Source organism: Bos mutus, chromosome 18 (genome assembly GCF_027580195.1).
Source record: "Bos mutus isolate GX-2022 chromosome 18, NWIPB_WYAK_1.1, whole genome shotgun sequence".
Lineage (NCBI taxonomy): Eukaryota > Metazoa > Chordata > Mammalia > Artiodactyla > Bovidae > Bos > Bos mutus.
Genome location: NC_091634.1, coordinates 4,745,940 through 5,016,116, shown reverse-complemented (window position 1 = coordinate 5,016,116; position 270,177 = coordinate 4,745,940). Strand labels below are relative to the sequence as shown.

General features: G+C 56.5%; 21 protein-coding genes and 2 long non-coding RNA genes across 43 annotated transcripts; 7 read left to right on the top strand and 16 right to left on the bottom strand.

The window, feature by feature from the left end:
• Window positions 1-513: 513 nt before the first annotated feature.
• Window positions 514-18,057, bottom strand: RDH13 (retinol dehydrogenase 13). Its single transcript, XM_070387192.1, has 7 exons — window positions 17,883-18,057; window positions 15,500-15,618; window positions 13,286-13,441; window positions 10,544-10,648; window positions 5,804-6,016; window positions 4,950-5,051; window positions 514-3,127 (listed from the first exon to the last, which is right to left on the bottom strand). Exons 1-7 carry the CDS (start codon window positions 17,945-17,947, stop codon window positions 2,880-2,882), a joined length of 1,008 nt encoding a protein of 335 aa, XP_070243293.1. The 5' UTR covers window positions 17,948-18,057; the 3' UTR covers window positions 514-2,879.
• Window positions 18,058-32,400: 14,343 nt separating this feature from the next.
• On the top strand, window positions 32,401-45,492 carry EPS8L1 (EPS8 signaling adaptor L1). 4 transcript variants are annotated; one of them, XM_070387185.1, is made up of 22 exons: window positions 32,401-32,480; window positions 33,093-33,144; window positions 35,053-35,093; window positions 35,369-35,427; window positions 36,006-36,164; window positions 36,680-36,829; window positions 37,383-37,465; window positions 38,046-38,307; window positions 38,577-38,703; window positions 38,917-39,005; window positions 39,100-39,174; window positions 39,261-39,409; window positions 40,642-40,783; window positions 40,895-40,923; window positions 41,841-41,861; window positions 42,862-42,991; window positions 43,084-43,197; window positions 43,398-43,626; window positions 43,802-43,982; window positions 44,331-44,463; window positions 44,547-44,612; window positions 45,354-45,492. In XM_070387185.1, the coding sequence occupies exons 2-22, from the start codon at window positions 33,128-33,130 to the stop codon at window positions 45,474-45,476; spliced, it is 2,379 nt and encodes a 792-aa protein (XP_070243286.1). In that variant the 5' UTR covers window positions 32,401-32,480; window positions 33,093-33,127; the 3' UTR covers window positions 45,477-45,492. The 4 variants fall into 4 exon arrangements, with proteins under 4 accessions (XP_070243286.1, XP_070243287.1, XP_070243288.1 ...); XM_070387186.1 differs by lacking the exon at window positions 41,841-41,861; XM_070387187.1 differs by lacking the exon at window positions 45,354-45,492 and having other exon boundaries at window positions 44,547-44,935.
• Window positions 45,493-45,915: 423 nt separating this feature from the next.
• Window positions 45,916-65,225, bottom strand: PPP1R12C (protein phosphatase 1 regulatory subunit 12C). Of its 3 annotated transcripts, none has more exons than XM_070387189.1 (22): window positions 64,699-65,225; window positions 60,974-61,104; window positions 60,772-60,890; window positions 54,008-54,167; window positions 51,545-51,689; window positions 51,379-51,453; window positions 50,249-50,322; window positions 50,040-50,167; window positions 49,878-49,951; window positions 49,501-49,659; window positions 49,357-49,424; window positions 48,660-48,797; window positions 48,401-48,491; window positions 48,212-48,295; window positions 48,076-48,136; window positions 47,880-47,965; window positions 47,748-47,794; window positions 47,576-47,669; window positions 47,266-47,370; window positions 46,885-46,935; window positions 46,669-46,719; window positions 45,916-46,567 (listed from the first exon to the last, which is right to left on the bottom strand). In XM_070387189.1, exons 1-22 carry the CDS (start codon window positions 65,017-65,019, stop codon window positions 46,481-46,483), a joined length of 2,349 nt encoding a protein of 782 aa, XP_070243290.1. In that variant the 5' UTR covers window positions 65,020-65,225; the 3' UTR covers window positions 45,916-46,480. The 3 variants fall into 3 exon arrangements, with proteins under 3 accessions (XP_070243290.1, XP_070243291.1, XP_070243292.1); XM_070387190.1 differs by having other exon boundaries at window positions 47,880-47,962; XM_070387191.1 differs by having other exon boundaries at window positions 48,660-48,743; window positions 64,699-65,219.
• Window positions 65,226-70,621: 5,396 nt separating this feature from the next.
• TNNT1 (troponin T1, slow skeletal type) lies at window positions 70,622-79,993 on the bottom strand. 2 transcript variants are annotated; one of them, XM_070387183.1, is made up of 13 exons: window positions 79,947-79,993; window positions 79,826-79,839; window positions 79,518-79,547; window positions 79,289-79,321; window positions 78,428-78,449; window positions 76,138-76,201; window positions 75,673-75,789; window positions 75,375-75,452; window positions 73,466-73,579; window positions 73,240-73,349; window positions 71,720-71,810; window positions 71,550-71,590; window positions 70,622-70,783 (listed from the first exon to the last, which is right to left on the bottom strand). In XM_070387183.1, the coding sequence occupies exons 1-13, from the start codon at window positions 79,976-79,978 to the stop codon at window positions 70,738-70,740; spliced, it is 792 nt and encodes a 263-aa protein (XP_070243284.1). In that variant the 5' UTR covers window positions 79,979-79,993; the 3' UTR covers window positions 70,622-70,737. The 2 variants fall into 2 exon arrangements, with proteins under 2 accessions (XP_070243284.1, XP_070243285.1); XM_070387184.1 differs by lacking the exon at window positions 79,289-79,321.
• A 3,111-nt stretch (window positions 79,994-83,104) lies between these two features.
• On the bottom strand, window positions 83,105-86,762 carry TNNI3 (troponin I3, cardiac type). The gene is made up of 8 exons (XM_005903100.2): window positions 86,709-86,762; window positions 86,394-86,409; window positions 86,158-86,244; window positions 85,686-85,727; window positions 85,276-85,407; window positions 84,816-84,905; window positions 83,976-84,152; window positions 83,105-83,248 (listed from the first exon to the last, which is right to left on the bottom strand). The coding sequence occupies exons 1-8, from the start codon at window positions 86,717-86,719 to the stop codon at window positions 83,165-83,167; spliced, it is 639 nt and encodes a 212-aa protein (XP_005903162.1). The 5' UTR covers window positions 86,720-86,762; the 3' UTR covers window positions 83,105-83,164.
• Window positions 86,763-87,843: 1,081 nt separating this feature from the next.
• On the bottom strand, window positions 87,844-94,365 carry DNAAF3 (dynein axonemal assembly factor 3). 4 transcript variants are annotated; one of them, XM_070387177.1, is made up of 12 exons: window positions 94,279-94,359; window positions 94,086-94,190; window positions 93,680-93,822; window positions 93,233-93,326; window positions 91,233-91,390; window positions 90,769-90,951; window positions 90,355-90,480; window positions 90,141-90,263; window positions 89,661-89,790; window positions 88,910-89,153; window positions 88,666-88,740; window positions 87,844-88,581 (listed from the first exon to the last, which is right to left on the bottom strand). In XM_070387177.1, the coding sequence occupies exons 2-12, from the start codon at window positions 94,168-94,170 to the stop codon at window positions 88,173-88,175; spliced, it is 1,770 nt and encodes a 589-aa protein (XP_070243278.1). In that variant the 5' UTR covers window positions 94,171-94,190; window positions 94,279-94,359; the 3' UTR covers window positions 87,844-88,172. The 4 variants fall into 4 exon arrangements, with proteins under 4 accessions (XP_070243278.1, XP_070243279.1, XP_070243282.1 ...); XM_070387178.1 differs by having other exon boundaries at window positions 88,910-89,024; XM_070387181.1 differs by having other exon boundaries at window positions 88,910-89,021.
• A 2,508-nt stretch (window positions 94,366-96,873) lies between these two features.
• SYT5 (synaptotagmin 5) lies at window positions 96,874-103,599 on the bottom strand. 2 transcript variants are annotated; one of them, XM_070387175.1, is made up of 9 exons: window positions 103,409-103,599; window positions 102,148-102,250; window positions 101,424-101,596; window positions 99,480-99,599; window positions 99,197-99,364; window positions 98,718-98,885; window positions 98,405-98,519; window positions 98,011-98,144; window positions 96,874-97,434 (listed from the first exon to the last, which is right to left on the bottom strand). In XM_070387175.1, the coding sequence occupies exons 2-9, from the start codon at window positions 102,224-102,226 to the stop codon at window positions 97,234-97,236; spliced, it is 1,158 nt and encodes a 385-aa protein (XP_070243276.1). In that variant the 5' UTR covers window positions 102,227-102,250; window positions 103,409-103,599; the 3' UTR covers window positions 96,874-97,233. The 2 variants fall into 2 exon arrangements, with proteins under 2 accessions (XP_070243276.1, XP_005903163.2); XM_005903101.3 differs by having other exon boundaries at window positions 98,405-98,522; window positions 103,409-103,598.
• Window positions 103,600-104,183: 584 nt separating this feature from the next.
• PTPRH (protein tyrosine phosphatase receptor type H) lies at window positions 104,184-123,001 on the bottom strand. The gene is made up of 16 exons (XM_070387174.1): window positions 122,752-123,001; window positions 120,582-121,507; window positions 119,746-119,779; window positions 118,890-119,147; window positions 117,734-118,033; window positions 117,111-117,383; window positions 115,650-115,728; window positions 115,489-115,536; window positions 109,861-109,951; window positions 109,403-109,493; window positions 109,106-109,182; window positions 108,885-109,019; window positions 108,420-108,542; window positions 108,085-108,245; window positions 104,878-105,013; window positions 104,184-104,781 (listed from the first exon to the last, which is right to left on the bottom strand). The coding sequence occupies exons 2-16, from the start codon at window positions 120,630-120,632 to the stop codon at window positions 104,656-104,658; spliced, it is 1,983 nt and encodes a 660-aa protein (XP_070243275.1). The 5' UTR covers window positions 120,633-121,507; window positions 122,752-123,001; the 3' UTR covers window positions 104,184-104,655.
• A 1,480-nt stretch (window positions 123,002-124,481) lies between these two features.
• TMEM86B (transmembrane protein 86B) lies at window positions 124,482-127,200 on the bottom strand. Its single transcript, XM_070387176.1, is given in 4 exon segments — window positions 124,482-125,213; window positions 125,827-126,045; window positions 126,048-126,066; window positions 126,348-127,200. Coding segments are annotated over 4 exon segments (672 nt in total). The 5' UTR covers window positions 126,399-127,200; the 3' UTR covers window positions 124,482-124,830.
• Window positions 127,201-127,336: 136 nt separating this feature from the next.
• On the bottom strand, window positions 127,337-147,365 carry PPP6R1 (protein phosphatase 6 regulatory subunit 1). 5 transcript variants are annotated; one of them, XM_070387170.1, is made up of 24 exons: window positions 146,846-147,365; window positions 138,122-138,354; window positions 136,896-137,082; window positions 136,674-136,811; window positions 136,519-136,584; window positions 135,162-135,274; window positions 134,968-135,081; window positions 134,708-134,870; window positions 134,468-134,620; window positions 134,246-134,380; window positions 133,777-133,841; window positions 133,565-133,680; window positions 133,393-133,478; window positions 133,179-133,268; window positions 133,015-133,112; window positions 132,108-132,165; window positions 131,850-132,025; window positions 129,455-129,573; window positions 129,230-129,380; window positions 129,080-129,150; window positions 128,847-128,928; window positions 128,487-128,597; window positions 128,340-128,411; window positions 127,337-128,212 (listed from the first exon to the last, which is right to left on the bottom strand). In XM_070387170.1, the coding sequence occupies exons 2-24, from the start codon at window positions 138,346-138,348 to the stop codon at window positions 128,209-128,211; spliced, it is 2,595 nt and encodes an 864-aa protein (XP_070243271.1). In that variant the 5' UTR covers window positions 138,349-138,354; window positions 146,846-147,365; the 3' UTR covers window positions 127,337-128,208. The 5 variants fall into 5 exon arrangements, with proteins under 5 accessions (XP_070243271.1, XP_070243269.1, XP_070243272.1 ...); XM_070387168.1 differs by lacking the exon at window positions 146,846-147,365 and adding an exon at window positions 144,484-145,196; XM_070387171.1 differs by lacking the exon at window positions 146,846-147,365 and adding an exon at window positions 143,227-143,512.
• Window positions 143,504-150,329, top strand: LOC138991735 (uncharacterized). Its single transcript, XR_011467594.1, has 3 exons — window positions 143,504-143,849; window positions 145,357-145,508; window positions 149,177-150,329. It is a non-coding gene; the product is annotated as an uncharacterized lncRNA (long non-coding RNA).
• A 102-nt stretch (window positions 150,330-150,431) lies between these two features.
• Window positions 150,432-160,285, bottom strand: HSPBP1 (HSPA (Hsp70) binding protein 1). The gene is given in 8 exon segments (XM_014481019.2): window positions 150,432-150,903; window positions 152,374-152,485; window positions 153,004-153,100; window positions 153,190-153,345; window positions 155,733-155,957; window positions 157,853-158,057; window positions 159,930-160,165; window positions 160,168-160,285. Coding segments are annotated over 8 exon segments (1,209 nt in total). The 5' UTR covers window positions 160,271-160,285; the 3' UTR covers window positions 150,432-150,828.
• A 5,422-nt stretch (window positions 160,286-165,707) lies between these two features.
• Window positions 165,708-189,886, top strand: BRSK1 (BR serine/threonine kinase 1). 2 transcript variants are annotated; one of them, XM_070387162.1, is made up of 19 exons: window positions 165,708-166,192; window positions 167,682-167,776; window positions 167,868-167,953; window positions 170,590-170,730; window positions 174,077-174,193; window positions 174,272-174,305; window positions 174,397-174,465; window positions 175,970-176,116; window positions 179,474-179,505; window positions 179,780-179,950; window positions 181,393-181,490; window positions 181,708-181,867; window positions 182,073-182,133; window positions 182,607-182,973; window positions 183,447-183,495; window positions 183,588-183,711; window positions 184,424-184,622; window positions 188,121-188,210; window positions 189,556-189,886. In XM_070387162.1, exons 1-19 carry the CDS (start codon window positions 166,057-166,059, stop codon window positions 189,711-189,713), a joined length of 2,334 nt encoding a protein of 777 aa, XP_070243263.1. In that variant the 5' UTR covers window positions 165,708-166,056; the 3' UTR covers window positions 189,714-189,886. The 2 variants fall into 2 exon arrangements, with proteins under 2 accessions (XP_070243263.1, XP_070243264.1); XM_070387163.1 differs by lacking the exon at window positions 165,708-166,192 and having other exon boundaries at window positions 167,868-167,957.
• A 46-nt stretch (window positions 189,887-189,932) lies between these two features.
• TMEM150B (transmembrane protein 150B) lies at window positions 189,933-197,666 on the bottom strand. Of its 4 annotated transcripts, none has more exons than XM_005906126.3 (8): window positions 197,421-197,523; window positions 196,986-197,015; window positions 196,566-196,641; window positions 195,681-195,740; window positions 195,543-195,610; window positions 195,253-195,380; window positions 193,207-193,390; window positions 189,933-190,559 (listed from the first exon to the last, which is right to left on the bottom strand). In XM_005906126.3, exons 3-8 carry the CDS (start codon window positions 196,631-196,633, stop codon window positions 190,360-190,362), a joined length of 708 nt encoding a protein of 235 aa, XP_005906188.2. In that variant the 5' UTR covers window positions 196,634-196,641; window positions 196,986-197,015; window positions 197,421-197,523; the 3' UTR covers window positions 189,933-190,359. The 4 variants fall into 4 exon arrangements, with proteins under 4 accessions (XP_005906188.2, XP_070243268.1, XP_070243265.1 ...); XM_070387164.1 differs by having other exon boundaries at window positions 189,935-190,559; window positions 196,986-197,116; window positions 197,421-197,666; XM_070387166.1 differs by having other exon boundaries at window positions 189,935-190,559; window positions 196,986-197,116; window positions 197,450-197,541.
• Window positions 195,237-197,801, top strand: LOC138991734 (uncharacterized). Its single transcript, XR_011467593.1, has 3 exons — window positions 195,237-195,399; window positions 196,333-196,699; window positions 197,666-197,801. It is a non-coding gene; the product is annotated as an uncharacterized lncRNA (long non-coding RNA).
• Window positions 197,802-218,332: 20,531 nt separating this feature from the next.
• Window positions 218,333-225,616, top strand: KMT5C (lysine methyltransferase 5C). 2 transcript variants are annotated; one of them, XM_070387161.1, is made up of 9 exons: window positions 218,333-218,420; window positions 220,073-220,332; window positions 220,505-220,670; window positions 221,037-221,146; window positions 221,941-222,104; window positions 222,226-222,245; window positions 223,833-223,969; window positions 224,054-224,154; window positions 224,430-225,616. In XM_070387161.1, the coding sequence occupies exons 2-9, from the start codon at window positions 220,223-220,225 to the stop codon at window positions 224,933-224,935; spliced, it is 1,314 nt and encodes a 437-aa protein (XP_070243262.1). In that variant the 5' UTR covers window positions 218,333-218,420; window positions 220,073-220,222; the 3' UTR covers window positions 224,936-225,616. The 2 variants fall into 2 exon arrangements, with proteins under 2 accessions (XP_070243262.1, XP_070243261.1); XM_070387160.1 differs by having other exon boundaries at window positions 224,054-224,214.
• Window positions 225,617-230,859: 5,243 nt separating this feature from the next.
• Window positions 230,860-232,460, bottom strand: COX6B2 (cytochrome c oxidase subunit 6B2). Its single transcript, XM_070386791.1, has 4 exons — window positions 232,240-232,460; window positions 232,021-232,146; window positions 231,149-231,249; window positions 230,860-231,054 (listed from the first exon to the last, which is right to left on the bottom strand). Exons 2-4 carry the CDS (start codon window positions 232,130-232,132, stop codon window positions 231,001-231,003), a joined length of 267 nt encoding a protein of 88 aa, XP_070242892.1. The 5' UTR covers window positions 232,133-232,146; window positions 232,240-232,460; the 3' UTR covers window positions 230,860-231,000.
• Window positions 232,461-232,711: 251 nt separating this feature from the next.
• GARIN5B (golgi associated RAB2 interactor family member 5B) lies at window positions 232,712-238,846 on the bottom strand. Its single transcript, XM_070388370.1, has 10 exons — window positions 238,697-238,846; window positions 238,352-238,506; window positions 237,986-238,244; window positions 237,698-237,722; window positions 237,453-237,514; window positions 237,239-237,342; window positions 237,091-237,143; window positions 236,906-236,988; window positions 234,986-236,631; window positions 232,712-232,913 (listed from the first exon to the last, which is right to left on the bottom strand). Exons 1-10 carry the CDS (start codon window positions 238,844-238,846, stop codon window positions 232,886-232,888), a joined length of 2,565 nt encoding a protein of 854 aa, XP_070244471.1. The 3' UTR covers window positions 232,712-232,885.
• A 1,532-nt stretch (window positions 238,847-240,378) lies between these two features.
• IL11 (interleukin 11) lies at window positions 240,379-244,022 on the bottom strand. The gene is made up of 5 exons (XM_070387157.1): window positions 243,882-244,022; window positions 242,552-242,724; window positions 242,294-242,380; window positions 242,020-242,181; window positions 240,379-240,921 (listed from the first exon to the last, which is right to left on the bottom strand). Exons 1-5 carry the CDS (start codon window positions 243,886-243,888, stop codon window positions 240,751-240,753), a joined length of 600 nt encoding a protein of 199 aa, XP_070243258.1. The 5' UTR covers window positions 243,889-244,022; the 3' UTR covers window positions 240,379-240,750.
• Window positions 244,023-248,463: 4,441 nt separating this feature from the next.
• On the top strand, window positions 248,464-250,223 carry TMEM190 (transmembrane protein 190). Its single transcript, XM_005906128.2, has 5 exons — window positions 248,464-248,559; window positions 248,645-248,680; window positions 248,933-249,058; window positions 249,136-249,220; window positions 249,311-250,223. The coding sequence occupies exons 1-5, from the start codon at window positions 248,502-248,504 to the stop codon at window positions 249,546-249,548; spliced, it is 543 nt and encodes a 180-aa protein (XP_005906190.1). The 5' UTR covers window positions 248,464-248,501; the 3' UTR covers window positions 249,549-250,223.
• A 240-nt stretch (window positions 250,224-250,463) lies between these two features.
• Window positions 250,464-255,173, bottom strand: TMEM238 (transmembrane protein 238). The gene is made up of 3 exons (XM_070387159.1): window positions 254,638-255,173; window positions 253,028-254,397; window positions 250,464-250,591 (listed from the first exon to the last, which is right to left on the bottom strand). The coding sequence occupies exon 2, from the start codon at window positions 253,572-253,574 to the stop codon at window positions 253,035-253,037; it is 540 nt and encodes a 179-aa protein (XP_070243260.1). The 5' UTR covers window positions 253,575-254,397; window positions 254,638-255,173; the 3' UTR covers window positions 250,464-250,591; window positions 253,028-253,034.
• A 60-nt stretch (window positions 255,174-255,233) lies between these two features.
• RPL28 (ribosomal protein L28) lies at window positions 255,234-257,976 on the top strand. Of its 2 annotated transcripts, none has more exons than XM_005906129.3 (5): window positions 255,234-255,299; window positions 255,654-255,742; window positions 255,823-255,946; window positions 257,566-257,684; window positions 257,839-257,976. In XM_005906129.3, exons 2-5 carry the CDS (start codon window positions 255,662-255,664, stop codon window positions 257,926-257,928), a joined length of 414 nt encoding a protein of 137 aa, XP_005906191.3. In that variant the 5' UTR covers window positions 255,234-255,299; window positions 255,654-255,661; the 3' UTR covers window positions 257,929-257,976. The 2 variants fall into 2 exon arrangements, with proteins under 2 accessions (XP_005906191.3, XP_014337060.1); XM_014481574.2 differs by having other exon boundaries at window positions 255,298-255,428.
• Window positions 257,977-263,995: 6,019 nt separating this feature from the next.
• Window positions 263,996-267,911, bottom strand: UBE2S (ubiquitin conjugating enzyme E2 S). The gene is made up of 4 exons (XM_070387156.1): window positions 267,643-267,911; window positions 266,901-267,052; window positions 265,287-265,476; window positions 263,996-264,463 (listed from the first exon to the last, which is right to left on the bottom strand). The coding sequence occupies exons 1-4, from the start codon at window positions 267,643-267,645 to the stop codon at window positions 264,134-264,136; spliced, it is 675 nt and encodes a 224-aa protein (XP_070243257.1). The 5' UTR covers window positions 267,646-267,911; the 3' UTR covers window positions 263,996-264,133.
• Between the last annotated feature and the right edge of the window lie 2,266 nt (window positions 267,912-270,177).

Here is a 270,177-nt window from a genome sequence, read left to right as displayed (position 1 = left end):
CCCTTCATGTTCTGTGATCGGCAGCCCAAACCATCCCGACAGAATCTCCAAGTCCAAAAGGCAGCATGAAGGACGTGACCCCGGCCTGGTCTCTCGTGAAGAGCCCATCCGAGCACCGCCTTCCACGGTGGGCCCTGGGTCTGTGCACGACTTTGCCGCTGTCTCCTCTCTGGGCTGCTTCTGTGGGTTTGGGTTTTGTTTTGCCCGTCTTGTTGTAGATCGGTTTGATTGTCTTCCATCCGTCTGAAGGTTGTAGCTGGGTTTGTGAACCACCTCAAAGCCTTCAGAGAAGCAGTCAAGGGTGAAGCTGATGTGTGACTCCACACTTGTGGTCTTCGGGGTTTCTCAGTTTCAGAAAGGAAGCGGATGTTGGTTGTGAAGGTTTGTGGTTAGCATCAGCTGTGAGCCGCAGGTTGCTTGCATGTATGTAACAGACAAATCTCTGTGTGGTCAGAGGTTCTCACGGACATTTGGACCTACAACCCTCCCCCAGAAAGAGAGTGGGCTGTGGGATCACACTCTGAATTCCAACCCCTCTTCTTGCTAACACACCCCAAGTTTTTTTTTTTTTTTTTTTTGAAAGCAGATAGTGGGGAGTTTGTGATTTTAAAAATCTGTTTTTTCCGTTGATTTGCTTGTCAACAACCCTGATGAAGCTGATTCTTCTTAATTTAAGCAGAAAGGATCTTTGCTTAAGGATTTTGAAAAGAACAGTGTCGGCGGAAAAGTGGGTGCCCTCAAGGTGTTCCTAATCCACAGAACCTTCTACTTTATATGGCAAAGGGGTAGCAAGGGGGATGATGGGTTTAGGTTCCTAACAGCCAATGTCAAAGGACGAAGACGATCCTGCATTGTCTGGATGGGCCAAGCGATATCAAGAGGCCCTTAAACAATGAGAGAAGGGACTTCCCTGGCGGTCCAGTGCTTAAGAGTCCGTGCTTCCACAGCGGGGGCTGTGGGTTTGATCCCAGGTCGGGGAACTAAGATCCCACCTGCCAAGGAGCAACCACGGTAGACAGCCCTCCCTCCCAAATGAAAGAGGCCGAAACAACCAAATAATTTTTTTATTTTTAATCCCATTGTCTTTAAAAAAAGGAGTGAGTGTCCAGGTGCGGCCCACAGAGAAGACAGCGGGCACAGACGGGGAGGGGGGCCCGGCCACCCCACAGTCCTCTGGCCATTGTCCACCCAACGTGGGGACAGGAGCAGCACTCACCGTGTCCGTGGAGCACTGGGGTGTCTTAAACGCTTCCTCCCCACCCACCCCCTCAGCACTGATGGCATTTGGGACAGGCTCCTTCTCTACCCTTTTGCGCATCGTACGATGTGGCCTCCACAGTTCTCCCAAGTATTAAACATTTTAACATTAAGACACTTTTTACCTCAATAACTGAGCTCTGTGGGGTCCGCTCCATGCTGTGCCCAAGCGGAGCGTCAGCCCCACTTCTAACTCGGAAGGCGCCCAGACCTCAAGGACTGTCACCACGTGAAAGGAGGAACAGGCCCCTTTAGCCTCCAAAAGTCTGAACTTCTGAGCCGTTTACTGCCCTGGTGACAGTTATGTCGAGAGCCCATTTTCTAAATGTAATAAATCCAAGTTCTTTGGGGCCAGCTCCTTAGCACTCCCCCCGCCACACACACACACACGTAAAGGAAGAAAGTGAAACCGATGACTCAGTTACAGTTTTTTGGTTTTTTCCTATTAAAGAGCAAGTTGGAGAGTCTGTGACTGAAGTCCCCACAGGAGCTGCAGTGATGGGCGTGGTCCCGGCCCCCCAGGCTCCTCAGTGGTTCCTCCCTGACCGCACCCCAACCCCATGACGTCGCCAGCATGACACGGAGACAACAGGGTCTGTTCCTGCGGGCGTCTCCAGCACCTCGCTGGGGTCCGGCACGTGGCAGGTCGTCAGGAAAGATCCACTGGCAAGGAAGGTGCAGCTGCCGTTCCCCGAGCCAGGGGAAACTCGGCCCCATGAGATGAGGTAGTCCGGTGAACAACTGGGGAAGCCAAGGCTCAGAGAGGAGACCGGACGTGCACACAGCCACACGGCAGACCACGGACTCACTCAAGCAGCATCAGACAACCTGCCCACAGGCCATCCTGTCTCAGGCACGGTCCACACCAGAGGCAGGTGACATTGCCCCCAAGACTCCTGGTGTGGATTCCCAGAGGGGGCATCCACTGGCCCAGCTCACCTGTTGGCAGCAGGGCACACTTTGCCAGCCAGCCCCGGGCCAGATGCTCGCCTGGGGGCCAATCCACTGTGGCCAGAAAAGAGCCAATGCCACCATCTAAAGGGAGCCACAGGCATGGCAGTCAGCACCCCTTGGACAATTTCTTGCTGTTCAGTCACTCAGTCACGTCCAACTCTGCAACCCCATGGACTGCAGCACGCCAGGCTTCCTGTCCTTCGCTGTCTCCAAGAGTTTGCTCAAATTCATGTCCATTGAGTCGGTGATGCCATCCAACCATCTCATCCTCTGTCGTCCCCTTCTCCTCCTGCCTTCCATCTTTCCCAGCATCAGGGGCTTTCCAATGAGTCAGTTCTTCTCATCAGGTGGACAAAGTGTTGGAGCTTCAGCTTCAGCATCAGTCCTTCCAATGAATATTCAGGGTTGATTTTCTTTAGGATGGACTGGTTGACTCTCAAGAGTCTTCTCCAGCATCACAGTTTCAAAGACTCAGTGCTCAGCCTTCTTTATGGTCCAACTCTCTCATCCAAACATGACTACTGAGAAAACCATAGCGCTGACTAGCCGGACCCTTGTCAATACTGCCACCTGGTGGGTGCAGCGGGCATGACAGCTAGGTTTGGCGAGTAGCTGCTCCACCCTGGTGGCTCTGCCTCCCTGGCGGCTTCCACGCCTGGTCCCAGCGGTTATTTGGGGAGCGGCTGTCCCCTCTTCCCATGGGATCCATGGGACATCTCCAAGCCCACCAGGCGGACACTTTCAGCCCAAAGCCTCTTGGCTACTTCTTCATCCTCAGCTTCTGGGGCTGGAGGCTTCTCTTTGAGTACATCAAAGTACTTTCCAGAAACGCCCTCCAACTCCTCCGCCACGGCCAGGTAGACGCTGGGCTGGGCCGCCAGCTGGGGGCTCTTGACCAGCAGCCAGAAGATGGGCCCTGCAGTCAGTCCACAGAGAGTTCAGTCCAGACGCTGACAGAGGAAGGTACACCTCACCGCAGGTTGCTAAGCGCCCACCAAAGCCAGAAGGGTCCCTGGAGTCCCACAGAGCTCACTCCAGGCCTTTGCCACTCTGGTTCCTTACACAGGAGCTCCATTCCCTGGCATTGCCCAGACAAATCAACTCCAGATGCAGGAACCAGCCTGAAAGCTGCCTCCTCCAGGAAGCCCCCCTGGCTTTTCCTAGGCAAATGGAAGGTCCAAGTCCTCACCCCACCTGATCTTTCTTTTTGCTTTGTTTTTGGCTGCACCATGTGTGGCATATGGGATCTTAGTTCCCCAACCAGGGATTGAACCTGTGGCCCCCGCAGTGAAGGCATAGTTTTAACTACCGGACCACCAAGGAAGTACCCCCACCACCCCGATCTTTCTTTAAACTAACTTTTGTGTATTATCTCCAGTGCCAGCCTCAGCTTAAGATTCTTGATACCTAGCCGCCACCAATTAAAATGTTTGCCAGGATAACAAACACTAGTTATAAAGCTCTCACTATTTATTCAGCCTAAACCTGGGCCAGGTACTATGCTGGCCCTTTTAAGGGCGGTCTCATCTAGTCCTCCCTACTGTGAGACAGATACTACTATGAGACTTACTGGCAGATAAGGAAAATAGGGATTTGGAAAGAAGTCCCTTCCCTGGGTGGCCCAGCCAGTTTGGGATGAAACTGGAGCTATCCCAAGCATGGCTGGACTCCAAGCAGTCAGCCCCACGACCTCCTCCTCTGAAACACTTCTCACTGGTCATTGGAAGAACTGATGCTGAAGCTGAAGCCCCAGTACTCTAGCCACCTGACGCAAAGAGCCAACTCATTAGAAAAGACCCTGACGCTGGGAAAGATTGAAGGCAGGAGGAGAAGGGGGCAACAGAGGATGAGATGGTCGGATGGCACCACCGACTCAATGGATGTGAGTTTGAGCAAGTTCTGGGAGATGGTGATGGACAGGGAGGCTTGGCATGCTGCAGTCCATGGGGTCGCAAAGAGTCAGACACAACTGAACAGCTGAACAACATAAGGCTCTGGCCTGTTTCCCAGGGTGTTCTGAGGCTGGCAGGCTGGGCAGACACATGAAAGTGACTTGGTACCAGGGAAGACACAGGAGAAAAAGAAGATACAGGGTAAAGCAGGAAAAGTCCCTGAGATAGACTCTGAGTGTGATGTTAATTTTATGTGTGGGGATCTTCCCTGATGGTCCAGTGGTTAAGACTTAGAGCTGCCAATGCAGGCAGCACAGGTTCGATTCCTCGTCAGGGAACTAAGATCCCACATGCGAAGCGGCCAAAAGGTAAAAGAGAGAGAAAATGTATGTGTGAACTTACTGAGCTACGAGATGCCCAGAGAGCAGGGAGAATACTGTTTCCAGGGTGTCTGTGAGGGTGTGTGTAAAGACTGTGAAATCCACCCTCCCAAGGTGGGCGGGCACTGAGAAGTTAACTGGGGGTGAGACGTTGAGCCCGGACGTCCAGCCCTCTTGGCTTTTTGAGTCAGCGTGGGACTTACACCAGCAGTTCACCTGCCCTGGACCTCAGGCCTTCGGGTTTGGGCTGGAACTACAGGGCCAGCATTCCTGGGCCTCTGACATACAGGTCAGGCCCCCACAGATGCATGAGCCAAACCCTCCTAGTCAATCTCTCTAAATACCCCTGTATATCCTATTGGTTCAGTTTCCCAGGAGAACCCTAATACACTGAGGAAGGGCCCTGGGCCCCAAGCTGGGAGGACAGGGGTTCAGCTAAGGGACCCCAGGCCGGGAGGGGACTTACCAAGCGTGAAGCTGGAGAAGGCGGAGCTGTGCATGCCCGTGTGTCTGCCCAGCTCTGTCCTGGCCACACCGGGATGCAAGGCGTTGACAGTCACGCCCGTGCCTGGGACAGAAGGGAAGAGTGAGGCGAGCAGACAGCAGGTTCACCCCTTACCAGGAAGGCTGATGCTGCCCGCCCTGGGCTCTGGGGCTCCCCCGAGTCTACATCACCCTCCTGCTCTGAAACCTTCACATCCATGCTTTTATCTTGCACGGCAGCTGTCTCACAGCTGCCCAGAGCAAAGCTTCTGAACCTGAGTGTATAAACATCACCTGGAGGGCTGGAGAAGCCCAGACCACTAGGCTCCATGCCCAGAGTCCAAAGCAGTGGGTCAGGGAGGGGCTGGGTTGCTGCAGTTATGACAAGCGCTCAGGTGAGCTCACACTGCCGGTCACCAGACCCTCTTTGAGAAGCCAGGGCAAAGGGCAGGCTCTTCAGCTTTGGCACTACGGACGCTGAGCTGGGATCATTCTTTATCCTGTGCACTGTAGGATGTTGAGCACCACTCCGGCCTCTGCTCACGAGATGCCTCTCCCAAACCGCCCCTCTTCCCCAGACAGACAGCCAAAAACATCTCCAGATACTGCCAAAGCTCCACTGGCCTAGAATAGCAAAGGCTCGGAGCCTGTGTGGGAGGAGCAGAGAAGAACGCGGAGATCGACTGTCTGTCTGCGTCGGGCATAAGTGTGTCATGGGTTGGCCTGCTCTGTCCTGGAGCCACTGCTTGACCTCCCATCCACCCAGGGTCACGGCAGGACCGCTTCAGGCTCGGAGCCAACGGAGAGGGGAGCCCAGCGAGGCTCAGCCACGCGCACCTTGAAGCCGCCGGCTCAGCTCCTTGGTGGAGACGACGACGGCCAGCTTGCTCTGGCAGTAGGCTGCCTTCGTGTCATACTTCCTCTTCTCCCAGTTCAAGTCCTCGAAGTCTATGTGCCCAGCAACGTGGGCCAAGGACGAGACGTTGATGATGCGCGAAGGGGCGGAGGCTTTCAGCTTGTCCAGTAGCAAGTTTGTCAAAAGGAAGTGGCCTGGAAGAAGGAAAACAGAAAGACAACTTTTCCTCAATTCTTGTCCCAGGCGTAGGACCCTACTGAGAACATCACCTTATTGCCTCCTTCCATAACCTGTGTTTCTCAGCAGGGTCCCCCTCTGCCCTCCAGGGGGCATTTGGCAAAGTCTGGAGGCAAACTCCATCCTTAGAGCTGAGGACCGTATGGGAGTGCTACTGCCACCAAGTGGGTGAGGCCAGGGGTGCAGCTAAAAGTCCCACTGTGCAGGAGCTGCCTGGGGGCCTTCTGCTTAGGATGCTGGGATTTCACTGCTGCAGCCTGGGTGCAATCCCTGCCCAGTAAACTGAGATCCTACAAGCCCTGTGATGCACCCAAAAAAAAAAAATCCTGCAATGCACAAAACAGTCCCCACAACTAATTATCACAAACTCCTGTGACAGCCCTCTATGAGGGCTGTCTGTCTCTCAAAATCCGTTCTCCGTTTCTTTTCCAGTAATAGAATTTTGGGTTACCCATGAGACTGCCCAGTAAACGACTACATTTCCCAGTCTCCGCTGCAGCTCCACCAGGTCACATGACTGAGTCCCAGCCAGCAGCGGATGAAGATAGTCACATGTGTGTTACAGGCAAATTGTGCGTGCTTAAGTTGTTCATACTGTTCATGGGGTTCTCAAGGCAAGACTACTGAAGTGGTTTGCCATTCCCTTCTCCAGTGGACCACATTGTGTCAGGCCTCTCCACCTGACCCGCCCGTCTTGGGTGGCTCCACAGGGCATGGCTTAGTTTCATTGAGTTAGACAAGGCTGTGGTCCTAGTGTGATTAGATTGACTAGTTTCCTGTGAGTATGGTTTCAGTGTGTCTGCCCTCTGATGCCCTCTTGCAACACCTACCATCTTATTTGGGTTTCTCTTACCTTGGACGTGGGGTATCTCTTCACGGCTGCTCCAGCAAAGTGCAGCCGCTGCTCCTTACCTTGGATAAAGGCAAAATGATAGGATACTGAAAGAGGAACTCCCCAGGTCAGTAGGTGCCCAATATGCTACTGGAGATCGGTAGAGAAATAACTCCAGAAAGAATGAAGGGATGGAGCCAAAGCAAAAACAATACCCAGCTGTGGATGTGACTGGTGATAGAAGCAAGGTCCGATGCTGTAAAGGGCAATATTGCATAGAAACCTGGAATGTCAGGTCCATGAATCAAGGCAAACTGGAAGTGGTCAAACAAGAGATGGCAAGAGTGAACATCAGCATTCTAGGAATCAGAGAACTAAATTGGACTGGAATGGGTGAATTTAACTCAGATGACCATTGTATCTACTACTGCAGGCAGGAATCCCTCAGAAGAAACGGAGTAGCCATCATGGTCAACAAAAGAGTCCAAAATGCAGTACCTGGATGCAATCTCAAAAACGACAGAATGATCTCTGTTCGTTTCCAAGGCAAACCATTCAATATCACAGTAATCCAAGTCTATGCCCCAACCAGTAACGCTGAAGAAGCTGAAGTTGAACGGTTCTATGAAGACCTACAAGACCTTTTAGAACTAACACCCAAAAAAGATGTCTTTTTCATTACAGGGGACTGGAATGCAAAAGTAAGAAGTCAAGAAACACCTGGAATAACAGGCAAATTTGGCCTTGGAATACCGAATGAAGCAGGGCAAAGACTAATAGAGTTTTGCCAAGAAAATGCACTGGTCATAGCAAATACCCTCTTCCAACAACACAAGAGAAGACTCTACACATGGACATCACCAGATGGTCAACACCGAAATCAGATTAATTATATTCTTTGCAGCCAAAGATGGAGAAGCTCTATACAGTCAACAAAAACAAGACCAGGAGCGGACTGTGGCTCAGATCATGAACTCCTTATTGCCAAATTCAGATTAAATTGAAGAAAGTAAGGAAAACCACTAGAGCATTCAGATATGACCTAAATCAAATCCCTTATGATTATACAGTGGAAGTGAGAAATAGATTTAAGGGACTAGATCTGATGGACAGAGTGCCTGATGAACTATGGGCGGAGGTTCGTGACATTGTACAGGAGACAGGGATCAAGACCATCCCCATGGAAAAGAAATGCAAAAAAGCAAAATGGCTGTCTGAGGAGGCCTGACAAATAGCTGTGAAAAGACGAGAAGCGAAAAGCAAAGGAGAAAAGAAAGATATAAGCATCTGAATGCAGAGTTCCAAAGAATAGCAAGGAGAGATAAGAAAGCCTTCCTCCGCAATCAATGCAAAGAAATAGAGGAAAATAACAGAATGGGAAAGACTAGAGATCTCTTCAAGAGAATTAGAGATACCCAGGGAACATTTCATGCAAAGATGGGCTCGATACAGGACAGAAATGGTATGGACCTAACAGAAGCAGAAGATATTAAGAAGAGGTGGCAGGAATACACAGAAGAACTGTACAAAAATTATCTTCACGACCAAGATAATCACGATGGAGTGATCACTCACCTAGAGCCAGACATCCTGGAATGTGAAGTCAAGTGGGCCTTAGAATGCATCACTACGAACAAAGCTAGTGGAGGTGAAGGAATTCCAGTTGAGCTCTTTCAAATCCTGAAAGATGATGCTGTGAAAGTGCTGCACTCAATATGCAAGCAAATTTGGAAAACTCAGCAGTGGCCACAGGACTGGAAAAGGTCAGTTTTCATTCCAGTCCCAAAGAAAGACAATGCCAAAGAATGCTCATACTACCACACAGTTGCACTCATCTCACACGCTAGTAAAGTAATGCTCAAAATTCTCCAAGCCAGGCTTCAGCAATACGTGAATCGTGAACTTCCAAATGTTCAAGCTGGTTTTAGAAAAGGCAGAGGAACCAGAGATCAAATTGCCAACATCCGCTGGATCATGGAAAAAGCAAGCGAGTTCCAAAAAAACATCTATTTCTGCTTTATTGACTATGCCAAAGCCTTTGACTGTGTGGATCAAATAAACTGTGGAAAATTCTGAAAGAGATGGGAATACCACACCACCTGACCTGCCTCTTGAGAAACCTATATGCAGGTCAGGAAGCAACAGTTAGAACTGGACATGGAACAACAGACTGGTTCCAAATAGGAAAAGGAGTACGTTAAGGCTGTATATTGTCACCCTGCTTATTTAACTTATATGCAGAGTACATCATGAGAAATGCTGGGCTGGAAGAAGCACAAGCTGGAATCAAGATTGCCGGGAGAAGTATCAATAACCTCAGATATGCAGATGACATCATCCTTATGGGAGAAAGTGAAGAGGAACAAAAGCCTCTTGATGAACGTGAAAGTGGAGAGTGAAAAAGTTGGCTTAAAGCTTAACATTCAGAAAACTAAGATCATGGCATCTGGTCCCATCACTCCATGGGAAATAGATGGGGAAACAGTGGAAACAGTGTCAGACTTTATTTTGGGGGGCTCCAAAATCACTGCAGATGGTGATTGCAGCCATGAAATTAAAAGACGCTTACTCCTTGGAAGAAAAGTTATGACCAACCTAGATAGCATATTGAAAAGCAGAGACATTACTTTGCCAACAAAGGTCTGTCTAGTCAAGGCCATGGTTTTTCCTGTGGTCACGTATGGATGTGAGAGTTGGACTGTGAAGAAAGCTGAGCGCCGAAGAATTGATGCTTTTGAACTGTGGTGTTGGAGAAGACTCTTGAGAGTTCTTTGGACTGCAAGGAGATCCAACCAGTCCATTCTGAAGGAGATCAGCCCTGGGTGTTCTTTGGAAGGAATGATACTAAAGCTGAAACTCTAGTACTTTGGCCACCTCATGCGAAGAGTTGACTCATTGGAAAAGACTCTGATGCTGGGAGGGATTGGGGGCAGGAGGAGAAGGGGACGACAGAGGATGAGATGGCTGGATGGCATCACTGACTCGATGGACGTGAGTCTGAGTGAACTACGAGAGTTGGTGATGGACAGGGAGGCCTGGCGTGCTGCAATTCATGGGGTCGCAAAGAGTCGGACACGACTGAGCAACTGAACTGAACTGAACTGAAGTTGCTCATTCCCTTCTCCAAGGGATCTTCCCCACCCAGGGATCAAACCCGGGTCTCCTGCACTGCAGGTAGATACTTTACCACCTGAGCCACCAGGGAAGCCATGTCACCCCCCAAACACCCCTAAAAAAAAAGTCCTACCCTCCAGTACCTCGGAGTGTAACCTTATTTAGAGAGAGGGTCTACAGAAAGGTGATAAAGTTTAAACGAGGTCATTAGGGTGGTCCCTAATCGTGTGTGACTGACACCTACCCAACGTCCCTCAGTCTTACTGATGGACTCAGAGTGACAACAGATAGACTGACACAGCAAGTCAAGGACAGATAGAGACTGGAGGACAGACAGACAAAGGGACAAGAGGCCAAGAGGCTGATGAAAGGTCCGGGACTGAAGGTTCAGCCAGGAACAGGGGGCTCCCCGAGCTGCCAGGTGAGCCCACGCACGGCCGCCTTGGAGAGTGGAGGAAGACCCCGCCCAGAGCCTGCGTCTGGTCCACGGGGGCCCCACCCACATCCCGGGCCGATGCCACTCAGCCGGCAGGCTCACCCAGGTAGTTAACGCCAAGCTGCATCTCAAAGCCGTCCTCCGTGGTCCAGTGCGGGCACCGCATCACGGCCGCGTTGTTGATCAGGATGTGAACGTGCTCCTCCTCTGGAAAACGGGGGTGAGGACAAACGGGACTCAGCTTCCCCTGCTATAAAATGGGTAACAGAACCTGCCAGGTAGGACGGCTTCATCATGACCCCCTCAAAAAGTACTTTCTGCAACCTAAGTGTCCATCGACAGAGGAATGGACAAAGAAGACACAGTACGACGGAGTATTATTGGGCCATAAAAAAGAAGGAAATGATGCCATTTGCAGCAACAGGGACGGACCCAGAGACGATCATACTAGGTAAAGTGAGCCAGAGAAAGGCAAAATTATGATATCACTTATCTGTTGTTATTGTTCAGTCACTATGTTTGTGTCCGAGTCTGTGACCACATGGACTGCAGCACGCCGGGCTGCCCTGCCCTTCACTACCTCCCAGAGTTTGCTCAGACTCATGTCCATTGACTTAATGATGTCATCCAACTATCTCATCCTCTCATTTATATATGGAATCTAAAAAAAAAGGATACTAATGACTTTATTTACAAAACAGAAATAGACTCACAGACACAGAAAACTTATGGTTGCCAAGGTGCAGGGGGAGGGATTAATTAGGAATCTGGGATTAACATATGCCCGTTACTCTATATAAAACAGATAACCAACAAGGACCTACTGTATAGCACAGGGAACTACACTGAATACCTTGTAATAATCTATAATAGAAAAGAGTCTTAAAAAAAATGTATTTTTGTGAGCGTTCATGTGTGTATATAACTAAATCAGAGTTCAAGTTTGCTATAAACCTGAAACTAACAAAACATTGTAAGTCAATTATATTTCAATAAAAATTTTAAAACACACACACAGGAATTCCCTGGCAGTCCAGTGGTTAGGACTCCACGATTCCACAGCAAGGCACAAGGATTCAACCCCTGGTCGGGAACTAAGATCCTACAAGCCCCACAGTGGCAGGGAGAGAAACACACACGCACAAGACAGCCACGACAATAAAAGGAAAAAGTCCTGCCCGCACTGATCTCCAGGAGAGAGCTTCGGACAAAAAGCAAGGGGCAGTATCAGCTGGATAACTGCGGTTTATACAAAAAACCCAAGGGGAGGCGTATCCCCCCGTTTGCTTTATACACGCATCAACAGTCCCCCAGAGGACGCACAGCGGGGGAAGCAGTGAGCCCATCTGAGGACAGCAGCCAGCGAGCTAGTGGTGGCTGTGCCGGGAATATGTTTTCCTGTAGCCCCGTTTGCACTTTCTGAACATTTAAGCTTGCAAATGTTATTCCTGTTCGAAAAGTAAATAAATATGTAAGTGGTTCTGAGACCGCGCAGCAAGCAGCAGGAAGAGTGAGTCAGCCATCAAGGAGATGAGAGTGCAAAGAAACGCCAGCCTCATGCCTGGCTCTGCAGAAGGAGACGCCCAGCGGAGAAGGTGGGCGTTCCTGGGTGCTCTGCGTCGTGCCTGCAGGTCCCCTCTGAGTCACTTGTCCTCACGGCCGACATGGCCCCAGGCACTCCAGAGACAGAGCCTGAATCTGACTCACGTCTGTGTCCCCTCAGGAGTCACCTCAGCGCCAGGGAGCCTGAGCAAACAGTGGGTGAGTCGGTGTTTCTGCCCTTCTCCTCCTGGTTAACTCTTCCTCTGCCTCCCTACACATCAAATCCGTTCCCAGCTTCTGCTTCTCCCAGGAGCCCAGCTTAGACAGAAGGACTCGGTTTTCCTGGACAGTGGGACTCAGTAACCTTCTTCTGTAAAGGACCGGGTAGCAAATATTTTCGGTTTTGCAGGCGATTTGGTCTGTCTCCACTGAACTCTGCCCTCTCAGGACTAAAGCGGTCACAGACAATATGGAAATCAATGGGCCCAGCTGTGTGTCAATAAAACTTTACGGAGGTGATTTGTTGTTGTTGAGTCGCTCAGTGGTGTCCGGCTCTTTGCAACCCCATGGACTGTAGCCCGCCAGGCTCCTCTGTCCATGGGATTCTCCAGGCAAGAATACTGGAGTGGGTTGCCATTCCCTTCTCCAGCAGATCTTCCTGACCCAGGGATCGAACTCACATCTCCTGCATTGACAGGCGGGTTCTTTAGCACTGAGCCACCAGGGAAGACCCTTTATGGAGATATATGCATACATATAGCTGAGTCACATTCTTCTACAGCAGAAACTAACACAACACTGTAAACAATTATACTCCAGTTAAAAAAAAAAAACCTTTAGGGAAACTAAAACCTGAATTTTTAACACAACACTGTAAACAATTATACTCCAGTTAAAAAAAAAAACCTTTAGGGAAACTAAAACCTGAATTCCAGGAGTTCCCTGGCGACCCAGTGGTTAGGACCCTGTGCTTTCACTGCCCAGGGAGCAGGTTCAAGCCCTGGCCCGGGAACTAACACCCTGAAAGCCATGCAGTGTGGCCAAAAAAACAAAACACCATCTGAATTCCAAATAAAAGTCACATGTCGTGAAATGTTATTCTTTTTTCTTTCCCGCATGTAAAAATGAAAAATATGTAAACATGAAAATGTCAGAAAAGAAAACAGTGTAAAATCTTCACCCAAAGACGGAACAAAAACGGGCAGTGACCGACACTCGGCTCCAGGGCCTGCCCGGTGTGCTCGATCCTCACGGCCTGGCCACTCAGGCCCTCCCTCACAAGCCCCGAGGCCTCTCTCTTGCCTTCAGTGACCTTCGCCGCGAACTCTCGGATGGACTTCAGGGAGGCCAAGTCCAGGTGCCGGGCGTTGACACGGTGATTGAGGGTCTCCCCTCGAATCTCCTTGGCCGCCGCTTCGCACTTCTCCATGTCTCGACAGGCCAGAATGATGTTGCCTCCTGGAAGAGCCAGACGAGAAAAAAAAATTTTTAATAAACATAAAAAAGATCCACTCCTAAGCGTACGTACCCAAGATAAATGAAAAGATAAGTCCATACGAAACTATGTACTCTAACGTACACAGAGGCACTGTTGAGACAGAAACACCCCAAATGTCCATCACGGGAAGAATGAACATGGAGGGGGAGGGATAAAGTGGGAGTTTGGGACTAACATATACACTCTGCTGTATATAAAATAGATAACCAACAAGGACCTAGTGGAGAGCACAGGGAACTCTGACCAATATTCTGTAATGAGCTGAATGGGAAAGAACTTGAAAAAGAATAGATACATGTATGTTTAAAACGGAATCACTTTGCTGCACAACTGAAACTAACGCAACACTGTAAATTGCTATCCTCCAATATTCAAAAAAAGCATTAAGGGAAACGTGGCCCATCCATCAGTGGAGTATTACTCAGCCGTGAAAAGGAAGGAAATCCCAAAGCATCCCCACCACGGATGAGCCTCACAAACACGATGCTCACTCAGTCAAAGCAAGAGGCATAAAAGCACAGTGTATGATTCCATTAATCTGAAATGCCCGGAGAGGCAAATCCACAGGACGAAGATCAGCGGTTTCCCAGCTTTGCAGAGGATGGGACATTAAGAGGGCCACGGCTTAGAGGACCCAGGTGTTATTTCGGGGTGATGAAACATGTTCGACAATGGGGAGCAGTCATGGCTGCACATTTCTGTGAAGATACCAAAAATCCCAGAAGTGTGTATTTTAAATGTGTGAATTAAATATTTAATACACCCATTTAAAAAAAAAAAACTTTTTTTTCTTTTTTTCAAATTAGAAAAGTGAGGAAAAACAGGGTCTGAGAAAAGGATGGGCAACAAGGACGCTGACTGTGTGGGTCTTTGGGGCTCCCCTGGGGTGGACCAGCCGCCTCCTCCACACCGGCTGCCCCATCACAGCCCAGGACAGAGTGCATCAAGTCCGGGCTCCGTCCGTCCTCGCAGGGCCAGCCCGGCCCTTGGACGGCGGTGGGTGTGTCGGCCCAAGTTCCGGTCTCACCAGGTCCGGAAAGGAACACCTGCCCCTCCCTGGGGGAAACCCCGTATGATGAGGCGCAGGGGCAGAGGACCGCCCATCATGGCCCCCATCACTCTGACCTTGAGGCCAACATGCAGCTCGGGCCTGGCTGATCCAGCAGGGACGCATTCACTGGCCACCGCGTCTCGAGCCCTCCAAGGAGGCCCTCCAAGGAGAGGTCCCGGCCTCCCCCAGCCCTCACGCCTGCCCCGGCCTCTCCCTCCTAACTCGTCTTCCAGCTGTTCAAACAAAAATCGGGACGCCTTCCTCTCTCGTGCCTGTCCCCCCAGAAACCCCACTAATTCTAAATTCAAAAGAGAGCTCTGTGGGGACTTCCCTGATGGTCTGGTAGTTAGGAATCCAAGCTTCCAGTGCAGGGGGCACAGATTTGATCTCTGTTCAGGGAACTAAGATCCTGCATGTCACACAGTGGGGCCAATAAATAAATTTTTTAAAAAAGAGAGATCTGTGTGCTGAAGAGGGCACGTCTCCATAAGCCCACTCTGACCATGAGAAAAACATCAAACAGACCCAAATCGAAGGGGGCATTCTTTCTATTAAAGACCCAATCAGTAAGCTTGGAAGAGCCTGAAGTCAAGTCTTACTCCCAACCTCTGACCCAGGCCCCAACCCAGTCACCAGGACTGAGTCCAACCAGCATAGGAGAGGGAGAGGCCGATGCAGAGAAAAACCCAACCAGAAACTGCTGAGCCTCCACAGGCTCCTCTGAGCCCCTGGACCCATCCGCCCCCTTCCAGGAACACCAGGCTTTGGGGCTTACACCAGCCTGCGTTTGTTTCTGCCACTTACAGAACCGAAAGAATCAGAAGCCTTAACACCCCCAGATGAATCCCACCATCCACCACCAGGTCTTAACACCAGATCTTAACACCCCCAGGGGAATCCCATCGTCCACCACCAGATCTCGCTCCCAAGCCCCAAGCCAAGAAGCAGGTGCCCAATGGGACATCACCTCTTTTGGCCAGCTCCAAGGCAGTCTGCTTCCCGATGCCCGTGTTGGCACCAGTCACAATGACAGTCTTCCCGGGAATGGTGGCCTTGCTGGGACAAGCCCCGCCGGCAACAAAGTCCCTGGAGGTAGGAAACGGGAGGTCAGTTCCATCTGTCTGTCCACTCTCACTGCAGGTGCCCCCAACGGTTATGATCTCAGACAAGTGACCACTCTGAGCTTGTGTTCCCCCAGTGGAAAGATGGGAACAATATCCCACAACCCAAGGGAGCCCTGTGGTTACTCAGCACCTCCTGGTGTGGGGAAGCCTCCTCGTCATAACCATCGTTAGCTGATAAAGACCCCTGTGTTCAATCCCTACGGCTGTTGTAACATTTCACTAGGAGCTCAGTAGGTTAAACCACACAATGGTGTTTCCCTAGAGTCTGCAGTTCAGAGTCCCAGAAGGGTCTCAACAGAATAAAACTGAGGTGTCAGCAGAGCTGTGTTCCTTCTGGACGCGCAAGGGAGAATTGAGAATTGTTCCCGAGCCTTTTCCAGATTCTAAGGGCCGCCTGCATCCATGGGCTCGTGGCCCCTTCCTCCACCTTCAAAGTCAGCAACACAGCAGCGTCAAGTCTCTGGCTCTGATTCTCCCGCCTCCCTCTTGTGAGTACCGTTGTGATGACGCTGGGGCCACCTGGTGATCATCTCCCATCATGGAGGTCCTTAATGACATCTGCAGAGTCCCCTTTGACCGGTAAGGATACATAGTCATAGGATCTAGGCATTAGGATGTGCAGGGCAGGAGGGCCTTATTCTGCTACTGTGTCTATATTCCAGAGGCTAAATACTGGAAACAACTAAATGTCCCCAATAGGAAGCTGGCCAGAGAAACAGTGTCCTCTCCAGACAAGAGGGTCATTTTTAATTAAAAATAAATAGTCATATTCTCCATCCCCAACTAGGGCATTCAGCTTTCTTTTATTCTTCCCATACTGGTATTTTTTATTATTATTATTTTTAAGCTTTTTCAGAACTAACAGACATCAGCATGAATAAAAATAAAAACAGCAGCCAATGAATTTTTTTTTTGGCCATGCCTTCTGCTTTGAGGGTTCTTACTTCCCCAACCAAGGACTGAACAGTCAGGCCCCGGCATGAAAGCGCCAAGTCCTAACCCCTGGACTGCCAGGGAATTTCCCGATGATTTCTATAAGGAAAAATTATTTCCATTTCCTAGAGCTTTCAAAAAAAAGGTGGTTAATATTTACAAAGCAGGAGTTTATAAAAAACAAGATACCAGCTGGCTACACAAAAAAAGACTTTATTGGATCAGGAGGAACAACTTCAAAATGAAGCCTCATCACAGAGCAGATGAACAAGCCTAAACATATTTATGCAAAGAGATTAACAGTCAATCAGTCTATCCTTCGACCCCTTATGAGAGGGGAAAAGAAAGATACTTCAATATTGCAATCACTTTCTGGCCTAACTCCCAGCTCTTGTGTAACTGTAATAAAATACGTATTGCTAATCCTGAACACTTAATGTAAGGTCTACCATCTTAAATTTTTAAGTGTACAGTATAACACTGTTACTACAAGCATAACACGGTTATATTTTTAAGTGCTCAATAGTCACACTGTATGGCTCATAATAGCCAGGGCAAATGTAAAAGATTTCCATCTTCACAGAAAGTTCTACTGAATGGTGCTGCTATAGAATATTTGGTTGCGGTATTTTGGTTTGGAGTGGGGGGGATTTTTATATTGAAGAATAGTTGATATACAGTATTATATATGGTACAGGTGTACAACATAATGCTTTACAATTTTTAAAGGTTATATTCCATTTATATCTATTATAAAAGAGTTGCTATATTCCCCTGGTTGTACAATATCTCCTTGTGGTTTATTTTATAACTAACAGTTTGCACCCCTTAGCCCCCTGTCTTGTTTTTATTTAGTGAATTCCAGGAACCACAGGAAAGAATAACGATCTTTTCATTGACTGAGTTGGACAATCCTAACTTGTTTCTCTGATTCCGGACAACGAGAGCTTAGGTGGCATACACGTTCCTTGCATCTGGGCCAGGACGTGACATATGGGAGGTGCCCAGTAGGTATCTGCTGAATGAATTAATTAATGCACTAAAAGTCCGGAAGCAACTAGACCAAAACGTTTACCAGGGCCCGGATCCGCCCCTCTCTCTGGCCGACCTTGGGCCGTGACCTGCCCGCTCGGGGCCCAGCCTTGTCCCCGCATTCTCTGGGAGCACTGCTGGATGAGTGGACTGGAGGACTCCTGGGTGGGCGAGGAGCTGGCGATCTACATCCGGCCCTCCCTCCCTGTCCAAGCCCACCGGCCCGCTGTTACCGCGCCTGAGAGACCCGCGCGAACTCACTTGAGCAGCACGGCGCCGCCCACGGCCGTGCCCAGCACGGACAGCGGCAGAACGTAGCGGCTCATGCCTGGCCGGAGCTGGAGTCTGACTGCAGCCGCCCGCACGCGCGAACCCCGGAGTCTGCACCTAGAGCGCGCCGCCCGGGACCCACGTGCGGAAGGGCACACGCCGCCGGAACCCGCGCCTCAGGAAGGGGCGGGGCGGGGGAGGGGCCCCCATGGTGGGACCTATGGGGACGGACTGCGAGCGCAGCTGCTGCTGGGAATGGTAGTTTCAGGGGCCGGGGCCTCGGGGGCGGGGCCTACGCGCTGTTCCGATGACGTCACACTCCCTCTGCTTAAAAGTTCAGCTCGGTGCCGTAGGGACCCCAGGGTCCCAGCGAGGCAGCTGTCGCTTCCGGACCTGGTCCTCTATTTGTCTTTCAAATGGATCAGCCTGTTTCCTCCTCTAAAAATACGTGTGCCTACGAACTAGCTGTGTATAAAACAAAACAGCTCCGAGACGATATTGTACAGCACAGGGACGACAGCCAGTATTCCATAAAAACTTTAAACCGAATGTAATCCGTAAAAAATTTGAATCACTGTTGTACACCTGAAACTAATGTAGTACTGAAAATCAAGTATACCTCAATGAAAACAAATAAATAAGTGGCATAAATATACGAGTTATTTGTCGACTTTCTGGGACAATTTGATAAATTCAATGCTCAGAATCCAAGACCTACAAGCCTAGGAGGTTCCCAGATTCCTGGAGTACTGAGCCAGGAGGTCATGGGGATGTAAACTTCGGGCCTGAGGGAGGAGGGGCCGGGAGTCTGGACCTCGGGTCTGAGGGAGGGGCTGGAGGCTGAACTTCTGAGTCTGAGGAGGGGCCCACCCTAATTCAAAATGACGTCCCCCTAATTCACTACATCTGCAACAACCCTATTTCCGAATCAGATCGTATTCTGATGTCTACTACACATTAGGATTTCAACATATATAAATTTGTGGGAGTAGAAGGGAGAGGCAATTCAACTCATCCCACTTAATCAAAATAATCAAAAGTGGGAAGCAATCCAATTTTGTAATAGATATGTCCATCAACAGCTAAAGGAATAAGTTATTTATAGTAAATTCAGACAATGGAAAGAAAGTGAAAGTGAAGTCGCTCAGTCCTTTAGGACTTTTTGCAGTCTGTGGACTGTAGCCTACCAGGGTGTTCCGATCTTGGCATTCTCCAGGCAAGAATACTGAAGTGAGTTGCCATTTCCTTCTGCTAAGACAATGGACTCTTTCTTAATAAAAGGAATGGTCTATTGGTATTTGTGCAATATGTTTGATTCCAGTTACATGACAGTCTAGGAGAGAGAATGAATACCAGTGTTTACCAAGGGTTGAGGGGGTGGGGGATGTAATTACTGCAAAGGGAACCTTTGGGGAGTTTTGGAAAGAGTGTCTTGGTTACACAGGAATTTATACACATGACAACATACATTCGTCAAGTCTCATCAGTATGTTCGCTGGATTTTATTGTATGTAAGACACTTCCCAAGTGGCGCTAGTGGTAAAAACAAACTCGCCTGCCAGTGCAGGAGATGTAAGAGGCACTGGTTCAATCACTGGGTCGTGAAGATCCCCTGGAGGAGGAAATGGCAACCCACTCCAGTATTCTTGCCTGGAGAATCCCATGGACAGAGAAGCCTGGTGGGTTACAGTTCATGGGGTTGCAAAGAGTCGGACACGACTGAAGCGATTTAGCATGCATGCATTGCATGTAAATTATACTGCAATAAAACTGATGAAAAAGCAAAAAACAGAAACCACTGAAAAGATTTTCATAATTTAGTTTCAAAAATTATATCATCCAAGTAACTCTGATTTATGATTGGATTGAGTTTGTCAATAATCCACAGACACACTTTAGAACACTTTCAAAATGACAAATAGCTGATTAATAAATTGTTTCCAAATGTCCCAAGAACTTTTTTTTTTCTTTTCCTTTTTTTGTTAACAAGGCAAAACATGCCTATTTAGCTAAAATTGATGAGTCGGGGTAGGACATGGCAGAAATGTACAAGGCTGGAGATGAGAGGCTCGGGGGTCAACAGAGCACTCAGGATGGAGAAGCCTGAGGTCAGCAGTCTTATAGGTGGGGGCCCCTACCCCCCAAAACAGCAGGAAGTCTTGGGAACAGGATGAAAGCATCCAGACAGCAGGCTCCAGGTTGGTCTCTGAGATGGGGATGTCCAGGGTGGAGAAAGATCTAGCAACTCTGAAGCATCATCTCTTGGCTCCATTACGACACAGAGGGCTGACATGACTTGCAGGTCTGGGGCAGCAGCACCAACAGTGAGTCATGAAAACCCTCCTGGACACAGGAAACACGACAGGGCATCCAAAGAAAGCACTATGGCCGGCATCCAGGATCTGTGATTGGAGAATCAGACTAGGAGCGAGGGAAGACTTCCTCAGTCAGTCAGTTCAGTTGCTCAGTCCTGTCGGACTCCTTGTGACCCCATGAATCTCAGCATGTCAGGCCTCCCTGTCCATCACCAACTCCTGGAGTTCACTCAAACTCACGTCCATCGAGTCAGTGATGCCACCCAGCCATCTCATCCCCTGTAGTCCTGCCCGCAGTCCCTCCCAGCATCAGAGTCTTTTCCAATGAGTCAACTCTTGGCATGAGGTGGCCAAAGTACTGGAGTTTCAGTTTCAGCATCAGTCCTTCCAATGAACACCCAGGACTGATCTCCTTTAGAATGGACTGGTTGGATCTCCTTGCAGTCCAAAGGACTCTCAAGAGTCTTCTCCAACACCACAGTTCAAAAGCATCAATTCTGTGCTCAGCTTTCTTCACAGTCCAACTCTCACATCCATACATGACCACTGGAAAAACCATAGCCTTGACTAGACAGACCTTTGTTGGCAAAGTAATGTCTCTGCTTTTCAATATGCTATCTAGGTTGGTCATAACTTTCCTTCCAAGGAGTGAGCATCTTTGAATTTCATGGCTGCAGTCACCACCTGCAGTGATTTTGGAGCCCCCCAAAATAAAGTCTGACACTGTTTCCACTGTTTCCCCATCTATTTCCCATGAAGTGACGGGACCAGATGCCATGATCTTAGTTTTCTGAATGTTGAGCTTTAAGCTAACTTTTTCACTCTCCTCTTTCACTTTCATCAAGAGGCATTTTAGTTCCTCTTCACTTTCTGCCATAAGGGTGGTGTCATCTGCATATCTGAGGTTATTGATATTTCTCCCGGCAATCTTGATTCCAGCTTGTGCTTCCTCCAGCCCAGCATTTCTCATGATGTACTCTGCATATAAGTTAAATAAGCAGGGTGACAATATACAGCCTTGATGTACTCCTTTTCCTATTTGGAACCAGTCTGTTGTTCCATGTCCAGTTCTAACTGTTGCTTCCTGACCTGCATATAGGTTCCTCAAGAGGCAGCTCAGGTGGTCTGGTATTCCCATCTCTTTAAGAATTTTCCACAGTTTATTGTTTATTATTATTATAAACAATAAACAAATGTTTATTATTCCACAGTTTATTTGATCCACACAGTCAAAGGCTTTGGCATAGTCAATAAAGCAGAAATAGATGTTTCTCTGGAACTCTCTTGCTTTTTTGATGATCCAGCAGATGTTGGCAATTTGGTCTCTGGTTCCTCTGCCTTTTCTAACTCCAGCTTGAACATCTGGAAGTTCACGGTTCACATATTGCTGAAGCTTGGCTTGGAGAATTTTGAGCATTACTTAACTAGCATGTGAGATGAGTGCAATTGTGCAGTAGTTTGAGCATTCTTTGGCATTGCCTTTCTTTGGAATTGGAATGAAAACTCACCTTTTCCAGTCCTGTGGCCACTGCTGAGTTTTCCAAATTTGCTGGCATGTTGAGTGCAGCACTTTCACAGCATCATCTTTCAGGATTTGAAATACCTCAACTGGAATGCCGTCACCTCCACTAGCTTCGTTCATAGTGATGCATTCTAAGGCCCACTTGACTTCACATTCTAGGATCTGGTTCTAATCACACCATCATGATTATCTGGGTCATGAAGCTCCTTTTTGTACAGTCTTTCTGTGTGTTCTTGCCACCTCTTCTTAATATCTTCTGCTTCTGTTAGGTCCATACTATTTCCATCCTTTATCAAGGCCATCTTTGCATGAAATGTTCCCTGGGTATCTCTAATTTTCTTGAAGAGATATCTAGTCTTTCCCATTCTGTTGTTTTCCTCTATTTCTTTGCATTGATTGTGGAGGAAGGCTTTCTTATCTCTCCTTGCTATTCTTTGGAACTCTGCATTCAAATGCTTATATCTTTCCTTTTCTCCTTTGCTTTTCGCTTCTCTTTTTTTCACAGCTATTTGTCAGGCCTCCTCAGACAGCCATTTTGCTTTTTTGCATTTCTTTTCCATGGAGATTGTCTTGATCCCTGTCTCCTGTACAATGTCATGAACCTCCGTCCATAGTTCATCAGGCACTCTGTCTATCAGATCTAGTCCCTTAAATCTATTTCTCACTTCCACTATATAATCATAAGGGATTTGATTTAGGTCATACCTACATGGTCTAGTGGTTTTCCCCACTTTCTTCAATTTAAGTCTGAATTTGGCTAGGAAAACTTCCTAGAGGAGGCAAAACCTATATAGGGTTTTGAAGGATGAGTAGGAGTTCTTCAAATGGACTGACTGGAGTCATGAGAAATTGTGAGGCAAGTTGCTTGCGATGGTAGGAGGTTGGACTTGAAGGCGTAGGCAGCTGGCAAGAGATGTGGCTGAAGAGAAGATTAAAAAACAGAAAAAAGGCAATAATGCCAGCTTTTGTTTATTAAGTGTGGGCTTCCCTGGTGGAACAGTGGTAAAGAATCCACCTGCCAATACAGGAAACACAAAAGACATGAGTTCAATTCCTGGGTGGAGAAGACCCCCTGGAGAAAGAAATGACAACCCACTCCAGTTCTTGCCTGGAGAATTCCAAGAACAGAGGAGCCTGGCGGGCAACAGTCCATGGAGTCGCAAAGAATCAAACACAACTGAGCAGCTGTGTACATCACACAGCACAGCATTGTTCATCGAGTACCTAGTCTGTGCCAAATATTTAATCCACACAGCAAATCAAAGTATAGGTTTGCTGCTGGGGCGTTGCAAGGGTAGCTGGGTCTGGCAATTCTTGAGATTGTGGAAACTCAGGGTTCCTGAATCATGGAGTGGGCAAGATGTGGGAGAAGGGAAGGTTCCACAGAGGCTGTACAGACCCCAAGACATGGATCTAGAAAGATCTTGTTTCAGATTTCTGCTCCACCTCTTCTTAGATGTGTACCTTGAGCAGTGACTTCCCCTTTGTTAACTTCTGTCTCTTCTTACCCACCAAAATGACAGAGTTAGTATCCTTCATATGTAAAGAGTTCTAATGAATCAATAAGGAAAAAAAAAAGTCTCACCCCTAACAGAGAGAGGGGGGAGCATAGGCAAAGGATATAAGGGTCAATTTGCAAAGAAAGAAAATTAACAAACACATAAAACTACTCAGCCCTACTGGGAATCAAAGAAACTCATTAGGATAATGACAAGATGATAGTTTTCACTTATCAGATTGGCAGGATCAAAGCAATGATAATACCCAGTGTTGGCAAGCATGTGGTGAAACAGGTACACCTACCTGTTGGTGGGAGTGTCAGTTGGTACCTAAAAGGTCATTCAGTAATCCATGGCAAAATCATCTGCACCAATCTTTGACCCACCCCTTCCCCTTGGAAGAATTTAGGCTAAGAGAATAATAGGTCATTGGGAAAGAAACACATGGGGAAATGTTCCTCATTGCCCTGTCTCTCTGTAATAGCAAGACACTGGCATAGATAAAATCAACCTCTACATCTATCAGTACAAGTTAATTCGTCTGTACGTGTCCCTGGATAGACTCCGTCTACAGCTTTAGAAAGTTCAAATGTTTACCAACATCCAGAGTTTCTTCCTTAAATGTCAATGGGTGGGGGGAGGCAGGGAGAGCAGACTGATTCTCTTTTTTAAGCTTAAATATCAAAGTGCATATTTTTTAGTTAAAAAAAAAAAAGCTACTCCTCTCTTCGGCATCTCTGCCAGGCAGGATGATTTTTTTTTTTTTCTTTTTGTTCATCTGCATTTTCTTGTTCTGGAGTTCTTGTCCATTTTCCAAGACGAAGAAAATTCTGGAGATGGGTGGTGTTTGTTGATGGGCACACAACAACGTGAATACAATTAATGCCATAGAATTGTACATTCAAAAGTGGTTAAAATGGCAAATTTCATGGCATGTAAGCTTACCACAATTAAAAATAAGGGGGAAATTTTTAATAAAAAAGTACTGATGCTGGCTCTCTCAACCTCAAATAAACATCCCCTCTGTGAGCCCTTTTTTTTCTCTTCTATAAACTGGTCTGATATCACCTACCTCTAGAGCAGGGGTTAACAAATATCTTCTGCAAAGGACCAGAGAGAAAATAATTTCAGCTTTTTGGGCCATCCAGTCCTTGTTGCAACGACTCTGCCATTATGACAGGGAAGCAGCCACCGACGATATGAAAACAAATGAGCAGGGCTGCGTTCCAATAAAACTTTATTTATAAGAACAAGCGGTGGGCTACATTTTGCTGGCCTGTCACAGGGTTTGGAAGGATGACAGAAAGTAATTCATGACAAGGACACAGGAAACACCAGAGCACTGATGGGTGTAGCGTTGTTATTATAAAGAGAACAACGCATGCAAATTCTTTCCTCTTAGGAGCTCCTATTTGATTCCCAGATGCACCCAAGGAGTTAAGAATATCTCCTACCAGGTAGTCTATGCACTCATTTACCACTGTTGAGGTTACTAATAAATCCCTACAAATGTTGGGTGCTGTCCCAGGTCCTGAGAGAACTCTTCCCCCATCAGAAGGCTTATCACACCCAATTCATTCCCATTCTCATTCTCTCTTCCTCCCTCCCTCTCTTCCTCTCTCCCTCTCTCCTCTCTTCCTATCCGTGCATTTTTGGAACCCTTACCTGACATGTAAGAAACAGGTTTAGCGACCCTGAAGCTACCATGCTGGATAGACCACATAGAGAAAAGATTAGATGGTAGAGGAGCCCTGATGATTCCAGGCTCGTCTTTCCAGTCCCGACACCGCCCCAGCTTCCAATCCACCCCCACCCTCACCAAATAGAGCAGAGGTGGCTCAGACGGGAGCGTGTCTTCAGTGCGAGAGACCCAGGTTCGAGCCCAGGGTGGGGAAGATCCCCTGGAGAAGAAAATGGCAACCTACTCCAGTATTCTTGCCTGGAGAATCCCATGGATGGAGGCTGTTTTGGAGAATGGAGGCTCCATGAAGAATCCCATGGAGATGGAGGCACCACGGCAGGCTGCAGTCCATGGGGCCACAAAGAGTCGGACATGATTGAGCAACTTCACTTTCCTTCCCTGTATGCCGCCGTCACCAAGCCCTGTGCAGAGGGCAGATTCACGTGCAGACTGAATGTGGCCCTTGTCTGAAGCCACCAGGTCTTGGAATGATTTGTTACATGGCCATAGTGACTGGGACAATCGGTCTTGTTTTGTTGGTTTAGTACAGGTGCTCAGCACAGCACATTCATGACTCCATAATCTGGAGGAAGGAAGAGAAGCAGGGAGGAGGAGCGGAGCATGGACACGAGTTAATGGTGATGAGAAGGAATGAAGGCAGGAAAGGAGAGACTTAGTGAGTTTGCCTGGAGCAAGGCAGGCACCATGCAAACAGCTCAGCTAGGATGGAGGGCTTCCCTGGGATCTCAGAAAATGGCAACTCCAGGGCTTCCCTAGTGGTCCAGTGGTTAAGAATCACCTTGCAATGCAGAGGATATGGGTTCAATCCCTGGTTGGGGAACCAACATCCCATATGCTGCGCAGCGTGGCCACAAAAAATTTCTAAATATAAATAAGGGTATTGACTTTATTTGAGGAGGATAAAAGTGTTTAGTAATAGATGGATATGATGGTTGCATAACACTGTCAATGTACAAAATGCTACTCAGTTGTTAACTAAGATGGCTAATTTCAGGTCAATTTAAAAAAAAAAAAAAAAAAAACTTGATCAAAACCCGACTATAGCACCTGTCAGTTTCAGACTCCCACAGTGATCCTGAGAACCCACAGTATACCCCCGTCACGTTTCTGACTTCATGCCCTACACCTTTGCTGTGTGAGCACCTGCTTCAGGACCTTTGCACTGGCCCTTGCCCCTGCCTGAAGATCCTTCCCCAGATCCTCACACCTCACTCCCTTCCCTGATGGTTCAGCGGGAAAGAATCCGTCTGCAATGCATGAGACCCAGGGAACACAAGTTCAATCCCTGGGTCAGGAAGATCCCCTGGAGGAGGAAATGACAATTCACTCCAGTATTCTTGCCTGGAAATCCCATGGACAGAAGAGCCTGGTGGGCTATAGTCCATGGGCTCGAAAAGGGTAGGACACGACTGAGCGACTTACACTTTCACTCCCTTTAGGTCTTCACTGAAACAGCACCATCTCGGTGAGGATTTCCCCAACCAATAAAACCCCCAAGACACCCACTGGACCCTCTTCCCTGCTTTATGACCACCATTTGACATTCTACACATTCACTTTTTTATTTTCCACCAGAATATAAACTCCACGAGGGCAGGTTTGGGGCCGTTGAGTTCTCTGGCCCCTGGCACAGTGCCTGGTTAGAGTAGATGCTTCAGAACCATTTGTCAAATGAATGGATAAATGTCCTGAATAAATGAACGGTCATCAGAAGCTTAGGACTGAGTCTGCCCATTCCTTGCGAGCAGGCACTGGGGCGCAGAGCTCTTTGTCTGCAGAACCAGTCCTTGTCACGTATGTGGATCCAGCCATGTAGTTATTGATTCTTTCCTTTGTCTCTATCTCACCCATCCATTGGCTGAGCACTGAACCTGTTCTAAGCACTTGACCTGCCTTTTCACACCTCATCTTCCCAGCAGCTGTTATTGCAGCAACCAGGGCTTATGCTCCTCATAGCCAGGAAGAAATGAGAACAATCTGGAGTCACCTGCTCCAACCCAGGATCCCAACTCTAGTCTGTCTGGAGTCCTTGCCCATCAGCACCCCCACCCCCACCCCCAGCCCCCCAGCCTGAGAGCCAAGTTCCTCCAGCTTCGGGAGACCAGTCGCCCTGGATCCCTCCCAGAGAACAAACAGCTTAACAGCAGCCTCCCTCCTCCAGCCAAGGCAGTTCTTAGACTCACCCTCCGGTGTCACTCCCCACCCCTCCGCTCATGGGCTAGCCGGTCTCAGAGGAGTTTCAGGGAAAACCTTCCCTAACCTCTTAACTCTAAGGCCCCGGGAAGAACTTCTCTGATCTGCCACCCTGCCCGAGTGGCCTCTGTTTATGACACCTTTTGGGCTGCTCATGTTCATGTCACCTCCCCAACCAGAGAGGGAGCGTCTTGAAACTCAGGCTTGGGGCAAATCCATCTAAGCTGGAGTCTGGCCACCCTGTCCTTTGCCATGGTCATGGTCAACATCAACATCAGGACCGTCCTCCACACTGTCTCCAGGCTCATCTCCTCTGGCCAGCCACACCCCCACCTGCCCAGCCTCCCCCAGGTGTTCCCTCTGCCCAAAACCCTCTCTGCATTCCTGCGTCCTGAAATTCAAGTCCAGGCACCGCCTCCTCAGAGAAGCCACCCGTGACCAGCTCACCAGGAGTCGCCACACCTGCCCGGCCCGGGTCACTCCATCTCTTCACCTTTGTTTTGCTTCCTGCAGAGACTCCCACAATCCGAAAGCCTTATTCACACGAGTGTCACTACCTGTTTATCTTCTGTCTCCCCACCACACCCACTAGAGTGACAATAACACAAAAGCAGGGAGGGGTTTTGTTGGCCCCCACTTAGAACGTCCTTGGACCAGATTGGTGCTCGAGCACCTGCTCCTACATGACTTAGGGACTTGGCACATGCCGCTTCCCAAGCCTGGAATAGTGATCCTTGCCAACATCATCCTCGGCGAACTCCTATTCATCCTTCAGAACCCCATCCAGTTATCACTTAACCGGGGAAGTCTTCTTTGACCTCCTCACATGCCCACTACAGGTTCAAATAAAAGGTCTCCTCCAGGGACACTCAGTGCGCTGTTGACACCTCAGTTACAGCATATGTCACTGTGAATCCCTACTGTGAGTGCCAGCAGGGTCTATTTCCCCAACCAACCTGTCTTCTTGATGGCAAAGAGTGAGGCACAAATTAGGTTTCAGGGGCCATTTACTGAATGCGTAAATTAATAAATACGTATGTTAAATATATCTCCCTGATACCCAGCTCCTATTTTATTCATAAGCCCTGCCCCAGCAATCTGCGTGAATTCTGCCTCCCTCCTAGTCCTAGGAATTCACCAGCAAACCCTCGAGTCGGGGAGACAGAAGTGGGGGCGTGCCTTGGAAGAGAAGGGTGATGGAAGAGAGTGGGGTGGTTTCTGAGATGATACACAGACGATGTTGACTTAACAAGCTGTGGCGCGCGTTCTGTCTGGTTTCCGGGATCACCCAGCGGAGACAATGAACAGTCCAGTTCCCCCGCGTTCGGGGACAGAGACAAGTTCAGAGCCACAGAGCCCGAAAGCTCACTCAATAGAAGGCGCTGCACTGTTGGTGGTTTGGTTCGGGGGTTCCCCAGGTGAGCGCCCCCACCCACTCCCCCAGGACTTACGGAGTCAGACGGTGCAGGGGTGTGAGCGTCCAGTGGTATTTGGGAACCACGTGTCCTGGTCTGGAGAAAGGGCGGCGTCTTCTTTGTGGCCGGGGAAGAAGGAAGGAGGCCCCGGGCCCTGAACGGGGGCGGAAGCTCGGGTTTCTGTCTCACCTGCTGCTCCCAAGCACCGAGCTGCTTGGGGGGGGGGGGGGGGGGGCGGGGAGTGGCCTGGGGGCGCCTGCGCTGCGCCCGCCTCGCCCCTCGGACCCAGGAATCCGGACCCCCAGGGCGTTCTCCCTCAGACCCGGGGGTCCAGGACCCCAACCCTCTTCCCTCAGACTAGGGGGTCTGGACCCCAAGCCCCTCCTCCCTCGGACCCTGGAGTCTGGACCCCAAGCCCCTCCTCCCTTGGATCTGGGAGTCCGGACCCCTAGGCGGTCCTCCCCAACCCAGAACTGCAGCCCCCGCCGAATGCCTACACAGCCACACTGCCCTCCAGCTGCACGTGAAGAAAGGGGCTGGGCTCGGCCAGGTCTGCGTCGGTCCTGGCCCAGAGCCACTGAGACCTGGGGCTGTGGCCTCCCCACTCCGACCCCTGTCTTCCCCATCAGTGGGGCACCAGTCCCAGCCTGCCCCCACCCCACCCCCCAAGGCTGAGCTCAGAAAACATTTGTGGCATGGACGCTCAGGGACGCGAAGTGACAGAAGCGGGGCACAGAAGAAAGCAGGGCCCCTCCAGCGGCGGCACCCGGGTGGGCGCGGGGCGAGGGGTCGCACTGGGCCGGCTCCTCTGCGCCGGCCAGCGCCCGGCACGCGGGCAGGCGCGTCAGCCCTCCCCTCCGCGGCTCCCGGCCGGGACACCCCTCCCTCACCCTCCAGGCCACCTGGGGTTGCCAAACTTGCCCTTCAGGTTTGGCTCCGGCCGCCCCGCCCCTCCTTCCTCCAGGAAGCCTGCCTTGACCCTCTGAACCGCCTCTTCTGGGCTCCCAAGTCACCCTCGGCGTTGCTGTTGTAGGACCTGCTGAAGAAAGACCTAACCTATGTGGTTGCAAACACTTCCTCGCCTTTTCTCTTACCCTGGCTACAGTACTCAGAGCTCTCCGTAACTCCCCTGCTGCTAAGTCGCTTCAGTCGTGTCCGACTCTGTGCGACCCCATAGACGGAAGCCCACCAGGCTCCCCCAACCCCGGGATTCTCCAGGCAAGAATACTGGAGTGGGTTGCCATTTCCTTCTCCAATGCATGAAAGTGAAAAGTGAAAGGGAAGTCGCTCAGTCGTGTCCGACTCTTAGCGACCCCATGGACTGTAGCCTACCAGGCTCCTCCATCCATGGGATTTTCCAGGCAAGAGTACTGGAGTGGGGTGCCATTGCCCTCTCCAGTACATCCTCCCAAAGCTGTGATCCCCATTTTACAGTTGGGGGTGGGGGCGGTGCTGAGGCACTGAGAGGTTAGGTAATTTGCCCAGGGCCACACAGCTGAAACGGGGCCAGACCATGAGCTGGTGACACAGAGTAGCAACAAAGGATGCCGGGCCTAAATTGTATGTCTGGACTTCACTGGTGGTCCAGTGGTTAAGAATCCGCCGGCCAGTGCATGGGACATGGGTTCAATCCCTGCTTCAGGAAGATCCCACATGCCCTGGGGCAGCTAAGCACGTGAGCCCAGGAGCTGGGGCTCTGCAACATAAGTCCAGGCACTGCAACTTGAGAGAAGCCCTCACTCGCCACAACTGGAGAAAAACCCGCCCAGCAACAATGACCCAGCTCGGCCAGAAAGAAAGGAATAAATAATAAATAAATAAATTGTGTGGTCTGAGTTCAACCATCTCCACCACTTATTAGCTGTGGGATCATAGACAAATGACTTGAATATGCCTCAGTTTCTTCATGTATAAAATGGGGATACTCAAACCCTTTTCATAAGATGTTGTGAGGTTTATACAAACCCACACCGCATACTCAGCAGAAGATATAAGCATAAAATAAGTATTACCAAAGTGATTAAGTGGCATAGGCAGGACTGGAATCCACACCTACCTGGGCTCTTTACCATAATTCCACATGTATTATCTCTCTTTCTCTCTGTTATTTCCTCCCCATCAATCCAGGACAAGGATGTGCCTTCTCTGGTTTCCAGCCTCACTTAGTTTGTGGGGTCAGCATGTGTTCACTGAAGCAATAATGCACAGAAGTGTACCAAATACAAAAGTGCATTAATTCAGCACATGTCACTCCAGCACTTATTACACACAAAATCCTATTCTATAAGCTGCAGGTAGACTAGGGGACTGAACATACAATAATTATGAAATTAAAAGATGCTTGCTCCTTGGAAGAAAAGCTATGACCAACCTAGACAGAGTATTAAAAAGCAGAGACATCACTTTGCCAACAAAGTTCTGTATAGTCAAAGCTATGGTTTTTCCAGTAGTCATGTATAGATGTGAGAGTTGGACCATAAAGAAAGCTTACCACCGAAGAACTGATGCTTTTGAACTGTGTGTTGGAGAAGACTCTTGAGAGTCCCTTGGACTACAAGGAGATCAGACTACTCCATCCTAAAGGAAATCAGTCCTGAATATTCATTGGAAGAACTGATGCTGAAACTGAAACTCCAATACTTTGGCCACCTGATGCAAAGAACTGACTCCTTGGAAAAGACTCTGATGCTGGGAAAGACTGCAAGAAGGAGGAGAAGGAGGCAGCAGAGGATGAGATGGTTAGATAACATCACTGACACAATGGACATGAGTTTGAGCAAACTCCAAGAGATAGTGAAGGACAGAAAAGCCTGATGTGCTGCAGTCCATGCAGTCGCAAAGAGTCGGACACGACTTAGCAGCTGAAAAACAATATAGTGTGTTAGAGGGTGATAAATGATCTGGAGAAAAAGTAAGTGTTGGTCTAGGAAGAAGAGACTCTGAAGGAGGGGAGGGGTCAGAGGTGGCCAGCCAGGGCTCTTTGATGTGATGTTATTCAACCCAAGACCTGAAGAAGGTGGGAGAGTAAGCCCTGAGGATACAAGAAAAGCATTCCAGGAAAACAGCATAGCAAATGCAAAGGCCCTGAGGCAGAATGGCACCTGGGTGCTCTAAGAGCCAAGGAAAGTATACTAGAAAGTCTTCTCTTCTATCCAGAGAAACAGGGAGCCACCCAAGTCTTTTGAGAGGGGAGTGACTTGAGCTGACTCAGGCGTCTACCGGATCTGTTCACGGAGACTAGAGCAGGGAGCAAGACACTAGGAAGACACCTACTGCATGTATAACTATGAGCAAGTCTCCAAGCCCTTGTGAGCCTCAGTTTTCTCATCTGTGAAATGGAGCCACCCCAGCACTGAACCTCACTGGGTTCGGGGAAGAAGTGGGTGTACAACTCAGTCCGTGGGGACCGTGGCACAGAGGGAAAAGATTTCATGCCAGAGGAGTCTGTTAATTTTGTGATACTCTTGGAGTCGTGTTGGGCACTGAATCTTAGCTATCTACCATCGTCATTGGAATTATCGAGGGAAGTTTTCAAAAGAAGAGGGAAGAGGGCTGAGGGCACCAGTGGAGACAGAAACCCCAGAAGGAGGTGAGCACGGAGCACGGATGGACCTCAGCCCTGGGATTAGAAAGGTGGGCCCCAGGTTCAAAGCTCACTCTGCACATTGACCATGAACAAGTGGCAATTAGCTTCACAGAGGTACCAGGGGAAGTCGGAGCAGGGTTTCTGGCGCCACATTGCTGGGGCTGTTCTCCTGTTGTGATGGAGACAGTGCCGGCTCCCCGCCGCCGCCCCGGAGTCCCGCCCCGCCCAGGGCCGCTCCAGGAGGCTGTGCCGAGGGAGCGCTCAGGTATGCGGAGGGGGAGGGCCTGGGAGGGACAGGAAGGACAGGCCGCGGCGGAGGGAGAGCAGCGCCTCGGCCTGTCAGAGACAGACCGGCAGGTGAGGGGGACTGGGAGACATCTCGGTCCTAGGGAGGAGGGGCGGGGGCCTGGACCCCCGGGTCTGAGGGAGTAGGGGCGAGGGGTCTGGACCCCCGGGTCTGAGGGAGGAGGGGCGAGGGGTCTGAACCCCGGGTCTAAGGGAAGAGGGGCCGGGGGTCTGGATCCCCGGGTCTAAGGGAGGAGGGGCGGGGACCTGGACCCCCGGGTCTAAGGGAGGAGGAGCGGGGGCCTGGACCCCCGGGTCTAAGCGAGAAGGGGCCGGGGGTCTGGTCCTCCGGGTCTAAGGGAGGAGGGGCGAGGGGTCTGGACCCCCGGGTCTAAGGGAGGAGGGGCGGGGGCCTGGACCCCCGGGTCTAAGCGAGGAGGGGCCGGGGGTCTGGTCCCCCGGGTCTAAGGGAGGAGGGGCCTGGGGTCTGGATCCCCGGGTCTAAGGGAGGAGGGGCCGGGGGCCTGGACTCCTGGTCTAAGGGAGGAGGGCCTGTAGGCCCAGATTCCTGGTCTGAGGGGCAAGGGCCTGGGGGCTTGGAATCTGGGTCTGAGGGAGGAGGGGCTGAGGCCGGTATTCAGGTCCTGTGGTCACGTCAGCCCTCATCCTTTTGCCGGCTTCCAGGGCTCCGGGTGCCAGGAGCCGCCTTTTTCGGCACCATGAGCACCACCTCTGGGTAAGTACCCCTGTCCGCCAGGCCCCCAGCCCCCACCCTCCATCCACACCCACAGGTGGCATTTACAGCAGCCCAGGGCTGGACACTTGGAAGCCTCTGAGCTGCCTCCCTCCCTCTGCCAATCAGACAGACCTGGGTTCAAAGCCCATTGCCAGCCTTCAGCAGTGGTGTGGCCCCAACAAAAGACATCACCTCCTCAAGCCTCAGTCCCTCCTCTGTGAAACGGGCGATTTCGAGAGCTTGACAGGATAACACACGTGCAAGACTCGGCTGTCTAACCAACAGCGGGTGCTCAGCTCATAGGAACCACTATGGCGGCTGCTGTTATCTGATTTTTTTTTTTTTTTAACTTATTTAGCCACATTGCGTGGCTTGTGAGATCTTAGTTCCCCGACCAGGGATTGAACCCTTGCCCCAGCAGTAAAAGCACTGAGTCCTAACCAGTGGACTGCCAGGGAATTCCCAATTGTTATCTTATTAAACATTGACCTAGTGCCAAGTTCGTGCATGCTCAGTCTTGTCTGACTCTTTGTGACCCCATGAACTGTAGCCCGCCAGGCTCCTCTGTCCATGGGATTCTCCAGGCAAGAATACTGGGGTGGGTTGCCATTTCCTCCTCCAGGGGATCTTCCCAACCCAGGAGATCAAACGTGTGTTTCCTGTGTCTCCTGCATTGGCAGGCTGGTTCTTTACCAAGTGATAACCTGGGAAGCCCTGGGCTGTTTATAATGAAGGGTCAAGTCTCCTGGAGTGACCAGGGAGAAAGACAGAGAAGCATGGAAACAGGTGTCTGGGAGATGTAAAGGAATGATTTCTCCAGCCCAGAGATAATCAAATTGTGGGGAGATTTGACTGACCAAAGCAGGATGAGGAGCAGAGGTTTGACTGAAAGGGTTTCTCATCCTTCGGCTCTCATCCCTGACCCCAGTCAAGCTCTGAGCTTCTATTATATCTGGGCAAATGGGATTCAAGAATTCTTCTAGCAGAAAGTGACCTTGAAGAGGAGGTTGAGGACAGGTTTTGGCTGGAAAGGGCCCATGGGGGTAGAAGGGGAAGAAGATAACTTCCCAGCTACTCCCAATACCTGTTGTTCAGTCACTAAGTCATGTCCGACTCTTTTTTGACCCCATGGACTGCAGCACACCAGGCCTCCCTGTCCATCACCAACTCCTGGAGTTTGCTCAAACTCATGTCCACTGAGTCAGTGATGCCATCCAACCATCTCATCCTCTGTCGCCCCCTTCTCCTCCTGCCCTCAATCTTTCCCAGCATCAGGGTCTTTTCTAATGACTTGGCTCTTTGCATCAGTGGCCACAGCCTGTGGTTAGGATTTGGTGCTTTCACTGCCAAGGCCTGGGTTCAATCCCTGGTCTGGGAACTGAGATCCTGCAAGCCATGTGATACAGCACAGCTTAAAAAAAAAAAGTCCATTTCTGGAGCAACTGTGTGTTAAGCAGTTTGCATGATCGTAATAATGTAAGAATGTGGTCTTCATTGATAGAGTGCGTGCGTGCTGTCCTGTCCGACTATAGGAGAGTCTGCAAAATGCTCCAACTGCATCATCTCATTGAATTCACCCAGCAGCCCTACCGGATGGAGGCTGTGGGTAGCTCACCCCTGAGAAACTGAGGCAGGAGAGATTGTCTCTCCACCTCCCCCCACCCGACCGGGATCTTATGGTAAAGCAGGAGCTAATAGGGGATTCAAATCCAGGTCTGGGTGACAGTGGAGACCACACACCCAGTACCACTGCCGTGCTTGTCTTATTAAAGTCCAGCGCTGGCTCTGCCTTGCTGCTCAAAATCCTCCGTGGCTCCCCACTGCTCTCGCAGGCTCTGCCTGGCAATCAGAACCCCCACCATCCGCTAAGAGTTCCCCAGCCCCTCTCACCCCTCTTTTCCTTCACAGCCCAGAAGCTTCTCTCAAACAGAGTGCCAAGTCTATCTATGGTGAGTTTAGGGGCCAAGAAACCCCAGGCCAAGAGAAACTAGGTCTGAGGGACGAGGTAACTGAGGACCCAAATCCTGGGTCTGATGGGGGAGGGGCTGGGGGCTGGCCGCCTAGATCTAGGGGGAGGGGCTGGGGGCTGGGGCTCCTGGGTCTGGGGGAGGGGCTGGGGGCTGGGTCTCCCGGTCTGGGGGAGGGGCTGGGGGCTGGGGCTCCCGGGTCTGGGGGAGGGGCTGGGGGCTGGGTCTCCTGCAGCTATTCCCCTTCACCCCTGCAGAACAGAGAAAGCGCTACTCCATTGAGGTTATGTCCGACTTTTCCACCAATGAAGTCAATGTGAGTCTGGGGTCTTTGTTGCCGCGAGTAGCCTTGTGGGAGGAAAGGCAGGCCTGAGGAGATGGGGGTGTTGAAAGCAGCTCACCTCCAAGCAGCATTAACTCGGGGAACTCAGTTTGCTTCTCTGCAAAGTGGATTTCTTCTACCTTGCCTTGGGTCTGCGGTGGAAGAACTCAATTCCACTTTCACCTGCCAACTTCTCCTCGGGACCAGCTCTTGTGCTGGACGTTTGGACCATGGGGACAAGTCAGGTGCCATCCCGGTTAAGTAGGGAGTCAGACAAGGTCCAGAAGTAGCAGCAAAATGTGTTCTAATGGGGGTAGAGGTGCTTAGCAGGACTCGGATATAACCCAGACCATTCCCTGCCTTCAAGGGGTCTTGCGGGAGAGCTAGACCCGAGTGTTAGTCTTTAGGATGGGAGACACAGCGAGGGCACTGGGGGAGGTGGAGCAGGTGCTCAGAGAAGGCCTCCCAGAGGAGGTGTGGTTAGTCGTGGGGTGGAAGGCCGATCCCAGGGGGATCCTCAGCCCACCCGGCTTCATCCTGGGACCCACTGCTTCCTTCGTGGCCCCTGCCAGCACCTGGTAACCTTCAGCCTGGGTGAGGATGCCATACACACGGTGGAGGACGCCTCGCAGAAACTGGCCCTCATGGACAGCCAAGGCCGCATCTGGGCTCAGGACATGCTGCTGAGCGTGTCTGCCAGCCACGTCACGCTGCTGGACCCGGTCTCCAAGGTGCCCCGGGGCGCGCGGGTGGAAGGAACGGCTGGACCGAGAGCCTGGCCCTAGGGACGTCAGGGGCTTCGCCCCCTTTTTGAGCCTCACTAGGTCATCTATGGAGAAGGCAATGGCACCCCACTCCAGTACTCTTGCCTGGAAAATCCCATGGACAGAGGAGCCTGGTAGGCTGCAGTCCATGAGGTCGCTAAGAGTTGGACACGACTGAGCGACTTCACTTTGACTTTTAACTTTCATGCATTGGAGAAGGAGATGGCAACCCACTCCAATGTTCTTGCCTGGAGAATCCCAGGGACGGGGGAGCCTGGTGGGCTGCCGTCTATGGGGTCGCACTGAGTCGGACACGACTGAAGCGACTTAGCAGCAGCAGCAGCAGCTCATCTATGAGCCCTACCCCTGGGGGGAGGAGGGGTTTGCCCTGCGCAGCGCCTACCTCTGCCGGCACCGCTGTCGTGGTCACTGGAGTCTCCGCGGCTCCAGGCCTCAGTTTACCCGCTGCCCCACCCCTCCAGGAGGAGCTGGAGTCCTACCCTGTGAGCGCCATCGTGCGGTGCGACACGGTGAGGCCGCCGGGCCAGAAACGCCCTCTGCTGCTGCTCGTGTGCCAGGAGCCGGAGCGCGCGCAGCCCGACGTGCATTTCTTCCAGGGCCGGTGTGTCGGGGTGAGCGAGCCGGGCCCGGGGCCAGAGCCCGGGGGCGCGGCCGGCACCCGGAGGATTCCGGGGGCGGGGTCCGAAGCCCTCCCGCCAATGGGGCGGGCCCTCTACTCTTGGGGCGTGGCCTGGGGCAAAGGCGGGGTCGGGGCCTAGGAGGGGGCGTGGCCTGGAAAGAAATTCTGTAACGGAGGTGGGGGGCTGAGGATAGGTTGAACTGAAGGAAGGTGCAGGCAGAACGGAGACCGAGGCTAAGAGCGCTGACACAAAGGCGGAGAGAGGGGTCCTGGGAGCAGCCGGAACTAGTGTGGGCATGAGTGTGGTCGAGGCGCGAGGTACCACCCGGACGGGGCCTCCGTGGTGGCAGGCAGTGGCCGAGGGCAGGGACAGTTTTAGGGCAGGGGCGTGAGCCCAGGGCGTGGGCGCGCGTGGACGCAGTGCGCGGGCGCTGACTACCCGTGATCTAGGGCTGAGCCGAGGGATCGACCCGGAGCACGGCGCTGAGCGGGCAGGGGGTGGGGTAGGGTGGGGCGGGGTCGTGGCCTGACTGCGCTCTTGGCAGGTGGAGTCGATCCGAGAGGAAATCCAGAGAGCTCTGCACAACTACCGCTCGGGCTGCGGGGAGCGCAGGGCGGCGGCGCTCAGGTAAAGCGGCTGGACTGTAAGCGGAGGGGAGAGGAGATGACGGGGAGGTCTCTGGAGGGCCGGCTCCCTTCTTTGGGCCTCAGTCTCCCCATCCGAGAAATCGGTTGATACCACTAGCCTAGAGCAGAGCCAGTTTTAGAGTCAAACCCTCTCCAAGTCGCCTATACCTCCCAACTCTTTGCGACCCCATGGATTGCAGCACGCCAGGGTTCCCTGTTCTTCACTATCTCCCAGAATTTGCTCAAACTCACGTCCATTGAGTCAGTGAGGCCATCCAACCATCTCACCCTCTGTCGTCCCCTTCTCCTGCCTTCAATCTTTCCCAACATCAGGGTCTCTTTTAATGAGTCGGCTCTTCGCATCAGGTGACCAAACGACTGGAGCTTCAGCTTCAGCATCAGTCTTTCCAAAGAATATTCTGGATTGATTTCCTTAGGATGGACTGGTTTAATCTCCTTACTGTCCAAGGGACTCACAAGAGTCTTCTCCAGCACCACAATTCGAAAGATTGAAGCCCCGAAATTCTCTGCTCGCTGTACCCCTCGGTGTTCCCAGCCTGCCTGCCCTTGTCCCTCCGCAGGGCCACGCGAATGCAGCCGCAACAGCACCCCTCGCCAGTCGCAGAGGCCGCGCCCCTGCCGCATTGCCCAATGTTCCGCGCGGCGATCCACACAGTGCAGCCGGCCGCGGGCCGCGGGCGACCTCAGGCGGAGCCCATCCCAGAGGCGGAGGAGACGTGGAGGCCGAGCCGGGAGGAGTTCTGCCCCAGCTCTGACCCGGCCTCCCCGGACCTGGGCCCCCGCGGCCCGGACCTGGCCAGTCTGCAGGCGGAGCGGGAGGTGGTGAGCGAAGCTGGGCAAGGGCCTGGGGTGGGACTCACCGCAGGTGTGAATCTTCTGTCAGGGGGGTGGGGCTTGGTCCTGGGACCTCGGTCAGACTTCTGGGGATGTGGCCGGTGGTGACAGGATGGGGCAAGGTCAAGCATCGGAGGGCGTGGCCTGGCCGGAGTGTGCCCCAGTGCTCTTGGTTTGTGGGACTTTGGACGTGGGGCGGGGCGGGATGAGGGTCTAGGATTCAGGGGTCCCATGCATCCCCCTGCCCTGGCCCCCAGGACATCCTGAACCACGTGTTCGACGATGTGGAGAGCTTCGTATCCAGGCTGCAGAAGTCGGCCGAGGCGACCCGTGTGCTGGAGCAACGAGAGCGCAGCCGCAGGACCCGGCACCAGGAAGCTGGGGGTGAGGGGGCGCCATCCAGCGGCAGTCCCGAACAGCCCCTCCCCGGCCCTCTGGGGCCACTCCCAAATATCCTCCCTCTCCCCGGGCCTCCCCCTGCACCCCCTGCCAGTATGACTCCCCCTCACGACCTCACTGGGTCTCTGTCTCTCTCTTTGACCCTGCCTGATGCTGTCTGCACGTCCCCCGTCACCGCGCCTGACTTCCTACCCACAGAGAGCCTCCTGGCGCTGCGGGCCAAGCCGCCCTCAGGGGCCGAGTACACCGACGTACTTCAGAAAATCAAGTACGCCTTCAGCCTGCTGGTGAGTACACACCCACCTCGGGGCCTCAGGGGGCGATAGGAATAGCGAGTCGCACCTGTCCACGCACTAACACCAGCACCCCCCCGGCTCTCAGGCCCGCCTGCGCGGCAACATCGCCAACCCCACCTCCCAGGAGCTGCTGCACTTCCTGTTCGGACCTCTGCAGATGGTGAGACACCCCCGGCCTCAGCCCTGCAGCACAGGAGTCCACTTCAGGCTGGTCTGATGGCCTGCCCACTCCTGCACCCCTGCCAGATTATAGACACCTTGGGCGGCCCGCAGTTGGCCAGCGGCGTGAGGCGGCCGCATCTGACTTCGGAGGCTGTGAAGCTGCTGCGGGAAAACGTCACTCAACGTGAAAATATGCTTTGGACCTCGCTGGGGGACTCTTGGACCCACCCGGGGTAAGGGGCAGGGCTGGGGGGCAGGAGGCGTGGCATTTAAGGGGCGGGGCTGGGTGGGGCGTGGTGATTGGAGGGATGGACTGGGAGGTGTGAGGCGCGGTGATTTAGGGGCGGGGCTGGGAAGAAGAGGCGTGGTGATTGGAGGGAAAGGGCTAGGAGGCGTGAGGCGCGGTGATTTAGGGGCGGGGCTGGGAAGAAGAGGCGTGGTGATTGGAGGGAAAGGGCTAGGAGGCAGGAGGTGCGGTGATTCAGGGGCGGGGCTGGGAGGCAGGAGGCGTGGTAATTTAGGGGCGGGGCTTGGAGGTAGACAGTGTGGTGATTGGAGGGACAGGCTAGGAGGCAGGAGGCGGGGTGTTTTAGGGGCTGCTCTGGGAAAAAGGCGTGGCTGTTGGAAAGATGGGGTTGGGAGAGAAGGGTAGTTGTGGGGCTTAGCTAGAGGGTGTCTTCAAAGAAACTGAAGTTTTGGTGGGACTAGGACAAACGTCACGATCCGATTGGAGGAAAGGCCAGAAACTCTTTGAGTGTCGTGTGAAACAGTCTGCTGAGCCTCAGACAGCAGCTGTCCCCTTTGGTGGTGTGGCAGTGCCCAGTGGTTTCTCTCCTAGGAAGGCCTATCACCTCCAGGTTCTGGGGTCATAATTTGCACACAGGACCTGTATTCTCAATCCCTCACCTTTCCCCAAGGAGAGTATTGCTTTCTCTGTTTAAAAAAGTTGCAAAAATAAATCTTAAAGTTAGGTAGTGAGGTTTTTTGTAGCATGATTAAAAAAAAAGAGAGAGAGAGAGACTGAACCAGAGCTCGAACGGGAATAAAAGGCAAGACTTCCAGGAATGGAGCAGGGCTATAGCAAAGAGATGGGCTTGGGAAACGTTTGGTCTGTGGATTTGGAAAGGGCACAGCTTTTCGGAAGCTGGCAGCTTCATGGGAGCAGGTGCAAAGCTAGATGCTGGACTTAGGGGAGAGGGGTGGGAGACCCAGTTTGAAATCAGAGGTGAAATTCAAGAGAGTGTAGTCAGGATATTTACAAATACAGTTGACGTCATGGATGCAGCTTAGAGTAAGGGGCAGGTCTTGGTTTAAAAAAATGGCGGGGGGAGGTAAGGTTACATTTGTTGGGTTAGAAAAAGGCTAAAGGGAAGGGGGAAAACTTCATGAAGTTACTGACAGTGACTGACAGTCTGAAGTCAAACCTTCAGGATCCCTGAGCCCTCGGCCCTTGCCTTGGTTGCAGGGTGGACCTACCCCCAGAGGAGGGGCCCCCATACAGACCTGAGTTCTACAGCGGCTGGGAGCCCCCAGGCATGGACCCACAGGGCCGTGCCTGGGAGGACCCAGTGGAGAAACAGCTACAGCACGAGCGGCGGCGCCAGCAGGTGAGGCTAAAGCTTAAGCTCCCCCAGATGACATGGGGGTAGGGGGCGTGACCGGAAATCCCGGGGATGCAAGCCGGGTCCCACCTGACTTACTGTTCTCATGTCCTGCAGCAAAGCGCTCCCCAGGTCGCTGTCAATGGGTGAGTGTCAGTGGGTGAGTTGGGTCAGTGGGGTCCAGGTGGGGTGCGTCCTGAGGGCTCCCAGTGCTGACTCCGCTCCCCCTTTTTTCTTTTTGTCTTCCCGGTTCTTCGAAGGTGGGTGAGGTGGTGATGAGGCAGGGGTGGGGCAGGGAGAGGGGGGAGAATGAGGGAGGGAGGGAGAGGGCCCCAGTTTCTGGGTCCAAGGGAGGAGGGTGCTGGGAGTGGGTAAATCTGAGAGAGACCCCTGAATCCCCAAAGATCTGGAAGAAGGTGGCTTGGTTTCCGAGGGCCTGGAAAGCTCCCCTCCTGGGTCCCTATGAGGACAGAGTTCTAGGTGTTGGAGAGAACAGGCTGGGGAGTTGAACATTTGAGTTTTGAAGAAGAGCTCAATCTGGTGCTTGGAACCTGGGAGAGCCAGGGAAGCAGACTTGCGACTTCAGGGGCCAAGGAGCAAGTTTCTGGGCGAGTTAGAAAGTGGTACTATTTCCGAGCTCCTAAGAGAGATAAAGACTCGGAGGCTGGACCCTCGCTTTCCCAAGGCTCTCAAGCAATTGTCTTGGTCCCTGCTGGCTGTCAGACTGGGACCTTTTAAACGTTAAATAGTTTAGGAAATTAAAGCTTGAGATCTGGGCTCCTAGGTCTCCAGAGGAGGAAAAGGACTGGGGGTGCAGGTCCATAGTTCCAACAAGCAGTGGGGGTGCGGGCTCTTGGGTCTCCGGGGAAGAAGGGCCTCGAGGAGCCGGGATTCCCTGAGCAAGTCGGGGGCAGGTGTGAGGGAAGCCACGTGAGATGAGAAGAGAGAAGCAGCAGGTGTGGAGGAGCAGAAGCGGGTCTGGGTAGGGCTGGGGCAGAGAGTCTCGGCAGAGACGGCGTGCTGGGAGCTGCCAGCCTCACACGGGGGCACCTCGGCCCTGAAGATCCCCTTCTCCCTTGCACAGGTAGGCTTCATGGTGAGGTGCCTTTTCCTGGGGTGTCAGAGCTAAAGGTCTGCTCACCTCCCCGCCAGCTGCCTGGTCCAGCGGATCCCCTTCTCCCTACGCTTCTGAATCTTGACACCCCCAGCTTTTAACTCACCTTTCTTTTTTTTCTTTTGCTTTTGCACTTTAAGTTCTTTGTGGGGGTAGCTGGAAATAACTATAATCCCTCCCTGAAAGAATGGGAAGTCTGTGATGTTGTATAGGCTAGCAGTTAAAGAGTTTAGGGTCATGGGAGCATTCAGGTTCACGCCCAGGTGAGTGCAAGTACTGCATTGGCCCAAAAGTATGGAAAAACCTGGACGAAGTGTTTGGTCCACCGAATAGAATGGAATTCCTCAGGACATGAGCTCAGGCCAGCCTGCCCGAGTCCCCAGTGTAATTATACTTCTTTCTTGCTCTATGACCTTTACATCACGGTTTCTCTCCTGTAAAATGGAGATAATAATTGGGTCTCTGGGAGGAGTAAGGAACTAAGAGGTCCAAACTCATGGTTCTACCAAGGGCTGTCTCAGTATCAAGTCAGCTAGTGTATATAACAGACTTTGAGTAGTTTCTGGCATACAGTAAGTGCTATGTACATGTTGACTCTTGTTATTATTATGCTTATCATTTATGCATGAGCCCAGTACATAGCAGATGCTCAATAAATAGCAGCTGTCTCTAGCTGTATGATCTGGGAAAAGTGATTTTATTTCTCTGAGCCCGAATGTTCTCATCTAGAAAACGGAGCTGATGCTAGTACTCATATCATGTGCTTACTGCATGGTGCCCAGCATGAAAGGAGCACAGTATATTCAAACTGGCATTGCAGTGTCAAACCTCTGTTAACAGTATTAACCTGCCCCCTCCCCTCAGCCTTGACCCCCTGCTTGGCTTTAACTCCAGCTCACACCAACCCCTAAGGCGCAGCACAGTGATGCTGGCTGCCTCCTTACGCCCCAACTCTTCCCCTTCTCCTCAGTCACCCAGACGAGGAACCAGAAGCTGAGCCCCAGGGGCCGGAGCCGGCGGGAAAGTGGGTCCTATGTAATTATGACTTCCAGGCGCGCAACAGCAGCGAGCTGTCCGTCAAGGAGTGGGACATACTGGAGGTTAGAGGAGTAGGGGTGGGGGCGAGGGGGTGGAGTCCACCCAACCCTCGCTACGGACACAGTCTCTGAACCCTCCGCTGTACCTCTTCCAGGTCCTAGATGACCAGCGCAAGTGGTGGAAGGTTCAGGACCAGAGCGGGCAGGAGGGATACGTACCCTATAATATCCTGACACCGCACCCGGGGCCGCGGGGGGGCCGCAGTCTGGTGAGCCGGGGCAGACTCCTGGGTCCTGAGGGAAGAGGAATTAGGGGGTCAGATCCTGAGAACAAGGGGCGTGGGGGTTAAGGGGTCAAAATCTCTGAAAGAGGAGGTGAATGGGGATTCAGACATTTACCTCCAGGAGAAGGGACTGTGACTCAGTCCTCTCTCTGATCCAGGTGCTTCCCTCTTGTTCCCCTCTCTAGGACAATAGCACGGCCGTTCCCCCTCCACCACCAGCTCCGGCCCCGGGCCTGGCACCCCCCGCTCCTCCCGCATCAGCCTCGGCCCCGGCCCCTCCGCCCCCACCCCTTCTGCCACCAGCACCAGCCCTGGCTCCAGGACTAGCGCAGACCCAGGGTCCGGCTCCGGCTTCAGCTCGGTCTCCTAGGGACAGCTGCGAGAACCTCAACAACTTGGACTCAGGCAAGAAGGGTGAGTGGTGGGGACACCCCTTCGAGGGAACGGTCCTTGTCCTCGCTTTCCAGGCAGAGAAAAGGAGACTCTGAAAAGGAGGTTCCCGACCACCCATCACGTGAACGCTGGAGGTCCCTGACCCTCTGGGCCCTTCGCCCTGAGTCGTCCCTTTCTCCTGGTTTCCCGCCTGTAGAGAAATTCTCCCCGATGCTCATGCTCAGTATCAACGAGGAGCTGCAGGCACGCCTGGCCCAGGGCCTCACGGGCCCCAGCCGCGCAGCCCCGGGGCCTCGCGCCCCGGAGTCGCAGCTCAGCCCGCACTCCAGCGCCTCTGAGGTCTGCGCCTGGCTACAGGCCAAGGGCTTCAGTTCAGGGTGAGTGTGGCGTTTGCCGGCTAGGAGGCTAGGGTTATACGCGCGTTAGAGGCGAAGCGCTCCCAATGGCCCAGTGGGAGTGGCAGACCCGGGGGCCTGGGATTGGTTCAGGACGGGAGCCTTGTCTGAGGGCAACTATGAATGTCAGGCTGTGATTGGCCTGTTTTCCTAGGCTCCGATTGGAGTCACCACGGAAACCTCGCGCTATGGTTGATAGAGCAGGATTCAGGAACTTTCAGCAGCTGATTGGACAAAGGCCTAGGGGCGGGCGTGACGTGGTTGGCGGGGCTGACATTCGAGCTGCGATTGGCCGGCAGGCCTGACCATGCCCTCAATGCCCCTGCTCAGGACCATCGCGGCGCTGGGAGAACTGAGTGGCGCTCAGCTATTCTCACTGCCGAAGGAGAAGTTTCGGGCGCTTAGCCCCGAGGAGGGGGCGCGCGTGTATAGCCAGATCACGGTGCAGCGCTCGCTGCTGGAGGTGAGCCGAAACCCTCGTCCCCAGGTCCGGGCCGGGGAGGGCGCTGAGGATGCTACGGTCCTGATTTCCACCCCTTCCTCCAGGACAAAGAGAATGTGTCAGAACTTGAGGCAGTGATGAAGAAGCAAAAGAAAAGAATGGAAAACGAGGTAGAAACGGAAGTCTTTTGATCCTTTCCCTCCCCTCCGCTCAAAGTTTCGAGGCAGCCCCTCGGGAGATCGGACTCTGCAGACTGCCTTCGCCAGTGGAATTAGATCCCTCCAGGGATCGCCGACCTATTCCGACCTATTCCAGCCGTGGTCTTACCCGGTCCGGGTAGATAAAGAGGCCTGTCCTTGCTGGAGTCTCCCGAGCGAGTGCTCTCGGATTGGCCGAGAACTGGCTTTAGAGACAATTCAGGGGACGTGCTTGTGTTCGAGAGCCCTGTGCATTGTGATGTGCGGCCCAGTCTATAAACAGCCTCCTCTTAGCAGGCGGTGTAAACGGCTGTCCTCTCTACCCAGATATCAGGGGCCAAGACCCTGCCCCTCAACCCCAGATACAGCCTAACAGGAAAGGAATCCAGGAGGTGTCCCCACTCTCCTTGGTTTCTTCCTCTGAATCCTCCTCTCCCGCCCTGGGGCCCCAACTCAGACTTCTGACCTCCCAGCCTCCAGGTTGTCCTTGAGTTCACTCCAGAGGGACTGAACATCCAGTGTCCCAGTGCGCCCCACGCTCAAAATCCTCTTCTGGCTCCCAATCGCCGTCTTAGTCCCGAGTTGTTTGGTCCCTGCCTCTCCAACCTCATCTCTCACCTCCTCATCCCCCATGCATCCTGGCCCTGCCCGTCTCCACACCCCCACGTGCACAGCAGCCTCCCTAACCCCTGCTGCCTCTGCTTTCCCCCTCAGCACCACCACCTGCAACACATTTGTTACTGGATGCCTCCTGACTCTCCTCTAAAATGTATCGGATCTTTACCTGTCTCAATCGGTACTCCACCATCGACAGGCAGGCCAGGGCCTGGCAAGTAGAACAGGATCCCGAATGATGGAGTGATTGAATCAATGAATGAATGCCCCAACTTAGAGGATGGCTCCTATTGGGCTCCAGCCGACTGTTGCCACGCTGAACTGAATAGTTTGTACTATTAGATTCCTATTCCCCAAACTTTAAATGCTGGTAACTGACGCAAATTTGTTTCAAAAACTGTAATGGCAAGAGCCGAGCTCCCCAGCCCAATAATCACAGCCCCTATCCCTTGCCTGACTGACCCTGCCTGCTTCGTGCCAAGCCAACTTTTGACGATGTCAGCACTGGTTGGGAGCCTTTGCTCCAACTGAGCGTTCTTCCTGAAGCCCCTTCCCGCCCTTCAGCACCCCACCCGCTCGGTCCTGTGGTCTGGTCACGCACAGCTGCAGCACATCAGCAGGAAGCGGGGCCCCGCCTCCAGCCAAGGATGTAGTCACTGAGTGGCAACTTCACGACTTTTATTTGTGGTGCCTGTGCTTTGTCTCGAAAATACCTTCTCCCCCTGCCCCGGACGGTGGGCGGGGAGGGGGCCGCAAAAAATAGAAGACATCCCTCCCTATTGCACGCGGACCCTATATACAGGCCCGCCTGGCCGAGGCCGGCGGGGCTCTTGGCACATTCTCGGATCCCTGTTCTGGGGCGGGAGGGGTGGTGAGGGTGACATCACACGTGAGAGGGGGACCTCTGGGCGGCCACTCTGGTCCTGGTTCCTGGTCTCGGTGCTTCTTGGTCCTCGGTCCCTCCCGGGTCCCGCTCAGCCCCAGTCCCTGCTCAGCGACGTCCCCCTACCTGGCTCGGCCTCCCGCCTCCATCCCGGCCTCTGATGGCCCCCCCTTGGCTCCTGGGCTCTCTGTACTCCCCTCCCAGCCTGGAGGGCCCGAGGGGAGGTTATGGCTTCTCGGAGACTCCCCCGGGAGCCCTGTCACTCGTGCTCACGCGGGGGAAGGGGTGCGTGTGGCAGAAGCAGCTGTATAAATACGGGTGCGGGGGAGGGGCTCCTCCGGAGTCACTTGGAGAGTTTGCTGATGACGCGAATCAGGGCTGCGTTCTCATCCTTGAGCCTCTGGTTGTCAGCCCGGAGGTCGGACAGGGCCTGTGAGGTGGGAAGACGGGTCAGCCGGGTGGCCCTGGGCAGGCTGAACCCACGGCCCACCCTGGCTGGCTCTCTGCCCTCAGCTCCCTGCTAGCATTCACCTTCAGTTCCTCCTCCAGTTCGGCTGCCTTTCGCTCCAGGGCCCTGCGCTCCTGGAATAAACAGGGGAAGGTGAGGACGGGGTAGGGAACTGGGGGGTCAAGTATGGCGGAGAGGGGCAAGCAAAGGGCAGAGGTCAATGCGGACCTCTTCCTCCAGACCGTAAGGGCTCGTAAGGCCGGGACATATCTAGTCCCACCCTGACTAGCCTTACTCACGAATCTCTCCAGCTCCAAAAGGGCAGGCCTCTCTGCAAAGCGCTCCTGCTTCTGGGGAGGACAGAAAAAGAGCAGGGGTCAGACAAGCAGCCGCACGGCCACGGGCGTAAGGGGAAACCAGTAGAGGAGGGTAAAGACAGCCGGGGCCGAGACTCACTGCGGGCCCGAACCGCCCGGCCCTTCCGGGCCCGGGCCCCACCCCTGAGGTATTGGCCCCGCCCCCAGCCCCCTCAGTGGCCCAGACTCCTCCCCGCAAGGATCCCACCAGCCTTTCCGGGTCCCTCCGCCCTGGGTGCTCCGGCTGGTCCTCCCTCCCGGAGACCCGGAGCCGGCACCCGCACCCTCGCCAACCCCCTCGCCTCCAAGGCCCCGGCTCCTCACCTGCGTGGCGCGCTCCAGCTCCACCTTGAGCTGCGCCAGCTGCAGGGTGGTCTCGGTCAGGGCCTCGCGAAGGCGCTCGTTCTCACTGCGCAGCTCGGCGTACAGCTGCGGGCCCAGGAGGGACAGGGCGTCAGGCTCGCCGGCAGAGACGCGGCAGGCTTGCGGGGGTGGGGTGGGTGGCTGCGGCCCGGCTGAGGCCGGAAGGGCGCAGAGTGCGCGGGTGGGTCAGGCAGGGCCCCTGGGCAGGGGGCGGCAGGGCAGGGATACAAAGCCAACTGACGGGGGCTCAGTTAACGGTGGGGTCGCGAACCTTCCTGAAGCCTCCGTCCGGCTCGTCCGGTTCCGGCTCTGGGTCTGGGTTGAGGTCCCGCTGCCTGCGGGATGAGGGATCGCCCTCGGGAGTGCTGCGGTGGGGGCGGGGAGGCCGTCATGGGGCGCCCACGGCCCCACGACAGCCCAGACCCGGCCTGCCCGCCCCATACCTGGATTCTGGGCTGCGGTCGGCCGGCGCCGGCTCCGCCTCCTCCCCCTGCGGGCGGAGGTGGGGTTCAGCGGGGAGGGGAGCTGGGCCCGCCCCCAGGCCCACCCGCGGCCCGCCGGGCGCCACCCCTCACCTCGGCAGGGCCCCTCCACTCCTTGCCGACTCTGCGGGGCTCCCTGGCCGCCTGCGGCCCCTGCCCTTGCCCGTCGGGCGCCTCTGCTGGGGGAGGGGCAGGAATCAGCCCAATGCTGGACAAGGGGTCCCTGGGCCCGACCCCCAGGAAAACCGGACGCGGGCCAGGAGGACTACCTCCCAGAGACCAGCCTCACCTCTCTGGGCTGGGCCATCAGTGCTCTCGACCCCGGGGACTCGGGGTCGCCGGGAAGGGTCCTGTGGGGAGGGGCGGGGGTCAGAGAATGAGGGCATCTCTTCCCACCCACTGACCGATCACCTGACCCCTCTCACCAGGCTCTGCACGCTCGACTTCTCGGCCTCCGGGGCCTTTCCTGCGGCCTTCTCTGCTTCCTTCAGGTCCGTCAGGGTCACACCCTGCACGAGGAGTGGGCAGTCGGGGTGGGGGGGCCAGCCCCTTCAGGATGGAGTCCAGGCCCCTGGCCCCTCCTCCCTCAGACCGGGGTCCGTCCCCTCCCACACCTGCGTGGACCTCCGAGACTGGCGCATGAGGCGAGAGCGCGCTTTCCGCTGAGACTCAGACTCCTCGTCCCGCACTGGCATCTGGTAGGTCCTGAGTGAGGGGCCCGACTTCAGAGAGGGCTCCTCTGGACCCTGTCCTGTCCCATGGCCGACACCCCCAGGGGCAGTCGAGTTCGGCCAGAGGGCCCTGGGACAAGCTCCCCCAGGTCCACCCCCACCAGCCCCGGGGCTCCTGGGTAATGCTGGGGTCTCGCCTCACCTCCGGCGGTCCCGGGAGTCTGCTGGGGGCGCTGCGGAGGCTACGGGGACATTGGGCTTCACCGGGGACTCGGGCTCGGGGGTCCTGGGGGGAGGAGTGGAGTTACCCAAGGGAGGAGGAGGCCTGGAGATCTCAGACCTGTGTGAATTCATTCAATCGGCAAGTATTACTCAAGCTCGCCTTACGTGGCGGGCACCCACACAAAGCAAGAAGCTAAGGAAACGAATAATCTCTGCCCCATGAGTCAGATCTGAGCAGAAACGATGCAACATGAACAGTCACCACAAGAAGACAGGGTCACACAATGTCAAGAGGATAAAGTAGTCTGGGGAAAAACGAGCCAGGACGGAAGCCCGGAGGTGTGCCCGCACGCTGTGGGGGTGCGCGCAGGGCGGGTGGTGGGCCTCCCAGAGAAGCTGACATTTAAACAGACCTGAGCGGGAGGAAGGAAGCCCTGTGGGTGTGAAGGGGGTTGGTCGCAGCGCAGGGCCAGAGTCAGAGAGGAGGGCAGGAAAGGGGGCAGGGGCCCCCGGGAAGCCAGAACACCGCAGCCTTGGGCGCTTTTACTTGCGGCACCAAAAGGGAAACTGAGGCCAGGAGTGGTGGGAGGCAGGGAGCGGACCCCAGAGAACCCCGGGTACAAGACAGGAACCCCGACCTGCCCCCCACCCCGGAGAGGCTGTCCCGCCGTACTCACGGGCAAGAGGGCTCCGGCACCTTCTGGGAGGGGGTTGGGGGGACTCTGGCAAGACGGGGCTCCCGGCCCTGCGGAGAGAGGAGACAGGCAGCTACTCTCCCCGCTGGGCAGGGTCTGCTCCCCGGGCCTCCCCCCAGCGCTCACCTGAGTGGACGCACCCTCCAGCCGCGAGGAGGACGCGGAGCGCTGCAGCCCGGCCCCCGGGGCGCCCTCAGCCCCGCGCCAGTCTGCGGGCCCCAGAGCCCCAGAGCTGCCAGTCTTCTGGAGGCCAAAGCGCCTGGAGAAGGGGGCCTCCTCGGGGGTCTGGAGAAGGGAAAGGTCTCCATTACCACGACAGGGCCCTTCTTCTCAAGAATTTCACGTGCTGCCCCCAGAAGGCCCACAGCAAACTACCGCCGGGGACGGGAACAGCCAGGGAAAGGCCGCAGGAACCCCAGAGGGTTGTGGGCCCGCGGTCTCCACCCCGCGGCCCTGACAGCAGGCTTGGGGCAACCCCGCCCCACCCCCAGGCCCCCACTCACCACGGGGCTCCCAGGGCTACAGGGCGGTGGGGAGGAGACGCCGTTGAGGGCTCTGCATTCTGCAGGGGGTGGCTCTGTGGGGTGGGAAGACGGAGACCTCAGAAGAAGCATCAGCCCCTCCTCATCCCTCAGACCCGGGGGTCCAGGCCCCCCGCCCCTCACCTGAGGGGGCTTCTTCTCCCTCGTCCTCGTCCCGGATGGGGGTGCCCCCTGCCCCCCCGGGCCGGCGCTCCTTGGACAGGTCCTGGAGGGAGATCTTCTCGCGGCTGCTCAGACGGCACACGGAGCTCCTGGTGGAAAGGGGAGGGTGGGTGCTGGGGCCCAAGCACTGGGGGCCTCCAGCCCACTTCCCACAGGGCGCCACCCCCTACCTTCGGTGTTTGCTGCTGGAGGGCCCCTGGGGCTCCGGGCCCCGGCTCTGGGCAGCTTCCTTTTGGTTCCGAAGCTGCAAGGGGGAAGGGGCTGCTGGGAAGGGGGCAGGACGGGCAGACCCTCCTGGGTCCCACACAGAGCTGTGCTGGGGGGTGGACCGGGTGCTTTCTGGACTCGTCTGCACAGCGCCCTGGGTCTCCAGTGAGTACTCCTGGAGCCTCCGCCTCCGGGGACCCCCGGCACACCCGGACACAGCTGCCTCCCCCACGGCTGCTCTCGGCCAGTTCCGCCTGAGTCTTCACACCTGAGCCGGCCCCACGGCTCCGCCTCTCCTCTCAGCAAACCTCAAGTGCTGCAGGTCCCCTAGAGGCCCCCAGGCTTCATCTGTGCCCTCAGCGCCCAGAAATCCTGCCTCACCCACTAACCCTCCGGGGGCCCCTGGCCCCCTCACCTGCTCCTGCCTGGCTTTCAAGGCCCTTTGGGGTCTGCCCCTGTCCCTGCCCCGCACCCCCCTCCAGGTACCATCTGGTTCCTCCCCCAGCCTCTGCACAGTGCGGCTCCCTCAACACGTGGGTGAGCCGCCCCTCCAGTCCACCAAGCCGAAACCACCACCTTCTCCCTCAATGTCGCCGCGGCCAAGCTTTAAACAGGGATCTGACCCGGGAGGCCTCAGATGATTCCTGCTACCTCAGAGCACTATGAGACAGGTGGGTTCTGAATGCTTTGGGTCAGTAACATATACGCCACTCGTTGCACAACACGTGTTCCAGGTAACAGCCCGCGTAACTCATGAAGCGTGACCATTCACGCTGTTTAGTATTCTGCCCATTTTCCTGAGGCCCGGAGAGACTACCGGACTGGTCTGAGCTCACGCAGCAAATGAAGGGCAGAGCTGGGATTCAGATCCCAAATCCAGCCGTTTGCCCCTTCCTTCTGAGTTTTTCCAGTGACAAGGCCTGGCCCTGCGCTGGTGCGGGGACATCCCAGGGATGACCAGCTCCATCGGCACCCCGAGATGCCCAGCGGTGCCGCTGATCACAGCTCCCCGCTGGGCCCCGTCACTGGCTGGGGAAGGGCGGCTCCCCAGGTTCGCGGAGGCCCCGGGTCCCGACTGCAGATGGAGACTCACGTCCTCCTGCTTCCGGGCCAGTTCCTCCAGCAGGCTCAGCACCTCCTCGTCCGCCAGGTCACAGGGACGCTGCCCCTGGGTGGGCAAGGGTTAGGGCAGGTGAGGAGTAGGCGGAGGTGGAGGCCCTCCCGCCCTGCGGCCCCCAGGAGCTAGGCCAGGCCCTCACCGCGTGGGTCAGCGAGTCCATGCCCCCGCCGTGCTCCGCCAGCAGGCGGCAGGCATCCTCCACACCCCAGTGGGCCGCGGCGTGCAGGGGCGTCCAGCCGTCTCCGTCACGCAGCTCCGGGTCGTAGCCAGCCTGGAGGAGCAGCCTGGGGGCCGGGGAGGTCTGGGTTCAAGGGCCGAGACAGGGGCTCGGGGCTAGGGGGCATGGTCAGAACCAGCTGTGACAGGGCCGAAAACAGGCCTGGGCCTTGAGGCGCCCTTCACCAAGGAGACGCTTCTGCCACGGGCTCTGACCCCTCCCCAGCCTATCAGGTGGCCTCTGGGACCCTGCTCCCTGAACCTGCAGGGCTCAACTCCTGACACCTCCCCTGTGCTGGGACAGCCCCAGCGGAGGTGGAGGAGGGTGTTCCCCAGTGCCCAAGTGCAGAGAAAGGCTGAGACCCCCCAGGAGGGGCGGCGTGGGGGCGGCAGGGTTCCAGGAGCCCACTGGCTTGGGGCAGCAGTTCTCAGCCAGGACGACGCTGCCGCCAGGGGGCGTCTGGAGACGTTTCTGGCCGTCACAACGTAGGGGCAGTGCCGGGGGCACCAGTGGGTAGGCTGAGGATGCCCCGAAACCTCCCACAACGCAGAGGACCGCCCCCCAGCAAGGACGGATCGGGACCAAACGCCAGTGCCAAGACGGAACCCCGGCTTAGAGGGTTCTTTCCCGGGAGATCACCACCACCATGGACCACTGGATCTGGAATCTCTGTCTCTCATAGCTAGGAATGGCCAGCTGAGTAGGGTCTGGCAAATGGGGATGTCAGCACTAAGTGTGTATATCACTTCTGGATTGTTCTCTTAAAAGAAACAGACATTCACTCATTTGGCCCCCCTTCCTGCTGGCTGCCTGGGATGCAGATGCAATGGCAGGAGCTGAAGCAGCCACCTGAGACTCAGGAGGGGAAGTCACGGGCAGAAGAGGGCACAGCCTCCAGGGCTGGCCATGTTACCAGGCCTGACCATTCACAGTGTCCCATCCTCCTTGCCACAGGGATCAGCCCTGGGATGAACAGGTGCCCAGATAATATAGGACCTGGGACTTTCACTGGAACTACAGAGGATGGGGCACCCTACCTCCAAATTAGAGGAGACAGCCAGGATATGAGCCCCAAGCTATCAGGGGTCATCTTAAGTTCCTTACTGGAAAACATTCCCTTCTTTTCCAGCCATTCTGTGCTGCCTGCGGAATCTCAGTTCCCTGAGCAGAGACTGAACTTGGGCCACAGCAGTGAAAGCCCAGAACCCTAACCACTAGACCACCAGAGAGCTCCCCCAGAAAACCTTCCTAAAAATTCATTAACACAGAAGTGAGCAGAGATAGAGGGATTCGCCGGAACTCCATTGTCATACTAAATATAAGGGGAGCCTGATAAGAAGCAGAACCAGCTACTCTGACAGGAAGGGGTGAGGCGGTCAGAAATGGGACAAGACTGATGTGGGGATGAGAGAAAGGGAGTGTACAGGGCAACAATTTAAAATATGTATGCACCAAATGACCTGGCCTTAAAATCCGTAACACAAAACACACAAAGACAGGGAGAAACAGGAAAGCCCCACAGGCGTAGTGAGACATTTTACCACATTTTATCACATTCTCTCACAGCAACTGACAGAAGCAGCAGATGGGAAAAGAAAGAATCACTAGGGATACAGAAGATTTAAACAGCATGAGTACAAAGTTGACCTAATAACCTATATACGGCGCTGTCCTTGACAACACACTTCTTTCCTGGCTGACACTGACTGGGGTGTGAGGCAAACCTTGACATATCTCAAAAATTAGGACTCACAGAGAACCTGCTCTAGGACCACAGTGAGATTAAGCTGGGAAATGAGCACAGGTGGACTCAGGAAGTATGGAGGGTTCAGCTCCAACCAGCTGGCTTTACTGCAATACAGCGAGTCATGTGAACTGCTCTTGTTTGCCAGTGCATGGAAAACTTAAGTCTATTAAGTGTGCAATAGCATTATGTGTGAAATAAAACCCAATGTATGTAACTTAAAAAATACTTTATTTTGCTAAAAAACGTTCACCGTCATCTGACAATGCAGGGCTGCTGCAAATCTTCAATTTGTTAAAAAAGAAAAAGGAAAATACTATTGGCAAAGTGCAATAAGAGGAGGCACGGCTCTAATGAAACCGTGACTAGAAAACCCCGTATATTTGTAAATTAACGACATGCTTCTAAATGATCTCTGGGTCAAAGAAGATTACAACCTGGAAACTGTCTTAAACTGAAGGGCAGTGAGAAGCCTGCACATCCAGACGTGGGTGCAGCTAAGGCTGTACTTGGAGGGAAACGCATGTCTTTACTGCACAGTGAGAAAGGGGCAGGAACAGACGAAACCCTCAGGAAGGCGTAAAACGGAGAGAAGGGACCAGGGCGCTGGGTGCGGGGGCAGGGGATGAGGCCCGGCTTACCTCATCACTTCGATGTAGCCCTTGGCGGCGGCCACATGCAGGGCGGAGGCCCCCGTGCGGGGGTGCCGCGCCTCGGGCATGGCGCCCCCGTTCAGCCAGCACCTTGTGTCGTGAAGCAGCAATTCCTCCTCCGCCCGTTTGGCTGCCTCCACATCCACACCTGGGAGGACCAGAAGCGGTAAGAGGTGGGGTACCCCCCGCGAGACCCAGGGCGGCACCTGGCCTGTGTGCTCCCTGGGGGCTCAGGGGAGCCGGGCCCCCCGCGAGACCCAGGGCGGCACCTGGCCCGTGTGCTCCCCGGGGGCTCAGGGGAGCTGGGGTCAGCACTGTCACTTCCCAAGCGGGCAGCCGTGGACTGCACTGGGGGTCCCTGCTGGGGGCTGGGGGATCTCGGGTCTCACCTCCCCTTTCACTACGGATACGGCCCTTAGCCCGGCATCTTCCTGTGTTTTGTCACCTTCATCACTCACAAGAGGACAAACCAAGCAGAAGCCACTGAGGACGCCCAGGCCACTGGGGCAACAACACCCTCACCAGCCACCCCCTGCGCCATCTGGGGAGGGGCCAGCATGCTTCCTCTCTCGTCGGTTTCAGGAAAAGTGCTCTGAACTCACCGACGAGAGGGCAAGGGGAAGCTTTACATGAAACAGAAGTCGATTCTGGATCGAAAACAGGCAGCCCTGTTGAGGGCGCAACAGTCCCTTCCAACCATCACTGAGAATCTGTGGTTTGCCCATTAAGAGCGGTCGAGATGGCAGTCAGAAATGGGCATCTCCTCTAAGGGCTGTGTGCTCCTCCTGGGAGCTTTGTTCCTGTCTGCTATTTTTCCCACTGCGGAACTGCTCACTTGCCCACGTGCAGCCAAGGATGGAGCCATCCTGCATGTGGTCGGCAGCCGTGCAACCACGGAGCAGCTGCTGAGCCAGGCTGCAGACCGCCAACATGCAGGATTTCAAAGCGTAGAAAGAACGTGCAGCAGCTCACGAATAGTTCCTTACACTGATTGCACACAGAAATGACAATGCCCTGGACGTTCGGATTAAGTAAACCATGTTCCTAAAGTGAACCTCACCTGTTTCTGTTTTTTAAAGCGCCTTCCTGTAAATCCTTGATTATGCGTGTGGCTGCCTCTGGCTTCCCACTGGACAGTGCGGGCAGAGAAGCGCGTACTCGGCGCTTGGCTCACAGCAGTACCAGGGGGCCCCGGAGCTAACAGCCTTCAAGAATTTGCTTTCAGGAGCAGGAACCTTGGCACACCCTTACTACAAGGTTGTAAACCCTGCCCCAGGCTATGCAGGGGCCCCAGTCCATGGAGGGGCCCCAGTTTGTCCAGGTATGGCAGCTGGGCACTGGGACTAAACTCCGCTGGGATTGCCTCAGGGTGCCCTGGCTGAGGGACTCCCAGGGGAACTATTCCAGGAAGTTCTGGCTGGTGAGGGCTCACCCGCAGGCCAGGAAAGTACCCGGGACTCAGAGACCCAGCCCCTCCCGCCCGACCTCCTTAAAGGGAATCACCTACATTCAGTCCTATTATAGACACAGGCGCCTGGCGGGCAGGGAAAGGCGGGGTTTGCAGACCTTCTTCTGCAGCCACAGTTAGTGTCCTGCCTGTTCAAAGGCATCCTTCTGCAGTTTTGCGTTTTGTGGAGATTCGCCCGTGTTTATTAACAGAACTCCTGATGGAGGGGGGCAAACCAGCATCTGTGCGTGCAGGCAAGCTGTTCAGTTCACACAGGTTTATCTATTTCACCAAACGTGCGATTCAGTGGCTTTTAGGACATTCGCCATGTGCCGCCATCAACCCTATCTATCTGTACCTGAACTTTCTCATCACCCCAAAAGGAAACCTCTTACCCCATCAAGCAGTCCCTGCCCAGAGCCTGATAACCACTAACCCACTTCCTGACACTGTGGATCTGCCTCTTCTGGACACAGCCTATGTCTGTAAATAAAGTTTTAATGGCTAATGTCCACACCCACTCTTTTGCATACCCCCCTGGCAGTTTTCCCTATCACAGATCACTCTTCTACAGAGTACTGATTGATCTCTTCTGGATTTGGTGTTAGCCCACCCTCACTCTCTCAACTGAATGAGGAGCTCCCTCAGAATACATCCATCTGAATGCAGAGTTCCAAAGAATAGCAAGGAGAGATAAGAAGGCCTTCCTAAGTGATCAATGCAAAGAAAGAGAGGAAAACAACAGAATGGGAAAGACTAGAGATCTCTTCAAGAAAATTAGAGACACCAAGGGTACATTTCATGCAAAGACGGGCTCAATAAAGGACAGAAACAGCGTGGACCTAACAGAAGCAGAAGATACTAAGAAGAGATGGCAAGAACACACAGAAGAACTGTACAAAAAAGATCTTCACGACCCAGATAATCACAATGATGTGATCACTGACCTAGAGCCAGACATCCTGGAATGTGAAGTCAAGTGGGCCTTAGCAAGCATCACTATGAACAAAGCTAGTGGAGGTGACGGAATTCCAGTTGAGCTATTTTTCAAATCCTAAAAGATGATGCTGTGAAAGTGCTGCACTCAATATGCCAGCACATCTGGAAAACTCAGCAGTGGCCATAGGACTGAAAAAGGTCAGTTTTCATTCCAATCCCAAAGAAAGGCAATGCCAAAGAATGCTCAAACTACTTCACAATTGCACTCATCTCACACGCTAGTAAAGTAATGCTCAAAATTCTCCAAGCCAGGCTTCAGCAATACATGAACCGTGAACTTCCAGATGTTCAAGCTGGAGTTAGAAAAGGCAGAGGAATCAGAGATCAAATGGCCAACATCCTCTGGATCATCAAAAAAAGCGAAAGAGTTCCAGAAAAACATCTACTTCTGCTTTATTGACTATGCAAAGCCTTTGACTGTGTGGATCACAACAAACTATGGAAAATTCTGAAAGAGATGGAAATAACAGACCACCTGACCTGCCTCCTGAGAAATCTGTATGCAGGTTAAGAAGCAACACTTAGAACTGGACATGGAACAGATTGGTTCCAAATAGGAAAAGGAGTACGTCAAGGCTGTATATTGTTACCCTGCTTATTTAACCTGGAGAAGGAAATAGCAACCCACTACAGTACTATTGCCTGGAAAATTCCATGGATGGAGGAGCCTGGTAGGCTATAGTCCATGGGATCACAAAGAGTCAGACACGACCGAGCGACTTCACTTCTTCTTATTATTATTAACTTAGATGCAGAGTACATCATGCAAAATGCCAGGCTGGATGAAGCACAAGCGGAATCAAGATTTCCGGGAGAAATATCAATAGCCTCAGATATGCAGATGACACCAGCCTTACAGCAGAAAGTGAAAAAGAAATAAAAAGCCTCTTGATGAAAGTGAAAGAGGAGTGAAAAAGGCGGCTTAAAGCTCAACATTCAGAAAACTAAGATCATGGCATCCGGTCCCATCACTTCATGGCAAATAGATGGGGAAACAGTGGAAACAGCGGCTGACTTTATTTTTCTGGGCTCCTAAATTACTGCAGCCATGAAACTGAAAGACGCTTGCTTCTTGGAAGAAAAGCTATGACCAACCTAGACAGCATATTTAAAAGCAGACACACTACTTTGCCAACAAAGGTCAGTCTAGTCAAAGCTATGGTTTTTCCAGTAGTCATGTACGGATGTGAGAGCTGGACCATAAAGAAAGCTGAGCACTGAAGAATTGATGCTTTTGAGCTGTGGTATTGGAGAAGACTCTTGAGAGTCCCTTGGACTGCAAGGAGATCAAACCAGACAATCCTAAAGGAAATCAACCCTGAATATTCATTGGATGGACTGATGCTGAAGCTCCAATACTCTGACCACCTGAACAGAAAAAAAAGAGCTGACTCATTTGAAAAGACCCTGACGCTGGGAAAGAGTGAAGGCAGGAAAAGAAGGGGGCAACAGAGGATGAGATGGTTGGATGGCATCACTGAGTCGATGGACATGAGTTTGAGCAAGCTCTGGAGTTGGTGATGGACAGAGAAGCCTGGCGTGCTGCAATCCATGGGGTCGCAAAGATTTGGACAGGACTGAGCGACTGAACTGACAGCCTCTCAACACTGGGAAGCTCGACGGGGAGGGTGCCATTGGGTGACCTAGGAGTGGAACTGCTGGAGCACTGGGAGTGAGGATCTCCAGCTACAATCCGTGCCGTCCGTCTAGCTGTTCACACAGAGGATGGAATCACCTCCATGCCGTCCGTCTAGCTGTTCACACGGAGGCTGGAATCACCCGTGTGCCTGCCAGCCAGAGAAAAGAGCGCCGTGGCTGGGCCTCGCCAGGACTGGAACTGCCTGTCAAAGCTGCCCACCTCTGAGAGTAACCAGCCAGCATCCCTGTCCTAATGTTGGGATTCCTTCCAGCCCAAGTCCCTGTGGGTCTGACCGTAGCCCTTATGAGCAAACTGGCCAGGAGGTCCTGGGCTCGGGCCGACCCCTGCGGCCCAGGCTGTGAGCAGTGTCTGGGGAGGGGCTGTCGCTTGGAGCTGCCAGCGTCCAGGCCCCCTCCCTGCTTGTCCTCACCCCTGCGCTCACCCGATGTGGCTCCAACATGAGGAGCCCACAGCCTGGCTCCACGGGCAGCTGCGTCACCAGGCCTGACCGTCCTTCTTGCCACACGACTGGCTCAGGGCAGGCTGTGACCAGGGTGGCCCTAAGGGCAGAGGGCTGGGGCTGGGGCTGCTGAGAAGTCTAGTTCCAGTTCCGCCGGGGTGTCAGCCTGCACTGCTAGGAGCCACACTAAGTGCCTCACCGAGAGAAGCAGCCTAGGAGTGAAGCCAGCACAGAGCTCAGCAGGGAGATGGGAGAAGGCTTTCAACTGTGTCTGCACCCCGGATCAAGCCACGCCTGAAGTCCACATAACTCCTAGACTTCAGTTACAGAGGCCCATGGTTGTCTTCCTCTTAAAAGTGTGGTAAAGCACAGATTCTGCCCACCACAGTCCACTGAGGCCTCATGTCAAGACAGGCACCGTGGAGCCACATCACCGAGGCCTCCGGATTTCAGAGGCAGCTGCGCCCCACCCCCAGCAGTGCAGCGGACAGTCTTCCCAGTAACATCACAGGCCTTTGTGCCTGGTCGGTCCTACAAGCCAACCGCCCCCCCACCCCCGCGACCTTCGGCCCGCAGGAGGGGCACAACGGGTCACGGTGAGAAGGTGATCAGAGCTCTGGGCAATTCCGGCAGGAACACACAGGAGGCCTGAGAGATCACCCGGCCCGGTGGCCTCCAAGCATCGCCCTGCAGGCTGCTTTTTAACAACAAAGGGAAGAAGGCCTCCATAGCAGTCACCTTGGCGTCCTCTGAATGAGGCTCAAGGTTAACATCACCAATAACAGGGCGGACGGAGTTGTCTCCCTGCAGAACTTGCTGGCAAGTTCCTGCCAAACCTGCAGAACTGACAGAGCAGTCGGGTCCAGGCTGAGGGGCCATGTAAACAGGGGAGGGGTGAAGGCTGGTGCGGGCGGCAGGCGGGGCCGGGGGAGGGAAACTGGGCAGGTCCACCCCCGCGGAGAGGGAGGGCGCACAAGCGATCACAACAAGAAGCTGGAAACTCGGAGTCCACACTTCAGGATTCCACTTACGGAAAATGTCCAGGATGGGCAAACCCCCCACACAAAGCCCACGGGTGGCCCCCAGGGCTGAAGGGGGAGGGGAGGTCGGGGGTCACAGCCCAGGGCTCGGGGTTTCTTTGAGCCTGATCAGAATCATCCAAACTCAATGTGCTCACGGACACATAAGCTTTAGTATGACCACGCTAAAAAGACAAAACAGAAAACACGAGCCCGCACGTGTCTAAAGGGTGAAGAAAGCGCACACTCGGACACTGTATCTACACGAAGCTGCTGAAAACCCTGGTGAGCCTCAGCGGAGGCTGCCCTCATCAGACTGCTAGTGAAACCCGGCTCAGCGTGTGAAGTTGTCCAGGTGAAAACGTGGAGAAGCGGAGGCAGGAAAAGCCCGGTTCTGTCTCTGCTTCGCTTCGCTCCCTACATCTGAAGCAAACCAAGGCTCCGGAACTCGGCTCGCCCACCAGCGCCTCGCGCCCCGCGGGATTCCTGCGGCCACCAACACCTGCCCAGGGCGGAGCCTCGTCCCTCCCAACCCTAGCCAAGCTGGGAATCGCCTGGGACACCCGGCCGTTCTTCAGCAGCCTCCCCACGCCTCCCCCATGGCCCTCCAGACCCCCTGGCCCCACCCTCACACCTCCTCACAGATGCGGCGCGGCCACCACACCCACTCGGAGGAGCAGATGGTCACCCAGAAACCACGCTGGTGACGGGGCGAGGGTGCTCACCATCTCCCACCTGTGGCCCCCCCAGCGAGTGGTGCCGGGCGAGTCCTCCCCACGGTCTAGTCATCAGCGACTGTGAGAGGGAGCGCGGGAAGGTGGGCGCCTATTACAAGTCACACAGGCTCCCCCTAGAAAACTGAGCGTGGCCAGGCAGGGAGTTTAGGGGGTCCTGGGCCCCCTATTAATGACCCTGGGGCGCAGTGATCCTGAGTACAGCAGACCAGACCCCCAGAAGACTCAGCATTCCTCACTGCCCCCCACCCCTCAGCACAACTCCTGAGAAGACCCACCATCACCCAGGACAAGCCCCAAACTCAGTTTCCTCAGTCACCCCGAGATGAGCCAAACCCTGCCTCAATTACTTCTTCTCGGTTAAACGGTCCAGGCCACACTGAGACCCTGGGGTCCGGGTCCTTGGCAACGGAGGCCCCAGCGGCAGGAGCCCTGCGCCCCGCCCCAGGCCCACCTCGGCGGGCAATCTCCGCCTTCAGCAGTGCCTCCATGGCATCGGACTCGGCCAGGTCCAGAGGCAGGTCCCCGTCACTGTTGACTGCAGCGATGTTGGCCCCGTGGCTCAGGAGGTACCTGGGGAGGCAGGGGCGGGCCGCGGTCAGGACGGAGGGGTCCGGGCCCCACGCCCAGCGGGCCGCCCACCCTCCCCGCCTCACCTGGCAATGTCCAGGTAACCGCAGGAGGCGGCCACGTGTAGGGGCGTCCAGCCCTCATTGTCCGCCTGGTTCACCGTGGCGCCCTGCTCCACCAGAAAGCGCACCACCTCAAGGTTTTCGTCGATGCAGGCCTGGGGGGGTGTGGCAGGGGGGTCACCCTCACCATTCCGGACCCCTCTGCGTGCCTGGCAAGGCAGGACCCTGCCAGGGCCTCAAGGGGGACCCAGGGCCGACCGGGCAAGGATCCGGAGGAAGACCCCAAGGGTCCTGGAAGGCACCATGTCCGCGGGACCCTCCCAGCCCTGCACAGCCTGGCTTCCCGGTGGCCACGCCAGGCAGGCCTCTGGGGCTCACTGGCGACCGTGAGAGGAGGAGCTGGCCAGACAGGAGAGGAGCTGTAGGGATCCTGAACCATGCCTGTTCACGAGACGCACCCCAGTCACCACGGAGGATGGGCCCCCAGAGCTGAACCCAAGGGAAGAGACCCAGGCTCTCCTCCTCAGACCCAGCAGACTCTCCAGGAGAGCTGACCACAGCCCTGCCGTGTCCCTGGTGGGAAGACAGCGGACCCTGGGGCCCAAGGCCATGCGGGGCTGCTAGGGTCACCAGGTCCCTGCGAACCTGGGGGGGGGGGGCAGTGGTGAGGGTCCCGGGCAGGACCCCAACACTGGGAGAGACGGCTGAGAGAAGGTGCGCCCAGGCCTGGGGCCTGAGAAGAGGCACAGGGTGCCCCATCATGGGGCGTCCACGGGCGCCTTCCCCACTCCAAGGGCTGTCAGGGTCTTCTCTGATGGAAGAAGAGATCCCAGCACCAGGAGACCAAAGCCCTCGCCCGTGCCGCACAGCAGGCCAGGGCGAGAAAGGGTTTCCCCCGGGACGCGTGCGAACACGGAGTGGGCACTGGGCCTGAGCAGGGCTGAGGGACAGGAGTGGACCTGGCCTCCCGGGTCCTCAGGGGAGATTAGCCTCCGACTCCCTCACCTCTCCACGGCTAGTTGCCTGGAGCAGGGGGAGGAAGCTACGAGGGCCAAGAGCATGAAGTCATGGAAACTCAGGCTGCGAAAGGGGGGCCACACATGCCCTGGGAACGGGATGAACTCTGGGCGCCGTTTATTTCCACCGGTTGCCATGGTGATGAGAGGGGGGGCAAGGAGGGAGACAGGCCTTTCCCTTTCAAGGACCTGGACGGGCACAGGCATCCGTGCGAAAGATGCCTGCGGCCTGGGCGCCAGGGACCAAGAATCCAGGCCCCGCCCTCCTCCTCAGACCTGGGGGTCCAGGCCCCCCGCCCCTCCTCCCTTGGACCCAGGGGTCCAAGGCCCTGCCCTCCTCCTCAGACCTGGGGGTCCAGGCCCCCCGCCCCTCCCCCCCTCAGACCCAGGGGACCTAGACTCTCCGACCCCCTCCCTATTTACACCTAAGAATCCTGGTTCACAGTCTTTCCTATCCCAGACCCCAGTCACTAATTACCAGGTAATCTGGGGATGAGGCAGCCTATACCGGCCTTGTCACCTTGTCGAGGAGTAGGGGCTGGGATGTGAGACCTCCTGGGGTCACAGCCAGAGCAGGGAGCTGACGCCAGGGGACCTGCTCCAGGGGGAACAGAAACCACGGCTGCCGGACTCACCCAGACAACATGAGCAACTATCCCGCCTGCCTGTCCGGGGGTTTCCTGGGACCTGGGACTTTCGGAGCTAAAAACGAGGCCAGTCTTGGGCAAGCTGGCACAAGCTGGTCAGCAAACACCCAGACCTGACCCAAAGCCCTGCTGGGTGACTCCCCCTCTCTGCGCCTCGGATGGATGCCCTAATCCCCTCCAGGCCTCTGGCAGAGCCGTGGCGAGTGAGTTCCTCTCGCCTATAGCAGGAAGGCGAGCGGGACCCCACTGACTGACAGGGGTGGCCTTCTGCGGGGCAGGGTCTGGGCCAAGGGACAGGCTGGGGAGCGCAGCCCAGCCTGAAAGGCAGGGCCAGGAACGCCTTCAGAAAGGTCCCGGGGAGCCGGGGCAGGGACAGCAGTGCAGGAAAGGGACTCGGAAACCTGAGGCCCCTGCCCCGGGCATGTCAAGCTCTGAGACCCTGCGGGGCCTCAGGAAGGGGGACCCTCCTCTAGAGGGAGGAGGGTGACCCAGAGAACACTGCGGCCTCTGCAGGGCACGGGCCTGGGGGTGCTGGGGTGGGGCGACGGGGTGAGAGACGGCACCTGGACCAAGGGCTGCAACCGCCAACTGGACGTCAGGTACTTCCTGCAGGGTGTCCCTGCCAGCCCATTCGCAGGCAAGACGCCTGAGGCGCAGAGAAAAGACTCGCATTCGAAGCCACTCACTTGAGGAGCCGAGATCAGAACTCAGGACTGGCCTACCCTCCTGAGCTGCAGTTCCTCCTGGGAACCTGGCACGTGGGCCCCTTCCGGCTCCTCCCCAGCCCCCTGCTCCCTGCCCAGGTTCCCTTCCCTGGGTCCTCTCTGGGTCCCAAAGTAACCAAACCCCAGGGGTTCTGGCAGGGAAGAGAGGGCTGGGGACTGGACCAATTTGAGGCGACTAGGAGGGAGACAGCCTCGGGGACAGGGGGTCCTCTGTGAACTGTGCCTGATGGCCCCACTGAAGAAAGGGGGTGGGGGGGTCACAGGAGCACCCCGAACCAGAGAGAACCCTGGTAGTGGGGCCTATGGTGGGCCTGGTTCTGGAACAGAATCAGCTTGAAGGCAGCGGTCAGCGCGTCTGGGGAAGCCACGAGGGCCCAGGCTGTGGACAGATGGGAGTAACCTGGCTCTGGATCTCTTGAGAAGGTGACAAGATCGGGGCTGGGAGAGACGACACACTCTGCAGGAGGGGGGCGCTGCCCAGATCCACAGGAGGGTATCCGGGCAGAGAATGCAAGGTGACCAGAGGATAGAGAGGCGGTCCAAAGCCAGGAAGAGGTGGGTGCTTCGAGTCTGCCCAGAAAAAAAAGGGGGGTGTGATGATGCAGACCTGGCCAAAGCAACAGGAGAGAGAGGGAGAGAGGAGGTTCCTGGAGGAGAAACACCCCTGAGAGAAGGCCTTGCCTTGGGAGGCAAGAGGTGGCACAGCCCGAGAAGGAGAAATGACGGAGGACATGAGGGTGAATGGGGGCAGGGGAGACGGCCTGAGCTGACCCGGGCAAGGGAAGCACTCACTTCAGGAGTACAGAGCCTCGAAGGCGGGGGCTCAGGAAAGAACACCCTTAGATAGCAACAGATGGCACGGGCCGGGGATGACAGAGGTGGCCCCACGCAGAGAGGCCGGGCGGCAGGGAAAGCACAGGCAGGGAGGACGGCGATGCTATGCTGCTGGGGGTGGAAGGGTGGGGCACTGGTACCTATGGGGGAACAGGAGGCACCGGTGGGGCTGCAAGGGGCACAGACTCAGGAAAGAGGCAGGCCCAGCACTAGATGGCAGAGTCGAGGTGGCACGGATGGCGATCGCACGGGCGAGACTAGCAGAGAGCCCCCAAGGTCGGGAAAGAGCACCGCGAAGTGACAAGACAGGGATGCACCGAGCTGACGCCGGCAGCGACGGTTCGGGGCCAGGGAAAGGGCGGCTCAGAATGGCAAAAGCCAACGTCAGCTCCAGAGGCTCAGGGTCGGGAGAGGGGAGCCCCAGGTGGGACAGAAGGGAAAGGGGGACGGCTCAGAGCAGGGCCGGCCGGGGTGCCTCCGGGCAGGGGAGGGAGGGTGCTCCGGGCGGCGCAGACCCGGGCGCTGACCTGGTGCAGGGCGCTGATGCCGTCGGCGTTGGTGGAGTCGAGGACGGCGCGGGCGGGCGGCGGGGCGGCGGGGTCCAGCTCGGCGCCGGGGCCGGGGTCGGCCGCGCGCAGCATCAGGCGCGCCTCGTCCAGGTCGCCGCCCGCGCAGGCCGCCAGGAACTCAGCGGCGCGCTCGAAGCGCACGGTGCGGGCGCGCCGCTCCCCGGGGCCCGGCTCGGCGCCCGCCCGCGCCCCCCACTGCCGCAGCTGCTCCCGCCGCCGCTCGCGGGCCGCTGCTGCCGCCGCCCCGGGGCCCGCCCCGGGGCCGTCCTCGCCCGACATCGCGCCGCCCGCCCGCCCGTGAGCGAACGAGCGAGCGAGCGAGCGCCAAGGACCGAGCCCCAAGCTGCCGCCGCCGCCGCCACCGCCCGCCCCCGGGCCGCCGGGAACTGCCGCCAGCCCCGCGCCGCCCAAGGATCTACCGGCCCCCGCCCGGCGCGCAACGTCACCACGCCGCCCCGGGGCGCGCTGGGAAATGGAGTCCGCAGCCGGGAGAGGTCGTGGCAACAGCCTCAGAGAAGGCCGCGGGGCGCTCTGGAAAGTGGAGTCCACAAGCGGAAATCTGTCTCGGCCACATTCCGGCCTCGATCTGCCCCGAGGTACACTGGGAAATTCGCGGCTCAGCGGTTTCAAAAGGAAATCTGATTAAGAGGATGCCCCCTGGGGGTGCTGGGAAATGGAGTCTAAAGGCCGGAGATGTGCCCCGGGGCATGTGGGAAATGTAGTTCAGAGTATCAAGGAACCCAAGCGGGAAACGGACTTGATAGCCCCGGAGTCCTAAAAAATACAGAACTAATTTTTCCATACACCTTACCGCTTTCCTCATACCATGTGATTTACTTATTTTGGGTTTGTTTTATCCCTTCAACTAGAAATAAGCCCCAGGAGAACAGGGATTTTTGTCGTCTGTGTGCATCCCTGTTCCCATTGCCAAGACCTAATAAAACGCGATCGGGAACAGTATTTTGAATGAATGAATAAATGAATGGATTCCCTAGGTCCTGAGAAACGCCAGATACCATGGGAAATTGAGTCCGCAACCCTTACACCAAGAAAATCCCTGGGTGACCGCCTAGGGCACCTTGGGAAGTAAAAATTACGGTACAAAGGTCACGGCAATCGGCCGCTGGGCACGCTGGGAAACGTAGTACTGGGGGCCACGACCCTAAAGGCACGGTTGGTCCAAAGCACCCCCAGTCCCTGATGGAACCCCTGGATTACATCAGAAAGGGAACCCAAGAGGCAGGGTCCGCAATAACAGCTCCTCAGAGCCTTCACCGGCCCTCCCCTCTACTTGCTACCATCTTGGGACGTGGAGCAGGCTGGGAAATGTAGTCCGGGCTGTTCGTCCTCGCAAGCCATGCTGGGATTTGTAGTCCAAGGCGAGGACTTTTTATGGACGTGGAGGGAGAGTTGACTCATACATAACATCATAAAGCACGATGTGAGCCTCATCTTAAGTACTCTGCACCTTAATCCTCATTGGGAAGGAAGCAAGCACTCCGAAACCAGAGAAAAGACCTATACAAATCACAAAGCTGCTACTGCTGCTAAGTCGCTTCAGTCGTGTCCGACTCTGTGCGACCCCATAGATGGCAGCCCACCAGGTTCCTCCGTCCCTGGGATTCTCCAGGCAAGAACACTGAAGTGGGTTGCCATTTCCTTCTTCAATGCATGAAAGTGAAAAGTGAAAGTGAAGTCGCTCAGTCGTGTCCAACTCTTAGCAACCCCATGGGCTGCAGCCTACCAGGCTCCTCCGTCCATGGAATTTTCCAGGCAAGAGTACTGGAGTGGGTTGCCATTGCCTTCTCCGAAAATCACAAAGAATGGCTCTGAAATACAGAGGCAAGAGTTCTGTTTTCCAAGGAATGTCAGATCAGCTCTACCCACTTTAAAGTTCTTGGGCCTGTGCTAAGAAATAAACTACAGATCCCGTGAAGTCTGGAGACCACTGGGATGGATACAAAAGGGATAGCCGTTGGGGTGGCTTTGGGGATATGTAGTCCTTCAATCCCACACTTCCCATTCAACGTATACACCCACCTTCTTCTCCAGGCAGCTTGAATGGTGTGTATGTTGTTAGGGTGTCTTTGGTTATCTGTGTCTCTATAAAGTGAAAAGTGAAGTCGTGTCCGACTCTTTATGACCCCATGGACTGTAGCCCACAAGGCTCCTCCGTCCATGGGATTCTCCAAGCAAGAATACTGGAGTGGGTTGCCCTTTCCTTCTCCAGGGGATCTTCCCGACCTGTGCATAACTGTGATGTGTGTGTTTGTGGTTGTGTCTATAGCCCAGTGTATACTGTTTTTGGAAGCTTGTGTTCACTGTGTCTGTAAGCTGTGATATAAATATGTCTATAGTTTTATGATTTTTATTTACAGGAGACACGATTTAGAGTATCTGCTCAACCCACACAACCTCCTATGGGACATGCTCCCACTGTGAGTTTTGTTAGCCATCTTTAGGTTGACTGCTGCATTTAGACTTGAACCTCTGTTTAACAAATTCTTTTCTACTACAATGGATAAGAATTCCAGCTCTGGTTTAGGCATTCCTAGATTTGATCTTGTCTCTTGTCACTTCCTAACTGTGGGGTCTGATCTAGGACCTAGGCTTAATCTCTTCATCTCTGCCTCCAGGAGCTGTTGAGACGGTGTACCTGGCCTGTCTCATAGGTAGACGTTGGCTCTGTACAGGCATTTTTATATTTTACTCATTACAATTCTCTTCTGCCCTTCTCTTTTCCACGGTGAAGGTTTTTTTCACTTCTCAAGCCTGTTGTTTTCTCTCAATGCTAGCACTGGAATGTTGATGCTTAACCTCACAGCTGGTGAAAATAGCCTTGGAAAGATAACATGTTCCATTTTTCCCTGCAAGAGGCAGAAAAACTGACCTCATAAAGATGGTTCGGATAAAGGGATGCAAGAGGACATTCACAAAGTATCAAGTTGACTCCTCTGTTCTGTGAGAAAACAGGGGTAAGCATAGTAGAAGTCAGTTCTAACTTCTATTTTAACCGTCCTTGAAAGAGTTATTTGCACAAATGAACCTTTTACATTTAAGACAGAATTATATTGTTAGGACTTCCCTGTGGTCCAGTGGATAAGACTTCATGTTCTCAGTGAAGGGGACATGGGTTCGACCCCTGGTCGGGGAACTGAGATCCCACGTGCAGCAAGTACTGAGAATTCGAACCGCAGCTAGAGAAGCCCACACCTCAATGAAGAGACAGCACAGCCAAAATAAATAACGATTGCTGCTGCTGCTGCTGCTAAGTTGCTTCAGTCGTGTCTGACTCTGTGCGACCCCATGGACGGCAGCCCACCAGGCTCCCCTGTCCCTGGGATTCTCCAGGCAAGAACACTGGAGTGGGTTGCCATTTCCTTCTCCAATGCATGAAAGTGAAAAGTGAAAGTGAAGTCGCTCAGTCGTGTCCGACTCCCAGCGACCCCATGGACTGCAGCCTACCAGGCTCCTCCATCCATGGGATTTTCCAGGCAAGAGTACTGGAGTGGGGTGCCATTGCCTTCTCAGAAATACCGATTAATTAATTGTTAAAAAGAGAGAGAATTATATTGCGAAAGGCACCCTGTGGCTGACCTGCTGTGACTTTCAACACACGAAAATATCCGCTGTGTCCTTAAACTCATGCCAACAGGCTTTGAAGTTGACAACCATCTCAAGAATGGCATCTTCCCAAAGGTTATCCAAGGACACAGGCCCAGAAAGAAGCCCTCCGCCTTGCAGTGTCAAGGACCACGGTGCTTATAAAAAATGCATTTTATCCAAAATCTAGAACCAGGTTCCCAGATTTTCCAGATCTGTACCTAAGATCTCTTCTCCTCCCCAATGACTTCAGTGTGCTTCTCTCTCTCCTCTTTCCCACGTGGGAGGTTTGTTTCTAAATTACCAGTATTACAATGGCCCTGCTCCATCTCCACCAGCATGGGTTAGCTAGAGAGGGAGAGCTTGTGTTTGTATTTATATAATGTCAAAGCACCCAGAGGCACACCCAAGCCGGACAGACAAAGCTGATCTGCCTCCCTGAGACTCTGGACCTTCATCCGAGGGGAGCCTGGGAGTGTGTTCCAGGCACGGGGACTCTGTATGTGGGTGGCCGGAGACTGGGTCGGAGACCGCCAACTGCCTGCCCATCACTACTGCATCCTTCCTCAAACACAAGAAGCCTGCTTTTGTTTGGAGCAGCAACGCACCCAGCTGGCTCCAGAGCCAGAGGAGACCTAGTCATCTCTGCGGTCAGGGGTCGCGATAAGATGTAAGTGAGCACGACTAGGGCGGGGTGGGGGCTGTCCAGGAAGGCTTCGGAAAGTGGTTTGACTCGGCCAAGAGTCTGCCTTCTCGTCTTTTCCTGCCTTCCTTCTGGGAAGCGGATGGGACGGCGCAGAGCTCCAGAAATCATCTCGGGACCAGTCTGCGACCTCACAGGTGGAAGCCGAGCAGGAAGGCGGGAGGCACCTGATGGCAGGCTTCGTTTTCTTTAGGTTTATCCACTTTAGGATTTCTTTTCTTTTTTTTTTTTTTCCAAGACCCATAGTGCTTTTACTTATTTATTTTTAGCCATTTTTAAAAATTGAAGTCTAGTTAACTTACAACGTTGCGTTAGTTTCAGGTTACAGCAAAGTGACCCAGTTATATATAGAGACTTTTACAGATTCTTTTCCCTTATAGGTTATTAGTTTGGGGTTTGTTTGTTTGGCTGCATCGTGTGGCTTTCGCGATCATAGTTCCCCAACCAGGGATTGAACCCAAGACCCTGGCAGTGGAAGCCCGGAGTCCTAACTACCGGACTGCCCTGCTACAATACATCGAGCAGAGTTCCCTGTGCTCTACAGCAGGTCCTTGTTGGTTATCTATCTCATATATATCTTAATAGTAACGTGATCAGAGGAGTTTTTTTTAGTCTATTCACAAGGTTGTAATGCCAGAACACTCTCATCACCCCCAGAAGAAGCACCATCCGCCTAGCCATTACCCTCCCCCACTCCTTCCTTCTCCTGTGTCCCTGGAGACCACCTCTGCTCCCTGCCTCTGTGGATTTGCCTTCTAGAAATTTCACATCAATGGAATCGCATAGTGTGTGGCCATTTGCGTCTAGCTTCCTTCATTCTGATTTGCCGGCTCATCTGCACTGAAGCCTGTGTGAGAGCCGCATTGCTTTTTACAGCTGAATAGTGTTCCCTCATATCTGTTCACCAGTGGATGGCCGTTTGGGTTGTTTTCGCTTCTTGGGTATCCTGAGCTATGCTGCTGCTGAGATTCCTGTACATGTGTTCGTGAGAATATAGATTTTCCGTTCTCTTGGGGCGGAATTGCTAGGGCCTAAGGCTCAGCGGTTGGAGAAGGAAATGGCAACACACTCCAGTGTTGTTGCCTGGAGAATCTCAGGACGGGGGAGCCTGGTGGGCTGCCATCTCTGGGGTCGCACAGAGTCGGACACAACTGAATCGACTTAGCAGCAGCAGCAGCATGGCTCAGCGGTAAAGATCCCACCTACCAATGCAGGAGATGGGGGTTTGATCCCCAGGTCAGGAAGATCCCCTGGAGAAGGAAATGGCAACCCACTCCAGTGTTCTCGCCTGGAGAGCCCCAAGGACAGAGGAGCCTGGCAGGCTACAGTCCACAGAGTCGCAAAGACTCAGACACAACTGAGCCACTAAACAACAACAAATGGTAACACTATGGTTAACTTTTTGAAGACCTGCCCGACTCCTTTCCAGAGAGGTCGCACCGTTTTGCATGACCACCAGCTGTGGGTGAGGGGTCAGAGGTCCTCAAGATTGGTGAGAGGATTCTCCCAGCAGCTGTGAGCTGGTGCCCTCGCCATGGCCAGCTGGGCGTTCATAATAACACAGGACTCAGCACGTGCTGCAGGGGGAGCATTTATTTCAAGCCCCAGATGGACACACACCCCGGATGGGCACACACGCCAAGGACTCCCAGGTGCCTCGAGGCGGTGGGGGGGGCGCTGTGCCCAGCTCCTCACTTCCAGCGGCCTCCGACGCGGCCCTTCCCGGCCCCCTTCCGGCTGGAGGAGAAGGAGGGGTGTCAGGAAGGAGCTCCTCCCCGCCCACCTCTGAGATGGGCCCCGCCCTCCCTGCCAGGGGAAGATGCCTGCCACTGCCTGCTCTTGGGGGGGTTCGCTGCCTGGGGTGGCACGATTAGCCATCACCAGCCCATGGACAGGCGGGAGGTGGTGTCACTGGGCCAGCTCAGGATGTTCACGTGGGCACTGATAAATGGTTATGGACACAGAGCTGGGGGGAGGAAGGGGACAGTGACAGAGAGAGGGCCGGGGAGGCTGCGGGGGAAGAGAAAGATGGAAACTGAGGCAGAAAGATGGAGAGAGGGAGGGAAGCAGGGCGGGGAGACAGAGTGAAAACAGAGAAAAAGCCTTGCTTCTCGACATCAGCACTGGTGACATTTGGGGACCGTCCTGAGCATCGCAGGACACTGAATAGGAGCCCTGGGCTCCTCCCAGCGGGGGACAGTAGGACCCCCTCCCCAAACGTGTTCCGGACATCCCCTGATGTCCCCTGGGTGTGTGTGGGGGGGAGATCACCCCCCCGCCTCGGAGGACTAGTGATTAAGAGGGACATAGAAAGGGTGATTGAGACCCCAGAAAAGAACCGGAGATGGAGAGAAAAGGACAGGTTATGAGAACGTTCCAGAGAAAGAGGGATGAAGACAGAACCCCCAAGAGAGGGTGGCTGGGGCTAAAACTCAGAGTCAGGGGCAGCAGGAGAGACAGAGTCAGAGGGACGGGTGTGGGGCACAGGCTCGTTCACACTTACAACTTCTGGGCGTGGCTGATGCGGTTGTACAGGACGTTGATCTGCGGAGACCAGAGGGATGTGTTGGTAGAGCTGGAGGGAGAGCCGCCCCCTGCCCCCTGACCCAAACCCAGCCAAGCCCCCAGCCCCAGCCCCAGCCTGGCCTGGCCTCCAGCAAACACGGGTCTCACCTCATATTTCTGCTGCTTCAGCTTCGCCATCAGGTCAAACTTCTCTGACTCCAGCTGGTGGATCCAGTCCGACAGTTCCTGGGCCTTCTCCCTGGCCGGGCAGAAGGGCTGTCAGGGAAGGGAGCCAGGCCGGGCCCGGGCCCAGAGGGGCTGAGGGAACCCTTTGAATTTGGCTTTACTGGTGCCATTGTGTTAATAATTTGGGGCCCTTTTGTTAACATGCAAAGTAGATTGCAGCAGGGGGTCTTTAAATCTCTGCCCGCTTCTCCATGTCCCTGTCTCTCTAAGGGAGAATGGTAGCATGGCTAAGGGCCCCGGTCCTGGAGTCAGAAAGCATAGGTTCAAACACCAGATCTGGAATTCTCTGGCTTGTGACTATGGCCAAGCGACATACTATTTAGTCCAGGCCCCGCGATAATGTTTCCTGGGAGGAAGGGGGCTGGAGTCGACTCTGCATATCCATCCCCAGCTCTGAGCACAGGGTCCTCACACTGGAGGTTTGAAATCAGTGTCCTGGGAGCATTTACACCATGGAAATGAGCAGACGCTGAGATGTGGACTTTTAGCCTCTGGAGATCCACTTGGGAAGCATTTACCATCATGCCTCTTCGTAAATACGTGATGAAGAACACAGATTACCACACCAGACTTCCTGGGTTCCAATCCCCACTCTTGTGCCTGCAGACTGTGCAACTCTGGAAAGGTTCTTTAACCCCTCTGTGCCCTTTTTTGTTTGCTGGCTTTTTTAATGTTCTGGTTTGTTATCTCCAAGCTGACGGTGATGATAGTATAATGGTATCTACCTCACGGAGCTGCAAGCCCTCCACATGGGCTACTGCTCGCTGACATTTCACTGCTCTGTGATGTAGACTCTGTTATCACAGCCTCCTTTTACCAGTGAGGAAAGCAAGACTCAGAGGAGGTCAACAACTGCCTAAGATCACATAGCTTAAGTGGTGGAGCTGGCACTGACCCCTGGCAAGCAGTCTCAGGTACTGAGCTCCAAGTCCCCTCTCTGCGCCGCCTCTGGGGTGGTGGGTGTTTCTGACTTTAAGGGCCGTGCCTGGGCGCTTAAGACACAGAGGAGGCCCCCGAGGGAAGACCCTCCCCGGCCTTCCCTCTGAGGGCTTATCCTGAGAGGCAGGCTGTGCCCAGAGTGAGCTGTGAAGGGAAAGACGGAGCTCCGACCAGAAGCGATTTGCCTGGGAAATTGTTGCCAGTGTGTCTGGCTTTAATTCAGGTAGAAGAGGGAGCCCATTTGGAATTCCCAGGGGACATCATCAAACCAACATTATCGCCTCAATTTTGGTCAGCCCTGTGGTCTGGTTTCCTATCATCTCCCAGATTCTACAGGTCTTGGCACCAAAAACATAAGTCCTACATCAGTGACACTCCACAGGGGAGTGGCCCAGAGAGGGAGAGACACTTGCCGACACACAGCGCCGGCGTTTCCGCCCACTCAGACCTGGGCCAGGGGTCACCCCATCTGCCTGTCTGCCACCCGGGCCCCTCCCGCCTACCGGAGCTGCTCTTCTCCCATGTGGTCGATGTTCAGAGGCTTTTTACGCTCAGACAGGATACGCAGTTTCATCTCACGCCCCGTCTGGCGCTTCCCTCGCTTCTGTTCTGCCTGAGGGTGGGAAGGGGGCACCATGAGGTGGGGGGTGGCTCCCCAGCCCCTCCTCCTCAGACCCCAGCTGCCTCCCCCGGGACCCCAGACCTCAGGCCCCAGCAGGCTGAACTCACCTTGACCAGATAACCCCCAAAATGGGCACCCATGTTGGACAGAACCTTCTTCTTCTTGGCGTCGTCCTCGGCCCGCTTCTTGGCCTCCTCCTCTTCCTTCCGCATCTTCTCCTCCTGTGGGAAGAACGGGGTTCACCCCTGGGCCTCCCCCACCCCCCTGGACTGAGAGGGGAGGGCACCTGAGGGGGGCATCAGGGAGGCCAATTCTGCACCGAGTGAATCAGGGCTCAATCAGACTCAAGCATGAGAAAGTGTTAGTCGCTTCAGTCGCGTCCGACTCTCTGCAGCCCCATGAACTGTGGCCTCCAGGCTCCTCTGTCCATGGGATTCTCCAGGCAAGAACACTGGATGGGTTGCCATTCTCCTCTCCAGGGGATCTTCCCAACCCAGGGATCAAACCCCAGCCTCCTGCATTGTAGGTAGATTCTTTACCATTTGAGCCACCAGGGAAGCTCACCAGAGACAAGGTCAATATCAGAGCAGACAAGGATGCAAATACTTCCTCCTGGCCCTTCCAGGCCTGGGTGTGTGACCACCGGCCAGTCCTTCGTCTTCTCTGAGCCTTAATATGCTGCCCCTGCCCCCAGGAAAACTTAATCTGACGTGGGGGGTGGGGATATGCTTGCTTTTCTCTGCGTGCTCCAGCCTGCAATGGCCAGCGGTGATCTTGCTGTGTGACCTCCGTGTAGGTACTTGCCCTCTCTGAGACTTACTCTCCTTTAGTCTCATGAGAGGAGAATGACTGTCCTCAGAGGGGCAAAGAGGGTAACTGGTCATGGGAGTGGGGTAGGGGGCAGAGTCAAGAGGCTCTTGACCTTGAGCCTGAGGAAGGGGCTCCAGAATGCCTTCACTGAGGCATGACCACATCCGGAAAGTCTACGTTGTATGTTCCAGAATTAGAGGCTCGCCCCGACCAAAGCCCTTCGCCACTGGAGGGACAGGCGAGGTGTGGGGCTTGCCCGTAGTTCCCCACCTGAATGAGCTTCCTCTCACTGCTGTAATCTGCAAACATAGTGGCTTAAGGCAATGTCAATTTATCACCTTGCATTTCTGCAGCTCAGTCTGCAGTGGGTCTCGGGAGCTAAGTCACGGGGCACACAGCCTCCTCCTAGGCCCGTGAGCGGAGAGTCACCCCCTTTCCTTTTCCAGCTTCTCGGGGCGGCCTGCACCCCTTGGCTCGGGTCCCCTTCCTCCGGGAGACCAGTCCTTTGTCTCCACAGCACCCAATTCCTGTTCTTTAACAGTGGTTTGGGGGACTTCCCTGGTGGTCCAGTGGTTAAGAATCTGCACTTCTACTGCAGGAGGCACAGGTTCAAACCCTGGAACTAAGATCCCACACGCCTCGAGGTGCGGCCAAAAAAAAAAGAAAATGAGTGGGTCATTCAAGTCAGGTCATGTTTCCAAGGCCTATAGCAATGGGAGCATTCTACTCAGTTTCTCCCAACCAGCCAGTGATTCACTCCACAATGGCAGGTGAACAATCTGAAAACATCCTAGGATTTGTCCCAGAGAGAAAGAGGAGTTTAAGCCAGACCTGCTACTGGACCTTGGTCACTCCTGCCTAGGACTGATGGGAGTCAGGATTTTCAGAGCTCAGACCAGGAACATGCCAGGCACCCTCCTGGACACATTGTGCACATAAATATAGGCCAAAAGATGGAAAGAGAAAACCTGGGTCTTTGTGATAGTATTTAAGTCCCTTGATCCAGCCATGCCTGAAGCAGGCCCTGCCTTAGGCAATTTAGTTATATGAGCCAATAAAACTCTCTTTCTGCTAAATTCAGTTGGGGTTGGGGTTTCCCTCCCTTTCAACAGCAAGATCCATGGATAATACGCATGTGGACTTTCTTGGGGTCACAGAGAAGATCACGAATGGAAAACCGCTCCCAGGAGGAGGGGAGACACCCACCGCCAGCTTGGCCTGACGCTCTCGCTCCTTCTCGGTTCTGAAGCGCTGTTGCTCGGCTCTCTCCGCCCGGCGCCGCTCCTGGAGGAGGCAGAGGGCTGAGCGGGTGCAGGGACCACCACGCACCCCCTTATCCCTTCCCAGGTCAGGTCAGGAGTGGAGACAAGCATCAACTTGGGTGCGATCCGGAAAGTTTCAGCCTTGGGTCTGCACTGGACAGCAACCATGCTCCGTATCTCTCAGGACCCAGAGGCTGGGAGGCGAGGGGCGAACTGGGGGAAGCCCACCGCCCTCCACTCACGATGCGCTCTTTCAGCGCCACCAGCTCCTCTTCCTCTTTCTTCCGCTGCTCAAAGTGGACGTCGATGAGTGTCTGCAGCTCCAGCAGGTCCTTTTCCATGCGCTTCCGGTGGATGTCCTGGGGGACGGAGGGCGGGAGCCTGGTCATCCCCAGGTGGTACCCCGAGAAGGCACCAGCCCCGCAGCACCTCTGAGAAGCGTCAGTGGGGGACCCCTGGACCGCAAGAGTTTGTGGGATTGACCGTCCGCTGGGACAGACAGCTGCCGTGCGCTCGATGTCCAGCAGATGGCAGCGAACACCCTGCTCTGACCCTAGGGGGCCGCGAGGACGCAATTCCAGGAGTGTGTCGGAAAGCAAGCATGCCAAAAAAGAAGAAGGAGGAGAAAAAATAGGGAGGGGCGCCGCTTCCTAATTCGCGCCCTAGAGGCTAGCAGCCCCGCCCGGGATGGGGCGTCTGTTACTTACATCGAAGTCCACACGCTCCCCCTCTGGGATCTTTGGCGGGATCAGAGGAGGTACCACAGGCCGGCTGCGTGGACAGAAGAGAAACGCTGAGTGCCCTGACCTTCCGGCGGGGCAGCATCAGCCTCACGTGGGTCCTGAGCGCCTGCCGTGCGGCCGGTCCGCATCGGACAGGCTGCCGTGAGATGCACGCCCTGGTTCCACAGACTCGGTGGAACCCACGAATGTAAAATGTTTCACTAAGGACGTTTATATGGCTTAGTGTCCCAACGATGCGATTTCCAGTACAACGCGTTGAGTAAAATATGCTATTGGGATTCGTTTTACCCATTTTACTTTTTCAAATGCAGCTAGCAAAAAAATAATAATAATAATAATTCAGTTACATATGTGGCTTGCGTTGTATTCGTATTGGGTGGTGCTGCTATGAGGGGCTGCCCTTAATTTCCAGCCCTGGGGTCCTCCCGTTTCTTAGAATTTTCTTTATTAATTTTTTTTTTTAGCTGCATGGTGCAGCATGTGGGTCAGTTCCCTGACCAAGATTTGAACCCATGCCCCCTGCACTGGGAGGGCAGAATCTTAACCCTCAGACTACCAGGGAAATGCCCTCTTCTTTGGTTTCTAAAACAGCACCTCCTCCTGACTTGCTTCCTATTTCTCTGCCTGTCCCATCTCTGTCTCCTTGTCCCCTGGTGGGACTTTTGCTCTTCGATTCATTCGATTCATTCATAGGTCAGTCATTCATTCCCATGACTTCAACTGCCATCATTTACTGAGGATTAGCCTCTGTCTCCAGCACAGACTCTTCCTCAAACCCCAGACACCAGTGAACAGATGCCTCCTGAACATTTCCTGTCTTTGCACAAACCCTGCCCTAACTGAGCTCACCAACCTGGGGTTCTTGGAACTTCCCTGGAAGTCCAGTGCTTAAGACCCTGTGCTCCCACTGCAGGAGGTGTGGGTTCCATCCCTGGCCTCAGAATTAAGAGCCCACATGCCATGTGCCATGACAAAACAACACGGAACCCTGGGGCTCTCTCAGCTGGTGGTCCCTTTCTACCCTAAGCCCTCTGCCCCAGCTTGGGCCTCACCTCGTCCCACAATTCCCTGGCCATGTCATGCACCCCAATGCCCCCGGACATTTGCACATGCTGTTTGCCCTGCCTGCAATACCCTTCCTTTGATATACCACCCCACACCCACCCCTGGGAACTTCCTGCTCAAACAAGGCTTCCCTGGTGCTGAAGCACAGCTGTGCTTTCCTGTACACCTGGCTCTCACTCAGATCTGAGCCTCTGGCTTCTCTGCTCAGAACCCTCCGTTGGCTCCCCAGTGCCCTGGCCTCCACAGGCCCATCCCTCTATAGCCACAGTGAAATTCACGCACTGTCTGCAGAGGCCCCAAGGATTTCTGCTTTGTATGCTCGGGTTGCTGCCTCCTTGCATCTCTAAGCTTTGGGTTTGTTTTGGTTTTTAAGTTTTTAGCTGCACTACACAGTATGTGGGATCTTAATTCCCCAAGCAGGGACCAAACCCATACTCCCTGCATTGGGAGCGTAGTCTTAAGACCACAGGACTGCCAGGGAAGTCCTGGATTGCCAAGCTTTGGTCTCAATATGACACGCCCCAGGTGGCCTCTCTCCCCTCCGTGAGCTCCATGGCCCCACTGGTCTCCTAGTTTGGATTCTCCTGTGTCTGTATCTCTCCCCTGAAACACGGGACCTTGCACACAACACTTGCTTCCTCATCTCCCTTATACCTCCTTCAGCTAGCAAACTCCTTGTCTCTCAGGCGTCACCTCTCCTAGGAAGCCTTCCTTGATTGCCTAGAGCACAGATAGTCCCCTCCTCTGTGTTACCATGGGCTTCCCCGGGTGGCTCAGGGATAAAGGATCCACCTGCCAATGCAGGAGATGTAGGAGATGTTAGTTCGATCCCTGGATCTGGAAGATCCCCTGGAGGAGGGCATGGCAATCCACTCCAGTGTTCTTGTCTGGAGAATCCCATGGACAGAGGAGCCTGGTGGGCCACAGTCCACGGGGTCGCAAAGAACAATCAAACAACTGTGCTACAGTCGCCGGATCTGGGTCTGTTTCACCAACGGGGCAGGCAGAGTCTGCCTCTCGCCAAACACCAAAGTGGAAAGTTCCACCGAAATGTTTGCGGAAATCACTGTCCTTTCCTTTGCTTCCTTTCCCCACTCTCCTTCTCTGCCTCGCTTGCACCCTGTCTCTGGAGGTGGGAGATATATTTAAGGGGGTGTGATGGGAACCCCCACCCCTCCTAGGATCTCACCTTGGTTTGGGGCGCTCCTCTTCTGGTGAGAGGGATACAAAGAGATAATTAGCAAGAGTTCGTGGGTGGGTGGGCATGACATTTCCACAGGAGGGACCCGCCCCTTCCCAAGCCGTGGTTCCCACAAGCCCAGTTCCCTTCTCCTGCAGCTCCGGGGGAGGGGTTGGCGGGTAAAAGAGGATAAGGGAAATGGGGTGGCCTTTAGGAGGGACAGGGTCACACGCATCAGATATACATTCAGAACTGGTGTGGGGGATCCCCCTCCTCCATCGCTGGGAACCCAGGTGTCCAAACCTCCAGACCATAAGGAGACCAAAAAAAAAAAAAAAAAAAACAACCCCCGCCCCCGCCCCTCGTCCTACACACCCAGAGCTCCTACCCTCCTCCATCAAGACCTAGCAGTGCAGGGAGGCCCCACGCCCTCTCTTCGCTCGGTGACCCAGGAGTTGTGTCCTCGGCCGCTCCCCATAGCAATCCAGACCCCCCCCCCCCTCACCACCGCTAGCCCCTACGGCAACCCCGGCCCCAACCTTTGAATGTATATGAAGGAGAAAAGTAAGGGACAGGCGAAGACGAGAGGGAGGGAGGGGTGCCTCTCCGCAAACACCCAACCCTTCTGTGCTTGGCCCTCGAGTCTGGGGAAGAAGGCTTGGGTGTCGGTCCCTTTAAGACGGAAGGGAACGGGTTAAAGCCTCCGCGAGGCTGGTTCCCTTCACGGCCAGCAGAGGGCGCGAGCGCGCTCCGGGCTTAAAGGGCCGGGCCGGGCCGGGCGCGGGTTGCGGGGCGCGGAGCGGGTCCTCGCGGAGGTCGGGGCCCCGAGGCCCCGGGATCGCTCTCCGGAAGCGAAGCAGCCGCGGTTACCTGGCTCTGCCGCCGGCTCCGGCTCCTCGGGGGCTGGGAGGGGGCGCAGGATAAGCGAGGGGGTGAGGGGCCGGGGAGGAGAGCGGCCGCGCGCGGGCGCGGGGGGCGGGGAGGGGAGAGAGGGGAGAGGCTGTTAGAGGAGCTGAGGCTGAGCCCTCCCGGCCGCCCCCGCCCCGGCCCCGGCCCCGGCCCTGCGTCCGGCTCCGACCTGCGGAGTGCGGCGCCTCACCTTCCTCCTCCTCCTCGGCGGCCTCCTCTTCTGCAAGGGGTAGGGGACAGAGGGCGCGGCGTTAGGGGTCCGGGGGAGGGGTGGGGGCCCCCAGATGGGGGCACAGGGAGAACCGGGATCGGGTCGAGTCCGATCCGAGACCGAGAGGGGGGCCCCTCGGGGCCTCCGCGGCAAATGGACCCGAGAGCGCTTCCCACGCACGGGCTGTGCGAACCAGGAGAGCGGGCGTCGGGCGGGGTGGGCTAAGTAAGATGCTGCAAGGCACCCCCAACCCCACCCCCGCCAAGGCTAGCCCGCGCCCCACTCACCTTCAGGCTGCTCCCTGAGGACCCGGGGGAAGGAAAGAGGGAGGGAGAGAATTAGGAGCCTTGGAGGCGGGAGGGGTCTCCGCCGCTCCAGGCCCCCAGCCCTCCCGCCGGCATCACTCACTCTTCATATTCTTGCTCTTCGGCGTCCGACATCCTGGGGTCCTGGTGTGACCTACAGACAGCAGAGAACAGGCCAAATGGGGTGCGGTCCAGAAGGGCAGGTGGCTGGGGTCTGGACCCCCGATTCTGAAGGGGAGGGGCCGGGGGCCTGGAACCCCGGGTCTGAGGGGGGAGGGGCCGGGGGCCTGGACCCTGGCTCTGGGGAGGAGGGGCCGGGGGCCTGGACCCTCGGGTCTGAGGGGGGAGGGGCCGGGGGCCTGGACACCCGGGTATGAGGGGGGAGGGGCCAGGGGCCTGGATCCCCGGGTCTGAGCGGGGAGGGGCCGGGGGCCTGGACCCCCGGGTCTCAGAGGGGAGTGGTTAGCCCCCCACCTCCTCAACCTACTGATCCGGTGATCCGGGCACTGGGGGTAAGGTGGGGCCGAGCCCCGGCTGCAGCCCCGCCCCTCTCCACAGCTGTCCCCTTTTGTCTTATGACAAGTCCGTAGGAACCTGATCTGGGTCTGGATTAGGAGAAGGTATTTGGGAAGGGACAGTGGCCTGAAGACAATAGCTGCCCCGCCCCCAGGGTCTATTTTGGGGGGATGTCACATCGGGTGACACAGAGGACATCTCCTGAGAAGTATCTGAGGGCGGGGGGGGTGGGTGAGGGTTCAGGGAGAATTAATCGCCAACCCCACCCCCACCCCCACCCCCGTCCTCTCCCACCCCCAGGGCCCCCACCCCTCTGGCGGGTTATCTGCCCACCTGTCACCTCCTTTCACCTTCACCCACTGCCACGGAGGGGACAATGACACACAAGAGCAGCTTCTGTCCCCAGGCCTCACCCTGACCCCTAAATACTAACACCCCCCATCTCTGAAATCCCCAAGGTGCCCAGGTGAGACCTCCCCAGACCCCAATACACACAGATTCTAACTGACGAATTCTGAAAACCAGCAAGTCCTTGGATCTCCAGATTCTGAGACCTCCCCCCAACTGTGGATCCTGCAGGTTGTGAGCCCAGACACCCTAAAATCTTGATCCCTTAGGTCTTGACCTAAATTCTGAAACCTCAAGATTATGAGACCCCAAAAATCTGTACACCCAAATTCAGAGGCCTGATTGATGCTACCCCAATATGACACTACAAATTCTATTACCTCCAGCCATGAGGCCTCAGATTCTGTGACTTTAAGTCCTAAACCCACAGACACTGACCCCCCAGTCCTGACACTCAGACTGTCTGCCATCCAAGCTCAGAGACTCTCAATTTCTGAGATTCCCTCAGACTCAGAGCTCCAAGGCCCTAAGGTATTCTATTCTGGGATACCCAAACCCAGGCACCCCTAAATTCTATAACCCCCCAAATCCTCATACATCCCCCATCCACCCCCAGTCCCGGGACCCTGGCCCCCTCGAATTCCCAGATCTGCCTCCATACCTCTCCTCCTCACCTCTCATGTCTCCCATCCCTCTGCCCCCTCCCCCAAGGACACCCCTGGAGCTCACAGGGGGCTGTTACCTGAGTCTGGGTCAGCAGAGGTGTGAGAGAGTGGTGGGGAGAAATCTTGCTGGGCAGGCTGAAGCACCCCGGTTTATAGCCAGAGGTTGAGCCCCGCCCCAGGGGGAGGGGAAGGGGGAGAGGATTGCTTTCCTCAAAGTCTCAGCCCAGCTCTGAGGTGGCCCTGCCCTCCCCACCCCCCCACCCCCACTTTGGCTCCACTTTAGGGTTCCAGGCACCTCCTGGCTGTTCCAAGGCCTCTCCCGCATCCCAAAAGCATTGTCCAGGAATTCCGGGCTGGGTCAGGTCACCCTCGGGCTCCCCACCTCCCTGGGCCCCGGCACCCTGTGCTCTGAAGCCGCTGGGCTCAGCCCTACAGTCGGTCCTTGGATGAGGTTCATTGACGAAAGGGGTCCAAGGGAGATTTTACCCCTCCATGAAAGAGACCCTTTCTGTCTGTCTCTCTCTAGGCATTCACCTCACATACACTGTTTCTTATCTGTCTCTCCTCTGTCTCCATGACTCTCCATCTATGTTTGTCTGTGTGGGTCCGTCTCAGCTTCTCCCCACCTCTGTCTCCGTCCGTCTTTCTGTCCCCCCTCCCCACCCCCACCCCTTTGTCTGCCACCGGGATTCCACTCTGGTGACAACAGGCACTAAAACAGGGCAGCAGGTGTGTGAGGGGGTGGGGGAGGGCGGTGTCGGACTCTGCGGGACCTCACCCCCCCATCTCCATCTGACACTGATCTTTTTTGGTATCCCCCTCCCCTTTCCCAGGGGAGCCGCGACCTTGAACTCTAGGGGTTCTTCACTCCTCTGGGCTTCTCAGTGCCTCTGTCTCCCCTTGAACTCTAGGGGTTCTTCACTCCTCTGGGCTTCTCAGTGCCTCTGTCTCCCCGTTTCTTGGGGGTTGACTCTGGGGCTCTCTTCCGCCTCTCTCCACACCTCTTTGTCTCTGAATTCTTCACTCTGTCTGCCGGTTCTTCTCTCTGCGTTTCTCTGGGTGTCTCTGCACTCCAGCCTCTCGTAGTGTCTGTCTGTGGGTGTCTGTGTCCCCAGGTCTCCCTGTGCTTGTCTGTGACTCAGTTCCTGTCTTCTTCTTCTTTTAACACTTATTTATTTATATGACTGCCCTGAGTCTTAGTTGTGGCATGTGGGATCTAGTCCCCTGGCCAGGGATTGAACCTGGGTGCTCTTCATTGAGGGCACAGCGTGTTAGCCACTGGACCAGCAGGGAAACCCCTTGTGTCTTTAGCTGTGTGTCTGTCTTTAGCTTCCTAGCTCGTGTGTGTGTGTGTGTGTGTGTGTGTGTGTGTGTGTGGTCTCTTTGTGTCCCTCTCTGCGCGTCCTTATTTCTGTCTTCCAAGGTAAGCCCATCACTGTCTCCCTGTGTATATCTGTCTTTATTCCCTCTTTCTGTGCACTTCTTCCTGTGCCTTTGGGTCTCTGCCTGCCTCTCTCTGGCCGTGCCGCTGACTCCGTCTGTCTGTGCCTCCGGGTATGTCTCCGGGCCTTGGTCTCCTTGGTCTCGGCACCTCTGTGTCCTCGCACGTGGAGACTCAACTCTGCTCCTGCTGTGCTCTTGTGCCGCTCCTACCCCGAGTTCTCCAGCCTCTCCCACACCTAACCGCCCGCCCTGCCCCCAGGAGTAGACAGACAGCCACCCTCAACTCAGAGAGAAGCTTTATTCCTCGGGGTCATCCTCGAGGCCAGGGTCAAGGCAGAGGGCAGTCAGCTCAGCCCTCAAACTTCTTCTTGCGGCCTTCCATTCCACTCAACGCGTCAATGTTCTTGCGCCAGTCTCCCACCTCTCGGTTTTCCTGGTGGGGGGGAGGTCAGAGGTTAGCGTGTCTTCCTGGTAGCCTCCACTTGCCCTCCTGCCTGCTGGGTCACTTGTTCCAGATGCCCATTGCAGGGTCTAGTTCTGGAATACGTCTTATTCCCTCAGACAATCTTTTCCAATATGCCCCACTTCCTGTCTCCCTCCTGTACTTCCTGTCTCCCTCCTGCACTTCCTGTCACCCTCCTGCACTTCCTATCTCCCCTTGGATTTCCTGTCTCCCTCCTGCACTTCCTGTCTCCCTCCTGCACTTCCTCTCTCACTCATGTACTTCCTGTCTCCCTCATGCACTTCCTGATTCCTTGTCACTTCCATTCTCCCTAATGCACTTCCTGTCTTTCTCTTCTACATCCTGTCTTACTCTTGCATTTCCTGTACCCCTCCTAGACTTCCTGCGGAGGACCCTTCACCCTCAGGCTGGGTCCTAGGATTGCTGCCCACTACCTCCTCCCCTGGGACTTCCCTGGTGGCTCAGATGGTAGTGTCTGCCTATAATGCAGGAGACCCAGGTTCAATCCCTGGGTCAGGAAGATCTCCTGGAGAAGGAAATGGCAACCCACTCCAGTATTCTTGCCTGGAAAATCCCATGGACGGAGGAGCCTGGTGGGCTACAGGCCATGGGGTCGCAAAGAGTTGGACACGACTGAGCGACTTCACTTTCACCTCCTCCCCTAAGCACCCCCTTTCCTGGACTGAGCCACACTCACCTTCTCCGTGTCCTCCTTCTTCACCTGCTTGAGGTGGGCCCGCAGGTCTAAGGTCTCCTTAGCCCTGGCACCCAGCAGTGCCTGCATCATGGCATCTGCAGAGATCCGCACTCTACGCAGAGTGGGCCGCTTAAACTTGCCCCGAAGGTCAAAGATCTTCTGGTTCAGATCTGCAATCTGGGCAAAGCCATAAAGGGAGATGGAGACCCCCCCCTCCTCTTCCTCCTTGCCTCACTTCTCCACCCTACACTTCTCTCCTATCCCTAGCCAGGCTCTCCCTAGTTCAGGCCTCTACTACCTTCAGGATGAAATCCAAGCTCCCCATCCTGTAATTGGATCCCCAATTTGCCTCAGCCTCATCTCGGAAAACCACCGACACATCCCAGTCCGGCTACACTCATCTCACAGGTCCCTGGCCCACACTTGAGCTGACTTACCAACACTTGAGGCTCCAGCCACAAATGTTCACAAACATATTTCCTACTTTGTCCCCTCCTGGCTTTTGTGCTCATCCCTGACCCTTCACTTTCACTTTTCACTTTCATGCATTGGAGAAGGAAATGGCAACCCACTCCAGTGCTCTTGCCTGGAGAATCCCAGGGACGGGGGAGCCTGGTGGGCTGCCATCTATGGGGTCGCACAGAGTCGGACATGACTGAAGTGACTTAGCAGCTGACCTATTGTGCTCATCCTTCTGGCCCCTCCCTGCCAGGTTCACAGAGTTGTCCTGCGTTTCCTGGTGTCTGCAGCTGTAAGCAGCTGCAAGGGGCCAGGCTGAGACCAGAGCCTGAGGCATCCCACCCTACCCCAAAGGGACACAGGCGGCCCAGTGCCTCCCACCTCAGTGATGTTCTTAGTGACTTTCGCCTCCACGTCGTATCTCTCCTCATCCACCTTGTCCACACGAGCGTGGAGCTGTCGGCACAAGTCCTGGTGGAGGAATGCGGTGTGTGTAGTGAGGAGAAAACCCAGGGGTTTGGACTCCTGGGTCTGAGGGAGGAGGGGTTGGGGACCTGGAGGAGTAGATTGAAGCCAGACCCTGGGGAACTTTAGAGTCAGAGGTTCTGAGAATCTGGACTGGAGTTGGGCTGGAGGAACCAGTCTCTGGGTTTTGAGGTTATAGGCAGCTGCAGGCCACATTTCTGAACTCCTAAGGGTGAGGATTGGCAAATTGGACACGAAGGTCCTGGGAAGAGTGGGGGCATCGGTAAGTATACCCCTGAGTCCCAAGGGACGCAAGATCGGACACTAGGAACCTGGGAGCCCAGGCTGGGACGGAGTCCCTGGTTAGAACCAGTACCTGGAGCTCCGCGAAGCCCAGCCCGGCCAACTCCAGAGGCTGGCACCGTGTGCTCAGAGCGCGCCCCTTCTCTCCTCGCCGCTCCTCAGCCTCCCGCTCCAGTTCCTGCTTTGCAATCTGCAGCATCAGGGTCTAGGGAGGGGGTGCCGGGAACCGCGGCCCAGTATTGGGATGAGGACGCTGCGGGGTAGTCACCCTCATCGGGCCCTGCCCTCTAATCCCAGGCCGGCTTCCAGAGACCTGCCCCCTCCAGCTTGATTTCCATCATTCCCAGGCCCCAGACCTCCCTGGCAGGGCCACCTTCCCGCCAAACTTTTCAGGTCCCGCCCAGTCGCTCACCCGAAGCCCCACCCCAACATCCAAGACCCGCCCCCTGAAGACACCTAGCCTTCCCCCGGGCTCATCCGCACCTTCAGCTGCAGTTTCCTTGAGGCGGAGATCTTAGACTTTTTCTGCCGGGGGTAAGACAGCAAGGAAGGATGAGGGAGGAAGATTCGAAGGAGGACGGCGGGAGGAGCATCAGAGCCCCGCCCCCTCAAGTCAGGTCTCTCCTCCAACTCCAGCCCGCGGGAAGCCACGCCCCTCATCCCCATCCACCAATCTGGGGCCTGTAGATAGGCTCCGCCCACCGTCTCTAAGCGATCTCTGGTCCAGAGACGGCGGGACTCCGCCCATAGGCAAGCTCGCACCAATCAGACGCCGGCCCTCTGCTAAGCCCGTCCCATGAAAGCCTTCCTCCTCTTGGGCTCCGCCCACAACCGAAGTCCCGTGAGGGCCCTGGCTCCGCCCCGCCTCCCCAGGACGCCGGTGCCCTAAGAACCTCAATCCAGACCCTGCGAGCCCCCTCACCGGCCCCGCGCCCTCGCTGGCCCCCGACCTCACCTTGGCGTGCGGCTCCGTAGCGTAGGCGCGGTAGTTGGCAGACGAGCGGCGTCGGACAGGAGGGGGCGCGGGGACCGTGTCCCCTGCCTGGGGTTGGGGGAACGGAGCTGAGTGACCACGGGAACCCCCCCGCAACCCGTCTCCGTGCCATCTTCCAGGGCTGCAGTCTCTCTCCCCAGAGCCCTTCCCGCAGTCCCCTCCCCGGGCACGCGGGGCCAGCCCACGCCCGCTCTCACCGTACTGCCGCCGCTCCTGGAGGGAGAGAAACCAGGAAAGGGGGTTACTGGTGGGCCTGGGTCCTGTCTAGTCCGTGTCCCAAGGGACCCCATAGGCCCTTCTGACCACAGATCCGGCCTACCAGCTCCCCATTCTCGGCTCCTAGGGTTTGGAGTCCCAAACTCTCACCTCATTCGGACACCCGGGTTTCCTGTCCTTACCTCCCTTCTCAGACCGGAGTCCAGGCTCACAACTCTCACCCCTCACAGGGACCCGGGAGATAACCCCCCACCCGCCTCCGGCCTCAGGAGCCCAGGTTACCAGTCCTCACTCACCGGTCCGCCATGCTGGGTCTCAGGCCAGGAGCTGAGGGAGGCAGAACCCTGGGGGCAAGGAGCTCTTGGAGGGTCAGGGAGGGAGCGTCCGGAGTGACCTTGAAGGCCCCTGGGACTTGTCTCGTCCGGTCTGCTCCAACCTCACTGAGGACACTGAGATAAAGGGCGAGGACGGAGACTAAATATACTGCTGCCCCCTCCTCTCCCTGCCCAGGATTCGAGATAACGGGGCGCGTGAGGGGTGGGGCGGGCCATGCTCCAGCTGGATCACCCCTTCACCTTGGCGGCCTGGGAATCCAGCCCCTTCTTCCTCAGACCCAGGGGTTCAGGCCCCCAGCCCCTCCTCCCTCAGACCTGGGGGTCCAGACCCCCCACCCCTTCTCCCTCAGACCCAGGAGTCTAGGCCCTGCCCCTTCCCTAAATTGCAGTCTCCTTGAGGACTGGAACTTCTTCACCGTGTTATGCTCAGTTTCAGTGCCCCAAACCTGTTACCCAATCAGTAAAGTTTGCTGATTTACTTGAGGAAACACGTGTGGGGTGTGCCCAGGCTTTCAGCAGTTCATTCATTCAGTCGTGTCCGACTCTGCGACCCCATGGACTGCAGCGCACCAGTCCATCACCAACTCCCGGAGTTTACACAACTCATGCCCATTGAGTTGGTGATGCCATCCAACCATCTCATCCTCTGTTGTCCCCTTCTCCTCCCACCTTCAATCTTTCACAGCATCAGGATCTTTTCAAATGAGTCAGCTCTTCGCATCAGGTGGCCAAAGTATTGGATTTTCAGCTTCAACATCAATCCTTTCAATGAATATTCAGGACTGATTTCCTTTAGGATGGACTGGTTGGATCTCCTTGTAATCCAAGGGACTCCCAAGAGTCTTCTCCAACACCACAGTTCAAAAGCATCAATTCTTCAGCACTCAGCTTTCTTTATAGTTCAACTCTCACATCCATACATGACTACTGGAAAAACCATAGCCTTAACTTGACGGACCTTTGTTGTCAAAGTAATGTCTCTGCTTTTTAATATGCTTCAGCAGGTAGCACATAAAAATTCACCTCTTGCTCACCCCCCACATCCCCTCCCTCTCCTATTCTTGGAGACAGACAGGAAAGACACAGACACCTGGAGAAGAGTTCTTGGTTCTCTTTACTTGGACCACCTGAGGGTAGACCAGCCTGTGAGAGGCGACACCCCCAGCCCCCAGTTAGGAATGGGACGCCTGGAGTCAAGGGGACCACGCAGAGGGCCTGAGCAGAGCCCCAAGGCCAGATCTCCAGGCTGTTTTCAGAGTCTGGGCGTGAAAGACAGAACTCAAGAGAACAGTCTAGAATTCTAGGAATAAATATAGAATCCCAGGAATGGAATCCGAAATGCTAGCGACACCTCTGGCACCGAGTGAGACTGCTGAGAGTGTGACTGAGTATTCTAGAGGCGTGTTCTCATTCTATGACCGGAGGTTAGATGTCGGGGATGGGGTATTTGGTTTCTGGAGGAACAGTCTGATTCTCTGATTTGGGGGCCTGACTCCCTGTGGGCGGAACTGAAGCCTCCAAGAGTGAAGCTTGAGACTCTGAGGTCAGTTTGAGGGGTTCAGAGGGTGGGTTCCCCGATTCAAGGGACTGGGTCCTGTCCTCAGAGGGCGGGTCGGTTGCCTCAAGGGGCGGGGCCAGGACTTCAGGGGGCGGAGTCCCAGATTCCACAGCTGGGTCCTCATGGCCCGGAGCTGAGTCCCCTGCCTTGTAGAAGCGCGCGAAGGTGTCCGAGGGCTTGCCCCCCAACTGTGGGGCGAATCCAGCCGCTTGTGCTAGCTCCCCGACCCGGCTGGAGAACGCCTGCAGCTGCTCCTGCCGCAGGTCCACTAGGAACCTGGAACCAGGAAGCGGCGGGTTAGGGGGCCCCTCTTTCCGCCCCCGGCCTGAAAGTTGCCCGCCCTGCCCTCTGCTGGCTCACTGGGCTAATTCGACAATCAGGCGTCCTCCGGGGGCCACGCAGGCCCCCAGCTCTGCGCTGAGAAGATGGACCATCCTGCGGAGAGAAAAGGGGAAGGCTGAGGCTCGGACTTTGAGGTTCTGAGTGAAGAAGGGAGGCTGGGGACCTGGACACTGATAGAGGAGGGTCTGGGGGCCTGGATTCCTGGGTCTGAGGGAGGAGGGGTTGGGTGAGGAAGACCTGGGCGCCTCCCAGGTCCTCTTACCCACAGGCCACGTAGAGGAGCTGGAACTGTCCCATGTAGCAGCTCTTGTGGTGGAGGGTGTGGGCAGAATCGAGGGACAGGAAGTGGACAGTGAAGGGCTCCGGGGCAGGGGCTGCTGGGGAAGGGAAGACTGGCAGGGTTAGGCAGACACTCGAAGCTTGGAGATGACTCTCCTCGTCCGTCTTCAGGCCTTTTGTCATCCTTTCTCTTGGGTAGATCCCTGGAAACTTCTGGGAAGACTGGCCTGGCAGGCAGAAACCCATTTTACAGACTAGGCAACTGAGATTCACGAGGAGAAAAGAGAGTGGGTGACCCATAGCCACACAAGTCATTAATTCACCCGGGAGGGCCAACCTAGGTAATGGGTAGACGGAGGCACGACCAGATTTGGGGTCGGGGGATTCAGGTATAATCTGAAACCTAGAAGCTCGTTAAAATGTTCTCAGCCTCTTGAATATCTGCACGTGGGATCATAATTCTGCTAATTCTGCTACTGGAATTCAGAATGGTATGAATGGTGTCAAGAGTTGGAAAAGGGAGAGAAATTCAAAGAGAAGAGTGAAAAACAGACCGGATGTCGGGAAGGGGAGGTCATTTGTCCAGGCTTTAGACACCGAACCGATCCATGCTTGGACTTCAAATACCCGGAGCCTGAAGCCTGGGACGAGGGTCCGGGTCCCGCTCTCCCCCAGATGTGAGCGCCCCAGCCCCGCTTGCCACCTCAAGGGAACAGCCCCGGTCCGCGGCTTACCGGGCTCCGAGCTTCCCTCCGCGCCGCCCTGCACCTGCTCCGGGTCCCCCTCGGCGGCTCTCGGGTGCCCCCAGGCGGCCATATCTCGGAAGAGCTCCGCCACATTGTGCTCGGTGATCTCGCATGCGGTCTTTGGGGGTAGAAGGGGCGTGGCCAGACGCTGAGCTAGGACCGCGGGGCCGCGGTGGCACTGGAGATGCCTAAAGAACGCTCCCCTTCCCAAGCCCCCACCCCCAGAGAAGGCATCTGGCGGACGCACTTAGATTTCCAGACTGGGCCTGGGAAGTAGAGGGGTGGGGCTGTCACGTGGACGTAGCGAGGGGCGGGGCCCCGGGCTGCAGGGCCCCGGGCTGCAGGGCCCCGGGGCTGCAGGGGCGGGGCCCAGGCGTCGGGGGTGGGGCCCTGAAGGCGGGGCGGGGCCCGGGCGGCAGGGCGGGGCCTTGCGTACCCTCTCGGGCCCCAGCACCTCCAGCCTCAAACCTTGACCGGCTGCCCGTTGCTAGTCCTCAGGAGGGTCTCGTCGTCCGCTTCGATGCCGAAGGCCACGAAGGGCCCCGTGGCGATGTCCCCCCAATACCCGCGCGCTGCCACGCGCTCCCCGCGCTGGGAAAGCAGGGAGAGAGGATAATGTTGGGGAACTCGGATTGTGGGGCTCCCCAGCCTCTAGAATCAGCAGCAGCCAGGGAGCACGCACGTGGCTCAGGAGGCGACCGGACGCCAGGGTCCGGTTGGGCACGTGATAGGCGCTGGAGTCTCTGAGTTCAAAGGCGACGCCCGTGTCCCTCCAGCGCCTGAACTCGCGGGTGTGGATGACTCGGGCCTGGAGGGAGCGGGCAGCGAGGAAAGAGGCCTCTGTGAAACTTACAGGCCCCAGCCCCGCCTCCTCCACCCCCAGGACCCGAGACCCTAGCCTCGCTTCCTCCACCCCCAGGACCGGGACCCCAGCCCTTCCTCCTCCACCCCTAGGACAGGGGACCCCAGCCCTTCCTCCCCCACCCCCAGGACAGGGGACCCCAGTCCCGCCTCCTCCACCCCCGGGACCGAGACCCTAGGCCCGCCTCCTCCACCTCCAGGACCCGGGACCCCAGCCCCGCCCCCCAGCCCTCACCCCGCGGTCGTGCAGCTTCATATGCAGGTCCCAGTCGCTGACGCCGTGCCGGGCGTCGTACCGGGAGCCCAGGTACTGGCGCAGCCTCGAGTCCCACAGGCGGCTCATGGGGAAAGCCTCCGGCCCCTTCTCCCCTCCGGCCCAGAAACGGAACACGGCCTCCAGGGCGTCGCGTTCGCGGAACTGCGCGGCCAGGCCGGTGTGGGGGAGAACGAGGGAGAGGGGGCTGCAGGGACCGTGGCGTCTCCCCCCGACCCTCCCTTCCCCCGCGGGGCGTGGGAAACGATTCTGGCGGCTCTCCGCTGAAGGGACCGAGGCTCTGAGAGCAGAGGCCACCCCCTGGGCCATATGGCCCGGTGGGAGCCCCGGAGCCCTCAGGCCGCTCCATCCACGCAGACCCTGTTGGACGGCCCGGCCGCCACCCGGGTCCCGGGCGGGGACTGTCGGAGGCCGCGCGGAGGCACCTTGAGGGCGCCCAGGCTGAGCCAAGGCAGCTGCTCCGCCAGGCGGTCAGGTTCCGGCACCAGGTGAGCCAGGCGGCAGGCCTGGGCGCGCACGAAGGCGGCCACCGGGGGGCGCAGCAGCGCGTTCCCCCACACCTCCAGGAAGGTCTCGCTCCTCTCTGCGGGGAGTAGGGAGAAAATAATGGAGGGAGCCGAGGGGTGAGTCCACACGTGAGATCCGTGACGGCGACGCCACTTTATAGAGATGGTATTCTTCCATAGTCGTGTAATGAACATGGCGGACCTAGGCAAGTCCCCCACCCATCCCAAAAGCTAAAACATGAAGAGTAATTTACACCTCACCTGGGTCTCCTCGCCTATTCCTACCAACCCCCCGCCCCGCAGGTAACCCCAATCCTGAATTTCCTGCTTAAGTTTCTCTTGACTTACAAAAGGAAAGATTTTTTTAAAAAAAGGAAAGGTTATATAGAGATGGAGATGAAGATTTATGTGTGTTAGCAGAATCCTGTAAGACAGAACTAGGGCTTCCCCGGTGGCTCAGCAGGAAAGAATCTGCCTGCTAATACAGGAGACCAAGGTTCGATCCCTGGATCAGGAAGATCCCCCGGAGAAGGGAATGGCAACCCCATCCAATATTCCTGCTTGGGAAATCCCATAGACACAGGAGCCTGGCAGGCTACAGTCCACAGGGTTGCAAAGAGTTGGACACGACTAAGACTGGAGAAGGCAATGGCACCCCACTCCAGTACTCTACTCTCGCCTGGAAAATCCCATGGACGGAGGAGCCTGGTGAGCTACAGTACAGTGGGGTCGCTAAGAGTCAGACACGACTGAGCGACTTCACTTTCACTTTTCACTTTCATGCATTGGAGAAGGAAATGGCAACCCACTCCAGTGTTCTTGCCTGGAGAATCCCAGGGACGGGGGAACCTGGTGGGCTGCCATCTATGGGGTCGCACAGAGTCGGACACGACTGAAGCAACTTAGCAGCAGCAGCAGCAGAGCGACTAAGACAGAACTATTTACCTTTAGTTGTATACACAATATATATCGATATCAACATATAGTTTCATTTTAGTTGTTTAAGAACCTTATAAGAGAGAACGATATACTTTTAGTTTGGTTAGATAAGTTCTAGTTTAAGAGCCTTTACAAGGTGCATTAAGAAATCTGTGCAATGTCTTCTGAAAGCCCTGGGCTGTTAATGACACCTACCATCCTTAATCATGGTAACAATAATCGCTAATATGTGTGGAGTCTATATCATAAGCCAGGAGCCATGCATTTTTTTTTTCATTAAACCCTTATTAAGAATTCTATGGCGGAAGAACTTTTAGGATCTTCATTTTATAAATGTAGAAACAGAAGCCCAGAAAGGGATAGACACTAGCCCAAGGTCACACAGCAAGCAGAGTCAGAATTTGAACACAGCCTGCCTGAGTCTAGGGGGGAACAATTGGCTCTAGGCACCAAGCTGAAGTTTTTGTTACTGGAAAACAAGTCAATTTCCCACCCAAATCCTCCTCCTCCTTTCCTTGTTATAGTCTCACTTCCAAGGATGCCTCCTCCAGGCAGATTCCCTGGGGTTCATACCTCTCACTAGGGGAGACTCAGGCCTGAGGGAGGCTTTAGGCAGGACAGAGCTCAGCTCAGCCAAATGGTCCCCACATCCGGGGGACTCATGACCTCTCGGGAAGTCCCTGGATCTCTTTTGGGCTTCTCCCTCATCAGGAGGTTTTGAATGCTTACACTGTGTTACGAACAGTTCTGAGAGTTTTATGTGGATTATCTCCTGGAATTCTCTGAATGATTCTCGGAAGCATTCTTTTTAGCCCCATTTCAAAGGTAGGAAGAGCTGAAGCTGACAGGGCTACCAAGTGAGTGAGCAAGTGATGGAATAGGAAACAATGTGCATCGTGCTTAATTTCACCATTGAAATGCTAGAACTCTGCAGGAAGGGGGAAGGGGCTGGGGGCCAGATGGCCTGGATCTTTGCTGACCTTGCAGCCCCATCTTCTCAGGATCCTCCAGGGCTAGGCTGAAGATCAGTATGTGTCGGGCTACAGCTTCCAGATTATTCTCCAGCACATAAAACTAAAAGGACGGGCAGGGAAGAACAATTCTGAGATCTGTGTCCCTGGCTCCCAACAGACCCAGGAGTGGGAAACCTCAGCCCCCTCCTCCCACAGGACCCCGGAGGCTCGTGCACCAGTCCCGCTCTTTAATCACAGAAACGTGGGCACTCAGAACCCTCCTCTCCGTCACTACTCAGGAGGCCCCATCTTTAGACACTTCCCCCACTTCAACCCAGGAGCCCCCAACTCCAGCCCCATCCTTCCCCAGGACCTAGGAGTCTGGGTCCCCAGCTCCCTCCTCCCTCAAGGACTCAGGAAACTGGGCTCTCATCTTCATCCTCCTCCTTCCAAGACCCCATAATCCCAGCTCACATGGAACCTCCTTCGAGGCCAGAGAGCTGCCCGGGCCAAGGTCCGTAGCAGGTGCCGCCCATCCACTGAACCCAACAGCAGGACATTTAGCTCGGGGGTCTCATGCTCTGTTTCGGCCTGCGAATCTGGATCCACAGGAGGACCTGATAAGATGATAGCAGGCTGGAGTTTGCGGCCTGGAGAGCGTCCCCTGCAGCCACCCTCAGCAGGACTTGGACCCCTGGCCTCGGTTTCAACCGGAGCTGTGCCTCTAAGCGTTCCGGAACTTGGAGTCCACAGAGGCATCTAGGCTGCCCACTGGGCGGAGGGCGCCCTTGGAGCCCCCGAGAACGTTAGCGCGCTGTCTGCCAGGCTGTGAAGGCAGCGGCTGCGTCGCAAGATTTGTGATCCTGAGCGGGGGGCTCACTCTCAGCCTGCAGGTCCACTGCCGGGGACAGGCCCCACCAGGACACAGAGCCAAAGCCCGTGCCCGAGCCTGCCGGTGTAGTCATCGCCGTGCGGTCCGGACAACCTGGGAATCCCCAAACATCGAGTCTCCGTTGCCCACCCGTTCCCCTCGCACCTGCCCCGACTTCTCGCCCCTTCCACACCCGCCTCACCTTTATCTTTTCAAATAACCCGAGACACCCCCTCCCTCCCCGCTCGGGGCTGCGCTAAGGTCCGAAGGGCCCTCCTCAACTGCTGCCCATAGTCCCCGCCCTTTTCAACCATTCGGCCAATGGGAGTGTGCGGGTTGGCACCGCCGCGATCAACTGGCCAATGAGAGTGAGCGAGACCTGCCGGATGCGAACTTTTGGCCAATGGAAGCTCTGACGGACGACCACCCGGGCTTGTGGGCTTGAGGGCTTGAGGACGCGGTCGTCATGACAACAGAGCGGCCAGAGGGCGGGGCCAGGAGAGGCTGGGACGGAGCCTGGGGCGGTCCAAATTTATTGAAGCAGAAGGCCTGGACCGATCCAACATTTAGACAGAACGGAACCGAATCTTCATAAACCCAAGTTAAAATGAGGTGAACTAGACCTCAAACTCGGAGAAGGCAATGGCACCCCACTCCAGTACTTTTACCTGGAAAATCCCACGGACAGAGGAGCCTGGTAGGCTGCAGTCCATGGGGTCGCTAAGAGTCGGACGCGACTGAGCGACTTCACTTTCACTCTTCACTTTCACTCTTCACTTTCATGCATTGGAGAATGAAATGGCAACCCACTCCAGTGTTCTTGCCTTGAGAATCCAAGGGACGGGGGAGCCTGGTGGGCTGCTGTCTTTGGGGTCGCACAGAGTCGGACACGACTGAAGCGACTTAGCAGCAGCAGCAGCAGACCTCAAACTGTACACTTCTGTGTCCCCATTTTCGCTCTCACCCTGGCTCTACCACACAGGACTTTTCTTACCAGGTGGAAACACAGCCAAGTGCTGGGACCAGCTAGCACTGGCCCCTGGTTGCTAAATTTTAGGGAACTTTGTGACCTGGTTGTTACACACAATCATTACTAAAAATTAGTTTTACTAAATTAATTACTAAAATTTAAATTCAGTAAAATACATTAAATAAAAGTAACCATACTCAAAATTCACCACTTCCTATTTTATTTTACTATTATCAATGGTCTCAAGGTTAGTTACAACTATTGTACCTGTAGGAAGAAAATGCTATTTTAATGCAGTCGTTTAAGACATGAAATTGGCAAACTATGACCACAGGCTATCTACTTTTGTAAATAAAGTTTTATTACAACAGGATCAGGATTAGACTAGTGCAGAGAGACCCAAGTGAAGGGTCAGATCCTGCCATTAATTTTTTAATATTTTTCCGTCTTGGATTTCTTTTTTGCACTAGTTTGGATTTTTCTTTAAAAATTGCAGTAAGGGCTTCCCTGGTGGCCCAGTGGTTGAGAATCCCCCTTGCAATTCGATGCAATGAGTTGACCTGTCTGGGAGTCCCACAAGGTCAGGGACTCAAGTGAGACACGTCTCTAGATCATCCCCACCACTCAGCTCAGGGAACAGCACCCACGGAGCGCTAGCTCTCTGCCTCCTCTCCTCACCCAGCTGCATGAATTTAGACAAGTAAGTCACCCTTTCCATGCCTCCATTTCCCTCTCTGTAAAGTGGAAATGGTAACATGAAGTCAGCAGACGAGTGGTGGACTGAATGGGGGTCTGTCTGCCTGGTGAGGACAGTCCTGGGCTCTGGGAAGGAAATGATGGCTGAGTCCCTCCGGGGTTCTAGTCCCTCAGCCCACTGGAGCCCCAGATGCTGACTTTCTCCAGCGAGGCTTACTGCCTTTCATCCTCATCACCACCACTCTCCAAAACACTTCCTCCACAGAGGAGCCAGAGACTCCTTAAAAGTAGACCAAGCATGCCACTTCCCTCTAAAACCTCCTGAGGGTCCTCACTGCAGGTACATACAATCCCAGCTCCTTAGATTTATCTCCTAGCACCTAAGTGATCTGGCTCTTGGCTGTGTCTCATTTTTTTTTTGGGGGGGGGGCATTTTGGCCACCTTATGTGAAGAACTGACTCATTGGGAAAGACCCTGATGCTGGGAAAGATTGGAGGCGGGAGAAGAAGGGGAAGACAGAGGATGAGATGGTTGGATGGCATCACTGACTCGATGGACATAAGTTTGAGTAGCCTCCGGGAGTTGGTGATGGACAGGGACGCCTGGCATGCTGCAGTCCTTGGGGTCACAAAGAGTCGGACATGACTGAGCAACTGAACTGACTGACTGATGACACATGCCTTCTGAGATCTTAGTTCCCTGACCAGAGATTGAAACTGCACCCTAGATGATGAAAGGAAGGGGGATAAAGGGGAGGGAAACATAGGTATGAAAATCTACATAAATCATGGGCAAGGGAGCAGAAAAATTCCTGAATAACTAAGTGAATTCTCACTGACTCCTCAGAGCAAACATGCGGTAGGTATTACCATTATCACGATTTTTTCAGATGAGGAAACAAGCTTTGAGGGCTGAGTGAATGAACCGATGAAGAAGTGAATGGGAGAGTGGGTTGGTGACAGGGTGGATGGATGAAGGGGTGGTGAGTGGGTGGGTGAGTTTCTGTGTGTATTTCCAGGATGGGCAGCCCTGTCCTCGCCCTTGTGTGATCCCGCCCCTGGAGGGCCCCTCTTGGGTTCCCAGCCCCCACCCCTGTGCACCCCCATCAAGGAGATTCGGTCCAGGCCAGCAAAGTTGCTGAGTATTTATTTGGTCCCAGCAGTGGTGCAGGAATCAGACTGGGGACAGGAGTGGGTGATCCTGTGCAGGAAAGGGGCACTGGGAGCCACGGGGATAGTAGGCTGGGATCACTGATTGTCAAAGCAGAGGGCGGGACCCTGGGGTCGGGGGAGGCCAGATTGCCTCCCTTTCCCCAGGGGCCCCTGGGGCTTCTGGGTATGTGCTGTATCGGGGGAGTTGGCAAGTTATCATGATTGGCATAATGGTGGGGGAGAAGGCAGGAACGGGTAGAGTGGGGGGTGTTGGCCTTAAAGGTGGGCATGGGCGTGGCTTTGGGCAGGGGCCTGGGGTCAGGGGCTTGAGGGTGGGCATCAGGGTGCTGGCGGCGGCCTCACTCGGTCAGGGGGCCGCAGCGAGTGCCACTGGGCGATGGGCCGCCGGGGGTTGGCCAGCATGTCTGCCCAGTGCCGCAGGCCAGCCCCCCCGGCCGCTGCCCCTACAGCCACCCTCCCGATGGCCTCGTTCTTGCCCAGCTTGTCGTAGTCCAGCACAGTCAGCTCCACCTGCACCTTCTGGGTTGGGCAGGGGAGGAAGAGGAGACAGAAAGTGGGGTAACAACGCACACGGAGGGACTCAGTTATCATTGCTAAGGAGACCCCCTCCCTGAGTTCTGGGGAGCCTCCATAGGTGCCTGGGCTAAGGCTTCCTCTGGAGCTGGGAGAGGGAGGGTGTGAGGGCCCTGCTGGATGCTTACAGGAGTGCCCGGGAGTCTTCCTGCCACCAGGTTTTAAAGCAGATAAACCCTCAGGACCTCTGTTGCTCAGAGGCTCCTTAGGGTGCAGGGTCCTAATGGGGGCACATCTTCAAGACTGTTAAATGGGTGGGTGGGCCTGGCCTTAGGGTTGCGGGTCTCTTTTTCTCAGTATCCAGAACTCCTACGGGCGCTGGGCATCCCGTCTTGCTTGGGTGGGCGGGGCTTCCTGGTCCTCATGGGGGAAACTGAGACTGAGAACACAATTAGACCCCCAAGACTTGGCTCCCAGGGGCTGCTAAGGAGGCTCTCCTCCCTTAGTAACGGGGGTTTCTAAGGGCCTGGGACTCAGGGGAAAGGCTGCTCTGGCAGGGGCGGTGGGGAGGTGTGCCCTCACCTGGACCTGGTCACAGGGCACTTCAAAGCTGAAGGCCTCGTTGTAATAGGGGTTCAGAGTGTTCTTCTTGATGGTGGTTTTCTTCTTCCGCACCTTTTTGCCGCCCTGCAGCAGGTGGACCTTGACATACGGATCTGGGGGGAGGGAGGAGTAATCTTACAGCTCCCCTCACTCTGCTGAGTCCAGGAAGAATGCCCGAGGCTCTTCTTCAACATAGAGACAGCCCACGGACCCCTCAGGCCCCCCTCTCTCTGTGCCCAAATCGAATCTAAATCGTCCACGGCGGCCTGGACCTTGCTCCCCACGGTGAGACCGGGGACCCAGAAACTGCGGGAGCCTAAGTCTGCGACCCGGCTCCGCCCGACACCGCCGTCGTTTGCGGCTTCCCGCACACCTGACAGTCCCCCCACGTCCATCTTCTTCAGGTTTTTGGCCTCCAGGACGATGACGGTGAGCTTCCCGGCCGTGGGGACATAGCGGAGGGAGAAGCAGATGTCTCCTAGTTTCTCCTGCTGAGAGGGAAAGAGGAACCGGTCCCCGGAGCCCGGGATCCGCCCGCAGCCCCTCTGCGACCTTCCTTCCCGCCCCCTCGGCTCGGAATGGTACGGTCCGGAACGAGCCCCGCCCCCACCCGGACGCCTGTGCTCTGATTGGCCCGGGCCTGGGGTGGGAGGGCCCAGCCGGGGGGCGTGGCCACGAGCGCTCACCTCCTCGCGAGGCGCCGCCTGCAGCTCGCGCCAGGCCAGCACTGGCCGCCCCAAGTCCACGGAGCTCATGGGGACTCGCACCTCCCCGATGGCGTCGTTGCGGGAGAAGCGGTCGAAGTCGTACACCGCCATGACCAGGATCCGGCCCCCCAGCTCCACGTAGGGGACCTGGGTGAGGGGCGGGAGCAAAGAAAGCACAAAGTGAGGCGCAACACATCCACGTGGAAAGCGGTGAGTGTGGGCAGTGAGGGGCCAAAGGAAGAGTCGGGGGTGTCCATGGAGCCCAAATCGGACAGCCCAAGGGCCAGCGGAGCAGTCCAGGGGCCAGCACTGCTCTCGAAGGGACAGCACAGGGTCCAGTGGAATAGTCCACAGAGCTGGTGGTAGCTGCCACCAGTAAAAGCTGAAGGGACTGGGGCGCCAGTGTTCTAGACTGGGGACGGGCTGCCGGGCACGGAGCCCTGAGGCCACGAGCTCACCTTGAAGGCAAAAGTCTCCCCAAAGTGAGGGTTCAGCGTCTGCCGATGCACCCTGGTCTCGTGCCGCCTCCGTTTGTCTGGCAGCAGGTAGACCCGCACGTAGGGATCAGAGGAGCCACCTATGTCCAAGGCTGCCAGTCCCTCAGCTTGCACGATGCCCACCAGCAGCTGGACAGTGATGAGAGGACCCTAGTCTCAGCTTCCCTTCCGGAACCTCCTCCAATAAGGGACTAGAACTCCCGGCGCCCTCCGGTCCAAAGCTTCCCTCCGTCTCCACACCCACCTGACCAGTCTGGAAATCATAGTCCAGTGAGTACTGCAGTCGTCCTAGTTCATTCTTCTCAGCCACCTGCTGCCCTGGCCCCGAGGGCGTCGGCTCCAGCTCCTCCACTTCTGGCTGCACCTTAGGGAGCCAGGGGCAAGGGCAGGTGAACTCCTCGCCTGACAGTGGTGTCCTCCAGGCCCCGAAGCCAAGGGAGACAGACTCACAGAACCCTCTGGCTAAACCTGAACGTTTGCAAGCTAAGCAGAGTCGGTGTTTGACTAGTGATGTCTGCCACGGGCGGCGACGCGCCATGGCAACACACAAGGTGGTATGCTGGTCAGTGTTTGATTAGTGATGTCTGCTACCGGTAGCACACATGCGGTGACGCACAGGCAGTGTGTTTGTCATGCCTAGACTAAAAGAACAAGCGCTGACAGCGTCTCGCTGCCTACAGGATGGACGCAGATTTTAGTTCCCACGTTAACGGATGTATTGGGGTGATGGTCCAAATTGCCACGTTGATTAGTGATCTTGGACGGAAAAACATGGAGGGAAAATGGCACATCTAGCGCATGTTTGCCATTCTAAACTAGCACAACGAAGTCCGAAGACTTCTAGTCACTGATTTTCTAAATGCAATGTGAATAGTAGTAGTGGTAGTGTGGTAAAATGCCTTCACTTCAGAGATTCTGACTCAGTAAGTCTGGTGCAAGATCCAGGACTTGCATTTCATCAAGCACCCAAAGTGATTCTGATGCTGACGGGGTTTGGAGCTACCGGCTTTAGGAGAGAGGGCTGGAGACTGAACACCAGGACCCTAAAGGGCATCCCTTACTGGTGATAATTATAACAGCTATTTGTTGAAAAGGGAGGAGAGGAAACACTAGTTATGGACTACGACCTCGAGGCTCAGAGACAGTAAATTTTTCAAGGTCACAGAGCCGGTTACTCTGGGTTGGAAACCTAGGACTCTCTGGCTCCCAGGAGAGCCTCATTCCGCTCTGCATTCAGAGGTATAGTGTTCAGATACCTGGACCTGTAGCTTTCCGCGCCAATGGCCTCTTCCTACTCATGTTTGCATCAACCTCTCCGGACTGCCCTACAACCTCCTCCTTTGTCTCCTTGTCCCAGATCTGTCCTCCAGTGGGCTCCAGGGGATTCATCTTAAAGCCCATGTGATCTTGTCCCTCTCTCGCTCAAAACTTCTGTGGCTCCCAGTTCCCTTCATTACATGGGTACCACTGAGCTCTTTAGAAGCTTCACCCTCAAACACAGAATATATGCATGTGTGCTAAGTCGCTTCAATTGTGTCCGACTCTTTGTGACCCCATGGACTGTAGCCCATCAGGCTCCTCCATCCACGGGATTCTCCAGGCAAGAATACTGGAGTGGCTTGCTGTGCCCTCCTCCAGGGGATCTTCCCAACCCAGGTATCAAACCCATGTCTCTTATGTCTACTGTATTGGCAGACAGGTTCTTTAACACTGGCGCCACTGGGAAGCCTATAGCACAGTATACCTTTATGCTATATCCCAGCTATTGTGAAAACCGAGTTTGTTCTCCAAATATCCCTCAGGATCTGGACTCCAAGCCTCAGCACGTGCTCTTCCTTTGAGGTAGAATGTCATTCTCTCTGCTCTCAGTTAACTGAGTCCCTCTGGGTCTCAACACAGAAATCACCTCTGGGAAGTCTTCTCAGACCCTCTGGGCTGTCAGCTAGTTGGTTTCTCTGTGCTCCCATATGCCCCATACTGCCTCTAATGTGGCACATACTGCCCTGTGTTGTGAATGTCTGTGTGAATGTCTGACTTCCCCATCTAATTGGAGGTTCTTGTGAATGTCTGGTTCATCTCCAGGGCCCCAGATCCACTTTAGGGCTAGACACACAGGGGAGCTGCTGGGCTATTGAGAGGAGCATGGGCACAGAAACGGCCAGGGCTGAAGGACTGGGTCAGTCCACACCTTGTCTATGTAGCTCCGGCCCAGCTCCTTCACTTCCTGAAGGTGAACCTGGGCTTGGGCCTGGCTCTTCTTGCCCATCCGCCTCCGACAACGCTTCCGGTAGAGACAGAAACAGCAGCTGAAGATGAGGAGGCCTGAGACCAGCACGATGGTGGCCAGAGCCCAGGGGGGCACTGCAGAGGGCATGGAAACAGCAAACACTGAGGCCGGGAGAAGCAACCCGGTCATTCAGACCTGGACCATGTGCTAGCTGAAATCCCGGCCTTGTTTTCCCTCCAGCCATGTCCATTCCATTTTATTCCCATGTTTTCCTTCCAGCTCATCTCATATATAAAACTGAAGCCTTATGGCAGGCTGACACCATCTGGATTTTCTTGCTTATTAGTTCTACCTCCTCTTCTACCCTCATTCTAATTTTTCTGCTCAACCCCTGTGCTTTAAGAAGGTTTAACCTCTCCCCGAGTCTCCCTATGTTTAAAAGAAGGGAGAGGTGGACCTTCCAATTCACCAATCCAAGGTTCCATTCCATTCCACACCCTTGATGTGGGTCTTCATTTTTTTGCAAACCTGTTCCTTATTCATTTCATTTAGATTCCAATCCAGGATTCGTACTATGACCTCACCCGCATTTTCCAGCCCACCAGCCTGAAAACACCCGATCCGGATCCCGCCCCCGAGAATCCCTACGAGGCTTTCCCTCCACTCCGCCCCGGGTCTCGCTCACCGGGGCCGTGGCTGATGCGACTCGAGTCAGGAGGCGTGTCGGGCGATGGAGGCCCGGGTGTTGGGGGCTCCGGGAACATGACGGCGAGGTCTTATGGTTCTTCCTGCGGAGGCACCCAAACGCCTTATCTCCCACACCCACCCTATGAGTCCACTGAGCCCGCCGAACAACAAAGAACTACAACTCCCATCGGCACTCTGGGCGGGCGGCCGTGTGGGAACCGATCGACTGCCGCGAGGCATACTGGGAGTTGTAGTTTAATCCTTCCAGCTACGGAGGGCGGAGGCTAGGCGTGGGTTCCAGGAGCACGTTCCCGTCCAAAGGGATGCCCCCTTCCTTTAGGCCCCCCAGGAATCCAGTCCCGATGAGTTCTGCTCCTTTCTTGCCCTTCCCCAGGGCCCGAACCAGTCGTGGGCGAAGACGGGCGTGGGAACCGGAGCACCGGGTTGCCCAGAGCAACGGTTGGCTTGGCTCGGGCGGGGTGAAGGGAGTGGTGGTTGCCCCGGCAACGGTCTGTTGCTAAGACAACGGGCGGGGCTTACGCACACAAGCGGAGTCCCAGTGGGGCGAGCGGGTTCGGAGCCCTGTTCCGCCTGGGACCCCAGACCCTGACACCCGAGACAGGCGCAGCTGGGGAGGACTCGGCCTTGCCGGTCCGTGCTCGCGCCCGCAGCTGGATCCTCCCTGCACACCTACCCCTGAACGGGACGTGAAGACTCAGGCTGCCCTCCGTCTCCTACTCCTGCGGGGAATGTGGGCGGCGGGCGTCTGCCCTGCTGCCTTGGCTGGGCCCCCACATCGTTTTCAGCCTGTTTGTCTCGCCCGTGCGCCCCGAACTCTGTCTTCACACCTGTCCTCGTGACCGCCTGGGCCTCCATTCTTCTCCAAACCGACGCCTTCCCTATTTCTGTCCATCTCCCCACCGGCTGCCCGCCGCTCCCCGGTCTGGGTTGGCTGGCTTCTGCCTGTTGTCTGGTCCCCGTCTACCGAGGTCTTGCACCCTCTCCCCCGCCTGCGCCTCCCTTTCTTGTGGCTCTTTGTCTCCACGCCTGCGCCTCCCTTCCTTGTGGCTCTTTGTCTCCACACCTGTCTCTAAGTCCCATTCTCTCCGAATCAGGCTCCAGCCCTCCCCCTCCATCTGTTGGTCTCCCCCGGTATCCCCTCCACTACACACACACGCGCGCGCAGCTGATGCGCGCGGCATCTCTCTACGGATGGGAATGAGGATGGAGCTTGGGGAGGGGGTCCCAGCGGCTCCTACCTGTGCGGCAGCTAGACAGGACCCTCCGGAGAGACACAGAGGAGCCGGCCCCGCCCGGACCCCGCCCCCGCACGCGGGTGACTGGCGCTGTCCCCGGTGCTGATCGCGGAGCGCTGCGGGGCGGGGGCGCGGCCGAATGGAGCCACCCCGGTGTGTGCGCGTGTGTGCCTCCGTATATGAGTGTGAGAGAGAGCCTGTATGTGTGTGTGTGTGTGTGTGCGCGCGCGCCTGCGTGTTCCGTAGGTGGAGAGGCCGCCCCGCCCCTCGTCTAGCCCCCGAGCTTGGAACCACCAGGGCGCCCACGGATATTTATCCTGGTCCCGAGGATATTCTGCCTTCTAGTCTAGCCATCCCGGCATCCAGCCCGCTTCTCTCCACCTCAGACTCCGCGGCTGCCCACAGAACCGGGCGCCAAGATACCGGGTTCTAGGACCCAGAAGACCCTCTCTGGAGGCCAGGGTATTCAGATATCTAGACAGGAGACTAAGCCTGAAATTCACCAGCAAATCGGCTTCACTCCACCCTCTAAGTTCCCCTAGGGCCAGGCCCAGAAGGCAAGCCTCCATGCTCCTAGCTGAGGGCACGGAGCCCACACTGCCCACACCCTGGGCCTTCTCGGAAAGACTCAACTGTCCAAACCTACATTTTCAGGTGCCAATTGTGAATCCCTGTAGCTATCTTCCTGGGACCTTTGCCTCAGTACCTATACATCAGGAACCCACCTCAATATTATTTCCAGACCCAGAAATCCACTGTGGGGACGGGTGTCTCTGGGGAAAATAGTGATTTAATAAATTATGGGATAAAAGAAAAAAATATGTACAGGCGGCAGGGTAAGGGGAAACCTCAGATTCTTGAAGACTGATTTGGTTTCTGGAGTAACAGGTGGGCAGGTCTCTGCCCACCCTTGTTCCTAAGGTGGCCAGAATTCTGGAGCCTCGTTACTTTCTTTCTTCCTCAGAGTTCAGCTTGTTTCCTTGAGACCCTACCTTCTCCTCCTCCCTCAAACAAAAACCAGAGACTCCTGGACCCCATCCCTCTCCTTCTTCAAGGAACTGGAAATCCAGGATCCAGGCTCACCCCCTCTCCAGGAAGTAGGAATCTAGGCTACTGGTCCCCTCTCTTCCTTCAGGGCCCGGGAGTCTGGGACCCCAGCCCTCAGCTGTCCCAGGGGCCCAGACATCTGGGCTGAAGCAGGGGTGCAGAGTCTGTGTCTAGAAGGGCAGGGGTCTCAGCCCTCCCACAGCTTAGGCCTCTGTAGCAGCTCCATTCTCCATCAGCAGGTTCTCGTAGGTGGCCCCCTTCTGAGCCCGCACTGTGGCTGACTGTTGCAGAAACTGAAGGATGCACTGGTGCAGGAACACGTACTGGGCCTGGGAACAGAGCAGGGTGGGGGGCGCCCTCCTGAGCCTCGGGCCAGCTCTCCCTGCCCTCGCGCCCACCCAGCCCAGCCCGGAGATCCCCCTCACCTCAGTCTGCACCATCAGTGGGCGGCTCTCCCGCATCTTCTTCACGTAACCAAAGGGCCCCACGAGACCCTCACACTCCAGCTGCCGCAGCAGCACATCCAGAGCAATGAGGGTGCCTGTGCGGCCCACGCCGGCGCTAGGCAGGGACAAGGAGGCGTCAGGCCACACTGACTGGAGGGCTCCATCTTTGGAGTGCCCAGAGGTCAGGTATTTAGCAGGGCTATTCTAGAGAAGATTCTATACATGGACATCACCAGATGGTCAACACCGAAATCAGATTGATTATATTCTTTGCAGCCAAAGGTGGAGAAGCTCTATACAGTCAGCAAAAACAAGACCAGGAGCTGACTGTGGCTCAGACCATGAACTTCTTATTGCCAAATTCAGACTTAAATTGAAGAAAGTAGGGAAAACCACTAGACCATTCAGGTATGACCTAAATCAAATCCCTTATGATTATACAGTGGAAGTGAGAAATAGATTTAAGGGCCTAGATCTGATAGATAGAATGCCTGATGAACTATGGAATGAGGTTCGTGACATTGTACAGGAGACAGGGATCAAGACCATCCCCACGGAAAAGAAATGTAAAAAAGCAAAATGGCTGTCTGGGGAGGCCTTACAAATAGCTGTGAAAAGAAGAGAAGCAAAAAGCAAAGGAGAAAAGCAAAGATATAAGCATCTAAATGCAGAGTTCCAAAGAATAGCAAGAAGAGATCAGAAAGCCTTCTTCAGTGATCAGTGCAAAGAAATAGAGGAAAACAACAGAATGGGAAAGACTAGAGATCTCTTCAAGAAAATCAGAGATACCAAAGGAACATTTCATGCAAAGATAGGCTCAATAAAGGACAGAAATGGTATGGACCTAACAGAAGCAGAAGATATTAAGAAGAGGTGGCAAGAATACACAGAAGAACTGTACAAAAAAGATCTTCACGACCCAGATAATCACGATGGTGTGGTCACTGACCTAGAGCCAGACATCCTGGAATGTGAAGTCAAGTGGGCCTTAGAAAGCATCACTACAAACAAAGCTAGTGGAGGTGATGGAATTCCAGTTGAACTATTCCAAACCCTGAAAGATGATGCTGTGAAAGTGCTGCACTCAATACGCCAGCAAATTTGGAAAACTCAGCAGTGGCCACAGGACTGCAAAAGGTCAGTTTTCATTCCAATCCCAAAGAAAGGCAATGCCAAAGAATGCTCAAACTACTGCACAATTGCACTCATCTCACATGCTAGTAAAGTAATGCTCAAAATTCTCCAAGCCAGGCTCCAGCAATATGTGAACCATGAACTTCCTGATGTTCAAGCTGGTTTTAGAAAAGGCAGAGGAACCAGAGATCAAATTGCCGACATCCGCTGGATCATGGAAAAAGCAAGAGAGTTCCAGAAAAGCATCTATTTCTGCTTTATTGACTATGCCAAAGCCTTTGACTGTGTGGATCACAATAAAATGTGGAAAATTCTTCAAGAGATGGGAATACCAGACCACCTGATCTGCCTCTTGAGAAATTTGTATGCAGGTCAGGAAGCAACAGTTAGAACTGGACATGGAACAACAGACTGGTTCCAAATAGGAAAAGGAGTTCGTCAAGGCTGTATATTGTCACCCTGTTTATTTAACTTATATGCAGAGTACATCATGAGAAACGCTGGACTGAAAGAAACACAAGCTGGAATCAAGATTGCTGGGAGAAATATCAATAACCTCAGATATGCAGATGACACCACCCTTATGGCAGAAAGTGAAGAGGAACTAAAAAGCCTCTTGATGAAAGTGAAAGTGGAGAGTGAAAATTTGGCTTAAAGCTCAACATTTAGAAAACGAAGATCATGGCATACGGTCCCATCACTTCATGGGAGATAGATGGGGAAACAGTGGAAACAGTGTCAGACTTTATTTTTCTGGGCTCCAAAATCACTGCAGATGGTGACTGCAGCCCTGAAATTAAAAGACACTTACTCCTTGGAAGGAAAGTTATGACCAACCTAGACAGCATATTCAAAAGCAGAGACATTACTTTGCCAACAAAGGTCCGTCTAGTCAAGGCTATGGTTTTTCCTGTGGTCATGTATTGATGTGAGAGTTGGACTGTGAGGAAGGCTGAGCACAGAAGAATTGATGCTTTTGAACTGTGGTGTTGGAGAAGACTCTTGAGAGTCCCTTGGACTGCAAGAAGATCCAACTGGTCCATTCTGAAGGAGATCAGCCCTGGGATTTCTTTGGAAGGAATGATGCTAAAGCTGAAACTCCAGTACTTTGGCCACCTTATGCAAAGAGTTGACTCATTGGAAAAGACTCTGATGCTGGGAGGAATTGGGGGCAAGAGGAGAAGGGGACGACAGAGGATGAGATGGCTGGATGGCATCACTGACTCGATGGACGTGAGTCTGAGTGAACTCCGGGAGTTGGTGATGGACAGGGAGGCCTGGCATGCTGCAATTCATGGGGTCGCAAAGAGTCGGACACAACTGAGTGACTGATCTGATCTGATCTGATTCTGGAGGCTACGGCATAAGTGGGGGTTGCTTAAGTAGGAAGTAGTAACTAATGACTGTTCACAGTTCTATCTGCAAGGCCCCGTCCTGGGTGCCTCGTGTCCTCTGTGCACTTCTCCCACCCCTCAGAAGTAGGAACTGTCAGTGGAGTGTGTCCGTTTTACAGACAGGGCAATGTGGCTGAGTGAGGTGAAGTCCACTGTCCCAGGACTCTCAGCTAGGAAGTGACCAGCTGAGGTTCATACAGAGCAGATGACCTCCCAAGCGAGTCATTTTTCTTTAAACATGAAACGAACCATTTTAATTTTATTATTATTATTTTGCCAAGCGGTGAGACTTGTGGGGTCTTAGCTCCCCCACCAGGGAATGAACCAGGCTCTTGGCAGTGAAAGCACTGTGTCCTAACCATTGGACAACCGGGAGTTTCCCCAAGGAGGTGTTTTAAACGTTTCTTAAGACCTCTGGCCGTTTCCTGCTCTTGTCCTTCACCCGTTCCTCCCCACCCATGCCGCCTCCTTTATTTCTTTTCCCTCCTTTCCCATCCCTTCATCTTCATCCTCGTTCGCAACCTGTACCACTACCCCTTCACCTCCTGCCTCCATCTCCTGCATGCCTTCCTGGTCTCCTCCGCCTCCTCCTCAAGTCCCCTAAGGACTCGAGGGGCCGGATTCTGAGGCGCAGGGCGGGGGTCCGGGCCCTCCTCACCTGCAGTGCACGATCGGAGGCCCGCCCCCCACCGTCTGGTCCAGCCACTGCCGGAGCATTCTCCAGAAGGCCAGCAAGGGGTCTGGGGAGTGGGGCACGCCGTGGTCTGGCCAGGTCATGTAGTGGAACTGACGCACCGGCAAAGTCTTCTGCTGTTGCACCTAGAGGCAGGGGTTCAGGGGACCTCAGTCCGGGGCCTGCTTCTGATGGGTGGGGGCACCGCTGGGGCACACGGAGGTCCCCGGTGGGAGCGATGGAAACCGCGACTTCCGGGGGAGCTCTGGGGAGGGGCCGCCGCAGGGGAGGAACTGCCAGTCGAGGGGGGCGGGGCTTACATGGCAGAGCTTCAGGTTCCGGACCGCCCAGTTCTCCGCCACCTCCTCCCCCACCAGCGTCACCTGCAGGTGCCCGTGGGTGAAGGGCTGGGCGTCCAGAGGCCAGTAATGCTCACACTTCACCTGGGAGGAGACGGGTGGGTCAGACTACAGGAGGCTGCGGAGAACCTCCCCCGGAGCACCCCCGCGTGGCTCTGGGTTTCAGCACCGGGGACGCGGCCCCGGCCCGGGAACCAAGGGGAGAGCCACCCCAGCCAGGGGGACTCCCCACTTCCTCAGGTCTTCCAGAGCAGCCTCACCCCATAGGAGGCCCAGTGGGTGGGCTGGGGGAGGCGGGAGGGGTGGGGTCGTGCTGGGAACCCCCGAGGTTGGGTCAGGGTCCACCCCAGGACCCGTGTCTAGGGCAGGATCACAGGCTGCAGCCTGGAGGGCGCCCCCCCCCCCGGGGCCCGGGGCTCCCCTCACCCGGCCGGACTCCACGCAGTTGGTCAGCATGACCAGGGTGTGGCTCTGCTGCTCCCAGACCATGCGCCAGAAGTCTCCCACGGTCTGCGGCAGGGGACCCTGGGCCGCAATGAACTCCCGGGGGCTCCAGAGACCCTGGAGGGAGGCAGACCGGTCAGGGCCCCCCTGCCCCCGGCCCTTACCTTCCGAGGATCCCGAGCCCAGGCTGACCCCAGCCTTACGGGGATGAAGCTGGCGTTGATGTACTCGGAGCCCGGCTGTCCGAGGAGGGCCTGCAGGGGCACGCGGGACCAGTCGTCTAAGGGGAGATGCCGACGTTAGCGAAGCGGAGGGAGCGGGGAAAGCGGGGAAGGCGGGGACGGGCGGACACAGGGAGCTGGGAGGGGGGCGAGGGACCCCGTCGGGAGGAGCCAGGGGCTTCCCGCTCACTGGGGCAGGAACTTTTGTCTCTCGAGGGGAACAAGGGACTAGGGTGTTGACGACTTCGCAGGCGAGAACGCCGGAGACTCGAGACTCACAGGGCAGCACGTTCCTGTAGCGGTTCTTGGCGCTGTTCTCCAGGGCTGAGGCCACCGTCTGGGACTGGCCGTGGTCCTCCAGGGCCAGTTGCTGGGGGCGGAGGAAGGGGGGGGTGCATGGGCGCTGGGTTTCCTCGGCCCACCCCCACCCGGGGCCAGCCGCGTGGCGCCACCCCACTCACCCTGTGCCCCGGGGAATTCTGCAGCACCCACAGAGATAGGACGCGTGCGCCTACCGTCCCCGGGGCGCGTCTGAGACGGCTACTGGGAGGAAGGCGCCCGGGCTAGGGGCAGGCGGGAGAGGAGGGACCCGGCTACCCGACACCAGCGTGAGAGTCAAAAAGGTGGCCGATGGTGGCTGGGGATTTCTGTGAGCCACCCAGCTGGGCATGCCCGTTTCCGCTCAGCCCCGCAGGGGCGGGAGGGGCTGGTGGGCACGCGGGGCTGGCTCACCCCACCTGGTACTCCTCGGCAAAGCCATAGTTGCTGTCCCTCTGGTTTCTCCAGACGTGCTCGGCAAAGTCTTCCGCCAGGATGTCCCCTGGGAACCTGTGGGGGGAGGGCGGGGAGAAGGGTGAGTCTTTGAACTGCCTTTAACCGCACGTTCTTGGGATAAAAGGAGAGGGTTTTGCTTTGTTTTCTTTTTTTGTACCTCCCCAGGACTTCAGTTCAGTTCAGTTCAGTTCAGTCGCTCAGTCGTGTCCGACTCTCTGTGACCCCATGAATCGCAGCACGCCAGGCCTCCCTGTCCATCACCAACTCCCGGAGTTCACTCAAACTCACGTCCATCGAGTCAGTGATGCCATCCAGCCATCTCATCCTCTGTCGTCCCCTTCTCCTCCTGCCCCCAATCCCTCCCAGCATCAGAGTCTTTTCCAATGAGTCAGCTCTTCACATGAGGTGGCCAAAGTACTGGAGTTTCAGCTTTAGTACCAGTCCTTCCAATGAACACCCAGGACTGATCTCTTTTAGGATGGACTGGTTGGATCTTCTTGCAGTCCAAGGGACTCTCAAGAGTCTTCTCCAACACCACAGTTTAAAAGCATCAATTCTTCGGCACTCAGCTTTCTTCACAGTCCAACTCTCACATCCATACATGAGCACTGGAAAAACCATAGCCTTGACTAGACAAACCTTAATTGGCAAAGTAATGTCTCTGGTCTCTAGGTTGGTCATAACTTTCCTTCCAAGGAGTAAGCGTCTTTTAATTTCATGGCTGCAGTCACCATCTGCAGTGATCTTATAATTGGAAGTTTGGACCTTTTATCCTCCTTCACCCAAGTCACCCTCTGCCTCTGGCACCCACCAGTGTATTCTCTGTATCTATGAGTCTGAGGTTTAATTTAAAAAAAAAAAAAATTTTTTTTTTCCCTGACGGTGCCACAAAGCTTGCAAGATCTTAGTTCCCTGACCATGGGCTGAACCCAAGCCTCTGGCAGTAAAAGCACTTGAGTCCTAATCCCTGGACCGCCAGGGAATTCCCTCAACCGTTTTTACGATTCCAGATGTAAGTGATATCATACGTTATTTGTCCTCCTCTGACTAATCTCACTTAGCATAATGCCCTAAAGGTCCATCCAGGGTGTCACAAACTGCATCATTTCATTCCTTTTTAATGGCTCAGTGATATTCCGTTGTCTGTATGGTGCATGTTCTTTGTTCACCATCCACTGATGGACAGCTAGCTTGTTACTATATCCTGGCTATGGTGGATATGCTGCTATGAGCATGGGAGGTGCAGACTTTTCAGATTAGCGACTTTGTTTCTCATTCATCAAATCTGTCCGCGGGTATACACCCAAAAGAATTGAAAGCAATGTCTCAGATATTTGTACACCCACGTTCATAGCTGCATTATTCACAGTGGCTAAAAAGTGAAAGCAAGCCGTGTCCACTGACAGGCGAATGGATCAGGAAGACGTGGTCTATGTATACAGTGGAGTATTATTCATCGTTAAGAAGGAAGGAAATTCTGACCCATAAGGCAACATGGATGAACATGAGGGCCTGATGCTGGGTGAAATGAGCCGGTCACAAGAGGACAAATACGATTCCACCTATATGAGGCAGCTAGTCATCAAACTCATACAACCAGAAAGTAGAAGGGGGTCTCCAGGGGCTGGGGAGACAGGGGAAATTGGGAGTTAGTGTTTACTGGGTGCAGAGTTTCAATTTTGCCAGGTGAAGAGAGTTCTATAGGGAATTCCTCCGGCAGTCCAGTGGTTAGGACTCCAGGCTTTCACTGCCAAGGGTGCCAGTTTGATCCCCGAATGGGGAACTAAGATCCCACAAGTCATGCAACTTGGCCTAAATAAACAAAGCCGTGTGTGTGTGTGTGTTTTAAGAGTTTTATGGATAGATGGTGGTGCCAGTTGTGCAACGATGGGAGTGGACTTAGTGCCACTGAACTGGGCACTTAAAAACAGTCTGCAGTGGTGAATTATAGCTTATCTATCTTTTTACCACGATCAGAATTTGTTTTTTGGCTATGTTGGGTCTTAGTTGTGACATGTGGTATCAAGTTCCCTGAGGAGGGATCGAAGCCAGGCCCCCTGCATTGGGAGCACAGAGTCTTAACCGCTGGACCACCACGGATGTCCCTTGGGAGTCGTTTTGACTCAGAAAGAGAGAGAGGTGTTCCTTCTGCCCTTTAGGGCCACTGCCCATCTCTAGGCCCCAATTCCCTGTGGCCCTCCCTGGTTCTTCCCTCTCCCCGTTTGTGTGTGAACATGCTACTCTCACTTTCGTACTGAAAAAAGTAACCATCTGGGGCTTCCATGGTGGCTCAGTGGTAAAGAATCCACCTGCCAACACAGGGGACACAGGTTCGATCCCTGGTGCCCGGCAACAAGAGAAGTCACCGCGATGAGAAGCCTGCGCTCTGCAACTGGAGAAAAGCCTGCAGGGCAACTAAGACCCGGCACAGACCAAAAAAAAAAAGCGTCCTTCGACCTCGAGTGGCTTCCGCTCCAGGCGTTTCTGCCTCCTCCCCTCATAGCGCAGTGCTGTCAGTACGGTCAGCCAGTCCAGACTCAGTTTTGAGTCCCTGGCTGGAGGCTCACCAGTTCAGTTCTCCTTTTTTTTTTCTTTTTCTTTTTTTTAACGTAATTGGGTTTTGGTTTATTTTTACACTTTATTCCTTTGGCTGAGCTGTGTGGCCTGCAGGAGATCCCTGACCCGGGACTGAACCTGGCCCTGGTGGTGAATCAGACGCCAAGGAGTTCCCCAGTTCTCCTTCCGGACGATCTGATTAAATTGCACACCCTCACCACCACCCCTTTGAGGATCACGAACTCTGGGCCGTCTGCTCAGATCGCCACCAGCGACCGGGAACAGCCCTCAGGGTCCACTGAGGTGATTCCAGTTGAACCTGTTTGGCGTGCATTGCTCACCTGTCCCCGTGAAAACCAGGATACAGCCTCTTCCCCAGGGATCCCCTCGCCTCCCAGCCAATGCTGGGTGTGTGATTGCGTGGCCCTGCCTGGTGTAACGTGTAACCCCTCGCTGGGATCTGTGAGTGCAGTAAACTGCCTCTGAACGGTGTCTGTCTCCAGATCCAGTGGCCCCATCATACCTACACAACAATGAGATGGCTGAAAATGTGCCATTGCCTTCAGTCTTCTCAGGCAGGCTAGTTTTCTCTGCTTCCTTCCCACCCTACACCACGGCCTGGTGTCTGCACCGCGACTCCAGGGGAACAAGGACTGTTTCAAAGTCTGATTTGCCTCCTTATCTGCAGTTCCAAAGGCCGCCTCTCAGGCCATCCTTCGAGTCAGTGCTCCGGAGCGTCCGGCGCCACTTTGGTTTTTTTCCGGATCCACCCTCTTCTGAGCACCCTCTCCTGGCTGGCACCACCACCGGCCTCTCTGGCCGCTGCTGCTCCTCCTCCTCGGTGGGCCCCTCGCCCTCCATCCATCCTAAAAGGGAGGCATTCCCGGGAGTCCATCCTTGAGTCCCCCTTTCCCACTGGACACACGCTACTCATGGGGTTTGACCACTTCTGTAGCTTCACCTCTGTCTGCGATTTCTAAATCTCCAGTCCCTACTTCTCCCCGTCCTGAGCTTCAGACCTGTTTCCCACCAGCCTCCAGTAATCTCCACCTGCAAGTCCCCAAGGATCGTCGCTGGGACATACAAACACGCACACGGAGGTTGAGGATGGCAAAACGCTCGACGTGTAGGCGGGACCAGACTTGGAATCCAGTGGGTGCAGAGATTTGTCGCAGGTGCCGTATAATGGACACAGGGTAGGGAGGGGAGAGGTCAGAGGGTGACTGGGGCGGGATGCTGGCCAGGACACATTCTACGGCGAAGGAGAAACTGGGCGTCATCGCCCCCACACCTGTATTTACTCCTCCTCAGGCACCCACCTCTGGTGGCCATCCCCTCTTTCTTTTTGTGCCCACGAGCCCCATGGACAGCAAGGCGATCAAACCAGTCCATCCTAAAGGAAACGAACCCTGAATATTCACTGGAAGCACTGATGCTGAAGCTGAAGCTCCAATACTTTGGCCACCTGATGTGAAGAACTGACTCGTTGGAAAAAGACCCTGATGCTGGGAAAGACTGAAGGCAGGAGGAGAAGGGGACAACAGAGGATAAGATGGTTGGATGGTATCACCGACTCGATGGACATGAGTTTGAGCAAACTCTTGGATATAGTGAAGGACAGGGGAGCCTGGCGTGCTGCGTTCCACAGGGTGACAGAGTCAGACTCCACTGAGCAACTGAACAACCTCCCAGCTGGCCTCCCAGCTTTCCTTAACTCCTTGCCCTGACTCTCCTCTGTTAATCCCTGGGGACTGTTCTAACATAGAAATTTAATGACGATTGACCCAGAGTGATGAAGATATTTGCACAAATGTTGTCCTGAACTGCAAGACTTTATCCAACACTTGTTCATCTTCGTCTTCACCCGCACACCCAACAAGCATTTCAAACTCAGTGTGTCCACCGCTGAGCTCCTGACACCTTCCCCCAAAACCTGCCCCCACCAGAGACATTCCGCCTCGAGTCATAGTGATTCCAGCCTTCCTGGGGCTCAGGCTAAATGCCTTGGGGTCACTCTTGAGCCCTCTCTGAGTTTCACACCAACACATCCAATCTTTAACCAGATCTGCTGTTTAAACACTCAGATGACATCTTGCATCTGATTCCCTCTAACCATTTCCTGCTCTGAGACTTAACGATGTCTGCATTATTAAACACATCTTGCTGCTTCCCTGCTTTTTGCCTTTGCTTCTTAACTGCATCACGGGTCTACTCAAAAGCTTCCAAACACTCCGATCTCCAGATATAATGCAAAGTCTTCACTCTTATCTGACCCCACCTGGTACCTCTCCAACCTCATTTCCTACCCGCCTCCCTTCACCCACACTCTGCTCAACCTCAGAGACACGCCTCATTCTCCCAACACCCCAAGAGGGCAACTGCAAGGGGGCCTCTGCCTGGAATGTCTTTTCCCAGGTGGGCACAGGGTTCTTCCCCTCATCTGCTTCAAGTCTGTCCTCAAATGGCTTTCTCTTAGTCATCTGCTTAGTGAGGCTTCTCCTGGACACCGTATTTAAAATATTCCCCTACTCTTGTTAGCCCTATCTCTCGCTTTATTTGTTTCCACGTAACCATCTTGGCCTTCATCAACTTGTTCTGCTTCCTATGTGCTCATGTGTTTGCTTTTGGTTGTGCCTCGAGGCTTGAAGGATCGTAGGTCCCCAACCAGGGGTCTAACCCGTGTGCCCTGCAGTGGAAGCCTGGAGTTCCAACCCCTGGACCAGCAGGGAAGTCCTCGTGCTGGAACATAAGCGCCACGAGGGCAGGAATCTTTGTTTCCGTCGCTGTTTCCTACAACAGTGCCTGACGCTTTACAGGGATTTGGTGGTCGCACCGCTGGATGAATGAGCGGGAGTCCCAGAACGGAGACTGAAAGCGGTTCTGTAGCCTCTGGCCCGGAGCGCTTAGGGAGCGGGCAGCAGTGGAGGCATGATGGTCCCTGCAGGTGGATCCCCTAGTCCTGCCCTCTGACCTGTCCAGTGGCCAACTGGCTTTGACCTGACAGCGAGTCTCTGGCGCTCCCCAGACCCGCTCACCTGATCTCCAGATCCTTGGGTGCGGGTTTCTTCTCCCTCTTTCTACGCCTGGAAAAGGACAAGGGGAGGTAAAGGTTCGGGGAATGAGGCTGCAGCAGGGGTCCCCGTCTGTCCCCCAGGCCCCCCTCCAGGTGCGCCGTGAGCCCTGCGCAGAGTCTCACCTCCTCTTCAGGAAGAAGAGCAGCAGGCCCACCAGGACGAGTAACAGGAGGACGCTGACCACGGCTCCGGCGATGACCCCTGGGGAAGGTGAGGTGGGGGCTGTTAGAGCCTGGCGCTGCCTTCCTGCCGTCCCTCAGACTCAGAGGCCCACGGGGTAGACTCGAGGGCAGAGGAGGGAGAGGAGAACGCACCCCCACCACCCACCGACCCAACCTTGCCCCACAGCCTCTTAGTTCCCAAGTTGCTGATCAAAAGTCATCACTTGCTCGGGGGCTTCCCTGGTGGCTCCATGATAAGAATCCGCATGCCAGAGCAGGGGACACAGGTTCGATCCCTGGTCCAGGAAGATTCCACAGGCCTTGAAGCAACTAAGCCAATGAGCCATGACTACCGAGCCCAGGAGCTGCAACTCCTGAGCCCATGCACCACAGCTCCTGAAGCCCACATGCCCCAGAGCCTGTGCTCCGCAACAAGAGATGCCACCGCAGCGAGACACTGGCGCATCCCAACTAGAGAGGAGCCCCACCCCCCACAACTGGAGACAAACCCTTGCAGCGACCAAGACCCAGCAGAGCCAAAAGCAAATAATTAATTTTTTAAAAAGCAACGAAGCACTGATTGATACACATTAGAACACTGGATGAGCCTTAAAAGCATTACACTAAGTGAGAGAAACCGGTCACAAAGGACCACACACTGTGTGACTGTATTTCTAGGAAAGATCCAGAAGAGGCAAATCTAGAGAGAGAGGTGTAGATTAGAGACCGTCAATGGCTGGTTGGTGGAGGACTGGGGAAGTCAGGGGGTAACAGGCTTAAAGGAGACTCTTGAGAGTCTTGTGAACAGCAAGGAGAGCAAACCAGTCCATCCTAAAGGAAATCAACCCTGAGTATTCATTGGAAGGACTGATGCTGAAGCTGAAGCTGCAATACTTTGGCCACCTGATGCGAAGAGCCGACTCACTGGAAAAGCCCCTGATGCTGGGAAAGATTGAGGGCAAGAGGAGAAGGGGACAACAGAGGATGAGATGGTTGGATGGCATCACCGACTCAATGGACATGAATCTGGGTGAACTCCGGGAGTTGATGACGGACAGGGAGGCCTGGCATGCTGTAGTTCATGGGGTCGCAAAGAGTCGGACATGACTGAGCAACTGAACAACAACAAGGCTTAAGGGGAAAACTTTTCTTTTCTTTATGGGATGATGAAAACGTTCTAAAACCGATGGCAACAATGGCTGCAAATACTGCGAATATGCAGCAGCCATTGGGTTATACCCTTTCAGTGGGTGAACTGTTGTATGTTATAGGAATCACATCTCAACAGAGCTGTTTTAAAGAAAGCAGGAAACAAAACACAAGCAGAGAGGACCCCCTGGGCAGGTGGGCCTGCCTCAGAGCAAGGCCTGAAGGGGTCTGGGGAGAAGGCCATGAATCCCCCGTCCCCGGGACCCCACTCACCCGCGTGCCCGCTCTCCACATGGCAAGCCACCGCGGCAGATGGGGCCCTCATTTCATCCCAGACGGTCGTGACTGTGGCTGAGGAGGACTGAGCCGCCCTGAGTAACGACACCTTCACAGCATCCCCGCAGGAGGAGCTGTTCTGGGGGCCTGGCTGCCCCTTGACCTCCAGTTCAAAGGCCTCATAGCCTCCCTGGGGGCAGGACCAGGCCAGGATGACCTCGTGGCCCCCAGAGGTGATGACACAGGAGGTGATGTTGGCAGGATCTGGGGCTGTGTGCAGGAGGATGAGAGGCATCAGGAGGCTCCATCCGGGGGGACTTCCCACTGCCCCTCTCCCCACCAGTCAGGCCAGTTCTCTGAGAACCAGCGTGTCCTTTCCTTCCCCCAAACCAGAATACCTCTTCACCCCTCATTCTCTCACCCCTCACCCCTATTGTCCACACGGGGACAGGCCATAGGTCTCCAGAGACTACAACTCCCATGAGCCCTTTGACCATCCATGTCACTGTAACACATGACATCATGACCCCATGGCCTGATGGGATTTGGAGTCCGCTCACCTCTCACTGCCCCCAGGCCCGACCTAACCCCCCACCAGGTTAAAGGGAGCCCCATCTCACCCGTGGACGCATTGAGGCTCTGTTTGTAACCGCGTACACCGTAGCTCTCGGCCCACACGTTGAAGCAGTACCAAGTCCCGGGCACCAGCGCCCCCACCGTATAGTGAGTCCTGTTGGTGCTGCCCGTCTGGTTGTCCTGGTGTCCTTGGGGACCTCGCTTCCTCTGGGGATGTCCTCTGCTGGCCCAATGGACCCAGTATACATAGAACTGGGGCTGTGGGTCTGCAGGGGCTTCCCACTGCAGGGTAATGGAGCTGTCGGTCTGATTTCGCTTCTGCAGGGCCGTAACCTCGCTGGGAGCTGAGAAGTAAGGATAGAGACTGAAGGGGCTGGAGCCCCAAGGACCCCTCCCCTCCACCCCAAACCCGTGGTTCCCCAGTCTCCTCCTCCTCAAAGCAAAGCGAAAGTACCTAGGCATAGGAAGGGGTCTAATTGCTAAGGAGTGTGAACCACAGAAAAGTGGCCAGGGGTGGGGGGGCCAGGATTGCTCAGGCCCTCTGTCCGGGGTCTACAGCCCTGGGTCCCACCCATCACCATACCCTACATTGTCTGTCTCAAGCTGCCCCAGGGACAGAACCTTCTCATTTCTGGACATATCAACTTTCCAGGTGGAGCTGTTGACTCTGGTCTTTCTGGTGCGTGCGTGTGTGTCTCACATGTGTGTGTCAAGTCGTGTCCGACTCTGTGACCCCGTGGACTGTAGCCCACCAGGCTCCTCTGTCCATGGAATTTCCCAGGCAAGAATACTGAAGTGGGTTGCCATTTCCTTCTCCAGGGGATCTTCCCGACCCAGGGATCCGGTGTATCCTGCACTGGCAGGTGGGTTCATTACCACTAGCACAGTGGTAATTAACTAATCGGTAATTAACTAATTAACTAATGGAGACCCAGTGGTGGCACTGGGTCTCCATGGCTGCGAGCAGGCACTCCCTATCTGCAGCGAGTGGGGTCTACTCTTTGCTGCACTGTGCAGGCTTCTCATTGTGCTGGCTTCTCTTCTTGTAGGGCACATATTCTTTCTTCATCGCCTGCTCATTGTGGCCCAAAGGGACCCTGGGCAAGGGAGGGTGCCACGTTCTCCTGTCAACTCTCCACCACCATCTGTCACCTCCCATTAAAACAAACAAAAACAATACGAATAGCGGCTGCCTCTCACCTGTGCAGGCATTGACATGCACCGAGCTATTGAGTCCATCCTTTACTGCGTACACAGAGAATTCGTACAACGTCCCGGCTTCAAGTCCTTTCACTGTGATGGTGGTATTTGTTGTGTTTTGAGACACAGTTGCATTACCGTCACCAGTCCACTGGACACAGTAGTTCTCAGGCTCAGAGCCTTCAGGCACCTTCCAGCTCAGGGTGATGGAGCTGCTAGTCTGATTCTGCACAGTCAGGTTGCTGATGGTGCTGGAGGCTGAGAAGTTAGGAAGAAGGATCTGGAGTTAGCAGGGGAGCAGGGGAGGGGAGAGTTGCTGGGTGTGTTTGACCCTCAGGGTGAGCTCCCAGGCCTGCCTCAGTGACAGGCCGGAAGACAGATGCGGGCGCATGGTCCCCATCAGCGCCTCCTGAGCCTCAGTGTGCACATGCATCCCTGGGAGTCTCCTTACAGTCGGATTCTGACTCAGGTGCCCAGGGTGGGACGGAGGCTCTGCACGCACAGTCAGCTCTCAGGGGCCGCTGCCCATGCACGGACCACACTTGAGTGACAAGATCTAGAGCCGCGCTTTCCGGTAGGATTTCTGCAGCAATGCTGGTTCGGGGCTGCGCAGCCAGCTTCCTGGTAGGGGCTGGGGGCTGAGGACTGGGAAGGAAGGTCTGGTGCAAGCAGGGGAGTCCTGTCCCTTCTACCACCCCCCATTCCTGCCCCGTGTCCAGAAAGGACCGTTCCCATTGGCACCTGCTGTGGCCACTTTGTCCTCCATAGAGACACCCCCCACCACCACCACAAAGCTCATGGGCGTCGAGGTGTAGTGGCTTTGCGTGGGCTATGAACTCAGGCAGGGGTCACTCACCAGCCGCCCTGGCCCCTGTCCAGCTGCACAGGCCCTGGAGACAGCCCAAGGGGAGAATCAGATTCTGAGGCTCACCTCGCTTCACCCCAGGTGAGACGGCCGGCCAGTGACCCTCCCCGAGTGCCCCTGGCCCTGTGAGTCAGTGCTCCCGGAGGGCAGGAACAGGGCACCGCACCTCCTCCCCCAGGCTGGGCCCGACAAAGGTCAGCCCCACGACCTTCCCTTGTCTGCTTTGGGTGTATGTGTGTGTTGGGGGTGGGGGGGTGGTGAGGTAGGGATGGGACTCCAGGGACCCCGGAGCTGGGGTTGGCTTCAAGCATAAGGTGCTGAGATAAACTGAATGGTTTCACTTCCTGAAAAATATGGCCTTGGAAGATTAAAGGCAGGTATCAACAGACTGGGAATGAAGGAAGAGATTGAGGCTGGGAACCAGGAAACTGTCACCCAATCTGAGGGAGGGGGCTGGGGCCTGGACCCCACAATCTGAGGGACGAGGGGCTGGGGGTCTGCACCCCTGGGTTTCAGAGAGAAAGGGCTGAGGATCTGGAAGTCTTGGGTCTGAGGAAGGAGGGGCTGGGGGCCTGGACCCCCGGGTCTGAGGGGGGAGGGCCTGGGCCTGAATCCCTTCTCTTTATAAAATACCTGAGTCTTGCCAATAACCAACGTTTACTTCCGCAGCAGACACAGCAAGATCTTGAGACCAGGTGTATGTAAGCCTCCCTAGGAACCTCCCCCAATCCGGAAGCCCAGGGAAGGGTAAGCCCCGCCCCCCGCGGGGCCGGCATTCTGGGACCCCAGCATCCCTTCCCCTCGGACCCGGGGTCTGGGGGACTCACCAGCAGCAGCAGGCTCCCCCAGGGCCGGAGGCCACCGCCAGCCCCGGTCATGTCTGCGGACGCTGCCGAGGGACCCAGGTGTCCCAGCCCCGGGACCTTCCACCTGCTGGACTTTACACGCAAGAATTCCCCTCTCCCAGTCCGACGTGAGGCCACAGGTCAGGGCAGAAAGGGAGGAGGAGGAAATGGAGGCTTGTAGCCTGAGGCCAGGCCCGCCCCGCCCAGCAGCCTCGGTCCTCACCTCTGGACGCTGGGCTCCGCCTGGCTTCGAGGTATCCCCTTTCTAACCCCCAGGTTAAGGCACCGCTTCCCACGGCCGGGTGAAGGCGCGACGCAGGTCCCGTGTGTGCGGGGCGGGATGGCGGCGTGGGGCCGCTCCGGGGCGGGGAGGGAAAGATGCCCACCCCTCAAGTGGACCGTTCAGCACCAGACCGGCGTCTCATCGCCTGTCCTGCCTTTGGGCTCTGCCTCCCCTGCCCCTGCGAGCTCCGGCTGCCCTCAGACCGTCCCTATTTGCAGACCCACGCCCCACCGTTCTACCTGGGCCCGAGAGCATGTGGCTTCAATTCGAAGTGGCTCAGATTCCATATCAACGGAACTGGGCACAATCCCTTGCAAATATGTGGTAGGAATAAGGGAGTTCGCATCAAGTCTTGGAACAACGTCCGGCCCTTTGAAGCCATTGGATAAAACTGCAGCCACACTTGCTGTGGGTTCATCCCTAGACCGCCGGTGTCCAGAAGGGCTTTTCAGAAGGGCTTTGCCTTCCTGATCATCTGCACACACAAGCTGCCGTGATCTCACTTACGGTCTGAAAGTGAAGAGAGCGGGTGAGGAAGGCTTCTGGGCAGGGCACTGAAGCGCTGGGCTCCTTCCCCACTTCCTGCCCTGTGCTCCTCTCCCTTCTCCTGTTCCTGAGTGACATCCTAGAAGAAACCAGTGATGCAGCAGGCACGTTTCTCTGCATTCTGTGACCTGATCTAGCAAGTTAATCCAACACAAGGATGGGGTCTTGGGAACATCTGACTTATAGCCTGTTGATCTGAAGCACAGATAACAACCCCAGGCTTGTGACTGGCGTCTGAAGTGCGGGTGGGGGGCAGGAGGGGGCCAGATTTGTAGGGCTGAATCCTCAGCCTGTGGGACAGTGTCAGCACTGAGTTGACTTGCAGGACGCCCAGCCGGTGTTGGGAGATTTTGCTTGGTGGGTGTGGAGCAAGCCCTACGCTGTGATTGTGTGCAGGGTCGTTAACTGTTTATCGTCATGAAACACTGAAGGATAAACAAGGTCCTACCTGGAGAATCCCATGGGCACAGGAGCCTGATGGGCTACAGTGGGGCCACAAAGAGTCAGACACAGCTGAGGGACTAAACAACAAGCTAGTGATTGCCTTGGGCTGGAGGCGATGGGTGATTAGTTTAAGGCATGGGGTGTCTTTTTGGTGTGATGAAAATGCTCTAAGATTGCTAGTTGAAAAGTCTTCTGAATATACTAAAAACCATGTCTACAGTTTTGGGTGGGCTGTTGGGTGGTAGATGAAGAAAGTGAAAGTGTTAGTCACTCAGTCATGTCTGACTCTTTGTGAACCCATGGACTGTAGCCCACCCTCCAGGCTCCTCAGTCCATGGGATTCTCCAGGCAAGAGTACTGGAGTGGATTGCCATTTCCTTCTCCAGGAGATCTTCCTGACCCAGGGATCAAACCCGGGTCTCCAGCACTGGAGGCAGATTCTTTATAGTCTGAGCCACCAGGGAAGCCTGAGAGTATCCCAGTAAAGCTGCCACCATAACATTTTTTTTCAGGAATTGGATACAAATGCCTTCAAACAGATCATGGTCACAGAGTGACCACAGACAACAATGCTATATTATAAATTACAAGGCTGCTAAGAGACTAGATTTTAATTGGTCCCACCACAATAAAGCAACAGTCGTCATGTGATGACTCGAGAGGTGTTAGCTAACATTCCGGGGGTACTCATACTGTGACGTATCCAAGTATCAAATCAACACTAGCGTGCCTTAAAGGTACACAGTTATGTCACCCCTAGCTCAGCTTCAAAAAACAGAACATGGGGTTCAGACGGAGGCTGGAGATACTGCTCCTTAGCACTTCTCCCTGGGTGGGAGGCTTTCCTGGGGGCCCTTTAGGAGGGGAGAGGGTGCTCACTTTATTTGCCCTGCAGTTACTCTGTCGTGAGCTTCCCACTCTCCATGGCTGACAGAATGATGAGGACCTGGGCAGCGCAGGAGGCGGTCCATGACCACCAAGCGGGCGTGCGGCTGAAGGAAGGCACCCCGGCCAACGTGGCATCCAAGACTGTGAAGAGCAGGCACCCGCCCCAGGCAGAACACCTGCCTCATCTGACCTCAGGCGGTTCTCTGTGGTGAGTAAGGGGTCCTGGCCTGTAGGTGGGGCAGGGACTAAAAACCAAGGGTGGGTTCTGGGGTGGGGGGGGATCCTTTAAAGCACATCTTGGGTGTAGCAGTGTCCTGCCATGAGAGTCCCTAAAAAAAAGCACAACACAGGTATAGAAGTCCCCGTCCCCTCTCTGCTATGAGTCCCTAAAAGCATATCATAGCTGTGGAAGTCTCCTCTCTCTTATAGTAGTAGTAGTAGTAGTAGTAGTATTAGTAGTGAAGTCGCTCAGTCATGTCCGACTCTTTGCAACCCCATGGACTAGAGCCCACCAGGCTCCTCCATCCATGGGATTCTCCAGGCAAGAGTACTGGAGTGGGTTGCCATTTCCTTCTCCAGGGGATCTTCCCTATCCAGGGATCGAACCCTGGTCTCCCGCATTGTAGGCAGATGCTTTACCATCTGAGCCACCAGGGAAGTCCCCTTTCTGGTATAAGAGTCCCTAAAAGCACATCAGGGTTGTAGACGTCCCCTCTCTGCCATCAGAGTCCCTAAAGGCACACCATGGCTGCAGAAACAGCAGGGTTTGGAGAGCAGTTCTGTTTTCTGTCCTCACGTGCAGGACCTGAGGCTCAAAGGGCAGAGGGCTGCCAAGGTCACAGCCAAGACAAGGGCCACACCTGGGTTTTTTCTTCAGTACTCCACTCCCACCATGTGTTTACCTACCCCCTCCTCCAAGCCCCCTCTGAGTTTCCTCATCTCCTCAGCCCTCTCCTCTCCTGATACTGGGTGTGACTGCAGTCAGCTGAACTGTGGTCCCCAGAGACGTGTGCAAGTCCTGAGCCCGGGCCTTCATGGATGTGATGTTGTTTAGGAACAGGGTCTTTGGAGATGTCATCAAGTTAAGGATCTCGGGATGACATCGCCCTGGACTTAGGGTGGGCCCCTCAATCAAACTGCTGGTGTCCCCAGGGGAGGGCAGCCTCGCGGAGGGAGGCCACTGCAGGAAGCCTGGCTGGGCTGTCCCGAGCTGGGGGGGGCGGGAAGGACCCTCCCCTGAGCGCGCCCTGGACGGAGGGCACCCCCACTGACACTGGGGGCTTGTGGGCCCCAGAACTGTGAGGTTTAACTTCTGTTAAGTCACCCAGCTTATGGTAATTTCTGACAGCAGCCACAGGAAGCTAACATTGGCCAGCCTCCTCCTGACCTCAGCTCAGTAACATCCTCATCTGGACAATGGACACGATGAATATGATGAATCCCCGCCGCCATCAAAGGGCCCTGGGGAGGGGGGTTACTCTACGCCACCCCCCCCCAAGTCCTGGGCACCAGGACTGGGCCACGAGCAGCCTGCTGTGGGCACAGTTAACATCACTGCGTTGTACACACAAACACGTGTTCCCCAAGGGAGGGCCCACAGCAACTGTTCAAAGCACAACCCTGCGAATGTACTGTCACTGAATCATGGGCTTAAAAGTGGTTAAAATGGTAAATTCTGTGCGGGGGATGGGGGGAGGAAAATGACTTATTTGCTGTTGTTGTGATCAGCCCTCCCCAAATGAACGGTGATGTCGCCGGTTCAATGCCCACTTTACTTTAAGCAACAGAATAAATCAGGGCCACAACATGCGGAGAGCATTTGGAGGCACAGAAGTAGGCCAGGGGCTGGGGGGACCCAGCATGGGTCTGGCTGAGGGCCTGGAAATCAGAACGCAGGGAAGGCAGTGGACTCAGAACTCCAAGAACGGTTTAGTGTCCAGATGAACCAGCACCAGCAGACTGGAGTCTGGGGGTCTTGCTCTCGCCCCCAAGGCTGTTTCTCTGGCTTCACTGGGGCCCAGGTCCTTGCAGGAGGAGAGAGGGTGGACGCCTGCCCACCTCAGCCCGGAATCAGTGGGACTTGAGTCTGGGGTTCTGGAAGGCCGACAGGGTGATGAGCATCTGGGCCGAGTAGTAGGTGGTCATGACCAGCAGGTGGCCGTGTGGCACACGGTAGGTGAAGGTGTTCCAGGCCAGCACGGAGTCCGAAAGCACGAACAGCAGGGCGCCCCAGTGGGCACTCCCGCCCCGGGCCAGGCCCCGCCACAGCATGGCGACCAGGACTACAGAGTAAGCCAGCAGGGGCCAGACCACTTGGGGTGGGATATGAGGATGCAGGAGCCGGAAGTAGAGGACGGAAACCAGGAGGAGGGGCAGCAGGAGGCCAGGCTTCAGGGGTGTGAGGCCGAAGGCCCGGAGGTAGAGCAGGTGGGCCAGGCCGAAGGCAGCCATGCCTGCAGGAGACAACGGCGGGGCGGGGCGGGCGCGCGCGCATGGTAAAGCGTGCTGCTCCCTGGCTTAACCCTACGGCCCTCGCCCCGAGGGAAAGGGCAGACCCCCAGTGCCAGCTCCCACAGTGGCCATACGGCCCCGTCTCCCAGGGTGGCCTCTTCGGCCGTCCCTTCTTCTGGCCGTTGGCCCCCAAACCGCCTCAGGCGCGCATCGCGTTCCATGCAGCTCTGCTCCGAACCGCCCGCGGACGGACACCCCAGCTTGCGGGGGCCCCGGCGGCTGCACGCACCTCGGCTCCTGCACCTGCTAGCCCTCTGCCTGCAGGGGCACCTGGCTGGTACACGCGTCCCATTTCAGGCGTCCCTTCCACGTGAGGCTGGCCTCTGGCAGCGTGCTCGAGACCGCGAGCCCTGCGCGCTCACGCGGCCTCGGGGAACGCCGCCCGCGCCCATGTGGGAGGCGCGGGGGCTGGGGTCTGGATGCGTCTTCTCACGGCCGTGGGCTCCCCAGGGAGTTCTGTTGGGGAGTCGCCCCCCCACCACGGCATCCCACCCTCCACCCACTGAGGGGGCGTCAAAAAGGGACAAGGCAACACGTCTCGTTACCCGCTCTCACCGTAGAGTAAGGCCTCAGGCCAGACGAGGCAGGCGTCCCCCACGGCCGAGCAAAGCAGGGCCCCTTGCAGGAGCGAGCGGTAGCCCCCGCCGGGGTGCGCGGTCCCCAGGAACCCCGCCAGGTAGAGGACGGGCAGGATCTTGAGCAGGACGTTGACCCAGGGCGGCTGGTCTGCGTTCTGGACGAGGAGGTAGACGGCACAGGCGAGGAAGAACGGAGCAGCCCCAGGCCCACGCGCGGCTGTGGGTGTTTCGGGGGTAAGGGGGCCTCTGAGCAGCTGCAACGCAGCCCAGCCCCCAGCTCCTGGGACCAGCCCCCGGCTAGAGCCCTCCGGGCCCCTGGGGGCCAGGCCCAGCCCTGCCCGGGGACCCCAGCCATGCTGCCCAAGGCAAGGGGCAGCCACACAGGCACCAGGACGTCCAGGCTCACAGAACCTGCCCCCCCTCCCCCCACCCCTGATTCTTCCAGGTCACTTGGGTTCCCAGGAGCACAGGCCCCGTTCCCAGCTCGGCGGCGCTCACTTGAGCTGAGAAGCGAGGTTTCCGGAGCAGCCCCTCCTTCCGGGCGTCCATGTCGGCCTGCGGCCCCCACAGTGGCCTGCATGTGGGCACCGCTGGCTTTGAGGGTGGTGGGGACGGCGTGTGGTTACACGTTAACTCAGGAGCGTCCTGTGGACTCTGGGACTGATAAGAGGCTCAGGGAGATGCTGCCCCGCCCTGGGACAGTCCTGCCTGGCACCGCTGATACGGCCCCGCGGGACCCCAGTGTATCTCACCCTCCACGGCCCCTGCCTCTGGCTTCCTCCTTGCCTAGGGAGCCTGGCCGCCACGCCCCTCCCACCGGCTGTGCCTGGCGGCTCAGAGGGAAGGGGGCGCAGCACTCCAAGGGCTGCTCCTCTATGAGCGAGGGGGGAAGGGCAGGGGACGCCAGAGCCCAGGGACAGGCCAGCGGCGTCCCCTCCCCTCGCGGCCCCGGGCCTGGCCTTCCCTCAGGAGCCCTCCACCCCCCAGCCCCACCCCGCCCCGCCCCCCTGGTCTGGGAAGGCCTGCCCAGCAGACAGCGGCACTGGGCAGTGTGCTAGCCCACAGGTGACTCCGGGGACGGCTCCGCGCGTCCAGCCAGCCACAGCGCACAGCACAGCCGGTCTCCGCCAGAAGCCACGGACCCCGGGCGCCTAGTCTGGCTTGGTTGGCTGCCCCCAAACCCCCACCCCCCACTGCTTCACTAAGGGGAAAGGGCTCTGGGAATGCGGGTGATGGGGCAGGAAGCCCACCACCACAACACCCGGAGCCTGTGTGTGTGTGGATGGGGGTGGGGCCAGGCACCAAGGACCGCTCAGCGCCTCCTCCAGGAAACCCTTCCCAGCTGAGCAGAAGTTCCCACCACCAGCGGAGCAAGGAGGCCAAGGACCCTAATTCCACGCTCTGAGGGTCCCACCCAGGAGGCCCCGGTGTGGGACCAGCTCAGGCTCCCCGACCCCATGTCCCCGAACTCGAAGTCTGAGCAGCACGAGTCTTAAACTGTCCTTTATTTGTTTACGTTTGCGATATGAAACAGAAGCTCAGCACGAACACACGCGCACACTCACGCCCGCCTGGGGAGAGGGGCTGGGACAAGGGCACTTGGCAGCTGGGCTGCACCCAGACCCTCGGGAGGAGGAGTGGGACCCCAGCCAGGTCCCCGCCCGGGCTCGGTGGGAGATGGTCTCGGTGAGTGCGGCAGGGTCCTGGGGGGATGTCCAGGGAAGGCCCCTGGGACCAAGAACCCAGGTCCCTCCCTCACAGCTGGCTGAGCCGGGTGGAGAGTCATAGAGCTCCCAGCCTGGGTCAAAGTGCAGGGTCCGGGGCAAGGGGGCTAGGCACAGGCACGACCCCCACTCGGCCCCCCCCCCCCCCAAGGTGGACCTGAGCTGAAAGGCCGAGTGTGGGTGTGGGCATCTGCACCGCAGGATGGGGGCACGGCTGGACGGAGAGTGGTGGTCACCTCGGGACCCCCCACAGCAGCCCCAGTGGGCCTGGGTGAAGGCCTCGCCACTGCCGCCCAGCCCTGCGTTCTTCCTGGCTCCCCGCGTGCCCACTCTGCTCCCTTCAGATATATATATATATATATATATAATATATAATATAGGTCTCTCGCGCGCGCTCTCCTTTCTAGCCCACTCTATCTTTTACTCTAGGAGACAAATCTCCGTAATCTCTTTCCTCAGTGCAATGGGGGGTGGGGACTGTCTCCCGGGCGCCAGCCTCCTGGACTCCAGCCGGGACGTGGGTGGGGCGGGGTGGGTTATGGGCGACAGGGCCTCTGTGGCACCTGCCCGGCCCTCACCCGGACAGGGTCCACGCAGAGCACAGAGCGTGTGGCCGCCACCACCGGACCAAGCAGTCACCTTGGAAGTGAGACGGAGATGCTGTGAAGCACCGAAACCAGTGCCAACCTCGCCCACCTCCATCCAGCCCCCGCCTCCGGCCCCACCTCCGGCTATGCCCTATTCCGTCCCCGGCGCCCACACTCACTGGGAGCCCGGGGCGGCTGGGCCTCCAGGGGCAGAGCCATTGGGCATCGGGAGTGGCTGGAGGGCCAGGGCACTGTGGGGAAAGGATGAGCGAGTGGTCAGCGCTCCCACGGAACACCGGCTGCCCCTGCTGCCACACCGTGCTTACCTCTGGCTTTGGGGAAGCCCCAAGGACTCTGGGCTCTTCTCCCCCTCTGGGGTCTGGGGGGGCTGGTGGGCCCCGGGGGCCGGGACAGAGGTAGCAGGGTCTCTGGTTGCACTGCAGGGGACCACGGGGTTACCGTCAGACGCCCTCACATCCCATGTCCCCTCGGAGCCGCCCAGCAGCGGGAGGAGCTGCAGGTCAGCGCACAGCCCCTGCCCTCTCTGATCCGACCGAGCCCTCCCACCCCAGGGCTGAGCGGGAGCTCTGCGCTCCAGGGCCCTGCAGGTGGGGACGGCGGGTGATCAGCACCACCCCCACCTCCCCAGAGGCTAGCTTTCTAGGCCCACCCCCAGCAGTCGGCACCTGTCCAAGGAGCTGGGGGCGGAGCGTGTCCCTCTGAGGCTGGCCTGGAGGTCCCCGACGCTGAGCAGGGCCTGGCAGGAGGCTGTGCGGAGACCGGCCTGCAGTGAGACTCAGGAAGCCAAGCACCAGCGCTTCCTCAGGGCGGGTGGACAGGCCGGGCACCGGGGCTGAGGGCGGGATGGGCAGGGAAGGGTGGGCAGGCCAGGCACGGGGGCTGAGGCGGGGCGGCTCACCCGCGGGCTCCGCTGCTTTGCTGCCGTCTGTGGCTTCCTGAGGTGCGGAGGCGGGGGCAGGATCCTGAAACCTAGGAGACAAGAGGAGCCCAAGGGGTGGCTGGGCTGGGCGCTGGCGCCCCAGGCCCCTGGCCCTGCTTCAGGCCTCACCTGAGCTGCAGGGTGCTGGGGGCCGCAGGGCCAGTCGGGCTCGGGGCCGGGAGGTCTGGATGCTCCCCGCGGGGCTCCTTGTCCCTGCAGTCCTGGGGGCCGGCCGGGCCGTCCGTAGGCACTGGGTCAAAGGCAGCTGTCCAGCTGGGGCCTGGAGGCAGGAAGCTATGAGCGCAGAGGCAGACAGCAGGGCCCTGCCCGCACCCAGGCCGCGCGCTCACGCACCCGGAGGCTGGCGGCCGGCACTGGGGTAGCAGGGGGGCCCGGGTCTGCCGCGGGCCCGGCCGTCCTCGTCCTCATCGTCGTCGTCGTCCTCCTCCTCGCTGTCTGTGCTACCCCGGCTCCTGCTCCACGGAGCACCTGCTGTCAGCGATGCGCGGGGCGGGGCCGTTCCGCCCCCAGCGCCGCCCCCAGCACCGTGGTGTATCCAAGGGGCAGGGCGGGCGGAGGGGCGCTGGGCAGTGGGAGGACGCCTAGGGAGAGTGCGCCCTCTGCAGGGGCCTGGCGGGAACGGGCCCCTCACCACCTATCCCCAGGGAAGGCTGACCCCACACGCTTCCTCCACCTGCAGCCTCGCTGGACTTCCGTCACTGCAGCCTCCTGGGCCCCAAACCTAACGGCCAAGTGCCGACAGACACGAGACTCGACACAGTGTCCACCGGGGAACCGCGAAGGAAACCCAGAGGCTCGTTAAGACGCTGCCCCACGGTCCGCACAGTGCTCACAAGCCAGATGCTCACAGAAAGGGTGCAGGGAGCTTCCTGACCCTGGATACCTGGGATGGTCTCCAGAGCCCACAAACCACACTCAACAGCGAGCCCCGAAGCCCCCAAGATCAGGGCGTGACGCAGGGGCTTTCTCTTCCCACTTGGAAAGGAGGGAGCAAAACTGTCTCTGACCGCAGCAAGCATGGTTTGTGTGCAGGAAACCAACGAACCCTCTCAGACTGTCAGAACAAGCAAGTTCTGCGAGAATCAGTGTACCAGTGTACTTGTATTTTTATACACTTATAACCACTTCAAAACAACTCTGAGGAAAACATTTCTCTCAGAATTGCATCAAAAATGTTTAAGAATAAATTTAAATGTATTGTTTAAGAATAAATTCAAATGTATTGCTTAGGAATAAATTTAACAAAAGCACCATGAAAGTTAATACTCGGAAAACTACACAACATGTCAGAAGTAACTAAGACCTGAACAAACTTTTGTAAAGACAGCCCAGAGGCACGGACTGAGAGAGCAGACACTGTTAACGCGGCAGCCCCGTCCAACCGCCCTACAGACTCAAGGCGGTCCCTCTCAGACGCTCAGGCGGCTTTCTCTACCGAAATTAACAGTCACCCAGAGTTTCAAAGAACTGAACCCAGCATGATCAACAATTTTAAACAGAACAAATTGGATGCTCACATTTTCAATTTCAATACTGAATTTCAGAATTCAGTACAATGCAATCGGGGGGGGTGGGGGGGTGGGGCTGGCATAGAGATGTACAGACCAATGGGCCAGGAAAGACAGGCTAAAAATAAATGCTTGCACAAACAGCCAAAAAACTTCTGACAAAGGTGCACAGACCATCCAGCAGGGAGTCTCTTCAACTGATGAGCTGGGACATGGGTATTTCCATGCCTAAGAATAAAGCTGGACCCCCAGCTTACACACCTAAAAAACTAGCTCATAACAGGTCAAAAACCTAAACGTTAAGAATTGATGTTACCAAGAAAACCACAGGGATGAATCACGACCTTGGATTTGGCAATGACACGTGTAAGTGCAAAGCAACTTGGCAGTCACAAAGGGCACACCCAGCAGATGGCAAGTGACGCACAACCACACCTACCTGAGGGACAGGCCTCACTCATGGGATACAGAGGCAAAAACCCAAAGGGCAAGGGTCAGAAGAACGTCACCCTCAGAGGGCAGCAGGCAGCCAGCAGGGGCCTGGGGAGGGCTGCACTCTCCCCTCTGGGTGCCACAGAGGGAGGCCCGTGCGGCCGACATTCACGACCTGTCTCCTCGTCTCCGTGCCGGTCACACGTCACAGGGCTCAAGCCCTGAGCTGGTGTTCATGCTGGCAAGTCTGTGCTGCCCAAGAGCAGTCAGTCAGTACTCCTGCACCAGCCACCACCCGCACAAAGGGCTGGACACAGCTCACGGGCCCGCAGCTGGACTGTGAGCGAGGACAATCGCCAAGTCCTGCTTCACTGGCGTGACAGGAGGGAGCTGACGGGACACCCCACTGCCCTTTCGGCAAGAACATGTGTGAGAGAACTGCCGCAGGGGAGAGCGGAGTAGAGGGCGGGGCAGGCAGACCACAGCCCCAATGGACCAAGCCGTGCCCAAAGGACCGCCTCTGATGCCCCCACTGGGCCAAGCTGTGCCCGAAGGATCGCCTCCGGACTGCCTCCTGACAGCCCCACTGACGCCTGGACCAAGCGGTTACTCCTTTTGAACCTGAACTCATCTGAATTGGGTTTCTATCACTCAACACTGAAAACGCCCCACATCACACAGGCACTCCATTCTCCGTTTTGCCTGCAGGTCCTGCAGCCTGGCTGTGCTGGGGAACCTGCAGAAGGGGAGAGAAAGGGAGTGGGGCGGGGGGCGGGGGGGGGACTCACCGCACGCCCTGGGGCTGGCCCAGGCGGCCTGCCCTGGCCAGGTGGCCGCCCTGCCAGGCACCGTCCTCCCCGTCAGACTCCCCAGAGCCCTGGCCCTCCTCCTCGTCCTCCTCCTCGTCGTCGTCAAACTGCTGGATGCGGTCCTTGTAGCAGATCTCTAGCAGGTTGGCATTGGGCTGCGGGGGCGGGGCGGGAGGGTGAGGCGGGCCACCTGCCTGCAGCAAACCCCCACCCCCAGCAGCGGTCAGGGCAGCTCACGTTGTCGTCGTCTGCGCTCAGGGAGAAGGTGATGCTGGCTGTCTTGTCAAAAGGCGCGCTGTGGGGGAGGCACAGAGACAGTGAGGGACCCTCTCTCCTGGGCCCGGTTCCAGCAGACACACCTCCTGCTAGGGCTGCCTGTGGACCGCAGCCATTCCTGGAGCACCCCCGTCAGCAGGCGTCTGCAGGGCGAGGCGCCCCGCCCGTGTGCCCCCAGTCCCGCGGGGCCCCACGCGGAGGCCTAAGGCTCCTGCACCTTGTTTCCTCTTCATAAAACAAGGGACACAACTTCGCCGGGCAGGCTAGGCTTTCAGGCTTTGAGAGCGTAACCTGAGTGAGACACTCATTTCGAGGCACACAGGTCCCCAAGGCAGGACCCAGGTGGGGGCCAGGGAGCCCAGGGATCACGGGAAGTGCTGTGCCCACCACCACCTCGCACCCCCGGCCTTTCTGCGTCCACACATGCCCACCAGTCTCTGCTCGGCTCTCTCCTCCAGAAAGCCTCCAGAAGTGTCACTCCCGGATGAAGGAACCAAATCCACACGCTTTAAGTACTGACACACACCGTGGGAAGAGCTTGTCCGTGTACGCTCCGACCCACACACTGTGCCACTTTCCAACAGCCCCTACTTGTCCTGGTCGCCTCTCGCCCGGAGCGGCAGAGCGCCGTGTCTGCACTGAGGTCTAGCCCCTCCTGTGACGGGACTGCTTCCAGCCTGTCACCTGCTGTCTCCGACACAGGAGGCATGTTCACAACCCCCGCGGGCTGACTTGGCACGTGGCGGACAGGCTCACAACCCCCACCAAGGCAGGTCCCCCAACGCCCTCAGGGGAGGGAGCAGCTGCGGGCGGGGCTCCTCACCACCTCGCAGCCCTCCGCGCCCCGGCCTGGCCGGGGCACACTCACTTCACGCTCTCCTCCTGCTCCCCGAACTCCTCGTCGTTGAAGCCGAAGTGGTCGATGAAGGCCGAGGTCATGCGCTGCATCTGGAAGTCCATGAAGGCCTGCGGGGGGCGGCAGTCAGGGCAGGCCTGCACACAGCCTCCCTCCCCTGCCCTCCCTGCCCGCACCTGCTGCAGCACCGCCTCCTCCGGGAAGTTGAACTCCTTGAGCCTGTCGTCCTCATCGTCGCTGGAGGAGTGCAGGTGGTGCGTGTTCACCTGGGCATGGGCCGGCAGGGGTCAGGGCCTGCGGGGCCCCCGGGGAGGCCTGGGGCAGGCTGGGGCTGCGGGGCGGGGGGCGGGTCCCGGCCTGCAGGAGAACCGGCGCAGGAGACTGACTCACCAGGTCTACCGTGTTCTTCTTGTTGGTCTCCGCCAGGGGGCCCGACACGAAAGCCTCCCAGCGCTCCCGCTGCTCCTGCGGCAGCTCTGCCGGAAGGGGCAGGGCGATGTGAGGACGGAGGCCCCGCCCGCCCCGCGTGCCCCGCCTGCCCCCAGGCGCGCCCCGCCCTCACCCTTCAGGAGCTGCTGCAGCTGCTCTGCATTGGGCCCCTTCTCCGAGTTCTGCACCAGGGCATTGGCCACGCTCGTCAAGTGGCCCATGTAGCCTTTCCGAGGGCCCCCTGCGGACCTGGAGAAAGGGAAGCCAGGGCTGAACTCAGCCGCTCCGCCCCCTGCCGCCCGCCCCGGCCCCCGCCCCCGCCCCCGCCCAGGACCCCCTGCTCACTGCACGCGGTCGTTCTCCTCCCAGGAGGTCAGGATGCGCTCCACCAGGCGGCAGCGCTGCAGCAGCTGTGGGGATGGGGCAGCGTGCACTGGGTGTGAGCACGGCACTCCTCCCCTGCTCACCTGTTCTGGGCCCACTCAGCCTGCACAGCAAGCCCCAGAGCCACCCTGCCTGCCTCCACTCCAGCTTCGCCCTGAGGCCAGGGCCACACCCAGGAAGGCATCTCCAAGAGCGCTGGGGCCATCACCCTGGGAGAACCCTTCCTGGCCCCCCCGGACACCCACTGCCCCAGAGGTCACCACTCCACCAGTCCCCACCCTCGCACGACACTGTTTCCCAAGACTCTGGACCTCCAGAAGAGACCAAGACTCTGCCCCTGAGCGGTCTGGCTGCACATGACAGGCAGGAGGAGGCCCGGAGCAGAGCCCCCAGAGAGCAAAGGGGATCGAGATCCCGGAGCCCAGCTCACGTGTTTCACGACAGGGTTCTCGGGGGGCGTGTCCGAGCCGCTGTCGGCAGGGGGCCCGGAGCTCAGCATCGTGCTCAGGCACACCCCCACTTGGGCGTGCAGGAAGTTGTTGAACACGTAGTGGAAGAAGAGGTCCTGGGGGTGAGGGCACAGGCTGGCTCTGAGGAGCTCCCGGCGTCGTCCCACCCCCACCCCTACACCCCGGCCCTTTGCCCCCAGTACCAGCATGGTGTTGGGCACATCCAGGGCCAGGAGCTCCTGGGTCAGAGCGGCATCGTTGGCGCTCAGGGCGCTGGCCAGCAGCTTGACCACATGCAACCGCGTGTTGCCCAGGGGTGGGGCCAGGCTGCCCCACGTTGTGCGCAGTGGCTCCAGCTGCAGGTGGAGGGCTGGGCTTGGTTCCTGCCCCAGCTCTGCCCTGACCCCAGGGCTGCCCCCTCTTCCCCCGAGCACCCTGCCCACCTCAGGCGGCTCCAGCAGGAGCTGGTGGAAGCAGCCAAGACGTGGGCGAAGGGCGTGCAGGGCCCCTGCATTGGACACGGCACTGTCCAGGGTCGCCTGGGCCAGGAGTTCCAGCTGCCCATCCACGCTGCTGAAGAAGTTGTTCACGGTCATGGACTCGGACCTACAGCAGGCATGGCGGGGGACAGTGTGATCCATGCAGGCGACCTGTGTACGCGTGCACATGCACACACACTGGGGAGGGAGCCTGGGGCACTCACCTGGGCCTCCTGGGCTCCAGCAGTGTCAGCAGCACCTGGATCCCGCTCACGAGGACGGACGGGCTCCGCTCCCCCTCCAGCATGTTGCTCAGGAGCTGTTCGATGGTCTCCTGCCTGGGGCAGGTGCAGGGGCATCAGGGAGGAGGGCCCGGGACGGCTCCCCCGCCCCCGATCTGGGCGACCCCGCAACCCACTTCTCCAGGGTGGCCAGCAGCTGGTCAGGCTCCGGGCTGTCCTGCACTTGGATCATCTGCTCCCGGCTCAGGCGGATGATGTCGCAAAGGGACTGGGATGCGTTGGAATGTTGCTGGGGAGGGAGAGAGAGCTGAGGACCCCGGTCCGCCCTGGTGTCAGGAAGCCCCACGCACTGGAGGCGGGTACCTGCCCTCGAGGACAGAGGGCCGCAGACCCGGGAAACACGTGGGAGGGAGAGAACACAGACACTGGAAAGGAGAGACTGCCGAAAGGGAAACCAAAGACGACTTCCTGAAGAGGAGACCCTAACACAACCCCCACACACGCCATCTATAGCTAGTGGCCAAGGGGTGCAGTGACCCACGCATGCACAAACTCGTGACTGGACAGGCCACTGAGGTCCGTCCATACAGTGAAACACTGCTTGGCCTTAGAAAAGGATGAAGCACTGAACATGCTACAGCTGGGATGAACACAGCAACCTGGGGCTAACACCAGGGGCCAGTCACGGGCAAGCACGCATCACGCGTTGCACCTACAGGAAACCACCAGGAGCGGCAAAGCAGGACGGAAAGCAGACACATGTCTGCGGGGGCCCAGCCCACATGTGGGGAACAGGGAGCGGCAGCTAATGGGACTGGGTCTCCTCTGGAGCGATGACGAGCGCTCTAAAACCAGCGTCACAAAGGCTGCACGACCGTGTGTGTGCACTAAACACACTTCTGTGTTTTCACTGGGTGAGCCTCACGGTGTGGGTAAGGTGCTGTGAGATAAACTGAGAGAAGCACCAGCAGAGCCCTGAGTCCAACCCAGCAAGCGGCTGCCAGAGCCCAGCACGCAGACCCCCAGAGCCCCCCAGGCACTGCTGTACTTCAGAAACCGGCGCCGAGCCCTGCCACCTAGCTGCCAGCAGACACCCCTTGTCCCTCTGCCACGAAGGCAGGGTGGTCCTCACTGCCCAAGGCCTGGCCCTGGCTGAGTGCCTGGGGTGATGACCCATGCATGTGGACTTCTGCTCTGCCAGCCAGTGGGCCAGGAGGACAGATGTGGGGCCCCTGGCATTATCTCTGAAGCACGACCAGGGCTGATCCAGGCAGATGGGAAGAGCCGCCAGGCCCCAGAGGGGAGGAGGGAGGCCCGGGGAACGGCGGCAGTGAGGACCGGGTCAGAGGGCCATCTTTAGAGCCCTGAGCACTCGTGGGAGGAGGAGCTGATTCCTGGGGAGCCGTCCAGCAGCGTAAGCCTCGCCTGTTCTCAGCAGGAGCCCCCCCACCCCCCCACAGCTCCGAAGGCTCCCTCCTCTCATCGCTCATTTACGAGAGCACAGGGCTGAAGCTCTCGGGCGGTGGCACTCACATTGTCGTCTTTCGACGGGTGGATCTGCTCGATGAGCCTCTGGACGATCTTCTCCTCATTGAGCCACTGCGGAAGGACAAGAGGGTGGGGCTCCGCGCCCCGCCCCGCCCGGCCCGGCCCCGCCCCTGCCCTGCCTGGCCACGCCACGCACGCACGTTGACCACGTCCTGCCTCAGCTGCGGCCGCTCCACGCAGGTGAGGAGGCGCAGCAGCAGGTCCATGATGGCCGAGGTGCCGATGTGCTGCAGCAGCAGGTCCACGAAGTCGTCCTTCTTCCGCAGGAAGGACACGAGCTGAGGACACGGGCCGTCGGTGAGCACAGGACCCCCGGGCCCACCAGCCCACGCTCGCCAGCCCTGCCCGCGCCGCCCCGGCACCTGGTCAGTCTTGCGGTTGATGAGGACGCCCATGACCTTGCTGAAGAAGCTGGCCAGCAGTGGGTTGAGGCTGCCGCTGCTCTGCAAGAAGCCGTAGAGGCGGTGCAGCAGGGACTCGTCGGCGCCCAGTGCGTCGTTGATTTGGGGCACGTCCGATGTCAGGATCTCGCAGGCCACGCTGGGGTACCTGTCAACCCAGCAGAGTTGCGTAGGAGGTGGCGGGGACCCGGCTGCTCTGTCCCCCAGTCCCGATCCATGCAAGCTCCCCTGCCCCCAAGACAGCGTCGGGCCCCCTAAGCCTGGACTCCACCCCTACTAACACTGTCCCCCGACCCCAACCGTCCAGGCTGACCCCCCAGCCCTGAGGACCTTTCACCAGATGGGAGGGCTGCCTGCCTAGGTGCCACCCAGGCCCCAGGGACCCCAGCCTGCTCAGCTCTGCCTCGTGAGCTCTCAGGCCCTGGCAAGTGAGTTCCTCGGGACGGGAGGGGAGCGCAGGGCCAGGTGGGCACAGGAGTCAGAACTGAGCAGTGGGATGTACTCAAGCTGGTGGACAGGGGACAGAGCCAGGTGAGCAAAGCAAAGGAGGGAGAAGACACATGAGGGGGCAGTGACAGACAGGTGGACACTGGGGGCCCCCCTAAGGCTGGCACCTCTGCACTGAGCCCCCAATTCACACAGGGCAAACTGAGCAGGAGTCACCCACTGCCCATCTGGCTCGAGGTCTCCAGGGACAGAGGCAGGACCTGTGAGGCCTGGTGTGAGCGTCAGTGTGAGGGGCCGGGCACAGGGTGACCCAGGGAACCAGGAGGCCTGTCTGGGACGGGTGGGGCAGGGCTGGAGAGGGGCAGCAGAGACCAGGGCAGAGAGGTGCCCTGCAGAGCGCCTGCCTGCCTCCCCCACCCTCCCTGGTACCCCCTCTGGTGGGAGGGGCACAGCCACACCCTCTGGGCCGGGCACCATCCTGGCACTGGGGACAGGACGTGGGGCTGAGGGACAGTCCTCACTCACGCTCCTGTGCTCCAAGACAGGAAGAGAAATCCAACTGAATAACCACCAGGAGATAAAGTAGGGGTGGGGCGGGGCAATGAGACACATGCCCCTCCGCGCCCCTCACTGCTGGGGGAGGGTCCTTGGGGGGCCTCCTCCCAGCCCTCCGTCGGGGGAGGTCTGGCAAGTCCCGCAGAAACGGGGCCAACAAGGTCCACGGCAAGTCAGGGGCTCACTTGTAGCGCAGCCGCTCCTCGCCGCTGGCCGGCGGCTCCTGGGTGACCCAGGCCACCATGGCCTGCAGGTGCAGCGGCCGCAGCAGGAAGTCCAGCAGCTTGCGGTTGACGACCTTGCACTCCTGCAGCACGTCCTCCTCGTCCAGCAGCTCGGGCAGACTCAGGTCCTCCCGCTCCAGCAGCGTGTCGAGGTGCGAGCTCGTGTGCAGGTCAAACTTCCAGAACATGGCGCCCTGCAGGCAGTGCTGTCACACGGGGCCCGCCTGCCTGCCCCTCCACCTCCCAGCCTGCCAGGGCACTCCACGGGCAACTTGCTGCCCACTGCCTGGGGCCGGGGGCAAGGCCCCAGCACGGTGCACAGAGCCGCCCCGGGCCTGTCCACAGTCCCCTGATCTGGGCTGCACCCGGGCTGATCCTGGAACCTCTGGCCCCAGGCTCGCTTCAACCTGTATCTGCTCAACAAATTAAGTGTCCCATGATGCGTGACATCTCCAGGCTGTGTGCAAGGCTGGGGAGAGGGAGGTCTGCAGGGTCTCTAGGCTGTGTGCGCATGCACACACACACACGGCCCAACCTCTGTACCCAGTGCCAGGACAGGCAAGGAAAAGCTGGAGGGGAGGGCGCGGTGGCCCCCAGAATAGCCACTGACGGGTCCCAGTGACACCAGACAGGGAAGCACCTCCGCGGGACGACGGTGGCTGTGGCCCGCCCACATGGCACTGGCCTCAGGAGCATTTCAGGTGGAGCACACGCTAAGTACCTGGAGGGTCCAAGCCCCACGATGAGCAGACTTGGCTGCCCCTCTGGGGATTCTACCGCCCCCAGCCTCGACCCCTGGGTGCACAACTGCCCTGACCTGGCTGCCAGCTCCCAGGCCACCCTTGTCCAGCCATTCCCCCAGGCACCGGGGCTGTGCCTGCAGCCCTGGTGAGGGCTCTGGTCACCCCAAGGAACAGCAGACAACCACACCCAGGTCAGCTGGACCCCCAAGCACCACGCTGGCACTGCCCAGCACTCACGGGTCACCCACCTCCTGAAGACCACCTGAGGCCAAGGCTGCTGCAGACAGACCCGGAGGCCAGGACGACCCTGCCGGCACCATCGCCAGGACGACCCTGCCGGCACCATCGCAGCGGCGGAGAGCTCGCCCACTGGCCGGGCAGCAGCGGGGGAGAGGGATGCTAGACTCGCCCACCAGCCGGGCAGAAGGCTGGGGCAGAGCCGAGCGGCTGAAGGTTGGCACCTGCCTTCTGACCGTCAGCTCCCCCAGGAGGCTGCCAACACCCGGCTCTCCCGTCCAGCCTCCTCAGGAGTCTCACACATCTCCCCCTGGCCCCCAGGACAACTTCTCAGCGACAGGGAAAAAGTGGCCCCAGATGTGCAATGATCCTGCGGGACTCGGCTGGTTCCTAAGCCCTGGCCACCTGCAGGTAGAGTGGAAGGGCTATGACCTCACGAGACAGCGCAGACACCGGCCCCAGAGAGGGGAGGGGGAGGACGTGGGGGCACCTGAGAGCCCCCAGGCCCACGGGGCCTGGCCACCAGCATGCCAGGTCTCGCCCCCTGGCCTGCACCCCACCCCTCAGGACGCTTTTCTGAAACACAGACTGGCACACCTAGCATGTGGTACCCCAGAAGGCCCCAAGAGGGCCCCCCGGGCGCCCCCCACCCAGTCCTCCCCAAGTCTGCACCCCAGGCTCTCACACCTGCCTCCCCTTGACCAACGATTTGTGCGGGCCAAGCCCAGGCCACAGCCTCTGGACTGCCCTGACTCCCAGTGGCCTGGCGCCTCACACATTGCCCCAAGACTGCCACGTCGGGGTGTGTCTCCGTCCCAGTGAAGCCCCCGAGCAGTGCCCCATGTGCCGTCACCGCCCCAGCCCTAGGCCTCGGGTGCGAGAATGGCGGTGCCACGTGCACAACACGTGGACACGTGCACAACACGCGGACACACGCAGTGGGCAAACCACGTGAGCTGCACAGCTGTCACCTCAAATGAGTCCTACAACCAGCCCCACTGTACAGGAGGCACCCGAAGTGCACCAGGGTCTGAGGGCCGCTGAACCGTGGAGCGGTGCCCGAGCCCCAGGAGGTCCCTTCTCAGAGTGCAGGGGAGCTCAGCTACCCCAACGAAAGCTAACAGAGCCAGCGAGTGCGCTCCGGCCCAGTTGGTGCCGGCTGCAGAGGGGCTGGGTGCAAAACTGCAGCCTTGCAGATCTGTAGAGCAGGCACCCCGCACGTCCCCCGCGGGCTGTGTACAATCCACAGACCCGTCCTGCCTGGCGGCCATGACCACCTTGGACAGCACCGCGTGGGGGACACGAGCTCGGAAACCAGGACTGAAAGGCAGAACACTGCTCCTCAGGCAGGAGGCTGACAGACCTGTCAGGGCAGCAATAGAGGGGACTGCTCCCGCCTGGACGCCCCCAGCCACACCCACGGGCCCCCGTACACCAGCCCAGGTGGCGTGGGGTGGGGGACCGCCAGGGCTGGCAGGCTGGGGAGCGGAGGAGAGTGGGTGGGGTGGGGGACCGCCAGGGCTGGCAGGCTGGGAAGGGGAGGAGGAGAGTGGGCTGCTCCAGGTGCTGAATGTGAGGCCCTGTATCAGAGTGGGGACACTGCTCCCAAAGGCAGGCGGGCAGCGCCCTGAACCCGCAAGTGCACGAGGGCCATCCCCACTTCTGCCTGGGCCCCAGGCCCACCCTCCTCACTTGGAGAGAGAGCGGGCCTGGACGGTCTCCTGAGCTGGGTGCTTGTGGGGCCAGAACCACTGCACGGGGCAGCCGCTGTCCGGGCCCAAGGGACGAGGCACACCCACCGGTGAGAACACCACCTCTTTCTAATCGCAGATTTTTGTGAGGACAAAAGACCAGAGAGGTCAAAAGGTCATCCCGGTGGCACGAACAAAGCCAGCCACCAAAGACCACACGTGGAATGAGTGTGCACGCGCGTGCGCTGTCACTCAGTCATGTCTGACTCTACTGCGACCCCATGGACTGTAGCCCGCCAGGCTCCTCTGTCCATGGGATTCTCCAGGCAGGAATACTGGAGTGGGTTGCCATTCCCTTCTCCAGAGGATCTTCCCAACCCAGGGACTGAACCCACGTCTCCTGTACTGGCAGGCTGATTCTTCACGGTCTGAGCCACCAGGGAAGGGCCCACATATCGCATACTTCCATTTAAACGAAACATCCAGAAAAGGCAAATCTGTAGACACAGAACTGGGACTAGTGTTTTTTAGGAGCTGAGGGGCAAGACAAGGATGGAGGGAGACAACTGCTAGCAAGTCTGGGGTTTCCTTTTGGGAAAGGGGTGTTCTTTGTAAAAAAAAGTTCTAAAATCAATTTTACACAATTTTATTTGATACTATAACTCACTTTAAAAAATCTATGGTGGGGACTGTTGGTTGCACAATTCTGTGAATAAATTAGATATTGAATCATGTAGTTTAAATGGATGTCATATATGACATTACACAAATTACATCTCCCCCCCCACACACAAAAAACCTATTATCTAAAACAAACAAAACCAGGACATCCCTGGTTGTACAGTGGATAGGAATCTACCTGCCAATGCAGGGGAACGGGTTCAATCCTCGGCCAGGGAACTAGATCCCACATACCGCAGAGCTGCTGCGCCTGCCCTCCAGCGCCGTGAGCCCCAAACTACGGGCGCCTGCTCACCTGGAGCCTGTGCTCCTCAGCGAGGGGCCGCAGCCCGTCACCACGAGAGGAGCCCGGCTTGCTGCAGCTGGAGAAGGCCCATGCGGCAACAAAGACAGAGCAAACAATAAATACACAACTTGTTACAAAACAAACAGAACCGAAGCTGCCTGAGGCTGCCGAGAGAGGGCCAGGCCTTGGCCTGCTCTGCGCCCAAGAAGCCCGGAGCTGACATGCCACCAGGGCCGGGCCGGGCCGGGCCGGGCCGGGGCGAGAAGGCGCAGACACGGGCACACGCCCAGGTGCCCCCCACCCTCACTACCCATGGGGTCCCCGAGCTAAGCAGGCCCCCTCAGCCGGGGGACGGGCCTGCAGAGAACCTGTGCACCCGCACAGCACCGTGTCCCTCGTCAAGACGACCAGGGACAGCACCGCTCTTGTTCCCATCTGACAGCCGAGGGGCAGGGGGCCCGCAGGCGTCAGCCACAGCAGAAGCAGGCCTCGGCGCCCCCTCCAGGCTGCAGGACAGCCTCGGGGCTGAGGCCCACCGACTGCGCCCAAAGCACCTGCACAGATGAGATGCCACAGGCTACGTCCTCCGCCTCAACCCTGCCACCCGCCCTGGACCACAGGCAGGACTTCCCTCCCAAAGCTGACTTGGGCTGGGGGGCGAGTGGGGTAGGGACTCCAGGGACTTCAGAAACCAGGCGGTCCCTTAAACTCTCAGAACCTCAGGTCCTCCTCTGAAAGTCAGAGGAGGCTGCAAGGATCAGATGCAGCTGAGGGGTGGTCAGTACCCTTCCCTCCCAAAGTCAGTTCTCAAGCTCTACACGGGACAAGATGCAGATGCAGGAGGCACAGAATAAAGAAAACACCCCAAAGAGAAAAACACTCTCCCCCGCCACACACTCTCAGTGCACCTAGCCTCAGGTCCTAATGGTCAACTTCCCGGAAGCCCTAGACGTGGACAGCAGAGGGGTTTCCTCTTCACTCTCTAACGGTGACACGGCATACCACACTTGTCCCCTTGTCTATGAAACAGGGCCCAGCCGTCAGGAAGGGGCACGTTCTGAGAACAGCGGGGTCAGGCCTGTGGTCCTAAAGGACAGGTCTCCTTCAGCAGGTGTCCCCGGGGCCAGGCTGAAAGCTGGACACTTCTGAGCAGGAGGGAAGGAGCAGCCACTACCCAGGGAGACAGCGCTAAAAATAGGAGCCCTAAGGAAGATGGCCCGTTCGCCCGGGTGGCTGAGCTCACTCAAATACTCTGGTGGGTGCCCCTCACCCCGCCACCCCCGTGCTTTGCAACTTTTAGCAAACTTCAAGAAAACGGAAGTGAATACCACTGGCTTTTAGCGACCGTTTGAAAACCGTGACTCTGGCTGCAAATGGAAGAGGGGGAAACTGTAAATGAGAAAGGAAGCCATTAAGAACGAAAACTACCTCTCTCTGCGCCAGCTCCGCACCATCGCCCCAGGTTTCCGGCTTCGCTGCGTGCTTCTCAGGCCTTGGACACCAGCGGCCCCTCTCGGGAGCCGGCAGCCCCCACCCGGCGCGGGCTCAGTGAGGGCCCAGCTGCAGCCCCCACCGAGCGCCCCCACGGCCGCTGTGGTCCATCCACACACGGCCCTGCCTGCCTGGGAGCCGGGGGCTGGTCCTTTACGTGCCGCCACTTTCTCATCCGCCCTAGCCCCACGCACCCGGAAGTGGAGATCCAGCCTGAAGAGGCCGCTGGGAGGGCCCTGGGGTGGCCCCCTGAGATGCCCTGTGGCTCAGGAGGAACCCCAGCCCGGGGAGAGGCTATCCTGGGTCCGCCGCTGCCCTCAGCCACCACAGGCCACAGGCCCCTAATGAGCTGCCAGCCAGGCGTGGAGACCCCGCTGCTGGCTAGCCAGCCCCCTGCCTTCACAGGGCCCACAGGTCAGAGGACAGTGAGACCATCGCCCTCTAACTCCCCGCAATCCATCAGCTCTCAGCCAAATGTGAAATGGGGGTGGGGGGCTTCCAATTCCAGGAACGGGACCATGGTAACATCAGGACCCACCAGAGACCAGAGACTCGGCAAGGTAAGCCGTGGGACACCCACGTGGAAGTAGGGGCCACAGAGGCCAGAGAAGGAGAGGGACCTGGCCAAGGCCTCATGCGACCATGGACTGGGACTTTCCCGGGGACTCGGGAAAGCTGGGGGGTGGTGGCGGCTGTTAGGGGCCCCAGACCACACTTGCCCAGGTAGGGTGGCAGCTCTGCTCCTACCCAGGGCATGGAACAATCAGAAACATAAGAGAATGAGATAGCGGCTGAGGACGCAGAGGGGCCCCAAAGCTCACCATTAGGGGTGCCTTCTGGATCAGTCAGGGGTTCAAAGGAGAAAAGAGCAGTGAAGAGATTCTGAAACTGCCCGTGGGGAACAGGGGGCTGGACTGACTGTTACAGGGAGATTCAAAGTCAGGAAGGCCTGCACTCCCATCCTGCCTCGCCAGGCTCTGCGGCCTCAGAGCCCCGGTCTCTCCTGAGACACCTCGCAAAGACTGCCCTGCCCCTGGGAAAATCCACAAAACCGGTGTTCTCGGGACGCCCTGATTCAGCGTGGAAAAGAGAGTGTGTCCCCACCCCCGGGCCTGTGCCTGCCCAGGGACCCTGCAGGAGCTGGGGAGGCAGGGAAGGCGGGCGTCTCTACCAAGGCGTCCAGGCCTCTCTCACCTCATCTCTCGCGGCAACCCGCATGGCGCTCAACACTCCCGCCACACCTGACTGCTCGTCTGCGCCCTCGCTCTGCCCTGGCTCGGCTGCTCCCTCTGCCTTCCCTCCAGCTCTTCGAGCCTGACTAGGTCGGTCCTCCTGGGTCCTTCAGGCTTCAGCACAGACACCACTTCCTCCAGGAAGCCTCCCCTGACTGTGTGAGAGGCCTGCTCCACACTTCCACGGCTTCCGTGGTCACACTGTGATGGCCTCGGAGCACTCGGTGACAGGACCAGCCTGTTCAGGCACCTGCCTCTTGTAGCAGGACACCAATTTCCCAGGACCGAGCCTAAGGCAAGGCCCCCTGGCTAGAGTACTTCTGCAGTTAAAGTCCCGAAGGGGCCGGTGACCTGCTACGGTCACTTGGCCGTGGATCCTGGAAAAAAAACATTGGGTGGGTGGGTGGAGACCAGCAGATTCTCCCCTAATGGAGAGAAACAGTAGGTAACCCCACAACACTATCAAAAACACAAAAGGAAATCGAAGTACACAACTCAGCACACGCCACTCATGGTAGCCAAAGAGCAGGTGAGCCACACTGTCCCTAACACCCGTGCAGGAAAGCGGGCTTGTCCGCCGCTCTCAGGCACACTGAACTGGGCCGTCCTCTGCCCTGGAGGCGGCCCCACAGCACCCCAGCTCTCACCCGCCACCTGCCAGTAGCATCCGAGCTGTAACAACTGAAACCATCTCCGCTGCCCTTAGTGGAGGTCCCCTGGGGATACCATCGCCCACCTGCCCCCCCCCACCCCGGCTGAGAACCCAGGCAACAGACGATCCCAAACTGAGTTATAACCTAAGAGCTGCTGACCCGGAGCACTTCCTGTGCTGCAGGCTTCTACAAATGGCACACGGAATCCCCAGAACCGCCAGAGAAAACCCTCTCTACAGCCCACGGAAGTTTCTTTGCAACTCTGAAGCCCGCCCCACGCCTGACAACACATCTTCCTTCCAGAAACCTCCTGCCTTTCAGGCTGGTGTGACCGGTAAGTAACATCTGTGTCCTCAGCATGGATGTCCGAGTGTGTGCATCACCGAACAAGACAGACCCGAGGGCCCCGCAAGCAGCCCCACCAAGGCATTCCGCCCTCTCTCCCGCAGCCTGCGGGGCTGGGTTCCCACCTTCACGTTTCTGCATGTGCTGTTCCTTCCACCCGGAAGGCCCTTCTTCCCACTTTCCATCTGTCAACTCCTACTCATCCTTCCTCGACAGAAAAAGCCACCCGCGGAGCCAGTCTCCCCGGTCGCTCCGCGGCGGCCCCCACACCGCCCTGAGGTGCCCCCTCACCACACCGGCAATTGTGACTGTCCCCCGGCCTTTGTTCCCTCCGCGCCGGCAGCAGGCCTCACCTCACAGACAGGGGCCGCGCCCGGGCAGGGTGAGGGGAAGCCCCGCTCCTCGAGTCTCCTGAGCCCCAGGGTGCCAGTCTGAGGCCATGGATCTCCCCAGGCAGGCCTCGGGAGGAGGGGTGAGGCAGGCAGAGGAAGGCCAAGGAAGGCCAGGGTGGGAGGAGCAGAGAGAAGGGGGAGCCCCGGGGGGCCGGGGGAGAGACTAAGAAACCAGAGGGGAAGCCCGCAGAATCAGAGGAGGCCAGGGTGGGAAAGAGACACTGAGGCAGGGGTATGGACTGAAAGGGGAAGGAAGTGGGGCTGGAGGGGGGAGCCTAGGGGATCTGGGGGCTGAGGAAGAGACCAAGAGACTTGGGGGGCTGAGGGGGGAGACTAGGAAACTTGGGAGGGCTGAGAGGGAGAGGTCAGGAGACTTGGGGGGCCTGAGCGGGGAGACTTGGGGTCTGAGAAGAAGAGACTAAGAGACTTGGGGGGCTAAGGGGAGAGACCTGGAGTCTTGAGGGACCGAGGGGAAAAGACTAAGAGACTCTGGGTCTGAGACTGAATGAGAGACTAGGAAACTTTTGAGAGGCTGAGGGGGAGAGACTGGGAGACTTCAGGGGTCTGAGGGGGGAGACTTGGAGGACTGAGGGGAAGAGACTAACAGGCTTGGGGGGCTGAGGGGGAAAGACTAAGAGACTTGGGGTCGGGCGGGGGAAAGACTAGGACACTTGGGGGGCTGAGGGGAGAGACTAAAAGACTTGGAGGGCTGAAGGAGAGACACCTGGAGTCTTGGTGGGCCTGAGGAGAGAGACAAGGAGACGAGAGGGCTGAGGAGGAGAAACTAAGAGAATCGAGGGGCTGAGGGGGAAACACCAGGGCTGGGGAGCCCTCATGGACGAGGGGAAGGGTCCGAAGAAGAAGGGGTGCGGAGACTCGAGGGTACCTGGGCGGTGTTCTCGGGGGCGGGGAGGGTCCCGGGCCGCCCGCTTACCTGCGCGGGGGGGCGGCGGCTCCTCGCACTCCGGGCTCATCGGGGCGCCCCCCCCGCCCCGCCACCGGCGGCTCCGGCCCCGATCAGGGACCCGGTACGTGGGGGCGGGGGGCAGCGGCGGGGGCTCGCGCACGCGTCTCGGGCCTAGGGGGGCCCTCGTGCGCCAAGTTCCAGAGTTTTGGGGCTCAGCGCCGGACGGGCGGGGGTCCGGGGCCCGCGGGCGAGGTGGCTGAGGGAGGTTGGTGGGGTCGCGAGGCCCGCGCAGGCCCTCCGCTGGGAAGTCGCCCCGGTTTACCCGGCCTGGCGCCCCGCGGGAAAGCAAGGGCCGGTCAGGAAAGGCGTCCTACTCCGCGGTCCCAACAGGCCGCAGTGCTGAGCAACGGCTGACGGAAGCCGAGCCCCACTTCCTCCACCGCCCCCTTCCCCAAAGCGGCGAAGTCCCGGGCCTTTGCAGTCGGCTTCAGGGCCTCCGCCGCCCGGCTCCGTCCGCCACTATCCCACAATCCCCCTGGTACGGGGGCACGCAGGAGGCCCCGCCCTCCCGCCGGCGACTCGGTGCGCAGGTGTGTGGAGGCCGCGCGCCTGGGCCCCGCAGTGCGCGTGCGCGCCCGGCCAGCTGCGGCGGGCCACGCCCAGCCAGAGCAACGCCGCCGCAAAAGCGCTCGGGACGGTTTGTGCCAACGGTCTCTCCCAGAGTAAACCCGGGCCACCCGACGCGCAGGCCCCGCTGCACACTGGCAGCGTTTCTCTGCGACTCCGTTCCTAAGTCCACCCCCCTGCTCCAGGATTTCTCTATCCCCTCGCCTATTTGCTAGTCTGTCTCCTCCAATCACATTTTTGCTTTGGCTCCAGGGTCATTTCCTGAGGAATCCAGCTAGGGTTTTGTCTCCAATCCCGGCCAGTAGCTTTTGTCCCTCCTCGATCTTTCTCGACGCCTGCCTTCTTTGAGCTTCAGGCTGACTTCAGTCCCACTTAATAGGCCTTCGCCCAGCCCGTGTCTTTACTGTTGCAGCTGCTGCACAATTGCCCTCTAACATTAAGTCTAGGTTCTAAGTCCAGGTTCTAGACTTTAGATCCATAGTCTTTAAAGTCCCATCTAGCTCGGAGCCTCAGTTTCCTCAGTTTTCATAGCCCTTGCTTTCCATGATACAGGCCAGAATCTGCGCTGTAAGTGCTTGTAAGGACTCGGCTTTAAAAAAACAACAAAACACGCAGATTTACCTTTCCTGTTTCAGGGACATTTTGTTGAATCCTATTCTAGTTTGTTCTCTATTTCAAGGATGTCAATCATGCGTTTGTGCTTCACATCTGTAGCTTCTATTTGCTTTAATCCTTGTCATTTCTACCTGCATTTGCTGGTTACCACATGTCAGTAAAGTCATTTTCCAGCCAAGTCTCTTCCAGTCCTTGCTATTTCCAGTGTCTGTGTTGCATGCGATGTTCTTAGCTACTGCTGATTGACAGGCAACCACGGCTGGTCATGTTCACAGCTTAGAGCTGCATGTGTGAAGGCTGGTGAGGCTGCTTCTATTCCCCTTTGTCTCTCATACTTGGGCACCAGTGGACATCTCAGGGTACTATCCCAGAGGAAAAAGCAGAGGTGCCTCAGTTGTTCAGTCGCAAGTTGTCTGACAACTCTTGACCAAGCCCAACTGTGTTAGCCCAATTTCAAGCCTCAGGTTCCCTCACATCTGCCACCATCCATTGGCCAAAGCAAGTCACACCGTCAAAGCCAAAGTCATGGGGCTAGCACCTACACCTCAGCCACCACCGTGTGGGAAAGTGTACTTCTCTCTTGGAGGTGGCATGAGAGGGAGCAGATACCTGTTAAACTCTCTAATTAATTGCCATGGTCCTCAATTTGTTTCTTTAGGTTTGCTAATCTTACCTTCTCATCTCTCAGGTCTTGTTATAAAATGGACCCAGATTCCTACTGTTATACAGCTTAAAGCAATTGTGAGACATTTCCTTCTGTTCCTTCAATGATTTTCTACATCAGGTTCTTTTGTCATAGCTTCCCCCCCTACCCCCGCCCCTGAATGTGATTGAAGTTGCCACGCTGTTTTAACACATAAACTTGGGAACTGAGGGGCAGGAGGTTGGCTATATTCAATCACCAAATGGAACTTGAGAAGCTGACAGTCAGTCTCCTCCAAGAACCTGGGAAACTGCAGAGGTTTAGGACAGAAGTCTGGGTCTTTACCTTGTCCGAATTCACAGGCAGATGATGCTGTGATCTGTATTAGAATTGGAAGGAGCTTCTTACAAGTTTCCACAGGGAGAAGCTTCTGCTTCTTACAGTCTCTTCCCTTTCGTCTCCACCCTTCCCAGGGGCTGAGGACTTATTTACCAGATGGGATGGGCATCTGCCCTCAGCCCTCCAGCTCTCTCTCCTCTTGGAGCCATCCTGCCCAGTGTTCTGGCCTGCTGCCTGCACCTAAGGGAAAGGACTGCTCTTGTCCAGTACTGCCTGTGACCAGTCGGACAACCACGTCTAATGTTGGGATGAAGAGGCAGCAAGACCAATGCTGATTTCTCAAATCTGCTCTAAAAATGATACAAGTGACATCTGATTTCCAATTCTCGGATCCTGTAGCTACCTTTTGATTTATTCTGAATTTGGGTAGTGAAAAATATAATCAACCTCTCTCACACAACTAAATTCCACAGGAGAGGAATTAGTCTGGTATTAAATGGGGCTGCTGCTACTGCTAAGTCACTTCAGTCGTGTCTGACTCTGTGCAACCCCAGAGACGGCAGCCCACCAGGCTCCCCCATCCCTGGGATTCTCCAGGCAAGAACACTGGAGTGGGTTGCCATTTCCTTCTCCAATGCATGGAAGTGAAAAGTGAAAGTCAAGTCGCTCAGTCGTGTGTGACTCTTATCGACCCCATGGACTGCAGCCCGCCAGGCTCCTCCCTCCATGGGACTTTCCAGGCAAGAGTACTGGAGTGGGGTGCCATTGCCTTCTCCGTAAATGGGGCCAGGAAACCAAAATACAGGGAGTGACACAGCTTCGGATGTGGCCCAGGTATAAATTTTGGCTATGAACTTGGCCACAGGATCAACCACCCTGGGCGCCACTTCCTCGTCTGAAATAAACCATCAGTCAAGACTCTTGGTTGTAATGGAAAGCTTCTTTGGTTAAACTGAAAGGAATTTATAAAAGGAGGAGGCAGTTTCCCTGTCCCCCCTGCTTGCTCCCCAATCTCAGAGAAGGCTGGAGAAAAGGCCTAGTGCTTTCCTGTCAGGACGAAGCACACACCCAACCTCAAGCCTGCCCCAGGCACCCAGAGTGGCCTCCATCGCTGGCGTGGGAGGTGTCTCAATGCCTCTAGTACCTGCTCCCGCCTTCTCCAGCGGAGGTTCCAAGCCTCTGGGCGGCGAGCTCTGATTGGTGGAGCAGAAGCCACGCCACACTGCATGCTGGGAAAGAACATGGCTCCCACCTTAGACGTGGAAGCGTGAATGTCAAAAGTATATTTCTTCAGAGAAGTTATCAGAGATGGTGGGGAAGAGAAGGACGAGTATCCCACACACTCCCTCTCTAGAGACGCTGGGAGGATGAAAGACAATGGCTCCGGACTTTAGAGAGCAACACTTTTATTATTCCAAGGTTCCGCCCACTGCTGTTCCCTGCTTGGCTCCCTAGACCCCCTGATTGTGCCCCTCCTCCCCAACCAAGGCACTCTGCAGGCGAGGTGACAAAGGTGGCAGTGAAGCAGGCGGAGGAGGAGGAGCACCTTTCCTGGAAGAGCAGTGTGCACACGAGAAGGGGGGTGGATTGAGAGTGCCTGAGAGGTGGGACCCAGGGAGCCAGCGCCTTCTTCAGCACCCATCCTGGCGGCTGAGCAGAGACAGGCTGACACGCCCGGGCACGGCACCAACAAGGCCCTTCTCTCCTCTGGGAGAGGGCTTCATGGGTGAGGGGAAGGCAGGAGGCCTGGGGTTCCCATGAAGAGGGGGAGAGAAGCCACCGGGTTTCACCGATCCATGCTGTCATCAGTTGGGGTGGAGAAACAGGTCTGTAGCAACTTTTCACAGAACTCCAGCTCCTCCTGCATTGGGGTGGGAAATTGGAAGCCCTGAGTGTAGAGGCCAGACCCTGCCTCCACCAGCTCTGCACCCAGAAACGGCTCCTCTTCCCGCCTGCCCCTGATGGAAAAATGAAGGTTTCCACAGGTGTATACATATGTCAAAACTTCTCAAATTGTACACTTTCAGTATAGGTAAGTTAAATGTCAATAAAGCTGTTCATACCATAGATTCAGAGAATAGATGCATGGATGCATCAAGCAAGGATGGCTGAAACTTCAGGACAGACCAGGGCAGGGGATCCCCCTGCCCAACCCCAGGCACATATCTCCACGGGTTCATGTGACAAGGTCAGAGGACAAGCCCCTGGGGGGTGGGCACTGTGCTTCTCCCAGTCACCCCTGCTCCTCACACCCAGTACCCAGGACCCCTCTGGAAATGCCTGACAGTGTTCATAGAAGAATGATCTCAGCAGAAGGTACGTCCCAAGAGGGTGGCATGTTTTCTGTGTCCAGCTTTGCTGAAGCAACAGCATCTGGGTGGTATCATAAGGGCTGAATAAATTACTTAAGTACAGTTAACTAAATAACTTAGTCATTTAAATAAATAACTACTGAATGTTATTTGTTGCTCTTATCACTTATTAGTTACTTACCTATTTAACTAAATACCTGAGTTATTTATCACATTACTATCTGTATAATTAAATATCTGAGTTATATTATCACTTATTTGTTACTTATCTATTTATCTGGTGAGTTACTATTTGTAATTTATTATTATCCTTTATCTAATGACAAACCTAATGAGTTGTAATTTATCACGTATTTCTTACCTATTTAATTCAATAATTGGTTTCTATTTATCATTTACTTATTTATCAATCTAATAAATACTTATTTGAATGATATGATATAAATAATGATATTAATTTGGATAGTAATTAGATGAATCTATTAACTCTTTAAGAAACCCTGAGCTTCTGTTTCTCCTTGCCGTCCCCCTGATGCTAACAGAGCATGAAGCATGTGGGAGGGGGCAATAAATGTGTGCTGAATGATGCCTAGAGAAACACATGAATTGGAAACAAGGTGTAAACAAAGGCGTGGGCCAATCGGGCTTCCCTGGTGGCTCACTGGTTAAGAATCAGCCTGCCAGTGCAGAAGACATGGGTTCGATCCCTGATCCGGGCTGATCCCACGTGCTGCAGTGCAGTTAATCCTGTGAGCCACAACTACTGAGCTGGCACTCTACAGCCTGTGCTCTGTAACAAGAGAAACCACTGCAGTGAGAAGCTGGCGCCCCACAAGTAGAGAGTAGCCCCTGCACACCACAACTTGAGAAGAGCCTGACCAGCAATGACCCAGCACAGCCAAAAATAAAGAAATAAATAAATTTTTTTTTTTTTAAAGCATGGGCGAATAGACCATAGAGGCCTAGAAGGCAGGTACCAGGCTGGCCCTCCCACCCCTTCCCCCCCCATTCGGCAGTACCTGGTACTCTTCGTGCTGCTGCAGCAGCTGGCACCGGTGCCGCAGAAGTTCCTCCAGGCCCAGCTCGGGCTCCCGGCACTCCCGCACGCCCTGGGGGAAGTCTGTCACCAAGCTGCAGGGACAGGACAGCCATTCTTGGGACCTCCCTCTGCCCAGCTGCCCTCCACCCCCCCACCCCCCCACCGAGCCTGGGCAAGCCGCCGCCCCCCACTGGGCCTCAGTTTCCCCATCTGCAACGTGGACTCCTGCCCCCACCCTACCCAAGGGACTTGGATGAGACTTGTACGGAACAGGGCGCTTAGAAAAGTGCCTGGTCTGGAGCCCACTCCACACGTGAGCGTTGCTGCCTGCTCGCTCAGCTGCTCCATGCTGCTGTCTTACGGCTCTAACCTGCCTGTGCTTTACGTGCGGGATGGGGAGAGTAAGTGGGAGGAAAACTGTCTCCCTCCTCCCCAGGGTGCTATGTCAGCCCCTACAGTGAGGAGACTGAGGCTCCGGAGGGCCAGCACCCTGATTTCTGCTCCTCTCTGACCCTAAACCCTTTACCCCCCATCGGGCTAGTCCCCTGGCGCCCCATCTGACCCTAACCCTCTACCCCACACCGGGCCGGTCCCCTGGCGCCCAGCACACCTGCACAGGGCTCCGAGCACGTGCTCGTGGAAGGGGCTGTGTTCTGTCCGCACGAGGGCCACCAGCTGCTGGACCATGCCCATTGCACACAGGGTCCCTAGGGAAGGGCCACAGGGTCAGAGGAGCAGCCATCCTCCCGTGCACTCCCCCGGGAACCACCCTAGCTCCCCGCCCGGGCCGCCCCACCTTTGTGTTCAGGGTGGCCCACCAGCAGGTTCTGCAGCAGGAACGCCGACTTGACCTTGAGCTTCTGCACCTGCTGCTGCATGGCCCGCATCAACACGGAGAAGCCGTCCAGGCGGAGGAACTGCAGCAGCCCGGCCTCCTGCTCCCGGACCAGGCCTGGGGAGGGGGGCAGGCAGGGCCTTGAGGTCCCAGTCACCATCACCATCATCACCACCAATACCTTCATCGTTACCACTGCCATCAGCACTAGAAACACCAGTCATCACCACCACCACCACCATCATAAACACCACAACCATCACCTGCAAGACCACCACCGCCATCACCACAAACACCATCATTACCATTACATCACCACCACCACCATAAACACCACAATCTTCGCCTTCTGGACCACCATTCTCACCACCATCACCATCATCACCACCATCACCACCGTGGATTTTTATGGGCCCATGCTTCGCAGGCATTACCTTTAAATATTTTTAGCTGAGACACAATTCCACAGCCTGTACAATTTACCTTTTTAAACTATACAGTTCAGTGGTTTTCAGTATATTCACAAGGTTGGCTGACCATAATTATCTAACAACAGAATGTTTTTATCACTCCCAAAAGAAGCCCTGTACTGGTTAGTGGTCTCTCCGGCAGTTGGCAACCACTGATCTGCTTTCCGTGGATTTGCACATTCCGCACATTTCACCTGAATGGAATCATACACTCTGTGGCCTTCTGTGCCTGGCCTCTCTCACTCAGCATAATGTCTTCCAGGCTCATCCAGGTTACAGCATGAGTCAGTAACTTCTTTCCTTCTAATGGCTGACTAGTACCCACTGTATGAATATACATTTTGTTCCCGCATCCTCTGAGGAGCACATTATCTCTTTTTAACTCTCCACACCATCCTAGGAGGTGACTCCCATTTTACTGATGAGGAAACTAAGAGCAGAGAGCCAGACTACATTGTGAGGGTGCCAGGAACCCTGCACGGCCTCCACGCACGATGAGAACCAGGGTGCAGGGTGCACTTCCAGTTAGGTGCCTGCCCTTGGGCAGGGTCGAGGTAGGCCAGGACAGATGGGAGTCTCCAGAAAACCGTGGCCACTAAATACCTGACAAGTGCCCCTGAGGACCTGAGTTGTTAATCTCAGTTGAGCTTCATTCATTTCAAGTTAAGTTAAGTGGTGAAGCGGTGGTATTTTCCCGTGAAGCACAACTTTGTCCCTTCACTAGAATTCGCTACATGCTGATCGCTGAAAATGCAGCCTGAGTTGAGATGCTTATGTGCAGGATACACACCAGGTTTCAAAGACGTAACGTGGGGAAAAATAAAAAGATCTAAAGTAGCTTATTAACATGCCACATAACGATGGGCTAAAACAATAATAGTTTGGCTGCTGCTGCTGCTAAGTTGCTTCAGTCGTGTCCGACTCTGTGCGACCCGCTAAATACACCGTTACTCAGTTTAAAAAAAAAAAAAAAGACCGGCAGATGGGGAGGTAGACGTGATGACCTTCCGCGTCTGCTCAGTGGGCATGGCCTATCGGCTCTGCCGTCAGGCCGTATACAGGGGCAACGGCTCCCCTCCACCCCGGGGCCTCTCCGCTGGACCCGATCCCTGTGTCCCGGGGCTGCGCTGTGCACTGGAGGGGGTTGAGCGGCACCCCGAGCCTAAGCCCAGCCGGTGCCAGGAACCCGGAGATGCATCTACCGGAGGACACCCCTCCCCCTCACCACGCCCACTCCTCCGCCATCAGACCCCCTCTTGGTCTGTGGCCAGTAGGTGAACCGCTGTGAGCCTCCGCGCACCAGGCAGCAGGAGCAGTCAGGAGACAGACCACCAAATCGGCTGGTAGCACCAGGGCTGGCCGGTCCCCAGCACTTTCCAGATGGTAGCGTACCCCGCAATCACGCCCACCCCCCAAAAAAAGACCACAGATGCTACTGAATTGTACACTTAAAAATAGTTATGCGAATTCTACATCAATTTTCTAAAAGATAAAAGGCCTCAGCCATAAGAGAAAAATTAAATCTCGTCACTTGCAACAGCATGGATGGGCTTGGAGATTTCACGCTTGGGGAAGTCAGACAGACAAAGAAAGACATTTGTGTGCTATCACTTACGTGTGGAATCTAAGAAGTAAAACAACTACATCGTGTAACAAAAAAGAAGCAGACTCACAAATGTAGTGGCTACCAGTGAGGCAGGGGGCAGGGACAGGGCAGGGCTGGGTTTTAAGATGTACCAAAAAAATGAATAAGAGGCAGTACTTTCTAAGCTCCTGGAGGGGTGGGGGTAAAGGGAGGTCCGGGACTGCGTACGTTCTCTGCAGAAGTGGACTGCCCATTGTCAGGACACTCCCTCAGCAGCCCCCGCCCGAGGACCCCCGTGATGGGGGTGATCAGCCCAGACGTCCACAGCCCCCTGGCCGACAGCCTTTAGGGGCCTCAGAGCGCTCGGGCTGGGCCTCGCCCCGCGTCCCCAGGGTCTGCTCGCTGAGCAGAGTGGGCCCACCCCCCACCCCCACGGCCGGGACACTCACAGGAGATGGCGAAGAGAGCCTTGACGCGCACCGCATCGCAGGGGTCCCGGTCCAGCAGGCGCAGCAGCTTGCGCAGGGCGCCGAGGCCCAGCACCTGCTCCTGGATGGCCGCCACGTTCTGGCTGCATGTGCCGATGAGCTGTGCCGCCCGCCACCGCAGCCCCGCTGGCCCCGCCTCCAGGTAGCGGCCCACCAGCAGGTGCATGCCCGACAGCTGGCAGAAGTCTGGGAGGAGAGGGCAGCAGGCAGGCCAGGTGTGACGGGCTGAGCTGGGTCCTACCCCCAGATTTACATGGAAGCCCCAACCCCCAGGGGATTCCCGGGGGTGCCAGTGGCAAAGAACCCGCTTGTCAATGCAGAGACACAGGTTCAATCCCTGGTCGGGAAGATCCCCTGGAGGAGGGCATGGCAACCCACTCCAGTATTCTTGCCTGGAGAATCCCCATGGACAGAGGAGCCTGGTGGGCTACAGTCCATGGGGTCACAAAGAGTCGGACACGACTGATCGACTCAGGATACATGCATGCAAGGTAAAATATTGTCACAGGATGGGGCCCTAATCCAACAGGAATGGTGCCCTTATGAAAAAAGGAGATGAGGACACAGACACACACAGACAGATGGCCATGTAGCAACAGCGGGAAGCTCCCCACATACAAGCCAAGGAGAGGGGCCTCAGAAGAAACTGACCCTTAGACTGCCAGCCTCAGAGCTGTCAGAGAGCAGACTTCTGGTGTCGAAGCCCCGCAGTCCACGCTGCTTTGTTAGGGCAGCCAGAATGGACGGAAAACCAGCTGAAGCTGAGGGAGCCTGCCTCCAAGGGCTGGCCCTCCCTAGGCACCCAACTGGGGGTCTGTTCAAGGCCGGCACATCTCAACAAGGTCAGTGGCCCAGGGTCCAGCCCACTAAATGCCAGTTCTGACACCCGGTCTGTGACAATCTGAACATCCCCTGGGGAAACAGACTACACCAGACCAGAGGTCTGCAATCTACAGCCCAACACCTGTTTTCTGAATTGGTCAGCTTGGCTGTTCTTCAAAAAGTGAAAAAGAGTTATCATGTGACTACTCCAACATATATGTATCCACAAGCCTCAAGAGCAGAAACTGGAACAGATGCTTGCTTGTACCCCAGTGTCCACAGCAGTATTATTTACAATAACCGAAGGGGGAAATGACCAAATGTCCGTCAACTGATGATAGGATGAACGGCACACAGCCTAGCTACACACTAGAGTATTCGCCACAAAAAGGACTAAATTTCTGATACAGCTATGACCTGTAAGAACCTTGAAAATATCACACTTGGAGAAGAAAGCCCATAGCAAAAAGATCACATATTCTACTATCCCTCGTACATAAAATGTCCAGAACAGACAAATCCACATCCTCAACAACTACGCCATGCCATGCGACTCCAAGTGGAAGTGACGACTCGTCTTTCTAGAGGCTTCTCGGCCTTTGAGATGAAACCCACAGCGCCAGCCTTGGCCTGGGAGCCGCTGTGTGCCCAGCACAGGTCACTGCCCAGCCCTCGTCCCTCTCTCTCTGCTCTGTTCTGCCCACCTCACTGCTCTTCCACCCCGGCCAGGCAGGTTCCCACCTCAGGGCCTTTGCATGGGTCGTTTCCTCTGCCTGGGATGCTTTTCTCCAGAGCTGATCCCATGACTCACGGCCTCCCTTCAGGTCTCTGATCACGTGTCACCCCTCGGGGAGGCCTTCTCTGACCATCCCATCTAGGACCACCTCGTGTCTCTTACTCTGGGGAACAGCACGGGGATCCCAGCGGACCAGGGTGAGATGGTCAGTCCCATCAGGGAGGTGGTGGACGGGACCTGGTGCCATTGTAGCCCCTGTCGGCAGGCAGACCAAGCAGCGGGGGACAGGGCAGTCTCAACTGGGGCCTGAGTCAGAGCCAGACTGGAGCGGGGAGGCTGGGAGGCTCGGGAGGAGGCAGGTTGCATGGTGCCTGAGGCAAAGGACAAAGGGCTGGGCTGCAGCAGGACCCGGGGCCGGCGGCGGGGGGGGCGAGGAAGAGGCGGCAAGAGACAGAGGCAGACGGGAAGGCAGAAGGGGCAGGACCCTGGCGGCGGGGGGCAGGCCGGGGCGGGCTGGCTGTACCTGCTGCATTGTCCATGTTCTCACACAGGTCCGCCAGCAGCTCCAGGGCTCCCTCGCGCTCCTGCTGGTCAGTGGCCAGTTCAGCCTCGCCAGCCGAGGAGGGCGTGGGCTGGGACAGCACCCGGAGGCAATTCTTCATCTGCTCCACCTCCTCCCGCTGGCCCCTGAAGGCGGCGGACATGGCCTCCTGCAGCCACTGGCGCCTCTGCAAGGTGAGGTGGGGCGGGAGAAAGAAGCAAACCTTATCAATCATCGACTCAGGAGTAACAGTCATTACCAATAACAGCCGGGGCGTCCCTGGCGGTCCACTGGTTAAGAGCTGGTGCTTCCACTGCAAGGGGCACAGGTTTGATCCCTGGTCAGGGAAGTTCCCCATGCCAAGAGGCACAGGCAAAGGAAAAAATAATAATAACAGCCAACATTGAGGGCTGAGTGTCCTTCAACTAACAGATACCTCCCAGGTACCTTTTCCACTAATGCTCTTTTCTGGACACTGCATCTATGGAGAGACTGGTTGTGGGGCATGACGGAAAAAGAAGGGTCAGCAACACCTAGATTCTTGTCCTGAACAACTAGAAAGGGACGGGGCAGATGGCAAGAGAAGCAGGTGTGGAGTGAGACGAGTACAAATTGGTGCTGATTTTTGAACTTGTTAAGTTTGGGGGATCCATGACATACACAAGGCAAAATATTGAGAAAGACACCTGAAGCTTAGGAAGGAGGGCCAGCCTGGACCTGGATTTCTCAGCCATGACCCTACTGACACCCTGAGCTGGACCGTTCAGCAGTGGGGGTCATCCGTGCACTGCAGGACGCTGAGCCGCATCCCTGACTTCCACCCACGAGATGCCAACAGCACTGCCCCCCCCCCACAACCCGCCAGTTTGCAACAACCAAGAATGTCTCTGCCCATTGCCAAATGTGGTTAAAACCATCCCTCCAGGAGAGAACCACTGGCTAGAGATATAAACTTGAGAGTCGTCAGAGTAAAACCTCAACCCAATGTGAGATCATACAGGAAGTGAATGGAGAAGAGAGAGTGCTGGTGTGCTCTATGGTCAAGGGACTGGAAAATGAGGATGAACCAACAGAGGCGGTGGGGAAGAAGAGCCAGTGAGTGGGATGAAAACCAGAAAACCACGCTGGTCCATGCTCCAGAAGCCACATGAAGAAAGAGCTCAAGGGGACAGGGTCGTCATCGAATGCTGCTCGTAGGTCAAATAAGATAAGCACTGAGAACTGGCCACTGGGTGTTTTTCTTTTTGGCCCGACTCTGTGCTAAGTGCTCAGATGAAGGATCTAAAGTCATAGTCCTGGATAAATTTGGGCAAGATGTTAATCTTTTCCGTGCCTGTTGGACCACCTCATGGTCCTAGAGGCTCAGTGACTTCATGGATGTTACTGTATTAACACCATGTTTCATACACTGCAACTGTCACCGCCAAGTAAACATCACGTATAGCAAATAGTGTTCTTGACTTCCAGAACAGCCTTCCATGGTTAAGTATTAATATTACTGCTATTCCCACTTCACAGATGAGAAAATGGAGGCACAGAAAAGGGTGACTTGCCCAAGGTCACACAGTCAGCCATCCACAACACCTAAGTCAAATCTAGGTGGTCTGTCCACAGAACTCTTATTAGAGTCTGCTCTTAATGAGAATATCCTGCTGCCTTCAGGAGCAAAGCCTGTGTACCAGGTGTGATGTTGAGACCCACTTCAACAGGAGTCTCAGAACTACCCTGTGAAGGGCCACTCCTTCTTATCATCAACATCAACTTGCAATTGAGAATCGATGCTCAGAAAGATGCAGTGATACCCCCAAGGTCACACAGCTGTAACATACTGAAGCCATATCTGTCTCGCTCTGGCGTGCCCTTGCGTTTTCTTTTTTTACCATGAGGTTATTCTGCCTTCCCGCACAGTGCAGGGTCCCAGGATCTGACTTTCAGTCTACAGTAACCCTATGGAGCACAAATACAGCCTCCTATGCCTTCACACAGGCACTACCGCCCCTCCCCAGATATCTCTGTTCCCAAACCCCTCACCCCACCTTCTCGGACCCCCGCCCTTTACCTCCTCACTCATGGGTTCTGGAGGGGGGTCTGGCTCTTCAGAGCCCGCCGTGATAGCCATCTGCAGCAGGCCTTGGAGGTTTCGCGGCGGCGGGGGATGGCCCGAGCCGCCCTCGGAGGAGCCGCTGCCCCCTGACGAGCAATCCTGGGAGGCTGAGGGTAGCGCCAGGGGAAGGCGACTGCCCCCGGAGCCCTGGTTCGCCATGGGCAGTTTGCGAAGAAAGGAAGAATGTGTTGGGGTAGGGGGTGGTCACCGCTGAAGTAGCTCTGGCGTCCTGACAGGTGGACTCCTGGGGGTCTGCTGAGAAGGTGGCGTTTTAGGGGAGCTCGGCGGCCCTGCATGATTCCAAACCACGCTGCCCACACCTCCTTTAACCACGGCCCCCTTTTCTTCTTTCATACCAACAGGCCCCTTCCCCAAAGTCAGCAGTCCCTCTCTCCTCCCTAGCAACAGGCCCCACCCACTCTCCCTAGCAACCCCCTCCTCCATCTCCACCGCGGTCGTTCCCATCTCTTGGCAACCCCACCGCCCAGCCTTCAGAGCAAGAAGCCCTCCCTTTGGTCATCTTAGCGACATGTCCCCTCCCTCCTGTCTGACGAGGGGAGCCAGAGCGGGGCGGACCTCACCTCCCCGAGCCTCGTGTCGCCGCCGCTACCGAAGATAGACTCGCCCGCACCTGACTCTACTGGGCGCCGCCATATTGACCGGAAACACGCACGGTCTGGCCCGGAAGTTCCCGGAGCAGCCACACCAATTGGGGCCGTGAGGCGGCTTCCCCGGGCTCTTAAATTCTTCCCACCTGGCGGGACACCTGGCTCGGCCAGGCCCCTCGCCCCGGCCACGCCCAGCGCGCGCGCACCCTGGCCGAAGCCCCGCCCCCGGACCGGGCCCCGCCCCCGATAAGCCCCACCTCCTCACCCTCTCTGCAAGCTTCACCCCTACCCCGTGCAGGCCCCGCCCCGGGCTGGCTCCGCCCCTGCTGTGCCCCGCCCACGCCCACGCCCCCTGCCCTGGTTCTGCGCTCCGTCCCGCCCCGCCGCTTCAGGCTCCGCCCCTGTTCCAGGGCTTTCGGCCACTCCCAGCTAAGACCCGCCCCGCGGGCCGGAGCGCCCGCGGCTCCGGGTTAAGCTTGGGGCCCTTTGAACTCTGCTTGGGTCTCCCTGTGCTCTCAGCACTAGTATCTGACCCGGGCGGCGTCTGGCCTATTGCAGCCCGCTCTTGGCTTCTATTTCCCCTTTCCTCGTAAGGGGCTCCCCGTTCTCCCTACTGCACCTCCTGTGCAGACCACTCTTATCGTTACCCCAGCGTCTCCCTTGTGGAATCTTCTCTGGGTCCTGCCAGGTGCACCAGAGGTGATTCTTGAAGCCTGGAAATAAAGTTCCCCGGGGAAAGGTGGTTTAGGCAGCTCGAGGCCTCCCTGCACCAGATTTAGGGTTCAGGTTTGGGACTGTGAGCTAGGCTTAAATAAATCCTAATTCTAGTCTTCCATACAAGGCCCTCCCACTCTAGGAAAAGGTTATACTCAACTTTGGTGGGGCCCACAATCACAGGTGTATTGAGCGCACTGCTGGGTGTGGGATGTGAAGACCAAACGTGTGTGTGTGTAGCACTGAGAAGGACGATTGTCAGACATGGATCTGAGCCCCTGGGTACTCCATTTCCTCTCTACTGTTAACAGATTACTGAAAAACTGGGTGGCTTACTTACAGTTCAGAAGCCCAACGTGGGTCTCACCGAGTTCAAGTAGTTAAAATCAAGGTTGTATTCCTTCCGGGGGCTCCAGGGAAGAATGTTTCCCAGGAGGCTGTCCACATTCCTTGGTTTGTGGCTACATCATTTTGGCTTTTTTTTTTTTTGGCTGCCCTGGTCTTAGCTGTGGTTGCAGCATGTGGGATCTATTTCCTTAACCTCAAATTGAACCCAGACCCCTGGACCACCAGAGGTCCCCATTTTGGCTTCGGTTTCCTTCCTTATCCTGTCTCCTCCTCTGACTGATCTTCCTGTTTCCCCCTCATAAGAATGCTTGTGATTACATTTAGGGCACAAATGTAATAACCAGGAAATTTTCTGCATCTAAGATTTTCAGCTCCATCACATCTGCAAAGACCATTTTGCTGACTAAGTTGACATATTCACAGGTTCGCAGAATTATGACATGGACATCTTTGGGCATTCCCTGATGACTCAGCAGTAAAGAATCTGCCTGCAATGCAGGAGATGCAGGTTCGATCCCTAGGTTGGGAAGATCCCCACCTTGGAGGAGGAAATGACCACCCATTCCAGTATTCTTGCCTGGAAAATACCATAGACAGAAGAGCCTGGTGGGCTACAGTCTGTGGGGTCGCATGAATCTGACACGACTAAGTGACTGAGCACACACATGCAGCCTACTGTACCTATGTCAGTCAGTCAATTCAGTTGCTCAGTCATATCTGACTCTTTGCAACCCCATGAATTACAGCACACCAGGCCTCCCTGTCCATCACCAACTCCCGGAGTTCACTCAAACTCACGTCCATCGAGTCGGTGATGCCATCCAGCCATCTCATCCTCTGTCGTCCCCTTCTCCTCTTGCCCCCAATCCCTCCCAGCATCAGAGTCTTTTCCAATGAGTCAATTCTTTGCATGAGGTGGCCAAAGTACTGGAGTTTCAGCTTTAGCATCATTCCTTCCAAAGAACACCCAGGACTGATCTTTAGGATGGACTGGTTGGATCTCCTTGCAGTCCAAGGGACTCTCAAGAGTCTTCTCCAACACCACAGTTCAAAAGCATCAATTCTTCGGTGCTCAGCTTTCTTCACAGTCCAACTTCTGTGTCTTATGTACACATATGTAAAAGTCCATCTAACTATAATACTATTTACATACATTATGATACATAATGCTGAATAATATATGTACCTGTGACATGTAATTGTACATGTCATTACACATATGAACATATGTGTAATATAATGGTAGCCTAGATGAAAACTCCCCAGGTACACTATAAAAGCCATAGCCTTTACAATGACCAATAAGAAGGGTGATCATACAATTTTTCATCCACAAGGCACTTGAGAGTGAAAACAGACCCTACTGATAATTACAGAATAAAAGACATAAACCAGGACATATGGTCACCCTGTTTTTTTCGGTTCTGTTTTGTTTTTTGTGTTACATCATACGGCTTACAGGATCTTAGTTCCCTGACCAGGGATCCAACCCAAGCCCCAACACTGAAAGTGCTAAATCTAGCCACTGGACCGCCAGGAAATCCCCTGTTCACCCTGCTTCTAAGGCCCTGTTGGGTCTGCATCCTCACCTTATTTCCTCCCATTGCACTCTCCACTGTTCCCCTCCAGCCACACTTCAGCCTTCCCATTACATACCAGGCACACCTCTGCCCCAGGGCCTTTGCACAGCTGCTTCCTCTGCCTGGAAGGCTCCTGGCACTTTATCCACGTGGCCTCATTTTCCTTCAGTGTCCCTTCACTGAGGAGGCCTCTCTTGGCAATGTAATTGAAAATCACATAGAACAATCACTCAAGAAGAACCTCCTGGACTTCCCTGGTGGTCCAGTGGTTGAGAATCCACACGCTAAAGCAAAGGACATGGGTTTGATCCTTGGTCCAGGAGATTCCACCTGCTGTGGGGCAACTAAGCCCGTGTACCGCAACTGCTGAGCCCACGTTCAAGAGCCCAAGAGCCACAACTGTTGAGGCCCATGTGCCTAGAGCTGGTGCTCCGAAACTAGAGAAACCACTGCAATGAGAAGCCGAGGCACAGCAACTAGAGAGTAGCCCCCTCTCGCTACAGCTAGAGAAAGCCTGTGACAACAACGAAGAGCCGGTGCAGCCAAGAAATAAATAAATAAAAATTTAAAGAAACACTTCATGTCCCCCTTCCCGCCTTGTTTCCTCTTTGTCACTGATCATGACTCTGTAACATACCATATATTTTCCGTTTGTTTGCTTGCTTTAGTTTGATTTTTGGCCTCACAGCTTGTGGGGTATTAGTTCCCCAACCAGGGATGGAAGCCATACCCTCTGCAGTGGAAGCACAGAGTCCTAACCACTGGACCGCCAGGGAATTCCCAACATATATATTGATTGTTTACCTTGCTTGTTACTGGCCTCGCCCACCTCAGTGAGAGGTCCATGGGACAAGGATCTTGGTTGACTCGGTTCACTGCTGTAGCCTCACCACTTGGGTCAGTATCTGGCTCAGTTTTGGTACGGAGTATAGCATCATGGAATGAATGACTATTCATGAATGACTAGTCAATCATGGAATGGTTGACTAGGAGACTTAAGGCTCATGGGTACACTCTATAGGAGACTTGGATGTGAAATGGGGGCCTAACATCCTTGGGTATCTGACATAGTGGAATCCCAGGTCACATGGAAATCCAGCTGTGCACAGGTTCATGGATGACCAAGAGTGGGGATAAATGATTGTAGCACATGGATGAGCTAGAGTGGGGACATATGATTATAGTGGAGCCCACATGAAGAGCTAGGGAATCTGATGGTGGACACAGAATAAATAGCGACCAAAAAATTCACAGGGACCTCAAGGGGCTCTGGAAATTTCTCTGTAGGAGGATTGTGGAGTATTCTCAATGGAGGTATGGATCCAAGATATTTAAAAACATGCACCTTGATCTGTGGGTGGATATGGGGCCCCAATGCTAGTGGGGAAAGGAGGCTGGGATGGGCAGATTGGGGGTCATGGGGAACAAAGATGAGCGTTGGATCAGCAACTCCCCGAATTCTTTCTCTCTCCCTGCTTCTGTCTCCTTTTTTCCCCTGTCCCTCCAATCTGCCCTATCTCCCCCAGCATCTAGACCTCCACCTGTGTTTACCCCCCATATTTTGGGGTTCCCAGCTCTATGCTTACTTGTCGCTCTCTCTCTCCATCTGTCTCTCTTCACTCTCTGTCCACCTCTCTCTCTGCTGTTCCTCCTCCCTTGTCTGTCTCCCTCTCTCTCCCACTTTTCTTCTCTCTCTGACCCTCCACCCTTCCCGTCACCTTCCCCTGGTGCCCCACCTCTGTATCTTGTCCCCTCTGCCCCCGTCCCTCTATTTCTGTCCATTTCTCTCCCCATCTGTCTCTCAACCACTGTCTCTCTCCTCCATTACTCTCAGTCTCTCCCTGTCTCTGGCTCTGTTTTCGGTTCATCTCTTTGCCCGGCTGTCCCTCCATATCTCTGTGTCTCTAACCCCCGCCCACCCCCTACCCCGGCCCATTCCCTGTCTCTTCACCTCTCTTTCCCTTCCCCTATCTCTCTCCATTTCTATCTCTGATTTTCTCCATCCCTCTGTCTCTCCCAGGCAGCTTCTCCCCTCTCCTCCGTCTCCCTGTCCCTCTGCTCCCCCTGGTCTCTCCTGTCTCTGCCCGCCTGCGCGGTCCCCCGTCTCCCTGTCCGGCCCCAGCCCCGGTTCTGGCGGTCCCCGTCTCCCGTGCCGTCTGTCTCCTTCCCCCACTCGTGTCAGGCTCCGTCTCCCTTTGTGTCGCCCCGGCTCTGCCCCTCCTGTGTGCCCCACTCGTCTGCCTCCATGGTCCCTCCTGCATCCTTCCGTCGCTCCCAGCATCCTCCCACCGCGTCTCCGCGGCTCCGGCGCCCAGGCCCGCCCCCTGCCCCCGCTCCCCCTCCCCCTCCGAAAGGGTTAACTTTGGGGAAGGGCCCGGAGTCCCCGGATGGTGATGTCAGCGTGCCGGAGAGAAAGGACGAGGTGGCGGGGGGAGGCGGAGAGGAGGAGGAGGCGGAGGAGAGAGGGCGCGTGGGGGGGCGGGGGGGACCTCGGCCTGCAGCATCCGCTGGCCCGCACCTCAGACCCCCCCGGCGGGGGGAGGCGCAGGAAGCGGGGGACCGGCCAGAAACGGGCTGGGGAGGGGGGGCCGCGCAGCCCCCCCGGGCCATGCTGACTCCCGGGGCCTGACCCCCCCGGGCCAGCCCCCCCTCCCCCAACTCAGAGGCCCGCCGACCGGGGGGGCCCAGCCTAGCCCCCTGGGGACCCCCGGAGAGGTGGGGGGCAGCCGGGGGGGCCGGGACGGAGCGGCCGCCGGCCCCCACCGGAGGGACGGGGCGACTGGCCGCAGGGGGGGCGGCCGGGGGGCCGGTCGGGCCGGGACCAAGGGCATCATGTCGTCCGGGGGCAAGGATGGGGGCGGGGGCTCCCCCGCCTACCACCTCCCACACCCACACCCACACCCACCCCAGCACGCCCAATATGTGGGCCCCTATCGGCTGGAGAAGACGCTCGGCAAAGGACAGACAGGTGAGCCAAGGGAGGGGGCACCCGGTGTGGGGGCGAGAGGGGATGGGGGCAGAGAGTGGGGCTCCCGGGCCCCCGAGTCCCTCTCAGAGAAGGGACTCAGGGTCCAGACTGCCGGGTCTCCAGGCTGAGGGGGTGAGGGCTCGGACTCTGGGGTCCCGACTCCTGGGAGAGGTGTAGGGCCCAAAGTCTCCCCCTCTTTGGGGGCAGAGGTTGGAGGGTCCGGCCCCAGCGTGGGCAAGGGACCTTGGCCTGCAGCCAGGGTCCCGGCGGCCGGGAGCCCAGGTCCTTGGCGCAGTACAGCCGCAGGCTGGGGTGAGGTGCCGGCATGGGGGTGCGCCTCCCGAAGTGGCATCTCTCCGCACTGTCCTCTGGCCGCAGAGGGCCTCTGTTGGGGTGACAGGGGCACTGAGGCTGGGGCGATGGGGTCTCCAGCATCCTGCCCTTTCTCCAGCATGCTGGCTCGGAGTGGGGACGGGGAGTGGAGAGGTGGAAAGGTGGACGAAGGAGGCAAATCCCTCAGGGGTGGCTGTGGACTCGGGGCGGGGGTGGGGGGGTGGGGGGGGGTGCGGTCATCTTCTGTTGTTGCTTAACCTCCTTAACCTCTTTTCTGCCAGGTGGGCGGTGGGTGGGTGTAAGACAGGAGCTGAACACCTGAGTTCTGGGCCAGAGCTTCAGGGATCAGGGGCCAGGCCTGGGGGAGGGTCAGACTCCGAATTCCAGAGCGAAAAGTGTGAAGGTGTTGCTGACCTCAGTTCCTGAGTTTTGGGGGAGGAAGGGGCCATGAGCATGGACTTGAGGGCTTGAGGGAGAAGGGGCTGGGGGCTCGGACTCCTTGGTCTGAAGGTGGAGGGGGCTGGGGGCCTGCATTCCTGGGTTTAGGGCTTAACCTTGGGGAGTGGGCATACCCTTGGGATGTGCATGCTCCCAGCTGCAGCTGCTGTTTTTAAAAGATCAAAGACAGGGCTTGAGAGGTCCGGGTTTGAGAGGAGGTGGAGGAGGATTGTCTGGGAAGGGGGCAATCACAAGATTATATTCCTTGGGAGACATGGTGTCTCCAGAAGATTAAAGGGCAGAGAACTCAAGGAAGTGATGGGCTGAGAGAGAGAGAGAGAGGTTTGTCTGAAGGAGGTAGACTGGAGGACACAAAACTATGGAGACCCAGCAAGGCAAGACGGTGTGGAGAGGTGAACTCGAAGGGCACACGGGAAGGACTGAGAGTCCAGGGTGGCTGTGGAGGTAGGGGGAGGCAGATAAGTGGATGGCAACCAGAAGGGACAGAATTGGACAACAGGGAGTGGAAAGAGAGTTGTGTCTGGCAGGAATGGCTGCTGTCAGTCCCCAGGAGTTCAGGTCAGGGTGATTCAGGCCACCGTGAAACAAGCCAGGAGGGGAAGAAGGAGGAAGCAGGTTGGCAAGACGGGGCTTAGGAGCCAGAGGTGAGGAGACTGCACTGGGAATACTCCCCACATTTTCCGTCCCATTCCCCCAGGTCTGGTTAAACTCGGGGTCCACTGCATCACAGGCCAGAAGGTGGCCATCAAGATCGTGAACCGGGAGAAGCTGTCTGAGTCGGTGCTGATGAAGGTGTGTCTGTGAGCTGGGGGAGAGGGGACCCTTTGGGGCTGGGGACAGGGAGGGAGGCAAGGCTGACCGCCCGCTGTTCCTTTTCCCCCAGGTGGAGCGGGAGATAGCCATCCTGAAGCTCATCGAGCACCCACATGTCCTCAAACTCCACGACGTCTACGAGAACAAGAAATATTTGTAGGTATTTATAGACACCCAGCCCTCCATGCATCCTCCCCAAGTTCCCAGGGTGGGATGTTTCCAGAATCAAGGCCTGGAGGGGCCAGGGGAAACTTAAGCTCTCTTGGCCGGGCCACTGAAAGTCCAGTCCCATCCCTACTGCGCAAGGACAACCCCCCTTCACACACTCATAATCCTCCATGTTCCCATGCTGACCTGGTCTGATGCTCTGGGCCGATTGTACCCTGACAGCAGGGCAGCTAAGCCTGAGCCGTCCCTGTGCCTGATGGGGGACAAGGCTGATCCTCCCCCTTCCTCTCCAGTCCCCGTCCATTGCCCTGCTGTGCTGTGGGGAACACTCTGTACTACATAATCTGGGTGCCCTCAGCCAGACCTGACTTGTTAAGGGCAGATCGCCCTGCCCTTCCCATGTGCTAGGGCAATGGGGCTTAGCAAAGCCCCAGGCTCAATGAATCTTGCCTCTTCCCAAACCCTTCCTCTGCAGCATTGGAGGCTCCTTTCCTCCCGCAGCATAACTCTGGGTGCTATGACTGGACACCCCAACAATGGGTCTGCTCAGGAGTTCTGAGTCTGTATCTGGAAGTCGATTACCCCCCTTAGGTTGGGGGTGGGGTACAGCTGTCCCAGCTCCAGACAACAGGCCTTTGTCTGGACTCTGGTGACCCAGGGGACAGCTGGACTGGGCAGCAGGAGAGGGGACACCCCCGCTGCTGGACCTCGCAGTCCCCAGTTTGAACTGACTCCAGCACCCATCAGAGGCTGGATTTCCCCAGGAAGGAAGCTGCCCTGGCCCCAGGGGCTCATGGGATTTGTAGTCCTCAGGCTTCCCCAGGTGTGGCGGCGGGGAGGGGCCATTGTTGCCAATTGGTGGAGCTGTCACTCTCACTCCACCATCCTTGTGGGGAGGAGGGCCTGTGGCACTTCGTGTCTCACAGAGGAACCTCAGCCTTCCACTGAGCTCATAGAAATTGAGCTTTTGTTTTCCTGAGGCTGATGGGAATTAGATGTTTAGCCTCCCAGAGCCTGATGGGATTTGGAGTCTTTAAAATCCAGGTGGCTGATGGGAATTAGGAGTCTCCATGTCCCAGAGCCTTATGGGAGTTGGGAGTTTTTAACCTCTCAGGACCTGAAGGAAGTTGTAGTCTCTTACTTAAGGGAAGTTGACTTAGACTGGTGCACAAGCCAATCTTTTTTTGCCAACAATTAAAGAGAATTCTAGTTTCTTCATCTCAGAGACTTATGGGAATAAGAGGCTTCCCTTCCCAGGGGCTAATGGGAGTAGGTGGAGGTGGCGTGGTCCTTATTGCCTAAAGTCCTGTGAGAATTGGGGGGATCTCTTTCTTCCAAGTGCTAATGAAGTTGCCTTATCTCCGGAAACAACGGGGAGTCAAAGTATTAATACTCTTGAAGTTGTCATGGGAATCTGTGCTGCCGGGGGGCTGATGGGAATTGAATTTTGACTTCCCGGAGGCTGATGAGACTGTTTCTTTCTCTCAAGGACTGATGGGAATTGGAGTCTTTACTTCCCAGGGGCTGATGGGAGTTGTAGTCTGTACCTCACAGATGTTGACCCTTGAATTGGTACACATTGTAAGTGTCATCAGAGAAGGCAATGGCACCCCACTCCAGTACTCTTGCCTAGAAAATCCCATGGACGGAGGAGCCTGGTGGGCTGCAGTCCATGGGGTCGCTGAGGGTCGCACACGACTAAGCAACTTTACTTTCACTTTTCACTTTCATGCATTGGAGAAGGAAATGGCAACCCACTCCAGTGTTCTTGCCTGGAGAATCCCAGGTACGGGGGAGCCTGGTGGGCTGCCGTCTATGGGATCGCACAGAGTCGGACACGACTGAATGACTTAGCAGCAGTAGCAGCAGCAGCAAGTGTCATTGCCCAAGAATAGATTAGAATTCGATTATCTGCCTCCCAGACACTAATGAAAATGAGAACTTTGGCTTCCCAGAAAGTGAAAGTGAAGTCGTTCAGTCGTGTCCGACTCTTTGGGACCCCATAGACTGTAGCCTACCAGGCTCCTCCGTCCATGGGATTTTCCAGGCAAGAGTACTGGAGTGGGTTGCCATTTCCTTCTCCAGAGTATCTTCCTGACCCAGGGATCGAACCCGGGTCTCCCACATTGTAGGCAGACACTTTACCGTCTGAGCCACCAGGGAAGCCTCCTTATACCTATATCTTAACACAAATATGGTGGGAATGATAGGAAATAAAACTCTATCAGTTCTCCTAATGCACTTTAAAACATCAAAATTATTTTTATTCACAATTCATACTATTGCAGGATGGCAAGTAGGTGTGAAAACGGGGCTTTATTTCCTGGGGGCCTCTGAGAATTGGGATCTCTGACCTCCAGGTGCTAATGGAATTGCCTCATCTCCTGAGGAAAACTAGTCAGAGTGTTGACCTCTGAAGTTGACAGGGCTAATGGGAATTGAGTTTCTGCTTCCCAGAGACTAATAGAAATTGGAGCCTCCTCCTCCCGGGGACTCATGGGAATTGGGATCTTCTTCCTCCAGGGCCAATGGCATTGAGGGCTTGTACTTTTGGAAGAAGGAGGTCAGGCTCTTTGGTCCTCCACATGCCCCTTCCAGCCCTCTGCCCCCTCCGTGTCCCCCAGGTACCTAGTTCTGGAGCACGTGTCTGGAGGTGAGCTGTTCGACTACCTGGTGAAGAAGGGGAGATTGACCCCCAAGGAGGCCCGGAAGTTCTTCCGCCAGATCGTGTCAGCACTGGACTTCTGCCACAGCTACTCCATCTGGTGAGGGGGCAGCTTGAGGGGAGGCTGGGACAAGCACTACCCAGAAGGCAGGCCCTTGGGAGCCTGTAGCAGAATGACTGGAAGCTAGAGTGCTGCAGCCCGCTTTTCCAAAATTGAGATATAGGTCACACGTCATAGGGAATTCCCTGGCGGTCCAGTGGTTAGGACCCCATGCTTCCACTGCAAGGGGCACAGGTTCGATCCCTGGTCAGGGAATTAAGATAATGCAAGCTGCGCTGTGTGGCAAAAAACCGAAAGAAACAAACAAAACTTCCTACAGCATGAAATCCACCCTTCAGAGCGTACAGTCGGTAGTTTTGAGTATATTGCAATGATGTGCATCACTACTATGTAATTTTAGAGCATTTCATCAGCCCAAAAATCATTACCCTGTACCCATTAAGCGGTCACCTCCCCCCATCCCCAGCCTTGGGTAACCACTGATCTACTTTCTGTCTCGGTGAATTTACCTATTCTGGACATTTCCTATCAACGTGGTCTTTTGTGGCAGGCTTCCTTCACTTAGCAAAATGTTTTCAAGGTTCATCCATGATGTAGTATGGATCAGTACCCCATTCCTTTTCACTACTGAGTAATATTCCATGTTATGGCTCTGCCATATTTTGCTTATCCATTTACCAGTTGGTGAACCTTTTGGTCGTTTCTTCTTTTTGGCTATAATGAATAATGGGGACATATGAATATTTACATACCAGTTCTGGTCTGTGACCTGTGTTTTCAATTCTCCTGAGTATATACCTAGGATCAGAATTGTTGGGTAGGGCTTCCAAGGTGGCTCAATGGTATAGAATCAGCCTGCTAAGCAGGAGATGCAGGTTCAATCCCTGAGTTGGGAAGATCCCTTGAAAAGGAAATGGCAACCCACTCCAGTATTCTTGCCTGGAAAATCCCATGGGCAGAGGAGCCTGTCAGGATACAATCCATGGGGTCATAAAAGAGTTGGATACAACTTAGCGACTAAACAACAACAACAGAATTGTTGGGTCATATGGGTTGGCTGCCGTCTATGGGGTCGCACAGAGTCGGACACGACTGAAGCGACTTAGCAGCAGCAGCAGCAGCATGGGAACTCTATATTTAGCCTTTTAAAGAAGTGCCAAAAAATAAATAAAGAAATGCCAGCCCATTTTCCAAAGCAGCTGTGTCATTCAGCATCCCCACCAGCAGTCTCAGAGGGTTCCAATCTCTTGCCAACACTTGTTATTATCTGACTTTTTGATTCTACATCCTAGTGGGTGTGAAGTAGTATCTCACTGTGGTTTTGATGTGCATTTCCCTGATGGCTAATGATGTTGCGCATCCTTTCATGTGCTTATTGGCCATTTGTATGTCTTCCTTGGAGAAATGTCTGTTCAAATCCTTTGCCCATTTTTAATTGAGTTATTTATCTTTCTATTATTGAGCTGTAAGAGTTCTTTATTCCAGGAATGAGGGATGACTCTAGGAATAACTCCCAAGAGTTACTTATTCTAAGAACAAATCTTTTTATCAAACGCATTACTTTTTTCAAGTAATTTCTCCCAGTTTGTGACATGCTTTTGCATTTTTATAACAATATCTTATGAAAAGCAAAGGTTTCACATTTTGATGAAGCCAGTTTGTTGGGGTTTTTTTTTCCTTTTACAATTCATGCTTTTTCTGTCCTATTTAAGAAATATTTGCCCAAGGACTTCCCTGGCAGTCCAGTGGTTAAAACTCTGTGTTTCCACTGCAGGGCATACGGGATAGATCCCTTCTTGGGAAACTAAGATCCACATGCCATGGGTTGTGGCCAAAAAAAAAAAAAGAAAGAAGTATTTGCCTAGCTCAAAGTCATAAGGTTTCCTCCGATGTATTCTTCTAGAAGTTGTGTAGTTTTAGCTCTTGCATTTAGGCTTGAGGTCCATTTCAAATTAATTTTTGTATATGGTGGAGGGTAAAGGCTGAGGGTCATTTTTTTTTTTTTGCATAAGGATGTCCATATGAAAAGATCTTCCTTTCCTCATTGAATTGCTTTCAGCTCTCAAAACAAGATATTCAATATGCAGCATTTTAATGATTAATTAAGGTACAAAATAGATGCCTCCAGGTCATCTTTCAGCCTCATTTGTTTGCACACCTCCCTCTCTGGGATAGGGGATTGGAGATGGGGTGAGGATCAGGCTGAGGGGGTTAAGACCTAGGACCAAAGCTTGGTGATGAAAAGGCAGCCCATTTAAATTGTCAACACCTCCCTATTGACAAGTGTCAGGACTCTGACATTAAAGACACTGGCCTCCAGGGGGCGAGAGTCAACAGATTTATGAAGTCTAACCCAGTTAAGGACCTCTTCCAACAGAAACTATAAAACCTTCTGCCCACCTCCCCGGGGACATCATTAACCCTTATATCCTGAGGAGTTTGTCCCAGAGTAGGGGGTGAGCTGGGGGGTGAAGGAGGAAGCAATGATGGGTTTTAGTTGACAGTATTTTTTTTTTAATTATTCAGTATTGAAATATTTGATTTTTGTTTTGTTTTTGGCTGGGCCATGTGGCATCTTAGTTCCCTGATGGGGGAATTCAACCCCTGTTCCCTGCAGTGGAAGCCGAGAGTCCTAACCACTGGACCACCAGGGAATTTCCTGAAATATTTGAATTTTTCAAAAAATGTTATTTATTTTTGGCTGTGCGGGGTCTTTGTGGCCGCACGGGCTTTTTCCCTGCTTGTGTCATGCAGGGGCTCCTCTCTAGTTGTGGTGGGAGAGCTTCTCACTGCAGTGGCTCCTCGTGCTGTGGAGCCCGGGCTCCAGAGCGTGCTGGCTTCAGTAGCTGCCCCTCTTGGCTCTAAAGCTCAGGCTCCACAGCTGTGGCCCAGGGGCTTAGTTGCTCCGCAGCACATGGGATCTTCCTGGATCGGAGATCGGACTCCAGTCTCCTGTGTTGGCAGAGATTCTTTACCACTGAGCCACCAGGGAAGCCCTGAGATATTTGAATATTTTAAGAACCAGCTCAGTACCAGACCTGCTTACCTCAAAAAAAGATCACTTCGCACATATTCAAATATCTGTGGATAAAATGATACACTGTCTGGAGGTCTCCTGCAAAATCGTCCAGTGGGGGGAGAGCGTATGTAGGGGTAGACATGAGAGAAGATGAGCCTCGAGCTGATAACGTGTGAAGCTAGTGGGTGGGTGCATGGGGCTTTGTATATTCTTGTCTCTGCTTTGGGGCGTGTTTGCAAAGGTCCCTAACTAGAAGTTGCCAGACACGATCCCCCTCTGAGAGACAGTGAATGAGGGTGGGGTGGGGGGTTGGTCCTCAGACTCTGGGAAGAGGGCGGAGGCCTGAGCCCCACCATCCTGTCTCAGCCACAGAGACCTGAAGCCCGAGAACCTGCTTCTGGATGAGAAAAACAACATCCGCATTGCAGACTTCGGCATGGCGTCCCTGCAAGTGGGGGACAGCCTTCTGGAGACCAGCTGTGGGTAAGTGGGGGCCCGCCACCTGCGCCCCAGGGAGCGGGTAGAAGCCCGCCAGAGGTTCACACCCCCTCTGTCCCTCAGGTCCCCCCACTATGCGTGCCCAGAGGTGATTAAGGTGAGCGAAGGGCAGGCAGAGGGGGAGAGGAGCGGGCGGGGGTGGGGGGCCTGGGAGAGGTAAGCATCAGAGCCGGCCCTTCTCCTCCCAGGGCGAGAAGTACGACGGCCGCCGGGCTGACATGTGGAGCTGCGGAGTCATCCTCTTCGCCCTGCTCGTGGTAAGGCCGTCATTGCCTCTCCCCGCCCCATTTCTAGAACAGTCCTCTGCCTGCTGGAAACTGGGAACATCTACTTCCACCCTCAACTCAGGGGTTGTCTCCCAGATATTTAACTGGTACTAGGAACATGTGTGGGGTGGTATTTACCAGTAGAGCAAAATCCCGGGGGCGCCCCTCTCTGTGCCCGGAGCTAACCATCCGGTCACAGAACCGTGAGAAAGTCTGGAGGGTCCCCTGGGAAGGGATGGCGCGGCCAGGAGGATGTGGAGCACTCGGGCGAGCAGCTGCTTACTAACTGATCCTAGGGTGTTACAATATCGTAGTGATTAATAGGGGCTTCCCTGGTGGCTCAGTGGTCAAGAATCCGCCTGCCACTGCAAGAGACACAGGTTCGATCCCTGGTCCAGGAAGATTCCCCTGGAGAAGGAAATGGCTACCCACTCCAGTATTCTTGCCTGGGAAATCCCATGGACAGAGGAGCCTGGCGGACTACACTCCATGGAGTCGCAAAGAGTCAGACATGACAGAGACTGAACAACAAGTGGGTTAATAGAACCAAATTGGGGAACATGAGCTCTGACCACAGGGCCTTTGCACCTACTGCCTTGTCCCTGCGAGCCCTGTTGCTCACCTGGTTAACACTAGAGTTCTTGTAGCTCTCAGCTCAGTCTTCGCCCTTCCAGGAAGCCTCCCCAGGGCCCCCTCCCTCCTGCCATGAGGTCAGATTTCCCAGTGGGAGGCTGTCTACTCCCCGGAGGTTAACAGAGTTGTCATTGTGTGTGTAAGTCCTTGAAGGGTGTCTCTCTATGCTCGCCTCACCTCTTCCAGGCACTGGATTTAGGGCCCCCATCCCGAAAGCCTGGAGGAGTTCACCTCCAGATCCTCAATGAATTACATCTGCAGAGATGTAATTGTAAACAGGGTCACATTCTGAGGTTCCAGGTAGACAGGAATTCTGGGGGGACACCACTCAACTTGCTACACCCCCAGATTCCCACAGCCCTCTCTCCGTCTGGTCTGCCTAGTCCAGCCCAGTGTCACCTCAGGCACCCGGTCACTGTAGTGCTGTTTGCTCCGTCACCAGCCTCTCCCACTCTGGGGTGTGAGCTGCAGGCAGTCAAGGGCTTGCTTTGTTCACCACTGGCTCCCAGACGTGTAATGGAGACTCGGTCTTTGTTGAGTGAATGATTACCTACCCCTCTCTAACCTGGGGAGAAGCATGTTTTTAAAGGACAGGCTCCAAGCTCCAGCCCCAGCCTTTTAGGTTCTGGACACACTGCCCATTGCCAAATCACTGCTCTGCCACTTCAGAGCCAGGTGGTCTTGTGCAAATGGCTGGATGCCTCCGTGCCTCAGTTTCCCCATCTGTAAAGTGGAGACAGCCCCAGCTCCCCCTCTCCCAGGGCTTGTGGCGAGGCCTGTGTCACTGCATGTGAAGCGCTTAGGCACTCGTCTGGTACATGCTGAGCTCTGTGTGTAAGGGGTCCCGTCATTCCTCATGCAGGGGGCTCTACCCTTCGACGATGACAACCTCCGCCAGCTGCTGGAGAAGGTGAAACGGGGCGTCTTCCACATGCCCCACTTCATCCCTCCAGACTGCCAGAGCCTGCTGCGGGGGATGATCGAAGTGGAGCCCGAGAAAAGGCTCAGCGTGAGTTGGGGGACGGGCATGGAGGGATGGTGGGAGGTGGGGACAGAGTCCCCGGGGCAGTCATGGGGACAGGTTTCCAGGACCCGTCCCTCCATCCCCGAGGTGACAGCTGGGAGCGGGGTTGCTGGCTGAGCCCCATCCTGGGTCCTGCCCACCTGCCACTCCAGACGGGGAGGAGGAAACACCACACACAACATGCACACACCACACCACACCACACCACACACATAAACGCGAGAGTATGCATGTGCATAGTGGACACACACCACACCACACACACACACACACACATCACACCAGACACACACCACACCACCCACCCACCCCCACACACACACACACACAGACACACACACAAACATGACAGGACACATGTGCATAGTAGACAGCCACACCACACCACACACACACACACAAACATGAGAGGACGCATGCATAGTGGGCACACACACCACACCAGACACACACACATACCACATGCACACACAGACACACAAACATGAGAGGATACATGTGCATAGTAGAGATACACCACACCACACCACACACACACATACCACACCACACATACACATAAACACGAGAGGACATGTGCATAGTGGACACACACACCACACCAGACACACAGAGACACACATACCACATCACACCACACACACACAAACGCGAGAGGACACGTGCATAGTGGACACACAAACCACACCAGACACACAGAGACACACACACCACACCACACCACACCACACACACACAAACGCGAGAGGACACGTGCATAGTGGACACACATACCACACACACACACACACAGACACACACACAAACATGAGAGGACGCATGTGCATAGTGGACACACAACCACACCACACACACACCACACCAGACACACAAACACACCACACCACACCACACACACACAAATGCTAGAGGACGCGTACATAGTGGACACACACCACACCACACACACACACACACACACACAAACATGAGAGGACGCATGTGCATAGTGGACACACAACCACACCACACACACACAGACACACACACAAACATGAGAGGACGCATGTGCATAGTAGACACACCACACACACACACACACACACACACAAACGTGAGAGGACGCATGTGCATAGTGGACACACACCACACCACACACACACCACACCACACCACACACACACAGACACACACACAAACATGAGAGGACGCATGTGCATAGTAGACACACCACACACACACACACACAAACATGAGAGGACGCATGTGCATAGTGGACACACACCACACCACACACACACCACACCACACCACACACACACCGCACCAGACACACAAACACACCACACACCACACACACACAAACGCGAGAGGACGCGTACATAGTGGACATACACCACACCACACACACACACACAGACACACACACAAACATGAGAGGACGCATGTGCATAGTGGACACACCACACACACACACACACACAAACATGAGAGGACGCATGTGCATAGTAGACACACCACACACACACACACACACACAAACATGAGAGGACGCATGTGCATAGTGGACACACAACCACACCACACACACAGACACACACACAAACATGAGAGGACGCACGTGCATAGTAGACACACCACACACACACACACACACAAACATGAGAGGACGCATGTGCATAGTGGACACACAACCACACCACACACACACCACACCACACACACACCACACCACACACACAAACACACCACACCACACCACACCACACACACACAAATGCTAGAGGACGCGTACATAGTGGACACACACCACACCACACACACACACACAGACACACACACAAACATGAGAGGACGCATGTGCATAGTGGACACACAACCACATCACACACACACAGACACACACACAAACATGAGAGGACGCATGTGCATAGTAGACACACACACACACACACACACACAAACGTGAGAGGACGCATGTGCATAGTGGACACACACCACACCACACACACACCACACCACACCACACACACACAGACACACACACAAACATGAGAGGACGCATGTGCATAGTAGACACACCACACACACACACACACACACAAACATGAGAGGACGCATGTGCATAGTGGACACACACCACACCACACACACACCACACCACACCACACACACACCGCACCAGACACACAAACACACCACACACCACACACACACAAACGCGAGAGGACGCGTACATAGTGGACACACACCACACCACACACACACACACAGACACACACACAAACATGAGAGGACGCATGTGCATAGTAGACACACCACACACACACACACACACACAGAGAGGACGCATGTGCATAGTAGACACACCACACACACACACACACACACAAACATGAGAGGACGCATGTGCATAGTGGACACACAACCACACCACACACACACCACACCACACACACACCACACCACACACACAAACACACCACACACCACACACACACAAACGCGAGAGGACGCGTACATAGTGGATATACACCACACCACACACACACACACCACACCACACACACACACAGACACACAAACATGAGAGGACGCATGTGCATAGTAGATACACCACACATACATACACACACACACACACACAAACGTGAGAGGACGCATGTGCATAGTGGACACACATACCACACCACATACCACACCACACACACACACACAGACACACACACAAACTTGAGAGGATGCATGTGCATAGTAGACACACCACACACACACACATACACACAAACGTGAGAGGACGTACGTGCATAGTGGACACACACATCACACCACACCACACACCACACCACACACACACACAGACACACACACAAACATGAGAGGACGCATGTGCATAGTAGACACACAACCACATCACACCACACACACACAGACAAATGCAAGAGGACGCATGTGCATAGTGGACACACACAGACACACATCCGGGGGGCCGCATGTGCATACTGGACAAACACACTGACACACTCACATACCCCACACCAAAAAAAAAACAACAAAAAACACACACCACCGCCAACCTGGGAGGGCGCATGCGCTTAATGGCCCTTGCAAGGTGGGGTGGCGCATGGGCAGGATGCCACTGCGCATGCGAGAGATGTAGCCAGGCATTCCCCCCCACCGCCCTCCGCAATAGTCAGGCTGTGCCGCGAGCCGCCACTAGGGGGAGACATGAGCCGGCGTGCTGCCTGCCCTTTGCGGGGCGCGTTAGGGACCCCCCCAACGCCACCTAGGCAACTTTAATTGCGCACCTGCTGTGTTCAAGCGACCTCACTTCTGCTTCTCTACCAACCACGCCCCTCACAGCTGGAGCAAATTCAGAAACACCCCTGGTACCTGTGAGTATGGGGGAACTGGACACCTGGGTCCTAGGGGGAAGGAGAGGACCCCAAATATCAAGGGCCCCCAAAGTAGGAGAGCCCGCTAGGGAGCGGGGTGCCAAGGGTCCTGAATGAGGAGGGGCTGGGGGTCTGGACTTCTGGATCTGAGGTGGAGGTGTGCTGGGGCCCTGACTCTGGGGTTCCCCATAAAGGAGCAGGCTGGGACGGGGGACCCCGGAGCCTCCGCTTTAGGAGAAGATGCCCGGTTCCCTACGATTCTTCTCCTCCCCAGGGGCGGGAAACACGAGCCGGATCCGTGCCTGGAGCCAGCCCCGGGCCGCCGCGTGGCCATGCGGAGCCTGCCATCAAATGGAGAGCTGGACCCAGATGTCCTGGAGAGCATGGCGTCACTGGGCTGCTTCAGGGACCGCGAGCGGCTGCACCGGGAGCTGCGCAGTGAGGAGTAAGACCCCCCCCCCAATCCTGACAGACTCCCTGGTCACGTGGGGTGAAGGGGTCCCCCCACAGCCTGCCGGGTGCCCACAGACAAAGACCCTCTTGGGGAGGCCTGGCCACTAGAAGGGGCATGGAGCTGTTCCGGGGGAACCAGGCAGAGGTGGGTGGTAGGGCCAGTGGGGAGAAGAAAGGATGCTGAAAGCTGAATAGATGCTGAGGAGAGCTCAGTACCTCACACAGTGCTTACATATAGCAAGTGCTCAGATGTTCAAGTGAAAGTGTTAGTTGTTCAGTGGTGTCTGACCCTTTGCCACCACATGGACTAGCCTGCCAGGCTCCTCTGTCCATGGGATTCTCCAGGCCAGAATATTGGCGTGGGTTGCCATTCTCCAGGGGATCTTCCCCATCCAGATATTGAACCTGGGTGTCCTGCATTGCTGGCAGATGTTACTATCTGAGCCACATTCAGTTCAGTTCAGTTCAGTCACTCAGTCGTGTCCAACTCTTTGTGACCCCATGAATTGCAGCACACCAGGCCTCCTTGTCCATCACCAACTCCCGGAGTTCACTCAAATTCACGTCCATTGAGTTGGTGATGCCATCCAGCCATCTCATCCTCTGTCGTCCCCTTCTCCTCCTGCCCCAAATCCCTCCCAGCATCAGAGTCTTTTCCAATGAGTCAACTCTTCGCATGAGGTGGCCAAAGTACTGGAGTTTCAGCTTTAACATCATTCCTTCCAAAGAACACCCAGGGCTGATCTCCTTTAGAATGGACTGGTTGGATCTCCTTGCAGTCTGAGGGACTCTCAAGAGTCTTCTCCAACACCACAGTTCAAAAGCATCAATTCTTCGGTGCTCAGCCTTCTTCACAGTCCAACTCTCACATCCATACATGACCACAGGAAAAACCATAGCCTTGACTAGACGGACCTTTTTTGGCAAAGTAATGTCTCTGCTTTTCAATATGCTATCTAGGTTGGTCATAACTTTTCTTCCAAGGAGTAAGCGTCTTTTAATTTCATGGCTGCAGTCACCATCTGCAGTGATTTTGGAGCCCCAAAAAATAAAGTCTGACACTGTTTCCACTGTTTCCCCATCTATTTCCCATGAAATGATGTGACCAGATGCCATGATCTTTGTTTTCTGAATGTTGAGCTTTAAGCCAACTTTTTCACTCTGCTCTTTCACTCTCATTAAGAGGCTTTTTAGTTCTCTTCACTTTTTGCCATAAGGGTGGAGCCACATTAGCATCATTATATCATTGAGTAAAATGAGGCTGAGATATATACTGAGACCAAGGGACCAACCCTCTTGATACCTAGGAAAATGGAGCCATAGACAGAGCCTGATGCACTGAGCCCCACAGAGCCACAGACACAAGGAGGGGATGAGATCATCTCTGGGACCTGACCTCTGACCCCAGTGCTCTCCTGCCCCCACCCCCCACAGGGAGAACCAAGAGAAGATGATATACTACCTGCTTTTGGATCGGAAGGAGCGGTACCCCAGCTGTGAGGATCAGGACCTGCCTCCCCGGAATGATGTTGGTGAGAAGGGCAGGCCGGGGAGTCCAGACCCCAGATTCCCCAGGGAGGGATGGAGGGGCTGCAGGCCTTGAGCTTCTAACGTTAGACTCCCTGACTTGCCCCGAGACCTTTGTCAAAGGCCCTCTCCACTCTGAGCCTCAGTTTCCCCGTCTGTACAAGTGTCATGCCCAGCTGCACCAGTGCACCCTCTGATCGGGATGATACTCTTGGCCCGCAGACCCGCCTCGGAAGCGTGTGGATTCCCCCATGCTGAGCCGTCACGGGAAGCGGCGGCCAGAGCGGAAGTCCATGGAAGTCCTGAGCATCACAGATGCTGGGGGTGGTGGCTCCCCAGTGCCCACTCGACGGGCCCTGGAGATGGCCCAGCACAGCCAGAGGTGGGAGCCCCCGCCCCTCCACTGAAATGCACAGCCCTGGGTGGAGAGAGAGTTCAGGGCTCCAACGCTGTACCCACCTCAGAGGTGCTGTGTGACTGGGACAAGTCTCCTCCCCTCTCTGGGCCTCATCTCCTCATCTTGAAGGAGTGTGGAAGGCAGGAGACATCTGAGCCTTCTGAAACCCTCCCACCTGATTTTTTTTCAGATCCCGTAGTGTCAGTGGAGCCTCCACTGGTCTGTCGTCCAGTCCTCTGAGCAGCCCAAGGGTAAGGCCAGGTCCCAGATGGATTAAGGGGGGTAAGGGAGTGAAGACCCTGTGGAGCAAAGCTGAAGCAGCAGAAATTATAATTCCCATGAAGTCCTGGGATATTGCCTCCTTGTCCCTGAAGAGCCAAAGACCCAAGGCCTCGTTCGTATTTTAGTCCACTGACTGACCATTTCCCACGTCAACAGGGTTGGGTTTTCAGTGTGCCTGAAGGGTCCTATTTACTCATTTAACCAAAGTTAGTTAAGCACCTATTCTGTTCTTGTCACTGCTGCGTTTACAGTCCCTGAGCATGATAGAAAAAGTCCCTGCCCCAACTTAACAGTGGGAGTAGGGGTGGGGGGTGTTGGGGAAATAATTGGACTACAAGTTCCATCATGCTTTGGGGTACACCCCTGTGTGTGTGCCTGTGGGGCTCCTAGAATGTCCTGGGAGTTGTAGTCCACTCTCTCACTCTACTCCACTGCTCAACAGAGTCCGGTCTTTTCCTTCTCGCCGGAGCCTGCTGGAGATGAGGCCCGGGGTGGGGGCTCACCGACTTCTAAAACGCAGACTCTGCCTTCTCGGGGCCCCAGGGGTGGGGGCGCCGGGGAGCAGCCCCCGCCCCCTAGTGCCCGCTCCACACCCCTGCCCGGCCCCCCAGGGTCCCCGCGCTCCTCCGGGGGGACCCCTTTGCACTCGCCCCTGCACACGCCCCGGGCCAGCCCCACTGGGACCCCAGGGACAACGCCGCCCCCCAGCCCCGGCGGCGGAGTCGGAGGAGCTGCCTGGAGGAGTCGTCTCAACTCCATCCGCAACAGTTTCCTGGGCTCCCCCCGCTTTCACCGGCGCAAGATGCAAGGTATGGGGGGGTCCTTTGAGGGTGAAGGGGCTGGGGACGTGGACTCCTGAGTCCTAATGTGGGGTGGGGGCTGGGGTCCAACATCTGGGTCCCCAGGAAGTACCAGGCTGGGGGCCTGGACTCCCACGACTTATGAGAAGATGCTCCTGGGAGCAGAGATTAAGGTGTTGGGGAGAGGCGAGGTCGGGCCTCCAACTCTGGAGGAGGAGCTCGTTGGAAGGACACGCCCGTTCAGTGCTCCTACTCACCTTCCCATTGGCTCATGGCTAGCAAGCCCCACACCCAGAGGGTGTGGCCCAACGAGGGGCCACAGCCCTGGAGAGAACGTCACGCAGCGTGCGTGCCTTTTGGGGTTTAACTGCTGGGACGTGAACAGACTCTAGGGTCTGGATTCCCTGGGTGGAGGTCCCTGCTGGTCTGTGTGATGGACACCAGGTGATGGACACATGTTGACCTTGCTCTCTCTTCCCCAGTCCCCACTGCCGAGGAGATGTCCAGTTTGACGCCAGAGTCCTCTCCAGAGTGAGTCTGACAGGGAAGGGAAGAGAGGGGATGGAGGAGCGATTCCCTTAGCCTCCTCCCAACCTACCTCCAACCCATCTGCTCCCACTCAGGCTGGCAAAACGCTCTTGGTTCGGGAACTTCATCTCCTTGGACAAAGAAGAACAAATATTCCTCGTGCTAAAGGATAAACCTCTCAGCAGCATCAAAGCGGACATTGTCCACGCCTTCCTGTCGGTGAGGGGCCTGGGTCCCCACGCACCCTGGCTTCCACAGAACTACAAATCCCAGCAGCCTGTGGGGTTCACCTCCTTAGTGCTGGCCTGAGTTCCACCTGGGCCTCATGGGATTTGTAGTTTTCTAGCCAGAGTTGGGTGTGGTCACTGTGGGGACATGGAGGCAGGTATATAGCACCCTGCGGCCTGGAAGTGAGAAATAGGAGACCGAATTACTATTCCCTGCATGTTAGCCTCCACTGAGGACTAGTGAGTTGCCATTCCCTTACCACCAGGTCAGAGATTGGCCAAGGAACTATCAATACTTTTTTAAGTGGACTCTGGGGTTGTCCACTGGGTCCTGTGGTTCTTTGCCCTAGGGGCTCAGGGGCTTAACGTTTCTGAGACAGATGTGACTTTGGGCAGGGTTTGTGGAGGAAGGAAGGAATTTGTTTAATGTGGTCCTTGGGCCTGGGGCTGGCACCAGATGTGAAAGTCCATATTAACATGGGAGTCAGTAGTTGAGTTATTTTTCTGATGCTCTGTTCATAAGATACAGAAAACTACAAATCCCAGCAGGCAGTGGGGCCCCCATTGCCTTTTCTGTTATCCTTTCCCCCTGGTGGCTCAGGGTATTGGTATTTCCTGGGCCAGAGCTGATCAAGGACTGCTTATCTGTGCCTTGGAGTCCGGTCGCTCAAATTACCCCCTCCTCTTGTCCCCGCCCCTCTCAGATCCCCAGCCTCAGTCACAGCGTGCTGTCACAGACCAGCTTCAGGGCTGAGTACAAGGCCAGCGGCGGCCCCTCCGTCTTCCAGAAGCCCGTTCGCTTCCAGGTGGACATCAGCTCCTCTGAGGGCCCAGAACCCTCCCCTAGGCGGGACAGCAGCGGTGGTGGCGGCATCTACTCCGTCACCTTCACTCTCATCTCCGGTAAGCGTCCCGGGCCGTGGCTGCCCCCAGCCGGTGTGTGGGATGCTCAAGACAGCTGAGGGCAGCAGTCCTCTAAACTTTCAGGTTATCAAAATCTGAAGAGACTAGTTTAGAGAGACATTCCCCAGACATAATTATTCCAAAAGAGTTTACTTAACGGCACTTATTTATGTCTATTTTATTTACTGAAAAGTTTCATCATATCTAGTTATTTTTCTTGCTGACAAACTTTGTAACAGGAATAATAAGATCTTATTTATCTGATTTCTAGGAAGCCTAAATACAATAATATACTTAATACTGAGGACTCTAAAAACATGTCTGTATTAATTAATGCAACAAATTTAAGCTAAATTTAGTACCAGGTATTAATGCTATACTGAATGTTTCCTAGTTCTTGCAAACCTGAAAGTCATTAGGGTTATTTTCTTTTCCCTTTCTGAGCATTTACGTAAGTGCCTATTTTCCTGTAAGCCAATACATAGAGTTCATTTACAGATTAATTCTGGCAGTAACACACATCTACAACACACGCATATAGATGCATACAGATGCACCAATAGACTCCCCATAGTTTCCATTTCAAAATTTCAGCCAGTGGAGAAGGAAATGGCAACCCACTCCACTGTTCTTGCCTGGAGAATCCCAGGGACGGGAGAGCCTGGTGGGTTGCCATCTATGGGGATGCACAGAGTGGGACGCGACTGAAGTGACTTAGCAGCAGCAGCAGATCTTCATTGGTGCTCAGGACTTTTCTATTTGCAGCGAGCTGGGGCTCCTCTGTAATGGCAGTGCACTGGCTTTTCCATCGTGTGCTCTCTTGATGTAGCTCACAGGCTCTAGGGCACCCAGGCTCAGTAGTTGTGGCCCCACAGGCTTAGTTACCCTGGGGCATTTGCAGTCTTCCCAAACCAGGTCTCAAACGCACATCTTAAGCACTGGATCAAAAGGGAAAACACTCTGGAAGGAATTTGAAATAAATGACTTTTACATGAAAAAACAAACAAAATTTCAGCCAGGAGTCAGTTACTATAAATAAAGTAAAACCCAACAGTTACAAAAGAGGTTGGATTCAGATCACCTGTCTCCCTTTTGTTCTCTCTTTCAGAGTTACCTTGCCTTCAATTTTCAGTTTACTTTTTACATTTTTAAAAATTACTTTTCAATATTCATTTGCTTATTTATGTGGCTTTGTCAGGTTTTAGTTGCAACACACGGGATCCTTGTCGCTGCACGTGGACCCTGGTTGTGATGTCGTGGCTTAGTCCTGGCTCCGACGCACATGGAATCTTAGTTCCCCGACTAGGGATCGAATCCGTGTCCTCTGCATTAGCAGGCGGACTCTTAACCACTGAAACCACTGGGGAAATCCTTCAATGAGGCATTTTTGGAATTTGGAAAACTTTGGGGGCTTCTGCATACAAATGAAAATAGGAAAACGTGATGAGAGCTCTCTAAAATTTTACAATTTAGAAGTTTTTCCAATCTGAAAGATCCAAGAAGCTCGCCCTACAAATATTTTCCCTGCTAACCTAATTTTTAAGAGGAAAAACTCTTACCACTGTTGTTTCCAGTACACCCTGCAGGCAGAGGTCCAGGAGACTGCAGGCTTTTAACTGTGTGTGAAAAATCCGTTTTAGGGTGCTGAAAAGACCTATGTTGGCCAGTTCAGGGCAGGATTTCCTTTCATTCCCAATTAAGTAGCTGCAAGCATACATAAGCCCAGCTGGTATTCCCATCAGTGGCTGTCTGTACAGGAGCTGTTTGGCCTTTGAGGCGCAATTTCCCATTATTAATTTCGTAGCCTAATTCAGATGTGAAATATGATCTAAGCAACTTTCTGAGGGCGCCGCGGCAAATCGCCTGCGTGCTGCTTCTGAATCTAGCAAGGAACTACCCTGGGTTACTTTTTTCGACGTTTTAAGTCTTCTAATTAAAAACTATTTTTTGGCTGCGCTGGGTCTTTGTTGCTGCGCGTGGGCTTTGTCTAGTTGCAGGGCGTGGGGGCTGCTCTCTGCCTGCGGTCCTCCGGCTTCTCCCTGCGATGGCGTCTCGTTTTGGAGCGCAGGCTCGAGGGCTCGCGGGCCTCCGTAGTTGCGGCACACAGGCTTAGTTGCTCCGTGGCTGTGGGATCTCCCAGACCAGGGAACAAACGGGCCCCTGCCTAGTAAGGTGGATTCTTAAGCACTGGACCGCCGGGGAAGCCCCCAAGCCTGTTCTTGACTGCTTGTTTCTCCCAGGTCTCATACCGCCTCCCTTCCCTAATTAACACCTGCTTGAATCGGCCCCTTGAAACTCAGGGAAGGTCATGGAGGCTGAATGAAGGCTGTTTTCTATAATCAGAGAAATGGGGGACGCAGAAAGTTTTTGTGCCCAGGAGCCCCACAGGGCCCTGCTTGGTATCATTAAGAGCTGAATAACTCGGTCTCTCACTTCACTAGCAAAAGTTTCTTTTCAGACCATATAGCAAGTTGTTCAATTTTGACTTTAAGTCAAATTTAACAAAAACCCAGCCACTTATGTTTCCCTGGGCCTCTTGCCCAGATGCCCAGGTCCTGCCTAGGAAATGCACTGGAGCCCCTTCAGATTTCAAGCCTTAAGTGAAAACACTGCAAATAAAATTTTCAGGATCATCACTCAAACGGTGAGAGCTGGGTAGCAGGAGAACTCATCAGAACACCTGAGAAGTACCGAGAAACCCAGCGGGGCCTCTTAGCTTTGGTTCTGTCGGACTCCCGGTGCCCTCTGGTGGGTGCCTGTCATATCCGGCCAGTTAGGCCAGCATGGCAGATGAAAAGATGAATCCGTTGATTTAAGAAAAAAATGGAGGGACTTCCCTGGCAGTCGAGTGGTTGAGAATTTGCCTGCCGGTGCACGGGACACAGGTTCGATCCCTGTTCCGGGAGGATCCCACTTGCCGCAGAGCAAGTAGGCCAGTCTGCCACAACTACTGAGCCCGTGCTCTGCAACCAAAGAAACCACTGCAGTGAGCACCACAGCTAGAGAGGGGCCCCCGCCCCCCAAAACTAGAGGAAAGGCACGCACAGCAGAGAAGACCCAGTGAAGCCAAAAATAAATAAAACTTTTAAAAGAAGGAAAAAATGGAAAATGTTACTGGAGTCATACTGAGCACTATAAGCCAGGAGCAGCCGCTCAGGAAGTCTGAGAGCTGTTCTGCTCATGAGCGGTCCATGCGCCGCTATATGCGTTTGTGAGACAGAGGGCCCTACGTGAAATGGCGTGTGACTGACGGTTTGCATGATCCAGGTGCAGAGCGAGTCGTGGGTCATGGGTCATCGTCAGGATTAAGAAGCTTGCCTCCTAAGCAGGTGTGCTTAGTACAGGCGCACGACAGATACACACCAAGGAGGCAGGAGGAGGCCCGGAGCGGGGAGGAGGCCCAAACGGGCAGAGAAAATCTGTCGTGTTTGAATATTTTCCCCTCTTGCCGGAAAATATGGATCTTGCTTCATCCGTCTGTTGCCCTGCCCCTTGCAGGTCCCAGCCGCCGGTTCAAGCGGGTGGTGGAGACCATCCAGGCCCAACTGCTGAGCACACACGACCAGCCGTCTGTACAGGCCTTGGCAGGTGGGGGCACCCGTGGGGGCGGGGCAGAGGGGCACTTCCGGTGGCCAAGTGCTGCAGGGGCTTGTGTTACCCTCGAGGCTTCAGCTTCGGGGCTCCCAGGGAACCAGGCCTTCCCAAGCCTGAGAAGGCCTCGCCACGGAGGGAGGGGACCTCCAGGGGTCCCTAAGGGGACCACCGGTCCCTGTGTTGGAGGTGGTGGAGCTCCCTGCCACTGGAGGCTCCTGAGCTGTGTTCTGGAGGAGGGTGACCAGCCGTCCTGCTCTGCTGGGGACAGAGAGGTTCCCGACACCCAGGACTCTCAGTGCTAAAACCAGGACAAGGTGGTCGCTGTCTCGCAGACCCTTCTGGCCCTACTGGGCCTGGATTTCACGAACTCGGGCCTCTCCCCGGGAGGGATCGAGATCTGTGCTCCAAGGGGAAGGGGCTTCTCTGTGCCCTTCAGCCCTGGTTGTCGGGAGGGGACTCCCCTAGCCACCAGGGATCAAGGAGGTCGAGGTCACAAACAAACTCTGTGGTTCCAACAACATCAATTTATTATCATGCAGCCCTGGAGGTCAGAGGTCCCACACAGACGAATGGGGCTAACCCCAAGTGGCGGGCCGCCCCGATAGGCAGGTAGAGGAATTCTGCCCTGTTAGTTTGCTTCTCCAGGGCGACCATTAGCCAGGAAGGCCCCCTGAACCTCTCTAGACTGGGCTGCCAAGGAAAGGTGGCCTTGACGACCAGAGTTCCTTAAAGGGCACACCTTCAGACATGTAGGACCCACAGGGACCCAGGGTCCGAGACACGTGCCTTATAAGGGGAGTGGGGCAGTGCGGGGACCTCCGACTGAGCCCCAGAGAGGGGCAGCCCTGTGGGTTGCTCTTGGCAGCAAGACCTCCAGCAGTCAGGGTCTCTTAAGGGGTGTTCTCTGGTACGGGACCTCAGCTCTTGTTTTGGGCCCTATGGAAACTGCTGCCTGACCACTGGGAACCAGCCTTGGCCAGGTCTGGCCAGTGGCCCAGTCTGGCCCCAGTCATGCAGGCGCTGCTGGGAGAGCCAGAACAACCTGCTGGGGGCTCCCCGAGGGTCCCGAAGGAAGTGGGTGCTTTGGCCACAATCTGGGGCCTCGCAAAGTGCAGTAACCAGAGCCTCGGGCTGTCTCCTGAGCTGGGCCCGCCAGGACTCCCTGGGGCTTGGTCTGGTCTCCAAGGCCCCGGGCTGGAGGGCTGCGCCCGGTTGGTGCAGGGCAGGCAGGCAGGCCTCATGTGGCTGGCGTGTGTGAGCCCTGGCAGCCGCCCCCCGCCCCCTCACCACAAGAGGTTTGGCACCCCTTCCTGAGGCCAGACCACTTCCTCCCGCACAGACGAGAAGAATGGCGCCCAGACCCGGCCTGCTGGGACCCCGCCCCGAAGCCTGCAGCCAGCGCCTGGCCGCCCAGACCCGGAGCTGACCAGCTCTCCCCGCCGAGGCCCCCCTAAGGACAAGAAGCTCCTGGCCACCAACGGGAGCCCCCTGCCCTGACCCCAGGGGGCCGGGGAAGGAGGGGCGCCCCCTCCACCCCCCCTTCCCTGCCCCCCCAACTGTGAATCTGTAAATAGGCCCCAAGGCATACGTGGGGAGGGGGGAGACACGACATACCCGGCCCTGCCCTTCGGGGATGGGGCTCTGGGGGCCATGCCCAACGAGGGGGGGTTTCTGGGGGGACTGTGGGTGGGGGAGCCATTTCTATTTTATTTATTGATTAATTTATTATTTTATTTATTGATCAGTCTCTCTGCGGGGTGGGGTGGGGGAGGGACAGGGGCTGGTTGGGGTGGCTTAGCAGATCCGGACGGACAGGGCCATCTGTCCTCGTGTGCCCAACTCCCCCTTCCTGGGCCCCCCCCGCCCCCCAGTCCTCTCCCTCTGCCCCCACGACCTTCTGTACGGATTTGCTCTCCGGAAGGAATTCTGATTTCGCGTGATCCTGCCTGCGTCCGTGTCTCTGATTCCACCGGCGGCAGCAACAACAAAAAATTAACAATAATAATAATAATAATAATAAATATCCTTGATCAGGGATGGCTGGCTGGCCTTGGCCTCTCGCTTCCTGGGTGGCCCCAACTGCAGGGGCGGAACCAGACGGCAGGGACAGGAGGTGTGAGGATGCTGCTGGCTGGATGGCTGTTCACAGCTGGACATGCAGGGAGGTGGGGGAGTCCGGCGGGGGGCGAAGGCTGCCAGAGCCCGGCTGGAGACACAGGGTGCAGCCGTCCAGGCGGGAGAAGTCCACGGCAAGGAGGCCGAAGAGGATGAACAGCAGCATGGCGGCGACCCACTCGCAGATGGCGGAGATGGAGCGCATAGACCAGGAGTGCAGGACAACCACTGAGGCCGGGGTCAAGGGTGCAAGGCCACAGGGAGGAGCCGGAGCCAGCGGGGAGCCCGCCCCTGACATGCCCTACCTGCCTGGCGGGGGCGGGCCCCTCTCACCTGACAGCCTCCCCTGCTCCTCAGCCACTCCTCCCAGACACTCTCAAAGGGGCCCTCCTTATCTCCCCTCTGTCTGCAGCTACTTCCCAAATATTTCCGGTCGCACGTTCCTCCTGTTTATGGCAGCATTCCCACTGTCTCAAAAATGCTCCTGCCTCCAACACCCCACGGTGTCCTAAAGATCCCCTCCGGCCTCCTTGGGGGCTCAGATGGTAAAGAATCAGCCTGCAATGTGGGAAACCCCGGTTCAGTCCCTGGGTCGGGAAGATCCCTGGAGGAGGGAATGACAACCACTCCAGTATTCTTGCCTGGAGAATCCCCATGGACGGAGGAGCCTGGTGGGCTATGGGCCACGGGGTCACAGAGTCTGAAACGACTTAGCGACTTAGCGGCTGACACAAGTTAGCCTCGCCCCGCCCGCCAGCCTCAGGCTGTGCTTGCAACTTTCTCCTCCTACCTGTGCCTCACAGGCCCCTCCTACTCACTCCAAGCAGAGCCTTCTTCCTAAACTCTCTTCTTTCTGGGAGCCCCCACCTCCATGACAACCCCATCCACTCCAGTGCCCCAGCAGGCCCTTGGAAATCGCCCTTACCCCCTCCCATCTCCGTCCCCTGGCCAGCTGGTCACCCCAAGTCTTGTCTGTCTTGCTCATCTCTTTCTGGTTTGGTGTCTCTACTGCCCAGCCTTGTCCCTTCTCCAGCTCCGCAGTCCCAGCTGTTTATAAAATGGTTCTGTGACCACTGGCCGACACACACCCCCAGCTCGAGCCTGGCAGAGTCGCCCCTCATTTTCTGGGACCACCTCCTGCCTCACTGAAGCACTCTTCCTCTCGGCCAACCCAACTCCGACTCACCCCTCCTACATCAGACTAGACATTTCATTCATTCAAGGGTTCTTAGACAGTGAGGAAGGCCAGTACCACCCCCTAGCCCCACTGATGCTCAGACAAAGTGTGAGCCCCCAAATACAAGTGCTGACCCCAGCCCTGACCGTGTACCTCTCCTGCTCACAAGCTTTCTGGGGCTCCCTTTTGCCTCAGGCAGAAGCCCAAGCCTGTAACCCCTCACTTTTTCGCTGGAGAGCCTGACCTCTGGGCCTGCCAGCAGCCTTATCGCCTCCCCTGGGCAGCTTACCTCCCCCTCCCCCTCTCCCCCCACAGCCATGTACATAAAGAGGCAGTCCCCCAACCCTGCACCAGCCTCCCAACGCAGGCTAGTTCTGCAAAACCAGCTCAAAGGCGGGTCTCAGACCCCTCCGTGGCCATCCAGCCCTTACCACGCTCAGCTGACCATCTTACGGTCCTATCTCCCCCTTCCCCACAGTCAAGGGATGTTTGGGGCCCTAGGACGAGGACCCTGTGGCCAAATGGATCCTGAGCACAGGCAGGGTTTGAGAAGGGCCGCCACTGCAGAGGACCTGTGCTGGTTCTGCAGCTGCAGTTGCAGAAGGCTGAGTTCAGGAGCCAGCCCTTCCTGCCTGTTTCATGGGATTCAATCCGCTGCTCTGGGAAACTGGATCACCACCTCCAATTTGCTGGGAAAGTGGATCCAAGTCTCCAAAGGGATCCACCGAGGGCAGCCCACCCAGGGCCTCGCTGGTTCCCCCTGGCCTCTTCCGGATGCCAATGACCTCTTGGGCGCCCCTTCCCACCCGCCCCCACAGGGGGCAGCCGTCCCCAGGGTTGACCCCACTCTCCCTGAAGGCACTCTGCTAATCAGTAGCAATCACTGTTCTGATAAAAGCAAGGCCATTCCACAGATATGGAAACTGAGGATCAGAGACTGGTTTGGCTTGCCCAGAGGTGTGGCGATCTGGTGGGTTCTGGGGTGACTCAGAAACGGGTTGGAGTCGAGGCTCTACCCAGAGGCACACTGGTAAATGTGTGACAACCAGCTCTGATTTGTAACACACATCAGTTTCTGGGGGAGAAACCACAGCCGCCTCCACTGTCTCAAGCTGCTAGTGTGGCTTCCCAGGAGGTGCTAGTGGTAAAGACCTGGCCTGCAAATACAGGAGACCTAAGAGAGGCAGGTTCGACCCCTGGGACGGGAAGGTCCCCTGGAGGAGGGCATGCCAACCCACTCCAGTATTCTTGCCTGGAGAATCGCATGCACAGAGGAGCCTGGGGCTACAGTCCACGGGGATCGCAGAGAGTCAGACATGGTGGAGCACTAGGGCACAGTCACAATATTGACTGCTCACCTGTTCTGTGCCAGGCACCCACCTAAGCACCTCACGTGCTCCTTCATTCCTCACATTCCTTACCATCATCCTCATTTGATAGATGAGGAACCCGAAGCACCAGGAAGTCAGGAAAGAAGAGGAGTCCGCCACCCCACCCTCCCCACCCCACCCCCACCCCCGGTTAGTACATTGAGGTGGTGGGATTCCAACCCAGGCAGCATGCCTCCAGACCCGGGACTCACTGACAATCCTCTGTAACGCTGCACCGAGACCGAGGCTGAGGAAGGAAGGGGCGCCCAGGACAGCGGAGGGCAGACCCACCCCATTGGAGAGCCACCCCGACTCCAGCGAAGGATACTGGCCACCTCGAGGATGAAGCAGGCGCTGCAGAGCACCAGGCGCAGTGGCCCGATCCAGGGAGCCCCAGGCTGGGGCAGGTTCTTCATCCGCCAGGAGAGGAAGAGCTGCAGCCAGAAGTATAAGATTCCCACGAAGAAGGCCAGGAAGGCGCCTGTCAGGTGCGTGGCCCGCTGATTCTTCTCCTGGGAGGAGGAGGGCACAGAGTTGAGGGGCGGACGTGCAGAGAGCCAGGGACTGGGCCCCTCTCCATGGGCTGTGCTGGAAGACTGCCCGCCATACCCGGCGACAGGCATGTTGATTCGGTGCACTGGCTGTTTATTGTCCGCTCCACCCACGAGGGCCCCCGTTTAAAGCTGCTGTTTCCTGCTGGCGCCTCTATCCCTAAAACAGTGCCTGGCACACGGTGCGTCCTAAGTGGCTTCAGTCCTGTCTAACTCTTTGCGACCCTATGAACTGTAACTCACCAGGCTCCTCTGTCCATGGGATTCTTCAGGCAAGAATACCGGAGTGGATTGCCATGCCTTCCTCCAGGGGATCTTCCCAACCCAGGGATCTAAGTCCCCATCTCTTGTGTCTCCTGCCTTGGCAAGTGAGTTCTTTACCACTAGCACCACCTGGGAGGCATAGTAGAGCCTTGCAAATATTAGGAGAATAAATACTTCATTCTCAGCCTTGGTGGGAGAGAGCAGATTATTGCCACTAAGCGGGTAAAAATTGGTTCCTGGAAGCTGAAAAAAAAAGTCTTAAATATTGCAATGGTTTGTGCCTTACTGATATCATTTGTATTATATTAAAAATTTTAATATGAAATATTTCATGGGTGAAGGGATGATTAGGAGAAAATGTCTAAAAGAGGCTTCTGGAGAATTCCCTGGTGGTTCACTGGTTAGGACTCAGCACTTCCTGGGCTGTCCTGGTGGCTTAGAAGGTAAAGAATCTGCCTGCAATGCAGGAAACCTGGGTTTGATCCCTGGAGAAGGGAACGGCTACCCATTTCAGTATTCTTGCCTGGAGAACCCCATGGACAGAGGAGCCTGGCGGGCTGCAGTCCAAGGGGTCGCACAGAGTCTGACAGGACTGAGGGACTAACACATTCAGTTCTTTCAGTGCTTCGACCTCAGGGGGCACAGTTCAGTCCCTGGTGGGGAACAAGATCCTGCGCGCCAAGTGGAGTAGCCAGAAAAGAAAAAAAGGAAGGCTTCTGAGTGGAGGGCAATAATGATTACAGAAAAAGAAAGGTTAAGGAATACGGGAATACATCAGTGAGTGAATGATTTGCTAGGCAAATATGATGTGGAATTTTTACTAAGTTGTAGGCAGCCTCTTGTCTAAACACCATGGCTTCCCTGGCCCCTTGGTAAGAGAAGTTTGGTGTCAGAGGTAACCACAATAGAAAAATAAAATGATAAGATAAATAAGAAAGATTTCTCCCATCACTCATCCATCTGCTTATTCTACCAATACCTACTGAGCTTCGTGGTTAAGAATGTGGGCTCTGTCAAAGAATCTGGGTTCATCTCTGACCACCAAGAACCTGGTAATAAAGAAATATCTCAGGCATTTGACCAAAATGAGGGTGTTCTTGTGGAGATGGATTAAAATAACCCAGCACAAGGCAAAGCTAGTGCCTCCTACAGAGTGAGCACCCATTCACAGGGCGATCCAGCGGTCAGGACTCCGCGCTGCTACCCCCAAGTTTCTGGGTTGCATTGGTCTGGGAACTAGTATCCTCCGCTAAGCCGAGCGGAGCGACCAAAAAAAAAAAAAGAGAGAGAACTGAGAAATTTCATCATTAAACGGAGGGGTACGGCAGTGAATGACCCCAGACTCCCAGGGGTCCACGGAATGACTACAAAGAGCCTCCTACGCGATCTCTACTCAGAGAGTGGACCTCATCACTGCCTCCACGACCTGAGAGCCACAGAGAAATATAAGTCCCAGGAGGCCGTGTGGGGAGCAGCCCTCCTCGATGAGGACTCTGCGCCCCGGGGGATGCTGGGAGTTGTAGTCCCACACTCCGGCGGGCTGACCTACTCCGTCTCACCTGAAAATTGCCCACTATGGAGGTGCCCAAGGCACAGAGGAGCCCCGTCCACAGGATAACCTGGTTATGCCACTTTCGGACTCCCCAGTCCCGAAGCTGGTAGTAACGGAGAATGCAGATCCAGGCGGCTGGGAGGAGAGGAAGTGGGTGAGAGACCGGAGCCCCAGACTTGGGGGTAGGGCGTGGGTCCAGGCGTGGGAGCCCAACTCCAGGATTTGGGGGGAGGGCGGAGGAGGCAAGGACCCCGACGGTCCTGGCTGGGCGGGGCTAGCACCGCAGGAAAGGTTTACCCGAAGCGGCTCCGATGTTGAGCACCTGGCTGAAGATGCAGCTCTGGGGGGGCACGTTTCCACACACACTGAGGGGAGATAAAGGCTCACCTCTTTGCTCCCTCCCGACCCCGGCCTCCCCGCTGGCGCCGTTAATACCTGATATACGGGAAGCCGTCGGTGAGGTTCACGGCCTTGTTAACCACAGCCAGCGAGAACCTGGGGGCGGGGCACAAGGTGAGCCGAGGGCTTGCCACGACCCTCTTCTTTCTGTTTCCAGCACATACCCGGGCTCCTCGCTCCCTCTCTCGCAGGCCCAAGAGACTAGCCCCCAGCCCCTCCTCCAGACCTGGGGTCCAGACCCCCAGTCCCTCCTCCCCAGACCCGGGGGTCCAGGCCCCCAGCCCCTCCTCCAGACCCGGGGGTCCAGACCCCCAGCCCCTCCTCCAGATGCTCCTCCAGACTCCCAGCCCCTCCTCCAGACCCGGGGTCCAGATCCCACTCTTCCTCCCTCAGACACGGGGGTCCAGACCCCTAGTCCCTCCTCCAAACCCGGGGGTCCAGGCCCCCAACCCCTCCTCCTCAGACCCGGGGGTCCAGCCCCCCGGCCCCTCCTCCCTCAGACCCAGGGGTCCAGACCCGCAGCCCCTTCCCGCTCAGACCCGGGGGTCTAGTCCCTCAGCCCTTCCTGGCTCAGACGCAGGCATGTCTCCTGCCTCTAACACTCACACAGTCTGTTCCCTGGTGGCACAGTGGATGGGCATCTGCTTGCCCATGCAGGGGACGCAGGTTCCACCTCTGGTCCCAACAGATCCCACCTGCTGCCGGGGACAAAACCCGCGGGTGCGCCACAACTCCTGAGCCTGCTGCAACTACGGAAGCCCAAGCACCTAGAGCCGACATTCTGCAGCCAGAGCAGCCACCACAAGGAAGAGTCCCCCGCTCACCGGCTCACCGCAGCTAGAGAAAGCCCGCGGACAGCAGCCAGGACCCAGCACAGCCTAACACGAGTCAATAAACGGAAGAACACAGACACACACTCACACGGTCCAGATGCCAGCAATAGCCCAGAAGGCCAGGCACATGGGCAGCAGAGACAAGTATCCCCACATGCCGGGGTCTGCAGGGGAGGAGAGGGGAAGGGACAGGTCAACACTGCCTCTTCGTCTCTGTCTCGGGTGAGAAGCCAGCCCTAAGCGTTTAGGTGTCTCATATTCTGGGACTGTCTTTGAGGCCCTCTTTGGCTCCCAGGCATGAATAGTGTGTAAGTGTTCAGGATGATAACACCAGCTCTGTGCTTGGGGCACTTTCGCTTTTTTTTTTTTGTACAGCCCTTTATCCTGATGTCCCAGTATCTCTTAGCTGTCCTGCCCCCACCCAGCTCTCGAGTCTCTCCAGCCCCTCCCCCACTGCCAACCTCTGCCCCCCCTCCCCGGCCCCTGCAGCCCTCTGCCAGGCGCTCACCGGTCCAGGCTCTCCCGGGCTCTCTCGGTCCTGGGGCCGCGTGAGAGTTTGGGGAACAAGGCTGAGCTGTGGGGGCGGGACTGTCCGCGCCCCGGCAGAGCCAAAGTCCACGATCGAACACCAGCGGGACACTGTTAGGTCAAGAGGGTGGCCCCCGCTGTCCCGGGACTTCACCCTCAAACTAACTGCACTTTCAGTCTCGGAACGGAGCGGGCCGTGGCTTAGCTCCCAGGGCCCTCCACCTCCCTTCCTTCAGCTTTCTAGCTTCAGCATTCAGACTCCCAGACAGGGAGTCCTCCCCAAGACCCAGAAATCCGAGCCTCCAGCTCTGTGCACCCTTCCTCCCTGGGGGACCCAGAACCCCGGGCCTCCGGCCTCTTCAAGAGCACCTGCCATTGTTTCTAGCCCCCTGCTGTCTAGCCTCCCTGTTGGTACCTCCTTAGGGAGTGAGAACCCAGACCTACGGGTGCCCACTCTGCCGGGTGCCGTTTCTGTCTGGACGCGGCGGGGCCAGGCCGGGACCCTGGTGCCCGGATCCTGCCCACACTGGCCTCCCAGTTCCCCACAGCCAGGGAGCACGTGGGTGGGGAGGGTGATCCTGCTGAGAACATCCCCGTCAGGAGAACCTCCCTCCCAGAAACCCACTGCTTCCTCTGGCCGTTTTCTTTTCTCTCCCACAGAACAGCTCTCGGCTTCCTGGCTTCCTCCCTTCTCACTACTCAGGTGCCTGGGCCCTGGCACCCTCCTGCGTCCCCAGAACCCGGGAGTCCAGGCCCCTGGCCCGTCTGCCCTCAGACCCAGGGAGTGTATCCTCCCTGAGACGCAGAAGTACCAGCCACCCGCTCCCTCAGCTCCCCACCTCTTTTGATTTTTTAATAATTGAAATAAACTTCACATAAGATTAACCATTTCACTTTATTTTATTGTGCTTTAACTTGCATTTTATTTGACTTTTATTGCATTATGGTTTGTGGCACGTTGTGGCTTGTGGGATCTTGGTTCCCCGACCAGGGTTGGAACCTGGGGCCCCCAGCAGTGAGAGCACCCGGTCCTAACCACTGGAGGGCCAGAGAATTCCCTGTTTTAAATTTTACAGTTCAGGGACATTTAGCTCATTCACAGTGTTTCAAAACCAGCACCGCTACCTCGTTCCGGAACTTTTTCACTACCCCAGGAGGAAGTCCCTTACCAGTTAAGCTGACACTCCCAGTTCCCGCCTCCCCACCCCTCAACCCTCTGCTGCTGCTGCTAAGTCGCTGCAGTCATGTCCGACTCTGTTCGAACCCTCTGGCCACACCCAAACTGCTTCCCGTCTGTATAGATTTGGCACTTCTGGACATTTCATATAAATAGTATGTGCCTTCTCGTGTCTGGCTTCTGTCACTGAGCGTGATGTTTTTGCGGTTCATCCATGTTCCCAGGTGGGTAAAGAAGCCTGCCTGCCAGTGCAGGAGACGTCAGAAACGTGGGTTCGATCCCTGCGTGGGGAAGACCCCTGGAGGAGGGCATGGCTACCCACTCCAGTGTTCTTGCCTGGAGAATCCCGTGGACAGAGGAGCCTGGTGGGCTACAGTCCCTGGGGTCACACAGAGTCAGACGCGACTGAAGTGATTTAGCATGATAGCATGTTGTAGCACAGGTCAGTGCTTCATGCCTTTTCGTGGCTAAATACTATTTCATCAACGCCCTCCATCACGGGGACTTCTGAAGCCCGCTTCTCTCGTCCTTTGCACTTCAGGATTTCCAAGTGCCCCAACAGCTAGGGTTTTCAGCTCTCGGATTCCTTGAGAGCAAAGACGAGAGAGCAGAGAAACAGACAGGGATCAAGAGTATTTCTTGAAGGCGGAGGCCCAGTGACCAATGAAGAATGAGATCTTTGGGGACTTCCCTGGTGGCCCAGTGATTAGGACTCTGCGCGCCCACTGCTGGGGGCATGGGTTAGATCCCTGGTCAGTGGTCAGGGAACTAAGATCCCACAGGCTGCAGTGTGCAATCAGAAAAAAAAAGCCAAACATGAGATGTTATAGTAGTGCAGAGCAGGGCAGGGTGGGCCTAGAAGGGGAAGTGGCTAACTAGCAATGGTAGCCAGTGCCTGTCTGGCTGTGGGGAAGTTTAGGACAATCTCACAAGCCATGCTTAGAGGACGCAGGCGAGCTGCAGGAAGGCTTTCTCCACAGGGCCCAGGTGGTTCCTGAAACCTGGCCCCTGAGGTTTGAGTGCTTTTGTCTTTCGACCAAAATAGAAATGGCCAACCTGCAAGTTTCCGTTTTATCTGGGGTCATGCTGAGTCCTGTGGCCCACAAGACAGCCTCTCAGGGAGTTCTCAGGATCTGATTCCAGCGTATTAGTGATTTTGCAAAAGGGATTTGGGCGACCCAGCAGACATCTCCTTAGAAGGTTGCTGGTAGCCACAAGGCCCGGATACCTTAGTTAATGACTTCAGTGCTTTTCAAAGCAGGAGAAGGTGCAAGAATTTGGGCTGGTAACATTTTTTTCCTGAAAATATCTGAAGGCCTGTTCTTCCAGTTTGCCCAGAGTGCAGAGTGCCTCATTCAAGGGTGTTAAAGGTTAGTGACTCCAGTTAAAGGTGGGTTAAAGGTTAGTGACTCCAGTTAAAGGTGGGTTAAAGGTTAGTGACTCCAGTGGCTAACACCTCCACGCTTTTAGTCAGGTGGAGAGCGACATTCCTTAGTGGGCAGTCTGCTGGGTTACAGAGTGTGGGACCCACTAGGAGAAATGAGCCTGGACCCTAAGTTCTCAGTCGTCATAAAGGGCTTGGATGTTATCCTGAGAGTACTGGGGAGCCATGGAAGGTTCTTGAGCAACAGGGAGTACAGAGAGGAGCTGACACCAGTGGTGTGTAGACATGAAAGAGATGTAATACATGTTAACTAATCTTATGTGTCAGGCTCTCCCCTGTGTGCTCCACGGAGGTTAACTCACTAATTCTCACGACAGCCTGACTTCTCACTGCTAGAGTTATACACCAGATCCCCTAATCCTCATGAAAGTAGAATTCCTGGTTTTCCTGGTTTCTTGACTCACTTCTACATCACACACACACACACACACACACAGCCCAGTGACCTTGCGGAAGAAGCTTCTGGAATAATTCCACACGTCACACCTCTAAGCCATACCCCAGAAGATCCAGAACTTTCAACCCCGAAAGCAGCTCAGAGAGATTGGTTTCGAATCCCACCTCTGCCAGTTAAGAGTTGGGTGCCCGTAGAGAGCCCTGCAATGGTTGTAACAGCAAACCACAAGCACAGTGGCTTAAGGCAACACAGATTTATTAGCTTCTGGTTCCAGAGGTCTTTGTCCCCGTAGGTTGAAATCAAGGGGCGGGCAGGGCTGCGTTCCTTCTGGAGGACCCGTTTCCCCATCTTTTCCAGCTTCCGGTGGTGCCTGCACCCCTTGGCTCGGGGTGCCTACCTCCCTCTGCATGTACTGCAGGTACTCTGCATGTACTGCAGGTACTTCGTCACCACACCCCCTTCTCTGACTCTGACCCTTCTTGCACTTGTGAGGACTCCTTGATTATGTTGGGCTCACCCTAAAAATCCAGAAGAACCTCCTCATCTCAAGACCCTTAATTTAACCTCATCTGCAAAGTCCCTTTCGGCATGGAAGGTACCGTCGACACCCGCCCTGGAGACCAGGATGGACACAGAGCCCAGGGAGGGGGAGGGGGGTGCTGGATACTGCCCGCTGCTCACCCCCAGAGCAGCGACCCCCCACACACACACCTTCCCCATCTGTGCTCGTGCCTGTCTCATTCCTGCTCCTCTTTCTTTTTTTTTTTTGTTAATGGATCTTAGGTTACTACCTTCTCTGTATCCCGGCTTATGGTTTTATTTCATTTTTAAATATTTATTCACTTACGTGGCTGCACCGGGCTTACCTGCAGCCCGTGGCGTCTTTAGTGGGGCCGTGAGAAGTCTTAGTGGCGGCATGAGGGATCTACTTCTCTGACCAGGGATGGAATCCAGGCCCCCCCACCACCACCCCGGCATTGGGAGTGTGGAGTCTCAGCCTCTGGACCACAAGGGGAGTCCCTCCTGTGTCTTTTTCAAAAGGAAATAAAGATGCGGACCTCCAGGTGACCCTAGGAAAGAACACCCCCTCCCCCCACTTCCCATGCTCTGGGCCTTGGTACCCGCGTCCCCACACTGGCACAGAGGCGAGGCTGACTTGTGTCCCCTGCAGGGACTGTGACAGCCTCAGGACATCCCTGTGAGCACCCGGGGGCAGGGGGGAAGATAGCTCTGTGGGCTGCTTTCCATGTGGGCACCAGGCTCCTCCCACTGTCCACGTACAGGCTGGGGACCTGGAATCTTCTGGATCCTTCTGCTACCCCGGTTCAGCTGAAGGGAGGAGGCTGTGGTCTTCCTCTGGGTGAGACAGTACTGCACTTTTCACTTTCAGGAATCTTTCCCTTCCGCTCTGTGGTGGGATCATTTTCTCCAGAAAAGGGGAACCGCCCACGTCGGTGATGGAGGCCTCCAGGCGTTTGTTTTCTCGTCTGTAAAAGCAAGGGTCATAATGGTACCTCCCGCATGGGGATCAGGAGCGAGTCCATTGGGCTTCCCTGGTGGCTCGGTGGTAAAGAGTCCGCCTACCAGTGCAGGAGATGCGGGTTCCACCCCCGGTCCAGGAAGATCCCACAGGCCGCGGAGCAACAAAGCCGGTGCGCCACGACTGCTGAGCCGGTCCTCTAGAGCCCGGGAGTCACAACCGCTAAAGCCCTCAGGCCTAGAGCCTGTGCTGGAAACAAGGCAGTAACCCCCACACACACCGCAGCTAGACAAGAAGCCCGCCAGCAGTGAAGACCCAGCGCAGCCAAAAATAAAGACATATATAAATTCTAAAATAAATAAATATATATATACACACACACGCATCCCCACACACATATGGGCTTCTCTGGTGGCTCAACAGTAAAGAATCTACCTGCAATGCAGGAGACAAGGGTTTGATCCTTGGGTCGGGAAGATCCCCTGGAGGAGGAAATGGCAATCCACTCCAGTACTCTTGCCTGGAGAATCCCACAGACAGAGAAGCCTGGAGGGCTACAGTCCGTAGGGTTGCAAAGAGTCGGACACAATGACTAAAGCGACTGTGCACGCGCGCGCGCACACACACACACACACACACATGTTTATATATGAAGAGTGAGATCAGGGAGGGACTTGAGCGGTCCCGGCACATAGAGAAAGCAGCGCACGGTCTGGTCTTCAGGTTGACGGCTCCTCCAGGGGGTGTTCAGAACCCCTCCACAGCCTCCTGCACCCCTGAGAGGCTGTGCTGCTCTGTAGGGTGGGGAGCTGTAGCTCAGAGCAGGACACTTGTGGTGTGGCTGGCTCTTCCAGGAAGCAGAGGCTGCTGTGGCATTAGCGATGCAATGGATTTATTAGGATGACACCGGTACTTCTGAACTGTGGTGCTTAGACTCTTGGGAGTCCCTCGGACTGTAAGGAGATCCAACCAGTCCATCCTAAAGGAAATCAACCCTGAATATTCACTGGGAGGACTGATGCTGAAGCTGAACCTCCCATACTTTGGCCACCTGATGTAAAGAGCTGGCTCATTGGAAAACACCCTGATGCTGGGAAAGACTGAAGGCAGGAGGAGAAGAGGGTGACAGAGGATGAGATGGCTGGATGGCATCACCGACTGGATGCACATGAGTTTGAGCAAGCTCCAGGAGTTGGTGAAGGACAGGGAAGTCTGGCTTGCTGCAGTCCATGGGGTCGCAAAGAGTCAGACATGACTGAGCCACTGAACATGTGAAAGATAAAGGCGAGGAAGGACAGGAGGAGGCAGGAAGTCATTCTGCCACCTGTGAAAGGGAAGGCAGGAGGACAGTATAGTCGGGAACGGCCTGAGACCATGCAGCTGCAAGAACCCTCGTCGGCCCGAGCGGAGAGGCAGTGCAGAGATTCACTGTGGACAAATCCATAGGAACAGAAAGTAGGTTAGTGGTTGCCGGATGGATGGGGACTGATTGCTTAATCACTTCCTCTCAGGGTGGTGAAAATGGTTGAAACTTGAGAGACATGATGGCGGCACAAGACTCTGACTGTACTAAATGCTACTTAAAATACTTAAAGGAAATGATTTTGTGTTCTGTGAATTGTTTCTCTTTTCGTTTTCTTTTTGGCCACACGGCATGCGTGTGGGATCTGTTTCCCCATCAGGGGCAGAACCAGTGACCCCTGCAGTGGAAGCTGAGTCCCAACCACTGAACCACCAGGGAAGTCTTGTGTTACCTGAATTTTATCTCAATTCAAATTAAAAAAAAAAAAAAAAAGAAAAAAAGGGAAGAGAGAAAGAGAGAGACCGAGAAAGAAACAGGGAGGAGTGGAGGGAGGGGGCCTCAGCCCTGGTGGTGCTAGTGGTAAAGAACCCGCCTGCCAATGTAGGAGACATAAGCGATGCAGGTTCGATCCCTGGGTTGGGAAGATCCCCTGGAAAAGGAAATGGCAACCCACGCCAGTATTCTTGCCTGGAGAATCCCATGGACATAGGAGCCTGGCAGCAGAGTCGGACAGGACTGAGCAACTAACACTTAACTTTCAGAGGGAGGGGGAGAGGGGTGGGGGAAGGGAAGGAGAAGGAAAAAAAAAAGAGATCGCTATTAGATGAGCCCCACGTTGGATGGAAGTGGCCAGGCCCTAGCACAGCCCCCACCCTAAGGCTTAGTCATTGGTTGGGGGCTGCCCGGAAAGAAGCTTGATTCAAAACAAAACAAAACAAAACAAACTGGTTTCAGGTACTGCAGCTGGGGGCAGTTGGCCAAATACTCTTCTCACAGTTAAATCAGTTCTTTGTTGAACAGAGATCCACCTTGGCTACCAGGCTTGTCCAATACCACCATGGGGAGCTGGGGTCAGAACCCAGGTCTGTCTGGTTCTAAAATCTGATTCTTCCTCCTACGCTGTTGGAGGAAGAGAATGTAAACTGGTACAGCCACTATGGAGAACAGCATGGAGGTTCCTTAAAAAGCTAAAAACAGAGCTACCATATAATCCTGCAATCCCCCTCCTAGGTATATATCCAGAGAAAATTAGAATTTGAAAAGATACATGCATCACAATGTTCTTTGTAGCACTATTTACAATATCCAAGACCCGGAGGCAATCAGCGTGTCCACTGATAGACGAAAGGATAAAGAGAGGTATGTTTATGCAATGGAATATTACTCGGCTATGAAAAAGAAGCAACCGATGCCAAAAAGAATATATATAATTATATTTTATGTTTATGTTTGTTTACAGTTATATTGAAATATATATATATATATATAAATAATTGAATCACTTTGCTATACACCTGAAACTAACACAACATTGTGATTCAACTAGACTTCAATTTAAAAAATAAAACAATAAGGCTTTCCTGGTGGTCCAGTGGTTAAGAATCTGCCTTGCAATGAAGGGGACACCAGTTCAATCCCTGGTCTGGGAAGAACCCACATACTGGGCAAGGGCAAGGGCAGGAGGGGATGGACAGCTAGGCCCATGTGCAGCAACTACTGAGCCTATGCGCTTCAACTACCAAACCCCTGGAGCCTGTGCTTCGCAACAGGAGAAGCCACTGTGATGTGAAGCAACGAAGAGTAGTCCCTGACTGCCACACCTGAGCAGCAAGGAAAACCACAGTCAATAAATAAATAAATAAACCTTTTAAAAATGAAAGAATAAATCTGATTCTTTCCCAACGTGTCATGTTTCCTGCTTGAATACACATCCACACGTCCGTCCATCCAAACTTCCGCCCAACCCACCTTTTCATCTGTGTATATATTCTTGCCTTTATGCATTCATCCAACTAGCCATTTATCCACTCAACCATCCACTTGCCTATCTACACACCCATCATTTCTTTAGATACTCTTCCAGCTCACCAAAGCTCCATCCATTCAACTATCCATTCATCCACCCATAAAGTCCTTCATTCTTTAATCCATTCTATCAATTCCCTCTTCCCATTTATCCTACAATCCACCCATCACTCCAATCACCCACTTTCCCATTGAAACAGTCCACTTAATCAACCATCTGTATTAGCTTCCTGTGACTGCTGTAACAAATCCCACAAACCTGACAGCATAAAAAAACAGAGCCAAGTAAGGGGATGGGTGGGGTGGGTGGGCATTTCAGCCTGGGCTGTCAGGGAAGGCATCCCTGAAGAAGGGACATTGCAGCAAAGACATGAGCTAGGAAGGGAGTGAACCCTGTGGATATCAGTGGGCAGGGAGAGACCTGTAGAGAGGTTTGGGGTTTTCGGCATCTGGTAAGGAAGCCAATGGGACTATAACAGAGTGAGCAATGGAAAGAATCAGTTCAGTTCAGTTCAGTCGCTCAGTCGTGTCCGACTCTTTGCGACCCCATGGACTGCAGCAAGTCGGGCTTCCCTGTCCATCACGACTTCCCAGAGTTTACTCAAACTCATGTCCATCGAGTCGGTGATGCCATCCAGCCATCTCATCCTCTGTCTTCCCCTTCTCCTCCCACCTTCAATCTTTCCCAGCATCAGGGTCTTTTCCAATGAGTCAGTTCTTCACATCAGGTGGCCAAAGTACTGAAGTTTCAGTTTCAGCATCAGAAAGAAGAATAGTCAGCGATAAGATCAGAGGAAGAAAAGAGGCCATTGTGATGACATTGGATTTTGATCTAGGTGTGCATCCATTGCCTGCAGCTTGGAAGGACGGTAAACACTTATCTCACGTGGTTTCTCTGTGTCCGGAATGGTTTAGCTGGGTGGTTCTGACTTGGGGTTTCCCTTGAGGTGACTGTCAAGCGGTAGATGGGACATCATCCTCTGAAAACTCAGCTCAGACGGGAGGGCTGTTTATGGGATGGTTATTCACATGACTGTCAGACTATCGGAGGAAGACTCAGTTCCTCTTTGGCTGCCGGCATGAGGCCCCCCTACCTTGTAGATTTCGCCATGAGGTGGCTGCAATGACCTTTTGACGCGGTGCTGAGTTCCTCCAGAGGACCGAGTGATCCCACAGAGGATGGTGTCTCTGATATCCGAGCCATGGACTTGCCATCATTTCTGCAAAATCCTGTTGGTTACACAGCTCAGCCCTGTTCATTGTGGAAGGGCATGGGAGGTGCGGAGTGAAGTTCATCTTGGGGGCTGGCTACCAGGGCGTGAGTCCATTGCAGAATTTTGAGCCTGACGAGGATGATTTTACAGATAGATATGTATATGCATGTGTGCATATGCACAGGCATGCATATCTATATACAGATACAGGAATGTGTATATAAATTAACATATCATATGTACTGCTTATATTTTAGTCAATTATTATATGCATTTTGCCCCTTGGAAGGAAAGGTATGACAGACCTAGAAAGCATATTGAAAAGTAGAGACATCAGTTCGCTGACAAAGGTCCATATAGTCAAAGCTATGGTTTTTCCAGTAGTCATATAAAGATGTGAGAGTTGGACCCTAAAGAAGGCTAAGCAAAAAAAAAAAAAAAAAAATTGATGCTTTCAAACTGTGGGGCTGAAGAAGACTCTTGAGAGTCCCTTGGACAGCAAGGAGATCATACTAGTCCATCCTAAAGGAAATTAACCATGAATATTCAAATTCAGACTTAGACTGAAGAAAGCAGGGAAAGCCATTAGACATTCAGGTATGACCTAAATCAAATCCCTTACGACTATGCAGTGGAAGTAACAAACAGATTCAAGGGATTAGATCTGATAGACAGAGTGCCTAAAGAACTATGGACGGAGGTTCCTGACATTGTACAGGAGGCACTGATCAAGACCATCCTCAAGAAAAAGAAATGCAAAAAGGCAAAATGGTAGTCTGAGGAGGCCTTACAAATAGCTGAGAAAAGAAAAGACGCAAAAGGCAAAGGAGAAAAGGAAAGATACATCCATTCGAATGCAGAGTTCCAAAGAATAGCAAGAAGAGATAAGAAAGCCTTCTTCAGTGATCAGTTCAAAGACAGAGGAAAACAACAGAATGGAAAAGACTAGACATCTCTTCAAAAAAATTAGAGATACCAAGGGAACATTTCATGCAAAGATGGGCTCAATAAAGGACAGAAATGGTATGGACCTAACAGAAGCAGAAGATATTAAGAAGTGGTGGCAAGAATACACAGAAGAACTATACAAAAAAGATCTTCACGACCCAGATAACCATGATGGTGTGACCACTCACCTAGAGCCAGACATCCTGGAATGTGAAGTCAAGTGGGCCTTTGGAAGCATCACTATGAACAAAGTTAGTGTTCAGTTCAGTTCAGTCGCTTGGTCGTGCCCGACTCTTTGTGACCCCATGAATCACAGCACGCCAGGCCTCCCTGTCCATCACCAACTCCTGGAGTTCACTCAGACTCACGTCCATCGAGTCAGTGATGCCATCCAGCCATCTCATCCTCTGTCGTCCCCTTCTCCTCCTGCCCCCAATCCCTCCCAGCATCAGAGTCTTTTCCAAGGAGTCAACTCTTCGCATGAGGTGGCCAAAGTACTGGAGTTTCAGCTTTAGCATCATTCCTTCCAAAGAAATCCCAGGGCTGATCTCCTTCAGAATGGAATGGTTGGATCTCCTTGCAGTCCAAGGGACTCTCAAGAGTCTTCTCCAGCACCACAGTTCAAAAGCATCAGTTCTCCGGCACTCAGCCTTCTTCACAGTCCAACTCTGGCATCCATACATGACCACAGGAAAAACCATAGCCTTGACTAGACGGACCTTTGTTGGCAAAGTAATGTCTCTGCTTTTGAATATGCTATCTAGCTTGGTCATAACTTTTCTTCCAAGGAGTAAGCGTCTTTTAATTTCATGGCTGCAGTCACCATCTGCAGTGATTTTGGAGCCCCCCAAAATAAAGTCTGACCCTGTTTCCACTGTTTCCCCATCTATTTCCCATGAAGTGATGGGACCAGATGTCATGATCTTTGTTTTCTGAATGTTGAGTTTTAAGCCAACTTTTTCACTCTCCTCTTTCACTTTCATCAAGAGGCTTTTAGTTCCTCTTCACTTTCTGCCATAAGGGTGGTGTCATCTGCATATCTGAGGTTATTGATATTTCTCCAACAATCTTGATTCCAGCTTGTGCTTCTTCAAGCCCAACATTTCTCATGATGTACTCTGCATATTATTTAAATAAGCAGGGTGACAATATACAGCCTTGACATACTTCTTTTCCTATTTGGAACCAGTCTGTTGTTCCATGTCCAGTTCTAACTGTTGCTTCCTGACCTGCATACAAATTTCTCAAGAGGCAGGTCAGGTGGTCTGGTATTCCCATCTCGTGAAGAATTTTCCACATTTTATTGTGATCCACACAGTCAAAGGCTTTGGCATAGTCAATAAAGCAGAAATAGATGCTTTTCTGGAACTCTCTTGCTTTTTCCATGATCCAGCGGATGTTGGCAATTTGGTCTCTGGTTCCTCTGCCTTTTCTAAAACCAGCTTGAACAACTGGAAGTTCATGGTTCACATATTGCTGGAGCCTGGCTTGGAGAATTTTGAGCATTACTTTACTAGCATGTGAGATGAGTGCAATTGTGCAGTAGTTTGAGCATTCTTTGGCATTGCCTTTCTTTGGGATTGGAATGAAAACTGACTTTTTCCAGTCCTGTGACCAATGCTGAGTTTTCCAAATTTGCTGGCGTATTGAGTGCAGCACTTTCACAGCATCATCTTTCAGGATTTGGAATAGCTCAACTGGAATTCCATCACCTCCACTAGCTTTGTTGGTAGTGATGCTTTCTAAGGCCCACTTGGCTTCACATTCCAGGATGTCTGGCTCTAGGTCAATGATCACACCATCGTGATTATCTGGGTCGTGAAGATCTTTTTTGTATAGTTCTTCTGTGTATTCTTGCCACCTCTTCTTAATATCTTCTGCTTCTGTTAGGTCCATACCATTTCTGTCCTTTATCGAGCCCATCTTTGCATGAAATGTTTCCTTGGTATCTCTAATTTCTTGAGATCTCTAGTTTTTTCCATTCTGTTGTTTTCCTGTTTCTTTGCATTGATCGCTGAAGAAGGCTTTCTTATCTCTTCTTGCTATTCTTTGGAACTCTGCATTCAGATGCTTATATCTTTCCTTTTCTCCTTTGCTTTTTGCTTCTCTTCTTTTCACAGCTATTTGTAAGGCCTCCTCAGACAGCCATTTTGCTTTTTTGCATTTCTTTTCCGTGGGGATGGTCTTGATCCCTGTTTCCTGTACAATGTCACGAACCTCCGTCCATAGTTCATCAGGCACTCTGTCTATCAGATCTAGGCCCTTAAATCTATTTCTCACTTCCACTGTATAATCATAAGGGATTTGATTTAGGTCATACCTGAATGGTCTAGTGGTTTTCCCTACTTTCTTCAATTTAAGTCTGAATTTGCCAATAAGGAGTTCATGATCTGAGCCACAGTCAGCTCCTGGTCTTGTTTTTGCTGACTGTATAGAGCTTCTCCATCTTTGGCTGCAAAGAATATAATCAATCTGATTTCGGTGTTGACCATCTGGTGATGTCCATGTGTAGAGTCTTCTCTTGTGTTGTTGGAAGAGGGTGTTTGCTATGACCAGTGCATTTTCTTGGCAAAACTCTATTAGTCTTTGCCCTGCTTCATTCCGTATTCCAAGGCCAAATTTGCCTGTTACTCCAGGTGTTTCTTGACTTCCTACTTTTGCATTCCAGTCCCCTATAATGAAAAGGACATCTTTTTGGGTGTTAGTTCTAAAAGGTCTTGTAGGTCTTCATAGAACTGTTCAACTTCAGCTTCTTCAGCGTTACTGGTTGGAGCATAGACTTGGATTACTGTGATATTGAATGGTTTGCCTTGGAAATGAACAGAGATCATTCTGTCGTTTTTGAGATTGCATCCAAGTACTGCATTTCAAACTCTTTTGTTGACCATGATGGCTACTCCATTTCTCCTGAGGGATTCCTGCCCGCAGTAGTAGATATAATGGTCATCTGAGTTAAATTCACCCATTCCAGTCCATTTCAGTTTGCTGATTCCTAGAATGTTGACATTCACTCTTGCCATCTCTTGTTTGACCACTTCCAGTTTGCCTTGATTCATGGACCTGACATTCCAGATTCCTATGCAATATTGCTCTTTATAGCATCGGACCTTGCTTCTATCACCAGTCAGATCCACAGCTGGGTATTCTTTTTGCTTTGGCTCCATCCCTTCATTCTTTCTGGAGTTATTTCTCCACTGATCTCCAGTAGCATATTGGGCACCTACTGACCTGGGGAGTTCCTCTTTCAGTATCCTATCATTTTGCCTTTTCATACTGTTCATGGGGTTCTCAAGGCAAGAATCCTGAAGTGGTTTGCCATTTCCTTCTCCAGTGGACCACATTCTGTCAGACCTCTCCACCTGACCTGTCCGTCTTGGGTTGCCCCACAGGGCATGGCTTAGTTTCACTGAGTTAGACAAGGCTGTGGTCCTAGTGTGATTAGATTGACTAGTTTCCTGTGAGTATGGTTTCAGTGTGTCTGCCCTCTGATGCCCTCTTGCAACACCTACCATCTTACTTGGGTTTCTCCTACCTTGGCCATGGGGTATCTCTTCACTGCTGCTCCAGCAAAGCGCAACCCCTGCTCCTTACCTTGGACGAGGGGTATCTCCTCACCGCCGCCCCTCCTGACCTTGAACGTGGAATAGCTCCTCTAGGCCCTCCTGTGCCCGTGCAGCCACCGCTCCCCTGGACGTGGGGTTGCTCCGCCCGGCCGCCACCCCTGGCCTCAGGCGTGGCGTTGCTCCTCCCAGCCGCCGCCCCTTGCCTCGGGCGTGAGGGCGTAGGGTAGGTCCTCCCGGCCGCCGCCCCTGACCTCGATGCGGGGTAGCTCCTCTCGGCTGCCGCCTCTGGCCTCCGGTGTGGGATAGCTCCACCCGGCTGCCGCCCATGGCCTCAGGCGTCGTGGGGACGTGGAGTAGCTCCTCCCGGCCGCCGCCCCTGACCGCAGACATGGGGTAGCTCCTCTCTGCAGTTCCTGCTCCGTCGAAGCCTGGCAGTCTCGGCCGCTGCCCTTGACCTCGGACGTGGGGTAATTCATTTTGGCCGCCTCCTCTCGGGCATGGGGTCCTCCCGGCTTCTGCCCCTGACCACGGACGTGGGGCAGCGGCCCGCGCTAAATGCGCCGGTGCGTGTGTAGGTGAAGGAATTCCAGTTGAGCTATTTCAGATCCTAAAAGATGCTGTGAAAGTGCTGCACTCAATATGCCAGCAAATTTGGAAAACTCAGCAGTGGCCACAGGACTGGAAAAGGTCATTTTTCATTCCAATCCCAAAGAAAGGCAATGCCAAAGAATGTTCAAACTACTGCACAACTGCACTAATCTCACACACTAGCAAAGTAATGCTCAAAATCCTCCAATCCTCCAAAGTAATGCTCAAGATTCTCCAAGTACATGAACCATGAACTTCCAGATGTTTAAGCTGGATTTAGAAAAGGCAGAGGAACCAGAGATCAAATTGCCAACATCTGTTGGATCATCGAAAAAGCAAGAGAGTTCCAGAAAAACATCTACTTCTGCTTTATTAACTACACCAAAGCCTTTGTATGGATCACAACAAACTGGAAAATTCTTCACGAGATGGGAATACCAGACCACCTGACCTGCCTCCTGCAAAATCTCTATGCATGTCAAGAAGCAACAGATAGAACTGGACATGGAACAATGGACTGGTTCCAAATTGGGAAAGGAGTACATCAAGACTGTATATTGTCACTGTGCTTATTTAACTCATATGTAGAGTACATCATGAGAAATGCTGGGCTGGATGAAGCACAGCTGGAATCAAGATTGCTGGAAGAAATATCAAGAACCTTAGATATGCAGATGACACCACCCTTATGGCAGAAGGAGAAGGAAATGGCAACCCACTCCAGTACGCTTGCCTGGAAAATCCCATGGACAGAGAAGCCTGGTGGGCTACAGCCCATGGGATGGCAAAGAGTCGGACACGACTGAGCGACTTCACTTTCACTTATGGCAGAAAGTGAAGAACTAAAGAACCTCTTGATGAAAGTGAAAGAAGAGAATAAAAAAGGTGGCTTAAAACTCAACATTCAGAAAATGAAGATCATGGCATCTGGTCCCATCATTTCATGGCAAATAGATGGAGAAACAATGAAACGGTGAGAGACTTTATTTTGGGGGGCTCCAAAATCATTGCAGATGATGAAATCACTGCAGCCATGGAATTAAAAGATGCTTGCTCCTTGGAAGAAAAGCTATGACCAACCTAGACAGCATATTAAAAAGCAGAGACATGACTTTGCCAACAAAGGTCCATCTAGTCAAAGCTATGGTTTTTCCAGTAGTCATGTATGGATGTGAGAGTTGGACCATAAAGAAAGCTGAGCACCAAAGAATTGATGTTTTTCATCTGTGGTGTTGGAGAAGACTCTTGACAGTCCCTTGGACTGCAAGGAGATCCAACAAGTCCATCCTAAAGGAAATCAGTCTTGAATATTCATTGGAAGGACTGATGGTGAAGCTGAAACTCCAACATTTTGGCCACCTGATGCAAAGAACGGGCTGATTGGAAAAGACCCTGATGCTTGGAAAGATTGAAGGTGGGAGGAGAAGGGGACATCAGAGGATGAGATGGCTGGATGGCATCACCGACTCGATGGACATGAGTTTGAGCAAGCTCCAGGAGTTGGTGATGGACAGGGAAGCCTGGCATCCTGCAGTCTATGGGGTCGTAAAGAGTCGGACACGACTGAATTACTGAACTGAACTGAACTGATTCGTTGGAAGGACTAAAGCTCTCCAATCCTCTGGCCACCTGATGCAAAGAACTGACTCATTGGAAAAGACCCTGATGATGGGAAAGATTTAAGGCAGGAGGAGAAGGGGACGACAGCAGATGAGACGGTTGGATGGCATCACTGATTCGATGGACATGAGTTTGAGCAAGTTCTGGGAGACACTGGAGAATAGAGGATACTGGAATACTGCAGTCCATAGGGTCACAAAGAGCTGGTCATGATTCAGTGACTGAATAACAACAACAAATGCATTTTGTTATTACACAAGTAATACGTGAAAACAGAGTCCAGCTTTTTTTCAGGTAAGACTGACAAAAATTATGGATATTTAAGGTGTGAAGCGTGGTTTTTCTGATATACATAGATTATGGAATCATCACCATGATAAAGCTAATTAACACCTCACAGAGCTACCCTTTCAGTGGGAGAGGTGAGAACACTCAGGACGACTCTATTAACACATTTCAAATGTACAGTGTTTTATTACTAACTACAGTCACCACACTGTATGTTAGGCCCCTGGAATTGATTCATATTATAACTGGAAGTTTGTACCCTTTGACCAACCTCCCCTTACCATCTCCCAACCACCATTCCAGTCTTTGTTGCTATGAGTTCAACTGTTTTCTGGATTCTACATATAAATGAGTTCATGCAGTATTTGTCTTTCTATGTCTATCTTTTCTGACTGAGCACAGTGTCCTCCGGGTTCATGCATGTGATTGCAAATGTTAGGAGGTCCTCCTTCCTCATAGCTGAGGAACTCTGCGTTGTGTTCATACGCATTTTCTTTATCTAGTCACCTAGATAGTCACAGACTTAGGCTGTTTCCATGTCTTGGTTATCGTGACTCATGCTGCAATAAAGTTGGGGGTGCAGGTATCTCTTTGTGACAGTGATTTTATTTCCTTGGGGTATGTATCCAGAAATGCGATTGCTGAATCACATGATAATCCTGTTTCTAATCCGTTGAGGAAACTCCACACTGTTTGCCATAGTGGGTGCACCAGTTCACATGCCCACGGTGTACCAAGTTTCCTTTTCTCCAAGTCCTTCCCCTAATAATTTATACATACACATAAACAGATATACCTTTCCCCTCAAAATATGAACATCCAGGAAATTCCCTGGAGGCCCGGTGGTTAGGACACTGAGCTTTCAACTGCCCAGGTTACGTGTTCAATCCCTGATTAGGGAACTAAGATCCCACAAGCTGTATGGTACACCCCCCCACACACAAAATAAAAGATCATCCTGAAGTTGCTATTTTATAGCTAGCTTTCCCCCTTAGTAGGCGTCCCTGGTGGCTCAGTTAGTAAAGAACCTGCCTGCAGTACAGGAGACCTGGGTTTGATCCCTGGGTTGGGAAGAAGGAAATGGCAACCCACTCCAGCATTTTTGCCTGGGAAATCCCATGAACAGAAGAGCCTCGTGGGCTGCAGTCCATGGGGCCACAAAAGGGTTGGACATGAGTGGGCAACTAAACAACAACAAATCTTATGCAGAAGCAACTGTTTAATTCATTTTATAGACGGGGGACTTCCCTGGTGGTCCGGTGGTTAAGACTCTGTGCTCCCAATGCAGGGGGCATGGATTCACTCTCCAGACAGGGAACTAGGATCCCCCGTGCCACACAGTGTGGCCCCAAATAAATAAAAATCCAAACAGGGAAGGATACTGAGGTGCTAAGAGGGTGACTAATTTACAAAAAATACATTGAAAAACTGGTCAATGAGGGAATTAGAATTTTAGGCCAGGCAGTAATTCCAGATTCTCACTAAGCTACGGTGGCCTTTTTGACAGGTTAGAAAATAAATGCTCAGTAAACAGGGTGTCTCAGGTGGCTTAGAGGTAAAGAATCTGCCTGCCAATGGGTCAGAAAGATCCCCTGGAGGAGGAAATGGCAACCCAGTCCAGTATTCTTACCTGAAGAATCCCCATGGACAGAGGAGCTGGAGGGCTACAGTCCATGGGGTCTCAAGAGTCAGACACAACTTAGTGACTGAACCACCACCACCCCCTTAGTAGTTCACCTGCAGCCTTGAGAGTTATCAAGCCCACAATATCTCCCCAGCAGTGAATGTCTGGTCTGAGGAAGCCACCTGCAACAAGGCGTCTTCTAAGGGACGCTTCTCAAACATCCTGGGAATCTGAGTCACCAGTCTGGGAGATTTTGATTTAGGAGGTCAGCGATGGGGGCCTGAGACTCTGCATTCCTACCAAGTGCCTCAGAGATCCTGCTTGATTTGCTGGTCCATGGTTACACTTTGCGTAGCAACGTCCTGAAATAATTAGTTATTAAATACTTGACCGGGCTCTCTAGAGGGTAAACCTTGGAATCCATATTTTCACTACATTCTCAAGGTGATTATAATTCTCTTTCTCTTTTTGTTCTTTGGTGGGGTTTCTATTTTTGTTGTTGTTTTTATTTGCTTGATTTTTTGGTGGTAGAATAAATGTAACGTCAAATTTGCCATTTTAACCATTTTATTTTTTAGAAAATGTTTATTTGTTTTTAGACGCACAGGCTCTTCTCTAGCTGCCTGCGAGCAGGGGCCACTCCTCTGTGCAGCACTCAATTTTCTCGCTGTGGTGACTTTTCTGTTGGGGAGCACCGGCTCTAGAGGAGCAGGCTTCAATAGCTGCGTCACGTGGGCTCCGTAGTTGCAGCTCTCAGACTCCAGAGCAGTCTTAGTAATTGTGACGCTTGGGCTTAGTTGCCCCGCAGCATGTGGGATCTTCCCGGATCAGGGATCAAACCGATGTCCCCTGCATTACAAGGCAGAGTCTTAACCCCTGGGCCCCCAAGAAGCCGCATTTTAGCTATTTGAAAGTATGCAATTCAATGGCATTATGCACACGCACGGCACTTGGCAACCATCACTGCTCTCCAGTTCCAGAACTTCTTCATCCAAAAAGGGAAACCCCGCATCTGATATCAGTCCCTCCCCATTCTCCTCTTCCCCAGCGGGGGGCAATCATGGATCTGTTTGGGGGTTTTGTTTGGTTGTTTGTTTTGCTGCGATGTGGCATTGGGGATCTTAGTTCCCCAACCGGGGATTGAACCTGTGCCCTCTGCAGGGGAAGCACAGAGTCCTAACCACTGGCCCGCCAGGGAATTCCCCGAATCTGCTTTCTGTCTCTCTGTCTTTCTGTCTATTCTGGATATTTCATAGAAATCGAATCACTCCATATGTGACTTTGTGTCTGGTTCGTTTTACCCAGTATGATGCTTTTAAGGCTCATCCAAGTTGTAGCGTGTGTCAGTGATTTATTCTTTTCCCAAGGTGTCTCTTTTGTCATCTGTGGGTGGAGAACAAGCTGGATCCTATCTGGGCAAGGTAGCAATAGGGGCTGAGAGTACAAGCTCTATGATTTGATGGTCAGTTACATCCCCTCGGAAAGCCTCAGTCTGCTCATCTGTAAAATGGGGTAATAGCCCATCCCTCGTAGAGTCAGACACGACTGAAGAGACTTAGCTCACAAGCATAGGACTATTTGCAAAGTGACTGGCATGTGTTAAGAGCTCAGTAAACTATTAGGTACTGCTGTTCTTGCATCTTAGGGGTATGCTGTAATCAGTCAGACCAATCTCCTACAGTTGGACATTATGGTTTTTCCTATTTTTTTGCTTTTTTCAACAAATGCTGAGACAAACATCTTTAAATACTCTAACACTTTCCCATTATTTCTTAGGCATAAAACCCTGGAAGTGGCATTGGTGGGTCAAAATTTTATTTGCATTATGAAATATTTCTGACATGTAGAAAAAAACAGGGAATATAGTGAATTCACAGCTTCCACCTGCCAGCTTAGAAAAAAATAATTGAAGGTAAGAATGTCCTGAGTAGCTTTCCTGACTGCATTCCTTCCATTCTCCCCCAGGGGTCGCCACTAGGGCACCCCCACCCCCACCCCATGTCATACCCAGGCAAGTTTGCGTTTTATTACATGTCCACACACAACTCCTGTTTCTTTTTTTTCTTTAACTGTATGCATTCGACTCTGTAAACTTCTGCAACTAGCAGCATGCTTTGGGATTTTCCAAGCTGATATACCGAGTGCTGGATCACCCACTTTCACTGCTGTATAGCACTCCCCTATGTGAAGATGCTGTAGGCAGTGCTTAGTCGCTCAGTTGTGTCTGACTCTTTGCGACCCCATGGACTGTAGCCCGCCAGGCTCCTCTGTCCCTGAGGATTCTATAGGCAAAAATACTGGAGTGGGTTGCCATGCCTTCCTCCAGGGGATCTTCCCAACCCAGGGATCGAACCCAGGTCTCCCGCATTGCAGGCGAATTCTTTTACTGTCTGAGCCATCCTTGGCCGAAGGGGTGGGGGGGGTGGATTTGCCTAAGTTGGGGGTGTCTCAGATCTGAGGTTAAGTCCTAGTTGGGGAAGGGACAGTAAGAACAGAGGGTGAGGGCCTGGAAGCACAGATGAAAGACCCTGGGGAGGGTGTTCAGGACGATCTCTCAAAGAGGGGTTCTCATTTTATAGATATGAGCCTGAGGCCCGTAGAGGGCAAGCCACTTCTCCACAGTCACAGAAGGACTGTTTGCAGAAACCAGCTTCATACATTCATTCCTTCAGCACAAATTAACGAAGCACCCATTCCAAGCTACACATTGTTCCAAGAGCACAGAATATTTAGCAGTAAACAAAACAAAGACCGCCTGCTCCAAATGTGGGGCTTATTATTCTGAGCGTAATTATGATGAATTGCTAATTATGTTTGCCTCTAAGATTGTAGCAGGAGGGTGATCCCTATTGGGGGCGTCGGGGGGTGCCCCATGAGAGCGCCCCATGAGTCACGGCTTTCTCCAAAGCCCCCACTTCCGTCTTTCTGACCGATTCACCCAGAGTGTTATTGTGGATAAGGTGATCTAGAGCGGGGAAGGAAAGGAAAAGCCCTTTGTACCCGGCAGGGTTGTCAATAAAGTTTTGTCGCCTTAGCAACCGCAGGTCCAGCCGAGTTGGGGGTAGGGGGGATGGAAAGAGAGAACAGAAGTGCGCGCGCATTCACCCCGCCTTCCTGGTCCGCCGTGCCTTTCCTGCTTTCTCCCTCTGGTGGCCGAAGGTTTCGCCAGAGAAAGAGAACAGGGAGGGTGTTACCCTAACGGTGATAGGCGGAGACCTTAGCCATTGGAAGCATGAGTCGCTCCAAGGCTAACCAATCACACTCGGGCTCTGTAGCCGACGGAACACTCCCTCTTTCCTCTTGTACCCAAATAACCCGACGCAAACCCGAGTTTCTCCCGGAGCGACAGCGCTTTCGGCCAATGAGGGAGTCAACTTCTGGTCGTGGGCGGGGATACGTCTCCATGGCAGCAGCGGAGGGACAGGGCCGGCAGCCACTAGGTGCAGTTGGCGGCGCTTTGACGGCAGCGCGGGCGTGGCGGGGTTCTGTAGGGGCACCGGAGGGGGGCGATAGGGGCGGGGCAGAACGGAGCCTGACCAATGGGGCGGCGCAAGCTTCTCGGCAATTGAAGAGTGGCGGAGACGTTGGCCAATGGGAGGCCGTAGTGGCCGTGGCGGGGAGGGCCCGGCGGGGCTAACTGGAGGCGCGGCGACCCGGTCTGACGAGAGCTGGAGGAGGCTGTGGGAGGTGGTGGCAGCCGCGGCGCGGGCGCCTGAGGAGGAGGAGGAGGAGGAGGAGAAGCGGGTGAGGGGCGGCGCGGGGCCCGACCTCTGAGCCCCTTCTCGGCCCCCGCCCCGCGCCGCCTTGGCTCCCGGTCGTCCCCAGCCCCGTCTGTTCCCCGGCCCTCCCGCCCCTCCTCATGTCCAGGCGCCCACGTCTCCTGGCCCTTCGGCGAGCCTCAGGCTGCTCTCGGTGCCCAGCCCCTTCCCTGTGCTTCCTCCCCCAGTCCCCGCTCTCGCGCTTCAGGCCCTTCCCTGGACCCTCAGCTTGCCCTCTGACTCTGCACTCCCGTCCTTGGCCCTCAGGCGCGTCCCCTGCACTCTCGCCGCCTGCCCAGGCCCCTGGAAACCACCCCAGCCTAGGTCTTCCCCAGGCCCGTGTCTGCTCCCCCCAGTTTTCCTCAGCACCTCAGGCCTTTAACCTGGGTTCTCACTGCCTACCCAGGCCTTACCCTGGAGCCCGGGCGCGCTCCTCGCGGCTCTTCAGGGTTCCTTCCTGGAGCCCCAGTTCTCCCCCTGGCCCCGTTTGCTTCTCCAGCCCCGTTGTGGAACCCCTGGACCACCCTCCTCTACCTTCCCAGGACCCTTCCTGGACCTCCAGGTCCTTCTTTGCTTTCGCTGGACCCTTCGTCTCCCTGCTGACTTTTCCTGGGGTCCTCGCTGCGTCCCCAAGCCTCCCCGCGGGCAGCCCGGGCCTTCTCCCTCCCCTGGCTTCTTCCCTGTGGTGTCCGCATTTTGCCTTTTCCCCCTCGCCCCTCTGCAGCTTCAGTTCCGTCCCAGCGCCGTCCCGCAGCGCCCCCTCTTTATTTTTCCTCAGCCTTCGGGTCTCTGCCCCCTTTCCCAGCCGCTGTAGCTCCTGGCCTCTCTCCAGCGCCCCTTCCTCGCAGTCCCCCGTCGACTCCCCGAAGCACCCTGGTGTGGGTGCCGGGCAGGCCTCCGCCGTCGGGGTTAGGAGGCTTGTTTTGTTTTCGTTTTGCTAATCGCCGTCCTTCTCCCGTGTTTTTTCTGGGCCTCTGCCTCTCCACACGTTCCTTTTCTCTCCCCCCTCCCCCCGCTTTGTCCGCGCCCCTCCCCCGGAATCCTTGGAGAGAGAGCAGGTGCTGGAGCCTTCCTCGGCTTTCCCTCCCCTCACCACCCCTCCTCCTCCAGACTGCCTGAGGTTTCACCCCGAGCCTTCCGAGGAGGGCTCCCGAGGCTGCTGGGGAGGGGGGTGGCGGCCGAGGCCGGGAGAGTGGGGGTGGGCTGAGGAACGAGCGGTTCTGGCCGGGCAGGAGCTGCTGCTCGGGGCCCCCTGACTCCCACCTCCTGCAGGACTAAGCCTTCAGGGTTATCCCAGACTGCCAATTACTCAGCCTTCCCTGGTCTGTAGGGACCTTTGCGTGCCTGTGCGCGCGCGCGCGCGCGCGTGTGTGTGTGTGTGTGTGTGTGTACGTGTATATGGGAGTCCTAGGGAATCTGCGTGCACACATGGAGTCTGTGAATGTGTGTGTGTGGGCAAGGAGGGGGGAGTTGTCATAAGTGGTTTATGTCTGCGCTCAGGAGGCTGCGGAGGTGCAGCTACTAAGGATGGTGGCTGGCATTTCTTGGGGGGTCTCCCCAGTGTCAGAAGCACTTGTTGCATTTCGCCTTCACTGAGAGCCCTACGAAGTCAGTACTGCTTCTCTCCCTGCTTTATAGATGAGGAGGCCAAAGGGCCCGCCCCAGGCTCACAGGACTCACAAGTGGCAGAGGGCAAGCACACACGTGGGATCCCAGCGCTGCGCCCCCTGCCTCGCTTTCCCCACCCCCTGCCGCCGCCACCAGAGGCAGCATGGTGCGTAGGGCACCATGGGGCCCGACAGAGTAACCGCTAGAGAACTGTGTGAGAATGACGACCTGGCCACCAGCCTCGTCCTGGACCCCTACCTCGGCTTCCGCACCCACAAGATGAACGTCAGGTGAGGCGACCCGGGGGAGGGTGGACCCAGGGATCTCGGGACCCCTGCCCTGCCACCACCACCCCTCTGCCCCATCCTCCTCTCAGCTCCCAGTGGGGGTGGGGGTGGGGCCTGGGAAGGCCCACAGGGAATAGGCCAAGGCCCTGGGACCCAGGCATGCCCTCTCCCCCAGCCCCGTGCCCCCCCTGCGACGACAGCACCACCTGCGCTCAGCTCTGGAGGCCTTCCTGAGGCAGCGGGACCTGGAGGCTGCGTACCGGGCCCTGACGCTGGGAGGCTGGATGGCCCACTACTTCCAGAGCCGGGGCCCACGGCAGGAAGCTGCCCTCAAGACCCACGTGAGGGAGCCCTCCCCTTTCCTCCCCTTGGCCCTCATGTTCTATCTCCCCTACCTGTCCCAGGCCCTCCGCCCTGTTGGGCAGACCCTCCGCACAGCCCCCCAGGACTCCCTGACTTCCTGTCCACTGGGACCATCTGAAGCAAGGCTCAGAGACTGCTAGGACAGGCGCGCTGGGGGGCCCTCTGAGATGGAGTCTAGCCTCTTCATTTGACAGATGAGGAAACTGAGGCCCCAACAGGGGAAGTGAGCTCCCTGAGGCCACACAGTGAGTCAGTGGCAGAGCAGGACTAGAACCCAGGAGAGAGAGGGCCAAGGACGACCCTGCCCCAGCTCCTCACCCCACCCACCCCCTCACCTCCCCCAGATCTATCGCTACCTCCGCGCCTTCCTGCCTGAAAGTGGCTTCACCATCTTGCCCTGTACCCGTTATTCCATGGAGACAAATGGAGCCAAGATTGTGTCAACTCGCGCATGGTAAGAGGGCAGGACTCGCAGCCCAGGCCTTACAGGAGGCATCTTTCCCCGGGGACTGCTGGGAGAAGACACTCCCTCTCTTGTGGAGGAGACCCAGCACTGCGGCGACAGAGCCACGAAGATGTCGATGTTGAGAGAAAGGACGCGGGGCTTGGCCCCCAGGACCCCCCTGGCCTACCACAGCCCTCTGGGAGATGAGACCCCCCTCCAGCGACCCAGGCTTCCCCGGGCTGCTGGGAAAGGACTGACCTTGTGCCCAAGAGTGCACTGCTGTCCTTTATCTCATCTCCACCAGACCCCCCCCTCCTCAAGTAGCAGTCACTGCTGGGTACGAGGGCAGGACAGTGAGCAAGAAGAACACTGCCCTCTGCTTGCAGTCTAGTGAGAAGGGGGGTGGTAGTGGTGCGCGCTCACAGGGCTGACCACAGTTGCGCAGTGCATCCTGAGCCTGCCTGGGAATTTTGAGAATGTACTTGGGAGCCAGGCCGAGGCTGAGACCCACAGAATGACTGATGGGTCTAGTGAAGAGCCTGGGTGGCGGGGGGCTTCCAGGCAGGACTGGACCGCGGGAAGCTGAGGCAGTGGGCGCCAGAGGAGCCGAGAGTAGGATAGGATGCACGCCAGGCATATGTGGGTGTAGGGCAACAGTGTGACTTTCAGAGACGTTTGGGCAGTGGAGCGCGCTGGCCGGCATCAGTTCTTCCCACAGGAGGCCTGGGATGAGAGGCTCCTGTCCCCAGCGCTGGTGGTTGGGGAGGTACTCACTGATCCACAGCGAGCCGGCTTCTTGGCAGGAAAAAGAACGAGAAGCTGGAGCTGCTGGTGGGCTGCATCGCGGAGCTGCGGGAGGCCGACGAGGAGCTGCTGAGAGCCGGGGAGAACGACTTCAGCATCATGTACTCAACCCGCAAGCGCAGCGCTCAGCTGTGGCTCGGCCCTGCCGCCTTCATCAACCACGGTAGGGGCGGGACTAGGGGCCGACGCGGGGGTGGGGGCGGGGGCGGAGGGGCGTGCCCCAGCTTTTTGGCTCCTCTGACCCGAGTCTCTTCTCTCCCCTGCACCCCCACAACGGGCTCCAGACTGCAAACCCAACTGCAAGGTGAGACCTGGAGGCCCCCACATCCCGGGAGGAAGGGGCACGTGGGGAGGGGCTTTCGGGTTAGTGAAGAGCTAGAAACTGTCGGGGGTCTCCCTACTTCACCGTGCAGCTTCCCACCCGTCCTTGCCGGTACCCGGAGTGAGGAGGGGGCTCTGGTAGAGTCACACTGGGACCCAGTCACACTGCCACCTGCTGGCTGCAGTGCCCCTTCTCCAAACCTTGGCCGGGGGCGGGGCCGGTTGAGGGGGAGGGTGGTGGTGGGCAGACCCCAAATGCCTCTGTGCCTGTTGCCCGGCCTCCCAGGCAGAAGCCCCTGCAGCTGTGATGATAGCAGGAGGTGAGGCGGGGGAGGCCGCGGGGGTGAGGTCAGAGAGAGCCCTGCCCTCCTGGAGATCCAGGGCTCCTCCTGATAGGAGGCCCTGGGAGGCAGAGGGAGGCCCCCCTGCTCTGTGTGTGTGGAGGACTGAGTGCGTGGGAGGGAGTTGAAGGGTGACGCCCAGTAAGGCCTTGGGCGTCTGCCCTACAATTGTGGGCCTCCCTGGCCTTGGCCATCCTCCAGAGCCCCCCACGTGAAGAGGTTGGAGTCCTGGCTCCACCGCCCGGGCCCAAGTTTCTCTTCTCAGATGGGAAAGGATGAGAACTTGCCTGCTGGCACAGCTGTGAAGGCCACTGAGTGTCAGTGTCCTGTGGGGTTTGGAGCACAGACAGTGGGTAGGAGGGAGGGGAGGCAGGGCTTGGTGAGGGGGGTGCCAGCCCCCTCGTGGTGCAGAGCTGAGGCTGTACCAGTCAGAGCCAGGCACTGGAGGAGGAGGAGAGTTTTCCCAGGTGTTGAGGGCGAAGGGGCGCACGCTAGGGCATCTCAGATGGGGCGCCAGGCTGGAGGGCTGGGAGGCCGCGGCACGGGGGCTCCCCTCGTGTGTGAGCTCAGTCACCCCATGGCGGCTCCCGTGGGGTACAGGCTGAGGCTTGGTGGGTAGCCCAGGGCAGGGAGGCCCTGAGGGGCCGGCTCCAGAGGGTTCTTAGGCATGGAGGGAATGTGGACACCTGGCACTGCCTGTTCAGGAGACGCCGGCCAGCTGTCCTGGCGTCAGGCAGGCCGGTGGCCAGGGCCACTCCCAGGTGTGTGTCAGCCTGGGACGAAGAGACCAGTGGACAGATGGACAGGCGGGTGGGTGGGAGTCCCGCCTCTCCCAGAGGAGAAACCTAGAGGCAGGAGCAGGCAGATGACGGGGGGTGGTGATCCGGGACTGGGGCTGGGGTGGACCCGGGCCTGGAGAAGGGGAGACGGCAGAAGCAGGCGTTGCGGGTCTGGCCATTGAGGAGCCAGGGGATGGGCCGGAGGGAGCGGTTTCTGTGCATTGCCAGGCCTGGTTAGGTCATCGTCCTGCAGCGAGGGCGGGAGCCGGCAAAGCAGGGGGGGATCAGGGAGCCAGTGCTGAGTGCAGGCCCTGGGCAGGGCGCGTCCCGGGGCGCGGCCCCTGCCCATCCCAGGGGCAGGCCGTGAGGCCAGGGGCCCAGGCCAGGCCAGGCAGTAGGGGCGGGGAGCCAGGCCACCCCAGGGTGGGGCGCTGAGCCTCTGGCCCCCAGTTTGTGCCTGCAGATGGAAACGCAGCGTGCGTGAAGGTGCTCCGGGACATCGAGCCAGGGGACGAGGTGACCTGTTTCTACGGCGAGGGCTTCTTCGGTGAGAAGAATGAGCACTGTGAATGCTACACCTGTGAAAGGTGGGCCGTGGTCCTTGGGGCCGGGAGCCGGAAGTGCGTCCTCGGAGGCCCAGCCCTCCCTCCTCACCGCCTTCCCACCCCCAGGAGAGGGGAGGGCGCTTTCCGACTGCGGCCCAGGGAGCCCCTGCCGCCCCGACCTCTGGACAAGTACGAGCTCCGGGAGACCAAACGGCGGTTGCAGCAAGGTCTGGACGGGCCCCGGTCCTGTGCCCACCCACCCCCGCCGCGCCGGGACCCCTTCTGCGGTGAGCACGGGGTGGGCGCTGTCCGCGGGCCCGTCCCCTGTCCTGTCTTTGCCCTCTTCCTGTCGTCCCTCCTCCCACGTCACTCCCTGGGTCTGTCCCCTCCGACGACCAGGAAGAGCCTCGGAGGCGGCCAGCCTGAGCAGGAACTGTGCGCCCTTGCGGGAGCCCTGCTCACACAGCTGCCCTTTCCTCTCCCCTCCCCCGGGCCTCCACAGCCGCCTGCCAGCCCCTGCGCCCCCCGCCCTGCAGCGCCCGACTTGATGCCTCACCCCTCTGGCTCCACTGGCTGCCTCAGCCCCAGCTCCGGGTGCGTCCCCGGAGACGCCGACGCCTGCGCCTGCAGCCCCGGCAAGCCCTGCCGCCTCCGGTTCTCCCAGCTGCCCGCGTCTCCCTGCACCGGTGGGGAGGCTGCGGCCCCCACTGCCGCCTACGGGCGGAGGCCCGGGTGGCCTTGGTTCAGGCCCCCCGCGCCTGCTGGGCCCCCCAGCAGGACTGGCACTGGGCCCGGCGCTACGGGCTGCCTTCTGTGGTCCGTGTGGATCTGAGCCGTGTGGTGCCAGCCCTGCCTGCCACTGCCAACCCTGCCCCCTCTGGGACCCCAGGTCCCGTCCCTGTCCCCAAGCAGGCCCTTGCCTTCACCCCCTTCTCCCCACCCAAGCGCCTGCGGCTGGTGGTCAGCCATGGCTCCATTGACTTGGATGTCAACAGCGATGGGCCATGACGGGCTGGACAGGGAGGCCTGGGCCCGGAGAGCAGGATGTCCTTCCTGGTCCCCTCCTGCCCAGCTTCTCGGGGAGCCACCTCTAGAAGGAGCTCTTGGACCTCTGGGAAGGAGTTGACCTTCGATTCCAGCACAGCTTTGACCTGGGGGCAGGTTGGCTTGGACACCCCCAGGGATCTGACCCCTGATCCTTTGTGACTGCTGATCCCTGAGCCACCCCCACCCTGGCAGGGAGCCCTGGCCACTGCCCCCCACCCACCCCCCACCCCCCACTGCCGCCCCCGACCCCAGCCCAGGCCCAGGGCTGAAGGAGCTGTTCCCTGCCCACCACCTTTTGCCCAGGGAGCAAAGCCATAGGGGCAGGGCCGCCCCGCAGGCCTGGGGGAGGTGGGGCTGGCTTGGGTGGCCTCCCTAGACATTGCCCTGTGGGGGAGGGGTCAGTTTGCTCTCAGTCTGTGACTGTCTGAGTGGGGGATGAGGGGGGTTGGCCAGGGGCTTGTCCCCACCACCCCCGTGGGTCTCAGGGAGGCCGGGTGCGACCTCATCTTTCTCATGGTGCTATCCCTGGTGCTACTGGGGTGTGGGGGGTCTCTCCCCTCCCCCACACCAGAATGGGATATGTTGGGGGGTTGGAAGCACTTGAACTTTTTATTTTATTTTATTAAAACGTTGTTACAAGCAGCGTTCTTGAAAGCATTTCATTTTGATTTATGTTCTAAAGAGATGTCCTTTGGGAGAGTGAGACCCTACGCCTTGCTGGGGAGACCAGACTGGGAGGAGGCAGCCCAGACTCTGGGCCCTATAAAGCTTGGGAGGGTGAAAGGACAGTGGACTCTGAGGATGACCAAGTACAGAGGCAAGAATCACACCACCAAACAAACTGTGCTCGTGAAGAATGCTTCCAGACCCATCGTCTCATGCAGGAGGGGAGTCTGCCCATTTTCCAGATGAGATAACTGAGGTCCAACAATTAGAGTGACTCACCCTGGGTCACATGGGGCCAGATCGCCCTTGTCTGAAGTCAGAGTCCCTCATGTGTGTCATCTGGGTTGGCCTTGCCTGGAAAATCCCGTGGATGGAGGAGCCTGGTAGGCTCCAGTCCATGGGGTCGCTAAGAGTCGGGCACGACTGAGCGACTTCACTTTCACTTTTCACTTTCATGCATTGGAGAAGGAAATGGCAACCCACTCCAGTATTCTTGCCTGGAGAACCCCAGGCACAGAGGAGCCTAGTGGGCTGCCCTCTATGGGGTCGCACAGAGTCGGACACGACTGAGGTGACTTAGCAGCAGCAGCAGCTCCATGAGGCCAGGACAATGAATTGTCTTGTTTCTTGAGATCCAGTTCTGTTCTCAGTTCCCCGACCAGGGATTGAACCTGGGGCCATGGCGGTGAAAGCCCAGAATCCTAACCCCTGGACCACCAAAGAACCTCTCCCACCGCCTCGTAATTCTCACCTCAACCCCCTTTTACAGAAATACTAAAAGCTGACAATTAGTGCTTCCTAACACCCGGCACCCACCACCCCAACCCCCTGCAAAGTGTCTTGTGAACATTTTCATTCTTGTTCATTGAGGCCTCATGACCATATCACAAGTGTTGGGGGTCAGGTGTGGGCTGCAGGCCCTGGTTTATCTCCTCCATGACAACCATGGAAAAGTTTATGCTGGAGGCTGACAAGGCCAGGCTGTGTTGGTGAGGAATGTGGAGGGCCTGAGGGGACTGTCGGAAGACCCGGGTGGGCCAACGGGGTGGCCAGTTCAAAGCAGGTGACTATTCTTTTTAACTTTAAAATTTGTTTCATATATATGAAATTTGAAGTGAAAGTTGCTCAGTTGTGTCTGACTCTTGGTGACCCCATGGGCTGTGGCCCATCAAGCTCCTCTGTCCCTGGAATTCTCCAGGCAAGAATATTGGAGTGGGCTGCCATTCCCTTCTCCAGGGGATCTTCCTGACCGAGGGATAGAATCCAGGTCTGCTGCCTTGTAGGCAGACTCTTTACCATCTGAGCCAGCAGGAAAGACCATTTATGTGTAGCCTGTTTGATTCCTTTTAGAACAAGAAGGTGTGTCTTTTTCCATGTGAGTCCTGCTGAACCCTGTTAGCTTTCTCCCTGAGGTTAAAAGTAAGGAGGGAGAGGGCCTCCCAGTCAGCAAGTGGCAGTGAGGAGGATGAAGAGAGACGGCTGACACAGTCACTAAGGAACCCGTCCCTCTAAACAAGCAGAAGTCCATGCTTTCTAGACAAATGTGACAACTGAGGAAGGAGTCAGCCTGGATGGACGCTGGAGGTTCTGAGGTCCTCCTGGAACCCCGTTTCCCATGTAGAGACTGCACATTCACATGCGTGTTCTGAGCCCAGAGGGCTGAGAGCCTTCGTCCAACCCACAGAAGCGTCTGGACCCGAAAACAAGAGAGATGAGAAAGCAGTGATCTGGGTCTCTCATCCTCAGCACTGCTGCCGCCTTAAGCTGCCAGTCCTGTGTCTCAGGACGAGGGCTGGCCTCTCCAGCCTCCACCCAGAGATGCCAGCAGCACCCCCTCCGTGGTGACAAAAATATCTGTGGTCCTTGCCAAATGTACCCCTCGGGGCCAAAGCCAGCCCCCGGCAAGACCTGTGGGCTAGAGTGACAAGATGATAGGGAAGGAGGGAGGGAGGTAATACAACCGATGCCATCATGGCCCCAGGCACCCCGGCGTCTGCCTCCACAGCAGCGCTGCCAAGGTGGCCCCGCACCTCTGCAGATGGTCCCGGAGGGCAGGTGCGTCCGCCTGAGGCCGCAGAGCTGGTACTGGTACCAGCAGAGCTGGTACTCGAGCCCACCGTGAGCCGCCAGGCAGGCGGAGCCCCAGCCTCGACAGGGAGCTGAGAGGCGTCCTTGTGAGCCGGCAGGCCTTGGAATGTCCGGGTGGATCTGGGGCTGGGCAAGCCCCGGGGGAGGGCCGGAGGGTCAAGGCTCAGGCTGAGAACCCCATCATAGACCAGGGGGCCGGAGCAAGGAAACAGGGAGGCTGGCTGGAGGAGAAGGAGAGAGCTGAAAGAAATGGGAAGTAATTCCAGCCCAGAGTCTCAGGAAGTGCCGCACCCTGTCCCTGAGACAGCAGCGGAGCCAGGCAGGACACTCAAGCCTGGCTCCCATTTCTCCCCTTGAGGGCGCTCTCTGACCCTTTTACCCTCGGCCTCCAGGAGCTCCCAGGTGGCACTAGTGGTAAAGAGCCCACCCGCCTGCCAATGCAGGCGAAATGGGTTCAATCCCTGGCTGGGTTGGGAAGATCCCCCTGGAGAAGGGCATGGCAACCCATTCCAGTATTCTTAACTGGAGAATCCCATGGGCAGAGGAGCCTGGTGGGCCACAGTCCATGGGGTCGCAAAGAGTCGGACATGACTGAGGTGACTGAGCACACACCAGAAGCTCCAGGGCCCTGTTGATGGGTTTGGTCATCCTGGGCTTGCGGATCGGGAGGGCAACTGATAGTCAGTCACCCCACCACCCGGTGTGATATTGGGCACCAGAACTGGATCAACATGCTGCAGGTTGTCCAATAGACGGAGATATCACAACCCCTGAGAGCAGCTGGGCTGGACACTGTTCTGGCTCGTCACACGGCATCATCCTACCCACGGCCCTGCAAAGTGTAGGTGTTATCACTGTGATCCGGGTGAGAAGGCCCCAGCCCAGAGGCCTTAGGCCATGGGGCTGGCAGGCTTCAGGGCTGGGACTTGAACCCATGTTCAGAGCTCATCAGGCTCTGAGGTCTTTGGGAAAGAGGCAGGTACCAGAGGGGAAATCGGCTCTGTGCCCACAGGAGGCCCAGGGCTCGGTTCAGCAGTGGCTTCCATGGGATGGTGCAGTGGGTGGACAGAGCACAGCGCCTGGATGGCTCATGGAGCAAACGGTTTTGTGATTCTGTGATCCTGAACCTGTCAGGGGAGGCAGGAGCGCAGAGGGGACGGGAAGAGGGTGGTGTTGATGAGAGGAGGCTGGAAGAGGGTGAGGATGGAGAGGAGGGGAGCGGGGAGGGGAGCAGGGATGCAGGTGGGGGGAGGGGTGGGGGACGGGAGATGCCGGAGGCCTCCATTTCCTTTGTCCTAGGAGGCTGACCTGGGGGTTTCAGGATGCAGCCGGGCAAAGCTGGCCCGGGAGTGGTGGAGGAGGTGTTCACAGCCAGGGTTTGGGGCCTGAGAGCGTTGGTCTGCTGGCTGGAGGTGAGGTGGGTCTGTCCCTGCCCTGGGCTCAGGCATCCAGGGGACAGAGGTGGCCAGCAAGGAGGCTGGGCGAGTCAGAACGTCCCAGAGGTGGTGGAGGGATGGGGCCGGGATCCTGGCCCCAGAGGGGAAGAAGGGGCAACGGGAAGGGGCTGCGGCGGAACTGGCGCCTGGGGAGGTCGGGAGGCTGGCTGCGGCCGCGGCCACACAGGTGTCAGACCCTGTGCTTGGCACTACCTGGCTGACCTCAGCGAGTGTTCAGACGGCCTCCGGTCCGTGCTGTGACTCAGAGCTGCCTTGCCCGCGTGGCACCGCGGCTTGCTTTCTTCCCCGAGGCAGCGCCACCTCTGTTCAGGCCAGAGGTCTGCAGGTCAGCAGAGGTCGCGAGAACGCCTCACACCGCACCCCCTCCCCGGCCCCCCGCCATAGCTTCCAGCCTGTCTGTCTGTCTGAGTCCACACCCTGTGCCCTCATTTGCCCGGGTGCCTTGCAAGTTGTGGTCTGAGAGCGGGAGCCTGAGGCCAATCGTGGGAAATGGCACGTTGGAGTGTGCCCTGGGGAGGGGGGCGATGAGGGCAGTGTAGAGGGGTGGGGGGGGGAGTGGAGGCAGCTGTTCTCCCCCCAGCTCACCCAGCCCCTCCCGTCGTCCCACCTCTCCTGATAATGGGGTTTGCACCATCTCTCTGCGCAGCTGGAGAAACTGAGGTGATGCAGGTCAGGAGGCTTTTGGCGGGGGAGGGGGGGGGCGCCAGGAAGTCATCACGTGATTAGTAATAGCTACCTCTGAACCCTGGGGTTGAATGGGGGCCCTGTGAGATCACTGCAGGCAGAGTCTGGGGGTCTGGGCTGCCCCAAGAGGCTGACAGCTTCAAGAGGAAACAGTCAAATCCACCCCACCCCCACTCCCATGTCCATCTAGGGCAGGACCCGGCTAGAAGCCCCAGGCTCCAGGTTCTGTCCAGGGTCACTCAGCCTGGCTCAGGGCAATGGTGGTGGCGGTGGAGGTGGCCGGAGAGGTGGCATTTTGAGAGGCATCTGGAATCAGGATGAACCTCACCATTGTTGTGCCTGAGCTTGGCTGAGGGCAGGCTCAGAGACGGAGTGGGGTTGGGGCAAAGAATAATTCAGCCTGGAGCTCCGAGTGTCTTGGAGGAGCTCACAGGGAGGGGTTGGCAGGAGAAACTGAAGTGACATGTGTTTAAGCAGAGAAGGCTGCTCCTGGCCATGGACAGGTGCTGAAAAGACCGAGGGGACCAGGCGGCGCACCCTGTTGGGAGAAGCTCAAGTGATGGGTTCCAGGACGGGAGGGGAGGGGAGTCAAAGGGGACTGGGGGCAAGGGAAAGGTGGAGAGCCAGGAATGGTCTGGAGCAGGGAGGGAGAGACAGGGTCAGTGCTGGGTGGTATAAACATTGCTCTTCTGTACCTGAGATGGGATGGAGGGGTGGGACTGGTGGCCCAGGAAGGGAAGAGGACCCTGAGGGACTTGAGTAACAAGTGGGGGACTGAGAGGCAGGAGGACCTTGGAGTGCTGGGACTCAGAGAGCCAAGGCAGACCCTGCTGGAGCAGGGTTGGGGGGGTGGCGGGGGAGCTGGGAAGGGGACAGGAGGGGCTCCCTCACCCCTCCCACGACTGGAACCAGTAGTGTCAGCGGCAGGGTACAGGAAGGGCCTCCCGACGCTCCCCTGCCTTACCGACAAGACATTAATACCAACAGTAACACAACTTTATTTGAGACTTAAAGACGGGGCGGAGCGGGGTGAGATTTGGGGTGGTGGGGCCCATTTTCCGGGAGACGAGAGGATGGGGCGGGGAATGTCACTGGGGCTGATTCTTCGGAGGAGAAGCCACGTTCAGACCGTTAGATTTTCCCAGCGAAAGTCCCGTCCTTGATCTGCTCTTTCCAGCGCTGCACCTGGGGGTGGGGAAGAGGGGAGTGAGCGCCGTCCTAACTCAGCCGACCCATCCACCCTCGCCCGGCCCATCCGTGCGGCCCTCTGTCCGCTCACCCAGCTGATGGGGCACAGCGAGTGGTACACGCGGAAGTAGTACTCGCAGGGCTGTGTGCTCTTTCCGCGGCGGTTCATGGTCTTGATGCAGCGATGGTAGTCTGCCGACGGGGGCGGGGCGGGGCGAGCAGGTGGGTAGTCCCGCCCCCACGGGAGGCCCCGCCCTCCCGCCAGGCCTGCACTCTCCCCGCCCCCCGTAGCCACGCCCTCCGAGAGGGCCAGCCCCGCCTCCTCCCCGCAAGACCCCGCCTATCCTCTCTTCCCTCCCTTCCAGGACCCTGTCTCACGCCTCCAGGATAGGCCCCGCCCCTTCTGAGATTCAATCCCAGCCCAACCTGGAGGGCCCCGCTCCACCCTCCAAGGCCCCGCCCACCTCCCATAATCCCGCCCCTTCCACGACTCGGACTTTCCTCTTCCAGGCAAGGCTCTGCTCCTCCCTCGATCCGCCCTTCCACGGGACGATCCCGCCCCCTTTAAATGAGGCCCCGCCCCTACCTGGTAGGCCCCGCCCCTTCCGAGTCAGTCCCAGCCCAACCTGGAGGACCCGCTCCTCCCTCGCCCCGCCCCTCCACGGAACGAGCCACCCCTTTAAAATAGGCCCCACCCATCACCGGTAGGCCCCCGCCCCTCCGGCCGTCGCCGGCTCCCCCTTCTACCCCAACCTGACCCGCTCCTCCCTCGCCCCGCCCCTCCACGGAGCGATCCCGCCCCTTTTAAATAAGGCCACGCCTCTTCAAAGAGGCCCCGCCCCTCCGGCCGTCGCCGGCTTTCTCTCCACCTCAACGGTCTCCGCGTCCCAGTGCGGGGCGCGCCCCTCCCCGCCTCGCACCTTCTCTCACCCACCGCCCCTGACCTGGCCCACGAGGTCTTACCCAGGAAGTTCTGGTAGCAGTTGCGGGTCTGGTTCTGGTTGGGGAAGCGCGGGTCGAAAGGCGGCGTTGGCCATTTCCCCTTGCAGGGCTTTGGGCACTCAGCACCCAGCATCGGCGAAGGCGGAGCTGCGGGAAGGGGTGGGCTCCGTGGGGCCGACCCGCGACCCTCGCTTCCCCCGGCTCCTAACGCTCGCCCCGAAGCCCAGCCCCCGTCCCCACCTGTCCGGCGCTCAGCAGACCGTCGGCGGGTCGCTGGGTCAGCTGTGCCTGTGGCTCCGTCGGGGGTGGCCCTTGCTGTAGAGTCTGGAGGGTCCCAGCCCAGGAAGCACTACCCCTCGGGCCCGATTGGCTGGGCCCCCCGGAGCCCCAGCCAATGGGATCCGCTGCGCTGCAGGAAACGTTGCGGGACGCCAAGCTAGGGTTGGTGTGAACGATCCCCCCTCCGCCGCCCGCCGCCCCTTCTGGGGCCGACGCGCGCACACAGGCAGCAGTCGCTACTCACTCAGGCCGAGTCTCAGACTCCGGCTTTTAATCTCCGCGAAGCTGGGGCACCATGCGGGCTCTCCCGGGCCTCGGCTCCCGCCCCCCGCCCCGTCCCCTATATAAACGTATAGATAGCTCTGGTCTCTACCCGACAAGAAGCACCCCGCCCCCGCCCGGCCTTTTTAGCAACCTGCTTCTTACAGTAGAGGTGCACAGCACCTGGGGGCCTGTGAGGAAGAGGAAAGAGCCAGGGTAAGGGCCGGGCTCTTGGACGCCAGGGCCAGGTGTCAGGCGTCAGGCGGACCTACAGGGCTCAGGGGCTACCTGGCCCCGCTAGGCTCCTCTGGACACTGGTGACTGAAGTCGAGTCCGTCGCATCCCACTATTGAGACTGCTGCGAGTGCGGCCTGCTGGAGAGAGAGAGAGAGAAAGCAAGCTAGAGAGAGCTTGGGGGACCCGCGGGGAGAGAGTAGTGAGTGTCGATGGGGGGCGTTCCTGCTCCAGGGCCCGGCAAGCCTGACCTGGAACCCATGTTTCCTCCAAGGTCCCTCCTAGATTTCCCTCCCTCCTGCCTCCTCTGTATCAAGCCTGACTCTGGGTCCTTCACCCCAGCATCCAAATGCACTAACATCTCCTTTCTCTCAAGAAGTCCTCTCATGTCCCACATCCTAAACCAGCTTCCTCTTCAGGTTCCTCCTTCCCTTCCAGGGAATTCCTTGGAAAGAGCTGGTGAACGCCTCCTCTCCTATTCCCCTCTTTACGTGTGTGTGTGTGTGTGTGTGTAACGACTGGGGAAATACACACCCTGCAAAAATTACCACTGTAATGATTTGAAAGTGTGCAACTCAGTGGCATTAAATTGCACTCATAATGTTGTGCAACCACATAGTTCCCAGGACGTTTTCATCACCCCAGAAGGAAACCTCACATCCTTGAGGCAGTTGCTCCCCACCCTTTGCAGCTCCCGGCAGGCAGCCACCAATCTGTTTCCTGTCTCTTGGGATTTACCTCATCTGGACGTTTTGTGCAAACCACATCGTACACAACGTGGCCTTGTGTCTGGCTTCTTTCACTCAGCCACGTTTTCAAGAGTTGCAGCTCGGTGATCCTGCCCCGTGCTCTCCTGAGCCTACCCCATTCAAGTCCTCCCTCTTCCCCTCCTTGCTGTTAAATCCAGAGGTTCTGTCTCCTCCCATCTTCCTTCATCTGCTTGCAGCATTCGACACACGGCTACTCCCATGATGTTCCTGGTCGTTTTCTTCACTTGGTGGGTTCAGGAGGCTTTTCCGTGCTCACCCTCTCTGACCATGTTTCCCCTTTCCCTAAACACTGTGGACCCTGTCTCCGCCTGCCCTCGCTCGCTGGTGACCTTCCAGGCTCATAGCTTGCGGAAGCTGTCCACGTGCGGGTGAGTCCCCACATCATTCTAGACTTGTGTCCAGCAGCTTACCCCACGTCCTTACCTGACATCTCAGAGGCGAGATGTCCAGGATGGAATTCCCAGTCTTCTCCCTAACACCTGCTCCACCCACAGCCTCTGCTGCCGCACCTTCCTGGTGTCCCAGATCTCAAACCTCAAGGTCACCCTTGGTGCCGTAGCAAACACGCACAGCCCATGAGCTGGCCCGTGGGCTCAACCATCAGAGCATCTGCAGAGCCCTACTCCTCCGTACTCCCATCCCCACCCCTCTGGTCCAAGCCACCATCACCCTGTGCCTCGGTCACCATGGCAACGGCCTGTCCCACTCCTCTCCCAGCATCCACCCGTCCCCCTCCACCTCTCCTTCAGCCAGAGAGCGTCCTTTCTAATATACGTAAGTTCCAGCCGTCCTGCTCAAAACCCTCCAGGGCCACTCAGCAGCAAACCCACACCACTTCAGGTGGCCTGCAAGGCCCCACATGACCGTGATTCCCACAGCGGGACGTCCCAGAGCTCCACGTCGGCACGGCACATCACATACTCTCCTGCCTCAGGGCTGTTCTTTCTGAAGGGAACGGATTTCCCCAGATGTCCGCACAGCTTCTTCACCTCCCTCCTTGAGATCTTCACACAGATGACACCAGCTCATTGAGGCCCTCCTGGCCCAACTCAACCTGGTACCGGAACCTGCCTACCCCCACGCCTAACTCTCCCTACCCTGCGATGTGCCCAGAGTCCCTCCTGCCTTCTAACATATGATACAATTGATGTGGATTCTGTTGTCAGAGTTGCCAACCTCAGCACTACTGTGATTTTGTGGGGCACCATCCCTTACACTGTGGGATGTTGAGGGGTATCCCTGGGCTCCACCCCAAAGATTCCAGGAGCAACCCCCTCCCGGAATTGCTCAGTGCCATGTCCCTAGTGCATAGAATGATGCCTGGCACCTGGTCGATGCTCACTCTACGCTGAGAGCCCAGAGGGAAGTAAAGGAAAGAGGGAGTGAGCCCCCTGCCTCCTCGTGGACACCAGGTAGACAGGATCATGGCTACCGCCAAATACCTGGGTGAAGGAGTGAAGGCGCCCAGCTCCTTCTTTATCTTCTCCACCTTGGAGGCCTCATCCTTCATACTCTCAATTTCCAAGAGGGTGGGCAGGAGGATCTCCAGGTTTGACCCCACTGTGGCCACAGGGCCCTGGTCTGGTCCCCTCTCAGGCTCTTGAGACACTCTCCTGGGCTGCTGGGAGACCCTGGCCTCCATCTTTGAGATGGGGGTCAGTGAGGTGGGTGACTCAGGTATGTCCTCCCACCTCGTGGAGGGCAGAGGGATAGGAGTCTGAGAGGCAACATTCATCTTGGGGCTGCTGGCCGCACGCCTGGGGCGAGAGGACACGTTGGAAGGTCCCTTTGAGTCCTGGGGCATCTCCTCCACCCTCACCCCCAACTTCGGCTGCTCCCTGACCCCCACCAGCGTCTCCTCCAGCATGGACAAATGGGTGGGGCCGAGGGGTACTCTGCCCATCATGGACAAGTCACACCCCTGTGAAGTTGAGAGCCAGGATGGCAGGTTGACCAGAGCCGACCTCAAGGTGGGGTCCTTGGAGCCAGTGATAATCATCAGCTTGGCAAGGGTGAGCCCTTCCACGGAGAAGGGCCTGGTCTGCTCCTGAGGGGCTTGTTGGATGGCCAGTTTCTTGGTCTTGACCCACTTCTTCTGCTGCCCCACCTCCTTGGATTTGAAGCCTGGCATGTCCAGATCAATCTCCTCCTTCATCATGTGGACCCTGTCTTCTAGCTTTCCCTTGCCCTTCAAGCCGTCCACGGCGATCTCCTGGGCCCTGCGGATCAGGACTTCCTCTGACTTCTCGGTGGTTGTGAAAGGCACCTCCACGGTTGTTTTCTGAGTTCTCATCTCTACCACATTCTTCTCCTTGGTGCCCATCAACTTCACCCGCTCTGGCTTCTCTTCAGGCTTCCTCTTCTCAAGCACACCCCCTCTGTGGCTTCTGGAGGGCACCACGCTGACGCTGTCAGGGCCCAGTGTCATGCGGTGTTGGGTGGGTGAGGTCAGACCCTTCTGGGATGAGGCAGGTAGGAACACAGATTTCCTGTTGGGAGCAGGGTGGGAAACAGCCTTTGGGGAAACACCAAGTGTTCCTGGGGCCCTCTGAGATGGCACAGCCATGACTGGGGGCTTCTGGGGGATGGCTGGTGCATGACGGGGTTTCTGAGATGGGCCAGGCATGGCTGGGGCCTTTTGGGGAACTGTTGGTACATGAGGGGGCTTCTGAAATGGGGCCTTTTGGGGAACAGGAGGATAAGCTGTGGCTTTCTGGGAGGGGCCGGGTGCACTGGACATCTGCAGTGCAGCAGGCATGGCTGAGACCCTCTTGGACTGGTCAAGGATGAATGGAGCCTTATGAGGGGCAGTGGGCACGTCTAGGGGCTTCCAGTTGGGTGGCAGAGGCCTGGCCTTCTTGTTGAAACTGGGGAAGTCGGGAGTGTAGGCAGCCGGGTGGATGGAGCAGCTGGACATGGTGCTGGTCTCAGGGTCCATCAGGTTGTCCACATGCTGCTGCCATGCACACATATCCAGGCCGTCACAGGTGCCCAGCAGGGGCATTTCAGGGCTGTCCTCCGAGATACAGTGTAAAGGGGTCTCCAGTAAGCCTGCCAGGCATGCGCCACCCTCAGAGTCAGAGCAACCCTGTGGGTGGGAGACGCAAGGGGAGTGGTGGTCAGGCCGCTGGAGACGGTCAGGCCGCTGGAGACGCCCAGACTCCGGCTGCGGCCCCTCCGCCCTCAGACCCCGGGGTCCAGGTCCCTGGCCCCTCCCCCCTCAGACTCGGGGGTGCAGGCCCCCCGCCCTCCTCCTCAGACCTGGGGGTCCAGGCCCCCAGCCCCTCCTCCCTCAGACCCTGGGGTCCAGGCCCCCCGCCCCTCCTGCTCTGTCTCAAGCGTTGCCCCAGCCCTGGGTATACAACTGCCTTGGGAGAAGACTCCGTGTGGTCCGGTGTGTTGGAAATGATGCTGAAGATGGTCCGAATGGTGATGCTGGGCTTCTCTGGGGGTTAGGGGGAGGGGATGCAGGGAGAGAACAGTCTGAGCCCTCCGCAGAAGGGTCAGAATTTTGGGGGTCCATTCATGGAGGGGGGTGTGTGCTCACCAGAAACTTGGATTTCAGTCTTCGGTCTGCCAGAGGGGAGGTCGGGTTGGGGCCTGCAGGGGAAATTTGGTGTGAGTCTGGCAGCTTCTGCACCGAGACCCACCCCCCGGCCCCCTTGCCCTGCTGGGCAACAAGGCCCTGAGCCTACTTCTTTTCTGTGGATTTCTTCCTGGCGTCCACGTGCTGCAGCTGGGACCACACGAGAGGCAGAGAGTCGCCCACGGCCTGAGACTTGAATTTGCGCTTGAGGGTCTGGCGGTGTGTGTGTGCAGGGGTGGTCAGCAGGTGCAGCCCCTCAACCCCTCACGCCCCACCCTGCTCTCCCCGATCCCTTGCCTCCCCAGGCCCAGCGGCCCACTCACCTTGGCCTTCTGTCTCTGAGCTGTCAGAATCTTGTAAGGAAAGGTGGGCTCGGCAGTCGTGACTGGAAAGAGACGGACCCGTCAGGTCAATGACCCAGGGATGATGGGCGGAGGCCCCGAGGAGACTCTTGGGGGCACTCAGCCAGGGGACAGAGGGGAAGAGAGGGACTGCTGGGGCTCCATCCACGCCTAACGGAGGAGCTGAGACTGGGGGGTGGGCCCAGTGGATGCTCCAGCCAGCTCACCTGAATGTCTGTGGTGGGACGGGACCTGTGGAAGGGGAGGGGAGGCAGTCAGGAAGGGGTCTCCTCCTGGTGTCCACATCTCCACCACCTCCCCAGTCCAGACCCCCCAGCTCCTCCCCCCTCAGACCCGGGGGTCCAGGCCCCCAGCCCCTCCTCCCTCAGACCCGGGGGTCCAGACTCCCAGCCCCCTTCCCAGGGCTCCTATACTTTCATGGCTTTTGCTCCTGACTCGCTCTGGAATCTAGAACCATGGCTGCCCCCAGGGGTCCGTGGGGGTCAGGGCCGCACCTGGAGGCGCCAGGTGGAGGCAGGAGGCCCTAGGTGGGAGAGGCCCGTGGGGGGCCTGTGCAGGGTCCTGGGGGCCCAGGAAGTGGCGGGCTGCTGGAGCTGGCTTATCAGGCGCATCCAGCGGTCGAACAGGAAGCCGACCTCGCTGTCGGGGGCGTCCAGCTCTAGGTAGTAGTAGCGGCCTGTGACCAGGCGCAGCTTCAGGCGCCAGGCGGACAGGTCGTGGACGTAGAGGTGGGCCAGGTCCAGCGGGATCATCCTGGGAGGGGGAGACAGCGGCGGTGGAGCACGCGCCGGGGGGCGCGGGGGGCCGGCGGAGATAGAGCGCGCCCCCGGGGCGGGGCACGCGGGCGCGGATGGAGGCACCTGGTGAGGACGAGGTTGGAGCACTCCCTGTCCTCGGGGGGCTGCGCCATCAGCAGCATGTCCGGCAGTACCAAGCCTGGCAGGGAGGCGGCCACGCCCATGGTCACTCGGTTGGTCCTGTGGTGCACGTACACCGGGGCCCCTCGATTGGTTACCTGGGGGGTCCAGGGAGAGAGGCTGGGACCACTCGGGTCTCTTACGCTCCTCTGGCTCCCCCACAGCGAGCCTCCCACCCCCGTCAAGCCTCCCAGCTGCCTCTTGCCCGCCGAATCCCCCAGCCCGGGTCGGGGGGTCTCCCGCCCCTCCTGTCCCTCTTCCGCCCGCGGGGCGCAGAGACCCGGGGACCTGGACGAAGTTACTCTCGAACATGGGCAGCGGGCGGAGGGGCAAGTGCTCCCCCTGCTGGAGGGTCTTCTGCAGCTCGCCCAGAGTGGGGACCCACTGCGGGGGGCCCCGGAGCGGCTCCGGACGCCTCATGTTCCGGAGCCGGTTCATGGCCGCTGCAGAAAGGACGGGTCACCCGGGGGCGCGGAGGCAGGGACCCGGCACCCCGACGCCTGGCTGCCCCGGCCCCCGTCCCAGCCCACCGGGCCCAGCCCCTCGGACTTCAGCTGCTCCAGCGGGTGGAGCTTCCCCAGGGCTCGGGCATGGCCCTCCAGGGGTGGTCCGCGCCGGCGTGGGGAGGAGCCTTCCTCGGGGCTTTGTGACCTCATGGACCACAGGTGCGGCGCTCCCTGGGAACTCCCCAGGGACAGTGGGCTCCCTTCTCCTCCTCCTGGGACCCTGCCCCGGAGTCGCAAGGGCTGGGGTGGGTGAATCAGAATACCCCCTGCAGACCTAAACTAGACAACCCAGGGCCCTGGGAGGGTCCCTCTGGGAGGCTGTAAACAGATAATTAAATCCAAGGGTTTCTGACTCTTAAAGAGGGGGAGGCTTCAGTTACAGTCCCCACTTGCCAATGACCCTTTGCCAGACCCGGGGGAGGGTCCATGCTGCCAGGGGCCTCAGTTTCCCTGTATCTAACTTGTGTCTGTGGTAGTGGTTGCCGTACATTGTTACAACGAACTTGTAACGGCCCAGTGCTGTATGTTCCGACATCAGGTTTGGAATGAGCCAGACTGGGCAGAGTCAAACTGACTCTCCCTAGCTGTGTGGCCTGTTCCCTCCTCTGTAAAATGAGGGGGGTGGGTACTGGGGAGTGCAGGGAATCTTGTAAATAAAACCCCACACTTAGGGCCTGGCCCAGAGAAGGCCTGCAGTGAATAGTCATTCTTGTCCCTTTCTGAGGTCTTTTGAGGAGGGTGGGTGCTGCTACTCTGTCATTCTAAATATAGTGTTTTGCAAAATACGTGGTCATTGTAATAAAAATTCTGGAAAATACAGAGAAGCACAAATAATAAAAGTCACCAGCAACCCCACCCCCACCTTCTACCTGAGCTGGCCATTGCCAACATTTTGGTGTATTTCCTTCTAGGGTTTTAAGATAATCCATATATCTATCCCTATCTACATACCTACATGTGTAAACACACACAACGGGGATCACAGTGGTTTGTAGCCTGCTCCTCCTATGCCAAAGGCAGGCTCTGTTAACATCTCTCTTCACGGCTGCCATGTTCTGTCACATAGATAGGCACTATAATTTATATAACCATCCCCTACTATTGGGCACCTAGTCTGTTTTCAATTTGCTGTTGTAAACACTGCCATAAAGGACAGCCTTGAACTTGCAACTTTGCCCTGTACTAGTAAACTTCTAGACTCTTTCATTAAGTATTTATTGAGTGCCTATGAAGTGCTGGCCACCAGGTAAGGCTCAGAAGCAGCACCAAGAACTCATGGTCTCTGGGGGTGACCCAGAGAGTAGATGGTCCCCCCCCCAGGTACCCCAGCATCGAGCCCCCAGCCCCCAGAGAAATCATCTCTAAGTGGATGTGTATGATGAATTTAATTCCCCCTTCTCCATCTCACAAAGGTTTCTCACATTTTTGTACAAAAACCCAGACTTCCTTTCCCCCTCCCTGCCCACCCCAACACAAAAAGTTAATAGTTTAATAAATAATAATATGCTCCTGCCCAGGCCCAGAGGGGTGGGGGTCAGGGAGACCCTGTGGCCAGACTTATTAGAGACCCACGAATCTGGGAGCCAAGTTCCCTCCTCCTCATGGACCCTGGAGTCCACTTGCCTCCCACCACCCCTGTTAAATAAATAAGTATAAATAAGGCACAGATGCCCCTCTGCCCAGGTCTCCGGGACGGATCCTGGAGGGATCGTCTCTAACTAGGAGAGAATGGAGTGGGGGGGGGGTGGAAATCCTCTGACCGCCACAACTCCATCCCAAAATAAATAAATAAATAAGATCTGGCTTTGAATGGCGCTGGTGGCTCTGGGCGGAGGGTCACAGCCGAGTCTTCAGCAGCAGCAGGCCCCGCACGGCCCAGTCGAGCGTCAGCTGCAGCCCCCCCAGGATGGCATGGGCCGCCCGGATGCCCCCCCAGGCTGAGGCCGGGGGTGCCAGGGGGGGTGCCGGAGGGTCTGGGGGTACCTGGGGCAGGGCCAGGCGGGACATCTGCCAGGAGAGAACAGAGGGCTAGCGTCAGGCCAGGGGTGCAGCAGGGTGTCCAAGTAGGGGGAGGCGTTTGAGGCCTGTGCTGAACCAGGGTTGGAGGAGGGCCAGGGGGCCTCTTTCTACAGCGTCTCGGGGCTGGAAGCTGGGGTGTCAAGGGAGAGAGTCCTGCAGGATGCTGAGTTCAGAAGTTTGAGGATGGGGTTCCAGAGTCAAGTTCAGGGGGCTGGGGTGGGTCTGTAAGGTCAGGGCTGGGATCCTGGGGCTGAGGTCTTAGATGTGAGGTCTCTGGGATCAAGCTCAGACACTCATGGATGAGGGCTGGGGCCTCCAGTCTGGGGTCTCAGAGCTGAGAATCAGAGTCTGAGTTCCAGGGCCTTTGGGCTCATGTCCAGGAACTGAGGACTGAAGTCTTACCACCTCAGGGTCTTGGGTCTGGGGTTTAGAAAGGCAGGGTCTTGGGGTCTTAAGGGGTCACAACCTAGGTCTGAGCTCTTGGGGACTCAGGGCTCAAGGTCTGCGGTCTTCTTGTTGGAGACCTCAGGATCTAGGTCCTTGGGGTCTGGGGCTTGCAGAGGAGGGTCTCCAGGCTGGTTTTGAGTCAGAGATCATCCTTATAGGATCTAGGGTCTTAAGGTGTCAGGATCTCAGGGGCAGGGGTGTGTGTGTGGGGGGGGGGGGCGGGTCTCAGGGTCTGGAGGTTCAGAATTCCCTGGGCTTGGTTGGGGTCTGGAATCTTCCTGTCTTGGGGCCAAGGTCTCCAGGTCTTGGGATGAGGGTTTGGACTCTCAAATCTTAGGACTTCAGAGTGGGAGACTCGGAGTCACAAGATCATGGGGTCTGAGTCTCCAGGTGAGAGTTTAGAGTTTCCAGGCAGGACTTCGGAGTCCAGGGGCTCAGGGACACAGAGGGAGGGTCTCAGAGTGGGCCTGGAGTCTGGGGCCTCAGGGACAGGGAGGGTCTCAGTGGGCCTGGAGTCTGGGGCCTCGGGGACACAGAGAGAGGGTCTCAGAGTGCCCTGGAGTCCAGGGCCTCAGGGACACAGAGAGAGGGTCTCAGAGTGGGCCTAGAGTCCGGGGGCTCAGGGCCAGGTCATCGTACCAGGAGCTGCAGCCGGCGCAGCAGCCGGTCCAGCCGGGCCTGCAGGGTGCCCAGCTCGGGCTCCAGGGTCCGCAGGGAAGGGCCTCCTGAACGTCGCAGCCACTGCACATGCCTCAGGTAGGAGAACAGGTCTGCCCGCAGCCGAGTCAACACTCCCGGGAGCTGGGGGCCCGGCGGGGGGCGGGGGGGGGGGGGCGTCAAGGAGCGCCTGGCAAGCGCCCACACCAGCCCCCAACCCCCTGCACCCGCTTCACTGGCCCACTCCCGCCCTTACCTGCAGCGCTCCCAGCGCCCCCGCACTCATGGCCAAGGTGGGGAGCGAATCCAGGCTGTGGTCTCCGTCAGCTGGGAATTTGTCTCTCTTGGGGGGAAAAGAGGCCGTGAGAGGGACCCAGACCAGCTCCAGGGGGTCCTTCCTCCCCCACCACACGCCCCTGACCCCCTTTCCCCCCCTGTCTCGGCCACCCTGGTAGCCCAGAAGCCCTCCGGGTCTCGGTCCTGGCCCCTGCCCGTCCCCTGCAGGCTGTCCTACCAGCTGTGCGGCCAGCTGCCGAGTGTCCGCCAGGAGGGAGCGGGTCAGGAGGACGGCGCTGTCCAGCTCAGCGCGAGGGTCCGGGGAGGCCCGCGGCGGGGCGGGCGGCGGCCCCGGGGCAGCAGCTCTATCGGGCCACAGGCTCAGGGCGGCCAGGACCAGGCAGCAAACACCTGGGGAGGTGGAGAGGTCCGGGGAGAGGGCAGCGGCTCAGCCCCGACCGGGGGTCTGAGGGAGGAGGGGCTGGAGTGCGGGTCCTGGGTCCCCGGGCGGAGCACCCAGGGCTCTGCGCAGGGCCTGGGCGGGTTTCCCTCTCCCTCCCCGGCTCGGGCTGCCCCGCCCGTCGGAGCAGACGCGGCCCCGGGGCGGGTAGACGGGCCGGGCGTCTCCCGTCCGCCCCCGGACGCCGGAATCCGGGCCCCGGGGCGGGGCACGGTCGGGGGAGACGCACAGGCCAGGACCTGCCCCCCTCACGGGGCTCGGGAGCCCGAGCCGGACCGAGAGCAGGGGAAAGAGACCCGGGGGAGATGGAGACGCCGGAGGAGCCCCCGCGGGGGCCGACCTGAGCGGGCAGCAGAGTCGGGGATGCCCCGCGGCGCACCTGGGCGGCGGGCGGCGGGGAGGCGGGCGCGCGGAGCGCGCACGCGGCGGGCGGAGAGGGCGCCGGGACTAGGTGCGCAGGGGGCCCGGGCCGCCGCCTCCCATCCCCCCCACCCCGCCCACCCCGCCTGCCGGCCAATCAGCGCCCCTCGGGCCGCTCCGCTCCAGCGGCACGCCCCCGGTCCGCCCCCCGGGCCCTCCCTGCCCGCGGTCCGTCGGTCTGTCCGCGTTCGTCTGGCTCTCCTGTTTCTGTCTGCGCCCCTGCGTCTCCCTCTCTCCTCCCCTTGGCTGGGTGCGGTGGGGGGTGGGGGGTCCGCTCTGACCTCCTGGGGCCCTCTGCCTCAGTTTCTCTCCTGGAGCCTGACGGTTGGGGTCCCCGGGTGTCCGGGGCCCTCTGACGCCCTGGGGGTCCCGGGCCCTTCGGGCTCAGCCCCTGGCGTTTGTCTGTCTGTCCGTGGGCCTCGCATCTCTGTCTCTTCGCCTGGCGCTGTCCCGTCGGGGTCTTCGCGTCCCTGACCCGGCCTCGCACCCCTCCCGCTGCCCGTCCCTTGCCCAGGCCCCCTGCGCGCCCCGAAGGCCCTGCTCGCTGCGTCCCCGCCTCCCCATCGCTGCCTCGCGCTCCTCCGGCGCTCTGTCTGCTCCCCACCCTTCCAGCGACGGTCCCTCCCTCCGCTGTCCCTCCCCGTCCACCCCCCCCAACTCCCCGCTCCAGGAACTTGAACCAACTTACTGTTCATGTCCCCACAGGGCAGGGATTCCCCAGGGCAGGGGGCAGGGGGCTGGGGGCCTTTAACCCTTCCCTGTCCGCTGCCGTGGGAGCCCTGGGGGTCAGCTGGGCCTCGGCCTGGGGAGGGGAGGCATGTGCGTGTGAGCAGAGAGGGCCGCGGCAGTGAGGGAGTGTGCACGCCTGGGGGGTTATATAGGGGGCCGAGGCGGGCGGGCGGGGGGCAGGCGGCAGGGGAGGGCGGCCTGACACATCCTGACTCACCCTCCCTGCCTGCCTTTTCCATTCAGACGGAGCCGGCTGCCTCGCAGGGCTCACGCCGCCGCCGCTCTCGGAGGAGGGCACGGAAGGAAAAGTTGGAAAAGTTGAAAAGGGAAAGGGGGGGGTGGTCGGAGAGGGGCTGGTGAGGTCATTGGCGTCCCCTCCCTCCACCTCCTCGGCCGGCCGCCGGGGCAGACACACTCTGTTGAGAACGGGGCCTGGCTGCAGGGCGGGGGGGCCCGGGTGGACCGTGGCTGGCAGAGAGATGGGGAGACGGGGAGCTGAAGATGGGGGCTGGAGGTGCGAGCGCAGAGACACTTTTAGGAACAGAGAGGGAGGGGGCTGCAGAGACCCAGACCCAGGCAAGGAGGTCCAGACACACAGAGAGATGGGCCGCAAGACAGCGATGGAGCGTCTGAGATGCAGAGAGAGATACACAGAGATCTCCCCAGAGAGACAGAGACAGCCAGAGAAAACCAGCGGAGAGAGGTGAGGTCCAGGAAGCAACACAAAGATAGCAGGAGAGATTTGGAGAGACCCTCCCCCCAAAAAGGAAAAGAGACAGAGACAGGTGTGTCCGAGAAAGGCGAGGCAGGGCAGCAGCAAACAGAGACACAGGCAGGGTGACAGAGATGCAGCCACCCCCAGGGGCCGAGGTCCCGAGAGAGGCAAGGGGTCAGCCATGGGGACCGACAGAGGGGGGCCATTCTCCCAGAGACACATGGGAACGTGGAGGGAGAGGACCAGAGGCAGAGACAGGGAGCAGGGGCGAGAGACACCCAGCAGGTGTGGGACCTCGGACACGTGGCTTCACCTCGCTGTGCCTCAGTTGCTCTGTCTGTGAAATGGGGACACCCCAGGCACCCTCCCCAAACACCTGCGCAGGAGACAGTGAGTTCACTCCTGTAAAGTCACAGTCAACTCTCGGTCGATGTGAACCATTGCCATTCTCACGGGTGATGTTTTATTAACATATCCAGGGAGACAGATACAAAGATGTGGCCCCTAGGGAGATGGAGATGGGGAGACAGGGAGAGCGCTGGGGGTGGGCAGGGATGGGGAGAATATGTGCAGAGAGGCGGAGAAGCGCACAGGGGCTGGAGCCGGAGGGGGACACAGATTCCAGGGGACAGCGGTGCCAATACAGACGCACATATACCGGGGAGACCAGGGGTACGGAGCAGAGGCGGCTCCCGGGGTTCATGGCAGGACGAGTGAGGGACCCAGGCAGGAGCCCAGGCCCCCAGGAGCAGCCCCTAGGATTAAGGTAGCAAAGGAGGATGGAGGAACGTGAGCCGTCAAAAGGTGACCAGGACTTTCGAAGGTCTCCCTGCAGAGCACCCCCCGCCACGCTGTCCCCAGACTGTGCTAAGCGGCTGCCAGGGAGACCCTTGGGATGGATGGAGGCTGGAGGCCCCCCTCCCATACCCCACCACTTGGGGGGCGACTGCTGAGGCCCCCGGGGAGGTGAGGTCACAGCCCCCCACGGTGGGACATGACCTCATCGCCTCAGGTGAGAGCTCGCTCTGCCTCTCTCAGTCTGCCTGGCCACCCCTGCCAGGGCCCCCCAGGGGCCCTCCCCAGCCCCCGAGAGCGCTGGGACCCAGGCCTCTGACCACTGGGTCTCCGCCCCTCAGGGGGCCTGTTTCCGGCTGAGTCAGCGTGGGGGGCCCGAGGCTGCGTCAGTGAGGGGAGAACTGACGTAGCCCCCCCCAGACTGGCGGGGCCAGCCAAGGTGACTCAGGCCACCAGCCTGGGGGATGGCCTGGCCCGAGGGGGTGTGGGGGCCTGGGCCTGGGGCCAGCCTGTCGGAGGGCAGCCCCTCCACTGACAGGGGGCAGGGCAGGGGAGGTGCCAGCCCCCACCCGCTGCTTCAGCCGAGGATCACAAGAATGCCCCCCCAGCCTCCTCCCTCTCTCACGGGGGTCCAGACCCCCAGCCTCCACCTCCTCCTTCATGTCCAGGAGCCCAGTTCCCAACCCCCTCCTCCCGCAGACCCAGGTGTCGTTCAGGCGGGAAACCTTCGTTTCTCGAAAGACGGAGAGACCCTGTGGGCATGCTACAATCTGGGGAGTGCAGTCCAGAGTCCGGGTACGGGTCAGCGGCCCACGCCCAGCGCCAGCCCCCTCCTCGGCCCCCACCTTGAGGGCGTGGGAGTCATCTCCCCACTCAGGGTAGGGGGCGGGCTGCAGGGGGCTGGTGGGAGTTCTCAGGTCTCCCGGGTCTTCCCCGAAGGTGGGGACACTTGGGCCACTTCTGCAGAGAGGCAGAGACAGACCTCAGGGAAAGACACGGTGGAGATCACAATGACAGGAGATGACAGTGACAAAGGGAGACGGGACCACACTGAGGCACCAGAGAGAAAGAGATGCAAACAAACAAAACGTTGGAACCCACAGAGACACAGAGAGACAAGCTCAGGGACTTAGAGGCAAACACGGGGAGAGGCCCAGAGGGGATTCGGGCGCTGAGGGGTGGTCACAGACGCGGGGGGTGGGGGGGATGCCGCTGGGAGATGACGGGCCCCAGGGGGTCCTTGCTCATGGGCTGGCCCCCGGCTGAGGTGGAGCTGGCCAGCGTGAGGTCAGCAGGTCCGAGGCTGTGTGTGTCCGTCTGTCTGTCCCTGGGGGGTCCTGTCTGGCCTCTGGGGGGTGACGGGGCAGGCGGGCCGCAGAGGCAGCCCAAACCTGTCATTAGCGGTGAGGGCCATGACGGTGGGCCCCCCCAGCCCCAAGCCGCGGTCCAGGGCCCGCGGCCCCGCCCCCCACCCCCTCCTTGATCCCTGAGGAATCCCGGGAATTGGGAAGTGGGTCCAGATGATGTTGACACAGGAAATGGTCAGCAGCTGCTGGGCCTCAGCCCCGCAACCCCTCTGACCCCCACCCCCGGCCCCCTGCCGAGCCCCTCTGACCTGTGTCATCTCTGACGAAGGCAACCCCAGCCCCACTCAGCACCCACCAGGATGTTTACAGGAGGTGGGGAGGCCGGGAGGCAGCCTCACAGGGCTTCTGGGGAGGGGGCTCTGGACTCCTGGTCAGCTGCCCTCAGACCTCGGCCCTGCCCCCTGCACCCTCAGACTGAGTCAGGACCCCCCGGGCCACCTCTGTCAGACCTGAGTCAGGACCCCCGGCCCCCCCTCCTCAGACCCAGGGGCCCAGGACCCCAGCTCCTCCTCCTCAGACCTGGGGGTCCAGGCCCCCATCCCCTCCTCCCTCAGACCTAGGGTTCCAGACCCCACACCTCCTCAGATCCGGGGGTCCAGGACCCCAGCTCCTCCTCCCTTAGACCCAGGGATCCAGACCCCCAGCCCCTCTTCCCTCAGGAACACAGGGGTCCAGACCCCACATCTTCTCCTCAGACCCAGGGATCCAGACCCCCAGCCCCTCTTCCCTCAGGAACACAGGGGTCCAGACCCCATGCCTCCCCATTCAGACTCCGGGTCTGGACACTCCAAGGGCAATGAGCCCCATCCTCACTGGCTGGAAGCTGAGCGCAGGTTCAGGGGAGAACTCAGGATCAGTTCCCAACCCAGTCCCCAGGTTGGCCTCCTCCCCTACCACTGGGGAACCAGACCAGAAGCCTGGGGACCCCAGTTGGGTGTGTTTCCCCGTTTGCGGGTGCAGAAACTGAGATGCGCTAGACGGGGCTCCTTTCCTATGACCCCCCCCCCCCGCCCCACCAACCAGGCTTCAGAGCTCTTGGGTCCTGGGGGTCCCAGCCCTCTGGTTGGTTACACATTCCCCATCGGGGGCCTGGGTGCCCTTGGGACCGGGGGGTGCCTGAGCAGGAGCTATGTGGCCTGACCCCCATTTTCCTCATCACCCTCCTAGGTCTGGTTGCTCGGGAGCCTCCCTAACAATGGGGCTCAGTGAGGTCCTCTGGGCCTCAGGCCCCCCACCCCTGGTTGCTAGGGAGGCCCTCCCCCTGGCAACCAGGTCTGAGGAGCTTTGGGGCCCCCTGGACCTTCCCCTCAGGCATCAGTTTACTAAGCAGAGGGAGGCCTTGGCAAGAGGTCTCGGGGTGCCCACTCTTGGGGTCCCCTGGTTGGCAAAGGGGAGATGACTTAGACTCCCCCTTGCTTTGCACCCGGTTGTTGAGAGGGCTCTTCTAACACCAGGGCCCCATCCCACCCCAAGGCCCCTTCCACCTGGTTGCTAAGGAGGCAACTCCCTAGCAACCAGGCATGACCAGGCCAGTGTGACCCCCCCCCCTTTTTTTGCTTCCCCACTGCTGAGGGGGCTCCCTAGCAACAGAACTTAGAACTTTAGGGGTCAGGCAGGGAGGTGGGCGGGGCCAAGCCGGTTGCTGGGGTGATGGCCTTCAAGGTCTCTCCCCACAGAGGCCCCAGAAGGCTGGGGAGGCAACATGGTCGGCTCTGGGATCCCAGCTTTGGGTCTCCTCCTGCTCATGCAGGGCTCAGCAGGTGAGGGCGCTGGCGAGAGGGTCGGAGGGCGGAGCCGGGGGCCTCCTCAGCCTCCAGTCTCCCCACACGGCTCTTTCTTTCACAGACGGGAATGGAATCCAGGGATTCTTCTATCCATGGAGTGAGCAGTGGAGGACACCCGGGGTCCCCCCGGGGACAGAGAACCCAGACTAGACCCCCGGGTCTGAGGGAGGGGGGACTGGGGGTCTGAGGGAGGAGGGGCTGGGGGTCTGAGGGAGGAGGGGCTGGGGCCTGGACTCTGGCTCTAATAGAATAGGGGCTGGGGACCCGGGCTGGAGTGGGCTCTGGGCAGGCGGCCTCGGGCCCGGCCGTGGGCTCCGTGAGGACGCTGCCCCTCGTGATGGGTCCCCAGGTTGTGAAGGAGACGTGTGGGACCGGGAGAGTTGCGGGGGCCAGGCGGCAATCGAGAACCCCAATCTCTGCCTGCGTCTCCGATGCTGCTACCGCGACGGGGTCTGCTACCACCAGCGTCCGGATGGTGCGCGGGGAGCCGGGGCCCCGGGGTGGGGGCTGGCGGCAGGGAGCCCTGGGTCTCACCGCCCCCGCTCTGTGCAGAGAACATGCGGCGGAAGCACATGTGGGCGCTGGGCTGGACGTGCGGAGGCCTCCTCTTCCTCATCACCAGCATCTGCCTGTTCTGGCGAGTGGGGCTCGGGAAGCGGGCGGGCGCCCCTGACCCGGGCGTGGGGGCAGGGGGACGGCGCGGCTGACGGTGTCCCCTCCCCGCCAGGTGGGCCAGGCGACACGACATGCTGCGGCTGCCCTGGTTCCTGAAGGGCAAGTGCGACCTGTCCAGGACGGTCTCTTTGTTGTCCAAGGACCGGACTCCGAGCGAAAAGAAGACGCCCTCTGTCGGCAGCATCCCCCCCGCCGCGCCCACGGAGGGGGCCCTGGATGTCTCGGGGGGCACCGAGGGGGAGGGGACGGAAGGGGGCGAAGAAACGGAAGGGGGGGACGAAGATGATTAGGGGCGCCCCCTGGAGGGGCCCCTCAATACAGACGTAGCACAGAGATGCTCGGTCTCTTTTATGAGAAGCATGAAGCAGGGGGGCGCAGTGCTGGGAATGTGTGTGTGTATGTGTGTGTTTTGGGGGGGTCTTGGGCTGACGGGGGTGGGGGCCTGGGCTGAGATCACAGGGGATGCGAGGGGACAGGCGTTTGGAATGAGAGAGGCCCAGAGTAAGTGCGGAGGATCTGAGCTGAGAGGTACTTGAGCTAACGGGCACCCTGAGTTTGAGTGTAGGTCCCGGGCTGTAATCAGCGGGGGTCTAGACTGAGGGGGTGGGGATGAGTAGGGGTGGCCTCAGCTGAGACTCCAGCTGGGCTTGGGGGGGTGGGATTCACGGGCAACCGAGCCCCTCATCTGTCCTTCTGCCACTGTCTGACAGTCTCTGCTGCCCACCCGCCGGCCTGTGGGATCCTGCGGCCCTTGGGCCAGCAGCCGCTCGCCCTGCTTTCCACCGACGCTGGACGACTGCAGGCCTCGGCCTCGGGACAGAAACCTTCCCGGAAGCTCCTTACGGTTGAAGACTCATCCTGCCCGGCCCCCTTCCTCCCCTCTTCCTTTCTTAGGAGACAGAGCCCACACCAGCCTACCCTCCACACGTGTTTTGTGTTTTCCCCAATAAATATCTTGCAGTCTTTGTCCCTCGTCTACCTCTCCGGGGACCCAAACTAACCGAGGACACTGGGCTGCAGGAGGTCTGGATGGGGGGTTGGGACTGGGCTTGAGATTCTGGCCTCCCTGCCCGACACCCCCCCGCCCCCGACTCCCTGCCCCTGGCTCCTGTGCCCCCTCCACAAGGGGGCAGCCTGGACAGCTGGGCTCCTAGGGCCCCTTCCCCTACTCCAGCAGTGTCCCTCCCCAGACAGACATGCAGTGCTGGGAGGCAGAGCCGTTTATCTGGGGCAGGAGAGATGGGAGACAGGCAGGCATATCCTGGTGGCCAGGGGCTGCTGGGGGTGGCAGCACGTCTCCATCGGGCGCTCACAGCTGGGGCCACGCGTTCATCTGCAGAAGGGAGGGTGGCGTTAGTGGCAGCTCAGGACCCCTGCATCCCAGGTCCACCACGCACGGCCAGGGGCCCCTTCCTCCTGCTTTGGCCCCTCACAACGGACTCTCACACTTGCTCATTCAGGGCTCCTCCGTTCTTCACAGCCTGCTGTGCAGCAGCAACTGCGCCTTTAACGCAGTGGACCCCAGGGGTACAGGGTGGGGGATGAGAGGCAGGCAGAGGCCGAGAGAGGGAGAGAGAGAAGTCGAGGGGACCACAGAGGCACAATGATACAAAGGGACACGGGAGATGGACTGTGACAGACACAGGGACACAGAGAGACAGAGAGGTGGAGACAGAGAAGATTACACGGGGGAGAAACGACACGGGCTGGTGCTGTGCATCTCAACGTGTTTTGGTCCCAGAGGCAGAGAGGAGCGCCTCGAGGCCCACCCACAGTCCCTCTGTTCAGCTTCCAGTTCTCTGTCTTTTGGGTGCTGGAGCCACCTCGCCCTGCCCGTGGTAAGAGTCCTGTCTTTGGACAGGCCCGTTCTCCTTCTCAGAGGGGCCTAGAGTCTGATCAGCTTGGCCAGTTTCTGGCAAGTGGTTCTGGCAGCAGAGGCCCGCCACAGCTGGCTTAGACTTCTGGGCAAGGTAAACTGTTTCCAGGGGGTAATGTTAACCACTGCTGGTTATTTCTGCATGGTATGTCAAATTGTGTGTTAGCTCATGCTTTGTCTATGCAAACATTTTGTTCGTCTTCAACTGTTTCCTCATCTGAACCACAGAACGTAGCATATGATCTGGGTGACTAGTCTCGAAATTCTCTCACACACACACAAAAGGTATATAACTAGCATCCTTCTGGTTGAGAGGAGGAAAGTTAATTCATCACCAGTAGAGAATGTCTTAGGACACGGATTTAATTCGTTTATGGAACCCCTCATTTGGGAAACTGGTTCGGTCATCCACCCATTGTTCCACTTACTTATTCACCTACCAACCAATCCTTTCATCTGTCCTCTCATCTGTCTGCCTACCCATCTGACCCAAATCCATTCAACTATCCATCCACCTAACTGCCATCAATCAGTCCCACTGTACTGGGAATTCCCTGGAGGTCCAGAGGTTAGGACTCAGCACTTTCACTGCCGTGGACCTGGGTTCAGTCCCTGGTCAGGAAGTTTAAATCCGACAAGCCACACAGTGCAGCCAAAAGCAAAATACCAAAACCCCCACTGTATCCATCCATCCACCCACCTATCCATCAACCAATTCATCCATCCATCCATCCATCACTCATCTATCCATCCACCCACCCACCCACCCAATCATCAGCCTCTGACTTCCTGAGTTCACTCTTAGCTGGAGAATGCTAAGAACAAAGACACCAGAGACCCAGATCTTACCCTCTAAGGTCTCCCTCTTGGGTATGAGAGACAGTATCAGTACACACACACACACACACACACAACACATGGCAGTACAGACAATAAAAGAGGGTAACTCAGACCATGAGAAGACCCAGAAAAAGGCACTGAAATCGGAGTAGGATCATAAAAGACATCTGGTAAACTCTCTGTGCAGAGTGAAGACTACAAGTGCGCCTGATGAAGGTAAAGGCGTGGACAGAGGCCAATGGTGTGAGACATCCCGACCATGATGGACAGGGGTGGGGGGAAGGGCTGTCATCATCACTGCAGAGAAGGCAGGAGAGTGGGCGACACACACAGTGAGCGGCTTGGATTCAACCAGAGGGCAGCAGGGAGCCACAGCAGGTCTCTGCACTCTGGAGAGTACAACAACTAGCCCCCCTTGGGCAAGAGGTGGCACCTTTTGGGGACCTCAGTGTCCTCCCTGGGATGTTACGGTAATACTAGTGACCTCAGAGACTGTTACACTGGGACGACTGGATGGGAAATGAGACTGGGTGTGCCTGGAGACTGGAGACACTGGGACCAATATCCCCAAATATCCAAGGAGCCGATAGTGACTCTCCGGCCCTCATGGCTGAGGTGTGTGTTTAGTCGTTCAAGTCATGTGCGATTCTTTGCAACCCCATGGACTGTATGTAGCCCACCAGGCTCCTCCGTCCATGAATTCTCCAAGCAGGAATTCTGGAGTGGGCGGCTAGGCCCTTCTCCAGGGGATCTTACTGATCCAGGGATCGAACCCACGCCTCCTGCACTGCAGGTAGACTCTTCACCATTTGAGCGACCTGGAAATTCCCACGTCTGGGGACGGGCTCTCATTTGTCTCTCTTGGCCTACACTCACGCGTACTGTCTCTGGGTCTTCGTCCTCTGGTCTCTGCGTTCTTCGCTTCTCTCCCTCCCGATCTTGACCTCTACCTGTCTCTCTTCCCCGCGTGTCCCTGTCCCCGTCTCTCCACCTCCCTGTCCCTTTGACGTCTCTCCCCTCGTCCCCGCCCCGCCCCGCCTCCCCACCCCTCACCTCGGGCTCACTCGGTGCCCGCTCCCGCCGCCCCGGGCCCGGCCTCCAGCGAGGCGAGCTGCAGGCGCACGCGGCGGGAACCGGCGGCGGGCGGCGGGGGCGTGCGGGCGGCGCGGCGCGCTCCCCGGGAGCCGGGCGCGGCGCGCCGGCCGGCGGCGGAGGAAGCCGGCGCCGACCAGCGGCGGGAGAGCTTCCGCGCGAGGCGGGCGAGCGCCGAGGGCCTCAGGCCGTAGTCGCGCTCGAGCTCCTGGCGCGAGATCTCGATGTTGCCGGTGTACCAGAGGATCCAGCCGAGCAGGCTCAGGAAGACGAGCAGCGCGCCCGTGTAGATAAGCAGGTCGCCGAAGTCGCGGCCGCGCACCTGCAGCTGCGCGAACACGCCGGTCAGCAACGCCGCCATGCCCGCCACGTCCAGCGCCACGGCCAGCAGCAGCGCCATCCGACAGCGGCCCAGGCCGGACACCAGCCCCGGCGCGCCCGCCGCCGGGGACGGTGCACCGCTCGGCGGGGGCCCGGGCGAGGTGCACACGGCCGGCGCCGCCGCCATGGCTGGCTCTGACCCGCGGAGAGCGCGTTCCGCGTTCCGGGTGCGGCCCGGGGCGGGGTTAGGGTTCTGCGCCAGGTATGCCCGGCGCTCTCCTGATCACCTGGGCTGGGCCGGGTGTGGAAGGGCCCGGCCTGGGGGCGCCCTGGCCCTCAGGAGCCGATGCTGGGGCCGGCTGGGCGCACAGGTTAGTGTGGCCCGGGCCCCCTGTGCCCCCAAGGAGTCTGAAGCCGCACGTGGTCCAAATTCAGGACTTTGTGATGGCGGCACCGTAAGGCGCGGGGGGAGCCCTGGCGTTGTTGCTCTGCCTGCCTCCCGCGCCTCCTGGGCAGTGGGCCCCGCGGTGGAGACACGTGGGGTCAAAAAACAAGGATCAGACAACGCCCTGGATCCCCAGGAGGAAGCAGAGGATCAGCAAGTCAGGGCGCCTTAAGGGATGGAAGTGGGCACTTATTGCCTGCCTGCCGAGGTCGCCTGTGTGGTCCAGAGAGAATGATCCCAAAGACAGAACTGTGGATCCGACTCACAGGAACTCTGTCGCCACCATCAGATTTAGAGCACGCCACTGGAAGGAGCAAGGCAAACCCCAACGTCCCTGTTTCCTCAGATTTCTCCTGGGGCCTCGGGACTGTCGGGACTCATTAGGGGCAAATCCAAGGGCAAGGAGATGGACAAAGTCTCTGCCCTCGAGGAGTTCCTGGACATAATCACGAGTTGTCCTGATGGAGGTGACATAAGGCCCTGTCGTTCCTTCTGTTCACTTGGGAGTCTCGCCAGGCTGCGACAGAGATGTATCAGGCGAGGTTCTTTCCCCTTAAGGAGGACCCTGACAAGAGAAAAGAAAAGTTGCATAAAGTGTAACGGCCGTGAACGGTGCTGGTGGGAATGGGGCGCCAGGCCGCAAGGTACAGGGAAGAGGGGGAACGGGAATGGAAGCTCTAAGAGAACCAGAGGTTTCGCAGGCAAATCTCCTCTCCTCCAACACAACTCGCCCTTAGAGGAAATCCACGTCCCCCCAGGGTGGCGGACTGCGAAAAAGTTCGGTCCAACTTCTCTCTAGACTCACAGGGTTCAGGCGTTGAAGAGGGGCCGGGGGAGGGCGAATTGAGAGAAGGGGCTCCCGGGGATAGCCGAAGCTTTCCGAAGGTGGCCGAATGGAGACCGAGTGTTTCCGAAGCGATCCGAAGTGGGCATGGGGGCAAGAGGACGGAAGGTGGCCCTCCTTCCGAAGGGCGTTTCCGGAGAGTTCCGAAGATGTTCGAGCGGGCCTGCTGCCTTCGTCGGGAATAGCCGACGGTCTACGAAGAAGCTGGAGGCCCTTGAAGTTCCTGGAACTAGGGTTAAATAGTTCACGCACTCACAGGTTCATTTATCAGACAGATGTGTAGTGAGCACCCATACTGTGCCAAGCATTGGGTGGCCATGTTGGAAAGAAGCCTCTGAGGAAGGGGACTTGGGGGCCTCTGGAGCGATACCCGTTCGGAAATCCGGCCGTGGAGTTCCTAGGACACGTGAAGGGCCCTCCCTAGCGGAAGGCTTCCGAAGGGCCCCGAACGGTTGGCGACTGGCTGGCGGAAATAACCGAACGTTGACGAGCTGCCTCGGAGACGGGGGTAGCCGACCGCACGCGCGTGTCCAGACAGGAAGCGGAAATGCGTGTCGATATTAAAGGCGTCGCCCCGCCCCCGGCGTGCCTCTTTCCGTCTCCGGCCGCCGCACCGAGAGGAGGTGAGTGGAGGCTTCTTCCTCTTCCCGCGTGCCTATCTCTCGCGCCCGCGGCCTGTGTTTGTGCCCCGGCCTGGTCGCTCTCACCGCGCCCCTCGCGTTCTTGGCTGCTCTTCGGCGCTGCCGCCTTAGGTCTCTGTGGTTTCTCATCGCCTTGTCCCCTGTAGTGAGTCTCGGCCGTCTGAGTTTAGCCCCGCCGCCTTAGGCCGCTCAGCCCCACCTGGCAGACTTCTAGGCGCCCTCGGCCCACGTGGTGCCCCCCCCCCCATTCCCGGCGACGACCCAGAACACCCCTTCTCTGTGGTCAGGTTTCTGCCTGCTGCTCCCCTGACGTTTCCCGTGCCCCTTTCCCCGCAGTCGACGCCATGTCCGCGCATCTGCAATGGATGGTCGTGCGGAACTGCTCCAGCTTCTTGATCAAGAGGAACAAGCAGACGTACAGCACCGTAAGTGGGACCCGGACGCCTCGGTCGGAGGGAGGGGCCTGCACTATCTCCTCACGGCCGCGATTCGTTCCTGTTCCCAGGAGCCGAATAACCTGAAAGCGCGCAACTCCTTTCGCTACAATGGGCTCATTCACCGCAAGACCGTGGGTGTGGAGCCGGCGGCGGACGGCAAAGGGGTCGTGGTGGTGATGAAGCGGAGATCCGGTGAGCCTTTACCCTGGCTGGGCCCAGGCAACTGACCCCCATCCGGGGCAGGGGGCTGTGGCTTTTCAGTGTCGGTGCTTGTGCTGTTGAATCAGGATTCCTGGGCTCGAGGTGTTTGCTTGGGAGCCTACCAGTTACACGAGCTCATCATCTGAAAAGCGGAGAAATTTATAGGACTGGAGTCAGGACTACAAAATTGCCGCTGTTTGATGTTGTTTTAAGAATAAATTCTTGAAGCACCCCAGGTGGAGGTGGGCGTTAGTCTCTCCACAAGTGGGGAAACGGAGGCAAACAGATGAGGGACCGACCTTTAATTCCCACATGTGGAAAGTGAAGCTTCTGAAGCAGTAGTTAGACTCGAGTTGTGGCTAGGGAGCTCAGAAGGAGGTCTCAGCATCCCATCCCACCCCCCCATAAACTGGTTTCCCCCACAGACTTGCTCTTTAGACTCTTAGAGGGGTCAAGGGGAAGAGGGGTTTCTGGATAACAGCTGAGTTAGTGTATCACACCTTCAACACTTGTTTTTTAATGGGCACTGGGTTTTATGAGATAGGAACGAGCTTTTCCAGGTCCCTGATTGATTTCTCTGTGGGTTCTGACTTCTGTGTCCTGTTCATTGACAGCACCGACCACAGCTGCTGCCTTGTGGGTCTCACAGGGACGAGGGTTAGCCTCTCTTCCCAAGAGTGCAGTCCCGGGGCAGCCAGTTGGTTATGCTGTTAGGCTTCCCAGATTCCCACACTCTTGAGAACCCTGTTCTCGGGTGCTGGGTCCCAAAACCCTTGCTTTGTCTTGTTGGATTGTTGGTGGCTCTTTCTGGGCTGTCAGAAACTGGGTTGACCTGAGGGGGTAATGTGGGCTCCCTTCTGGGGTCAGCGAAGGCTAACATCAAACCTCCAGTGTGGTACGGGGTCCTGGGCTTCTTGGGGGCACCCAGAAGCATAGGATGCAGCCAGGACCCCATCAGCTCTGAGGCACAGTAAAGGGAGGATTTCATTTCCATCCTGCCTGGGCAGTAGAGAGCAGACTCCAGCTGTGTGCAGGTGAGGGGCGGATGCTCTGCACACCCAGACACACACAGACACACACACACACACACGCACACACGCACACTGCCCTTCCTCCAGTCCCTCCTGTGGGTCCAGATCACCCCTCATTGTTAGGGGCCAGGCCTCAGAGCTCAGCCTTTTGGACTTTGTTGCCCAGACTGTGGTCGCTTGGGCCTGGGAGGGTGTGGACGTGAGAGGAGCAGAGCTGCTTTCTGGGGAGCACTCACTGCCTGGCCCGTGCGGCGCCAAGTGCCCGCCTCAGTTGGGCTGAGACGACTGCTGTGCACACGCGACCTCGCACGTGAGACTCCACCTTTGTCCAGTGAGCTGAGCAGTGTTGTCTCCGGGCTGGGGTAGGGAGGAGACACCTGTATCGGTGCAGGGCCTGGCCTGTGGTCGTCCCTATGAATGTGCCCTACGTGGAGCTGGGAGACGAGGCAGCCTCCTGCACTCACACGGTCCAGGCACTCGGTGTCTCTGGGTGGGATTCTGCCCTCACAACAGGTGTGGGCACCGACGTTCCAGACCCTCCCACTGACCCTTGGGGCCCCCCTTCCCGTCCCCTGCCAGGCCAGCGCAAGCCAGCCACTTCCTACGTGCGGACCACCATCAACAAGAACGCCCGGGCCACCCTCAGCAGCATCCGGCACATGATCCGGAAGAACAAGTACCGCCCGGATTTGCGCATGGTGAGCAGGGCTGGACCGACGAGGTGGGCGGGGGCCCGGGGCAACTGAGAGGGGTGGTCCTCTCCGGACTGTGGAGCAGGACCTGCGCTCTGGGAACACAAGGTGGGGGGCACAAGCTCCCAGGGGAAGTGACCTGAGCCTGCCTTGCCTACAGGCTGCCATCCGCAGAGCCAGCGCCATCCTGCGCAGCCAGAAGCCTGTGATGGTGAAGAGGAAGCCGAGCCGCCCCACCAAGAGCTCCTGAGCCTCTGGCCTCCCCTCCCCAGAGCAATAAAGCTGTCAGCCACCGCCTCCACCTGAGTCTTCCGTGCAGACACGAGTCTGTCCCTGCTCCTGTCTGTTCCCCAGGGACTACCGGCACCACACAGGTTCCTCAGCATCTTGGGTCTGAAGGGCCAGCTCCAGGCAGGGGGCTTGAGTCCGTGGCCCAGCGTTTCTGCCTGTCTGCCACATTCAAACACTCGGGAGACAGGAATTGCACATGAAGTAAAACCTAGAATCATCACAACACCACACACTGCCAGTGCATGCTGAAACTTCAGGATAAACATAATGTGGAAGTTTCTGGTCTCCAAATAGTCTGTCTCCTGAGGGGTGGGCATCTGGATGGAGGCTCAGTGCACCTCCTGTTTGGGTAGCTCTGTGGCCTGTGAAGGTGACGTGTGTGCTGTCTGGGACCCTGGCTGTGGACTGGAAGCCCCGGTGGGAGCTGTGGTGGGGAGGAGAGGTGCAGACTGACCCTGCCCTCAGCTGAGGGTCCTGGGCAGCTCACAGTCTCCCAGGGGACCCTGCAGGTTTGAACTGAGGATCTTGGGACTTAGTGGTGGGCAGGGCCCACTCATGCCTTGGCCTTTGGTTCTGGGCCAAGTGCCCATCTGGGAAGGGAGCTTGCCTTTGGGGGCACCAGGTAGCTCCTGAGTCCAGGACCCTGTGGGGCCCTGTCCCCAGTGGCAGAGGGGAAGGCAGTCTGCAACGGCCACATCCTTGCATAGCCTCTTGGCTAGGAACCTACCTGGCCAGCCATCTGCCTCCTGCTGCATTGGGAGTGAGCCCTCCGGCCCTACAACCCTGACCTCATCTGCTGCCTCATTGCAGATGTCTGTCCCTCCACGCCTAGCCCCCCTCAGCTCTCCCCACTCCACTCTGCGGCAGAGCCTGCCTCCAGCCCTTGTCCAGGTGCACAGCTGTCTCTAGGGTCTCTCTTCGCTGGGTCTGAAGTTGGGTTTGCTGCTGGCTTCCTGGTGTCTGTTACAACCAGGATGTAGGCACCGCCGCTGGGTGCCTCCCTGGCTCCTTCCAGCTTAGTTTCTAGCTGTGTGGCCTTGGGCAAGTGAGTGCCCCTCTCTGTGCCTCTTAGAATTAAGGAGGTTAATGAATGCCTGGGGGACAGCCTACATATGTGAGTGCGGTAATTAGGTGTTAGTAACGAGATCGACCTGTGGCATGTATATATGTGTGTACACAAAAGTATACGCAGATACTTGTGGAGTGGCTGTCTTCCAGACACCCCATGAAGCAGATATCCCCACCTTATAGATGTAGAAAGTGAGGCTCAGATGAGTAAAGGTTACCCACATCATGGCTCCTGGTATGTTCCCAACGTATTTACTGTGTGCCAGCCATCCTGCCTTCGTGAGGACCCTGCCCCCCAGCTCTGCTCTGGGATCAGGAGCTCCAGCTTTCCTCAGCGGATGTGATCAGGAACCCTTCCTGCCGAACCTTCCTCCCCAGGTCTGTTCTCAACCCTGGTTGGGCAGTGTCTGTAGTTGCGGTGGAACTTCGGTGACTTAACATCTGCTCAGAGCTCTCCCACAGTTCCGGTCCCACTCCACGGAGAGGCAGCCCTTGGCTGTAGCCCGCCCCCCCGCCGGCCACCTCTCACCGAGCCCCTTGCTGTCCTCTGGGAGGTGCTTGCCTACACTGAGCCTTGGTCCCGGGAACGCCCACCCCAGTGAGTGTTTAGCCCAGCACCCCAGCAGGCCAGAGGCATGCAGCCATGGGCGTCTGCTGTGCCGTGTGGCAGCTGGTGGTCAGCTGGGGGTCTCCTTGTCTGCCCTGGATCCCTGCTGCTCTGGGCGCTCAGCACACATGCAGTCCAGCTGGGCAGATACACATCTGGCAAAAATGCTGGATGCCGTGACAAAGGGAAAATCTGGAAAGCAGCAAGAGAAAAGCAACTCATGAGGGAGGGCCAGACTGACTGCTGGCTTAGTGGGGACCGTGGGGCCAGGGTGGGGAGAGCGGAAGACAAGTGCCCAGAGACGCCCCCCTACCCCCCCCCAACACCCCTCTCTGTGCCAAGCTGCCTGGGTGCCAGTTCTGTGCCGTGGCACTAGTCTCTCGGCCTTGGTTTCCCTCTACATGAAATGAGTTCCTTTTGTGTCTGATTCCTTGGGGCTCTGAGAAGCAGAGATCTTGGTTCTGTGTGCTGCGTCGTGTCCAGTGGTAACCTAGGGAACATTTGCAGAGTTGAGTGTAGGGCACGCCCTTGGCAGCTGCCCCACACAGGGTCACTCAGCAGTGGAAACCTGCTGTTGAGGGAGGGGCTGGCCTTGATTGAATTTCCGTCTGCATGGTAACCTCAGGGCTCCACCACTCCTAGGCTGTGCAGCCTTGGGCTGGTTGCTTGACCTCTCGTGCCTATGACACGTCTACTTCGGTAGACCTTACATTCTAGGGTTGTTGAGGTTAAATGTGCAAAGAGCTTGTAACATGGCCTGCTGGGACAAGTCCGCAGATCTCCCTTGCATGTATGAATGGGTGCAATTTATCTTGAGCAGATGGACTCAGAACGAACACAAACATCTCTGTGTCAACAGCTACTTGCACACAAAACGATGCTTGGGTTTTTCAGAGCACTCTGAGGACGAATCCATGTGGTCATGCCTGCTGCTCCCAGTCTTCGTGAGTTATGTGAATATCCTTGTGCCCTCTGCTGCATTTCCTCCAGGCTGTCTCTACCCTGTCCAGGAATTTTAAAAATTTACTTTTGTTACTTTTGTAGTCATCTGCTGGAATAAAACCTATTCTTTAAAGTCTTCTGTTATGAAAATAACGTGTGCATGTGGTTTGGAGACATGCAAGAGCCCAGGAGCCCAGTTGGGGACCCAACCATGCCACGTGGCATGTGGGATCTTAGTTCCCTGACCAGGTATCGAACCCATGCCCCCTGTAGAGGAAGCATGGGGTCCTCACCACTGGAGAGCCAGGAAGTCCTCGTGCCCCTTGGCCAGGCTCTCACAGCCAAACCAGCACATTGATTTCAGCAACTTCGCATTTATGGAGGAGACGCAGCCAGGAGGCACCCTGTCCTGTCTTCACAATTTCTGTGTAAATCCAAAACTGTTGTTAAGTCTATTAAAGATGACTAAGTGTTCACCTCTCAGGTTGAGAAAAATCCAAGTTGGATAAAAATCAGTGCTGGTGAGGCTGTGGGCAGGGGTTGGGTAGGGGGTGGACACAGGTTGCTGGCGGTGTCAAGTGGTACAAACCCACGGGGAACGAGTTGGCAGTATCTGTACAGAGTTGCACATGGATGTACCCTCTGGCACAGGAATGTCACAGAAAAGGGTGACTCTGCAGACTTCTTGTGTGCCCCGGGCTCCATGCACCGAGGTAATTTCTTCCAGTGTTGTTGGTTTCTTTGCCATACATTGGGGTGCGACTGAGGGCATGGAAGGGCTGGGTGCTATAGGACAGCCAGCCAGACATGCTAAGTCAAAAAGCCCAGGTGTGACATGCTGTGTGCAGGTCACTGGCAGGTATACACAAACGAGACAGTGGACGTGCGAGCACAGGTGTTAGGGGACTTGCCCTGCTGGTCCAGCGATTAGGACTCTGCGCTTTCACTGCCAAGGGCGCGGGTTCACTCTCTGGCCGAGGAACTAAGATCCCACAAGCCGTGTGGTATGGCCAAAATTATAAATAATAAAAAACATATGCTTAAATTTGGGGGGCTTTCCTGGTGGCCCAGTAGTAAAGAACCCACCTACAAATGCAGGAAATGCGGTTTCGATTCCTGGGTTAGGAAGATCCCTGGAGAAATGGCAACCCACTCCGGTATTCTTGCCTGGAAAATCCCATGGACAGAAGAGTCTGGTGGGCTACAGTCCATGGCGTCACAGAGTTGGACATGAATTAGTGACTAAACAACATGCTTAAATTTGCTTGCATTCCCATAGAATTTCCTCAGAAAAATACAAGAGAACCCATTGACACTGGTTGTCCCTGATTAGGGAGTTGGGTGTTGGGGAGATGGGAGTTTGAGGGAGCCGTTCTAGTGAAACTTCATTATCTTTAAAATTTTTTAAAAGTCAAGACGTTGCATTTTGAATGGGTACCATGCACACGGTATTCCAGGCTCTTCTTTCTTGGGACAGTGTTTGCAGGCTAATGTCACCTTCTGGTTAAATTTGAAAAGAGAAACGGTAGCATATTTTATACAGTGTTGGCACGTTGCTCTTTCTTACGTAATATGTTTTGGAGATTGGTCCATCTCTCATAATGCGCTCCTTCATGTCTTTTGGTGTGTTTTGTCTTTTTTAAAAATTAAATTGGAGGCTAGTTACAATATTGTAGTGGTTTTTGCCATACATCGACATGAATCAGCCATGGGCGCACGTGTTCCCCATCCAGAACCCTGCTTCCACTTCCCTCCCTCCATGTTCTTAAAATCCTGAAATACAGCAGATGCACAGAAAACCACACATTGACACATTTATGTTTTGCTCCTGGGCTCCTTGCTGGTTAGGGGTAACCAGTATCCTGAGCCTTAGGGAAACAATTTTCTTGCTCTCAAACACAGCGTGACCACCGTGGTATGTGTGTTTAGCAGCAGAGCTTGGTTTTGATGGTTCTGGAACTGCATGCGATGGCGTTAGGACTGTGGATCTACTGAACCTTGCTTGTTTGGCTGATGGCAAGCTTTTCCACGCTGCTGTGAGTGATGGCCCACTGCTCTTGTTGCTCCTCAACTGTATCCAGGTGTTTATACTGCTTGCAATCTGGGACAAACGTGGCTTTGCAGCTCGTGGTGTGTGTGCAAGAGTGCTGAGTAATGACATACTCGTGCTTCCGGCCTTTCCACCCTGTCTCCACGTGACTTATTTCCCGCTCCTGCACCGTGGACTGGCAGAGCATCCCTGGCTCTGCACTTGGCACTGCCAAGTCTAGCGGGGTCAGCTCGGGGTTCCCATCACTTGTGATGGTGTGAACCTTCGTCTGTTTGCCTGGTCGTCGCTGAGATTCCCCCTTTTGTGACGTATTTGTGCAAGAGATTTTGCTTTCACATTTTTACTGACCTGTAGGGGCTCTTCACAAATTTAGATTTGTCCTTTCCGTTGTATGTCTTGTTAACTATCATCTTTCCCACTGAACAGAATTCCTTGTTTTAAATTACATGAAATTCTGAGATGTACTTTACAGAGTACAATACACCAATTTTAAATATACACATGTTCACATAATTATGCAGCCATGCATAATTATGCAGCCATGTGAGCCCCACCGTAACCGATCTGGAACGTGCTCATCACCAAGGTTCCGTGTCCTTGATCCTCCCTGATCCCAGCCAGCCAGGGATCTGCTTTTGGCTGCCGTCTAGAATTTCACGGAAGTGGAACCAAATATTTTGTACTTGTATGTGGCTTTACTCAGCGTTTTGTGTACTCAAGTCAGCTCCCTGCTGTCCCTTCACACTTCTCCAGGCTTTGCGGCCTCGCCCTGGCCCTCCACAGCCACCCACAGGTGCAGTGACTGCCACTCTGCCCTCCTGCAGATGAGGAAACTGGGCGGGGAAGAGGGCCATGCCCCAGACCCACCCCCCTTCCCACCCGGACAAGCTCCTGCAGTCAAGTTCTCCCCCAGGGCTTATCAAACAGCTGCATCTAATCAACTAGGCCCTGCCAAAGGGCCAGGTCAGCCACAAAAGGGGAGCGTGGGGTGAGGACCCTGGCAGATTGCAGCTGAGGACAGCCCCAGGCCCACAACCCAGGAATGCGAAGCCTGGAGAAAGGAGCGGGCCTAGTCAGCTTCACTTGAGACCTGAGCAGCGACCCGCCCACCACGAGACCAGTGTCATGAGGCCTGGCAAGAGAGTCAGAGGCCCCCGGGAGCACGCTCTGCAGCCAGAGCTGGACCAAGAACCCAGGGCAGGGCAGACAAATGGGGCCCGCACCCGCCGCCTGGCCAGACCCCACCAGTCCGCTGTGCCCGTTTCAAGACGAGGTCAGGAGTGATCGGGACCAGGCCCCACCGACCACTGCACCCAAGACGGGCCAGGGTGCCGCTGCTCACAGCCCAGGCGGTGGAGGTGCAGAGCTGCTTTTCCAACTTTATTTAGAAAAACAAATCCAGGTCCCAGTGCCCTCGTGCCCTCCCCCACCCCAGCCATAATTTAAATAACTTAGAGACAGAGTCGGGTCAGGTAAGAAGGGAGGGGAGAGAGCCCACTACAGGCGCCGCAGTGCCCGCTTCTTGTCCGTCTTTTTCTTGGCTGCCAGCTTCTTGTCGCGCTCGCCCGCGTGCTTCTTGGCCATGGGCCCCTCAGCCCCTGCTGGGCCCCCAGGGGCTGTGGGGTCAGCAGTGGAGGCCGCCGCCCCACTGGCAGTGGCCCGGCCGGGCTCGGGCCTCCCACCGCTGGGCCCGCCGGCGCCGCCGTGGATCTCAGTGAGCAGGCGCGCGCGGGCTGCGTACTCCTCATAGTTCTCCAACAGCAGGCGGCCCGCCTCCTCGTTGAGGGCCGACTCGGGGTTGGGGTGGATCAGCAGGCACTTGATGGTCTGTGGGGAGAGGGCCGGGGTCAGGGGCCCGCCCCCCAGCCTCTCAGATCCCACACTGCCTCGCCTGCGGTGCTCTGGCCTGGCAGACCACACTCACCACCCGGTGGGCACGCGGGTACTCAGTGAGCTCACCCGCAGTCTCTCTGGGAGCCCCTACCAACACTCCAGGGAGAGGAGGAACAGGTCTGGGGTCAGTTTATCCTGGTGTTCAACCCTCCCCGTGCCCTGCAGGAAACCCCAACTCCCTGTCCTCCCTACTGTTTGCCCCAGGGGCTCATTAGAAATTCAGCTTTTTAAAAAACTTTTACCTTGTGAGGCAGGTGGGGAGAGGCACCAGGTGACCTCCATGCTCTAAGGGGCCCACAGGGACCCTGGGGCCCCACCTGGGGGGCGGGCGGGCATGGCTCTCCAAGGGGCAGGCCTGTGGCGGGAGGGGCAGCAGCTCCCCAGCGCCCACCCACTAAGCGTGGAACACCCCAGCAGGGACAATTAAAGACGTCCTGGGGTGGCACAGAGCCACTCCTGAGTGAGAAACAGCCGGATTATAGCGCTGATGGTTGCACTAGCTGTTCGGTGTCGGAAAGGCTCTCCAACCAGACGCTCGGCCCACACCTGCCAGAAAACTATCCCCACACAAATCCCTCGCCCGCCCCGTGGCAGAGCTCCCTGGGCGCTGCCTACCCTTCTACAAAAGCTGGAAACCTGGACTCTCATGTGGAGGCCCCCACCACTTCAGCATTGATTGTTTTAAAGAGGAACAAGGCTCTGTGGCTTGGACGTGACTGGGCCGGCCAGAAGGCAGTCAGGGTGCAGCAGAACTCACCAGAAGCACGTGCCGGATGCCCAGCTCAGCGGTCCAGTCCCTCTTGAGCACATTGACGCAGATCTCGCCATTGGCGCCCACATTCGGGTGGAATATCTTCGTCAGGAAGTAGCCCTTGGGTGGGGAGGCCGGAAAGTCCTTCCCCAGCAGGAGTTTCATGCGGAAGAGGCCTCCGGCATACGGGTCCCCTCTGGAATGCAAGGAGGGGACGCATCAGGAGGCTCAGGTCTTCCAGGCACCCCCAAAACCCAGCCTCCCCAGTCTATCGGTGAGGCAAGTGCCCCTCTTGTTTCCTTCCTCAGACTGGGAACTCTTGAGAGAACAGGGCTAGGTTCCCAGGGGCCTGCAGACCACCCCCGCCCCCAACCCGCCACCCCCCAGCTCAGAGCTAACCCAACTGGTGGTCCCCACCCACGGAGGCTCCTCAGTCCCCACTGAAGCCACAGCACACCATTCCCAAGTGGCACAGACATATATGCCCCCTCAGTCCCCCAGAAAAACATCTGTTTGGAAGTCTCTCAGGCAAGACTCAGGACAGTTCTGTACACTCCAAGGTCTCCCTGCTGCAGCAAACAGCCCTCTCATTCACCCTCCTGATCAGGTAAAAAACCCATGGGAGCCATTCCCAGGGCTGTTCTTGGTGCTCCAGACCCCACGTCCAACCCATCCAGTTCCCCCCATAAATCTGAGCCCCCTCTCAAGTCCAGCAGAACCACTTCGCTCACCTGATGGATGTCAGCCTCCAGCCTGCAACCCCACCCAAAGCCCCACTGAAGTCACAGTGAAGTCCTGCTTTAAACCCAAGGGCTTCCTTTCTAAACTCTTTGAAGAGACCTACAGACCCTAAAAGATCTGTTTCCTGTAAGCTTCACCAGCCCTTTATTTTCTGTTCTTATAAAATATCTAATACACCCCAAGACTGCCAAAGGCCTTTTGGGATCCTCACCTCCTGCCGAGCCCGCATCAGGATGGGGTGAATCACCTTCTCACCATCTCAGAAAGCCTTCCCTGACCCTCTGCCCACAAACCTGATTCCAGACTAAGTCTTTTCATTACATGCTCTTCATTTAAATCGTAAAAATTCAATAACCTAAATGTAGTGCACGTGAAGTGACATGCTAAACCAACCTACAAGATCAAACAATTGCCTGTAGTGGTTTGGTTATTATCTCCCCCAAGCCTGTATCTGGCTTATTCTCTGCTTGGTCCCCAGAGCCCCAGACAGTGCCGACAGGAAGGAATCTGAGATGGTCCAACCCGCCCTCCGGGCCTTTGCTGACACTTCTCCCCACCTGGAATCCTCCTCCCAATCCCATGGAACTCCTACCCAACTTCAGGATGGAGGAAACACCCAAAGCCAAGCTAAGGACCCATTACATGCTCTCTTGGCCCCCAGAGTTTTTTCTCACCAACATTTAATGGGGAGACAGTACAAAATTATTTGTCACTCCCACTGTCCAGCCCTGCACACCAGGAACACATGTAACAGGTGTGCCTGTCCTGCCCACCCTTGCGTCCCCAGGGTCTGGCAATTCACTTAAGAGTGGGAGCCTCCTATCCTGGCTCTAGGGTGACTAGGACTAGGAAGCGCACTCCTCCTTGTCGTTCCCACACTCACCAGGGCCCTCAATGGTGACCTGCAGGTCGGTAAGGTCCTCCTCGTTGGGAAAGACCTTGATGCCATCAGGTGGGTCAGCGGTCAGCGTCGTCACCTCCTTGTACACCAGGCGGATGATGTGGGGGGGCAGGTTCTCCACGTTGGAGTTCTAAGTATGGAGACAAGCGGGTGAGCCACGGGCAGAGCCAGGGCGTGGAGCCTCCTGCAGGATCCCGGGCTGTCAATCAATCACCCCGAGCTCCCGGAACCCCCAACCCAGGAAGCTTCAGGCGACAGTCCCAGGATAACCCACTAGAAATGGGGCGCATCTCCGAGCTCCTGCGGACGACTCCACCTCCCCCACAAGCCCCCGAAGCCTGTTCGTAGCTCCGTACAGGCTTCCCAATGATTCTAGGTAAGCCCCAGGCCTACCTAGGTCCCTTTCCCCCATCTAATCTTGTTAAGACCACCCTGGAAACCCCAGATCGGTCCTGGAGACGGCCGCAGAGTGTTGTTGTTCCCGGAAGACCCACAGGCCTGCCCAAAAGGCCGGAGCCCTCCCCGGGACTCGGCCGGGCCTTTCCCTCCGCCCCGCCTACAGGAAGGCCCCTGGGCCCAACTCGGGCTTCGGACATCCAGGTGAGCTCTCAACCCCTCAAACCGCCCGCGAGAGGGTCCTGAGACCACGCCTCTTCCTCTACGGGGGCGAGGAGGGGGGGTACCTCGCCCACCCTTCCCGGGCCTGGGCGCCGCACTCACCATGACTGCAGCCGGCCGGGGGCGGGTCCCCCCGACCCCCTTCCCGCGCTCTCCGGCCGCCTGCCGGGGCGGGGGGCCCAACTGCTGTCGCTGCGGCCCTAACGAGGCCCCGGCGGCCCCGCTCTGCTTCTCGCAGCCTCCGACGTCCGCCGCAAACCGTACAGCAGCTCCACCCGTCCCAGTGACCGGCCGCAGTAAGCCGGCCGCGCGCGCACGGGCACCCTTTTATATCCGCCTACAGGCCACGCCCCCTCAGGGGCCCCTCTCGCGGCGCCTCGACCCGTGACGTCAGCGCGCACGGTCTTCGGCGTTCGACGGGCTCGCTCCCTTCCTGCAAACTGCAGGCAGAAGTTGGAGAGGGGGCGCGCGGCGGGCCGGCCACTCGGGGCGCGGAGGGGTCCGGGAGGGGATCCGGGAGAATGGAGCGGTGGAGAAGGGGGAAGCAGAAAGGAAGAGGACGTAAAGGGCGACGCGAGCGCTGATTGGGCCGTTTGAATGAGACGCCTGCGTACGCGCGCGCCCTGACGCCCAGAAATCGCGCACGCGACTAACGGTCGGCCGTGGAACCTGGGCAGGGCGAAAGGAGGTGGGACTCGCGGGGTTTAAAAGGATGATAGAAGGCACTCCGACCAATAGGGACGCGCAGTCGTGGAGTGGCGTCACGAGACACGCGCGGGCCAATCCTTGACATAGAAGGCGGTACCAGAGGGGCGGAGAAAAGGAAATGACCAATGGGGGATCTGCCTAGCGCGGACCCAGGCTCTCACAGCCAATGAAGTTCGTTGGTTTTGTGTATGCAAATAAGCTCGCGGACACTCGCGCCCCTTCCTCAGCCCGTCGTGGGGGTGGGCGCTGGCCGTCGCGGTACGTTTTTCTTCGAGGCGCCATTTTGTGGTGGAATGACGTGTGACCTGCGTGCTGTGTAGCGGAGGTTCCAAGGCCAGTCAGCCCGGCGCTGAAGGCTTAGAAGCCTTGCCCTCCGATGTGTGACCTCTGGCCCCGGCAGGGCCTCAGTCTCCTGTGAGGACGGTGTCTAATAAAGAAGGAAGAGCCTTCAGGCCTTGCTGAGGGCCAGGCCTTACCTGTGACTGACCCCGTTCTTCCGCCAGCCAGGCCTCGTCAGGACTCCTTTCCCTGTTTGGGGACCCGGCCCTGCATGCCCCGGGCGGCCACGTATCGGCGCCCTGACAGCAGGACCCCCGGGAGTTGACCCGCCTCCTCGGCTACTGTGTGACCCAGCGCCTCCAGCAAGGTCTCTCAGACCCTCTAGAGAGGGTCCCTACAAGACCCCAAGTGGGGCCCTAACTTCTGGAACTGCGGCAGAAACATGCAGAGACGCCCACCGCCCTAGCCAGAACTAGTGTGTGGCGGGTTGACGGCACTCGTGCGCCCCCCACGCCTCACCTTAAGTCCGGCCCAGTTAACACGCAAGGACTCTGACGGAAGGGGGGTTCTAGTGACTTGCCCAGGGGCCCCCGACTTGGGACGAGGCGGAGTTGGGGGTCACACTGATCTGTAGCTCCGGAGTCTACCCGACAGACAAGGACTGCTGGTGCTCATGAGAGTGATGGTTACTAACTCATGCTTGCTGGCCGGGGCACTGTTGTAGTTTATTTGCGTGTCTGATCTCATTGAACCCTCGAAACAACCCGGTCAGGTGGATGTTATGAGGTTCCTCTCTGGACACTGGCAGTTATTCAGTATGCTTTGGGTTTTTGAGCACCTTCCTTGGTGACTCAGTGGTAAGGAACCTGCCTGTAAATGCAAAAGACTCCCCTTTGAGCCCTGGGTTAGGAAGATCACCTGGAGAAGGACATGGCTATTCACTCCAGTATTCTTGTCTGGACAATCCCATAGGCAGAGGAGCCTGGCGGGCTACGGTCCTTGAGGTTGCAGAGTTGGACAAGACTTAGTGACTAAACAGCAACAGCCCTGTGGCAGGCAGGATGCTTTGGGGATACAGCTGAGAGTAAAAGGGACAAAATCCCTGTGCTCAGGGTGCTGACAACCTCGTGGGGAAGCCAGACAGTAAACAAGTAAGTATATCCTATCACGTCAGCGAGTGATAAAGACAGATCGGATCAGTCAGGGCCTGGGGTGCAGGGAGAGAGGGCTGGGGCTTCTCTCTGACCTGTCGGAGGAAGAATTGCCTGGGCTCCATATGGCAAAAGCTCTTCAGAAAAAGGAACAACCCGAACAAAGGCGAGGCGAGGGGATCACGCGTGGTGTGTTTGGGGCGCCATCGGGAAGCCGGTGAGGCTGAGTGGGCGGTGTGTTGAAGCGTTCAGGCCCTGGGGAGCCATTGGACGCTTTGATGGGCCGTGGGCGGGAGCAGACGGGCCGGCGAGCACGTTGGTGGCAGGGCGAGTGGGAGTGCTGGGGATCCCTGACGTGGACAGGTCCTGAGGGAGAAGGAAGGAATCGTGGACAGGCCCTGAGGGAGAAGGAAGGAATTGCCCGCAGCCTTAAAATTGGGCTCAGTGAATCTTCTCAGTAAAGGTTTTTGATTCTGCAGGCCACCCATCTCTGTCCCAA

Coding starts and splice junctions, on each gene's coding strand:
- RDH13 (XM_070387192.1), bottom strand. CDS start 17,947: ATGAGCCGCTACGTTCTGCCGCTGTCCGTGCTGGGCACGGCCGTGGGC. Junction 13,442..15,499: donor CTTGGAGCTGGCCAAAAGAG/GTGATGTCCCAT, acceptor TGGCTCTTCCAG/GAGGCAACATCATTCTGGCC. Junction 5,052..5,803: donor GCTGAGCCGGCGGCTTCAAG/GTGCGCGTGGCT, acceptor CTTCTGTCCCAG/GCACGGGCGTGACTGTCAAC.
- EPS8L1 (XM_070387185.1), top strand. Junction 39,006..39,099: donor AGTACGCCTTCAGCCTGCTG/GTGAGTACACAC, acceptor CCCGGCTCTCAG/GCCCGCCTGCGCGGCAACAT. Junction 42,992..43,083: donor AGGAGTGGGACATACTGGAG/GTTAGAGGAGTA, acceptor TACCTCTTCCAG/GTCCTAGATGACCAGCGCAA.
- PPP1R12C (XM_070387189.1), bottom strand. CDS start 65,019: ATGTCGGGCGAGGACGGCCCCGGGGCGGGCCCCGGGGCGGCGGCAGCA. Junction 48,137..48,211: donor AGTCGAGCGTGCAGAGCCTG/GTGAGAGGGGTC, acceptor CCCTCCCCACAG/GACCCTTCCCGGCGACCCCG. Junction 47,795..47,879: donor AGTGGAGGGGCCCTGCCGAG/GTGAGGGGTGGC, acceptor CTCCGCCCGCAG/GGGGAGGAGGCGGAGCCGGC.
- TNNT1 (XM_070387183.1), bottom strand. CDS start 79,978: ATGTCGGACGCCGAAGAGCAAGAATATGAAGA. Junction 78,450..79,288: donor GGAGCCGGCGGCAGAGCCAG/GTAACCGCGGCT, acceptor CCCTCTCACCAG/AAGAGGAGCGCCCCAAACCA. Junction 71,811..73,239: donor ATGGGAGAAGAGCAGCTCCG/GTAGGCGGGAGG, acceptor CTGCCCGGCCAG/GGAGAAGGCCCAGGAACTGT.
- TNNI3 (XM_005903100.2), bottom strand. Junction 85,728..86,157: donor CTACGGAGCCGCACGCCAAG/GTGAGGTCGGGG, acceptor TACCCCCGGCAG/AAAAAGTCTAAGATCTCCGC. Junction 83,249..83,975: donor AGAAGGAGGACACGGAGAAG/GTGAGTGTGGCT, acceptor CCCCCCCACCAG/GAAAACCGAGAGGTGGGAGA.
- DNAAF3 (XM_070387177.1), bottom strand. CDS start 94,170: ATGACTACACCGGCAGGCTCGGGCACGGGCTTTGGCTCTGTGTCCTGG. Junction 90,481..90,768: donor TGAAGCTGCACGACCGCGGG/GTGAGGGCTGGG, acceptor CGCTCCCTCCAG/GCCCGAGTCATCCACACCCG. Junction 89,154..89,660: donor GGAGGGAAGCTCGGAGCCCG/GTAAGCCGCGGA, acceptor TCTGCCTGCCAG/GCCAGTCTTCCCAGAAGTTT.
- SYT5 (XM_005903101.3), bottom strand. CDS start 102,226: ATGTTCCCGGAGCCCCCAACACCCGGGCCTCCATCGCCCGACACGCCT. Junction 101,597..102,147: donor TCGCATCAGCCACGGCCCCG/GTGAGCGAGACC, acceptor TGCCCTCTGCAG/TGCCCCCCTGGGCTCTGGCC. Junction 98,523..98,717: donor AGGCGGCGCCTCGCGAGGAG/GTGAGCGCTCGT, acceptor TTTCCCTCTCAG/CAGGAGAAACTAGGAGACAT.
- PTPRH (XM_070387174.1), bottom strand. CDS start 120,632: ATGACCGGGGCTGGCGGTGGCCTCCGGCCCTGGGGGAGCCTGCTGCTG. Junction 109,952..115,488: donor CCCAAGGATCTGGAGATCAG/GTGAGCGGGTCT, acceptor CTCCCCCCACAG/GTTCCCAGGGGACATCCTGG. Junction 109,020..109,105: donor TCAACGCCAGCTTCATCCCC/GTAAGGCTGGGG, acceptor GCCTCCCTCCAG/GGTCTCTGGAGCCCCCGGGA.
- PPP6R1 (XM_070387169.1), bottom strand. CDS start 144,507: ATGCGGGTTGCCGCGAGAGATGAG. Junction 136,812..136,895: donor TCAACCGCAAGACTGACCAG/GTGCCGGGGCGG, acceptor CCGTGTCCTCAG/CTCGTGTCCTTCCTGCGGAA. Junction 133,842..134,245: donor AGAACCCTGTCGTGAAACAC/GTGAGCTGGGCT, acceptor CCATCCCCACAG/CTGCTGCAGCGCTGCCGCCT.
- BRSK1 (XM_070387162.1), top strand. CDS start 166,057: ATGTCGTCCGGGGGCAAGGATGGGGGCGGGGGCTCCCCCGCCTACCAC. Junction 182,974..183,446: donor TCACCGGCGCAAGATGCAAG/GTATGGGGGGGT, acceptor TCTCTTCCCCAG/TCCCCACTGCCGAGGAGATG. Junction 183,712..184,423: donor TTGTCCACGCCTTCCTGTCG/GTGAGGGGCCTG, acceptor CGCCCCTCTCAG/ATCCCCAGCCTCAGTCACAG.
- TMEM150B (XM_070387164.1), bottom strand. CDS start 197,596: ATGTTCTCAGCAGGATCACCCTCCCCACCCACGTGCTCCCTGGCTGTG. Junction 195,381..195,542: donor CAACATCGGAGCCGCTTCGG/GTAAACCTTTCC, acceptor CTCTCCTCCCAG/CCGCCTGGATCTGCATTCTC. Junction 190,560..193,206: donor CTTCATCCTCGAGGTGGCCA/GTATCCTTCGCT, acceptor CCCCGGCCTCAG/TGGTTGTCCTGCACTCCTGG.
- KMT5C (XM_070387160.1), top strand. CDS start 220,223: ATGGGGCCCGACAGAGTAACCGCTAGAGAACTGTGTGAGAATGACGAC. Junction 221,147..221,940: donor ATTGTGTCAACTCGCGCATG/GTAAGAGGGCAG, acceptor GCTTCTTGGCAG/GAAAAAGAACGAGAAGCTGG. Junction 224,215..224,429: donor GCGCCGGGACCCCTTCTGCG/GTGAGCACGGGG, acceptor GGGCCTCCACAG/CCGCCTGCCAGCCCCTGCGC.
- COX6B2 (XM_070386791.1), bottom strand. CDS start 232,132: ATGCTGGGTGCTGAGTGCCCAAAGCCCTGCAAGGGGAAATGGCCAACG. Junction 231,250..232,020: donor CTGCTACCAGAACTTCCTGG/GTAAGACCTCGT, acceptor CCCCGTCGGCAG/ACTACCATCGCTGCATCAAG. Junction 231,055..231,148: donor CGCTGTGCCCCATCAGCTGG/GTGAGCGGACAG, acceptor CCCCACCCCCAG/GTGCAGCGCTGGAAAGAGCA.
- GARIN5B (XM_070388370.1), bottom strand. CDS start 238,846: ATGAACCGGCTCCGGAACATGAGGCGTCCGGAGCCGCTCCGGGGCCCC. Junction 236,632..236,905: donor AGTCTTCTCCCAAGGCAGTT/GTATACCCAGGG, acceptor TCCCACCCACAG/GGTTGCTCTGACTCTGAGGG. Junction 232,914..234,985: donor GCCTTCACTCCTTCACCCAG/GTATTTGGCGGT, acceptor CTCTCTCTCCAG/CAGGCCGCACTCGCAGCAGT.
- IL11 (XM_070387157.1), bottom strand. Junction 242,381..242,551: donor GGCAGCTGGCCGCACAGCTG/GTAGGACAGCCT, acceptor TTTCCCCCCAAG/AGAGACAAATTCCCAGCTGA. Junction 242,182..242,293: donor GGGCGCTGGGAGCGCTGCAG/GTAAGGGCGGGA, acceptor CCGGGCCCCCAG/CTCCCGGGAGTGTTGACTCG.
- TMEM190 (XM_005906128.2), top strand. CDS start 248,502: ATGGTCGGCTCTGGGATCCCAGCTTTGGGTCTCCTCCTGCTCATGCAG. Junction 249,059..249,135: donor CTACCACCAGCGTCCGGATG/GTGCGCGGGGAG, acceptor CGCTCTGTGCAG/AGAACATGCGGCGGAAGCAC. Junction 249,221..249,310: donor ACCAGCATCTGCCTGTTCTG/GCGAGTGGGGCT, acceptor CCTCCCCGCCAG/GTGGGCCAGGCGACACGACA.
- TMEM238 (XM_070387159.1), bottom strand. CDS start 253,574: ATGGCGGCGGCGCCGGCCGTGTGCACCTCGCCCGGGCCCCCGCCGAGC.
- RPL28 (XM_005906129.3), top strand. CDS start 255,662: ATGTCCGCGCATCTGCAATGGATGGTCGTGCGGAACTGCTCCAGCTTC. Junction 255,743..255,822: donor ACAAGCAGACGTACAGCACC/GTAAGTGGGACC, acceptor TCCTGTTCCCAG/GAGCCGAATAACCTGAAAGC. Junction 255,947..257,565: donor GGTGATGAAGCGGAGATCCG/GTGAGCCTTTAC, acceptor GTCCCCTGCCAG/GCCAGCGCAAGCCAGCCACT.
- UBE2S (XM_070387156.1), bottom strand. Junction 265,477..266,900: donor ACCATTGAGGGCCCTGGTGA/GTGTGGGAACGA, acceptor CTTGCATTCCAG/AGGGGACCCGTATGCCGGAG. Junction 264,464..265,286: donor GCATCCGGCACGTGCTTCTG/GTGAGTTCTGCT, acceptor CTCTCCCCACAG/ACCATCAAGTGCCTGCTGAT.